The sequence below is a fragment of the Glycine soja genome, chromosome 9 (genome assembly GCF_004193775.1).
Source record: "Glycine soja cultivar W05 chromosome 9, ASM419377v2, whole genome shotgun sequence".
Lineage (NCBI taxonomy): Eukaryota > Viridiplantae > Streptophyta > Magnoliopsida > Fabales > Fabaceae > Glycine > Glycine soja.
The window spans coordinates 606,201-880,899 of record NC_041010.1 but is presented as its reverse complement, the minus strand read 5'-3'; the positions used below and the strand labels follow the sequence as shown (position 1 = coordinate 880,899).

Genomic DNA, 274,699 nt, shown 5'->3' with positions numbered 1-274,699 from the left:
ATATTTTCTTATTTTTCCTTAAATTCATTACTATAATATTTTATTTATTAAATTTATGAAAAGTATAATTTAAATTATTTTTAATTTACTTTAACCATACAACGTGTACTGGTTTTTAATTAGAAAGGTGAAAAACAATAACACAAACATGTAAAGAACGTGACGTAAATTTGACATATTTATATAAATTGAAAGCACGTGATAATAATTCTATCGAGTAATAAATGAATACCACTGTCGGCCGAGTAAGGTATCCAAATTCCAAACAGGAAGCAGGAAGGGTCCAAGGGCTTTCCTAACTTTATTGCCTCTGCTGCTGCCACATACTTATAGCCAAATATGAAGCCAGTTTTCATCTCATTATTGTTATTTTAGGTTTTTAATAAATAAATAAATAAATAAACTATTCCCTGGATATTTATGTTTTTGAAAATGTAAAAACATAATTATTATCTTCTTTTTTCAACCAAACAATCTCTTTAGATAATACAATCGACCTTCATTATTATTATTATGTAAAGTATATTTCATAAAAAAAAGAAAGTTAAATGAAGATATTAGTTTGATGGTAAAAAAATGCCACTTTTTGAAATTAATAGAAAAAAAATTGACTACTAACTTATAAACACACTATTTCAATTAGCATATTAAATCAAAGCTTTTAAGCTAACCAAACACTTATTTTTTTGTTAAACAAGATAGCTGACTAATTTATGAGTTACCTAATTATTTTGAAAAAGAAAAGGATCAAGACCAAGGTAACCAAATTTATCAAAATTTAATTGAAATTTTTGTCTTACTAACCGTGTTGGAGCAGAGGGACAGATCTCTTATTTAAGGAGTGAGAGTCCAAAACTGAAGATCAAACCTCCAATTTCTTATTTAAGGAGTGAGAGTCCTTACCTTACCACTCAACCCAAGCCAAACTGATGAATTCTTTAAGTTTGTCACTTTGTTGTACTTATTGTATATCTCAAGCTAGCATTTACTTATTATTATCTCTCTTTTAGTCAAATACAAAATACCTCGTTAAGTAATAATTAACAATACAAGATTACATGTTTGTCATATATAAACCATATAATGATATAAAAGAGTGGAAAAACTTCTGTTCAATAATTAATGGTACTAACCAATAGCTTTATAATAATTAAGGAGGGTTTGAAAAAAATATATTTATATTTTTTATCTTTACAAATGACTATGAAATAGTATGTTGTTATTATTATTTTTAAATAATTATACTGACAAAGATAAAGATATATTTTATTTTATTTATTATATATAAATAGTATTTGAAAATAAAACGATTTTTTTATAATCATTTATAAAAATAAAATAAAGAACATTTCTTATCGATCAGTAAGTTATTGTTTCAATTAATTAACGTTAAAATTAGGCCGTCAAAATTGATCTTCTTCACTCCAAACTTATCAATGAATTAATGTACACAAACTTGACATCAGGTTGATGTCACTTTTTTCAAATTGTTTTTTTTTTAACGATATATTAATCTCTATTCGCAAATTTGTTTTTCCAATCTGGCACTCAACTTATGCTGATGGATAGTAGGCGAGATCTCTTAGATCAAGCCTCCTTTTAATAATCACGGATCCACGCTTTTAATTAGTAAGGCTGGTCCCGGGATTCAATGTTATAGGATTGGATTAGCTTTAATTAAAGGTAAAAAAAGTATTATAATTTGATTTGTTTTACTGCAGAGTATTATAATTTGATTAATTTTAATTAAGTTGGATTAGATTTGAATTCTTGTACCAAAAAAATTTGATTTTGTCAAAAATTGTAAATAAATTCAAGTTGAATTAACTTCATTAAACTGGAGTTGAACTTGATTAGAAGTTAAATCAATATATTTATAATTTTTAATTTAGAAAAAGGAAACTATTCTTAAAAAATAGTAATATTTAGAAAAGTGAGGAAATTTTGCATCGTATCCCCATATAAATAACCTAATTCATTTCACTTTAAACTTAAACACCTCAATTAATTTTTTTTCAGTGAAAATTTATATTAATAAATTGTTTAGCTCATAAATATTTCCTTTTTTTCTTATATTTAATATAAAATTAAGTAATTCATGAGCAATTGTTTATATACAACTCTCACTAATTAATATAATATATTTTTTTATAAATAACTCATTAAACAACTATTACATTCACGAATCTACCAAAAGAACTAATAACTAATCTATGGCTACTCCTAGGAAGGAAAAATTTAGATATTTTAATTCATATCAACACTTTGATACACACTCTCTTATAAAGGAAAAAGGTCAACGATTAGAAGATCTGGATCATACAATTGAGATCCATCTAGAGCTTTATGGAAAAGACAACAAAAGCAACAAACAAAATAGTATTTAAACATAGTCACTATAGTGTTCGGGCTTGCTTGTGATTCTCTTGGGCCTTGCTAAGGTAGGCTCCCTATCAATGGCTCCAGGAACAAGAGAAACCTTGTCCTCAAGGTTTGAGGAAATGGGGCCCACATCGCACAAGGCCTACCATTAATGGGGGTGGTTATGTAATATAGGATGGTGGAATCAGACCGTGGGAATGACGGGCTTGTACAGAGTGTTGGCGATAAGGTTGCCGACGTAAGAAAACCCACTCATCGATGTAAAAGGTATTATCCATGCGAGATTTATTTGCATGAGTTTCCATACTTTTGTGGGTCACCATTACCCACAATGATGCCAAAAAGAGGATAAGGCACGGTAGGTAAATGTAAATCAGTGTCTACTTTGGTCTGAATAATGTTATGGGAGCTTCCTGTGTCAATGAGAAAAGAAATGGGTAGGCCATTGAGTTGGCCTTCAAATTTAAGAGCTTGGGGGGATAAGGTTCCAGTCATCACTTGGGTGGATAAAAGAAGGTGAAAACTTTCAAGTGGTGTGGTCAGGTCAGGGATAAGATTCGAAGAAATATCAAAATTCGGGATATCCTTGAGGGTCAAGGCCGGTGGGAGGTTCTCATCACAGAGTAATAGCATAAACTTGGGTTGTGTACATTTATGGCTTGGGTGAAAACACCCATCACAATGATAGTAGAGTATCGTCACTCGTCTCTCATTGTATTGGGCTGGGGTTACCAGACGAATGGGCAAATGAGGCATTTGAAATGGGCTGGGGAGACAGAGGGGTGGTGGGCCTTTTAGAGGGGTAAAAAGTTGAGGAGGGATAGGACCCACGTAAGGGTTACCTGAGAAACAAGGATGAAAGGTCTTTAGTTTAGATTCAATCAACTTGGCCATGCCCAAAGCCTAGAACACAGATTGGGGTTGCAAAACAATAATTTCTCACCAAATATCATCCTGAAGACCGAAAATGAAGCAATTTATGATTATATCGAGGGCAAGACCAACTATGAGATTACAAAGTTTTTCAATCAAAGTCTGGTAATTAGAAACCGAACTTGTTTATCTAAGTTTAAAAAACTTAGCTTGGTGGTTCTCAAATGTGGATGAGCCAAAACGGAGTTCCAAAGCTCGAGCAAAAACGAACCAGTCAGTGAGTTAGTTGTTGTGGTACATCCACTTAAACCAACCTAGTGCATCATTGAGCATGAAAAAGGCCGCCATAAGGAGACGATTTTCCCAAGGAATTTGATAGTAGGTGAAATACTAGTCAGCTTGGAAAAGCCAATCCAAAGGCTCTAAGCAATTTTCTGGGTGGGCCAAGGTTGGGGGATGAAATGTATACAGGGGAGGTAAGAGAGGGAGAGATCTGGGGTGAGGAAATGACAGTAGACGTCATAGTGTGGTGTTGGTGAAAAAGAGGGCTGATGTGACGTTGGATAAAAATGATGGTGGAAAAGGGAAAGTGTGAGGTCCGAAGTTAAGGAAATGAGGGTGTAAGAAAGGTTAGTATTAGGTGGGGATAGGGGAGGTAATAGGAATATTGGTAGAGTGAAAGCGTGAGGCAAGATCAACCATGGTCTTGGTAAGGGTCTCATGGTGTGAGTCTTGTAGGTCATGGTTAATGTCTAATTGGGTTTGTAATTTGGAAAAATGCCCGAGGATGGGCTGGAGGGAATCTTCTAGGTCTTTGTTTGTCGGCTTGGTGGGTCTCATGGAAAAAAATGACGGCTCGATGAAAGCACCAAAATGTTATGTTCATGGATTTACCAAAAGAACTAACAACTAATTTAGGGCTACTCTCACGAAGGAAAAGTTTAGATATTTTCATTCATATCAATACTTTGATACACACTACCCTATAAAGGGAAAATGACAATTGACATTCATCTAGAGCTTTATGAAAAATACAAACAAAAACAACAAACAAAATAATATTCAAACATTGTCACTATAACGTTTGTGTTTACCTGTGATTCTCTTGGCATGACTGAGGTAAGCTCCCTATCAATAACTCTCATTGTGAATGTTCTAAGGTGATTTTTTTTAGAAGAGATGCTCTAAGGTGATAAGGTATGCCTAAAAGAGTTATATAAAAAGTTTATTTAGATTTATCCAAATACATAGTTTTATTATGATTCTCATAATATTTATAGTTTATTTTTAAGTCCCTTTTTAGTGTACTTGATGCTGATTCAATTTAACCAAGTACACAGTTTAATACGATCGACTGTATAATGTTGGATTACACTCTTGAATCTTGATAATTCAACTCAACCAAGTATTCAAATCAACCCAGTACATTTTTTTGTTACAACAAAAGGGTACAATTTTCTCGGTAAATTATATATTTGAGATAAATTATATACATTAAAATGGAAACTTAAAATTAAGTTGATTATTAATTTATGTTTTGCATAAACTTCATTTCAAAATTAAATTATTTTTTATCTCCTACATCTTAGTTGGTAAATACTCCATCTTTAACTTCACTCCCGTTTTCAACATGGTTCCCATGATTTTGGACTCGATCTCTTTTTTTTCCCTTGACTTCCGAAACGTGTGTCCAGTTCACACACGTACGCTAAATGAAATCAATTATCATTAATGAGTTTTGAAAGAGTAATAGTAATAGTAATCGCTTACAAATTAAAACATTACTATGCTAGGTAAAAAAAGTCAGCAATATATATATGAACATATGTTTTTGTCTTTGTTTTTTAATGTATTTGTATGAATGTGAGACTGCGAGTAAAAAAGTACGGTTTTCCTGATAAATGATAGTAATTACTCGGAGAACCTACTTTACTCGGAGTCGGAGAAGAACCTTCTATTGATTTCGTTATGATATTCCCATTCCATGATCTTTCTGGTGGCTGTTGCTAACTCTGAAACCGAGTGGCACTGTGACATGCAGGTCCCACGTTGTTAAGGGTCATCACGTAATTATATTTCATTCATAAGGGCAATTCTTATTTAGCATGCATTTATTTATTTATTATAAATATATACTACTATGTCCTAAGCTATAATGATATGATGTAATGTAACATTAAAATCACAGAAACAACAACGCTCACTGATTACCAATCCATCGTTTTTGAACTCCACATAAGGCTAAACTAAACACCTCTCTCTGCAAAACAAAACCACTCTCTTCCTTCCAACGAATCTCTGCCACACAACAAATAACTCTGAACATATAATCAACCTAAGACCCGCCTCTGATTCTGAACAACAAAAGGTATGTTCTGTCCTTTCTCTAAGATTGATGATATGAGATGAGATGGGTTTGTGTTGTTGGCAACAAATAGCACGTTGTTTTTTCTTTCTGTTCATGTTGTTGGACTTTGCTCATGGTTTTGTTTGAGCCTTTGAGGACCATGTTTGACTATAGAATTAATCTGGGTTTTTGTTAGAATCTGCTGAAACATCGGTTTCTGTTTTCAAAAGTCAAAATTTTCGGGTCTGATTTGTTGTCTGAAGACATGTTTCTTGTATCTCAAGTTTTTTAGTTCCATTTCTTTGACATGGAGGTTGTGGGTGTGCTTGGACCGTGTTTGGGTTGGTTTTGTTCTAACATCTGGCTTTTAGAGCATTGTTATTTGTGTTTTGGGGTTTTACTGTTTTTCTTGCCAACTTTGTTAAAAAAAAAAAAAAGAGAAAAAACTAAAAACTACTTTCTCTTTATTTTGGGCTTTTGGCAGTTACTTAACCTTTTTCTCTCTCCAAAAACTTTGTAGAATTTACATTTTTTTTTCTTGGAATATATGAATTTTTATTGTATCTCTCTAGCAAAAATTATGCTTGTGTAGCATTTCCTTTGTTAATGGCTTTCAATTTTGAGAGTCCTTCTATTCTGTAAAGTGAATTACGTGATAGCCTATATGCTCAAAAGTTATTTCTCAGGAATAAGGAATAAAACTTGTTTTTGCTTGTTGCTTTGTGCTTTTGGCTGCCAAACTCTTCTCTGATCTCTAATTACATAAACTATTACAAGTTTTACTAGTGGATGATTTTTTTAAAAGGTGTTGCTAATTAACATCTATAAGATATTAGAATTTTGACGGCAACACCTTGTTGCTACATGAAAGAAATCCTAATTGGAGTGCGCATCTGTTTGCCCTTATCTTTTCCCATTCTTTTGACCCTTTCAAAATTTGACTCACATTGAGTTTGCATCTCGTGAATTCTAGAGCAACTGAATGGTCTGTTCCCCCTTTCTAATTATCTTTCCCTTCCTTTGCCTTGTGGTAGAGAACTTCTAAAACAGAAACCAAATATAATTTTCTAGTTTTTTATTTCTTTCTTTTGCACCTCTAGAAATTGTGCTACCCTTCCAACTCATCATGATCATAAGGCTGGGATATCCTTGACTTGTTATTTGAGTATGAAAAGACAAGTGAGTATTTTAAAACTACTCTCTGCCATAGTGAAAAAGTCCTTGCTTCCTTCATTTTTTTTTCTCTGCATAGAAACATTTACGTAAAACCTCCTCAGTGACCTGAAATCTTTGCATTATAGATTGCATCAGCATCATATTTCTAAGTTTGACTGTGCTTTTCTCTACTACATCTTCATTTGATCAGATATTGCTTTGGCAAGCTATTAAAATTGATTTCTTGCTTTATTTAATCAACTTTGAAGCTCCATTAACACTTTATTATATTATGCAGGCTAATTTGGCTCTTTTGACGACAATTTTTGCTGACACCTAAAGCATCTAGCAGCTTATCAAAATGGAGACTAACCATACAGCAAAACGGTGTTGTAGGACTTTAGTATGCATTTGATCAGGAGCAGCTAGGAAGCATTTTTACAATTACAAAGTTTGACCACTCATTGTTCTGATCACTGAGTAAATAATTTCTTTTTAGATGCAAACTTCTAAGAAGCACCCAACTTCAGCTGGTATCCATTTATACCTGCAGCCTGCACAAGATATTGATCCTTACACTCATTACCAAATATTGCAAAGCAATTCATGCCATGATAATAGCAGCAGCCAGGGAACCACTATTTCTTTTGAAACCAGCAAGGAGCAATACTTTACCCTTGAATCATCCCCAGCAATCAATGATCTCATAGGTTGTGATTCTCCTTCCTATGCTAGTGTATCATCCAATAGGAGTCCTTTTTCTCCACAAGCTTCTCATTCAGACCAGCATCAGTCATCAGACAACACCTATGGATCACCAACAAGTGCACACTCTAGATATGATGATGACGGCTACGAATTGAAGAACAAGCTTAGAGAACTCGAGATTTCGTTGTTGGGGCCTGATTCAGACATTGTTGATAGTTGGCACTGCTCCTACAAGGGTGGCCGCCACAGAGCATCATCTCCAACGGCTAAACACAATTGGGATCAGATTGTGGAAATGATTCCAAAATTAGACTTGAAAGAAGTCCTCATTCGGTGTGCACAAGCCGTGGCAGATGATGATATTGAAACAGCAGTGGGATTTATGAACAATGTATTGGCAAAGATGGTATCAGTTGGGGGTGATCCGATCCAGAGGTTAGGTGCCTACATGTTGGAGGGTCTAAGAGCAAGGTTGGAGTCCTCAGGGAGCATAATCTACAAGGCCTTGAAATGTGAACAACCAACAAGCAATGATCTCATGACTTACATGCACATCCTGTACCAGATTTGCCCATATTGGAAGTTTGCTTACACATCTGCAAATGCTGTCATTGGAGAAGCAATGCTGAATGAATCAAGAATTCACATAATTGACTTCCAAGTTGCACAGGGCACTCAGTGGCTGTTGCTTATTCAGGCTCTTGCATCTCGTCCAGGTGGAGCACCTTTCATTCGTGTAACCGGAGTTGATGATTCACAATCATTTCATGCAAGGGGTGGAGGACTTCACATTGTAGGAAAACGCCTCTCAGATTATGCCAAATCTTGTGGAGTTCCATTTGAGTTCCACAGTGCTGCTATGTGTGGAAGTGAGCTTGAACTAGAAAACCTTGTAATTCAACCCGGGGAAGCTCTAGTTGTGAACTTCCCTTTTGTTTTGCACCACATGCCAGATGAGAGTGTGAGCACAGAGAACCATAGGGACAGGCTATTGAGACTGGTCAAAAGCTTGTCACCCAAGGTTGTGACCCTTGTTGAGCAAGAATCCAACACCAACACTTCTCCCTTTTTCCAAAGGTTTGTTGAGACCTTGAGTTACTACACTGCTATGTTTGAGTCCATAGATGTGGCCCTCCCCAGAGATGATAAGCAAAGGATCAATGCAGAACAACACTGCGTGGCTCGCGACATCGTCAACATGGTAGCTTGTGAGGGGGATGAGAGGCTGGAAAGGCATGAACTCTTAGGGAAGTGGAGGTCAAGATTTTCAATGGCTGGTTTTGCACCATGCCCTTTGAGTTCCTCAGTCACAGCTGCAGTTAGGAATATGTTGAATGAATTCAATGAAAATTATAGGCTTCAACATAGAGATGGCGCTCTTTATCTAGGATGGAAGAGTAGAGCTATGTGTACCTCTTCTGCTTGGAGATGTTACTGACTCATTGTCATTGTCATTGGTATATGTATTTTTTTTTATCCACAAATATTATTTGTTAGTAATATATTAGCTTTTATTAGCGGGGAATTTGAACCCATCACCTCTCCCCATTCCCATCATTGGTATATGCATATTTTCCTCCTTGTTAATTTCTTTCCTTTTTATGACATTAAGTCATTATTTAGTGGTATCCGCTGTTTCTCAATAGGATTAATTAGAGACTTAGCTTTCTTCCAACGTGTATCCTTTACCTTTTGTGGGTTCAGCTTAGTCTTTAAACTTTCTTGTACATGTCAATACTAGAAAGAACGAAAGAGAAACCTAGCTCATATTTATTGACATGCCCTGTTTTGCAGTTTTTAGAGTATAGTGGTTACTCATTTTATTCACAACTTTATTTCCTTTTCCTTTATTTATTTTTACATAAAATTTTAAAAGCTAAAGCTTTAATAAGTACTGTTTGGTTTAAAGATGAAGAGGAACGAGATGTTAACCAAAGAGAGACACAGCTTGTTTTGTTAAAAGGAGAAAAGAAGAGAAGGAGAAATAAATATTGTATTATAGTATTATATATTTAGAGCAATCAAATAAAACTATTAAGTTAAGGATAATTTAATTTAATTAGTGTAAAAGTTACTCTCCCTACCAAAATTTTCGATTTTAGAGGAGAGTCAAAATTAATTGCCGAGGGATCTTAGCTCTCTATTTTCCTCTCTTTTCCTTCAAAATTTTGAACTAAACAAAATAAATTTATAAAATTCCCTACCTCCAACCAAACACTATATTTAAAGTACATGCATGGATCACAAGGGTTTGGTCTACTATTTTCCTTCTCTATTTTAATTTCAGAAAACAGCGTGTAGAATATTATTGAGCACGTTGTGACATTCATTAATGTAACTGTTACAATAATAATGTAAATAGTCATTAATATATGTTGAAAATGATAGAATCCAAAGAGAAAAGATCCAATAAGAGAGTTTGAAATAAATCAGTGAATTTTATTATTAATCGAAATGAGAAAATGAATAAATGAGATTAAATGAATCAACATGTGGTCCAAATGAAACTCCACCCGAATGTATAGTTGGAACTTTATGAAAGAAAAAAATGTGATTGAAATGTGGTTTATCAGATTATTTCTTTTTTCCCCTTGTATTTATAAAATTAACAGACAAACCCTTCGGTCTTCACCTCCTTCTTCCTGCTTTTACTGGAATGCTTTCCACTAAAACTAAATCAGAAATTCTCACAGTCAAGTAAAAGCTCAAAACTTGGTACATATCACATAATAGTAAGATTTTATTGAGAAAAGGTCAGCAATTACAAACAACGTTTCTTTTCTACTTCAACTCCAAATTTAGAGTTGATTTTTCGTTACAAAATAATTCATTTGTCACAACATCAATGCAAAATACAGTCAGAAAACTAATTAATGAAAAGCTAATTAATGAACCTTATATACAAGGGGAATTAACTAACTCTTAATCAACCAATCTTAACTGTCTAGCTAATTAATTGGAACTAACTAATCAATCTTTTAATCATATCTTATAATTTCTGTAAGAAGATACTCATGTAGGAAACATGGTCAGATTCGGGGGTAACAGCTGGTTAATATATCATAAGTCATGGGTGTTTTTTTATCCGTAAATATTGAAAATGTTTATAATAACTTGCAGATCCTATTGAACCAGAGTTGGACCACTTGACATAAGTCGTGTGTGATATGCTCTACCCGAATACCTTTCCACGGTTTTTACAATTTCCATTTTATTTTGTAAGGTAGATAATAAATCTTTTGGAAAAAAAAAATACATTACATAAAAAAAAGGCGATGTTAAATTAAGAATTTGTCATTGCAAAAACGTAAAGGATGTCGTGATTCGTTTCTTTGGCATGTAAAACGAATTTCAATAATCTCTCTTTTTTTTCGGGTTTGCTACTAAATTTAAACAAATAACAGTCATATTGATTACAAATTAAGAACAAGCATGTTGGACCTTGTATATAGAAGCGACCACACCGTTAAGTGTCAATCACTGATTTGGCAAATTCTCCATTGAACCGTTATTATGGGACGCAGAAGTAAGGGAGGTCCACGAACCTTGACATGCAAATCTCAAGCCAAAAAAGAAAAACAACAGCTAATTAATTAATTAAGTAAATAAAAAAATATATTTTTTATCATTTACATCCCGTGTTTCATTTCATTTTAATGCATCTTACACACGCAAATTTCTTCGCTCTGTCTCCCCAGTATTAATTCATATCTGCAGTGACAGGTAAAAAAATGCCTTCTTTCCCAATCTTCATTTTCCAAATCCACAAATACTCACCCTTTTAAATTATATATGTTATTACTATTAGCCATTTAAATAAAGAAATGATCCTTGAAAGTTGAAACTTTATTGTTCAATTTTCATGAATGAACCTCTTGTTATTTCATGTGATACTACCAGTTTTAGCTTAGACATCATTATTATCATCTGAGATTTAGCTAGATTTCCATAAATTTCTAATTTTATTACACAAGGATTCCATCCATATGAAATGTGCTTCATAATATAAGTTTCATCTTGACTCAGAATTCATGTTCCATGTTTCTTGGTTAGGAAAGTACATCGCTATCAATGTTTTGTTGAGGACCAAGAATTGTTATTTAATTATCCAAAAGGAGAAAAGAAAAAAATGTGGGGTGAGTGAGCATGCAGGAGTTTCCAGAGAGAGGAGAGTTAAAGAGAATGCAGAGGGAGCAAGAGAGGGAGAGGAGGCGCATCCGAGACAGGCAGAGGAGACAATCAATGACTCAAGAACAAAGGGAAAGACATCTTGCAAGGCGCCGCAGAAATTACCAGCTTCGAAGACAAAGAGCTGCAAATGCTCAAGTTCCATATTCTCCTTTTCCTCAACTTCAAACTCTAGAATCAAGTGCAGGTGAAGCTAGTACCAGTGATGAGCTTCAAGGTCTCACTTCTTCTACCTTTCTAGACTATGGAGTCCTTTCTCAAGGCCTCAACCAAGTACAAGAAACATTCAATTTTGGATCCAAAGTTCTTGAAGGTGAATTTTTGTTATGTTCATTCACACTTGACAATCAGAGAGAGAACGTACACACATATATAATACGGGAACAACTCCTTATAAATCTAGATCAGCCAACTACACAAGAATCATGTTCACATGATCACTTAAAAAATTACGTGCATTCTTAATCTTGACTATTCAATTTCTGATCTAATAGTTTATATTTACAATTCCTATTTTTTACATTAACAAAGTCTTCTCACCTGAGTTGATACCATGTATATATACATATATATTCCTTTTTTCTTTTCAAGTTAGACAAATTAATGGTTCTTTTTTTTCCTTATGGTGTAATGCAACCAATAGGATCATCAATTCCGTTGGAAACTCTAGTTTATAAACCAGCCAATTCACCAAGGAGGATGCGCCTGAATCATATTAAAGGTCTTGCGCGAAACCTGACACATTCAATGGATGATGATCCTGCTGTTACTCACCAGTTGGTAGCAGAGTTGATAGCTAAGGAAGATCAAGATGTATCCGCCGGTAATTTTGGTGAGTTGTAAGTTTTTATTAAAGAGAAATGCCAAGAAAATATTCAGTGGAAAAAAGTATGTTGTTGCCACCTTTATTATTAGTTAATTTGATTGTTCTAAAAATAATTTAGGTAGCACACCAAAATCCTTGCGTTTGAACTGTGTGAAGCGTCTTGCCCGATCAAAAAATTCTCCACCCATAGAGACTGCAGATCAAAAGGACCTTAAATTGCCATCAGAAGGGATTCAATTACTTGGTAACGAGAGCTTCATAGGCTCTACCTGACTTTCTGAGATGAAAACAAATAGTTCACTCAAAGGTACATCATAAACAGTTGCATATCTATGAATGTAATTGATAAATATAGAAAAACTAATTATGTCTGTGGATTAAGTAATTTTTACTTTGTCTTCACTAAAAAATAATCATATCATGGATTTCAGGTAAATGCTTATCATGTCTTTTGAGGAGAGAGTGAGGTACCAATTCCCAGTTGACACTAACAACATATTCTCATTGAATAAATGTGAGTTTGCAGTGACATGTTGAAGTTTTTTTTGCTGATTTATCTCCATTTTATTATTTGAAATTCCATTTTTATTATGACATGAATGAAGACTTTATGGTTGGTTTTGATAACAGCTAACTTGCATTTAAACGTCACATACACACACAAAAGTTTACATTGGAAGGAATTGACTGCACTATATATGGTGGAATGAATACTGATAATTATTAATCAACGTCAACATTATGAATAGTTCTCCAGATATATTTTTTTGCGTCTAGCTGGTTGATGAAGATAGATCTTCCTAGACTTTGGTTTCTTTTTTTTTTCTTTACATGATAGTATACTAGATAAGTATAGATGAACTGCTTTCTTTGTCTTTCTTTTTACTTTTCCTTTTTCATAAAGCTGAGATTGGTTCCTAATTCTCGTGTTCACTGTAAAGAATTTCACCAACTGAGCCAATTGACATCTTTTCACATTATTAAATAGAAATATACTTTACACCCTGTTGATGTTACGAACCTTATTATATTTCTTTTTTCCGTTACTATCCAGCAATTGCATTATCAAGCATCAGCATTCATATACTTAGTTTAGCTAGCAATTTCTTACTACATTTTTGCTCCAATGAATATAGGATGGAGAATGGAGAAAGCACACGGGTAGCAAGAGGTTGAAAAATTGGTTCTTAACGATCAACACCTCGGTGAACTGGATGGGGAAAGCAATCTTTCTAATACTTGGTCTAAAAATAGCCTACAAAGATTTTAAAATACATAGTTTAAAAAACAAATTTTAATTATTTACTCATATGCTAGATTTATTTTCGATTTCGCAATCTGTTATATCATTTAACTGTCCATTTGCTTACCCCATTTTGTTGTATACGACCATAGCTAGTAATTTGTTGTTTAAGAACATGATTAGTACAAATTAGTATGTATTTGATTTCACGTTATTGATCGAGTCTAAAATTAATTTTAAAAAACTAAGATTGAATGAATTGATTTACTAAAAATACTTATAAATATTTAATTTTAATAAACAATTAAAAACATTAAAATGGTTTTAAAAAATTAAGGATGAATTTATTGACTTATTAAAGATACTTATAAATGATTTAATTTTAATTTCAAAAATTGATTAAAATAGTTTTTTAATTATTTTTTGTTCCATATATATTAACAAGACATAAATATATAATTTAGATTTAGTTTGTAAACGAATCAAATAATTATGAAATACCGAATGATGAAACGTGTAATCCAAGCTTGGGAAGCAATCTTATTTTACCACATGAAATTCAAACTTATTTTTTTATTCATAAATTTAATATTATAGATAAATTTATAAATTATTGATAGATTCGTAAATTTAATATCATAGATTATAGATACTCATTAGTGGATTTGAGAGTCATTCTCACCAAATATTCCCATCGTTTGTGTGATAGGGAGGTTGGTAGAATTAGATGTATTCATTTGTGGGCCGCAACACATAGTTGAATGGGGATTTCTATTTTCACTATCCTATATTTCTATTACATTCCCCTTTTAATTGATATTTTACAGAAATATCATGAGAAATTATAAGATTAGTTTCATAGTAAAAGAAGAAGGAAATAATGAAAAGATTTAACAAAAATATATTAATTAATAACTAATATTTATCAATAAAAAAAAATTAAAAGATGTACTTCCGATCATCCCTCCATGACGTGCCCCTCTCACATCAATGTGATATAGAGAAGATAATAACATAAAGCAAACCCGCATATAGGCTTCATCCCAATAGATATGTCCTAATACTCATAGAAAAAAAAAACCTTTTCAATCCACCGAGGCATATATTCAATCCAAGAGCAAAGGTCGTCATGATAATACATATGTCCTCATCATAAAGAGACTCAACAACCCAACCCAGAACACACTTACGAAAGGAAGAATCGAATAAGTAAAAGTTTGAATAACTAACTATTGCTTAAAACCTGTTGTGGTGTTGTTGGATTCAATCAGTTCTCTCTAGACGAGAGATGGTGGTTTTTGTTGTAAAATGTGAATCCCTCTTTGTGCAAGGTTTCACTTTGAGAATCAAAAAGGATCAGTGGTGGTCTGATTAAATGTGCACATTTTCCAATTGGCACCACACACTGCAGATTGCAAAGTGATGAAGGGGTATGGTCGTGTGGGAGTGTATAATTCTGGTGGTGAAGAAGCATTGATAAATAAAGGGGAGTGTATTTTTTTTAGGGAATTGCTGAGAGAAAAATTAAAAGGAAAGTGTATTGGTGATAGGGGATTGGAAATAGCAATTACCTTTTTTTTTTTGTCAACTGGGTTTATTGAACATAATAAAGCAACAAAGAAGGAGGCCCATAGGCCCATATCAGCAAAGTCCAGCATCTATAAACATTCACGCAAACTGCAATCATGGGTATAGCAAGAGAAACACTCTTTTAAACCTAGTTTTCACTTTGGTGCCGCCTCTCTGTTCTCAAAGCTTTCCATTAGAAAATTAGGTGAAGAATCAAAGTCCGTTCCTTTCCTTTGTGTTGTTATTCTAAGATCAAAATTTGGCCAATGATGATATCAATAACCAAATACCATCTTTCGGGACTGAATGGCATTCTTTGCCTTGCTGTTATTATTCTGCAATTCTGAGGCTACTTATTATTGTTGTTCTTATTATTTTTATTAAGATACAAGTTTTTGGTGTTGTGAAAATGGCTTTTGATTTAGTGATTTAGAAGTCTTGAATTTTTTGTGGGCAAGCCCTTGTGTGTGTTTTGACAATTATCCCAATTGAAAAATGTTAGTTATTTGATTTGGGTGTAGTTGTGGTGATGCTACATGTACCAAGGGAAGGGTTGGAGCAAAAAAAGCTGTACCCTTGATCTTGAATGTGCCATAGTGGCTGTAGCTAAATTAATTCAATTTCAGAAGCTTACTGGCCGGTTGTTGTGATATCCTTTTTGGGTCTCTGTCAACCAATCTGCTTACCGAGCTTCTTACATTCATTTTCTTCCTCTTAAAGTTCATTTCTTTTTTTGTTTGACCCTTTTAGGTTTTGTGCTGAGAAGGGGAGAAGAGGAAAATAAGCCTATGATTTCTCTGTTTTCAGAGACCCTTCTCTTCCATTGAACACTCAAAAGGGTCACTTTCTTGATTCTGAGTGCCTACAGACACAATAATGTTTTTATTTGCCTTCTCTAAAATTGAATGTTCGAAGCTAACTTTCTTGATTGCTAGTGTGCTTCCAACTTTTTTCATTTGTCTGTACGAATCACAGTATAGCCACCTGCCAATGATGATAGCAATTACCATAACCATCTTTCGGGACTGAATGGCTTTGTTATGCCTTGATGTTATTCTGCAATTCTGAGGTCGTGGCTGTACTAGTTTTATTTTATTTTCGTTCCCTTTATGTGATTTTATTAATTGAAGATAATCTTTTTTGTTACTAAGCTTGCTGATTTCGTTAGTATTATGTTTTGATATACTGTAGTTTGCCATGATGTAAGTGCTTGAAGAGAAATCTTTAACAGAGTCTTGGAAGGAAAAGAAAGAACGAAAATTTTATATTCAAATTAAGAGAATCATAAATTTATAAATAAACAAAATATTTTAAACCCTGGAAAATGAATACCATTATCACAAAAAAAATGATGAATGACCAATTTATTCTATAGGATCCATCCTAAAGGATCAAATATAACTTTTTTACCCGGATGATAACTTAACAGTATTGCTAAACAACAATTCTTTTGATATCCGAAATAATTAATCTGGCCGAACCGCACAAGACACTGAAAGGACTACAATTAAACAGCAATTTCTTGCTTTTGATTTTTTTTTTTTTTTTGCTTTGGGAAAGGAATAGATTACATGCAAAATCTTTTTTTGCCTGTAACATTGTTACACTTAAACGGTGGTTAGCCTCGCATTCTCATTCTCTGAAGAAAAGATCCAACATAAATGTATTATTGCCTTCTTCCATATGGGGTTAGAATTCGGATTTCCTTTTCATTCACCGATACAAGCACAATGTTGAACACATGAGGATTGGAAACTGGAATAGCAGTGACACTAAAGTGGCAGAGATTTCTCAACTGGTGTCATGAATTAATTTGAATTGGACTAATGTTGCAATTATTAAACTTTTTGAAAATTTTCACATCAAGTTACATAGCCTACTAAACATATTTTTCAGATTGATTAATATTTAATCCACATTTATATATAGTCCCGAGCTACACCAAACCTCAATCTAAACAAAACATACATCAATGTGAAGAAGGGCGTTACATACTCCCTGGCCCTCGTCTCTTCTCTGAACTATTTAATCCAAGTCCATAAAATGGAGCAAATCAATACTAGCTTTCAATTTAGAATCAAACATTGAAACTAAATTGACATTGAAAAATAACCTACTCGTTTCTTTCAATATAAGATATGGCACAACCATGAATAAACACTAGGCATGTACGTAACCGCTAAGAAATGTGGAGCAGCTTATGTATGGGAGGCACATTCAACCTTGTGAGATTCAAGGACATGCCTTGTGGCTTCCATGGCTACCTGTCCACTGACATAGTGCTGGCGACACACAGGCATGTAGACATCAACACCACCAATCAGCTCAATCTGCTTATCCTGTGTCTTCCTCAGGGTAAAGCAAGCACGCTTCCCACAGATTTCACATCTGGCAGTTAACTTGGTTACTGAATCAGCAAGGGGAATTATATCAAGGACGGAACCAAAGCTCCTCCTGCCAGTAAATGTAGAAACACCTTCAGCGTGGACGCGATAATGTAAAATCCAACCATAACCTACTGGTAAAACCCCAAGTAACACAAGTATAAACAAATAGAATTTACATGGAACAAGTCAAGCTTGTGTTATGATTAAACATCTGAAATTATGGCTTCATTGCAACCCCACGAAACAAAACGAAAATTTTAAAACTTAAGTAGTATTACCTCAAATAGTTACCATCTAGTCCAGCAACTATTACTGTTTTTCCATCATGATCAGCAGCTTGAAGACAGAATTCATAAAGGTCATCAAAGAATTGAGCTTCATCAATACCAATCACATCCAGCTGTCATCATCAATCAGTTGAGAGTCAACAAAATGCAGGTAGTAAACTAGTATACATTGGAGGGGAAGGGGAAAAAATAAAATTATCAACAGTCACGCATCACACAAACCAATCATATAATAACCAATTAGAGTCAAATCAGTCCATGTACACAACTATACATTGAATTTTCTGTGGTATAAATGATAAATAAATACATGTTACAGAACTTCAAACTATAATACCTTCTCATAAGCATCAATTCCAAACTTCTGCTTGAATGAAGATAAGTTTTCCAGTGCCCAACATGGTAATTCTGCACCATCGTGTGTAACAATTGAGTCTAATCCATATCTTGTATCCTTGCTTGATTTAATTATTGCTACATTTCTGCATCAAAGAAACATAAAATTAAAATATGCACCTTATGAATGATGCTATTGCTAAACCATTTAGTTTGTTTCCTGAAAGATAAACAAAAATCACAATCAGGAACTTGCTATACATCCAGAGTCATCACAGCAACATAAGCATCACATATGATTCTATCAGTATCCACATCCAGAATTAACTTTCCTTGCTTTCCAAAAGATGAAAGTAAGGAACCATTTGTTTCCAACCACTAGGTGTGACTCAATCGGAAAAATTGAGCTCAAGGTGAGGAGACATTAGATGCAGAATAGAAATTCGAAACCCACCAAAGCACCTTATGCTCAGAGCCAAGCAGGCAGGTTAAAGATACATTATACTATTATAGGTATTCAAAACCCACTGAAGCACCTTATGCTCGGGGCCAAGACAACATTCCAATGCTTGGGGAGAGATTAGACTCATACCCAAAGGATGTGAGAGGGCACCACATTGTCTTACCAAAAAAAAACTTATTTCCATTAGAGAAATCGTATGTAGGGGACTTTTCTTTATGGGGTGGGGGTAAGCAACAAAAGCAACCATGGCAATATGAGATCCACCATTCATGTAAATATAGGAAACAGAAAATCTACAACAGTCAAGCATATGTCAGCGAGGTATGTTTCTAAGAGAATATAAAATGATTATGATTGGATAATATAAAGAACTAGATCATACTAACTGGCATGTAGACTATAGATCTATTCATAAATTTTGCATACTGATTCCTAGGAGGGAAAAAAAATATCAACTTGGCTATCACCTATTAGTTTGCCAAATGTAGCATTGAAGACACATTGTTCCTATGTCACTGAAGAATGTATATACTAGTGTAGCTCAAAATCCCTTATGTTTCACTATTCCACTTCAAATCTACAACCTGTAATTCAGAAACTTTCGTTGCAAACCATAACTTTGTTTATATTCTGAAAGCATCATGTCCTATTTGTCGAGGACCATGCTAATTTAATCAACCAAAATTTTAAGCAGCAGAATGTCTATATCCTATGTTTTCCATTGCATAAGGAGCATGTCTTCATCAATTTATACTTAAATGAGGAATATAGCCCAAATCCTTTAAAATAGAGGCAATATCTCTAATTACCTGATAAATCTAATCAGCTTGTTGGTGAGGTTTATAGATTTCCAGAATATGAATTCCTGCAGCATCAGAGAATAAGCTCTTTGATGCATCGCCAATCCCGTTTGGCACAAGAGCCCAATTACCTTCACCAACCCAGGATTCAAAAATTACTTTTAGTTGACTTAAAACACTTAAGCCGCCACCTTTACACAACTAATACACTTGAAAAAACATAGAAGGTTGGTTTAAAAAAAATGAATATACCATCAATTTAGACATTTTGTTATATGTTACTCGTATTTCATTTAATTAAAATCTCTCTGTTTGTGTGTGTATGCAGTGTTCCCGCATCATATATTTTAGATATTAGTGGTGTCGAAGTGTCCGTGTCCAGAGTCCATACTTCATAGGACATACACAGACCTTCCAAGACCTTACTCGGTTGGGGTCTTCTGCAAGGCTTGACCTCAAAGTTGACCATATCAGACCAGTGAATATGGCATTGCACAAAAAAAGTCTTTCCAAGTCAAAGTACAAGACAATAATGACTTTGGGAATCAATAGTTGCAAGCAAGATGCCACTATAACTGTAAATGCATCTAACCATGACAAACTACACTCAACAACCAATTACTCAATCAGAGGAATTAAGATAAACAAAAATAAACAAACAAATAACCACTTCACGTAAAAGGGTTTTGTTCTCTTAATAAGACAGCTAAAGACAAAGAGAGAAGAAGAGTTGACCTGCCGTTGGTGGTTTCCGACTGAATCCGACGAAGGAGCGATGTGGTTTTTCCGGCGAACATGGGCCCCACAATGACGTGAATCTCGCCGGAGGGAGGCGGCGAGGGCTCCGTTTGCAAACTTCGATTTTGAATGGTGCAACAGAAATTATTGGACGAACAGGGTGATGGGTTGAGGCGAAGAAGACGATTGGGGATTCGACGCGGGTTGCTGCGGAAGGAGAATCGAGAAGAAGGAAGTGAGAACAGAGCAAAAGGAGAAGCTTTGGGAGATAAAGCTGAGAACTTTGGGTTGAGAAGGGACTTCATGGCGTGGAAGGGGTTTAAGGGTTTTGCAACTGGGAACAAAGATTTCGCATTTTATGCTATGCTGTTTGAGTTGGAGGGTAATCTCCACTCTCCAGGGAACCAGACTCATACTGCTTAAGTTATAGCAACTTGTAATGTATTTTTTCGATCTAATTTAATCTCTTAATTATTAATATATTTAATTTAGTCTTTTAATTATTTAAAATAAAACAGTTATATCTTTTTCCTTTAATGTGAAATGCTGTGTTTTTTAAATCCACAACTTGTCAACTAATGTAAAAGTCTCAATTTAAATAAAGTTTAAAAGATATGATGTTTTATATTAATTGTGTTGACAATGTAAAAAAAATATTGATTTCTGACAAATAATTAATCGATCTAATAAAAATGATATAATTATTTTATTTTAAATAATAATTGAGAGATGAAATTAATATTGGGACGCCAAATTAAATCTTAAATATAATTAAAAAAGAGTAATTATATAATTAAGTCTTTTTTTCCTAAGTGCATTTTTAAATTAAAAAGATAGAAAGCAGAAATATTATATATGTGTTTCAAGATAAATCTAACATAAAAATAAAATAAAAAGAAAAAACAATTTCATTAATCCTTTGAAAAAATTACTTTTGTAATGTGCTTACTGTTTAGAGTGAGCATTCATGAAAATTAATTTTGATCGGCTAAAGTCAGTTATTTTTGTTATTTAATGTTATAGGCCAGTCTTTAATAAATGTCAAGATGGCCGAGTTGGTCTAAGGCGCCAGTTTCAGGTACTGGTCCGAAAGGGCATGGGTTCGAATCCCATTCTTGACAATGGTTACTATTTTTTTATTTATAATTTCTCTTATGTATAATATTGTAGATTGTGGATCTCATGAGTAGATTGGGTATAGAATAATCTTTTCAGGAAATGGATTGGATGTTTGCTCAAGAAGTAAATTCTTTGGCCTGACTTTGTCACAAGTCAAAATGCCAATGGCAAAAAGGTAGAACTATCGGATTAAGGATTGAGTTGAGTGAAACCATTAACCAACTTAAATGAAAGAAACGGGAATGATTTTAGAAGTGAAAAATTCCCCACCAAAACAAAGTATTAAATTGATTATCCTTGACTTTTCCGAAGTGGGACGAGTATTTTCTCTTTATTCTTGTGGCAAAGAACTAAAGAAGGTCCCGAATTTGCAATAGTCCACATTCTCAAAGAAAGAAAGACATCAACGAAGAAAAAGAACTGAAGAAGGAGCAGAGTTTGAGTTTGTTGGAATCAAAATTGCGGAGATTTGCCGCAGTGTCACTGCCGGTAAGGGATGGAAAAAACTAAGCTCCTAACTTGTGTTATTGTTTGTGTTTGATTTTCTTGTTAGTGTCACTTTTTGGTTTTGTCCCGATCTAATTATTTTCATCAAAGTTTCTCTATTGTAATTAAATTAACACGCTAGCGTTTAACTACATGGACGGAAGGATAAGGATATTCACCCGTTTCATGCATCAAATTAGTGCGAATGCATAAAAAATAATGGGAGTACATATCAGATTTCAAATGATGATTATGATTGTGAAGAGATTCCATTCAATTTTAGCAAACAATCAAATTAAAGAAGATGATTTTTTTTTATTCTCAAGAAGATGATTGTTGAAGTGATACAAACCCTTCAGTTTTGCATTTCAATTTTTATCGTGCGCGATTTTTGAGTAATATTACATTTTGACCACACAAAATAATTGTGGGGACTACAAAGACTAATTTTGTGTGATCATTGCACTAGTAAGTCTATACCATCCTACTGACCAATATTGTGAAAATCTGTTTAATCATCGAGACAATAAGTTAATGATCAAATTGATTAATGATTAGTTCAATATATATTAAATATATATATATATATATATATAATTATTGAGATTATGGGACTTCAGATATCCTCAAGTCTAACTGGTAAATGCAAACATTAACAAACCAAATAAACAATTAATCCATAAGTATAACTAATTTACAATTCTCTCTTGTATTGGTACGGTCTGACATTATGATTGATGTTAATACCATAGCTTTTTCTCATTTTGAGTTTTTTAAGTAGCCAAAGTTCTTTTCAGAACAAAAAAAAAAAAAAAAAAGTAGCCAGAGTTCAAAAGCTGGTAATTTTTCCTTCCTATCTACACATATTTTCGTGTAGAGTAATGACGGATATAGAGGAGGGCAGGCACGGATCATCTGGCCCCTCCTCCCTTGGTATTTCTTTTGTATATCCATATGCATATTTAAGATAGTTATTGTAAAATAAATTTTATTAATATAAAATAATGGTGGTTAAGATTGAATAGTATAAAATTGTAAAAAAATAATTATATTTATTGTTATTAAGATAATGGTTAAAGTGATAACTACTGTAAAATTAATTAAAATCAGTTAGATGTTTTTTATTATTATGATAGCAAATAAAATTGTTATTTATTATATGTTAGACATTCAAAAAATTACAAAAGAAGAAGAAAAAAATCAGCCCCCCATCTAATAGATTTCTACACCGTCCCTTGGGGACTATAGTCATGTAATGGCAATTGGAATGTTAATTAATTGATAGGAAGATAAACCTAGTTCCAATTCAATATCCTTTTAAAGAGGACCAACCGTTCAACACGAAATGGCAATCATGTTTAGTATAGATCAAGGAGTTGATGATTTTTTTTAAAGACTAAGAACATGTATTATAAAAGAGAGTTGCAGCACAATTGCATGAAACTCAACAAAATGTCTGCTACATAAGAAGACCTCAAAACAGCCCCTCCCACATAATAACCAAAACTCGAACAAAACTAAACCATAAAACATAAGAGTATTGTCCAGCCCTTTAAAAAGCAGCAAAAAGAATATGACACAAGTTATCATGAAACTGTTAAAGGCACCCTTAACAAACCTATTGAGACTTAATAATCTGATGCAGCAAAAACATAATACACTCAAAAGCCTTTAGATTCGTTCGATAAGAAGAAAAGAAGCATCATGGATAGAAATAAAAAATGTAAATGAAAATTGAAGTTGTTTGATTGAAGATAAATAAATTAAAAAAAAAACGTAGGTAAGTGAAAATGAGTAATGGATCTAACTATTTTTATTTCTTTAATTTTTTCCACTCTATTTCTATCCCACCAACCACACAATATTTCTCCCATTCATATTTCCATCCTCTGCCTTCTATTTCTTAGTAACCAAACAAACTAGCAAAGTGTTAATTTCGAGACGTATATAAAATTCATATAGTGTGTGTCTGCATTATTATTTACGATCCACGTCACGGGAAATTATCAAATCAAAATGCATTAAAAGCAACTAATTGTTGCTTCAGTGACCTGTCTCGCCAGAGCTTAATAGGCGAAAATCCATTATAGCTTTTGTGTCATTTAAATAGTTTGACACATTTTCCGTATCCCAAAGATCTATGAATTAAGGAAAAGATCATATATATATATATATATAGAAATCATATTGTGCGTGTCTGAATTACTATTTGTGATCTATGTCTCAAGAAATTATCACATCTAAATGCACTAAAAACAAGTTACCCATCACGTCAGAGCATAATGAACTAGAATCCAAACACACAAATAGCTTTTGTTTGATTCAGCAGCACATTAATGTAAAGATGTGTCCTTCTATGTCATTTAATTAGTTTTACGCATTTCCGGTATCGGATATGATTCCATGACGTATTCCAAGCATGCTCACAATGAACTCCAAAATCAATTCATGTACGTGGGAGTTAAGGAAAAGATGATAACAGTTTGACATTAAGATAATAAATTTATAATCCAGCATGAATATTATTGAACACAAATCCAATAAACACATACATACACGTTGGTTTCCAAAAATTACAATAATAAGAATTTCCGGAAGACTGGAACCTGGGGGAAAGAGTGCAGAATTGGAGATGTACTTTGGGTTTGGGGAACTATGGAAATCATCATTAGTTAGGATTCATTAACAGGGCATGTGGGTCCAACACGTTTACTAAACAGAGTCTGCATTTGCTGCATAATGTCAAACTGCCTTCCTGACAGAACTTTAACCCCCACATCAGGATTTCGCCACTGCATGAAAACTATTAACTATCTTTACTTGGATTCAGACAAGTTTCACATACGTTTTTAAGTCACTTGAAAACCAAGTTCTTCTATTTTGAGTTTTTTACACACACTTCACTTCCATGCTTCTGTAACCTTTCAAGCATCAAGATGGATGAAAGGGTCGCAAGCAAGACCGAGTTCACAGAATGCTGGCGCAGAACAACTGAATCACCTTACATCATGCGCCTTGCTTTATCTGCTGGCATAGGGGGTCTCCTCTTTGGTTATGATACAGGTCACACAAATACAAGCCTTGTTCAATTCACTTTTCCTCTCGTTGATTATTTCTAAAATTCATTTTACAAAATTTATTCGGTTATAATTGATTGTCAAGTCAAACAATTTATGTTTAAATGCTCAAGTTACACCCTTGATTTTGAAGTTAATAGTCAAATTTAGTCTAAATTTTTCTTATCCAACACATAGGAAAATTATTTCAACACAGAATCAATTTTGTACTTGAGAAATAATGCTTTGACTTTTGACCAAACCTGTGAATATTAGTCTAAAATCATGTTAGCTGATGTTCCAACGTGATTTTAGATTACTCATTGCAAAACCAAACATGCAATATGTGTTTACTACTAGAGATGTTGATGCTGTTGTGATTACATTAGATGACATTTATTTTTGACAAAATTACTCACATATAGGGGTGATTTCTGGGGCCTTGTTATACATCCGTGATGATTTTGACCAAGTTGACAAGAAAACATGGCTTCAAGTAAGTTTGTTTTGCTATCTTCCATTTGGAATTAGTGGGGTTGGATTGATTTTTTTTTCTTTATCCAATGTTTTGCAGGAAACCATTGTGAGTATGGCTGTTGCTGGAGCCATAATTGGTGCTGCATTGGGAGGGTGGATAAATGACAAGCTAGGGAGAAAGAGAACTATTTTGGTGGCTGATGTTGTATTCTTTATTGGTGCTTTGGTTATGTCCCTTGCTCCTTCTCCATGGGTCATCATTGTTGGTAGAGTGTTTGTTGGTTTGGGAGTTGGAATGGCATCTATGACAGCCCCTCTATACATCTCTGAAGCTTCCCCAGCTAAGATCAGAGGTGCTCTAGTCAGTATCAATGCTTTTCTCATCACTGGTGGCCAATTTCTGTCTTACCTCGTCAATTTGGCATTCACCAAGGTACGCATACATATGCATGATTGAAAGGACATGTTATTTGAAGTTCATTTCTTTTAAAGGTCAATGTTAGTGGAAGAGATTTGAATCCACAACCTCTCTTCAACCACTAAGCCAATCTTATAACTCCATTATTTGAAGTTCATTAACTTGAATGGTGTATATAACGAACACATAATAAAGTGATTGTTTTCTTGTCATCAATTTGATTTGTTTCAGGCGCCTGGAACCTGGCGTTGGATGCTTGGGGTGGCAGGAGTTCCCGCTGTGATACAGTTCGTGTTAATGTTGTCCCTCCCTGAGTCACCTAGATGGCTCTATAGACAGGTAATGCTGTTTGTCAAGCATCATATTTCCCCTGCCATGCCAATGAAAATTGAGTTTTCCGTGCATTCTTTTAGACAGATTCTTAAATATCCTAAAAAACTTGTTCTATTCGTGACAAAATATTTGCTTAAATGCTCTATCCCAGCTAAAAAACAAACTTAATCGCTCTTATATTTCACATTCACATTGCATAATGTTAAGGTTAATTATTTCTGAGCGGACTCAGTTGCTATAAATTTAGTTGCGAGGTGTGTATAAAGTGCAACTAAATTCTTACCTTTGCATAGGAGTCTTTAAATTGCATTGAACATGACTTCATTTCTAACTTCGAATAATTAACATAAAGCACAAATAAGTCCTTAGGTTTCTTATTTTTTCTGTAAGACTTTTAGATATCAGACTTTCATTTCATGGCTGCATTTGTGAATTATCAAGAGTAAAATCTTAATTTTTCATAAATATACTGTGTAAACAATCGATCACAACAACAGCAAAATATTATCCACCAGGTAAGGTTAGCTATATAAATCACATGATGTCATTCAATTTGGTTAAAAACTCCGCCTATGTTTCTATGTTAGACTCTCAGCAACTATCATAAAATTTGCAGATATACTGAACATGAAACAACTCTGCTACCCTGTAAAAAAACCATTTTTGGAGTCTATTTCATGTCTACTATTTAATTTATTTTCCTCAGAACAAGGAAGAGGAGGCAAAGCATATTCTGTCAAAAATCTACCGTCCCAGTGAAGTTGAAGAGGAAATGAGAGCCATGCAAGAATCAGTTGAAGCGGAGAGGGCAGAGGAAGGTTTGATTGGGCATAGTCTAGCACAGAAACTGAAGAATGTTTTGGCTAATGATGTAGTTCGAAGAGCACTCTATGCGGGCATCACTGTCCAAGTGGCTCAGCAGCTTGTTGGCATCAATACTGTAATGTATTACAGCCCAACCATAGTTCAGTTTGCTGGAATTGCTTCCAACTCCACAGCTCTTGCCCTTTCTCTGGTTACTTCTGGTTTGAATGCTGTTGGATCTATCTTGAGCATGCTTTTTATTGATAGATATGGAAGGAGAAAGTTGATGCTCATATCCATGATTGGCATAATCGTTTGCCTCATAATGTTAAGTGTTACATTTAACCAAGCAGCTCATCATGCTCCTGCCATCAGTAACCAGGATACCCTTAGCTTTGGTGCTAACTCTACATGCCAGGCTTACACAAAGGCCCCAAATTTCTCCTCATGGAACTGCATGCATTGTTTGCAAGTGGACTGTGCCTTTTGTGCCAGCAGCGAGAGTGATGTAAGTTTTACTAAAGATTTGAGTTTACTTTTGATATAGTGCTAGTATAAAGATTTTTACACAATCAACCAATTAGATATCATCCTAAACATAACTTTTAAAGCAGTTATTACAAAAGTCAACAACAATCTTACCATACATGACAATTTATAATTAAATTTGTGTTTGGAAACTCATTGAGAAGTAAGAAATCACGTCTGAGATGTGGAAGCTACAACTATAAACTTCTCAGTAAATGTGAAAAAACCACGTCTGGGATGTGAAACCAAACACACTTAGAATGATAATGTAAAAATCCTTTACATTCTAATTAAATTCTATTGTCATATGAGTTTCATTCTTTGCTAAGAATATGTGAAAACCTGGACTTTCCCCAAATAATATTCAGCTTGATTAAGCAGGAGTTCATTCTGTCTTTATCTGATAGGTTCTTCCGGGAGCATGCTTGGCAGCAGACAAGAGTATGAGAGGCATGTGTCAAGCACAAAATCGTGTATGGTTTTCTAAGGGTTGTCCAAGCAAAATTGGAATCCTTGCTGTTGTAATACTTGGATTGTATATCATAGCATACTCTCCTGGAATGGGAACTGTGCCTTGGGTTCTAAACTCTGAGATTTATCCATTGAGGTTCAGAGGTATTGGTGGGGGTATAGCAGCAGTTTCCAACTGGTGTGCTAATCTCATTGTGAGTGAGTCATTCTTAAGCATGACAAAAACTCTAGGCACTTGTGGCACATTCCTCCTCTTTGCAGGGTTCTCCCTTATAGGACTTGTGGCCATCTATGCATTAGTGCCTGAAACCAAAGGCCTTCAGTTTGAGGAGGTGGAGAAAATGCTTCAGAAAGGCTTCAAACCTTTCCCATTTAACAGAAAAAATGAGGATAACAAAGGGAAAGAACAAGACTTGGCTTAATGATACTGTCACTTCTTTTGTTCAAGCCTTCAAACAAACTTATATAACTTATTTGAATGAATTGTGGAAAATATTATAATTATAATAAATACCAATTATATATAATTTGTTTCTATTTCCCAAAAAAAAATTGATTATGAGAAAAGTAAATTTATGTTTAGGTATGTTAATTCATTAATAATTCATTAATATTTTAGGTTTAAGATTGTTGATTGTATTGTAGGAAAAAAAAATTATGCATTAAATTACCAAAAGAGCATAGACATTTGGGGGCAAAATGATATTTGTATCACATGGTCATGGCTGTGAAATATTCATGTTTATAAAACAAATAGAATGCCCAAATTCCAGCTCGTGAAGAAAACTATAATTATAAAACTTTAATTCCCATGTATTATTCCTTTCTTTGAACAGATTTGGGGAAAAGTTTGCTAAATCAGAGTATGATAAATAATCAGCTATTATTATTAATTTCAAACAGAAGTACTAAACATATAATATAATTTATAAAGAAAAAACAACTAAAAGGAAGTTGTTGTTGTTATGAATCATTCTAAAAAATCCCCCTTGGTATATAAGCAGAACTAATGGCAAACTTAGTCAATACATGTTATCATAAATAGAAGTAATTTATGAGTAACATTAAGTGTATAACTCTTATAGACACCCTCCTGCCCCCAAAATAGTTTGATTGGTTGGGATTAAATTATTGTTAAAAGTTGTTGAATAGTATATCTAGATACAGATAGTCTAATAAATCTATTTTATTTGATTTTTCATTTTCTCATGTGATGGCGTAGATGTAAAAATTGAATAGTTTGAAAGCAACTTGGAGTAGAAGTTCTGCAAAATACCAAAGAGGTGGTAGCAGCTTAGTGATAGAAAACGTGAAAATTCAACTATCTTTGTGAGATCTTCTACGTTCCAAGATGTTACAAACTTTTGCTTCAGATAAACCAGTACCATCTCACCACCAAACAGATTCGCCTTTTGATGATGCAAGCAATGAACCTAATGATAATATATATAAGACCCATAGTTTTAAATGAATGAAAGAAGAGAACACCGACACGGGTAATTCAAAACCTCAAGATTAGAAAGTGCAACCATCCAAACAAATGGCAGGACAAAACATACCTGTTCTGCCAGCTAATTGGTGATTATTATAAGCGACAAGAAGATTTGAAAGGGGGAGAAAAGAAAATAAAAATAAAGATGCAAGGTGCTAGATGAGGAAAAATAGTACGGCAAAAATGATGCAATCTGTGGTGGAATTAAACTGTGAGGTGGGGCTATGATTTGCCATACAGATGTAACTTGGGACTTGATATGGTAGCATGCAGCGGGTGAGCCGCAGAGGGACCCACACCATTCATATAAACACCCGCCCAAACATGTCCCAATCTCACCCATGTACATGGTTTTTTCACTACCAAACATTTCTTTCGATCTGGGTTAAGATCTTCCAGTACCATCTAAACATCTTAACTGAATTTATCTGAGTCATGCTTTACTCTTTTCAGAACTTTGAATATAAAAAAAAGTTTTCCTACAGACTCGTCTGTCTTTTTTAGAACTTTTACAATTTTCAGTTATATGTTGATTATGTCGACTTCAGCAAGAACATATTCCATATTTTTATTTCTCAACTCTCAAGGCAAGCATATTCTAATATTTCATGGAAAAGTAGCACGAAATAAGGAATTAAATAAAGTACTGTGTATACGTTTTCAGAGGAAGAGTTGAATTGTCAAAACACCACACTCCAATTGATCTAGCCTGTGCAAATACACAGTATCTAAATAAACGAAACTCAAGCTCTGTGTTGACTTAAGAGAAATTATGACCACAAACATTCCAATTGAAGTACAAGCTCCGTACTTTCATTACGAGCGCAAATTAATTACCATATAATAATACAATCAGAAACCCTTTCCACAAAACTAGGGTCACCTAAACAAAAGGGAACCTAATCAACCCTTAAAAAGACAACCATGTAACTCCAGGAAACACCAGCAAATCAAAACAAGGGAAAGCAAACTCCCAAACCTAGCTATATTCATACATCTAAAGGGTCAGTCTATAGATCGCTAGCTTCATCTAACTTCGATAAACACGGTTCCCATTCCAACTATCTTAGCCACACTGTACAAACCATCAAAAACACTATATACACAATAACCAATTACATTGTATAATTACCACCTTCCCAAGTAGCAATGTAATCACTTATCTAAGAACTTGAAGTAGATGCTGCCTCTTGTCTTGGTTCCCTCAAATATCGAAGAAGCGTTTCAGCCTGCAAATTAAACAAGCCTGAAGCGTTAACATCCAGGTCCATTCTGGAACATGACCATAAATCCCCAAATTACAATTAAAACATACTTACATGCAACGCCTAGTAATGCTTAAGAAAAGACTCAATCAAACTAGTATTTTAGTATGTGTCTGAGCGTATGCTTAGATTTCAGTTGGGACAACTCAAAAGTACTATTATTACTTTCAAAGCAACAATTTTTTCCTTCTTCCATGATCCATAGCATGGGTGAGCATTTGCAAAAATGATTCTGAATAAAATTCATTTTGCAGAATTAATTTTGAAGTAAAACCATTTATGTATGGTTTTTTTTTTCTAAAAGCAAGTTAGTAGCAAATCTCAGCTAAATTTTTTATGTAATACAATAAAACTAGTTGCGTCAACTCAAAATCAACTCTGACCTAGAATCAATTTGTCAACTTAAAATCAAACAAGTGAAAATTCACCTAAATTTATGTTAACAATCATGCTATCTGTATATCATAATGATAGGATTAGGGGAGATATAAGGTTTGGTTGATTAAGAAGGAGGAAAAGGTCATGGGTTCTTGGATTCTATCCATCCTGCTAACAAAAACTAACCATTAACATTTGTCGATTAGAAAAAATAATGATATGAGGTTTGTTAGTATGATCGAATAGAGGTTTGATTAGAGTATGACTAACCTTGTGCTTAGCTCGAGCACTCCCAGTCTGAGAAAGAGCAACGAGAGGAGGAATCCCACCCTCTCTAACAAGAAACCCTCTGTTTATGACACTATCAACACAGAGCTGAAGAAGGGTCAAAACCGCGAATTCCTTCCCTTTCACAGACCCATCCTCAATAGCTTCCACAAGAGCAGCAATTCCGCCTTCTTCCACAATCGCGTCCTTCCCTTCCTGAATCCCCGCCAGGCTGTTCAGCACCACCATGGCCTTCTCCGCCATGCCGTTCCCCTGTTCCGCCACGAGCTCCACCAGCGGCTTCACTGCGCCGGCACTCACCGCTCTCTCCTTGTTCTGCCTAACAGAACACAGCTTATAAAGCGTCGTCAGCGCGTCCTTCTTCCCTCTGCTCGAACCGTTCAGAAGCAAAGAAACCAGCGGCGGTATCGCACCGGAAGCCCCGATCGAGCCCTTGTTCTCTTCCACCAATGCAAGGCTTAAGAGCGCACAGGCCGCGTTCTGCTTCGAAGTTTCAGTTCCGGTTTTTAGAACATAAATCAGAGACTTAACTGCTCCGGCATTGGTTATCAGCATTTTGTTGTCCTCGTGGAGAGAGAGGTTTAACAGTGCGGTGACAGCGTGTTCCTGCGTCCACGGATCGCTGCACCGGAGAAGCGGAACGAGGACGGGGACGGCGCCCGACTCCGCGATCAGAACGCGATTGTCGGCGCGGTTTTTGGCTAGTAGCCGGAGTTTCGCCGCCGCGGAGCGCTTCACCGCTACCGACTGCGACTGGAGGCCGTCGATGCACATTTTCACCGTCGGCTGGAGATCCTCCGGCGAAATGCTCTCGATAATCTCCGTGGAGAAGTTCTCCCTCTGCAGGAACCCCATGCAGGGCTCAATCTCCAGCTCCGGCGCCTCATTATCGCCGGAGACGTCGCTCTTCTTCGGCGACGGCAGCGTCGCGAGGCGCTGTAGCTCGCCGGAGATGTCGCTGCTGCAGGCGGAGAAGTCGCTGAAGGCCTGCGACAAATCGAGGAGGTCCTCCTCAGCCGGAGAGGATTTCACCGATTTGCTGTTCCGAAGCGCGAGCTCGCCGAGACGGAGGTCGACGACGGAGTCGGTGAGGTTCTCCGAGAGACACGTGGATTTCTCGGTGAAGGAGCAGCAGCTGCTGCTGTTGTCGTCCTGGAAGAAACTGGAGCGTATCGTGCGCATGGACCTTCCGATGTGACGCTGCGTTTTGGACGAAACCGAGGAGTGGTACTGGTAACTCCTCGCCAAGGGGAAACGGCTCGAATTAGAGCGAGATTCCTCCAGCGAAACCATTCTCGAACCTTTCCACGCACACGAATTGCAGAAGATTAGGGTTTAGCGTTTTGTAATGTTATTTATTTCTCAGTTCAGAGTTTCATAGTGGAAAAAAGTGAGTGAAGGCTGCGCCAGGTTGAAGACGACGAATAATAATAATAATAAGGAGAAGGAGAATAACTGTTTGATTTTTCTTTTTTTTATTTTCGTATTACTATTATTTTTATTTGGCTGTGAGTGTGAGTGGTGGAGGGATTTGGTATGCGGGGCGGGCTATAATCACAGGACGTTCAGATTTGTAGTGTGACAGTCGGTGGTGAAAAGGTGGGACCCATTTGAATCGACGGTGAGAAATGTGTCGGAAGGTGAACGTACTGAGGAACGAGATTGGGATAATATCATGTGGGGTCGTCGGCGTTGGGCAGAACCGTCGTCGTTTTGTGCGAGCTTTTTAGTGTCTGGATGAAATGACGGAAATGTCCTGGTTTGGTGACATGGGAGCTGTACGAAAAGAGTAAAATACAGTTGTCAAAGAATAAGGAAGGATTGGCACGTGTGGATGTGATGAGAGTGCAGGGCTGGTGCACTTTAACCTTAACTTATATCTGCGCCGTAGGATCTAGTGATCTGTATTATCTGACTTATTTATTGCAAGTCAAACTCTTATTATGGGACTATAACTATTGCCAGTATTGCATGGCCTTTAAAGAAGACTTAATTAATACTAAGTCTTGAATTTGAATTTGAAACAAATTAATTTTAGACTTCAAAAAAACAATAGTATAGTACTAAGTAAAGAAATATTTAATATCTATTTGTCTTAATCCATTACAGAAGATAATAAAATTTTCAGTACTACATACTTTGCATCATTCAATAATTAAATTAAACGTAATAATTTAATTTTATTGTTATGCAAGGATGCAGCATTCTGAGCTGTCCACTACCTTAGTTGTATTTTAATATAGATATAGATAGAGTATTGGTTTCGTTTTTCTGAAAATTTTATTATCTTCTGTAATGGATTAAGACAATTATATTATAATGAAAATAACTTATTCTTATATATATATATATATATATATAGAGAGAGAGAGAGAGAGAGAGAGAGAATGACTGAAAATAACTAATGGATTGCCTATCAATGAACAACTTGCCGAAAATGAAATAATAATTTCAACGTCATATCAGTGCGAAAGTCGAATGTCTAATCTACACCAACATTTTGCCGATTATCAGCAAAGCCTTCTTCAAAAAAAGAAAAATCAGCAAAGCCATGAACAATATGCAATTTTGCAGTTTGCATTATTAATTAATTAATATATATGATATTTTTTCTATTAATCATCTTTAATTTATTTTTAATAATCATTCGCATTATTATTTTTAAAATTTTGTGATTAATTAGAGATTTGACTTATTTAGCGGTAATATAAAGTGAAAATACATTCACCTTGATTTCAAATCAAAATACCTTGTAATCTTGATTAATTTTAGATCAATGGTGGATGCATCCTAACTTTTTTCATTTTATACATTTGGTCACTTTCCTAGATGTTAGTTTATTTCTTTGCTGTTTAATTTTCTGAATGATAAAAAAAAAATACACAAACTGCAGTCAGTATAGCAATATGCATGCCATGTTTATTCACTAGGGTGATTTTGGTAACTGTTGTAATAACATTGTAAAAATAATATTTAATACATTTTATTAAATGTTTTTATATTTTAAGAAAATAAATGCTTTTATTTTCATTTATTAATTTTCATTTTCATTTCCTTAACCAATGCTTGCTCGTTAACTTCTCATTTATATTTATTTTTACTTATTATTAAAATATATAATTCGCTCCTCATGTTAATCAAATTTAATCCTTGAGTCTTGAGGGTATTAGGTGTGTGTGTATATTATTATTATTATTATCATTATTATTATATATAAGCTAAGACACCTTATTATAAGAGTTTTTATTTATTTTAATGATTTTTATATATCCAAAAAAATTGGCCTCTCACTCTTAACTGCAAGCATAAAAGGAAAAAAAATGCATATTCATATAAATCAATGGAGAATGTTAACAAAAAAGATTTAAAAAATTAACATATATATATATATATATCATTTAAAAATATAATTTTCTTATTTTTATTTTCATAAATATTTGAATGTATTAAATACTTCTTAAATAAAATTATGACAGTTTTTTTCTTAATTAAGTTATGACACTTTTATTTGTAAATACAATCCTTTTTTTGGAGTTTTTTTGTTTATAATACAATCCTTTGTTACAAGGAAATGGTGCAGTAGTTTCTTAAGCTCTAATTAAAATATTTAAAACGTACAAATGAGACGTAATGATTAAAACTGACACTTTAAAAAACTTATAATTTTATGTTGGAATTGATATTTAAATAATTAAATTAGTTGAACTAACGAATGTCGTCCACGATAACGCGTTTTTGACCCCAAAAAAATATCAGAAAGCCACCTACTGATGCCATCAGCTAAAGAACTGCAAAGTGTTCGTTAAACACGCAAAGAAGTGAGATCACAAAGAGTGGGGTTTACAAGAAGATCATTAAGAAACAAAAGATTATTAACAAAGTTACTTTTTGAGCTTATATAATATAGAACATAGAAAACTTGTGCCAAAGAAAAGGAATTCGTATTAGTGGTCTTAATCACGTACTATACTACATTTGTGCACTGTGTCATTCAACTAGATTTTGGAGCTTATATATATATGTATCTCGAATCTTCTATTATACATGAACAATTGTGAAATACTGGATTATATACTTCATTATGGATTTGATTTCAGCAACAAACTTATAAATTTGTATAGTAAAAGTCAACGTAATTTATGATTATTGATGTTCGAACTTTCATTTTCTTAAAATTTTACACAAATAATTAAAAATGATATATAATTATAATTCAATGATCTGATTGATCAAATTCATGTCTTATATAAAATTATTCAATAGTGTAATAATTAATGTAATTTCACCTATGTCATTTGATTCATCATAGTATGTTTTTCTTAATTTATATATAAAAAATCGATTAAAAAAGTTAAAGACAATAAAACACAAATGAGAACTTAATTAAATTATACTAAGGAATTTTGAAAAAAAAACTCTTAACTAGATATGTATTAATTAATTAAATATAAAAAAGAAGTGAACAAAAATTATATGTTAATAAATTTAATATTATTAATTAAATTTTTAATTTTCAAAAATTGGTTAAAAGAATATTGATTAACTTTGGTGGGGAGATGAGTTGTTGTGGAACAAAACAAAATGCAACATGTCAAAGTCACACTACTTAAATGAATCTTTTGGAATTTAATTAAAATAAGTAGGTAAACAACCCCTTATTATTGACAACAAAAAATAGGTAGGAAAATGATACTTCCTTCGTTCTTTTATATATATATATCCAATTACTTAATTTATCAAAATTAAACAAAATAATTGATTTAATTAATAATAAAAAAAATTGTTTTAAATTAATAATTTTTTTAAAAATTATTCTTATTATTAATATTTTTTTCTTCTAATGATTTATTAATACATTTTTTTAATGAGAGATATTTTTAATATAAAAATAATTAATGAAAAAACATTATGAATTCAATCTTATAAAAAAAAAGCATTAATCCAAATTTGAATTTTATAAATAAGAACATAGAGAGTAATACTAGATAACTTAAATTTTGTCGTATTAATGATGGTTAGGATGAATGTGCCATTTGAAATGGACAATAATGTGTTGACCTCACATTATTAGGTGCTTATCTCAAAATATAATTAATGACCCTACAATGTTATTCATAAACCTCTTACTCACAATCCACGTGGGGGCAGTGTATCCAAGAGCTAGAGTTTCATTTTTCAATGGATCCCTCCCAACCATTCAAAACGTTACTAGCTAGCATTGCATTATTATGCCTACAAATGAGTGTGGGAATGGCATAGGTTGTTTTCAATTTTCATTTTCCTTCATCATTCATCCTTCTTTACTATTCTTTTGACCATTCTTTTGAAATCGGATCCTTGTACAGTCGACACTTTGATCAAAGAATCACCATTCCCTAGTTATCCTTGAGAGAATCGATTATAATAAAAATGAATGTACAATCTTATTATTCCTTCTAAACAAGTTACCCTAGATAACCATCTCATTAAACAGCACATTGGTTCACCCGTGCAACCAAAAAATGGAGGTCAATGTTAAAGATTACCTTGGTCTGTGCATGTGCTATTGACCTGAGAAGAATTTTAAAATAGTGCTCTGCTCTTGGTTTTCACAGTGTTGCATGCTCTCTATTTGTTCTTGCTCTTCCTTTTATCCTTCCCGAATCCAATTATAATTAAAAAATAAGTATAAAATTGAACTTGTTGATGAGTTTATTGATTTTTATTCTAAATTTTGGCAATCTAGTTCACTTTCACATCAATAGTGAGTTAGGAAAATAGACCTTACGATTCTGTAAAAAGAAATTATTTCCGTACACTCTATATGGTCGTACCAACCGTGTTCAAAACCAATCCCTCCCGTGTTCTCCTCTGCGCTTGTTTTTATATCTCACCGACACTTCACCTATCAAGGGTTACAAGTAAAAATAGGCAGTGCCGTGTACTATTTTAAATTAAACACTTAAATATGAATTTAGTTCATGTAAATTTGTGTTTTATCCACAAGAATTAAAGATAAATATGAAGGAAGTTATAATTCATTTTTATTTTATTTTCAGTCATTATAATTTATAAGTTTGTTTCTCTAAAAAAAAAAATTGGTCCTTGTAAGCTTTGAGTTTAACTTCTGTTTCTGCCACTCTTTATTATTATTATTTTCTAAATCATATAACCTCCCCACTTATCAGATTCAGTTCACATCATTGTTAGGGCGACCAAAATTGCACATGGAATATTAATAGGAAACTAGATGTAAAATTAATCCACGAGGTTTTTATTATTGCTAAACTAATTCATATCGTTTATTTCTTTATATACTACCCTTGTTCCCATGAGTCAGAAAAAAAAAAACATTTGTTCCCATGAAACTGTTTATTTTTGTTATGTTCATTAAAAGGACAATAGTTTCTTTTTACAGAAAAAGATTATATCATTTTGTATAAAAAAAAATCACATCAATTACAAATTCTTTATTCAGCATCAAATGGTTCTATATCCTAAATCAAAATTTTAATTTATTTATAGGCCATAAATAAAGCTTATTAAAGAAATACACCTATATATACCTTGTGTTCCTTAATCCTTAGCAATTTCCTGCGGGTAGAAGAATAACAAAAAGTCCAACATGACAGCTACATCACTAATGCAGAACAGAATCTGCAACCCATAAAGAACAGTTACAGTTTGGGCCCAATTCCTGAGACAGAAATAAAACAAATAGAGATTTTATTTCTCTTCAAATTACGAATCTAATCGTGAAGATAGTGGGAGCAAAAAATTATGAGAATTGATTGGAGATTTTTAGGAATCCATTGTTTTTCAAAGGCCCGTTGGAATCACACAGTGTAGTAGTAGAAGTAGGATGCATTATAGTCATAGAACGTGTGTTTAAAAATAAGAACACAAACCTTTGGAGTATTCATTCAGAATCTAGCAGCGTCACTTGTATCTAAAATTGATCTATCCCACCAAAATGCAAATCCTCATGAGTCATGGCTGATGGCTGGCAAATGGACTCTGCTGGGAAAAATTGAGTATAGCTCATCTCTTATTTTGGAATGTTAGTGCTATATATGTTTCTAATAAATCTAACACTTTTAAGAACTCAAAAATATTATCTAAAAAAAAAGAACTCTAAAATATTTAATAGTCTTCCTTAACTAATTACAAATTTCATTAAAAAGGATATAAAAGAAAACTTGAGAGAAATAAAGATATATTTATTACTAGTTATTTTAAATTATTCACAATACTTCAAAATGTGGGTTAATGGTATTTTTAGTCCTTGAAATTTTTTGAATTTTGGTTTTAGTCTATATTTTTTAAAATACACTAACTTTAGTCTCAGTATAAGGGGAAGATGTTGACTTTAAGGATTAAAGCTTGGATATTTTTTGAAAAATGGAGAGACAAAAACGATTTGTTTTAAAAAGAGATGAAAGTCAATTTAAAAAAAAACAGAATTAAAAACACTATTAATCCTTAAAATTTCAATTTGATAAGCAAATTTATTGTCTGAACAAGTTTGAATTAACATTTTCTATTTGAAAACTTATACTCAAAATATTCTTACTGAGATTTTGAAAATATAAATTTATTTATAATGTTATAAAAAAAATTAAAATTGATCTATCAAATTTAATTATGAGATGATTTTCCTATATTTTAAATTAATATAATATTCATGCACACTTTTTATTGAGTATATGTATAAAGTAATTGACAATCTATGACAATGTGATCTTTTTTACATTGTTTGTGTATTTTAATTAAATTTACATATGTAATATAATTAAACATTTTAAAATAATTTATAATAATAAATACTTAAGATTGTCATTAATACTAATTAAGTTAGTTTTTATTTTGTATGTAGAGTTAGATAGACACATAATGTTTTTCTTAGGATTAGGCACCATTGAATGCTATGCTCTGCCCCAACTTTAATTCTAACGTATTGGCAAATGAAAAATTATGTATGGATATCCAATATGAACCTAGTGAAAAACCGATAAAAGTATATGATTTGATAAAAAAAAATGATAATTTGTCAGGTATTTAAAAAATATAAGTATCCATATATCATCATTTTTAGGAAATGTTGTCATGGATCCCAGCATCACTTATATCGAATCTATTAAAGGTTAATATTTTATAGGGCCAAGGCTGGGCCTCATGGTACTTCATAGTCCTAATAGTACTTTATTATTGTTTAGAAATGAACTGTCACTGGATCAAAATAAAAAGAGAGCAACGAACCATACGTAATAGAAAAATGGCTATTGTATCCTGCACTATATTATACCTCTTGTTATATTTTGAAAAGTTAATTCTAGAATATAAATTTATATTTCGGAATAAACTTTTCAAAATATAAAAGGTGTTTCATGTAATAGTCAGAGTGTAAGATATAAATGCCTAGAAAAAGGTCTATGAGTTTCTCACCGGAATTGGGGGTGGTCCAAAATGAGCCTATCTTATACACTAATTTCGAATTTCTCAGTTTTGTCGGCATAAATGGCTTCGTTTCCCTTCCTCTTTTGCTACGTTAATTCATGTGTCAAATTTTGTGACATCAAATTCGTTCTCTTTGCCCATTTATCCGCCTCCTATTTTATCTTGAAAGAAAATAAGAAATATAGTATATATTCCTTATCCTAGTGGGTTGCAAGATTTTATTGACGTCAAAATTGTGGATCGAGATTTTGTTATTAGAGTTTATATAGTTACATAAATTAGCTTGTATATAGTATTAAGTTTAAGGAAAGGAAGATCCCTTGCCAAACCATGGCAAAATTCAGAGGGCAAATACATGATGACTAAATAAGTTTAGGAGCATGTCTTTGAAATGCAGATGGCGATTTTGTTGCTGCAAGAACGTCATTCCATGCTGGTCCCATTCCCATTGCTGAAGCTCAAGCTTCATCCCTTCTAGCAGATATCAACTGGGTCATTGACTTGAGGCTACACAACGTGATCTTTGACAGCGTTCACAATAGCACAAACATGATATCAGCTGGGCTTCATTTCAAATGCTTGTAAACAGAAACTTAGTTTTGTAAACAATTTATCCATGAGTTTGATTCTTAGATAAGTCAATCAAGTTGTTCATACTCTTGGAAAGGCAGCTCTATTGTATGCTAATTCACAGTTTATTGATACTCCCCTTAATTTTGTCAATTTTTTGCTTATTAATTAAACGATGTATTTTGAAGTAAAAATGAACAAGAACAGATAAATAGATGGTGACTAGGGCCAGATGCAGAAAAGTTGTATAGTGGGAACAAAAAAAATAATATATTATATTTTTATAAAAGAAAAATATTATAAATATTTATAAAATACATAATTTTGTGATAAACAAAAATCCAAATTACTCATAATTGGATCAATGTGTGTTTGTTTCAATGACTTATATGTGTTTAGAATTACAGGAGTAGAACAGTAAAAATTAGAAGGATAAAACAATAAAATTAATATCAATTTTTTTTATTTCTTAATTATAACTTTTTACATTCATCTAAATAAAATTTATATAAAGAGGATTTAACTCACCGGGTTGATAGGAGATAGGAGATGTGAGTGTTATAAATTTTCTCTAATGTTGTGTTCAATTTCTATACTAATAACACATGTATTTCTTTCTTTTCTAAACATTTCTTTGGTACGTCCTCATTTAACGGTGTTCATTTCTGTTAATTTTTTAATTGATTTACAATTATACCCTCCCACAATGGTAAAAAAACAACTTTTCAGTCTCTTTCCAACATTTCTCATATTATTTCTCCCTCTACCCGGATACTTTCTCATATTCTTTCTCTCACATCTCATGCGATTTTATCATGTTTACTGTTAATTTTGTTCATCATTTTCTTGCTATTGGAATCTTTGTTGATTTAACTCGGTTTAGTGCTTTCATTTTTGCGGATGTGATGCTAAAATTATTGAGTGGTTTAGTGGAGATTCATCGTTGAAAATTCATTTAACTAAATTGGCTATGGATGAAATTTTGATGTTCTATTGGTGGTTTCTGCAAAATGGAATCATACCAAGAAGGGATGGATTTTGTGTAGGATGGAAAAAAAGAGAGGAGAAAATGCATGTGTAATGAGAATAAATCTCAAGAGAGATGACTGTAATTTTTTACTCTAAATAATATTATACAATTAATGTTTTTTATAAAGTATTATACAATTAATATTATAGACATGCATTTAATGTATGTATTTATAATACAAACATATATATTTAATGTACCAAATAGTATTAATCTATATATTTAATGTTGGATTTCTGCCCACTCATTTCTCTGTTAATAAATAAAATGTCTTTTTAACATTGAATTTTCATTAAAGAAAACAAATTATATCATATTATTTTCAGTCTAACTCACAAGATATAACTTATTTGAATTGAGAAATAAACAAAATCTGTAATTTTGTACACAAGGCTCTTGTGCATGGCCCGGTATCCCACAGTCTTTATTTTAATCATTTCTCTTTCTTTCCACACTATTTTGTCCTGTGAAACCTTCAACTTCAAATAGAAATTAAGATCTATATAAATTCAACCTGAGTTTATAAGATCAAACCATTTGTCACAACAGGCATGCACTGCTTAACTGGTCAGCCTAGCCCAAAGCCCGAACCATGTTTCCTTTTTCCTCTCTAGTAATTATATATTGTTTTGTACAGATGTGAGAGATAACTAGTAAATAAACCATAAATATATATATTTTTGTGGGAAAAAAGAAGAAGAATGCTTCAAGTTAAAAGCATTTATCCGGGATTCTAAACTTCAAAGATTGAGTTTAAAAGTTAAAAATGGATATTGATGGAGATGTTACACGAAGCTTGGTCCAAGACCATGCCCATCAACAAATGATGTTGTTTGAAACTTGAGGGGGTCAAGGTTATTTTTTAAAAGAATTGCAGCTCACCTACCATTACACGCACGTAATGACCTTATTAAGTAATATTATTTTAATTTAAATATTATAAAGAAAAAAACGTTAATGGACAATTACCTTGAACAGCTGTGACTTGACTGAGATATCTCCAACCAACGACTCCGCCAAATTTACTACTCGTAACTTCTAATCAAGCTTCTAGCATTAAAATCACCTGTGATTTATTTATTTATTTATATATTATTTCTTGCAATTTTCTTACGCTAAATATTTTTCAATATAGGTCATAACACATGTCAATCTCCCAAGCAACAAGCCACTCAATGGGGGAAAAAATAGGGCTGGGCTGGGAACGAATAAAAAGTTTGTCATATAAAATAAAAGTCTTCATATATGAGCCAATCGGTGACGAATTCAGGGCTTAATATTCAAATTAATGCAACTATTTCGAAGCTTTTTATACCTTCCCCACCAAGCATGCTTACGTAGGTCCTGGTGTGGTTCTTCTAACTATTTTAAACGTCTCTTTTTATTTAGTTGTTAAAAGAATTCAAAAAGGGTTTAGGGCATAACAAATACGATTAAGCTTGTTCACACATTATTAATGAAATACGGTACTCCTTGAATAATACAATGACGGAAATATAATTAAGCTATAAACACATAAGAACGTGCATGTATTATGTAGCTCTATAGAGTATAATGTGCAAAATATTCATAGGAGTTATAAGATTGATTTAATAGTTGAAAGAAAAATAAATTATGTGTTCAAATATCTTTTACAAACTAACAAGTAACATTTGAAAAAAAGTACAAAACATTCCTACCTCTTTATTTTTGTTGAGTTGCTTAAGTCTTGGTAAATCCAACATACCCAATTTCATCGGATGCATGCCCATGAAGGAAAGGTAAATCCGATATACATTCAACTAAACCACGGAAAGTAAAACTTAATTAAATCGGAGTTGTATGTCTCTGGCAGTAAAAAAAAAAAGAGTTGTATGTAAATACGCATAATTTTCTTTTCGTATTTCATTAAAATTACATTAATGGCATTTGTTAATACAACAATTAGTAACCATATACGTTTAATATACTATTTAGTATTTGCAACCCATTTTTATATTGAATGACTTTTATGTGAACACTAATTTAGTTAAACAGCGAACGAACTTGTATAGATTATTTAGTAATATAAACATACAGTAATAATAATATAAAAAATGTTAAAATTAAAGGCATGTTATTACAATCTTTTATATCATCAATTCAAAATAGATCTACACATCATTACGGTAAATTTTTACCAATTACCACCTCGTTTGTTTGACTTCAAAATAGATTTCCAAGATGACTTCCCCAAGTGACTTCAAACATGTTTTTTTAAAGCAAGACTTCAGACATGTTATTAATTAATAAGGCTCCTTAATTTCTTCAATTATTTTTCTTTATCTGTACCTGTACGATCAAAATGCACGGCTTTGAAACTTTAAAAGTCTGACCATTACGTTCTCAGCCCTGAATTGAATTCACATATTTTTTAAAAAAAAATTGTAAGATGGTAAACGAAAGAATTAAAATTATATTCATAATTTTTTTTACTAATTAAAAAACACTCACTTGATTGTTTAGAAAATAATTTTTTAATTTCTATCATTTTTTAATCATTACTTGAAATAAAATTTTTTAAAAGGTTAGTTTATAACTTACAATTTTTTATATTTTTTTATTCTTAATATATTTATCAAATTTTCTATACATCCTTTTGAATAAATCGTGATTTTATTATTTTTCAATCACTTTATGATTTTTAATTATTTCAATAGTTAATTTTATTAAATACTTATAATTTAATAAGTTAATTTTTCAACTTTCAATTAACTTTTCAGTTTTCAATTAGTTTTGGGTCAAAAATAGTACGAGTATATTTCACTTGCTCCATTTTAAAATATAAAATACACTGACCTTCAAGCTTTTTTTTAAAAAAATTAACAAAAAGAAAGAAAAACTAACTTAATGAGCTTAATAGTTTTACTAAATTATATATTGGTTGCTGAAAAATTGATGCAATAATACTCAAAACCATTATTATTTTTTTGTTGAGTAAAATTAGAATAAAAAGTTTAATATTTTATATTGAAAACCTAAAATGCTACTTCTTTTGAAAAAATAAAAAGAAAATTATAAATAACAACGAAGTTGTCACTAATATTTTTCTTTCCTTCACATATATATAACATGTCAAATTAGTGAATTTACATGTGATGAAGAACATACAGTTGATCAATGCATGCTAAACGATCGATATAAAAATGAGAAGTAAGACTTTTCTTTTAAAGGATTATTAATTCACTTTTCTTTTAAAGGATTATTAATTCACCTACTCAATATATATTTGGTTTCCAATTAACTTGGATGACAAAATTTATTTTGACTTTTTTTTTAGTTTACAGAAATTTATTTTGACTCTATCACATGTTGAATTAATAATTTGAATGTGCACTTTTTTTTTCCGTCGACGGTACGATCAGCATGCACGTACTGCTTTTGAAAGCTTTTAATAGTATTATAAAAGTTTCTGTCACAAATTAGTCTTATAATTACGTTCACATAAAGTTACGTATCGTGACATATTACATGAGTCATATGGGATCCATATTTACGTGTATTATGGATGGTATATAATCAAGTGAAAATGGAAAACTTTCACAGCTTCACATACACACACATTTTAATATTTAAAAGTATGAATATATTAAACTTTTTTATTCTGTTACACACACATATTAACCTTTATACAATAATTAAACTAATTAATTGTAAGCATTTTTAATTTTTAAGAAGTGTGAATATATTAAACTTTATTATTCTTTTACGGACACACATGTTTGAAGTGGTAAGGTATTCACCAACCAATCTTGAAATAGTCACCATATCATTTAGCCTTTATACAAGAATTAAAATAATTAATTATAAGCATTTTTAACTTTTAAAAAGTATGAATATATTAAACTTTATTATTCTCTTACTTTATTAATATTTTATCATTTTACTTGGTAGAAATATTAAAAATGAACATGAAGGGAAATAAATAATAATTAACATTTTTTAATAGATAAATAATTAAAATTGCTGAACACTCGTGAAGTTTAACGAGTGTTTTTCTTGCTATTATATTTAGCCTGTACATGTTGCACATGGAAACATAGATATAGGTTGACACATAATTAACGTTGGAGGGCTTCTACTCTAGAACTGGAAGATAATGGAGGGTGCTGAGAAACAAGTATAACTGTATAAGTTCCGAAGGTGATAACTGATAAAAATGACAGGGAAAGAAATATTAAAGAGAATCTATTTTTCAACATTTCCTTTAAATTAAAAACTAAGGTGTAGAGACTAAGCTGAGAGCTGAGGCAAATTAAAGGCTATTTTTTTATGCTAAGCCTTTGGTTCATCAAAATAAAAGGATTCTAACTAATTTATGTGTTACAATATAACCTGGTCAGCTTGTACTGGGTTCATCATCTGTAGTCTGAATTCTGAAAGGATAAATAATACTTATTTATGTGTGACTCTGATTTTTTTCAGATAGGCAGTGACACACATCATCTATGACATGTCTTCACAGGTGAAGAAACAAAGAAGGGTATTGTGGGATTTTCCATTTAATAAACTGGTGTTATTATAACCGACTTCAGCTGTTACCTAATGAGAAAAAAAGGGGGTGTGAACACAGGCAAAGTAGATAGAAAGCAAGCAAAAACAATAGCTACATTAAACAAGAATCGCGTGGTACAAATTGACTAGTTAAACACATGTTTTTTAACTATAAAATATTGTAATTCCATGGTTTAGTGTTAATTAATCAATATACTCCAAATTACTCGTTTCACCTTTTCAGTACTTGTGCTAGAGTTGTCCGGAAAAAGTCAGTAACTCAACAAAAGGTTTCAAAATTAGTGATAATTAATTAAAGTACTTCAAATTTCTTTTTTTGGCTGACCAAGTACTCCAAAGTCTAAATTACTCGTTTCATATTTTTGAATTTCTTTATTTTAATCAGCAAATAAATTATGTGTATTAATAATAAGGTAGCAGAGGTACCGAAAAGCATTCACAGAAAGAACAGAGTCCTACATAAAAATGATGCATGAATAAAGAATAACCAGGACTACAACAAATTGGTAGAAGGAGCGCCATCTCCCCCCAAGCATGAGTTCGTTAATGATTACCAAATTCCCTTTCCCCATTCATCAACTAGACTTGTACTTAATCATAGCAAATATTCCCTATGTTTTCCAACTTCTGTTTAACAAGTAAGGAAAATGTCAATCACAGGGCAAAAATTTGGAATACGTCGTAAAATCGCCGTACCCGTACTTACTAAAATAACGAAAGTGAAAAAAAAAATAAGTGACTTAATTATTAATTTGATTCTTTTATTTATTGAAAATGTTTAATTATTTTTTTATTTCTAAAAGTTTTAATCAAGTCCTTTATTTTTATAAAAGACCTTCCTCAATGTGATTCTTTATTTTTAAATTGTCTCAACGTGTTCCTTTATTTTTATAAAAAACCTCACGCAATTGAAATCTAAAGAACTAAAATTATATAATTACAATATCTAAGTAACCAAAAATACAATTAAGTTTTGTTTGTTATATTAACTATGTACAAAGAGAAGTAAGAATAAGAATTAACTAAGTGAGTCTAGATCATATAATCACACATCAATGATTGGAATCAAAAGTCAGATAAAGAACACATTGCTATTTTAAGAAAATTGTATTTTTTTTTAATGTTGAAATCATATATATTTATTAGTTATTAATTTAGTTTCTCATAATATATAACAAAATCGTGATGGTTGATTAAGTATCAAAGTGAATAATATTTTGAATATAATGATCTTATTAATACTAATGGACTTAAGGTCAAAACCTTTCTGAGTTAGAAGGATGCCATAAGCAACTTTTATTTATCCTTAACACCTCGAGAACTTGCTCTAAGTATGTAAAAAAGTTTCATGTTAATTAGGAGTATAAATTAAGAATACCTGATTTATAAATATCATTATTTCTTGAGTTAAATATTCACTTTTTTAAGATAAAATTAGATTGTCTTGTCTAACATTAAAGTGAATAATACTTTAAATATGATAACTCTAATTATTTCAACATAGTTCAAGTCGAAACAATATATATAATTTAATTCAAAAGTTATTTATTATTTTTCTAACAAATATTCTAAAAAGGTATAAAATGAGACAAGTCAGTCAATAGACTTGAAAGTTTGTTATCGTTGGACATAGCCCTCAAAACACTTACATGCAGAACTAACAAAGGGGTTTCTCATTGCCTTTTTCTTAATTTAGGAATTATTGCATACGTAACATTAAAATGTCTTAAGCGGAAGTGAAATTTGGTAGAATTAGAAACTAGAAATTCAATTGTTATTCATTTTAGAAGGAAAAAAAATACAATTTGCTTTCAGAACCATATTATATTAATTAAAGTTTGATTTCAAATACAATAAAATTATCTCTAATATTCTGCGTAGATTTTGGTTTTATATTTATAATTATTTTTATAAATTAATCTCATGTTATTAAATTCTTACTCTTTTAATGATCAATACCTTAATGATTTAAATTACGAGAACCATCTTTTTTAAAATTAAAAATAATTTATTTGTTAAGAATAATTTAATTTTTATGAATATAAATAAAAAGAACATAAATAAAATTAACAATGAAAATCTAAAAATGGTTATAAATGTTAAAATATAAATTTTATTTCCAAACTTAATATATAATATTCAAACATATTGTATTTTTCAATATTATTTTTTCTCTAGTTTTTATTGCACCATTTTTTCTCTTTCCTTGATATATCTTTTTATTTATTATTTAAATACAATCGTCCTTAATAATATTTCAGGTTCAGCAGTGAATTTTTTACTTGTGGTTTGACCGGCGTATGGAGTGACCGCCAGAATGGAAAAAAAGTGGCAGCGTATAACGCGTGGCACCCTCTGTGGGTCCCATTATGAAATCGGAAACCCTTTGACGCGCTACTCCTCCTCCTCCACACGCCTCTGTACTGTGCGGTGCCGTTTTTAACTTTCCTGCTCAAAAACATTTTTTGTCTCTTTCATTCACTACCTCATTTTTTATAACTCAGATTACTTTACTGATTCTCTCATTTATTTTTTTATCTCACCGTTTAAATTAATTTGATTGGTTTTATCGTCTAAATTTAATCATATAATTTAAACGTGTATTTTGTGACAGCTTAAAATTATCACTTCAGTAATTTTAAGTAGTTACAAAATACAGGTTTTTAATATCGTTTGTCCAATTTACATGTCATGTCATGATAAATTGAATCGATTTTAAAAATTAGAAGATTAAGTTTAATTCAAAAAATTAAAAAATCAAATCCAACATAAAAAATAGATTAGAGATGATTAGTAAATTAATTTAACTTTTTTATATTCTATGTCCTATTTCGTTCTTAAGAATTCCTATATATCATAATTATGTAATTACATCCCAATAAAAACTAATTAAATAACAAAAGTTAAGGATAGGCATAAAAAAAAGAATGTAGGTGTAAAGAAAAAGTTATGGAAAATTTAAAGCACTCCCAACACTTATGTACCAACCAAACAGATTCAATTTATAATATCTGAGATTTAAAAAGTATTGACTCGAAGTTACTGTATTGTGGAAGACTACTGGGAGTGGAAATCTATGCGGAATGTATACTTCAAATTTCAAACAGTGTTTTATCACTTTAAATCACTTCTGTTAGCTTTTTAAAGTGACTTGAATGAGATTGAGTATAAGGGAAATAAGTTCTTAGTTTAAGATCACATACATCTTTCGATGAGAAACATATTTAGGATTCAAATTCATTTTTTTTTGTTAAATTAAAATTAATCTATCAACTCAGTAACTATAGAAGTGAAAGAATTACTAACTTTTGCACGTGCATGTGTTTTTTACTCTTAATTATTTAATATGCCAATATTACTTTTTAATCAAAATATTTAAACTATTACATGCTTTTGGCACATCTAGTTTTCTTTTATATAATGGAATCTTTTGTTTAAAAAAATATAAATTACTTCAAACTTATTTTTAATCAAAATAAATTTATAAAATCTAGATCATATAAAATCAAGCCGCCAAACACATGGGCTCTCAAAGGAAATATACTAGCTAGTTGTGGTAGCTTTTAAAACAAATAATTTTTCTAAACTTCATGGAAACTCAATACTCCCCTTAAAAGTAATATTTTTTATATGAAAAATAAGCGTTAGAAAAATGTAACCCTTGCTCGTTCTATTTTAGATCAAAATCCAAAATGATTTTCTGAATACTATAGATTCTAAAAATAACATTATAAAAACATTTCAAACAAGTACACTTTTGCTCAATCAAGCAGTCTAAAAAGCTTACTCGTTGATTTTTTTAAGAAAAAAAATAACTTTTTTTTTTATTGTTTGTTTATTGGAAAGGCATGAAAAAATGCACCATTATTCCTCTAACATGGACATGACCTAATCTGGACAAAATTCCTCTTCCTCTGCAATAAAGGGTATTGATTTATTGCTTGTTAGCTAAAGCACATGTTAATGCTAACTAATGCTAATAATCAAAAACTGAGTTGGGTGTATGGAATTGGTTGCATTAGCTTAGTTCCGCTTGCGTTTCTTGACTTGTACGCGTCTTCCAATTTCCATGTGAATGCCAATTCTAATTTTGCTGACTGACTCAAATGAGGCAGCCACAATAGTTGAAATAAATTACTCATAATTAAACACATTCTCCAAGTTGACTCCCACCCAAACTTGCGGAGAATGCTAATGCCCTGTGTAATAATCTATTGCACAATAAAAGACTATGGGGAAACAAAATAGAACAATTAAAAAAAGGAACAAAAGTTGAGAATCTTCTAACGTTGACTACGAAATTTTGTTACACTTAACAAATATTTGTTTGTTAACTCAATATATGCTTCGATTAAGATCCCTTAATTATTCAATCATCAGCTACATTTATTTCCAGCCACATGATAACGATGTACCGGATAAGAAGCCTTCTCTTTGCCCCGTTAAGGCTTATAGAAAGTATTCAGAAACTTAAATTGGAAGTCTACGATTATTCGTTTTGGAAGAATTATAAAGTTTTAGTTTTGTTTTAAAAGTTAGCTTAAAAGAACTTCTCCAGTTAATTTAACATAAATGTGCTTAGTTCATTCCGTACTATGGAATTATATATAACAAATATTTGCATATTTGATTTCAGGTCTAACATCCCATACCGTGCATTAAAAAAAAAAAACAGAAGTTATAGAGTTATTTTTATTTGGAGGTAGAAAAGAATGATGTATTTGGATAGAAAATTTTAATTGAAGAAAATAATTTATTAGAGAATTTAAATTTCTTTAATCTAAAATTCATTATATGAATGTTTTTATATGAAAGAATTTAAATTTTTAAAATTTTAAAACAAAATTTTAAACAACTAAAAATGTGGAATTTTAATTTCCTTTTAAAATGTGAAAAATTGAAATTTTCTTCTTAATAGAAGAATTTTCACTTAAAAGCTTCCGAAATTTGTTCTTGAACTTGAGATTCTTCCTCCATGCCAATGATCCTCTTCTTCAAGAAACACCGTCCTCGTAGAACATCGCGTGTGGGCGTAGGATACACGTAGAATTGCACCCGCCAGTCATGAGAGCAGTCGTCGCTATCCATCACACGGCGGAGGTGCTCGCCGACACGGAGGACCTGAGTCATGCCTTACGCCGTTGACAGGAATGTGTGATCGGATGTAATGGTGTATACCGCCGTGTCCTGATTTTCCTGTGACTTTTCATACCGCATCAATGTTATTTTCTTTGAAAGCACACCAAACATATCTTTTATTCTCTTTGCATTCATTTTCTTTCACCTTCACAATTTTAATTTTTTTCATCCAAACACAAAATTTTAAAAATAAAAGAATTTCAATTGAAATATTTAAAATTCTTAAAATTTAAAATTTATCAGAATTTTGAATTTTCTCGTCCAAATACATAATATAATGTTAAATCAAACACTCGTTACATCGATAAAATTTCAAACCTTACAAGCAAAATATCATAAAGTCCGTCTTAAATTCATAACATTTAACATTACCCGATAGTTGAAACTTCAAACATCTGATTTTGAGAATATAAATACACAATTTTTTTTGTATACCTCAACATAATGAATTGATGCTTGTGAATTCGAAGTTATATTAACATTTTCATCGAAAAATAATATATATGAACCTTGAAGCCAACTTGTGATGGGAAACATAAGATTGCATAATGCTTAAACTTTTAACTAAATATTCGTATCTAATGGAGTATACATAATTAAATACCACTACCGTACCGTATGTCTACGTCGTGGGGTAAAAAATACGGTCAACCCCGTTGGTGTGGGCTGACGACATTACAACGCAAGCAAACCAAAACGGATGAAAGAAAGAGGTTGTTAGACACACCGTTTGGTTAAACCGGCCAACAATAATATTCTTTCTGATCCTTCACTTCAACCATAAAAATCAGGTTTGCAACTTTGTATTTGAAAAAAAAAATAAAGCAAAAAAAGAAAAAAAACAAAAGTGTTTTTGAAGCCTTGAGTTGCACAAAGAGACAGGTGTGAAAGGGATGGTCGTTTGAAAACCTGGTCGACTTTTACAATTCGTAATTTTACTTTTTGGAACAAATCAAATTGCTTGTTCATGGCAAACGTAATGGAAGCTTCCTCTCACTGGGAGGCTGGACCCAGTGGTGACACACATAACGCGCCTTTTATAATTGATCTTTTAAGAGGTGTTTCTATGTCAATAAAAAATTATACCTTTTTTAATTTTAATTGAGACTAGAGAATAAAAAACAAGTAAATGTTAATTAGTGTGGACAAGAAATATTTTTATTGAGAAAAAAATTATAATATTTATATTTTTTACATTTTTTTATAATTTAAATAATAAATACTTTTTTTAATTCTTTAATTAACTCCCTTGAACCTATGGTAAGTGACATCCTAATGAATATCATAATGTATAATAAATTCATACTTTTACATGAATTAATTAGAGCATCTAGATATTTAGTTGTTCTAATTTAAGATTTAACCCCTTACTGTTTGTTGTTTTGTTTTTGATTTTCTTCTCTCAGACTTTAGTCATCGTTGGACATCAACTACTCAACTACCAAAACCCATCCACCCTTATAATAACCCCCCCTCACCCCTCTTTCTCTCTCACAACCTGCTCCAGTTCATTAAACTCGTTTTTTGCTAGAAGCAGGAAGAGAAGAGAAACAAACAAACCACAAAATAATCAATTGAGCTACTTACTATAAGATTTAGATCTCCCAACAGAGAGTTTCACAAAATTGCCAAGTACCCTTTTCAGGATCAAGGAAGAGAATCAAGAACCAACAAAAGGTGTTGTTCATTGTTGTAGTTGTTTGTAACTGTAGCAACAGGAAGATGGTTGGAAAGTTGGTTGTGGTGAGGCTTGTGTTGGCCATATCTGTGTTGAGCTCTCTCCTTCTGACAACCTCGGCACAGACAGCATGCAAGGGCCAGGCCTTCACCGAAAACAAGGTTTTCACCACATGCCGTGATCTTCCTCACCTATCCTCGTACCTCCACTGGACCTTTGACCAGGCCACAGGGAAGTTGGACATAGCCTTCAGACACACAGGAATCTCTGGAACAGACAAGTGGGTTGCATGGGCTATCAATCCCAGCAACAACCTCAATTCAGCTATGACGGGAGCACAAGCTCTGGTGGCTATCATACCATCTAGCGGTGCCCCAAATGCATATACTTCTTCCATTGCAAATCCCGGAACCACACTGGCAGAGGGAGCCATCTCTTATAATCACTCAGGATTGACGGCTACCCATCAGAGCACTGAGGTCACCATCTATGCTACCCTCACTCTTCCCAGTGGTACCACCACTTTGGTCCACCTTTGGAACGATGGTCCTGTGTCTTCTGGTACCCCTGCAATGCATTCTATGACTTCTTCCAACACCCAATCCAAGGAAAGCTTGGATCTTCTTTCTGGCTCCAGTCAAGCAGGAAGTGGGAATTCACTTAGGAGAAGAAGAAATGTAAGTACCTGTTATTCTACTTGCTTTTTTTTTTTTCCGACAAATGTTGGTTTTGTTAGAGAGGGGATTGAACCCACCACCTTTCCCTTCCCCCTTAACCATCCAATCCACCTTATACTCCCTGCATGGTTTCCTTGGCATCAAACCATAAGGGATGTTTGGAAATTCGTTTTCTTCTTTTTTAGGGAGAACAATTGAAGAGTGTGTGTTGATTTGTTCAGGTCCATGGAGTGCTGAATGCACTGAGCTGGGGGATTTTGATGCCCGTTGGTGCCATAATAGCAAGGTATTTGAAGGTGTTCAAATCTGCAGACCCTGCTTGGTTTTACCTTCATGTTACATGCCAAACCTCTGCCTACATAGTTGGTGTTGCTGGGTGGGGAACTGGTCTCAAACTCGGAAGTGACTCGGTTGGTATTAAGTATAACACCCATAGAGCACTCGGGATCACCCTCTTCTGCCTTGGAACCCTTCAGGTATATGACTTAGGAAATGTTCTTGATTTGTTTGTTTCTTAAGCCTCTTCGGAATGTTATGGGACTCACATATATTTTGTTGAATACAGGTTTTTGCTCTGCTTTTGAGGCCCAACAAAGACCACAAAATCAGAATCTACTGGAACATTTACCACTACGCCGTTGGATACTCCACCATAATCATCAGTATCATCAACGTCTTTAAAGGGTTTGATGCATTGGAGACTTCTGTAGGGGATCGCTACAATGACTGGAAGCATGCTTACATTGGCATCATTGCAGCTTTGGGTGGCATTGCTGTGCTTTTGGAGGCCTACACATGGATTGTTGTGTTGAAGAGGAGGAACTCAGAGAACAAGACAGCACATGGTGTCAATGGAACAAATGGGTATGGTTCTAGAGGACAGCAGGTGTAAGGGAAAGTGGCCTCATAGATACTGGATTTTTGGCTTCTGAATTCTACTTATATGAGTTTGGTTGTTAAAACTTAAACACTTTCTGTTTGTATATTTGTTCACTTATATGGAGTGTATTTAGGACACTCCCAGTAGCTTAGAGTCTGGTTTTGATATAAAATTCTTTCATAGGATAGACAGTGAGTTCCTGGGACATGGTTTTCAGAGGATACCTTGTATCGATTTTTCTTCATATTTGTATTTATTGTTTACTTTTGTCTTACTCTTTCTCCATACCTTCCAGTTTCAAATATCTTTGCTTGTTATGTTATCTCTCTGGGTTAGATGGCCTAGTGGTATTCAATTTTTCTTTGTTCCTTTCGGTTGGGGGCAACAGCCTAGTGGATTTTATTGCATGTACAATTTGGTAAAGCTCTTCCAAAAACTTTTGTATCGAATTGAATTTCTTTTGGTCATATTGGACTTCAACAGTGGAGCTGTGAATCGCATAAAGGCTATAAAGAATACAGCCTGTACATGACATATTTTGGTGAGCATTATTGACCAAACCTCTTGGGAATCGTTTGAATTTATCAAACCGAAGGGATGGATGCATTATGCTCCCTTTCTGTCATATTCCTTCCTCTACTTGGACATTTGGACCATTACCTGGCTTTACACTATTCCGCATCAATCATTTTCTATATTTAATACACCGTTTTCCCCTTTTTCTGAGAGTTTGAAAACCGAACCCACAAGCGGGAGTGCACGCCATCTTATTTTAATTAGCAATGAGTTGCTAATTGCATTTCTTCTCGTATTTCGGCCAAACTTTTTTAACACCGAGCCAAGAGACAAAGGCACTAGGCCATAGCGGTATCACAGTAAATTAGATAAGAAAATGTCAAAAGAATCGCAGCATAATCTAAGGCGGAAGTTTACGGGAAACCTCTCATACCCCATGTGAATGGAATTAATTTAAAGCGAGTTGCATCGTTAACACGTGAAACATTTAATCAGAATTAGAGTATATATGCTCAAACAATCACATTACCATCAAATTCTGCCATTGTAACGCTATTTTCACTAATTTTTTTCTGCAACACTTTCTACAGAGAGAAAAAGAGATAGAAACCAAAGAGAAATGTGACATAAAATAAATAATGTGATGAAAAGAGATAGAAGAAAAAAAATGAATTGCTAAAAAAGATTATGAAATTTTTCAGTGAAAATAACATTACTTATTCTATTATTAGATAAAAAATTGTTGGCCTTGCTAAATAACTGTACTCAACCCTTTTATTTAATGGGAGCATTCTCTACCCAATCACCGATGATGAAAAAAATGTGTCAAAAGAGCGTGTTTTAACATTCTTAATATACTGATATTTTAGCAATGTAATATAAAAGGAATTGTACTCGTTTGAAAGGATTTAAAGTGATTTACTATTGAATACTTTGGATTCACAGAAGTTAAAAATTCTAAAACATTTTTATCAGGCAACTTTTACCAAAAACTGAGAATCTTAAAAATTATTTGGGCAAAAGCTAAACGAACTAACAAAGATGGCTTATATGATAAGTTCTTGCCATTGATTAATAGTAAATTTCTCAAACCATTTGGCGCAGAGTATCAACAAGTGCATCTTTTAAGAAAGAGTTTGAAGCTGCTACTCGCTGAGATGTTATGTCAAAATCTGCACCGGACCTGAAGTAAGTGAAACATCAGATGTTGACATAAGCACGAAATCTTTCCAGCATATCTATGCAACTTTGTGTTATAGCTTTCTAAAGTGCTAGTAAGTCCTGTCAACGGTGCATAAAATAATAAAATATGACACAATGCATGTCCATCCAACAATATCTACATAACTGTCCACAAGATGAAGATGCATCATGCTAAGAGCCAAATGGACTATATACCTAACTGTGCGGAGACTATCTAGAACTAAATACTTAGTCCCTTCGTGAAGAATAAGGATATCTAAGCAAAGTTACTTACGGATCAAATACAACACCTCCAGCTTCTCTAACAATGACAGCACCACCTGCTACATCCCTGGAAAAGGAAAGAGGCCTTGTGAATCACATTATCACATTGCCAAACATTAATGTAGAAGGAGATATTCATTCATACCAAGGACCACCAAAGCCAAGTTCAAAGAATACATCCAGCCTTCCACATGCAATTCCACAAAGATTCAGAGCGCAGGAGCCACTCATTCGAAGAGATCTCACCTGACATAGAGAAGGTGTGGTTATGGCAGAATCAGTAATATCACCTTAGTCCAATAGATTTTATGGAAAGTCCCAGCTTTACCTTGAAAAGCAAGCTTTTAATCCTATTGGTAGAGGCATCTACTGTTTCTTGGTCACGTTTTGTTCCGGCCTGCTCTTTCAGAAGGGAAAAACATTGAATTTCAAGTTTGTCTTGATTCAAAAGGCAAAATATTTATGTGGATCTGACCAATAATCTTAGACTTCCAATTCAAGTTAGTATAAGATAACCTTACTAACCAAAAGGATTTGTAGTAATTAAGCACAATAATGCGGGTAAAAAACACATGCATACTCAGTGGGGATGCAATCTGCTAAAAGATCACATTGGTATTTTGGGATGTTTTCAATTTCCCAAGATTAAAATATACTCATACAAAACACAAATTTCACTTCCAAAATTAGATTCTTATTATTTATTCAACAACTCACAGTTATTGCCGGAACAAAATGAAATGTCCGGAATTTGTTGCTTTCAACAAACAACACTCAAACGATTACATAGTTATGATATGTATACATAGGGAATAAGCTTAAAACTTGGAAGATTTAGGTGGCATACAGGAATCAAAATATAAGGCTCTAATGTAATTTGCCTTCCCTAACATGATTTCAAATCATTTTAAAACACATCTAGACGTGGAGGAGTTAGTAAAAAAATTTAATTCAGTACGGGCAAATTACAGACATACAAATAATTTGATACATCCATTTTTTTAGTATAATATTTTTTGTGGAAATAGAGACACTTCAGAGTATTATGATTTAAATGGGTTCAGCAGCAATGGCCATGACTTATGCATAGTGTCATAATTGGGTGTTAGACCAACCAAACGCAGGACATAAACAAGGTTTATTACTATTCACTGAGTGGGTTTATATTTAGCTAACTTGATCAACTGAAAGAAGCACTCTCACTTAGAAGGCCATTCCACACATTGATATTTTGCAGCAAAGTATATTTCTCAGTTCCATGTGTTATCAACACAAGTGCACAATAAGAAGAGGGAGGGAAATACCCTTCATTGATACAAAAAAAAATATGAAAAGAAAAATAGATTTCACATAGTAAACTATAACAGGTTGGACTTACCTCAGTTGCAAGAAGGGAGCTGATTAGTTCAGTTTGAGACGATACTGTGAAATTTGAATGCATAAGCATAACATTTAAATTAACAACAATCATTCAAACAATAAAGAACAGATGACACACCTTTTATGGGATTCCCATTCAAAAAGGCACCTTTTCCACGGATTCCAGTAAAAAGCTACACACAGCAATCCCAAATTTTAATTTGTATACTAAGCAACAGAGGAAAATTAAACCACAAACAAAAAAAAAAATACATGCAGAATTTTAACATTGTATAAAACTTTGCATGTTTCTAACTTATGGAAATTTTAATTGTTTTGTAGTCAATCACTAATAAAGCATCAGTATGGGGGAAGATTGCTCACCTCATTAATTATTGGATTGTATACAACACCAATCGTAGGAGTTTTTCCAATTGTGAGACCAATGGAGACACAAACAAAGGGGAACCTACAAAGTACAAATAGTAGAATTATAGTCAACCAATATGGAAATATTAGTGTATAACTAATCCATTGTCAACTTAAACATCAGAATTCATGATTACCCATGCACAAAGTTAGTAGTTCCATCCAGGGGATCAACTATCCACGTGGGTTCATCTGTAAGTTCTGTGGTGCCATAGGCAGCCGTGGTTTCTTCCCCGATGAACTAAGAACACCAATTTAAATGAACTTAAGGAAATATATACTGGCAAAAAAGAGAAAATAGCCACCCATCTTAAACTTGAGTAATGATTATATGTACGGCTGTTCAGTTTGAAGGAGATATGAATCGACCTTGTGAGTGGGATAAAGCTGTTTGAGATTATTAAATATGAGTTCTTCACATGCTTTATCAGTTTCTGTGACCAAATCAACCTGTACATCACATTAAAACAGTAAAATAAAGTAAGCAAAATAGAGATCATTCAATGCATAACAGTCAAAATGAACTTTCAAAATAGACAAAGACAATAGACAACTTCATGTAATAACATCCTCTTTGCATAGTGGCTTCGCATAATAACAATCTCTTTCTTTGTATTTGCATGACTCATTTATCACCCTTTCGGCACACACAGCCAGAACACACATCACAGAGCACATGCACAGGACACAACAAAAAAATAGGGAGATAACAGCAAAAACAAAAAACAGAGTGTAGGGGACCGCTGGACCAGCAGGACTTCGAATAATGAATGTGATCAGAAATAAAATACTATGAAACCCAGAAAATATGAAGCACGTGAAGTGTGTTGGAGTCTGGAGGGAGGGGGGAGACATTAATTGAATTGATGCAGGGCGAAGCATGGCCCTTAGTTGGAGATTATTACTATGTGAATACACCTTGGATTGTGATAAGCATGATATGTCTAGATGAGTTGAGCACTTATCGGCTAGAACTTATTTGGTTCTTCATGTGTTGGAACCAAGGGCATTTCATGTTCATAGGTCCTAAAAGTTTTGATAGTTACCATACTTTAAAGATCAGATGAATTCATTAACAAAATTGCTAAGAGTACAGAATCAGATTATGTCCATAATAATCAACGATATGAAAGAATCATATAAGGATTGTCTGAAGTATTTGTCTCTTGAAAGCTCGTACTACCTCGTTCAAAATCAAACATGATACACTTATGGTATGTTTGGAACGAATTATGTAACATGGATCCGATACTCTCTCTCCACGTCCAATACTCTCATTACGGAGAAGCAAGTATTTGTCACTTATGTTTTGACGAGGTTAATCACGTTAAAGAATTGAAAGCAAACACGCACTTAGATTTTAAAGTTTGCAATGTGCTCAGTGCACTGAAGTATAAAGACAAAAAGTACTAAATGAAGTTGTGTCATTTCAATACAAAAAGAAGAAAAACAATAAAACAAAATACAATAAATCTCTGAAAAGTAGATTGTCTCCCAAATAAAGCAACTGTACGAACCATTAGGGTAGACCTACTGGTGGGGAGTTTGGGGTAGTATGGATGAGATTCTAGGTTCAAACTTCGCAATTACAGCCACAATGCAAAGGTTTTTGAGGTCTCCACAATCACATTGCAACTGTGGTTGTGGCCCCCATCAGCTGCATTTTTTGCAATATTAAGAATCTTGACAAAACCGCAATTGCAACTGTGGCTCAATTTTAAAACCTTAATTGAAATTATAAGATTTTAGGTACAGAGGATGAAAAGACAGATAAAAGAGACTGAATCATCTGAAATTGATTTTAACTTCATATGATTACAATGCAATGATAAAACTTAGACTAACCCTTATTTATACTAATATTATATCATAATTCTAATTTCTAACTAAACAAGGAGACAGATCATGAAATACAAGGAAATAAAAAAAAATACATCTTAGGAAACAATTGCTAAGATAGTACAAATATTAGATAAGGAATTGTTGTGGAGGCTTATGACTTGGACCAGGTGAAGGAGAGTGAGGGGCATGCCGAGAATGCCCAAGCACATTGTTTATCCCGATTTGAAAACTTGATTAGTCACTAAAAGTTTAATTTAACACAAATACTAAAACAAAAGCTGGTAGAAGCATGCACTAGTGGAAAGGAGAGAATGCAAGGAAACCTGTCCTTTGTGTTCGACGTTTTTGGTCTGGTAGAAGCCTTTTCGAATAATCTGGAAAAATGGAAATCAATAGAATACAATTCATTACAAGAGAGTCAGAAAGCGAAAACGAATCAATGGAGAGGCGTAGAATGAAAACGAAGTTACCTCGCCAGCTTTCTGAGCCGCGTCGACCGCAGATGCGAGGAATTCTGAGAGCGATTCTACAGATTAAATTCAGTCAGTGAAGTGAGTGAAGTTTATAATTAATAATAATTAAGTACGAGATCCCACATCATAGATTAAAGGAGAGAAAGATAATGAGATTTATAGGTACCATTGTCAACCATTTTCTTCTTCAATTGTTGAAACTGAGACTCAGAAAGAAAAGGTACTGAAATGGGATGATGTAGTAGAGGCTGTGCTTTCTTCTTGCGCTTTCCTTTTCACGTACTACACTCTGTCTATCCAGTTCTCACTACTACACAAGCACATCAAACCGCAACTGTGTGCTATATATATATATATATATATAACACTACATTTTGGAAAACAACTAAATTCACTATTAAATAAGTTTTTATATAAATTATTCTATAATTGAAAAAAATTGAATGGAATTCTTTTCATGCAAGTAAGAAAATTTTCAAAAGATAAAAACAAGTTATTGACATATAACATTTTTTTTTAACTTCTCCCAAAACTTATACAAGTGTTTATATCATAAAGTAATTCTGAACAAATTTTAGTTAAGTTCTTTTAAATGCATTTATATCATGATTTTCTTATAAGTACTATCTTTATTTGGAAATTTACTTTTATTGGTTTTTGGTTAAAAAAATGATTTGGATTTAGACTTTTAAGTTTGTTTCACAAATTCCAGTCCTTAAATTTTGGAAATGATTTTAATCATTATTTACTGTTGCTAACAGAAAACTGTATTTTTTATTATTAAAGCTTTAAAAATAGAAGCAGTGTGAATGGCATATGGAATATGCTCAAGATTATACTGATGCGTTGTTTTGGTTCCGCGCCATATAGTTTTCCAAGTTCTAGGTTCCGTCGTCATGTTCATATATGTACCAAACATATACCTGAGAAAGTGGGGATGATTGGCACATTGGGCCCCCCTTATTGCATGATTCTCTTTTATTGGTTCGTAAAAGCCTCCTCTCAAGTCTCAACCACAAATGAAGAAAAGCTCCACCCTTAATATTGTTGCAAAATAGAGAAAAGGGGATCATGAATACTTTTTGGATTGTGGGCTTGAAGAAGTTGACTGCTAGCTCTTCATCCTTCCAAGAAAAAATGCAATTATGTTTTCCATTTTTGGGAACTTAGGTTGGAAATCATGTTATTTGAAATTGACCAGCATCAAGGAAACAAGTCATGGACGCAACTCAATAAAGCCAGTGTAGACTGCAAACTACCAAAACTTCTCAACTAGTGTTCATGATGAAGTCTTTCGAGTACCATCTCATCCCATGGGCAGTTCTCACTCTCAACTTCCAAAAAATTTCATAATGCCAAGAGCAAGTTCTCAGCCACATTCTTATTGGTTGTAATTTGTTGAAAATCACAATAAATTGCAAGTTCCACATCTTATTTAATTATTTTTTTCCTAATTTTACAATTTTTAATAAATTCAATTATTTTTTTCCTAATTTTATAATTTTTAATAAATTTTAACTATGAAAGAGAATTTAATGTGTTCCTTACACTCATATCCACAAAATACTAGAATATATCCTAAACAAGCAGCATAACGTCATCACCCATAAGTAGTAGTTAAACAAATGTGATTGTGAGATTATTGCATGACCTTGCACAATTAATAATTTACACGGCAGCTTGGAAGACCTTATTACTAACACCTACAAAGACACTAATAATGTAGGCTCATTTAAGCAATTTATTTATCTACAATTTTAAAGGGCGGTTACAAAATTACAGAAAGGAAGCATCGAAGTCTGTATGAAACGGATCGTCTCATCGTGATAAAAGACTAACAGAACTATTACAATACACAATTCGCTAAAGTGAAATGCCACACATTGCAACTTTGCCACTTAACACAATTTGCAGTTCAGGTGCGTCGCTGTTTCCTTGTTTAAAGAGCTTCAATTTCCCTCATCACTTGAGCTTTGTCAGCTTCAAATTGTTCATCCTCTGCACAATCACAACACATTAAAAGCTGATCATCAGAAACTGATAATTGATACTATAAAAGCAACTAAACTATCAAGAGATGACATCACTTACCTTTGTCAATTTTGAAGTCTTCCAACAGTCTCAGCATCTTACTTTTGTTCGCAACAAATATACCGACGATATCAGCTGGCTTATGTTGGTTAGCAGCAAATAGCTGTTATGACAATAAATCATCAATAAACGCCTGATTAAGAGCAGTCACTTCCAAATGTGTGCTATAAAATTGTTATAGTACCTTGAAAACATGAAATGCTTCAATCTGTATGCTCTTGCTTGACTCCTGCAGAAAGAAATCAGCACTGGACCCATAAAATGCCACTTTAAACACATTCCAATTTCTTAATTTTCTCTCATTTAGACATACTATCATCAGAAACTCAATTTGAGCATTAATTAGTGTTTAGTATTCTAATATTGATGCGTAAACAAACTGCAACAATAGCAGCAGGGTGAAGAGCTATATATTTTGACTGAACTGATGCACTTTCACGGCAAAATAATAAAGACGGGAATAATATAACAAGGATACATAAGGATTGGAAGACAGGCAGCACACAAGCAAGGCAAGAAGGTAAGTAATAAGACATGTCATTTAAGTTTTATGTAAAGGACCCATACTCTTAGAAGATTCATTAAAATCCTCAAGTTGTCTCTTGAGCTCACATATCTTGTCATTACGGCTGAATTTGAACGATCAAGTAACATATCTCCCAACAACTGTGAAAGAGAAAGAAATCAACTCAGCCATCATATATGCATCAATTCAACATGAAACTAACATTAATTAAACAGCAGACTGCAAAATCCAAATTTCTCTGGGGAAAAACAAAGGAAAACCACTAGCAATGTAAACGTTGACTAGATGGGATTTAAAAAAAAAAAAAAAAAGTTCAGGAACACTCAGGTCAAATGAACTATAATTGCATACACAAACAAGTGAAGATTTCTCATACCCAAATTAATTCCCTAATTTATTTTCCCTAACATCAGCCAGCTTGCTTCGGTCAATGTTTGTACAAATTAGCAAGTATAGTTGAGATCAAAGTAAAATTTATATGGATAGACCAAAAAAATTTATAGAACCTTGACAGCTTGACGCCTTGTAATATAATTGGAAGATTCCAACAGCTTAGTGTTATATTCTGCGAAAAACTGAAAGCAGGCAACAAAAAAGTAAGTAGTAGTTGATTAGTAATTGACATATAACTACTTAAATAAACCAGGTACAAATAACACATTAATATAAACTGACAACCAGACAATTATATGTATGCGGCAAAAAGTTATGAAACAAATCTTAAAAATGTAGTATTTTTAAAAAAATAACATCCCTAAATATAGTGAAGGAACATGCTTGTCTGGTTAGCAATCATTTAAGAAAATTAAACAAGTGAATAACCACAAAAACGAATATGGCTATTTGATAGAAAATATGTTCATCCACCATGCATGCAGAATAATTTTCCAGAAGTGCGCATTTTTATCTTTACAGAAGTCAATGTTTAAAAGCAGAGAAACAAAAAATATAGATCTACTAGGACCATGCCATATGAATGAAAAGAATAAAATTTACAATAGTAGTCAGAACTAGAGGTTCTAAAATTGTTTTGTCAGATTATAATTTATACCCAAAGCATTACCCGTCAAAACTAAAATCAAAATCAAAGTCATGCCCATATTAGCACCAAATTAGAAACTCTAATATGAGAACCTTAATCAACCAAATGTGTCACCCATGCATATTATCTAGCAATAGAAAGTAAGGAAAAGAAAAAAGGTGGCATACAAGTGTATAAATTAAAATTAAAATGCTACTTTATACTTGGGTTGAAGGGGAACCTACCCATTCATAATTCTTGGAAAGGAATTCAGCCACAGTAGATTTATGTCTTGTCAAGAGCTCCTGAAACAACACAACGCCATATGGCATTGACTCTTTGCAAAAGAGTGCATGGCACAAAATAAGGAAACTGTGATCACAAGTTCTTTCACACAATACCCACCTTAAAGGTTGCTGCAGCATCTGCAGCAATGTCAAAATTTGGAAGTTGGATATAGTCAAAAAACTTCTTCATACGAGGTGAGTTCAGGACATATCTGATACAAAATCATGAAGAATTACAGCAACACATTAGTTATGATGGGAAAAAAATTATAAGACCTAGGTCATTTTCCCTTTTCTAATTCCAGTGTTCAGTTCTTTATGAGCTTACTACACATCACCGTCCTCATTTGGCATGAATCTAGAAGTGCACTTAAATGAAAAGTATAGGAACCAAAAGTGCCAGTATATAACTAGAAAATGCAATACTATTCTAACAGAGATTACAACCCTGACAGTTTCTAACAGTCATCAATCGTTAATAAGCTTTTAGCTAGATAGCACACAAAACACGGTGAATTTGTCACATTCTTTTTTCTTACTTTGCAACAATCTGGTGTCTTATGCACTCCCTCAGCATCGCACCATAGTGTAAAGCCATATCTTGGTTTTCATAGCTGAAAGGCAACAATTGTAAGTCATTTGCATACTCGAATTAGAGTCTATAAGGGTAAACGTAATTTAATGAGAACCACAATATGAAACATAAGAAATAACATGGGCATCACGAGATGTAAACAAGACATACATTCGACAAAACTAAATTTAAAAATCACAAATCCAGTGATCAGGGACATGAGATTGTCATGTCTAATTGATGGAGATATTAAATTCTCAAGGTTGGTAAAAAAAAAAATTATTTCAGTTCATTTGATCAAGCAGAAGAGTTCACCATACTAGAACAAGAATCAAGAAACCAAAAGTGTCATCCAATGTTTTCTTACCCAACTATCAAAATATCCATAAGATCCATATTTTTCTCCAGGTAATCAGATGCAATCAACTTAAACTGAACCTGTTGCCTTTGTAAATTTGCAACAACTTGAGTGGCATCTTTTCTGGCCTGCAAAGCCCATAGTCTCCAAGTTACCAAATAGTAAACAATTGCAGTACAGCATCAAAATAAACATGTGATTCCACACATCACCCAGATTCTTATTTCTTAATAAGCATACCAATCCTACAAAGGGTATCTAACAGCATCAAACAGTGCAAATATCAGGAGGTCTATCATAAATTTCTTTACTACCTCCAAATTCAATTTTGGAAGACACTTGATAAGCAGTCGCAACGTATCCTCCTTAAAGAACTCCTGAGTCAACTGCGCACAGGCTTCAGACACTGGTTCAGATTCACTATTTCCATACAGGATTGACTTTAGCTCCCTGATATTTTTAAATAGCTCGGACATCTGCTGTTAGATAGACCACACAAACATCAAATAAGAATGGGTGGGGGTGACTTCGCTGGCACAAGAAGCCAAGATCCAAGAAAAAAAAAACAAACAAAATAATTCCAGCAGTTCATTTTTGCTCACACAAATTCTACTACTGCTCGTATAATGCCTGATGATGGCATGTCAAGCTCAATTATACTCGCAAAACCGAACAACTGAACAAAAATTGCAATACTAAAACACGAGCATCAACCACCAACAATTGAAATATTTAAAACAAATCATCACCTACTACAGTGATTAATCATATTATGTTCTAAACTAAACTAACGTTCTCATAAGATACAGTAGCAATTATCAAGATAAAGAACATCATAAACAGCACAGTGGTTATTCTGATGCACCAATCAAGACTCTAAGGTTCCGCTCAACGGTGATGTAATGATGTTATTAAGCATTGGGAATTCAAATAAAGAGCTTTTTTTTATTTAATCAGAGAGCAAGCACAATAGCAGAGAGTTTAGTTGAGATCAGACTCACGAAAAAAAAATTTAAAAAGTATAAAAATTTAAATTTTGAGATCTAAAGATAATGAAACGAGATGAACCTTCTCTTCACGTTTGCTTTCGCGGGTTTCGGGGCTGCGATCAACAAAGAGCAGAAGATCTCTGGTCTGGCGCACTACATCTGCAGGAGTGCGAGGCTTGGACTTGAAGAGACCCTTCATCTTCGTGCTCTGTTTAAATTTCTTTCCTCTGAAATCCCAAACAATGATTAGGGTTTCTGATTCGGGAGAGCAGAAGAAAAAAGGGGGCAAAATGAGAACAAGATGAATCCCGATATTTTTGTGAATAAAAATGTAATTTTTATTTATTATGTTTGAGATTTTGTTGGAAAATTATGGAGGAGAGGATAAAATCCACACTGAGCAAGCATGGATACAAAACGATCAGCTACAGGATTAAGATTCGACCTAACACTAACACCAGAAAAAACAACCCTGCTTTCATAATTCATCTCTCCGAATTTTATTTAACTGCTTCAGCTTCAGCAAAACTAAAAATACTCACATTTAGCAAAAGCTTAAACTAATTAAATTGTAAATAAAAGTCCACTGCTGTAACAGAGCAGCAGATTTCTCACCTAATAATTTGTTTTTTTTTTTTTTAACGAAAGAACGGTTCGTCGCTGTTATTGTCCATTCATCTGTAACTATGTATACCTATTTTATGCATGTAATTACATTCTTAAATTTTTATTTTATTCTTATAATTTTTATTTTTTTTTAAAATCATTCACTGATTTTTATTATTTTTTTATTTTATTATTTGAGAGAATATAGGTAAAGAAAAGGAAAAAAATTATTTTATTATTTTATTTTTAACCCAACTCTTTCTTGAATAAGAAATATATTGCACCAATAAGACAAGATAAATAATATAATAAGGAAATCATATTCTACTAATGCACCAAACATTGATGAGATAGGACAAGTATTATTGAGAACATCACATCTCTCGTTTTGGTACAAGTTTTGAAAACCCATTCTCAAGAATTGTTGATTCATAGGGATACATTTTTATTTTTTTTACATTTAACTCGCTTTTCATTTCCACATGCAAAGGTGAGTAGCTTACGTTTCCATGAAAATGAAAATAACTTTTTGGAGTGATTACCTTTCTCCACTTCACTATTTCATATTTCCTTCTCCACTTTCAATTTTTTCTTAATTTTCCAATTAAATAAAGATTTTTTTTAAATTAATAAATATCAATTAAATATGTTAATTGGTAACATTGCTAGAACTAGTATTCATAGGAATGTTATTAAATTTATTATATTAGAGTTGATTTGTGCTTCGAAGTAGTATAGATAATTTTAAAATTATTAATAATATTTTAAGCTTAAATGATAGTTTCTTACTAAAGTGTTCTTATTAAAAAGTTGAGGGTGCTGTAAATTGTAAAATTATTTTAAAAAATAGACTTAGTTACATTTTTAGTCCCTTAAATACTAGAATTATACAATTTTAGTCGTTTAAATTTGAATTGTACCTAATAGGCAAATATCACAACTGTACGTTTTTACTTTTTGGTTCCTCTGATTTTGATTGAGCCAATTAGATTCTTCAAGTTACAATCAAGTGATTTTAGTCCATTTGTTTTATAGACCAACATTATTTTTATTAATATCTATGAGATAATATATACAAATGAGAAAACTAAAATCCCACAATTAGGATACTTGAAAGATCTAATCGACACATTTAAGATTTGAGAGACTAAAAATACATAATTACAAACATTAATAATTAAAAGTGAAATTAAGTTTTAATAATATGCTAAGTTCCATAATTAACATAAGTTGGAGATCATATATGCACTACCCATTACCGAAGACATATGTCACTTTTTTTTGTGAGGCCCAAGGCCAGTATGTCACTAAGCCCATAAGGTTCTTTCCAGCATTCACAAGTTTCCGGTATTTATTTATGCCATTCACAAGTTTCCGGTATTTAGCCAGTTACTCGCTTTATGTAAGCCCTACTACCCTAAATACAGTAACATATGAGGACTGGTTTGCACTTTGCACAAATATGGACCCAATTTAATGCTAAAGGACTTTAAGAGTCACAAACAGGCATTTTAAAGGAAGGAAAGTGTTTTAGTCGAAGACAAGGCTCAAAACGACAATTATAAAGGACATATATTTACCCACTCTAAAGAGATGAATGCAAACTTTACTATATTTTTTGGCACCTTTTTTTTTCCTCTTCCTCACAACTCATATTTTATGGTAAGAAAAATAAAAAATAAAATCTTTAAATTTCTCTCTCCTCTTTGATGGGTGTAAAAATAATATAAAAGAATGTTATGAAAACGTTCACCATCAAACTTTTGATAAAGTATTTATTTATTTATTTTCCTTTGTGGCATATTTTAATAACTTATTAATCAAGGAATTCAACTTGATTTAACTTAAAATACTAAAATAATGTATACTTTTGTCGCAAACTAGATGTGATACAATGTATCAAAGATTAAAAAAACTATATATAATACATTAATAGATTGATTTATAAGAATTTTATATTATCTCTATATCTTACCTTTTAATATAAAAAAGAAGAAAAAAAGCTCTCTTTCCTTTTCTAATTATGAAGCGCAAATAATATATTTTAGTAGACTTTATATACATGATTTTTTTTCTAATCATGATTTATCTACATGAAGCGTAAATAACACATTAATAGATTGATTTTTTTAATGTAAAAATTATCAAAATAAGTTATTTCTCTCAATACAATTTTCATATGCATAACAAAAAAAATTGACTTTTATTCAAAATATTTAAAGAATCTAATCATTTATAAATTGTGTTGAACCTTATTCATCTGAATTTTAAGCAAATAAAATTAGAAACAGATTATCAATAAAAATATTTGTTATATTATAAACATACAAATACACTAAATGCTTTATTTTTTAAAAACAAAAACTTTCTATTTTTTTTTAAATCAATCCCTCGACAGAATATTTTAAAAATTCTGACATTTACGCAAGCATAATTTAAATTAATATATCATGAATTCTACACTACACTACACGGCAAAGAAAATTGTTCGCAAAGATTTAAATGGAAACGACCCTACACAGTTCCATAATCTATATCCAAAACAACAAGCTGCAAACAAACAAGAGGCCAAAAGATCAGACTCTAATAATTAATTTCTCAAACAACTAGCATCATCAAAATTTTAAATCATATTCCTCGATTACCATTGTGACAGTAATATCATGATTTTGAAAACTTTCACAATCGCATTTTTTTTCCCTAGAAATATAATTTTTTTTTAATCATTGTAATATGTTTATTTTATTTTTTATCTCTAAAGTGTTTTAGATAATACTTTGAACAGTGACTAAAACAATAAAAAATAAAACAATTATATTTTATAAGGATAAAAACAAATTATTTTTGTAAGGACAACAATAAAAAAAATCTAAATTACAATAAACAAAAATATATTTAAGTGTATTTCTTCCATAATTTTTTCACAATTTGTTGAATAATCACTACCCAACCCTATTCACAGTATTATTCAAGAGTCATTTAAAACCTTGAGCTTGGCCTTTTAGTTTGATCCCGTTACACAACCTTGCTGCTTTTCTCTTCCATGGTTTCAAAGTAGCTAGAGAAATTATACTTAGATAAATGTTCACAAAATTAATTTTAAATGAAACTAATTGTATAAAATTAATATGACTTATATTTAAATATTTTTATTATAAAATAAGTTTAAAATTAAACTTAATATAATTTTTTATATTCAATAAAAGTTACTTAATATTATTTTAACTCAATCAAAAATCAATTCTTCCTTGTGAAATTAAATATATATGTTTTTGCTGTGAAATATTAAAAATACATAAATAGATTTGTGTTCCCCTGTTCCATGCAAATTATTTTTGTTTTCGTTTTAATCATTATAAAATGTTTGTTTTATTTTTTATCTTTAAAGTATTTTAGATAACATTTTGAGAAAAAGAAATGTCCAAAAAAAGATTTTTTTGTGTTTTATACTTTTAAATTTTAATGAGAATTTAGTTAGTATGTATTATACATTTGTTTTGTCACGGGAATAAGTGTGAGTCATGCAAGCTATGTCCATTAAGGAAAATAAAATAATTTTAATGATTGAATCAAATTGTTAGGACATTTCACAAACTAAATAAGTAATTTTTATGGTGGTATACAAATGAAATTAATAACGAATATAAATTATAGGGATTAAATTGGTGATTTATCTTAAATGAGTTAAAAAAATCATTGAATCTAAAATCTTAATTAATCGAAAGATATTTTAAATATAATAGCATTTGAGATCAAGAATAATGTTTTTTTTGTATTTAAAAGTAGAGGGAGTAAAATTTAAATAAAATTACATTAATTGATATTTCAAGGGTTATAAAGTTTGGTTGAAAGTTTAAGGGTTGAAGGAAGACTGAGAGAGTTGAAAGTTAAAGGATTGAATGGAGGAGAGAAATGTGTGCGTTCAAATCCATTGTTAACATTCTTAGAAAAAACAAACAACCAAACATACACGGATAAAAAAAATGTTAATTAATGTTTCAAGTTGATATGTGAAACTAAATACACTTAGACACTAAAATTGTAGTAATTCGAATCGCCCACAGAAATTCATATGAAAACCTTGAAAGCAGAAATGAGAAACAAGATATCCAGAAAAACCCGAGAGCGAGAATAGACGAATCCATAATCAAACATACAACAACTATTACAATACTAGCTTGATTAGCACATAACCCCAATTTTATTGAGAAAAGCAGGACAAGACACACATGAGAATGTGTAGTTGATAACAGAGAAAGAGAGAGAGAGAAAGTATGGATCTAAGAACGAAGGGGTTTGAAGGAAGTGAGATTCCTGAAATGGAGCCAAGGCTTCTCCAGCACGGTGGCTTGGTAACTGGTCGTGGTGGATCCATTCTTAACCTTGAGGACCAGGCGGTAGTTGGTGCCGACCACGACCTGAGTCTCGCCCTTTGATACCTTGACCAGCGTCAGCTTTGCCCCAGAACGCTTGTCGTACTCGCTCACCGCGTAGTTCGCGATCTCCGCCACGTGGCTGTCGTTCACGTCCTTGATGGGGCTCCAGCCGCCCAGCGCAGATTCCGACCGCCGGGCAGCGTAGGAGACCAAGACGAGGGAGAGGAGAAGGAGACAGTGGTGTCTCATTTTGAATCAAACGCTGGATCCTAAATTTGTGTCGCAAGGGATGGGGCTGGTTGTTGCTGCTATTTATAGCATTGGAAAAACGCGGTTAACGGGCTTGTCCTGAATATTCTCGTTTGGGCTAGCGCATGTTTGCCCTTCTGCTTCCTAGATATTGCGGCTGAAACACGCGTTCCTGTCCCCGCTTTTTTAAAACGTTAAATAGTGTGTTAAGGAATCAAAGCTGGTAACAATTTATAATATAAAAAACATAGCTGCACGGCAATCTCTAATTAAATCCTACAAATATTAAGGTGAGTGGGTGAATTTGTTACAAATTTAATAACAATTAACTTTAAAACATAAGTTTATAATCAATTCAAAATCCAATATACTAAAATTTATTTAGTAAATTTTTAGTCACATCTTCAATTACCTATATAAGCTATTATTTCATAAATATACACCACAATGAGAAAATCATAAATTCAATTATTAAAAAAATATTTATACCTGCATAGTTTTACCAAATACACCTATTTTCTACTTCTAAGTGTTACTCTTTATAACTCGTACATATATAGGATAACTACCAAACCCTCCTAAAAATTATTAAGTAAAAAACACGACACGAAACACACGAAATTTAAATAAAGGGCCGGGATCACTACAATTCTTTTTTTTAAGAGGGCCATAATCTTCTTTTAAATAAATATTAATTAAGAATTAAGATAATGCATAAATAGATTTAGGACAGAAATCAGCGCATTCGTGCTAAAATACAAAAATTAATTGGAGAAAAAATCAATTTCCTAGCAACCAAGAGTTTTCCTTCGTCAATGATGTCCCTTATTGTGAGTATCATTGTTTGTTCCAAAAACAATAGTTCCTGCAACAGCAAAACTTAAAACGATAGAATTCCTTTCAACCAAATGATTTTCTCAAAGCATTTGTTTACTAGAACAGAGATTGTAGGCAATTCACCCAGTGATGGCATGAGAAGAGACAGCACAACAATCCCAACAACTTTGAGTGGTACGCCAACTTTGAACATGTCTTTAATTTCTCTGTGTCCAGTGGCAAAGCCAACTACATTTGATGGTGTTGAAGTTGGAAGCCAGAAAGCAAACTCGGTTGCTATTCCTCCAGGGATTATAAGAATAAGAGGGTGCACATGCATAGTTCCTGCTATGTGATAAAGAAGTGGGACAAGAAGGGTGGCAGTAGCAGCATTAGAGGTGATGAACTCAGTAACAATGCTACATATTAGACTAACAACAGTAACGGTGGCCAAGTGTGGGGTATCTTGCAAAAAATCGACGACCCTTGACAGCACTTCTGATAGACCTCTAGATTGTATTCCATCAGCTATGGCAAATCCAGCTCCTAGAAACAAAATGAGGTTCCAAGGTAACATTTTGCAGTCATTCCAACTCATTAGCTTTTCCCCATCTTGCTTCATGTTTGGGATTATGAACAATAAAATACCCACCATAACCTACATTGTACTACATAAGGCTTCATTTTAGTTTTGTTTCAAAAATTGGAGACTCCAATTTTTGGTGTATCGAGTCATATGTAACTAAAGAAACCCTCTAAAGTAAACAAAATACTTACACTGACACTTCCATCACCAACAAGGTCTTGGGAATAAAACCCCCCATCCAGGAATGTCATCTGCAATCCTTCTTGTCATCCAAAGTATGATCAGCAACTGCATTTACCATTTTGATTCAATTAATGTCTTAATTGTCTAATTGAAAACACAATCAGTCCCTCCATGAGTAGATATAAAAACTTAAAACTATATAGACAAACATGCCCCAAACATGGACAATACCATTTTCTCAGCAAAATTCAAGGGACCTGCAAACAATCATAAAAGAATTGAAAAAATTTAACTTGTTTTGTAGCATATATATATGCCAATTTTTTTAGTTGATTAAAACTAAAAAACAATCATAAAATGAATTTTGTAGCAAAATTCATGGGACCTGCAAACAATCAAGAGTTGCAGTTCCAGTCTCCGGTGGACATTGTAGCGTTGGACGGCAAGAGCAAGAATAAAGGTTCCCAAAAGGAGGTGATGACGTCGTCCATGTAAGAGTGTGCCACAGTGTCAGCTGAAGCTATGCCGAAGAGGGGGAAGAGAAACAAGGGGAACATGGATGAGTGATCAACCACCAAGCATTTTCACTTCCCTTCATTCATTTCAGTTTGTCTCACGCGCGTGTTTATGGAGGTCAATCAAGTAAAAAAGGACACAGAAAATGTAGTGTAGTTTTCAATCGTTTTACTCATTTATCTGCTCTATATAGATAACCAGTTTTTTAAAAAAATAAGTTAAATATAAATTTTTTTATATAAAAAATAAATTATTTAATAACTATATCTATAAAATTATTATAATTTTATAACTACTTTTAAATAATCTGGTTATTTTTCACGATTGATTATTATTATTATTTTTATATTAAACAACTTAAATCCGTATTATATGATAATTAGTCAAGACCATGAACAAGTGATAGTACAAGATCATTTTTTTTTAAAGGAGTCCAAGACCATTTAGACATATCAAGATTCCACTCATGATAAAAGTCTATTATAGTCTATGAAAAATAAACACACATGATTTATGATCATTTATTTAATAACATTTTTATAATAAATCTTTAAAATAAGATATGAATTTATTTTCAACAGACTTATAAGCTTAAAAATAATAGTAATAATAATAACGACAACACAAATATTTATTTAAATAGTTTTGCCTATAAAGCTTAAAAAGCTTTTTAAATGACTTAAAATATGCTCTTTTAACTAAATAGACTTCAATAATAATCATTACTCAGTTTATTTTTAAGAAAATTTAGCTTAGACCCAAAATAAGCTCAGCCACAGGACCTATCAAATGATCTGAAATATTTCTACCCAGCACTTTGTTGCTTGGAATCATATCGCCGGACATAATAATTTAGCTGGTTAGGGATAAGCTTTTTTATCTTGAGGGTTAAAATGTACAAAACAAAATTTAGAAGGTTGAAAAATAAATAAATTTTAATGATTGAAATGTAATGGAGCACGGCTGCACCTTATCTTCTAAGGTGCATGGTAGAATTACTCGTCCAAAATGCAAGCAGATTATTAGGAACTCCAACACCTCCGGATAAAAAGAAAACATTTTACACAATACGAAAATCAATTCCATTCATCCATTACTGATATAAAGTTCAACTGCTGGAAATTCATTCTATACTTTATAATATAACCCTGTAAAAAAATTATGAACAAATCAACAAAGAAATACAAAATAAAAGCAAGAAAGAAAAGGATGGAGATCTTTCTCTCCTTCTCCTTTGCCCTGTTGATATATCCTCATTACCTAAACATAGCATAAGGCCCTGCATATTAAAAATTTCATTCATCTCCTAGACAAACAAGATTCTGCAATTTGGAGAAGAAATCAATCAATTTCCTAACCAACAAGAGTTTTCCTTCGGCAATATCACTTATTGAGTACCAGTGCCCGCTCCAAAAACAATAGTTCCTGCAATAGCAAAATTTGGAAGTCAGAATTCTTTTTCGACCCAATTGATTTTCTCAAAGCATTTGTCTAGCAAAACAGAGATGGCAGGTAAGTCACCTAGTGATGGCATGAGAAGAGACAGCACAACAATCCCAGCAACCTTGAGTGGCACACCAACTTTGAGCATGTCTTTAATTTCTATGTGTCCAGTGGCAAAGCCAACTACATTTGATGGTGTTGAAGTTGGAAGCCAGAAGGCAAACTCAGTTGCTATTCCTCCAGGGACCATAAGAAGAAGAGGGTGCACATGCATAGTTCTGGCTATGTGATACAGAAGTGGGACAAGAAGGGTGGCAGTAGCATCATTGGAGGTGATGAACTCAGTGATAATGCTACATATTAGACTAACAGCAGGAACAATTGCCAAGTATGGAGCATCTTCCAAGAAATCCAAGGCTCTTGACAAAACATCTGCTAGGCCACTAGATTGTACTCCATCAGCTATGGCAAAACCAGCTCCCAGAAGCAAAATGAGGTTCCAAGGTAACTTTTTGCAGTCATTCCAACTCATTAGCTTCTCCCCCTCTTGCTTCATGTTTGGGATTATGAACAATAAAACAGCCACCATAACCTACAATATTGTATAGAAGGCTTCATTTTGGTTCTGTTTCATTAATTTGAGACTCCAATTTTTGGTGTAATGAAGTCATGTGTAACTGAAAACAAAAAATCTATAGCAGATACAGTGCTTACACTAACACTTCCATCTCCAACTAGGCCATGGAATAAAGATCCCCATCCAGGAATGTCATCTGTTATTCTTCTTGTCATCCAAAGTATGATCAGCAACTGCATTTACCATTTCACTTTAATTAATGCCTTAATAGAAAACACATTAAGCTCATCCGAAGAATTTTAAACGTGTAGTTAGTTTGGTATACATACCCCAAACACAGACAAGACCATCTTCTCCGCAAAAGCCATGGGACCTGCAAACATCGATAAAGTATTGCAAGTTTGCAACTGCCTTAAGTTTTTGAAGGACGAGATTTTTTATTTATTATTAAAACTCTAGTTTAATTATTATTTATAAATAAAATATGGAGGACATGTCACATGTGAGGACATTGTTAAGATGCAATGAGCAACTTCCATGGGATGCGTCATTCCAAATATGCAAAAATATCCTTCCGACTCGTTTCACGCGAGGCCGGAAGATCACTCCTTTTGGACTACTATGCAAAACATATTGAAGTTGAAAAAACCAAACGTGCTAAATTTTACTTGTTTTTGGTGTGCCCGTATCTTTTTCTTTTTCACTTTCAATCTAGCTTTCATGATTTATATTAAAAAAATTAATTAATCACTTCATACAAAATTAATAGATAAAATAGAGACCCATTAAGTTCTGGATCTCTTTTTTAAAAAAAGTTTTGGACGGTTATATTATATTACTAGTACCTATTTTTCTTGAAAATTATGCTCAAGAAATTAATAAATTTAATTTTATTAAAAAAATGCATTAAGTCTTTAAGTCTTAACAGTCCGACCTTCCTATTTTGCTCATGAATAACTGAAGATGATATGTCGTGTCCTTTTTTATTTATTAAGTGATTTGTGGTGTCTTCTCCACCTCATAAAACATATGAGTAATAATAATTCTGTTGGACAAAGACATTAAAGGTCACATCTTTTATTATTAAAAAAATTAAAGTAAATGGCTAGATTGAGGTTGACAAGTGTCCTACGTGCCAGATAAGCATAAACCTTTTTTTTTTCTTTCTGAAAAACAGATATATAACTAAGATGCAAAATGTAAATGTAAGTAAGACAAAAGACAATAGGACAAAGAAACAGACAAGGCGGAAGCCTGGGAAGGCTTTTTTTGCGCGTGGTTTCATTGTATTTGTGTTAAGGTTAAACGAAAGAAAAAAAAAATTGAATACGGTTGAAGTAAGAAAGTTACCAAGAGCTTCGAGGTCTCTCTTCAAGTGAGATCTATCCAAGTAAGCAGACAAAGCCCGACCCGAACCTTTTGGCACATAGAGGAGGCAAATGATGCACCAAAAACAAATGAGGATGAGAACAGCAACAGGGAAACCATAGAAGAACCACGTGTTGAAGCTTATTGGTTTTGCCTCAGGGAAGAGGCTCTTCCACATTCCGATTATTATCAAGTTCACACCCGTTCCCGTTAGTGTGCTTATTCCTCCGATGGGCGTGGCGTAGACCACCGTCAGAATCACCGCGCGGCAGAACTTGTTCACCGCCTCCGACTGCTCGTGCACCGGCGGTAGCCGTTGCACGATCCCCGTCGCCACCGGCATCATCATCACCGCCGTCGCCACGTTGTGCAGCCACATGCTCACGAAGAATATCGTCGCGCACAGCCCCAGCAGTAACAGCGCTGGATTAACCGGGTCGCCACAAAACAGCAGTGTTACCTGTGGGCCCCATGCCACGTTCACAAATCATGTCATGCTTAGTACGGTGACGCTGTTTTTTTCTTCAATAAAACAAGAGATAGGAAACATTGCCTCGTTTCCCACCATCTAATAATATTACATTTTTCTTTTAATAATAACATTTTTTTTTAGCTAAACACAAATAAAAATATTAAGAATGTATTTGATTTAAAAGAGAAAAATAAAATACACAATCTTTTATATATTATTTCTTTCATTCATTATAAAAACACAACCTAAATTCTTATAATTCCTTATCAATATTTATACTATTTAATAATTATAAATATGAAGAAAAAAAAACATAAACCCACAATATAAATAATTTTATGGTATAAAATTATTTTATATTATCATCTAATTATAAATTATTACATTTCATAAGTTTATTAAATTTTATAATATTTACTTTAAAAAATATAATAATAATAATAATAATAATAATAGTTTTAAAAATTATACTAACAGTAATTTATAATTAAATAAAAATATTAAATTATTTTACTGTATAATTATTAGCAAAATAGTCTGATAAAAAAAAAAAGCAAAATATAGAACTATTCATTACAAAAGTGTCTTCTTCCTCTTGGATTGAGAGAGAAAGTCTAACTTCAATTATTTCCGAAAGCAAATAATTGAGTTTATGTGGTCATGAAATTCATTCCCCAAAACAATTGCAAGACACCGAAATCAAATCTGAATAATTATTAGAATAAACACTGAAAAATGTTACACACCACTATTTAATAACAAATTGTACATAAAAACTCTATAGTAATTATAAAATAAAAAATAAATAAAAAATTAAAGTTAGGAAAGGAAAAGTCTGGTTTTTGAGGAAACAAAAGTAGAGACAAAGAGGAGGTGACTCACATTCAAGGCCAATCTCCGGTGAACGTTGTAGCGTTCGACGGCGAGGGCGAGAATGAAGCTTCCCAAAACGAGGGTGATGACGTCATCCATGTAAGAGTGCGCCACACTATCAGCTGAAGCTATCCCGAAAATTGGGAACAAAAACAGAGGACACATGGAAGTCACGGGAAGTGGCACGGCCTGCGTGACCCACCAAGCGAAGACCCACGCAATCACACCAAGCATTTTCTGGCTTGTGGGTGGCGCGTCGAGCTTCACGAAGAGGCATATGAAAAGAGACAGCATAGGTCCCAGAATCACGTACAAGTTTTCCAGTGTTAGAATTGTTTTGATGCTGAAGGAGACGCTGGTGCGTGTTCCTTCCATTGGCTCGTGCACGGGAAGAAGTGGTGTTTTCTGATCATCGGAGGCAAGTGACATCGTACCGTGTTCTCCGACCATCTTGGAGATAGAGAACGATAAAACTATCGCCGCCCAGAATGAGTTTGCGGGAGAAGGTTTTTGTGGAAGAGATCAAGTTATGCGTGAGGGCTTTTATTATTGAACTTTTCAGAATTAGTGGGCAAATTTGCTTCCTTTTTTTATTATTAGGATGAGAATGAATGAGATTAGTGTTAGAATTACGGTTACTCTCTACTACAACCTAGTTCTGATTAGGATGCTTTTGGCTGACGTGGCTCTTATTATGTGAGGTGTTCGAGTTTTGAAGTCAAGACTTTATTTATGCCAAATATTAATTTCTTAACCATGTGGAAGTTGTTGGCGTGGGATCCTGAATTGGGACGTATAATGAAAAAAAGGTAGGGTCTTCTTCTTGGCTTTAACATGCGTGGTCCATTGATCATTTTTATTTATTTATTTATTAAAAAAATTAGATGAATTTATTAAAATTATGATATATTTTCAGATTTATTAAATACTTATAAAATTATTTACATATCATTTATTCATAAGATTTTTATATCAACAATGGGATTTAATATGATGTCTTTATGAGATAAGAGTTTGATTCTTATTTATTAAATTAGGCTCAATTGTAAATCTATTTTTTTATTTATCTCAGTTCACAAATTTGGTATCTTTAATTTAATTTACAAAAATAGAATTTCCCATTTTTTCAATTCAGTATTTTTAGTCCCTAATTCAAAATTTAAGCCTTTACGGTTAATTATTTATGTTGACCGTCACGTATCATACTTTAATTTTGTACATTTAATTAACATTCAATAAAAACACGATACGTGACGACGGTTAACATAAGTATTTAACCGTCAAGTAGGAATATGTATTAAAATAATAGGATTGAAAAAAGATGAAAACTCAATTGATGAATTAAATTACATGAAGATTAAATTCATGAGTTGAGATAAATATGAGACTAAATATGCAATTAAACCATTAAATTAATCTATGTTGATTGATGATTATTACATATTTATATTGATAAGTTTGGCAGCTATTATGATTGTCAAAAACATAAATTATTTTGATACGATGCAGCGGGGGAAAAGCACACATAAAACGGTAAATTCTATGCAGGGTGATTCCTAACAAGAATACAAGATTATTGTGAATTTACTTTGTATATATGTACTGATTAGTTTTGGCATGTAAAGAATACAACGAAATAATGGAGTTTCCTTCCAAGTAGAGACTCCGTAGATGGCAATGCAATGTTTTTCTTCGCAAAATTGGAAATCATTTTTAACTCATGGCTTTCACGCGATCAATTTTTAATTTAAGCGGGATATAATGGAAATTGTTTGAAAATAAAAACTACATTGATTATTTGGCTTGCGATCTGCCGGAAAACTTGAGTATGTGTTGATACTTGATAGTTGTCTATTCGTAAAGGATTTTTGTTGAATCATTTTTTTAGTTGCTTTTTTAAAAAATAAAAATAAAAATTAATTACTTATATAAACAATTCATGGTGAGTTTTTTGTCTCAATTTTTTGTGATATAAAGATATACAAATCTATGAGAATATATATATCATATATATTGTATTTCTTTAAATTTTATCTGAAATTAATTATCTAAATAGTGAAATATATTATTTCTAAGAAAAATAATTAAAAATGACATTTGATATCTTTTAAAAAATAACATTATAAAAGTTAAATGTAAATATAATCTAATTTAATAATTAAAATAAATATTTTTGAACCTTATATTTATGGTTTCATATCACTTGTTCCAATATACAACATCCATATTCAGTTCGTCTTCAATAAATTGAAGTTTTCTGCTTGGTTTATGTTGGATAATTATGACACCATTTATGCATTTTATTTTAGTGGTTGTCAACAACTAAGCTACTTGTTGAATGGTATTGGTCAATCTACGTGTTTCCGTCGGGCCCCAACCATGTACACTGATCGCGTTTATTACAAATCTTCAATCTATATGATTGCCGTTGAATATTAGCATTCAAAATATATGTTAAATTAACTTCGTGCACATCAATACATTCAATAATTGTCCCATGAAGTTAAAATGATTTTTCAATTTAATTTTAATCTACTATAAAATAATTTTTAAACATTTTACCTATAATTTTTCTAATAATTAATTGTTATAGAAATTAATAATTTTACCATATATGATAATTTAAATTAAAATGATGCCTCTTTTTTTAAAGGATAAAATGATGGCTTAAAAATCACAATATTATTTTTTTAGAGGACACAATATTGTTAATATATATAAAGGAGACAAACTAATAAATCGTTAATATTTGTAGGGTCACACTTAATTTTCTTAATTATGGTTATTTAGTTGCACTGAAAATGGATAAGATCTTTTTATATATACACTTGCAAGTTGCAATAAACATAAACATAATAGGAATGCTTAGACCTTATGGATAATGCATGATAAATTAGAACTTAATTTATGCATATTGTCAATAATTTTTTTTTTATTGATAGATATTTAACAGAATTTGATTTTACCATGCCATCTTATACATGACGTAATGTAATGTGGTGATAGGATGAACTCCGATTAAATTTTTATGTAGAAATATTTCATAATATATATATATATATATATATATATATATATATATATATATATATATATATATACATAATTAAATTATTGTAACTTTTACATGTCTTTATTCTAACAGTCTCAACTTGAGCTATGGATAATTATGCAAGGTAAGTGATATTAGTTTTTATTCAGTAAATTAAAATAAAATAAGACATTTGTTATATCTAACCTATCCTATTTTTTTTTATTATATGTGAATTGCTGGTTGTTATTAGTATTTGTTTATTTATTTTTGTCAAAATATGCATTATTTAATACGGGAGGCCCAATAATAATCCATGTTTCTATATGCATGATTCCTTGGACCAAAATAAATGGATAAAAATGCATGATGTGTGACTGGACTACAGCCCAATCGAAGGACGTGGCAGTGACAGGTGGCAGATGTATAGCCATGTTGGGATGAGAGGCACAAGAGTGAACACAGTGTGAGATACGATTGCATATCCACAATCATGCTCAATATATAAACTAATAAACTTATTTATTTCTTTTTGACAAAAAAGGACCTTATATGATTTCATTTTTAATCAAAGATTCGTACCTAGGTAGGAATGAAATAAAAAAAAAAACATGTGACTTTAATTTATTTTATCAGCATATTTTGTTGGTTTAAACTAAAATTAATTTATTCCCCATACTCAATATTGAGTATATGTAATGAATTATGCTTTTAATGTTGAGTTGAAAATTTGAAGATCAATTTTATTATAAACTGCTTCTAAGAAAGAAAGAAAAAACTCAAACATATCACCTCCTTTTAAATTTTCTTTGGAAAAAAAATTAATTCTACAAAGTACAAACTTAAGATAATTCGAAATCAAATTCATACACGATATGATCACCATCCAAATGACGCAAGCTACTTGCAGACTCGGAAAAGGTCAAAAGCCGCCTATTAGAAAACAGGAATCGAAACTACAAAGTTTTGGACAGTATATTAAAATGTGACTATATATTGTCATTTTTATATATCTATTTATTATTCTTATTTGGATATTTTCATTTAAAATGTTTTTCATATTTAATAATTAAATTAATATCCTTGAAAATTATAAAATTCAATTAATAAAAATGACAATAGAGGGAATAGACATATTGGATTAACAATAAATTCCTTTAAAATTGTGATATGTTTAAGTTTGAAAAAATTGTTTCTTAGTTCATTTGTGACTGGGCAACTGCCTCACTGGATAAAAATTTGCTTTATAATCACTAGATATAAAGTAGGTATTTATATCTAGTGATATGTTTAAGTTTTATATAAAGTAGGTATTTATGTCACTAGATATAAACTTTTTAATCAAGTAACAAGTATATCCATTTGAAAAAAAAAAATAATTAAATTATTTAAAATTGAGGTGTCATAAATTAATTTGCTTATATTATTATCGTTAGAAATGCTTTAAAAGTGATTCTAGGCTTGAATGCAAATACTTTCTATAAAAAAAAATTGTGAAAATGAGTGAAACTATGCAAGATCAAGTATTTTACTACTTATCCGCCTCATGTCGGCATATTATTTGAAGAAATTCCTAGCGTGGATCTCGTTTGTCTTTAAAATAGATAAAAGCCTCTTTTTTTATAAAAAAAAAAAAAAAAACTGGTTAAAAACCAACAAGTCATTGATATAATTGTTATTAAACTCGATTTTTTAAAATATAAAATTACATTTCGGGAATGCATTTTTTTTTAAACTTTTTGGAATGATCTATCCAAAAGATAAAAGAAAAAAACATTTCAAAAAAAGTGTAGAAAGTAACTTGAAAAATGCAGGAAACAACAGTCCACAATGGAACATTCATTCAAATCTTTGTGGTTGTTCAACATTTTCAATTTTTAAATTAGTTTTCCAACAAAGCAACATTAACTATGTCTCCACCCACCAGACTCTTTCTGCTAGAGTGAGAACATCACATTCAGATTGGAAAATATTTCAACTTTGTTTCACAGAGTTGAGGCCCCAAAAAAAAATTGTTAGCCCCAAAGGGATTTAGGATTTAGTTTTTTTTTCAGTGAGAATCAAATTATGTTCTTAAGAAATATGAGTTTTTTTCTTGCAAATTTGAACAACTTTTATTAGTATTCAGGCTTTAGTTTTAATAATAATAATAATAATAATTGTATTTGTTAAAGATTAATAAATTTTATGTACTGCATAATGTTTGAATGCTTTATGTAAAATAAAAGTCAGTGGATGCATCTTAACCTATTTCATTTGTTAGATAGTTTCAAGTTATGTTTCGTTTTAAAAAAATTACGTTTGTCACGTGACCATTAAAAAATTCAAAGGACGATTTGTTTCACGAAATAATATTACCTTTCATAAATCACATTGATAAGAATAATATAATCATGAATGTTATTCCTGAATATATTTTTCTTTTATTATTATTTTTGGATATATTAAAAAATATGTTTAGTTAAAATTTGATAATATTTTTTAGAATAGTTTTAATATTCAAAATAAATCTAAATAAAAATAAAACTAACATGTATGCTATACAATAGTAGTAAGGTCTTACATTTTTTTTTTATTGAAATATCACCTTGAGAATAGATAGCAAGAAAACATAATAAAAATGGAAAGGTAAAATTTTATTTTTGGTCCTCCCGTTTATCTCTAATTTTGGATTTGGTCCCCTTGTAATTTAATTCACAAATTTGGTCTCCCAGTTTTATAAATCCCTGCAAAATTGGTCATAGAAGTTTGATTTGGACGTTGACCGTTAACCTCAGACGTTGACTGTCACGTGTCAATGCCACGTGTCAACGTCTGAGTGATTCCCTGTAAAGGTTTCATTTTTTTTAGGTAAAATTGTATTTTTGGTCCCTCACTTTTACTCCAATTTCGATTTTGGTCCTCTTATAATTTAATTCGCACATTTGGGAATAGATAGCAAGAAAACATAATAAAAATGGAAAGGTAAAATTTTACTTTTGGTCCTCCCGTTTATCTCTAATTTCGGATTTGGTCCCCTTGTAATTTAATTCACAAATTTGGTCTCCCAGTTTTATAAATCCCTGCAAAATTGGTCATAGAAGTTTGATTTGGACGTTGACCGTTAACCTCAGACGTTGACTGTCACGTGTCAATGCCACGTGTCAACGTCTGAGTGGTTCCCTGTAAAGGTTTCATTTTTTTGTAGGTAAAATTGTATTTTTGGTCCCCCACTTTTACTCCAATTTCGATTTTGGTCCTCTTATAATTTAATTCGCACATTTGGTCCCCCAGTTTTATAAATCCCTTTATAAATTCAGCCAAATTTCATTACTGGAGAAGTTGTATTTCAAATTTCAAACAAAAATACCATTGTCATACATAGGTCACTTAAGCAGTCGTATACACATAATACCGTATGGGGAAGCAAAAAAAGAAAAAAAAATAGGGGATTATTACAGAACCTGTTAAAGTAAGAGATATGAAAATTTCAGACTCATTCATGCGTCACTTTCCCAAGTTGAACAACCCGGAAGTGGGAGAGAGACAAAGAGTGATTTTTCTCTGGGTTCCAAGTGAGTGAAAAACTTGCGATGAAAAAGAAGTGTGAGATTTATCAAGACCTACAATGTCTCTAGCACCAGTGGCTAAATCATTCAAAAGACCAATTTTATAGGAACAATTTATAAAGGGATTTATAAAATTGTGGGACCAAATATGTGAATTAAACTATAGGAGGACTAAAATCGAAATTGAAGTAAAACTAGGGGACCAAAAATGCAATTTTACCTACAAAAAATGAAGTCTTTACAGGGAACCACTCAGATGTTGACACGTGTCATTGACACGTGGCAAACAACGTTTGAGGTTAACGGTCAACGTCCAAATCGAGCTTTCAGAATCAATTTTGCAGGAATTTATAAAACTGAGACCAAATTTAGGAATTAAATTATAGGGGGACCAAATCCGTAATTTGAGATAAAGTGGGGAACCAATTTTACAATTTTGCCAAATGGAAATTACAACTTTCTCAAGATTCAATAATATTTTTGGATTTTTAGTAGAAACATTCTTCCTCTTTATTTTCATGTTATACTCATTTTTTTTTCCTCTCCTCCTATTTATTGCTATGCCAAACATCTTTAATATTTTATTTATTATAATAATATCTCTTCCATTTCTTATTCATCTCCTTGTGTCGCACAGCCGCACAAAAGTCATGGCTGGAGAATCCGTGGTTGCTATTGCTTATTGTGCCATCCATATTTAATGCTGGTTGTCCAGTAGATACGCACTTCCGGTCCCCAACGTAAGAACTAAGCTAGGAAGTCAACATCTGATTTAGGATTTCAGGACCCACTTCCATAAACAGAATGCACATCACATTTACTTTCATTATTTGTTTCTTAATTAGATTAACCTAACTTGTTTATAAACCGTACTTTCATTAAAGAATTTCTCTCTTCTTCTTCTTTTTTTTTTTTTTTTTTTTTTTTTTTTTTTTTTACTTTTTAATCATATAAATTATAATTAGAGTTATAAAGAATTTAGCACCACACTTTAACTTAAAGATACGCTGTCCAATGTCCCAAAGGCCAATTAATTGGTGAGTTGAGTTAGAGTTAGCACACGTAACATAGAGAAGATTCTCCGGGAAGAAAAGGCCAAAGTGAGGAAATTCATGGACAAGACTCTTTGTAATAACTAAAATTTTTGAAGTTTGATAGTAGTTATATGATTTTACATAACCCATGTAACACGACGAGTGAAATTGGATATGAGTGTATGAGCAAAGCCAAAGTGATCGTGTGGCAGAGCAGCGAGAGAGAAAGCTCTTCTTGTTCTGATGTCGGATCATCTTCCGCGAGAAGTGGTAACCGACATCCTCTCCCGGTTACCGGCGAAATCCCTACTCCGATTCCGGTCAACCTCAAAGTCATGGAAGTCACTAATCGACAGCCAGCACTTCAACTCGGTCCATCTCAGCAGATCCCTGAGCTTAACCTCCAACACCACCCTCATCCTCCGCCTCGACTCTGATCTATACCAGACAAATTTCCCAACCCTAGACCCTCCCCTTTTTCTTAACCACCCTCTTATGTGTTACAGCAACAACATCACTCTTCTCGGTTCCTGCAACGGACTCCTCTGTATATCCAACGTCGCCGACGACATCGCCTTTTGGAACCCCTCCCTCCGCCAGCACCGTATTCTTCCCTCTTTGCCCCTCCCCCGCCGCCGCCTCCACCCCGACACCACTCTCTTCGCCGCCCGCGTCTACGGCTTCGGCTTCGACCATACAAGTCCCGACTACAAGCTCGTCCGCATCTCTTACTTCGTCGACTTGCAGGACCGCTCCTTCGACTCCCAGGTCAAGCTCTACACGCTCCGCGCCAACGCGTGGAAGACACTCCCCAGCATGCCCTACGCTCTCTGCTGCGCGCGCACCATGGGCGTCTTCGTCGGTAACTCCCTCCACTGGGTCGTCACGCGCAAACTCGAACCCGACCAGCCCGATCTCATCGTCGCCTTCGATCTAACCCACGAGATCTTCACCGAGCTCCCCCTTCCCGACACCGGAGGAGTCGGCGGAGGGTTCGAGATCGACGTGGCACTATTAGGCGATTCCCTCTGCATGACTGTGAATTTTCACAATTCAAAAATGGATGTTTGGGTGATGAGAGAGTATAACCGTGGTGACAGCTGGTGCAAGCTGTTCACGCTGGAGGAGTCGCGTGAGTTGAGATCGTTCAAGTGCTTGAGGCCCTTGGGATACTCGAGCGATGGGAATAAGGTTCTGTTGGAACACGACCGGAAGAGGCTGTGTTGGTATGACCTGGGAAAGAAAGAGGTTACCCTTGTTAGAATTCAGGGTTTGCCTAATTTGAACGAAGCCATGATTTGTTTGGGAACTCTCGTCACACCCTATTTCTTACCTCGTCAAATTTGTCGCAAGTCGCCGACTTTAGGCTGCCAACGTCGCAGGTACTTACTTATTCACATGCCTCATTTCATTCTGTGTCCTTCCTTCACAAAACAAACAAACCATGAGGAATAATCGATCTTCGATCATTTCAATGATATTCAACTCGTTTCTATACTCTGCCCTCTACATAATTGCTTCAAATTTATCTATACTCTGCTGAATAGTATATGCATCGGTGAAGATTTTACATTAACATTTAATTACAGACTAACGTGTATGGTAATGGTAAGTTTGTTTCACGGATTTAAAGTCTATTTCGGAAAATATACTCATGGAGTATAACATTCCCATGTTTGTTTAAAGTTATTCCCACATATTGTTCATCTGTGAGAATGTCATAACTTTCTTTTTTTATTCCCCTGAAGAGGGATGAGAATGTGATATTCCCACGGGAATATGGAAAGTTGTTTTCTAATACACATCTAACTTTCATTTTTATTTAAATTATTTTGAAATTTAAAATATAATCAAACACATTTTTAAATATTCCTAATCATATAATTATACAATATTATTCCGTGAAACAAACGTCCCTAGGTTACACTTTCCATGATTGATCATGTATAAGCTTTTACACTGACAATGCATGGAAATTAAACATTGATTAATTTCTTGAAAATTGCTGTGCCAAATTGATCTTTCAACGCCTTAGTCTGATTAAGCTTACTTCTACGGAATTCAAATTTTTCCAGGGATGACTTCCTGTCCCAGGGTTTCAAATTGACACTATGAGGAATTCAACGAAGAAGCGGTGGTACATGGGGGTGGCTGAAACTGGCTCGGCGTGTTTGTTTAGAAGTTGATTCGAGCCAAAGGGAGGTTGAGGAAAAGTAAGAAAATGTTGCTTTCGTTACACAATGTCTGTAATGTACACTTAAATTAATATAGCTAGGTATTTTACTTTGGGATGTGTGCCACGAATTCTGAAACAAACATACTCTTACTGGTTGCTTCCTGAGTTATCTGACTCTGATGATGAAATTCGTGGTGCTGGTTCACAGGATGAGTTAAATTGTTGATCAGGAGCTGGAACAGAGACACCCTTTTGCCTGTTTAGATAAGACTTTTTCCGTGTATAGTTTTTTGGACATTCTGTTTTCTTAGCGATGAAGGTGAAGAAAGGGCTGGAGTTCAGAATGTTGAAGATGAAGAAAACAATGACTGAAAAACAGATACCAAATATACAAATGCTTCTTTCCTCTCTTATTAACAGTCTCTAATTACTAAGATCCCGTAACACACCTGCTTTCTGCAATAGAAAAAAAAATGGCCTACATGGTTTTGTTGTAAAGAAGTGTTGAAGCTTGGATTGCCTCCCTGATTATGTATGTACGTTTGTTGATCCGGTTGTACCAGAGCAAATTGTAATTAAACTTTTGCAGTTAACTTGACATGTTGTTTTGGTTTATTGGTAGGTGGAATTTCCAGATTGAGTGCTGAAACTTGAAATGTTGACAAATTAACTTAACGAAAGATTTGGCACTAGGCTTTTTGTCCTTTGGATGAAACTAAGTTGAAGAAGTGCTTTCTAGTACTGGCCTTGTCCTTCGGGTACTTGTTGTTTTAGGATGTTAATCTTTTGTTGCTCAAGTGAATTTCACTAACGCTTATTTAGTGCTTGTATGTATGCTTTCACAATATGTTCAATACGATTTTTCGTGAATTTTGGTCATCTGACATAGAGAGGGTGCAGTGATTTGCATGGGAGAATTTGTTATGAAGATGCACTTAGCTTTCTGATAGTGTATTTTATTTCTAAATTCATGTCAACTTTTTATACGAAATTACCGATAGTGTATTAACGTAACGTTTTGATGTCTAGTGCCTAACCATCAATTCGTTTATGTAATGTGTGACGTTCAATTTAGAAGCTGGATGCAGTAGGCAATTGTTAGTTATTGAAATTCTTCTGAATTCCTGAATCCTCCGGGACCAAGAGGAATTTTACCTCATGGATCTATCTGAATGTATCAATGAGACACATACAGTAGTAACTTCCAATGGTTACAATTTTCTTAAGGAAGAAAAATAAAATTTCTTCATACTTAACGAATTTAATTATGTGTAAATAGTCAAATTTGCTTTTAAAGTGGGAGGTATTAATAAATTGGTCCTTGAATGATGAAAAATTTAAATTTAGTAAATGTGTAAAAATAGCAACAAATTATTGTACGAATAATTTAATGATAAATTGATCCTAAATTTGTAATTTAATGTCAAATTAAACGTTGAAAAATATAATTTATTGTTAAATTGATCATTAAATATTATAATTTAATAATAAAATAATCTCACAAATTTAATAATAAGATTAATTTGTCACATTTTTTACACATTCAATGATTAAATTTGTATTTTTCATTTTTTAGAGATCAATTTATCATCATATCACGCTTTTAGGAACAAATTTAACTATTTTTTCTTTAATTATTAATGGAGTTTTCAGTGTTTCATACTGAATGATTTTGTTTATGCTTAGTTTCTAATCAGGTCTTTTAATGATCTGCCTAAACAAACAGTAAATGGAGCCACATTTTGTACTATTCAAACTTGATGCCACTAAAATTTAACAACTTTTTGTTATTTGTTTTTTTTTATTGGGGTCATACTTATCATTTAATTGGTCTTTATCATGATTTTTTTTGTAGTTTTCAATAATTTTTAAATAATAATAAAATATGTTAAAAGAATTGTATTAAAGAGGAGTTTTGATTCTTTATCATTATATTTTCTTTATCTCTCTATCATCTAACTTTAACTTTTTTATTTTCTCTCTCTTTTTTTTTTCATGACGGCGGAAACAATATTGATATATATTTTTTTTAAATGTGTTGTTAGCATTCCCCTAAAATATATCCCTTCATTCCCTTGATTGATCTTGCTGTATTGTTGGTGGTACTAAAAATATCAGATAAATACAATTCCACCATTGAAGATCCAAAATTAGAGGAAGAAAAAACACTGTAATTTTCATCTATAAGAGGAGTGTGGTAGTTAAGATGAAGAAATGTGAAAGGAGACTTCAATCGACATAATCTTTCGATAGGGTATGAACCGAATGGGAGAGATGCTCTAGGTTGGAAAAAGCATATCTTAAATGACCATATGAAAGATGTATACTTACTATTTGTGTTATTCTTCCACCAAAGTACAGAGATTTTCAAGCATTTTCTCTCTTGGCTGAATGTGTATGAAACAAGTGACAATGTTTTTCTGTATGAAAATGCATATGAAGTAAATGTTTTTCACAAATTTCCGTTGGTCAATTAGTGCTCCAATAAAAAGCTGTATAATTACCCGTGTCTTCAAAATAGAAAATAGATTGGCTTAAAAAAAGAAAACAGATACTACTTAAATGTCTTATTCACAAAAAAAAAAAAATACTTAAATGTCTTTTGTTTAGGAGCAAAAACAAGTACTACTCTAATATTTTATTTGATTTTTTATAATATAATATAAACTTTCACTCCACTCGTATTCTCTTAAATACAGTTGTTTTTTTCAATCATAAAAAAATAGAGTTGTTTAAGGCATTATCATTTTTTATCAATTAAAGTACGAGTGAATAGTAAATGCACTGCTAGTATAACGAGTTTTTATATTTTCATCCAATAAAAAAATTGTTATGCGTTGATTTTTAGAATAATTATATTAAAAATCATATCTCACAATTTTTTTATTAATTAACAGTATAATAATCTTTCTATATTATACGTGCATAACATTTAAACTCTTTCATTTTATCATTATAGTCAGTTGTATATTCATACTTTATTAATAAACAATTATTCAACTTTAATTAAAAAAAATACCTCACTTAATTTAAAACAATTATTATCCCTTGTTATTTTTAAAAACATGAATTTAAAATAGTTTAACTATCATGTAAAAAAAAATAGTTTAACTATCTCGTAAAAGAAGTTTAGATATTCTTTCTCTTGTTATCCAATTACTATTTGCAAAAAAAAAAAAAAAACTATGTTAATGGGTTTAACGAAGAGTTAATAAAATAAAAGAAAAGATGATAGAAAATGTCTTCATAGTCTTGTTTCGTGCAACGGTCGTCTCACTGGGAAATATCTTCATCCATCATATATAAATAATTTGATCGCTTCCAAAAGGCAACTTAACCAAAACAGTTACTTTAACACTCAATCAATGTTTAGTACACACGGCTTTCGACTTTGTGGCCACAGCTAAATAAGAGCTAAGAAGTAGAAATGTCTGAGAGGTTTAAAAAATATATGTAGTTGGATTTTGTTTGATTTTCATTTAAAATAAAATCAAATTAATATTCTGCACATTAGTTTAGTTGGATTTGATTTTTATAATTTTTATTAAAATATTATTTCATTAAAATTTATATATTTTATTTTCATATTTTAAATAAAATTACATTAAAAAATTATTGATAACAATATATACCATAAAATTTCTATAATAAAAATCCTTAAAATTTCATCTATTTTAAATTAAATATATCTTTACAAAGTCATTTAAAAAAATAATATATATGATATAAGTTTCCTATATATATATATAACCGAGACTCAAGTTATACTCACAAAAATATATAACACTAAATAATATAAATGTTAACAGAATTATGGCGTTCACAAACCAATAACAAGCAAATCAAATCAATTGGTTTAAAAAATATCTTTACCCCCCAAATTTATTTTTCAAACAATTAAAAATAAAAGAAAAATAACGAAATAGTTCTGTCCTCTCTCCACCACACTCACCCCACGGACTCCACCTTCAATGGTAGACGCATCTAAAAGCTCGAAATAATCATCACAGTTCTTCAACTTCAGCAATAAACACACACACAAATGACACAACTTCATCCAGCATATTAAAAAAAAAAAAAAAAGATGTGTTCCTAATCCAACCTTGCGACTTTATTGGAGGGGAAGTAAAACTGCATTAATGGTCCGAAATCGAGGCTGTCGCGATAACTCTTTCTGCATTTGCCGTTCAGATCTATTAGGTTTTCTCCAGATTTGCAATTGTGAAGAAGACGGGGACAATTGTGTCCAACTTTTTCATTGCACATGACGATTTGGGCTTAACGGAAGTAATACGATTACAGCGTAGGATATGCTTGTGTAACAAAGTTACTAAAATTAGGAAGGCTTGTGTAAGAATCCAACAAAGATGATGGTGAGTGTAATAAGCCCAAAATATATATAGGAGTGATGGGTGTAATTTGCTCAAATTGTGTTAATGATTATCATTAGTTTGAGCGCTTAGATAGAATTGTTTCTTCTAACAATTGTTTTCTGATTAAGAAAATGATATTCTTTCTATTAAAAAAATATTATAAGGCATAATTTTGCAGTTTTAAAAATCCTAAGCCATTGCCATAGAACATTTATATGGTAAAAGCTTGCATAAGTTCTTGATATCTCTACCGTCAAGTTTTATACTCAAATGATAATACATTTTTTAAGAATATGTATCATATAATTTTAAATAGATATATTCAGGACGGATCCAGAGAATTTAAGTTGTCGGGGTGATAATATACATATAAATTGACAAGGTTAATAATATAATATAATATCCTTAAATATTTTTATCACAGCTCTTTGCAAATTTAATATTTTTATCATGGTTTCGCATCAAATTCTTGATGATATTCATAGCATAAAAAAATAAAAAAAATATTGAGCAACAAAAGTGATGAATAGGTCATGGAGTTTCGTAATAATATCTTCTTAATGTTTTTAATTATTAGTTTTTTTGTGGTCTAATTGTTATATTACTTTATTATTTATTAAGTTTGAAGATATATCCAATAAAGATTATAATTCAAATATTTAAGTGTTATGTACTAATTTTACAATTTTGTACTAAATATAAAATAATAATGAAAACAAATGCATGAACAATTATGAATGTGTTTGAAAATTCATTTTACTGGCGTTGAATGGACCTTTTCCATATTTTAATATAAAATGTAAAAGGCATAAAGGGTTGGATTGATAATGGATATACAAACACAAAATGTTAAATACAAGATTAAAAGAATCCAAAACTAAAATAAAAACACACAAAAACTATAAAAAAACATTAAAATACACTAAATTATAATATCTCTAATAAGCATAGAATAATAGAAGTAATTTTTTAGTACAAAAATGAAGTGCATTATTATAAAAGAAAGATTTAAAGGTAACTTTCAAAAATGAAGTTGTCCAGTAAAATAAAATGAATATGAATATATATAATAATATTAGATATAACAAATAGCAATCAGAATAAGAAAAGATAAAATTTTAGTGGGGTAATTGCCCTTACTTCCATGGCTATAAATCCATCGCTGGATACATTTACTTTTGTGATTATATATATAATTAGAAAACTTGACGAACATAATATAATAATTTGGTCTAATTTTTATATATATATATATATATAACACGAATTGATAAAAGATATATAAATTCAGATATAATTAGTTTGCAATATTAGACTTTAGAAGTTTAATGAGGAAGAAATTAAGCAAGTTATAAAGTAAATATCATTTATTCAAACCTAAAGAAACACAATAACACATCATCACAAACTCATGTAACCCTGCCAATAAAATAAACCCTCATCCCTAAACTCCAGCACCAGCAGCAGCTTGCTCACTTCAATACACAACTCCTAGAATTTCTCATGTCACCACGTGGTAAGCACGCTGATGTGGAGCCAAGTGTTGTGCTCACACGTAGGTATACCCTCCATAATACAACCAAAGACTTAACCATCATATAATAATAATATATTAATAATAAAGTAAACTAAAGAAATAAATAAAAAAAAAAGCTTTTCAACATGACATGCAAAATGGTAGACCTAATGATCCCCACAACTAGGACCATTTTTAAACTTGTTTTTCTCACTCACACTGTCCATAAGTCTAAGCTTCAGTTTTCTCAACAGGAACCTCTACTGGGGCTTCCACTGTCTCAGCTGGTTTGTTCTCTTCCTCTGTGGTTGCTGCTGGTGCTGATTCTGTTTCTGTTTCAGTAGTTTCTTTAGGCTCTTCTGCTTCTTCTTTCACTTCTTCAGTTTTCTCCTCTGATTTCTCTTCTGCTGCTGGCTTCTCTTCCTCTGTCTCCTTTGTCACCACCTCCTCGGTCTCAACTGCAACTTCTTTAGGCTCCTCTGGCTTGGCTTCTTCTGTAGTTGTTGTTTCTACTGTTTCTGTTGTTGGTGCTTCGGTGGTTTCTTCCTTTGGTGCTTCGGTGGTTGATTCTGGGGCAGGAACCTCAGTTGCTTGTTGTTCTTCTTGAGCAGGAACCTCAGCTGCTGCTTGTTCTGTTGCAGGAGCCTCAGTGGCTGGTACTGGTTCCGGGGTTGTTTCCTGGGTCTTGATTACCTCGGTTGTTTCATTTTCTGGAACTGTTGTTGGTGTTTGATGTGCAACCTGGGAGATTTCTAATTTCATTTAACAAAGTCTCGTGCCAAGCTTAAGAAAGCTGGATTTGTAAACATGAGAAGCAAATAACTTGACGGGAGAGACACACAAGTGAAACATCACATAATCAACACTAGCACAATCTGTTATAAGATAAGTAAAATAATTTTTGAACATCCAATGAAAACCTATTTGACATTTTAAAAAAAGATAAAAAGAAAGAAAAGTAAAGTACAATTACCATAATTGATATGATGTGATAATGAATAAAAAATAACGAGAAATAACAGTGTTTATGAGATATGTTAAGAAAAATGAAGTGTAGTACAAAACTCATTACTTATAAGATTAATGTTAATTGTCTAATACGAAAGTAATAGGACCTATGAATTAAAGTGTCATCTTGGTGAATGGCGATAGATCAAATTAATTATTTTCCTTTTCATTTCAGTTATAAGCTTGATGAAGTTCAACGTGGTTACGGGGTGTTAATTAGCTTCAACAACTAGTTGGGGTATGTTAGTTCTTGAGTTTAAAGAAATTAACGATAGTCTATTTAGCGAGGGAAAAAAAACAAGAAAAAAAGCTTACGTAATAAATTGATCAATCATTTTTGCTTCTGATGATGCAACTGTGATTATATAAACAAGAACAAAAAACGAGGTCCACATAGAACTGCTAATCGTAATCCAATTCCACAAACCGATGAATATTTCAGATATTGATCAACTGGAAAATGGTTCGTGATCCATATTCAATTGACCAATGATCAAGAAAGCTATGAAACTCGTTGATCCCCTCAAATTTCGTGTACTTTAAGTGGTTGACCGCAATAATATATGATTTATGGTTCGTATATAATGATGGTTATCAAACACCGCAGCAACAAAAACAAAGATAGTATAGATCGGGAAAACCAAAAAAGAAATTAAAATCAAAGTGCGGATAAGACTAGCTAGTACGATCGCAAATGCAACGTAAATATAACTTGCTAGATCGCACGTAATAAAAAACAAACTGATTCTTTGATCAATAATGAATAAAAAGCAAAGTAAGAAAATGAAGAAACGGTTATATTCGATCAGTTACTAAAGTGTTGAGTTTCACCGTGTGCATGTAGGAACCATATAAACTACTACTACTACTACACACGTGGACTAATAAAGAAATGTACAAAGAAAGGCAAAATTATAAACAACGAATTTTAACTGTGTGTTTGAATTACCTCAACGCTGGCCATTTGGAAAGGAGAGAGAGGGATTCAAATAAAGCTGAAAGTGAAAGGTTGGAGAGGTGTGTAAATGAGCAAGGCAGAGAGAAATTAAGAGTGGTTGTGATGAGTGTGGTGTGATGAAAGGTGAGAGAGAGGTTTATATAGAGGTGCAGAGTCATGAATAGTAGAAGCAATTCCAAAGAGAGAAATAGTTTGTGTGTGTTGTGATCACTTGGAAGAATCTTTCTCAAACAGAGACGGCTCATGTCACTGACAGAAAATAAAAGACACCAGTATGCCCAGTTGTCAATGTTTTTCCTTTTGATTCTTTATCTCTGCATAATAACATAAAAAAATATGTACATATAGATGATACCTTACCGATACAATTATTTGGGGTACGTGTATAGTATAGAAATGAAGTGAAACCAATCTATTTTTCATGTTATTATTTTATACTAAATATAATATATATAAATCCTTTTAGCTAGTATTTTTGAAACCAAATTACCCTTTTAAATTATTTTAATATGAAAATTTTAAATGGGCTGAATAAATTTTTTTATGACAGTTCAGATAATAAAAACATTTTCACATTAAATATTTTAAATCAAATAGTATTTTCTATCAATATATTTATTATTAAATAATCAAATTAGTATCTTTTATATTTTTTTAAAATTATATTTACTCAAATTACAATAATTTACAGGATGACTACTAACGGACCCCGTTTGTACTTCGTACGAGTGGGGTTCTATATGTTTCGGAGTTTTATATTACTTTAACTTTATGTTTTACAGTACTTTTGTTCTAATTTATATTTTTTATTATATCACTTATTTTATTTTACATTTATCTTTTTTTTTCTTTTAACTACAAAAAATATGTGTGGATATAATTTCTCAACATTTTGTAGAATAATATAGTAGCACCTTAAAAAATGTGCTCTACGCCTCTACCCTTTAGAATCGACCCAACTTTTCCCTTGATCGAAAAGCTAGCCAGCTAGGCACCCAAAACTGGAGCAATCATAAATAATGGAAAACAAATGAACAAAAGATACAATAATTTTCAAAGACAATAACAACACATACGAGCCTCATCTCACTCATGAGAGAATTTAATTACTTCACTTCTGTAGATAATTAGCATTGTTATGCACCTACAAAATGGGGCCTTGGTTAATGGATGTTGTACTGATTGAAGTAATATTTTCTCCTAATTCAATGTAATTAAATTAGTGGGCACATAGCAACTCTGGCATGGTATTATTATGAAGTGGAGGAAGCTTGTTGCCCGTAACATGTTAAAGAAAAGATAAGTATGCCTTTTCCCTGTTATGGTCAAGTTAAGCTGTTTGCCAAAATTTAAGGTTTTGTGAGATAATTAGCTTTTTGCTATGCATGAAGCAAAATTTTAAATGGCCATTTGGGAATTTGGAAAAATGGCAAATGGAAAGGCAACAAAGGAAATAGGCCGGTGCTGGATGTGGGGCCCGTCATCAATGGGCATCATTAACCTCCAAAACCCAAAATGAAAATGGTGGGCCCACATCAGAAAATATAGCAAGAAAGAAATTAATTGCGTGGACAACTTTTGGTTCCCTGAATCGGGCCATTTGCATTGGGAAACCCTCCTTTTCCAAAAGATGAAAATTTCACACATGGCCCCACATGGCTATGCTTTCCACGTCATACCATTCTTCCTCTGCCACACGAAAAATACTTGTGTGTCCAGTATTCTTCAAAGTTCAAACATATATTTCAATACGTTTGGATGAGATATACGTTTTAAAATACTCTGTGATAACATTTTACCCATAAATTATTGCATAAAAATTAATTTAAAATACACTAGTTTTTATTTTCATCATAGATTAATTTTTAATTTGAAATTTAATTATATATAAATCTCCTTGTTTTTTTAAATGTATTATTTAGAAATTAAACCTAAGTCTTTTTTTATTAACTCAGCTTAGCTTGTATTGTTAATTGAGTTACTTATATTATATATAGATTTTGTAGTTGTATAACAAAATAAAAAAAATATATACCATTAGTAAATGTGGGCATATGTACGTAATGTTATTTTGTAGTTTTACAAAGAGATGCATTGCGTGAGGTGATTCGATCTTTCACAATACAAAATTAACTTTTGTCCTTTATTTATATTTCTTTCTAACCCATACACCTCTTATTGCTCTCTTGCGCAATGACACTATCATGTTGATCATGAAATTATAAAACATTATCGTGGATCTTCATAATAATGTTCATATATAGTATCAAGATAATATTAATTCTAATTCTGAACGTAAGCAGAATTGTTTCCTAGCTTCTGCCAAATTTGTGTCACTAATTTATCAATTCCGTACCTTCCCCCTCCCCCCGCATCTCCCGTTTTCTCTATGCGCTGTTATTTTCAGTTACTTAAATTTGATCGTTGTTATCGATATAATTTTATTTAGTAACATGATGCCTTACTCTCTGAAAACAATAGATCAATCGTTGTGGAAGATGTTTGTATTACAATTGCTAAAAATAAAAATACTTCTAGGAATCGTATGTATATTGGGCTATTGGGTTAACCAACCAATTTGGTCGAGAGTAGGCAAAATTTCTTGCAATGTTTTAAATGATGACTCAAACATGAATCATCATTCCGACATTCTACCGTTGTTGTATTATATTAAAAAGACACTAATATTGAAAATAAACTAATCTGAGTTGAATTAATTAACTTTTAAAATTAATAATAACACAAGTTGATGTACTGAATTCATTTCTTGAGGAGTTCTTATTATCACAAGAAAGCAAAGCAAGAAGGGATTGGCTGTAAAGCGACAAAGTTTAGGTGAAAAGTGGAGGGGGCGGTGGAGAGTCCCCACTCCAAAAATGGACGGCACACATTCTGAAACGTAAACTGATGATGGATTTGATTTGTAGCCAATAACCTTAACCTTGGGCCAATAGGAACATGCCACGTGAATGCTAACTAGGATTACACCTTTGAATGGCTTTCATGTTCTTGCTTTGCTGTCTTGGCTCAGATAACATAACATGCAATGCTCGGTGACTGAATCATTCCAACGTTGATGATGTGGACCAATAATCGCCAACCTCATGTGGGGCCTAGCCTACTCTCTCAAGATTCCCTTGCTGCATCATGCTCGTATATTCTATTCTTTTTTAAGCCTAACTATTTTGTGACCTTGCGCTTTATTTATTAATAATTTGGTTACTAATGCACTACAACGGCACGCCATCTATAGCTAAACTTATCTAGAAATACTTTTAGAGGAATAAAATAAAATAAAATATTTTTTATGAGTTAAAATAAGTTTTTTGTTAATTAATTTATAAAACTTTTTACTTAATGTAAGGATGGGAATTGCCCAGTCACATCTCCATCGTGGCATCGAATCAGAAATTGGCGCTGCGGTCAATCCTAGTTTGGTTTGAGACAGCGACTTGTCGATTTCCAATTCGAAATCCTCTGCCCCTTTGTAATCACGGAGCAAGAAAATTGGCCAAATACACGTTGATACAGCATCACTCTATGAAAAAATATCTGATCATGCATTATTAGAATAGAAAACTAACAGGTTTATGATTTAATTAGCATTCGAACCCGTACAATACATGGTTTTTTTTAGTGAAAAAATGGCTATTTTTGTGAAATAAAAACACAAGAGAGAAAAAAAAATTTATTTTTAAAAAAAATAAAGTAAAAACTGTTCCGCCATTAATACTTAACGATGGCTTACTTTTAACCAAATTAATACCCATCGATGTCATCAAGTCTAGTGTTGTTGTAGGCAATAAAGTAAACTTCTGTAATACATGGATATGATACAAAATTATATTTTAAAATGGTTAAGCCAAGAAATGATTAAAAACAATTACTGCTAAGTATAGAGTTATTGAACGATAGATCACATTCATGATCCATGTATGGATCACACGGCTGCGTTATATACTTACTTTTCGAAAGTCAAATTTCCCAAATCTAATGTTTACATAAGAAGGAAGAGGAAACTGAAATACAGAGACAGTAACATGTTCTCCATATTGAAAATTAAGTAGAATATTGAATCAGAAAAAAATGGAAATAGCTATTTACAGAGTTCTTATATATCAAACCTGTTAAGAATTGTTAGTTTGTTAAAAAAATTAGTTAGTTGTTAGTGGCCTCTTGAAAATAGTTGTTAGCTCTAGAATAGAGCATTCACATACTTTTATTGTATCTTATATTCAATCAATTATAGCTTCTTCTTTTTTTATGATATTCTTCTTTTATACTTTGATTTTTTTTTTTATGGTACATTCCTGTTTCTTACTTTGATTTTTATGATTTGTGGCTACAATACGATAGTATATTTCTTGTCTCTTTTCTCAAAGTTTTGATATGGGATAAGAGTTCTCTCATGAAAAGAGCAATGATTCGGCTGCTGGAGATGATAAAAATGAAGGAGATATGCTTGTAGCAATGGATATGAAGTCCACGATTTTAGATGCAAAAGAAACAAAGGCAAAGAAGAACATGCAGAAAGTGGAAAATAGTAAGGATGATACGTTTGAGAAGAAAATCAAACGTGAAAACTTATGGTGATCCTCTTTTTTTACTTTGGTCATTATGAATTATGATGTGCGGCCAAAATATGGTGCTCCTGGTTATGTTGGTCATTATAATGTGGTGAATGTAAAATGACTGAGGACTTTAAATATAAAAACATGAAAGTAGTAAATATGATGGCAAATTATTTAAGTTACGACTCTTTGCTTTGCTCTAAGTCTTGTTTAATCTTAAACATTTTAATTTAAACTAGTCAAATGAAAGGTCATACAATTCAACTAATAAACATTTACATACTTGACATTTAAACCTTATAGCTCATGGTATGAAAATTGAAAACATATAAACATCACTATCATATTATAACTCGTATGTCTAAACAAAATTGTTTTACATAAAGTGTTTCCACGTTGGCTTATTAGCCAATAAGTTTATAATGTTTGCAGAAAACAGTAAAATATTTTAATATATAAAGTTAAGTTAATCCCATCAATATATATATCAATATATATAATAAAAGAGACTTGAAATGTTAGTAGATTTTTTTCAGCATGATGTTAGTATGAAGTTTTTCGGTCGAAAATAATAATAAATCTTTGTTGGAAATTTTGAATGTATAAAAAATAAATATTTTTTTTAACATAATTTATTTCATGTTTAAAGATCGATAAGAATTCTAATCTTATCTTAAATCACTTTATTATGAGATATGAGTTCTTATCATTCGTTATTAACCTGAAATGTTAGTAAATGATTAAAATTTCAACTTTATAATAATTATTGATAGGATATAATTAAATTTAATGAATCAAGTTGTATTTAATGAAGAATTCAGTTGGACACATCAGTACTTTTTTATTATACTATTTTGATATTAAATAGTCATTTTTTTATTATGGAATTTTGATTTTTTATTTAAATTTTAAGTTCAATTTTTTTTTTTACTTTAATCCATTAAAGTGTTTCTGTTAGACCAATTTGTCCACTCAATCTATTTTGGTTTTTGGTAACTAGCAGTGTTAATTTTCATTGACATAAAAAATTAAATGTTTATTTGATATGACATGTCTCATAGCTTGCTATCTGCTATCAAGTTAATCAAATTAGTATATTAAATTATAAAAAATGACTACTTTAATTTGATCTAATAGAGATACTATAATGGACCAAATAATTCTATTTCAGCCTAAATAGCATATGGTCACTCATGTTTATTTTTAAAAATTGATTACTTTAAAACATATTTCATAAAAATAGTAATTAAAAGTAACAATGATATAAATATACAGTTACATTTAAGATAACTCATAATATATTTTTTAATTAATAATGAATCATAGAAATCAATAAATAAATTATCATATATATATTTTTATATATAGACCTTATTTTTAATTTAATTATTAAATATATTTCACAAATAATAGCAACAATAAAAACAATAATAATTAAATTAATGATTTTATAAATACACAATTAAACTAAAATGATTTATAACATTATACATTTCATATAGATATTTTATACATATTATTACTTTGAAAAATAACATATCATAATAAATTTAATATTTTTTAATACAATATCTATTCAATTAAAAAGTAATCATATGTTCAATTATATTTAAAATACTGTTAAACAGTAAAAATTAATATTTTTATGTATGTACATATATTTTAAAAAATACTGAATAAAATATCAAATTTTGTAATTTTAACAAACCTGTACAATGCACAATTTAAAATCTAGGTAAAAAGTAAAAAACACCGATTACTCTATGTAATGCGGTGTTTTCTTTGCACTCGATAAAAGTTGCTTTTAAATGACAAAGATAATACTTGAGCAGTTTAATATTATTCTTATCAATATAGGATCTCTATTAGAGATTCCCTAAAGTTTTTAGTGGCTACATATCAGGAATAGATCCACGCTTGTATTAAATGAGGTCAATTTTTTTATATAATTATTTAAACATCTAACTTTTAATAAATATTTTTTTAATTAATAGTAAATTTTAAAATATAATCCATTACAAAAAAAAATTGAATAAACATCAACATAAAAACCAATTTTTTTTTACATTTTTTATTAGTATTTGTATAATTTTTTCTCGTATACACAATCCAAAAGAAGAGGGGAAGGGAAGCAAGATATATATATATGACATATTATATAGATTATGGTAACAACTCTATATTAATTAGAGATGTGCCCTAAGTGGTATTATATACTTTTATATAGTATTGGTATGTTTGAAATCCTTTAAATCCTAATAACTCATTTTAAATAAACTTCACGTTTATGTTATTAAAGAGAAAATAACGTCTTTATTTGTTGATCATGTGGATCCATTGGAGTATGCTTCCTTTTGTTTGAGTAGATTCAATCAACTCCATTATTTTTAAACAATAATTAAAGGTAAATACTCATTTTTATCTCTGAATGTGTAACTTGCTGACAAATGTATCCCTGAAAGATAAAAATGCAAAACTTAATCCAAAAAAATGTAAAAAGTACGATAAAAATACATCCGACCGTTAACTTACATCTATCATCATTAATAAAATAGTTGACGTGACACAGAGGGACGAATTTGTCACTAAAATGATTGTCAATGTGATCATTTCTAATTGCCAGCATAGAGACATATTTGTCATATAATATTTTTTTGACATTTCGTCAACACAAATGCCTCAAAGATGAAAATGCAAAATTTAGTTCCCGAAAAAAATGATAAATATATCCGAACGTTAATAATAGATTGCGACTAATTATTATAATTTTGAAAAATTTATAATTATTGTAACAAAATTTTGAGAGAACTACATCACACCGATAAGTGTCTGTTTTAGTTATATAATTTTTAAGCTTCTTCAATGGTTGAGACATGCATAAAATATTACCAATGGAAGTGAATTTTTATTATTTTGGTGAATTCTTCTTACTTTTCTTCAATTACAAAAAAAAAAAAATAGAGATGATCACTTTGACAAGCATTTAACTAACAAATTTGTCTCTTTATGTCATGTAAGTTATTTTATTAATACTGATGGACAAAAATTAACAGTCGGATATATTTGTCACACTTTTTACATTTTTGAGGATTAAATTTTGTATTTTTATTTTTCTGGGACATATTTGTCATTGAATTACACATTAAAAGACAAAAATGACTATTTACCCCATTCTTAATGATGAAGAAAAGAAAGTTTGTTTGAATGGCCATATCCTCGCTTGAAACAGGTGAAAGGTTATGCTTTTAATCAAGAAAACTTGCGAGTATATATGATAGATAATACAATGAAGATAAAACAGTGTTATTGGAGTGGTGTTAGAGATATTGATTCACAAAAGAAATAGTCAGTAGAATTAATACTGTGACGTTCAGTTTGAAAAGTCAAGCCGGGGGACTCATTGTCGAAGTTGCTTTTGGGAGACATGATTCATTTTGGAAAACGACAACTTGGCCAACATCGTTTTCACTCTGATCTTTCTTTTTGGAACTTTCTTTTATTATTTTTCGATAATGTATTTGCTTCATCGTTTTGTGTCCCAAATTAGCAACATATATACTAGGTCCCTTTTTGAAAGTTGGGACAGGGATAGTGTGATGTTCTAATAACTTTAACTGTCGTGAATGATTGTAATGGATTTTATATCTAAATTTCTATTAGATATTGGACTTATGACTCTTGACTCCCCAACCCTTAACCAAATAGTTGGTTGAATCTTTAACAATCTAGATCGCAGGTTCCTTCCCAACCGCGTATATTACGTTTTTTTTCATTTAGCAGCATTGCATTGCCAGCTGCCATCACATATTATTGGAATGCATACAAACAACAAAAAACAGACAAAAAAGTTGGTTAGTTTATTAGTTAAGAGAGGGAGGAAATACGCGTCGGGGGAAGAAAGAAAGTTGCACTAGATATAATCTATAAGCAAATAATTGTGTGTCTGTTCCGGGAGCTTGCAAATCAATTTTTTGCGTTAACAAAACGAATATATCATAAATCTTCTGACAAAAATTTCTGGGTAACCAATCAATAGAAACAAATGGGATAGTTCCAAACTGACACGAGAGTGTTTAAGTTTAATCAAAAGTTATCAGTTCCAACTTAATACTCCTGTCTAGAGGGAGAGCTTTGCCGATGATCCTACCCATGAAGCTTTGAGTAGAATTATCTGCAATGAAAAATACTTATTTGTCTATACCAAAAAAAGAGAAGGGGATAGTTCGAACATAGCATGAGTAAAAGGTTCAAAATATAATGGGAAATCTCTCATGCTTTAATTTTTATGGACATAACCTAATCTAAAATAATGCTTTTACGGTTTCTAAAATAATGGGATAATATATGAAATTGATGATCCCCTAACACTCAGCAACATATGAACAATATCTTCGAGTACGGTGGATGGTAAAGTTCCAACAGCAATAGTTTGAGTATATAATGTATATATCCTGCTGTTCTGTGTACCGTGCATTCCATGAAGTGCTCAACAACCAGCTTCCCCCAATCCCTGCTTCAGCATGCTGCTCAAGATTTGGTAACACTCAACGATTACAAGTTAGAGTGGAAATTTATTGGTGAAATATCGAATTTTCTTAAAAATCCGCAAATTTGGATCAATCGTATTTTGAACTGTGATTTTGACATTTAATAGCAAATACCCATATGCTTGTTTGTGTTTATTTTATCTGTGTGTATTTTTTAATTTTCTTAGAAACACGACAACGTGAAGTCGAGGATTAATCATACTTTGAAGTGTGTTTGGACTCACATCCAATACATACTAATAAGACCACATAAAGTATATGTTCAATTATGAAAAAAAAACTATACTGTAAATTATTTCTTTTGGTGAAACGTGCATAAAATACAACAAGATTGACACAAACACGCTGGGAGTATGTACTTAAAAATCCCTGAGCTCTCAACTCAATAGTAGTTGAAGAGAAAGATACTACACACAAAAATATATGGTTATATATATAGAAAAACCTAACATAAGCTACATGGAAACATTAGCCATCCATTATCGAAGGAGAAAAAACAGCTCGTGTGATTTTGATATTTCATGGTCAATACCAATCCTTCTTTGAGCCTTTGGCATTTATTTCATTTGTATATCCTACATTTCCAGTAGATAATTTTACTAATTACATGGGAGACGGATAATAGCTAGACGTGTTTTCATATTTTTTTTCATTCAGTTTTTTAATAGACCAAAAATATCTTTTGTTTCTCCTTGAGTCGATTGTATTTAATGCAGTGTTGCATATTTAAAATTTGAACCCGAGACTTCTAATTATTCTAGAACGATCCGTTTCAATTGATCACGCGATTGATAGATCGTCATTCAGTGCATAGATATGCTTCTAGTTCTTAGGATGCACCATTAATTCTTGATTTCTTGTATTACGTTTACTGTTTACAACACTATATTCATTTCTTATAAATTAACACTTCCCTCTATTATTTAATTCAAAGATATTTTTTTTTTAAGTTAAAAAAGAAGAAGTTTACGACAGTTATTGGGATTTTTGAAAAAGAAAATCCCCAAAAAACTGTTTTAACATTTTTCATAAAATTTAACATAATAATTTCTAAAAATTGCAAAAAAAATTATAATGCTCCAATTAATAATCATTTAAACTAGTGTTATTAGACTTAGACCGGTTATCGACTCGGTTGAAGAACATAAAATTTAACATCAGTTGATTAGTATGATCCGATCTATATTAAAAAAAATAGGTTTAATTACATGTCAATTTGTATATTTAAGATTTAAAATTTAATAAAATTTAACATATTTAGAAGCAAAGTTATAAACTTGATTAAAATTTTGAGCATGCAACATATTTTTTTAGAATTCGGTATATATAAACAAACTTAAGTTAGAATTTAAAATATATATAATTGTTGTACAATGACAAACATAATCTAATACACAAATTAGTCAAAAGAAAATTGAAAATGATAACACCTTTATCATCTCAAATTTCAAGATGTGATTATGATTGGTAAAAAATATAAGCAAATCTATAAAAAGTACAAGTGTAAGATATAATTTTATTTTTCTAATATGAGTGACGTTGTTCAACGGTAAGAAAAAAAATATGACTCATTGAGTCAACTGGGTCATCAAGTGGCCGATTAGAGATTGGGTCACGTCAAGTTAGATTGAGTCGCATCAGATCATATGTAGAATCGGTCCAATAAGTGACTTGGATCAATTGAGGACCTAGTTCTTGGGTCAATGGGTCGACTTGACCGGGCCAAATGCTAAAATAATGAGCAAAAGAAAAATTTAAGGACTATGACCAATCGCCGAAAAGTTTAGAAACGAAAATAAAAAATTTAAAAAAGTTTATGGATGAAAACATATTTTATCCTATTTGTAATTATTGATACATTTTGAAAGTAGATTTATAAATTTTAAATATCTCGAATCTAGTTTTGATATTAACTTTGTTAAAAGATAAATTTGATTTTTTTTTGTGTGTTTTCAAATATTGATTGTAAAAGGTTAGAAATAAAGTAGGTAGCTAAACCATGTCACACACACCCAAATATTTCTCTTATTGAAATGAAGACGGTACTTTTCCACAAAATAAAACTTTGAACCTTTAATCACCTATTATAGGAACTTTTGGCCGAAAATATGATTCACCAAAACGCATGGAGCTTCCCTAGTTTAAACCTTCAACAAAGATAAAACACGCTATCCTCCTGGATTTGGGCCAACCTAGTTTGAGCTTCGGGTGTTTGTATTGGTCCCTATTCTAATCATTCTTGGACCTTACTTAGAGGGAAAAAATCTAGTATGCCCCCGATTTGAATTTTCCCACCTCTTGCTCTTCCGTCTCCCCCACCCCCTCTACTCTCCAACCTCTTCTCTCTGCCTCTTCTTCCCAACCCTCCTCCTTTATTTCCCAACCACACTCAACCCTTCTCCCTCTCTTCCCAACTCCTCTAAGATATTTTTTGTTGTTGCAAATTCATGCTTAACAAAATCATGATTTTGTTATAAATGTATCTACAACGAAATCTCGATTCCATTGTGTATTCTAATACAACAGAATTGTGATTATGTTACCTATTTTTTGGGTTAAGAAAAAAACAACAAAATTATGATTTTGTTGTGGTTCTAGAAAAATAACATAATAAAATTGTGATCTCGTTGTATTAAAGGGGTGCAAAAGAAAACATTGAAATCCTGATTATATTGTTATGTCTGTGGTGACAAAAAAAAAATACAATAAAATCAATTTTTCATTTTTCATTGTATATTATACAACAACATCAAGGTTCTGTTATGTTGAAGGGAGTGTGAAAATAGTTGAATAACGAAATCATAATTTCATAAGAAGTATAATTTTGGAATAAAAAAAAAAGACCAACCACTTGTTAGGGGCCCAAAACAATTGAAATGGAACCAAGTAACTCCCTTGAGCTTCGATCTCTATTAGGCCTGGCCCAAAAGTAATACTTTTATTCAACTCAGAAATAATTGATGAAGTTCGGCTAGAATTTTTATTTTTCAGTTGACATAACTGAATTGGTTTGAACTTCACCAAAGATAAACCTACGCGAGTTGGGTTAAAAAGGCCTTAACATGATTTGGATCTACAATCTATACTCTGTATCATTGTGAGAAGAAAAAAAAATCGATAGAAATAGAAGACAAATAATTAGAAAAGAAATAAGTAGGTAAAAATAAGTATTATGTAAATATATATTTATGCTGTGTTTATTTTTACGGAGACAAACAATTTACAACAGACAGGTATTAGTGTTGGGTTGGTATTTAGTGCAAGTGATTGAGAAGGGAAATAACTTTTAAAATTAGTGGGACTCACTGACTTATTTATAGCCATCTTCTGTTTTCTTTTTCATTTCTTTATATTTAATTTTCTTCAACAAAATATCTTTACTTTCCATTTTATTTTTCAAATATTTTCACATATCTTTAAATGTGTTCAGAAAGAGTTTATTTCAAATATTTTTCTCTTCTGTATCAAACATAGCATTAGTGTTCAAATATCCACATATTTTGTCACCTCAAAACACGGAGGGTGTTTCGCTTTGGGATGGTTCTTGCTATACCTATAGTATTCTCGTTAAAAATTAGGCTGACTGTAAACTATTAGACATGGATCAGACAATCCAATTTTGCCAAGGAAAAGGTTATTTCGAAAATGAAGATACCTAAACTTTTCTTTTGGAGAGCTACTTGGCACAAACTCCTCAAGCCACGTACTTCAACTAAATAAGAAAGCACAGAACGTCTTGCAATTATCCTTACGCCTGTAATGTTAGCATAAACATTCAAGGTTCTATATAGGTATAATACTGTAAAATTCCAAAGTAAAAAGATAAGATACATGTATAATAATGAGAATTAAATTTTTACCATTAAAATTTAGTGGTTTAAATACAAAGTAAAAAATTACATTTTACTAGATGAAGATTATTTGAATAAATGCATTGAAAGTTATTTTTGTTTAAACTTTCAAAAAAATTGATTTATTATAATTAGTGACAATTTACTATAAATATAGAAGAGAATTAATGTATAAGACACATATTAAAAAGAGGATGTGTCAGAAGAGTGTTATCATTTCTTATAAATATTAAGTGGGATAGTCGACTTTGTAGAGTAATACATAATTTAGAGTGAGTTATAATTTTATAATTATTTTTGTGATAATAAAATAGGGTTGAGAGGGTTACATGGATATAGGCAGACAAGAGGTATCAAATTACACTAAATTCTTATGTTTATTACTATTCTTTATGATCGTTTATGTGTGTGGATAATTTTATTTGAGAGAATTATGGAACAAATACAACAATTTAATTGAAAAAGAGTAAGATCACATTTTTTTCTAACCAAGTTATTTGATAATCTAATGGATATAACTTAAAGTAAAACATGAATTTATAATTTAATTATTTTGTCAAATTTTATCAAAATTTAACAATAAAAAAATTTAAATAATTTATATTTTAGTATATTTAAAAAATATATTATATTTATTTTGAAATATGAATGAGATATTATATAATTATAAATTAATATAAAACTAAAACGAGTTTAATCCTGTATAGCTAATATTTATTCCTATCACCTCTTAATACACGATTGAAATCGTGGATAATAGCACAAGACTTCGTGATACCTAGCTTTGCGGTTGAAGCATGGATCAATTACTTTACCCCATTTCATATCATCAAATGTTAAACCTTGCCTTTGGTTTTAAGCATGTTTTTCCATCTTCTATAAACAATATAGTTTTCTATCTCTTTTCATCAGAAGATGCGGAATTGAACTGCTTTTTTTTTCCCCTCATGTTGAAAACTTGAGATTGTTCCATCTTCTATGGCATCCTTTTCTATCACTGGTCCCATAAAATGCAAAAGAATTACCTCATTTTTTCCACTGTCCTTTTCTACTACCTATAATTCTTGTAATATTTCCATTCCTAGAAACATAACAAGAAAAGTTCGTGCACGTAGCAATACCCTATCTTTATTTTCATACCAATCCTCGATGCATAGGAGCTTGTATTATGAGAAGCAGAGAGGCCTATCCCTGATTGCCTTTGATGGTAATAACTCAGAATCAGAAGGAGAAGATGGTCATCATGGCCTTGACTCAGTAATGAAACTGTACTCTGCCTTCAAGAACAAAAAAATACACGAATTATCTGCAGATGAACGCCGACGTGTGAGCAATTTCCTCTCATTCTTCGAAACCTTCCAAGGAAGAACGGTATCTTTTCCTCCCTGTTTAGGTAGGCTTAATTTTCCGTTTCTTAGGATTAAGTTCATTGTTTGGATAAGAATATTCAAGCAATTTAAGTAATTGTTTAAGATATTTTCTACTCATGAAGTCATGATATATGTTAAAAACACACTCTTTTAAATACATGTCATCTTATTGATTAAAATTTATTCACATTATAAATAATGTTTTTCTTTCTTTATTTTATATTTCTTAATCAATTTTAATAAATCAAAATGTATTTTAAATTAGTTGTTATAAAAATTAATAAATTTATCATATATAAATTTAATTTATAATTAAATAAATTATTGTTAAATTTTTATATTATGAATATGAATGCGTACATTATTTATTCATGAATAAAACACACACTAAAATAATGCTTAAAACCATTTTAAATATCTATAAATGCTTATCCAAAACCACTATTATAGTTTGCCATCAAAACAAGGCCAAAGTCAAGGGAGAGAAGACCTTAAATGTAGATGTGAAATATGAAATATCTAATTCATATTGTCTTGCATTGCAGCAAGTGTTGGAATTCTTTTCTTATCTGACAAGTATACTGGGAAACAACATTCAAATTATATTTAAACCGACTCCCCATGAAGGCGTAAATGCTGGTCTTCAGTGGAAATTCGGTAAGCAGCCTCCATGCCATGATCATAACAAGGAAATTAGTTATGCTTAGCTTCTATGAACTACTTGTGTAATAAGAAGCTGTCCTTACAATTTGTACATTGCAGAATGGGACAAGATACACCTTCCCCTTTGGAAGGGTTTCAGCTTACACATAAGCCACACTTACCACGGAAGGGCAGTAATAAGGTTTGTTTAATCTTGGATCGTAAACTCAGAAAGATTGAGAAAAGTTGTCAATACTGAATTTACTAATAAATATTTCTCATAGTTCATATATAGTGTCATATTTATGTCTAATTCAGGAATATTGAGACGTTTATGGAACCACTGCTCCACTTGAGACCCTTCGGACTGGTAAGCAACATCAAGTTTTTAAACTAGAATATTGGTGTAAATCGCCTTACCCTTTTCGTGTATCTTATGCAGAAAATGAAAATAGGCCTTAGAGAATTCGTGGAGAAGATAGCCTCATTTATGGTGTCAGAATTCGGGAATAAGGCTAAAAGAATTTTATACCTTGTGCTGGCTGTGTCTTCCCTAACTGCTTTCTTATTCTTCATGAAACTAGCTTTATAGAAACCTGTCTTTTGGATCATGCCATGGTCAATTTATTAATTTTAGTGGCAAAAAGTAACAGTTTGGTTTTAACAAGGTAGCCTTCTAGACAAGATTTGGATCTCTTATATTCCTTCTTTGATGTTACAGGAATAGAACGACACTAACAATTAACTAATATATGTATAAAATCCATTAAACTAGTGTCTTTTTTCTGGTAACATAAGAGAAAAATATGAAAGGATTTAAATCCTTTTATACTTTTGATCCATCAAGGACAAACAAGATTGAACAATATGTTAATGTACTTCTTGACGTTGATGCAACTATGGATAATTAAATAGCATTTAGTAACATATTTGTTAGTAAAACAGAAACATGCATTCCCAGTGTATTTGGCATATAAATTTTAAGCATATGGACGCTATTTTGTTGCTAGTTAGAAACAGTAGTTTGACCACTGCTATAGACTCTTTAGCGTCAGCTAGAGCAACGCACTCACATTAATTTCAGAAAATGTTTGAATTAGTGTCAGTTTTAGCTGACGCTGTTGATAAATTTTTCCATTTAAGTTGTTGCTTGTTAAAACTGGTCAAACCATCGGACTACAATAAATGCCTTCAATTGTTGACTTAGTCGACGCCATATTCCAAAAGCAAAAAAATCAAAAGTGTTCTAAAACAAATTTACAAGTGTGTTACGAAATGAGAATTACATAATAGATTTTAAAATTTGTTCCAAAACACCTATTTCAGACTAGGATAACCCTCAAGAACATGTATTTCAAAATAGGTGTTTCAAAACATATTTTTGACGAGACAAAAATCCAACACAATTTCAGAACATTCATTCCGCAAAAGTCAAACACTCACACCAGAACCCAACACAAAAGCAGGCTAGAGCATTTTTAACCAAAAAATGATCATCACTTACCTTTCCCGATATCGTGTGACTGAGGGTGGGTGACAACGTTGAAGCAACTATCGTGTAGGATTTTTCGACTAAGAGAAGGGGGTCACTCACAATCGCGTGGGGGTGCAAGGGCTTTTGAAGGTTGAAGGGAGGTGTTAGGGATTATAGGTTGAGATATTTGGGGTAAGGAAGTTTTGAGACTCAATCATTAAAGATAATTTTGTCCACACAATTAAAATGGAAAATGCAATTACCAAGTAGAAAAGATGAAGCAAATGTCAATTATAATGGTCAATAAAAAAAGTATAATTTTAATTTATGTTTCTAAAATGAGAAATCAAGCATAATAAAAACAAAATTTTGGGGTTTTTTTCTTCTAATTTTCTTAGGATAAGTCTACACAGAGTCTTCATGGAGTCAAACTACAATGGTCCAAGTCTAACATGGGGTTAAAATTTCCAAACCTTATAATTTATCAAACTAGTTTAGCCTTACCCTTACCATGTATAACAAGTTTAGCTCAACTTCATTGACTAACCCATTTTGACAATTCTAAATTCTTCACTATTTTGACATTTTTCATGTAATTTTTTTATTATTATGTTATAATTATTAGTTTTGTTGATAATTATTTTTTTTATCAGAAATTTAGTTAGTCATTTATTATAGAGTCTCTCATTTTAATTTAATTTTTTTTTATTTACAAAAATGGAAACTGAGATCTTGTTTAAGATAAACAAATTTAGTACCACCTGTTATTGTATGTAAACAAGTTTTGTGCATCGTAATTTTTATTCAATTCTATTTTTTATTCCCTTGGCCCTGCAAATTGTAGTCTCTAGATTATTATTATCCAATAGTATATTTTTGTACACGTTAAAGATGAAGAGAAGGTTTCCTCGAATCATGGACTTCGTGGAGGCAAGTGCTATAAGAGAGTGACATTTACGATCTTCCCACCCCTCTCACTCTCTCATATCATATTTTCTCGTTGAAAGTTCCTCTCTTTCGGATCACCACATGACCGTTTCCTTCTCTGTTATTTTCCCAAATAAAAAAAAAAAAACAAACACCCCCCCTCTCTCTTCTTTGCGTTCTTGGCGTCTTTTCTTGCTGCGAGAGTTACCTCTCATTTTTCTATTCCATGTAGTTTTTGCCTTTGTGGGATTCTTTGACCGACTTCTTTCTTTCCTCCTAGACTCTCTTTTTTGTTTTCCGAGCCCAAGTTAGCCTTTTTCTTTTGCCATTCTCGTTGTGTGGAAGATTCTACCAAGTGGGTGTGTGTGTTTGTCTTTTTCTCTGCGTTGATGGGTTGTTGATGTCTCTGGGCATTGCGAAAGACATGGGTTTTGATGAGAAAGTGAAAGACAATGATGGTGCAGGGGATGATGATGCCTCTCATCGGGTGCACGCGGCAAAAGCTGGTACGGATCATGAAAGTGGACATGAAGGAGGAGGGACCTTCAGCAGATACAGGAGTGAGAGTTCCATTGCTGCTACCGAGGATGAAGATGATGAGGAGGAGAGGAAGATTGAATTAGGTCCTCAGTGCACTTTAAAGGAACAACTCGAGAAGGATAAGGTTCTTTTCTTTGTTTTCTCTTCGGAAACATATATGAATTTTTCAACCACTCTCTCATTAGTGTGTGTGTGTGTTTAGGATGATGAGAGCTTGAGGAGGTGGAAGGAGCAGCTTCTTGGAAGTGTTGACATAAATTCTGTTGGAGGTAATTGCGTGTAGAATTGGCTTCCATTTATTCAATTTCTGTCTGTTCATGTTATCTTATTATATAATGAAATTATTCGAACCTTTTGAATCATAGTCGTAAGAAAGAAGAAATATCATTCTGCCAAACTTGAATTAACTATATTGGTCATCGATTTGAGAAAAGAAATACAAAAACAAATCTGTACCGTCTTTTGGAAACTTGAACATCTCATTTCTTCTTCAGTTGTTTAACATTGATACTGTTACCATTTTAACACTTTATCATTATTTGGTAATTGTAAATTTGTTAAAATCCTACTACTGTTAGGTTCTTTTAATGGTTTATACATGTAAGTGGTAAAATTTGAACTGAGAATATTCAAATCATTACATTTTTCCATTGTTCCGTCTTGTAACTTGCTCTCATGAAATTCTTTCCCTATGTAACTTTTCATCACCTAATTTATTATGTATATTGTGAATAATTCAGAAACTCTGGAGCCAAATGTGAAGATCCTTAGCCTTGCAATTAAGTCTGCTGATAGACCTGACATTGTTCTTGCAATACCAGAGGGAGGAAATCCCAAGGGCTTATGGTTTACTTTGAAAGAGGGTAGTCGTTATAGGCTAATGTTCACTTTCCAGGTTGAGAATAACATAGTTTCAGGTCTCAAATACACCAACACTGTGTGGAAAACTGGTGTCAAAGGTAAGTGCTATATAATATATATGACTCGGTCAAATTTTGTGAAACAGATATTTTGTCCATGAGTTTATCACATTATTAAGCTTTGTTTGTTACATTACAGTTGACAGCAGTAAAGAAATGATCGGAACCTTCAGCCCCCAAGCAGAGCCTTACACACATGAGATGCCTGAAGAGACCACACCATCTGGGATGTTTGCTAGAGGACAATATTCAGCAAGAAGTAAGGTAATGTTAATATCATGAAGAGATTATTTCTCACTGCATACTGTTTCACACTGACCTAAGACAAAGGTAAAAAAAAGAAAAAAGAAACTGGTAACTTCTGTGCATTTACTATCCCATTGCATTTTTCAAGCAACTTTATCAATGAATCAACTACTTTCTTTCACTAGAGAGTTACTGCGTTACTGTATATGGTTAAAAAAATGAGTTAATTATAAACTAGACCTTACTGCTTCCTTATTGATACTATTATCACACTATTTTGGACACCTAGTGAAGCTGAATTGATGCTTAGTTTGGATCTATCAGCCCACCAATAAATGTTCTAATAAATTTGATGCCAGACTTCATGTGCATACCTTCAACCACTCATTTAAAGTTTAAATTTATGAGACACTCATTTAATTCTTGTAGAAACTTCTGTTGTAATGAAAGTCTTTGCATATGGATTAATGTAACCTAATTGACTTCTGATTTTATTTCTCTTTTTTCAGTTTGTTGATGATGACAACAAGTGCTACTTAGAGATTAACTACACTTTTGATATCCGAAAGGAATGGCAGTAGGAGTCAACGGACTTGTCCTTAAGTGACATGTTCAATCTTAAATCATTGTTATTTTGTGCTGAAATCTCCTTCAGTGTTTACCTGCTTCTTTTTCATTATTTAATTATTTCTAATCCTGTCTGAAGCCGGTAATTTGAACAATGAGAGGATTTGGGAGATGAAATTGGTATTCAGTTGATAGATAGTTTTATCAATAAAATTGAGTTTTGCCTGTTGGTGCACAACTATGCTCCTTGTTTCTTCTCAGGGGAATGTAAGTAATAAATATGGTGTTTCAAAAATTTGGTGGGAATTGTTAACTTTGGCTGAGCACAGCCACACACATGAACAATTTTAAAAAAAATATAATTTTATGATCTTATATGAGGAAATAGTTGCACCCTTTTCAAATTAACTTAATTTTTTAAACATTTCTCATTAAAAGATATTTTTTTGCTTTGTTTGGGAAAGAAATTATTGATTGGATTCTTCAAACAGGTGATGAGGGGATCAAAATCCTCTACAACCAAATTGAGTCCCTTACAGCAAAATTCTTTTGTAGTGGGAATGTGGAGGAAAGAAAGATCCATTGGTTCAGTTGGGAAAAAATTGGCTAAAGTAAAAAAAACGAAAAGGAGGCATTGGGTTTAGAATGGTGATTGCTTTCATCAAGGCTCTGTTAGCAAAGTAATGATGGAGGTTGTTAAGTGTTAACACACAACTCTTATGGCTAGAGTTCTAAAATCAAAATAAGTGATGATGGAAACTTGATGGTGTTTGAGTTGATAGATCCACAAACCATATCTTGGAAGGAAGAGATGATTAGAACTATGTTTCCAAATCAGCAAGTCGAAAAAATTCTTGCCATTCCACTTCGATCTTTCCCTGACTAGGACCAAATTCTTAGGGCAACACATAGAAAAAGGGGTGTATTCAGTGAAAATGGACTTTCATTCGGCACTTTCGAAACTGTCTGGACCAAAACCTTCTTCTAGTGCAACAAAATGAAGGTGTAACTTTTCCATAGAGTTAAAAAGACGGAGAGATGTTGAAGAAAATCTTACAAGAATATTCGTCTTCCACGTGATGCACGAGATCAAATTTTCCCTCGTATTTAACATTTCATTTTAATTATTTTATTTTGTTGGAGCTAACCCAACTGAGCCAACCTACTGCCAGATTTACAAATTACAAGCAAACACATGCTTACTTACTTTTGCATATGCACCACCTCCTTGACCTTATGGGAAAATAAATAAGAAAGATGGTGGGCCTTTTGTCCTTGAGTTTGCCAATAAAATATCTATATACTGGCATTGGAATTTGCACTCTTATTCCAACTTCCAACCCACAAGGGTACACTAACAGTACTGATACGGTAAAAATTGTGGTGGAGGAAGAATGGAGATGGAGGGGGAGATAAAGAATTTCATCATGGTATGGAGCGTAGCTTCAGCAACAATGTGTTACTGCCACAGAATTGGGAAGCTAATCCCAGAAGGCACATCAAGACTCATAGCCCTATTCCCAGCCATAGGGATCCTCCTTCTCCTCCCTCTAAGGCTCATCTCCGTTCACCTCGGAGGCCCATCTGCTTTCTTCCTTGGTTGGCTTTCAACCTTCAAACTCATCCTCTTTGCCTTTGGAAAGGGTCCCTTATCCTCCAACCCTCCCCTCTCTTTGCCTCACTTCGTCCCCATCGCATGCCTCCCCATCAAATTCGAACATGACCCAAAACACCAAATCCCCCAAAAGAAACACAAATCTCCCTTCAGTTATGCTTCAACCTCAATGGTTATTATATTGGCTGCTTTAATTCCTCTCTACGGGAAAAAAGAGTATTTTCACCCAAAGTTTGTATTTTTCTTGTACGGCCTCCACATGTACATAGGGTTAGAGTTCATTTTCGCCACGGTCTCCGCAGCAACGAGAAAACTCATCGGGGTTCAGCTGGAACCACAGTTCAAGGAGCCATACCTATGCACTTCGTTACAAGATTTCTGGGGGAGAAGGTGGAACATCATGGTCAACCGTGTTCTTCACCCCACCGTGTACGATCCCGTGAAGAATCTCTCTGCACGAGTCCTTGGGAGAAAGTGGGCCCCACTTCCTGCAATTCTCGCTTCCTTTGCCGTGTCCGGGATGATGCACGAGCTCGTGTTTTACTACATCAAGCGGGAAAAGCGCACGTGGGAGGTATGGGAGCCCTCGTGGGACGCCACGTGTTTCTTTCTCATTCACGGGGTGTGTGTGGCCATGGAGGTTGGAATCAAGAAGAGTCTCAGAGGGAAAAAACAGTGGCAGGTGCCCAGGGTGCTGTCGTGGATGCTAACGTTGCTGTTTGTGCTCTACACAGCGATGGCCTTCTTTCTGCCCGCGCTAGCGCGGTGTCGCGTTTATGAGAAGGCAACCAGAGAGTTGACCGCTTTGACCCAGTTTCTCATGGATGTTTACGGTCTTTATTCACTCCAAGGATCACATAAATGAACATTGTTGCTTTGGTTTCATTCCTTTCTTTTTCATTTGTTTCAAATTTGTAATTGACACCTAAGACTCATATATTTCAATTCCAAATTCTCTTTCATTCTCAAGATTGGGATATTTTGATCCTCCTGTTTCATGCCAAATAGCCTTCACTGCATAAATTGAGAAAAATCCCTCTAAACCACAGGCAGCGGTCCTAGCTAGATTCACGCATAATTACGTAAGCCACCATTACCAACCATGTTTTACACCTTAAACTTTCGTCATTTTTCACTAATGAAAAGACAAATACAAACTTATACAATACAATCCATTTAATTATGGGTTTAACCGAACCACTACAAATCACGTCAAAATTGCTCGCATTACGTAAACAAGGCTCATCATTATTGCATAGGCTTGATCAATTTTACTTTCATGTCATTGTCTCATATCATGACATTATCATTTCAGCAACACGAGTACCAAATCCAAAAAAAAGAAAAATACTATCTAGCAGGAATATTGCATCCTGTTATATTAAATTTTTACATGACATATAAATATTCACAAATATTAATAAAGTAACCAATTTATAAAAAGATAATTATAAAATATTTTTCACAATAAAATAACAAAAAAAAAATCAACACAAAAATATTTATTCTCCATTCCTTACCCTTATTTGCTTAAAAAATTGCGATGGGATAGATGGTTGTGCAAACCGAGAGAGCCATGAGCTGCCAGAGTCATACAAGAGTAAATGTACGTTGTGTTTAATTGCAAGGCCTGCCAAGAAATTTAATGCTTACACACTACCGATGTCCTTATGTGGATCTTAGAATTCTGGGTTTCCCACGAATGTTTGCCAAAATTTTATATAGTGGAAGTGCCATGCATTGCTAGTTGCTACCACATATCTGTCAGCATACACTACTCTTTTCTACAACTTGTGAAGAGCACAGCACCTTTGCAGGCAAAAGCAAAGCATTCTGATGCACATGGAGACTAAGAAGCGCATAGTAGTATCATTGCAATTCCAAGCACAGGCCCTGTTGCTGATAATGATGATGGTGGCTTCACCTATCATGAGTTGTCCACCCACAGATGGAAGGGGCTGCAAAGACTGCATTGTAAACCAAATGAAAAACGCCTGTCCACCAAATTGGTGTATGTCCAAGTGCAAGTGCAGCTGCGTCAACTACCACCTCCCCCACCAAATTATCACACTATCCATCATTATCTTAATTACTCGTTTTGGCTCAACCACTATGTTGTAACTATATATAAGCTAGTCCAATAACCCATGCATATTGCACTTGTTATGAATTTGCCATCATCAGTTCATTTTAGTAAGTTTAAATTCAACTACTTTAATTATATTAGTTTTTTTCTTTTTTTATTCAAAATAAATTTAGAAAAATTGAGTCTGGGGTCTCTGCCTTATGGGAGCCTATTGAGACCAAAGAGAGACTTCAGTGCTGAAAGAAAGCTTACATGATATTTACTTATTATTATCCATCTACGAAGTTCTCAAATGATAGTGGAATCGGAACTCGTAAAATCAGTTCATTCTATTCAGTTGAAATTAAACTGCTTTAATTATCTTTGTTCCTTTTGTCTTCAAAATAAGTTAAGGTAAATTAAGTCCCAATTCTTTAGGATCGGAATAAACTTTACCACTCATACATAAATACTTACAAAATACCCATCCACGAGATTCTTATCAAATAAACGAACCAACTTTCTTGTCTCTTGACATTATCTTAATTCCTTTAGACCATGTTTATTTCACTGCCTTGTACTTACTATAGTCAATAGCTAAAGCAGAAAGTTTTGAAGGTAAGCAACTATAGAGATTATATTGTACAATTAGAAAAACACATAAGAAAGGCGTGTATGTGTACGTAGAATCATACATACATAAAAGGGGGAGTGGTGAATCAGGGTTCACGAAGAAACCTTTGTAGGCAGCGAAAGCCGAGATTCTGAGCGCAAAACCGTTCCATTTCATCGCCGCCGCTCTCCCGACAAATGCTTTCTTCCATGTCGGCCAAGACTTCGTCCCAATTCTTCATGGGCCACCAAGTGGACTCATCGATTTGGGCTTCCGAAATAGAGTCCAGTATTTCCTGGAGGCCCACGATCCTACGGCTGACTTTCCTCCGGGCGTCCCTGAGCGTTGGATCGATTCCGGGCACGGAATCCAGCCTCAGCAGCAGTGCCATGAGCGCCTCGTTCATTCGCAGCTTCTCGAGGTGGTTGGCGCGCACGGCGTCCACCGTGTCCTGCCGCTGGATCAGGCGCTGCAGCCGATCGGCTTCGGCGTCGACGGCGGCGATTTTCCTGTAGAGGGCGCGGATGCGGTGGGCGCGGTAGGCGGATTGGATGAAAACGGCGGCGCTGGATGGGGAATTGGTTGGTTGTTGTTGTGGAGTGTGGTCATTGTGGTAGGTGGAAGATGAAAAGGCTTGTTTGGAAGAGGGTTTCATGGGAAAAGGGTGTTTTGATAGTCACACATTGCACACAGACACAGTGACAGTTGTGTGATGTTGGAGATGAGATAGATGATAGGTAACCTTTTTTGGTTGACGCGGGACCCCACTTGCTTTTCTCCAACCTTCCTTTGCTCCCACTACTCTTTCTTTCAGGTTTAAATTCAAATCCTGTGATAACTTTTCGTCGATGAATACCAACATGAGATTTTGAGATACTGATAACTTAGCGGGACTTTATTTCTATTTAGTAATTATCCTGTTAAAAAAGATTTGAATAGGACAAATAATGTACCTCATTTTTGTGTTAACTGAAACTTTTAACGTGAATTTTTATTATTCGAGTTATTGAAGTAGACTTCAATTCCATTCAAAGAACACCCAAATCCCGTAAACATGTCACGCGGCGTATATTCAGTAAACTTGTGTCTCGATTGGACATTAGCAAATAGCAAATCCAGATGACTAGTCCATTGTCACTCCTACAGCGTACAACTGATATGGCACGAAGATCGCCTTGTATATACGACTATACCACGTGCAGCAGGATAATTTTGTAGAATTTGATAATATTTTTTTTATAAGTATTGGTTTATTCCAATGTTGGATCCACACTACAGCATAAAAAAAGAAAAAGTATAATACTCATAAAAAACCAGCTTTATTAAAGTCATATTATGCGCCGAGTAAATTAAACAAGCAGGCTCTTGATACAACTCCTCCCACCACAACTGGAAAAGACTATGGAATGATACTAGCCTCATGGAGCTGCGGGTACAATCTTGCCTGAGCAAGTACCAAACCCAACAGAGTAACCATTTCCCTGCAAAGTAAGGCATTTAGATCTTATCATAATACTTCCAGTTTTACAACTAATAAATAAGAAAGATCAAGAACTGTTTCATGAATATAAAAGTTTCAATGTGATGATCAAGAAAAAAAAGTGACTACCATGCCTCAGCTATAAACAAAACAAGTATAGCACATCATTTGAAAACAATTTCAGCAGTCTAATTTAGAGGTAATAGTTTTATAAAAGTTTCCAAGAATATCATTTCATTCCAAGCTCAATCTTAACCAAAATCAATTTTCCAATACTCACCCACAGACTCTTCAATTATAAAACTGATAAAAATACAACTGTTCAAGAACTTCATTTCTAAATAACATTCTTAAAAACCAAGCTAACAGATATCAACAACTAACTCACTGACTTTCTCACTAGCTAATATTAACAACTAACAAAACTAACATAGTCCTAGGTTTGAAATTCATTTAATTTGAACAGTTAAAAATTAGATACAACTAAGAAATTTCTCATGAAAAGTTGAAAAAATTACAACACTTTTGCAAAAGAGGCATTGAAGATCTTAATTGATTGTTACCTTGCAATATCCAGTTAAGATGACTTCGTCTCCATCTTCAAGAAATTTCCGATTTAACTCATTCACTGACACTGTGTTTTGTCCATTCCATGTTAATTCTAGCAAGCATGCACGGGACTCTGGCTCCTACAGTGAAAAGCACATATTTTAACTGAAATTAGTTGATCAGTTGAAAAGGGAGAATTCCCTCAAAGAGAACGAACAAACAGGAATCAAAAAGTTAGACTGCGCAAAATATGGAATCTTACAGGACCACTAACTGTCCCAGTTCCAAGGAGATCGCCTGGCCTAAGGTTGCAACCGTTGATTGTATGGTGAGCAAGTTGTTGGGTCAATGTCCAATATCTACAGAGAGGTAGAATAAGTGGGATTTTTTGTATTATGTATAACTGTTTCAAAGTATAACTTTTTCTCATAGGCAAGGGCAAGCAATTATCAGATAGAATGGAAAGATGTGAGAGCTCCCACTTGTTCAGTGTACCAGGGAGAATATATAACCAAGCACAAGTCAAACTAGGCACAAAATAATACTAACAACTTCCATGCCATTCACTTCTTTTAAATAAACAATGCCATCACAATTGCCTTCCAAGCTAATATTAAATAAACTGAGAGAGAGAGAGAGAGAGAGAGAGAGAACTAATTAAATAAACTGAGCTATCAATATTAGTTGAAGAGAAATTCCTTACAAGTGCTTTAGATTAGTCCGTGACACCACACCCGAATCTTCATGCCCAGCAGGTTTTATGTGAGCCTTGCAGCAAAAAGCAATTTTATGATTAACATAACAATCCAAAAACTTAAACTGTATTTTGTTAGGATCCAATTGCAAGGTATAGGACTTGAGTCCCACACTTAAAGTATGGAATTCTAGTGTGGGGTTTATAAGGTTTTGGGCACTCCAACTACAACTGCTAGCTTTTTTGCTAGCTTTTGTGGTGTGGTTCTCCCAAAGTTCTAACCATAAAGACCAAAATAAATACCTACTTCAAATATAGTAGTACAGAAGAACCATCAAGAAATACCATTAATCTGAGATACAAGAGGAAGTAATACTAAGTACATGCATATAAAGGTGCTCTAAAATACCTCTAGGGAAATATCATAGATTTTGGGTTCTTTCTCAGTCAAGTATGGAAGTGGAGAAGGATCCTGCATTTTATGGATAGATTAAATAACATGCCATGGTTATTTTGAACTGCAGACATGAACAACCAAATTATAAAGTTCCTACAATGCCAATCTTGAAAGAAAGAAACCAGTTACCTGTTTTGGGGCTTCACTGGCAAAAGGTTCTAATGCTTCCAAGGTCACAATCCAAGGTGATATTGTTGTGCCTGTATAATTTTAGTTAGCACCCTAAAGGATGGTTAACTCTAAAATAAGTAAATAACAACTGTAAAGTGATAGTTTATATCTAGAGCAAATGGTACATGCAATCATCCACGTTGGATATACTGCACAAGTCCAAATGCCCAGCTTTTTTCCATAGGACTTAAAAGATATTAAGTAATTATTTGAAACATCTTACCAAAACTCTTGCCAAGAAATGGACCAAGAGGAATATATTCCCATGCCTGAATATCTCGAGCTGCCAAATACAATTCAAATAAAGCATCACTTGTTGAGCACCATAACATAACAAGAGAGAGAGAGAGAGAGAGAGATTGAATTGGAAACTACCACTCCAGTCATTCATCAGAACAAGTCCAAAGATGTGATCTTTAGCATTGTTAATATCCACAGGTTTTCCCAATTCATTTCCAGGTCCAACAATAGTAGCCTGCAAATAAACTATGATTTTAATAATTTAATCTAAAATGAAACAAATGAAAAATAATGCAGTACCATGATAACTATATACAAAGAAGAAAATGAAACAATGTTTAACCTCAAGTTTTATATTTTTAAATAAAACCTTACATATGCATTTTAGTGAGTAAAATGGCCAGAGAAGATATGCATAAACAACAAGCTAACCATTTCCAACTCAAAGTCTAGCTTTAATGAAGGGCCAAAGTAGGGGGTAGAGCTGCCAACTGGATGAGCTTGACCTCTGGAAAGCACAAAAAGTGGCATGTCATAGTGAGATAGAATGCAGAGCAATTAAATGCATAATGTCTATAAAAGGAGCCAGAGCCTGGCGCTGTGATAAGAATGTTTCTATTTTCATGAAATATACAACACATGAAGATTGACACTGGAAGCCATATCCCTTCCACAGTTCACTCCATATGCTAGAGCCATAGGCATGCATTACAATTTGCAAAGCATCCTATGTTAAGCAGCCAAACTTTGATGCAACATATCTTTATATGTTCATAACCATAAGACTTATAAAAAAACAGAAGATTCAAAAGCTGCTTAAGCAAGCAAGCACAAACTCAACCAGAAAAGTTTACAGTTAGCATCAAAACTAATCACCTTGGCCGGACAATATCTGTTCCGGAAATAACAACAGAAGATGCCCGTCCATGGTAGGCAACAGGCAGGCGATACCTGCAATACAAGTTTAACCTTTTAGTTACAGAAAAAATTGCTCAAGTTTATTTGTAAAGCCTTTTAAATCAACACACCAGTTATCTAGAACAGGAGTCTGCGGCCCACGAAATATGATCCCACAGTTTTTAGTGTGATGCAGAGACGTAAAGAAATCGGTGTAGTCCCCAACAGCAACAGGGAGAAGCAACTCCACACTACTCTGAAAATCCAAACACCAAAATCATTAGAGAAGTGACAAACACAACACAAACATTTTAAAATAATAAACGAGTAATGTCAATGTAGAATACCATAGGCACAAGTGCTTTCTGCCTCAAAACCGCATTGTCCCTCAAGGTTGGCTCAGTTGCTGCATTGAAAAACAACCCAACTGACATAAAAACCAGCCATTGCAGCTCACACAAACTTTAACATGCACGTACACCCTCATAAGCAGTGCAATGTAAAAAAGTGAACAAATAGGCCTTGTTTGTATACTGTTTTCTAAAATAGTTTTCTATTTTCTAAAATTTGTTTGTCCAGATAATGAGAAAATATCTCTCATTTCTGTTTTTCTTAGTTTTTAAAACACTTGTTCTGGAAACAATTTTCAAAACTTAATAGAATTTGGATGAAAAATTAATTGAGTGTTGTAGAATCATTTTAAAAAAAAACAGTTTTTAAAACAAAAAAGCGAGAGGTGAATCAAACATGCCCTTGAACAATTAAACATGAAACAAAGTAAGGTTAGATGTACCTGATAAAAGCTTTTGAAGAGTAGCACGAGCTTCCTTCCAGGCTGGTCTTCCAAGTGATACAAACTTATTTAGATTAGGCTGTAAAAGTACAGAGATAATACAGTTAGACCACCAGAGTTTCCCCATTTCCCATACCCACCACGACCCAATATCGTAAAACCTTATATTAATTAAAAACAAAAATAAAATGTTACATGTTACACAAAAAGATGCATGACTGCAAGAGAGAGAGAGAGAGAGAGTAAAAGTGTTCATCCTAATATTAAGGTACTCTACATTCTTCCCTTCCTTCAAGTTTTTCAGGAAACGAAAAGATTATGACAAGTCCATAAATTAAGACATCTTAGGCTAAAATTAAGGTACCCTCTTCGTTCTTCGTTTATTCGAGAAAAAAAAACTTTGATGTTACCCAGATTGGTTAATGCATGTTTGGATTTGAGTTGAGAGCTCAAAAGTACTCTTACTCCCAGAGCAATAATTTCATCCTTATTCAATAGAATTGGCATATGTACTTTTTCCAACTTGTAGTTGTATCCAAACGTAGCCTTAGTTGGTAGAACAAGTGAAACGCAGATTGAAGTTGTCAAGTTGAGGAAGTTACCTGGAGAAAAGCATCGGAGTTTTTGAGGAGAGGACCGTCGAAGAGACCAGCGGAAGATATTTCGGAGAGGTCGAGGACGAAGTCGCCGATGGCGACGCCGGGACGAGGAGGCGAAGCGGATTGGGGCTTGAAGACTCCGTAAGGGAGGTTCTGTATGGGGAAGTGAGAATCTGGGTGGACCGAAACGAAAGATTGCAGCACAGCCATGGTACCGTAGTAGTGCTGATGATGTTTTACTGCTCAAGCTGAGGTCAATGCTGACAGCACCACCGTCAAAGAGAGACACTGAACCGAGAAAGAACAAAGAGAGAGTGGTGCGCATCAGCAAGTTACAAGAGTGTGTTTTTAAATTACGGGAATACCTACTTCCGTCTTAAAATAAACATTATAGTATTTTTTTATAAAAAAAAAACTAACTAAAAATTTGTATATATTTATATTTTTAAAAACTAATTAAATCATTATAATAAAGAGATAATCTATTTAGCTGTAGAATTCATCTTTTATTCTATTCTCATGTATGTAAAAAAATTATTTATAAAGGAATATTTAGTAATTTCTTTCTTTAAAAATTAGATTGAGTTGAATAATTGTTTTAAAGAGTTTCTTCTTTTATTTAGTTTTAAAGTATTTATTTTGTTCGATCATAATTAGGAATTATGGGATGGTTGTTGAGAAGGAATGAATGAAGGGGTTAGATACTGGATAGCCACAACTACCTCCCACTCGAAGTATCCGCGCACCTTACAGGAGCTCACCAGAATCTCATGTCCTAAAAATATGTTTGTCCCTAAACTAATACCCATGTGAATAGCAATTTTAGCATTTCTTATTATATTTTGTGGATAACTAGATTTTTTATTATTGTTCAATACTACTAGTTCAAATATCTGGGGTGGAATATTCGAAAGTCTACATAAGCCAAATTCTAGTTGTGTATTTACAAGGATTTCGACACTTAAATAAATATTTATAGGAGATGATGTGTGTAAGGGTTAAACAGATAATACCTCAAGTGTGTTAGGCTTGTTTATTGGGCCTTCTTATTTCTTCAGGATAATGATTCTCACGTCTCTATATCAAATCACTTTAGTTGTGATGTTTTTTTTTTAAGGCAATTGTGATGCTTATTTGTAATGCTTTTGTTACTTTTGTAGTTATTTTCTCATAAGAGTTGCTGTTTTTACCTCCACTTTTGCTATTTTGTAATGATTGTTGCAAGCAGCAATTTTGCGCTAAAACTTCTGTAAAAAAAAACAAAGAAAAATTGCTGAAACTATTAGGAGAAAAATAAAATAAAATAAAAACAAAAAAAGAGTAAATACAGCTACCTTGCAGACAGAGATATTTTTCATGGGAGTTGTTATCTCCCTTCGCTTTTGCTATTTACACCCCCACGTGCTTTTAAATAAATTATTTCCAAAATATCCTTTTTTTATAGGAAGAAACATGTTTTCTTTAAGTAAAAGGAATACAAAAATATACAAAATGAAAACATCTTTTTCCATTGTGTACTTTACACAATAGGAATATATTTTTGTTATATATTTTTTTATCCCTTTGACCAAAAAAATACATCAGTCTCTCAATTCAAAAAACTGTTTTTATTCTTAGAGTCAAAGATACTAACTAAAATGACGATGTAACACTTAAAAATGAATACATGCCAAATATTAATAGCATTACATCACCACATTTTACCATTTTCGTTAACATCGGTTGCCACGACAGGTTAAAGACTAAAATCATAATTTTCAAATATGAAATACTAAAATCATTTATTTTCAGTTTGAAGAAAGAAAAAAAACTTATTTACCACATTTCATATACTAAAAACATAATTAACCTCATGTTTTAAACACATTTAGAAATGTATCAATAAAAGCATACGCGTCTCCTCAACATTTAAAAACAAACGTTTAGAACTAATTGTTTAATTTTTCAAGAATCTCTTAAAAATTGATAAAATCAAACTATTATTTTTCAAAATAAACTAAATTAAACACATGTGAATTGCAACGTAAAAAATTATAAAACAGATATTTATAAAATATTTAGTTATTTCAAGTAAGTTTTAACTCATCTAAAATAATCTGACCATAAACTGATGATCTCCAACTTAAATACAGTTAAATTGGGTAACAGCGGCTTGAACAGAATTGGTTCAGTAGAAAAAAACGAGTAACAGCTGAAAGTGGAAAAAAGAAAAAAGAAACGAAACTGAAGATTCGTTTTATGCAGCGTGCGTGTGCTTTGCGTTGGAATTTTGCCATCAGATGCTGAGCAGTGAGCACAAATTTTCTTAACAGAAATCTGAAATATGGAACCCTAGATATAATTTGTGTGTATCTCGGAATCGGTGAACGTTGAGACGCAGAGAAAATGTCGACCGACCTGCAATTGAAGTCGAGTTGTAGCGGATGCGGATCAACGACGGATCTCTACGGAAGCAATTGCAAGCACATGACTCTGTGCTTGGGCTGCGGCAAAACCATGGCGGCCAAACGCGCCAAATGCGTTGATTGTGGCGCCACCCTCACTCGTTTGATTCGAGTTCGGTTTCTCTTTCTCCCCCTCTCACTTTTGCGTATTATTCTAATTTTACTCTATTCGGCGTTGCCAAGCTAATTGAACATGATATATTCGGTTTCTTCATAGGAATATAATGTTCGTGCAAGTTCCCCCAATGATAAGAATTACTTCATTGGAAGGTTCATAAACGGTTTGCCTGATTTTTCGAAGAAGAAAAGTGCTGAGAACAAGTGGTCTCTGCAGAAGGATGGACTACACGGACGCCAAATTACTGATACTTTGCGGGTATTGAAATCTATTCCTTTGTGGTTATAGTTTCCCTCATCGTATTTAGTTAGAATGAGTGCTTTAAAGCACCGTATTTCTCAAATGAAATGCTCACTGAAAAATTGGAAACTTGTAACACTTGATATATTACTTTATTATTAATAAAACAGCATATCAAGTATATTACATTAGGAGATATAAGGTTGGTTGGTTGGGTGGTTAAGAAGGAGGGAAAGGTTGCGGGTTTGAACCCCTCCTGCTAACAAAAACTAACAAACTAACAATTAACATTTGCCAATAAAAAAAAAAGTATATTACATTGTGCTAATGAATACACGATGCATCATGTCACGGTAAAGTCGAAGTCCAGAGCTTGAATTGCCTAGTAGATGGTTATTAGGGAGATGGATCTACGTTAGTAAAAAAGGAAGTGAATAGTTTCTAGGTAATTGTAATAGATCATGTTTTTCTTAATGCATAATTTCTTGTTGCATTACATAGGAGAAGTACAAGAACAAGCCTTGGCTCTTGGAGGATGAAACAGGTCAGTCCCAGTTCCAGGGTCATCTAGAAGGTTCACAATCGGCTACATATTACCTGCTAATGAAGGAAAGGAAGGAGTTTGTTGCCATTCCTGCTGGTTCTTGGTATGCTTGTTGTGTTAAGGATTGTGTTTGACTGTGAGAAGAGTGCTCCTATGAAATTTGCTTGTTTTTCTTTTATCATGTAATGTCCTATTTTTATTACCGGTCGAAAGACAGTAGGCAGATGTGTTGTATGGCATGTTTGTTTTTTAGGTACAACTTTAACAAGGTTGCTCAATATAAGCAATTGACATTGGAGGAAGCAGAAGAGAAGATGAAGAATAGAAAGAAAACTGCAGATGGATATCAAAGATGGATGATGAAAGCAGCAAATAATGGCCCAGCTGCATTTGGTGAACATGGGAAATTTGATGACAACGAAAGCAACACGGGTGGAGGGAGAAGCCATAAAAAAACTGATGAGGATGATGAAGGTCATGTGTCTGATAAGGGAGAGGAGGATGAAGAGGAGGAATCAGAAAGGAAGAGTAGACTTGGACTTAATAAAAGAGCTGGTGAAGATGATGAAGAAGGTCCAAGGGGAGGGGACCATGATCTAGATGACGACGATGTTGAGAAGGGTGAGTATCTTGCCTTCTTTGTTCATTATGTTTCTGATGAAAATGGTGGCAAAGGTTGTCATTTTATTTCTGATTAGTTTTATGAAGTGTTGACCTATCTACTATGCAATTGCATGCCATAATCAATCAGAATAGAAATAACACTTGTGCAACTGCTGAGGTGGGATATGCATCATATAATGTTGGAGATGAGAGGAAAAAATTCTGTCTCTTCTAAATATGATTCAGTTCTATAGGAGTTCTTACAATGTCCATCTTTTCCAGTATCTAATTGATTACTTCATTGTTGTGACTTGTGTATCTGCATACTCACCGGAGGATATTACGTTATTGCTTAGAGAGTAAATAAATAATTAAACTAAATGCTTCCATGAATCAAAATATAGGCTTCATATAATTCAGGTTTTTAAGTATTTATTTTGAACTTGGATGTAGCTACTAGCTAGGATTATAGAATTCATATAACTTGTCAATACTGGTGGCCATAAGTTTGATGTGCATGTGTGATTTATCAGAAGTTTTGAATTGTAAAAATATATTATAGGGTAGGTGCATCTTCAATGTGTCTAATAAAGTTTATTTATTTTCTAGTATTATGACTTTTTTATCAATACTATTAAAAAAGCTGACAAAGAAATTAAAAAATTGTGAAAATTAACTCATGAGAACATCTTGTTTGAAAGTTAACTGACTTGACCGTCTGCAAACCAGTAAATAATAGACTGATAGACACATTAGACTTGGCTAAAGCATCAATTTGCATGTTGCAGCAGCTGTGCATCTTTTCCCATGTAATATTTCTTAGAGCCAATCATGCATGGTAAACCCTAAACATGAAGGCTGAAGCCATGAATTATATAATGTTCTGAATTATACATCTGTTACAGGCGATGATTGGGAGCATGAAGAGATTTTCACTGATGATGATGAAGCTGTTGGCAATGATCCTGAGGAAAGGGAGGATTTGGCTCCTGAAGTTCCTGCTCCTCCTGAAATCAAGCAGGTTAGTTTCAACTCCACAAATATTTGAGAGTTGTGACCTAGAAGTTGGATATCTAATGGTGCTCTGTTTGGTCATTATATTGCCACTTCTGTGTCCTAGCTTCTATAAATTAATGTTATATATTTGGTATGGATGTCAAATTATTGTGATACGACAGCTACAGCATTCCCCCCCCCCCCCCCCCCCCTTTCCTTGTAGCTCTCCATATGCTATATCCTCACTGAAATAAGCACAAAATCTGGAAGTCGTTTTCTTGGTTGGAAAACATAAGAAATAAATTTAAAGAGAATTTTCTTTCTGAAATAACCTTAACAGAGAGGCCTGTTTATTGATTCCAGCATTAGAACTTCAGTACTTGATTAAGCTACATTTTATTAAGGGATTTACTTTCCTCATTCTCATGACTGCCTTGGTTTCCTTTTTACATGGGAGTATGCTATATGCTATATCCTTTCAGCCATGTTCTGATATTGTCATTTTGGTTACTTACAATGTATTATATTATGTTCTGCATATGGTATAAATTGGAGTGGACAGCATTCCCTCATAAATCATTCCTATAATTGCAATTGCAGGATGAGGAGGAGGAAGATGAAGATAATGAAGAGGGAGAAGGTCTGAGTAAATCTGGGAAAGAGCTGAAGAAGCTGCTTGGAAAAGCTAGTGGTCTGAATGAATCTGATGCAGAGGATGATGATGACGATGACGATGATGTATGGATTTTTTTTCCTTTTATTTTTTCACTTCGCCATTTTCTTTAATTTTTTTTAGATGTACTATAATTGTTAATTGTTCCTTGTGCCCCTGATAAGATGAAAAAGTTAAACATAGCTTAGTGCAAACAGAAATCCCTTTTGTGGTGAGCCTTTTGCATTTGTGACTTCAGATAGGGGAAGTGGTTAATTTGTTTTGATTTCATTGGAATTCTGGAAAACCTTGCATATGGTTTGAACTGGACTTGAGCATTTTTCATGGATTTATGAGTCATTTTTGTTTGCCTAGGTGGATGATGATGTTGGTGTCCCTCCTGTCATTGCTACAAAGCAAAAGGATGCCCTTAAGGAAGAACCCATTGACAATAGCCCTTCAAAGCCAACAGCAACAGGACCTGCTCGTGGAACACCTTCTTCAAAGTCTTCAAAGGGGAAGAGAAAATTAAATGAAGAAACAAAGCCATCTAATACCGCAACTCCAAAGAAGGTGAAAGCAGAAAATTTAAGTCACTGATTTTTGTGAGATTGCTTGACTATTAAAATTATTGCTTTACTTTTCCTTTTCATAAAAATGTTGGCTGCTTGGTTAACTTCGATAAATTTAGCACTGAGCAATTACCTTGGTTTTTAGGTTTATTTAAGAAAGCTATTTTATTGCGAAAGTCGATACTACTGAATTGGAAAACTTTTTTGAGAAGATTTGGACAAAAATGCTCTTAATTTAACTTGGAAGCAATTTTTCCTTTGATGGATTCAAACACATTATGGCTTTTATTGTTTGTTTATAAGATGAGAGATTTTTAAAAGACTCTTTTATCAAAGAACTTTTTCTGTTACAAAAAGAACTTGATTTTAGATGCTAATCCAAAAGGTTTTCCTATAAATATCATTGAAATTCTTTGTTATCTTATTAAATCAGGAACCAAAATTGTCCGCCAAAGATGTAAATGGATCTGCATCTAAAAGTAGTGCACCTCCAAAAGGTACACCTCCATTGTCATCAAAGGGCGGGTCTTCCACAACAACAACAGCTTCTGGACCGGTGAGTGAGGAAGAAATTAGGGCTGTTTTAAGGCAGAAGACTCCGGTGACCACTCAGGATCTTGTAGCTAAATTTAAGGCAAGACTAAGATGTTCAGAGGTAAGTGTTACTTTTGCTTTATCCTCAATTAAACTCAATATGTTTGCTTAATTATTCTTATAACCAATTAGTGTATGCCATGGTCACAATATGTTTCATTATCTTTATGATCCAAGTCTGCTTTTCACTGCTCAATACTCCCCAGGCCCCAATCTAATTCCTAAATTGGCTCCAGTTTTTGGAAATTGATATACATTGAATTTTTATGGAGCTCATTTTAATACGCTTAAAATGAATTTGTGACTCTGTCAATGTTGGATTAAAATGATGCAATCTAACTAATAATCTTATAGTGAATTACTGCCTTGTTCTTTTGGATAGATGTTGGATGCATGAACTATGTATTACGTAAGGATAAGAATGCTTATCTGGTACCTTTTCTTAGCTTGAGGCCACAGAATATTGAGATAAACAGCGTTTGAAGATAAACCACAAATCGAATGGTAGTTTCTACAATATTACCATAACTAACTGTTAGCTTGTAAAAACCCAACATGGTTTGCTACTTTGCTCAGAAGCAAAAAAGAATAGGTGGCGGCATTAAAGGGAGGTAAAAACACCTCTCCCTTGCGCCAACATGGGAACTGTTCCCACCACCCAGCTTGCTTCCGGCCATTTTATATTCTTTTCCTGAAATTTTTAAAAGTTTTTCCCCTTTTGGTGAAGGTTTAATAGTCTTCTCTAACTTGTACTTGTATATTTTATATACTTGCAATTTTCGTGTAATCCATTTGGGTTGATGGCTAAACTGCATCTGTGGTTCTTTGCTACATGCAGGATAAGCAAGCATTTGCTGAGATCCTTAAGCGAATCTCTAAGATACAGAAGACTACAACTGGAGCCAGTTATGTTATCCTGAGAGATAAGTGACAATGTAGACCCCAATGATTGGTTCTGACGGAAATGCAGCACTAAAAAGAAAATAAGTTCATATACCATCTATATTTTTCACATTATGGGCACCATCTTCGAGATTTATACTATTAAGCTAATGCCCATTAAGTGTACGACTTTTGCTTTTAAAACTCGTTGAAAATCAGTTTTCATCTGTTTACAAATGCAAGTGGATATATGATACGGAGGTGATGTATTACACCAGTGTATTGAATAAACAGCCTGTACCAATTAATGACATGGTAGATGCAAATTGTACAAGAGCAACAATACTTATGTACGTTCTTCGTTATTTTTCGTGTTATGTGCAAATTATTAGGTACGACACCGCCCTTCATAAATTTTGTAAACTGTAGCTAGAGGAATTTTATCAATCGTGATGACATTTCGAAATGCTGCAGGAAAATAAAATAGTTACTGATAGCGCAATAGGTAGTCACTGTAATTTCAGGAATTAAAATTCTTACTCTTAAAAACATAACAGTTAAATTCATAAAACAAGACAAAAAAAAAATCCTTCTTAAACTAGACATATACCCACATTAAAAAAAATGGCACATAGCAGGGTCCCAAATCCCAAAATAGTGTCTTAAATACATATATAGGGTTGGGACAGGTGTCAGTAAGCAAGACCTATGATGAGAAACAATATAACCGTGAGCTTTAACATAGTGTTGTGAGCATAACGTGGTGAACCAGAAGGAGTAGTGGGCGCCACAGCCTCATCTGTTAGGGTAGAAGTGGAAGGCTCTGTGATACGTTCATCAGCCTTGGGCAGAACCTCAACGTGTAGCTTGAGACCATTTTTGCAATTCTCTGGCTCGCTGCTCACAAAATACCTCATTCCTTCACTCTCAAGAGGGATAGTATGCAAACCCTCTGTGTACACGTTGATGGGGTTGCTCACATTACATGCCTCATATTCCTCTCTGCTTTTCAGCTCAGCGACTAATCCCTGAGCCACAGAGTAAGTGAGCCCTGCTCGTTTTGGCACGTGCACAGGCCCACAGAATTATTGTTTATTAATATTTAAGCACCGCATAAAGACAAGAAATTAAATGCATCATGATGATGATACCTAAAAAACTTGTTTTTATAAGGGGAGTTATATTCATTTACATAATTTTTATACAAATTCTTACAAAATAAAGAGACAAATAAAAAAGATAAGAGGAAAAAATATATAATAATAAGATGAAAAGAAAAAGGCAGAAAAATAAATTATAAAGAGTTGTAGAAAGACATATATTATTTATATAATTCTTTTTATATTACATTTTTATCTTTGAGGTCATTGCTTGATTCCTCATTTCATCCTTGCATGTTATAACCCTAACATAAATTTATAATGCAACAAAGTATTGCGTCAAATTAAAATAAATGCTACCTACAAATAACACTGTTTAAATAATAATGCCATGCATTTTTAAGTCATTTTATTTTCTTTATTTAAGTGGGTGCTTAGGTTTTATTTGTTGACAAAAAAGAAATCGAAAACTCTGAAAAAAAAATCCTAAAAAACAATTCCAAAAAGGATGCAAGCTTATGCTTCCACTGATTAATAGTACACATATGAAACCACTAAGATCTATTGGGAAATTTGAGTAATGTGTATGAAGTAATAAGTTTTAATCTCAATAAATATCACCATTGTGAAAAGAAAAAATAGTAAATATATGAAAGCAAACCTAGAAGATACGCAATCTAACAACCGCAGTGCCTGGGCTCCGCCGGTTAAATGGAAGCATAGAACAGACGGGGAAAGCCAATCTATGAAAGCTGACTTGTTATTTACTCCTTATTTATTCGCTATTTTGCAAGAATAACATAAATAATATAATCAACGACAAGCCCCAAATCATGCAATAAAAAAGGTAAAAAAAAAAAAAAAAACATTTATCATTCTTAATTTTCATCCACGAATAAAAAAAATCATAATTTTCATCACAACCAATAAAGTACTCAAACTAAGAATGAATAAAGAAGGGTAGATAGAGTGGGAAAATAGAACAAAAAGAGAGAAAGAATTAGAGACTTACAAATTTGGTCTCCAACCCTGAAGACTCTGCTTGCAGACCAAGAAACGAGGTCGGAGGTTTGATCCCAACCACGGTCTGCTCCGACAACATGATGCACCTGCGCTTCCACCCATTTCCCACCAAGGCAAATGGCCACCAGAGCAACAATAAAAACAATTCCTTTACCCATTTTCATTTTTCTTATATTCCTCAAACTCAAAACAAAGGTAGTAGGGGGTGCGTGGAGAGAGTAATGGAGTGGTGGTGAAGAAAATTAAAGAAGGCGCTTTATGGTTATAAAGGAATGGTTTTTTTTTTGCTGAGGAAGGAATAACTTTCCGAGTAGCTTCCTTCCTCTCCCAAACTCACACGATGCAAAGCAAGGACTGGTAGTTGTGACTCTCCTCCCACACTCACTACAACCAATTGTCAATTGTATATGGAAATGGAAGGTACTCTTACTCTAGTCTACCTCTTTCTATTTCTATGCCCTTCACCACAATAAAGTGAACGGTCTTGATCATTTTCACCATAGATAGACCACTTTACCCCTACCACATTCATTGCCTTCTTTACTTTACTTTCTCATAACAAAAATGTTCCTGGGTTCGTCCCTAAATATAACATTTTTAGTTTTGTTTGTTATTTTTTATAAAACATTTTTCAAGTTGAATTTTGTATTAATTATTTTTTTACTCAAATTTTTTTAGTATTTTATAATAAATGTTATATATTAAAAGGATAAATATATTATCTCTCTTGTTTGAATTGGATAAAAAAACTAACACACCTTAATTAATTAAATAAAAAAAAGTAAGTAAGTGAAAAGAGAAGAATTATAAGTCTCCACAATTTGTAAGGATAATTTAGAAAAAATAATATAAATTATTAATAAATTTAATGTTACTTAACTTTTTTTTTAAAAGATATCAAATAATTAAAACAATCTTACATTTTATATTTAGGGATAGTAGTAATTAATACATTCTTATTAATAAAATTTTGTTGTTCACCAAAATTTGTTGAAAATTATAAATTTGTGTAGGTGTTATTCTTTATTTAATGAATATTATTTATAATTTTAATAAATTTTGATTAATAAAATAAGTATTAAGAGAAGTATGTTAGATAATGCGGAAGTAACACTATGACACTTTAATTAGTTTAGGCATTTTAGTTTTGAATTCTGTAAAATTCCCGGACATTTTTTAATTATATTACTTGTTTTAATATTTTTGGTGTAAAATGCTAACAAAAAATAAAGTAAAAGAATGTTAAAATAAATAACTCTTTGTACAAGGTTTTTCCCCCAGCCGCACTGAAAACCTTTCTGTAAAAGAAAAGGAGAGTCCGTGATAAAATGAAATATCGTGCAAGTATGCAACCAACAACGATCCCAAAAATTCAAAAAAAAAAGGCAATAGAATAGCAGTTATGGCTATGGGGTTCATTTGTGTCCTCTAAGTGAGAGGTTCCAGGAATTGGCAACTTGGGATGAAAACATGTAATACCAATCGTATGAAATAATTATCCTAAAGAGAACACGTAAAGTAAATGACTTTATTATTATTATTATCATTAGTGGAGAGAGAGGTATCCCTATCTCTTTACTTATTTTAACTAAAAAGAAAAAAAAATAGAAGTAAAAAAGAAACCTAACAAGATGAAAGTAGCAAGTATTTATTAGAAGAGAAATAATAAAAATTTAAACAAAGGATAAAATGGTTTAGTGAAATGTGTATATTTATTAGTATAGATTATTATCATTATTTACTGAATGACTTTATTATTTTATGAACTGTTTTTTTTTTAATAAGCAAACTATTTTATGAACAGCTTAAATGCTCCAAACTTATAAACATACCTTTGCAGCGGTTTGATTTAACAAAATAATTGTTTTATTTTTAATTATAAAAATATTGTCTTTTTTATGAGATTAATTTAAAATATGAAATAATTGGAGTTTATGATGAATTTTGAAAATGAATTAATTTTTAAAACTTAGAAGCTAAAAATTCAGTGGAAATTTAATAAATTTTGAAGGATCTTATATAATATGAAAATATAAATTAAGATTTGAAGGAGGGAAATTTGGAGATTTTTGTTGTTTTCATAAGTTTTTAGTTTTTGTTGTGTAAAAGATAGTAAAAATTTGATGGGTTACTAAAAACTGGTCGAAGTTTCAATGGAAAAAAATGAATTAGTTTTTCAGAATCAGTTTTCCATAATGTTACTGGCTAACAAAGTTTAGAAACAACAAATATGATAATTGTTTAACTTTATTCTAGACTAAGTAATTCAAAATCTATGAATTTCAGATTACTCAATTCAGAATACTGTTAGACAGCTTTCGGATTTGTTATTCTAGAAACATCATAGCGCTGTTCTCTATTCTATTGAGTAATCCAAAAAAACAACATGGATTCCGGATTACTCAATCCATTACATTTTTTTGGAACAACAAATTCAAAAGATTAAGAAAAATTCTAACGATCCCATTAACTTACAGATTAGTCAATCGGTAAATACAAGTGCAGGAAAAAAAAAAACTTAAATAAACGAACTCACCATAAAGAAGTTACAATAAAGGAAGAGTAGCTCGAGGATATTAAAAAGTTTGGGGGTGGAAGAAGCAAAAAGTAGGGTGCGTGAAGCAAAAGCCAGCATTCAATTGGTAAGTTTTTACAGATAAGCTGCCAATAATGATAATGGGACTAGTGAGAAAAATAGCCCGACTTCATGACATAGCTCATTTAGCCCAACAAAAGCATAAGGGCTAGGTCGCATATGCTTTCGCGGGTAAAAGAAGAAGAAGAAAAAAAAAAGCCTCGCTAATTTGTATATAAATGTATTTATTAAAATTCTATTCCCTTTGATATAAAAAATAATAAATTAAATATTTCGGTCTATTAAAATATTATGATTTTTCTATTCATACTCCTATTTTTTTAATTATGTTCCTTCGAAATTTCTTCCCCATATTGTTTTGTTTGTTGAAAAAACGAGAGTAAAAAAGAAATTCCTAATACTTGGCGAGATCAAATGAAAAAATTATGTTGTTTAAAAATATATCACATGTAAAAGTCTTAATATTTAAAGGAACTAGAAAATAAACCAAAAAAAATACATTTAATGGAAAAATTAACAGAAGAAAAATTATGTGTATTATGGGACCCACGAATAGTCAACATTAGCTAATCCACTACCACAATCTCTTTAGTAGTAACTATATGTGTATTTTCATGTATAGTTATCAACTTGTTAACTATCTTCGTTATAAGACCAACGGAGCAGCAGGAAGATGTAGGTAGCATGTCCATCCATAATCCACAATTCAAATAAATATTGATTTGAGTATCGGAGTTCTTTTTCAGGTATCTCACTCCGTGTGTCATTTGAAGGGAACTTGACAATAAAAGGAGAAAACTAATTACAGGATTAGGATTAGGAAGAATCTGATAACAGTATAAAAAAATGATTAATCAAATGAGAAAATCTTGTTATTATGAAGAATCAAAAACATAATTTGAAAAAAAATCCATTTGACTTGCAAAACACGACTTAATTGGTACAATCAAAATGTGAGGAGTAGAAAGTCACAAACTCAATTTTCATTGCTAATTTCTCATTAATAATGAGTTGGGGTATAACTTTGTATACTGTTGGTTTCTTTTTTATTTTATTTTTTCTTCTTTCTATAATGAAATTAAAGTGATAGATATATATATCAGAGCTGATGAAACTTGAAAGGCCACAGTTCGTGGCAGTTGAGGTGAGATGTTGGCGGTGGAGGTTTCGTATTCGATGGTAGAGGGTGGCAGAGGGTGGTGGTGCTTGGGTGTGGCGTCTTACATTGGGACTATGATATGAGCAGAGGGATGAAAGACACTCAATTACTTTGATTCGAGGTCAATTAAGAGATAAGTTTGTGGAATATTTCTGTGTATTATTATTGATGCTGTCATGATTTTATAGGTTGTCGAATATAAGCATAAGTTCGAATTACTGATATCAGAATTTGTGCTTCATCACAACACTACAAAATCTACTATTCCACTTCTAACAAAACGAACTTTATCCTGTAACTAACGTGCAGGTATGTTTATGTTCCGATCAGACTAAGTCGTGAGGATTGTTTTGACATTTTGCATCCAACTTAACAACTTTAGTAACTATGCTCTAGGGGAGCAAAAAATGCATTTGAAAGAAGGGAATGTGTGTGCAAAAAATCCTAAATATGAGAGAGCTCAATGTAATTTGCTCTTTAATTATTTTTTTATAATTGATGCCCTATCATTCAATCCTGGCTGCATCCATGCTCATATGATCGAAAATCTTACTCTTAAGCAATCATTTCATTTACCCAAACTTTCCACGCCCTCACTCATATATATACAGCACATTATTTGCAACAAACCTAATAAAACAATAAAATTTTATATTACCTTATCTTAATCATGTCCAATACAGTACAACGTAAAATCATCCCAGACTTCTTGACGTGGTAATTAAATCTGAGTTTGATTCAATGAATATAGACGCTTATTTGAGGTTCATTGAACCTGGTCTCTTCTAAGCACAACAAAACAAGAGAACATTCCTCACCTTGCCCCCCAACGACTTGCTATGCTCTAAAAAAATCACTCTCACTTTGCATGTTGCATCTGCATGCACAACAGCGCCCAATTTCCACATCGCAACATAAGATCAGACATATATAAAATAGAAAAATGTGACAATGGCAAGAAAATATTCACGATGACAATGCCAAAAAATATATATGTTGTTGAGGCCTCAGAGTAACGATGAAGGGCCCACATTTAATTTCCTTTGGTGGGCTAGACTTAAACTGTCCGTCCATTAGGTCAGCGTTCTTGTGGATCGCTTCTAATTTTTTTTTGTTTATATATATATATATATATATATATATATATATATATATATATATATATATATATATATATATATATTAATAATATTTTATCATTGAAAAGTGATATTTATACACCTATTTTTGAAAGATAAAAAAAAGGTTACACAGTAATAATCTATACAATTGTACACTATTATTCAATGACTAAAAAAGGTTATTCACGAATTACTATATATTAATAAATTTATTAATTTTTGCCATAATTATTTTTACAAACATATAAAATGATGGTTACTATTAACATTAAACTTTTGTAGAACGGAGAACATTGACAAGGATGGAAACCTGCCACTCTCGCTATTGTCTCAAGCTTTTACCAAGTTCACAATAAGCTACTTTTCAAAAACTGACTTTTAGGCATTTTACAATTATCGAAGAGTTTGCAACATAAATAAATAAAACTTATGAAATATAAAGGTTATGTTTCACATCATGACATTTCACTTAATTTTAAATTTTGTTTAGTCGATTTTTTGTTTTACTGTTTGATAAATAAATTTTTTAAATAGACTTTAAAGTTTTTTGAAATGGTACTTGAAGTAATGTTTTATATTTTGTTTTCTTTTTATTCTTAAAATATTTATTCAATTTTCTTATTATCTTTTTTAAATATTTCATTTTACATTTTTTAAGCTACATCAACAATTAATTTTATCAAATACTTATAATTTAATAAGTTAATTTTTTAATTTTCAACTAATTTTGTCTAACATAACCATAATAAGGGATCCATTTGATTTGCTAAAATGTATAACACTCCATAGGACAAATATTTATGTTTCAAGTTTGATTTGAAAAAAAAAATTATGGAACAATGCTAATGACAATATCCCCACTTCTCTCTTATTTTTAGTTCATCCATTACCTATTAGTTACAATAACAATATCATGTCATATATTTTGAATTCATATTATATACTAATTACAATAAACTCATCATGTTATGTATTTCGAATTCACATTATCCTATCATGTATTTTGAATTTATATTATTGACTAACTAACTTATTTTTATATATTTTATATTTTGAATTCTCATAAAATATATTAAAAAAATAAATTATATTAAGATAATTAATATTAAAAATAATATTTTGATAAATTTTATATTATTTTATGTGTTAGCCATTATTAATCAAACCATATGTGCTGTTTTCTTTCTCCTGTAGCTTAACGGGTAACAACACAACCTAAAAGTACTGATTGGAAATTGCCCATCAACATGTGAATTATTGTTGTGTGTGAATTATTGTTGTCATTAAAACAATGAAGTTCCCCTATACCCAAAAAAACCCATAAATTTCCCCAATTCAAAAGAAATGAGAATGAACAAATAGTATTTTTTTTTTTTACACGTAAAATATATCGATTCTTTTTAATTTTGAGAAAATATTTAATTATCTGAACTACTTTGCAATCAAATATTATTTTATTCATGTTACATTCATTAACTTTTCAATACATATAAATTACGTACGAATATTAATTTCTATGAGAAGTATCAGTACATAGATAAAATAAATTAATTAATGATATCTCTACATATATAATCATCATACATTGGCAACGATTGGAGAATCCTTTGTATCAAATGTTTAGTTTTCCTTGCACTATTAATTCAAAAACAGATTTTTGTATATCAAATTTTAAGTTAAAATGTTATATCAATTTAAATTTTGCATTTATTTTTCTCTTAATAAATATTAAATTTTTATATATGATGTCCACCAAGAATAAAGAGGCATATATGTTATATATCGAAAAAAAGAGAAGAATAAATAGGCATAAGATTTAAATATGTACTATATTAGAAATCTAGAAGATAAGTTCCATTTCGAATTTTATGTCACCATTATATACGTTTTAATGTACGTAAATAATTAAGTTAGAAGTAACGGAAATTACTATAAAATAAAGAAAGCTCAGAGAACCAAAAGCATGCAAACTTTCTTTTCCAATAACGATGACGATGAGGTGAGTAGAAAGTGAGATATTCAACATCTAAGTTTGTTTGTTTTTTTTCCCCTTTTTTATGTAAATTAGTAACTCTTTATATATTTATTTATTTTTCTCTAAAAACAAACTTGATAAGTTTTGACTGCGCTAAATCTTATGTAATACTCGTAGTAAAATGCCAATGTTGATGATTTCATTCTTTGTAACAACATTTAATACCGAACCCGGACGCTTTTTCTGACCAGGTTCATCAAACGAGTCCAATAATTGGCCTACATTCATAATTTCTAGTAAAAATAAAAAAAAATCCTCAACCGTTCCCTGTTCAACAAGTCAATCATAGTACACTGTGTTCAACTTTCAACATTCATGTATAAATAATGACGCCATTTCCCAATTGTCTTAACTCTTACTCTATTTTCTCTCACTCCTTTCATGTACACACCATAGCAACATTTCAACGTCACATGTAATAATTATACTTCACCACCCCACCATTGCTCTACTTTACCTATATATATTTATTTACATGTTCATTAAGAAATTAATTAAATTTTTGAAAGTGGTGTGGTGCATATTGCATAATAATACTCTTATAGATATGGCAAGGATTCCAGTGAGGTTTCAGAGAGTGGCAGCGGCGTTTGACGCTGACGTGGCACGCGTGAGGCTCTGCGAGAGCAGCGGGAGCGAGCACTCGCCGGAGAGTTTGACCGATTTGTCGGATCTCGTGAAGTCCTTTATGGAGAAGAACGAGACAACAACCACCGGGGAAAAAGAAGAAGAAGAAGAAGAAGGTGGTGGTGTTCATGAAGAAGAGTTAGAAAAAACTGAGTGGTCTGATTCGGAGAAGAGGGAAATGCTGCAGAGTTTCTTGTATGGGAAAGAAGATGAGACTGATGAGGATGAAAGGGACGCCAAAGAAAAAATTAGGAGAGAGGTTGAAGTTGCATTTGGACTTGTTGGGAACAATTACAAACGCAGGTTGATCTCTCTGTTAAGGGAGAAAGGTTTTGATGCTGGTTAGTATTGCAATTGCATGCTACTAATTGATTTGGTATACCATTCACACAAAGATTGCATACAGTTTCTTATTTGTTTTTAGCATCAGAATTGGAATTTTATTAAAAAACAATTATTAAGATCAAATTCTAATTTTTATTTGAGAACAGTACCAAACATACTTAATAACAACTTCTAAGTTTTGTCCCACCTTATTAACGTTTAGCTCTTGTTTCTTGTCTTGCTCCAAGCTAAATGAGCTTAATTTTGATTCAACTCACCATCACTTTAATTTGGTACATTTGAAAATGGTTGGCTAAGAAAAAGAATGATTCCCTTTCCTTTGGTTTATTCCCTTGGATCAATTGATTAATCTATTATATTATGTCTACATCTAGATCGTTCGAGAGGGGCAAGTTTTATTCATCATACCCATGTGCCCCAATCAGGATGAACAGTATTTTTATTTTTTATGTTCAATTATTTTTAAAATAGCATACATGTCAAGTTGCCAATCGATTAGCCGCATATACCAATAAGAATAAGAATGGTTATATATATTTATATTGTAGCAAAATAATACTATTGAAAAGATCAACAAGTTATGGGACTTTGTTTGATAAATTATACCCTCTCTGTACAGGTCTTTGCAAATCCAAGTGGGAGAAAAATGGAAGATTAACAGCTGGTGATTATGAGTACATTGATGTCAATTTTAAGGGAAAACGCTACATAGTTGAAATTTCCCTTGCTGGCGAGTTCGAAATAGCTCGTCCCACAGATCAATATTCTTCCTTGCTAGATGTGTTCCCATTGATATTTGTGGGTAAAGTGGAAGAGATGAAGCAGGTTGTGAGGCTGATGTGCACTGCTATCAAGGGCTCCATGAAAAGAATGAAACTGCACATACCACCATGGAGGAGAAATGTGTACATGCAAGCCAAGTGGTTCGGTGCTTACAAACGAACAACCAATGCAGTTGCAACTAAAAGGGTATCATTGCCTTTGTCTTCTGATGAGTCTTTGTTTCCTAAAAGGTCCATTGGATTTGAAGTGAGACCTGTGAAAGCACACAAGTGCAGGGATGTTTATGCCACTAATACTGGCTTCAGAACTGGTCATTTGACTGCTGTGTTTAATTCTGATAGCCTTGGTGCATAATTGAAGTCATATTTATTCTATTTGTATACAACTATACAAGTGCTTTTCTTGATGGTTGGAAGTTGATGAGTGGTGGTGTGAACTGTGAAGTGCCTTAGCCTCAAAAAGTGCTTAATTGAGAACAATTTCTCTGATGCACAGCTCTGGCATATTTTTGTCTTATAGGTAGATCATAGATGTGGTAACTGGTAAGCAGGGTTCATTGTTATGCTAGCATTTCTTTTATTTATTCGGGAAGATAATGTTAAAAGAAAAATCATTGTACAATAAGATAAAGAATCGATTTCTTGGCAAATGGAAAAGGATCTGAATATACAGCCTTCAAATCCAATGTTCAGCACACTAGTCCGAATGGCATTGACAGAGCAGCTCAAAGATAATTGCAAAGACATTTATTGGTCTGCCTCCAACTTCCTGTGCCTAGTGCCAGTGGTCCCCCAAAATGAATTGTATTGCGCCACGCAGTGGCACATCTTCAGGAATAAACTATAGCAAGTGGATAAATTATTCACCAAAAGCTAAGTTACAATATAATTTTTTTCAACTCTAGCACTTCCAGAAAACGATCGAGATAGTCTTGCTTGAAATAACTGTATAGTGAGTGGACCACTTCACTATCCTAGTCTCTAGCTAGATGCATACATCAATTTATTTTGTTCAAATTTGAAGTGGAAAAATATAAATTAAACTAATCCAAATCAGTTTAATTAGTTTATATGATCGTCAAATTCAAGAATGAACACCGGTAGAAGCAACACAATCACAAGTTTGCTTCATTCAAAAGTCGTTCTTTACTGTTCTCAGAGTCTAATATCATTAAATGCAACATTTCTTTTCCAGCAATTGCCAAAGATACCTTTGCTTCAAGACGAAAACCTTGCTACTCCAATTAAGACCGGAAAAAAAAAGTCTGATAATTCAAGATCCTTTAATTCTTCATGATAATAAGTTTACATCTCTACAACATCATCACATCTTAACACGGATCGGAGTAAAATTCTTTGATATCATTAGATCTGAGGTGTCTTCATCATTTTCTCTGATCAAACATCAACAAAAGCTCGAGCTCATTACAACAATGAAATTTGATAAATAATGGATATCCCTCAATAGAGATAGGTAAAGAGAGCATATGGATGGATCGATTATGTGAAAGAGAGGATTACAAAGATCTATTTGGAGCTTAAATTAAAATAGTGGTATTATCTTAAATTTAAGAAAATAAGTTCGACAACATTATAATATATGAATTAATTTAATACAAGGATGTTTGAGAATCTTAGTTTAAAATAAAGATACTGAGAAATAGAATTGCACAATATAAATTTTGGATAGAAAACTTAAAAAAATGAAGAAAATAAACTTTAAGAAAATTCGGAACTATTTGATACAAGAAAGAAATTAAAACACTCTCAATATAAAAATCTACCTAAGTCAATAGCATAAAATATAATGGATAAATTTATTTAAACTTTAAAAAAAAACATCTTTAAAATAAGTATTTTTTTAAGGAACAAATAGGATTTGTTTCTTAAAAAAAACAAAATAATTTATTTTAGATAAAAATAATTTAGACAAACACATAAAAAACTATAAAACTATTTATTTTATTTTGAAAAAAAAAATACTTACTTAGAAAATAAGCTAAAACAAACTAATTGAATATCACAATCACTACAATTGTAAATGTTAAGTAAATATACTGAAGATGCATAAGTAATATTATATTTAAAGCTTTGAGACAATTATTTAAGTTAAGAGATTCCTTCATATAATACTCTGGACGGACACTCATTGAATTGAATATCTCAGTTTTCTTGCAACCTTTTAAAATTTTCTATCGTGAATTTTTATTGGGCAACTTTATTAGTCAATGCCTTTATTTTAAATTAATATTCTCAAATATCTCTTATATGGATTCGAATATCATAATCTTATCAAAATTACTTTCTTATATTCAACATAATACCTTTGCCGATGCACAAACTTCAGGGATGAAGTTCAAAGTCCTCTTCACTGAATCAGTCAATGCAAGGTAAAAGGTAAAGGTATGCGGGTTCTTAAGACATGTAGAAAAAAAATGTGTTTTACATGTAAAATCACTGATGTACAAGCATGAATTAAATTATACAAGACTATTGTCTTAAATTTTGTCCATAGGCAGTTTATTTCTCTCCTTCAGAGATTCTAGGAACTATAGGCTAACCGCCATTTCAGTATCGTTCTTTTAGGGATTGTTTGTATTGAGTGCAACAAAGTTATCTTTACCGCACAGGCAAAAACTCAATTATTCATGCAATATTTCAATCAGGAAAAATTCGTTGTGAAAGAACAAAATTACATTTCTGATACAAATACAATCAGGCAATTAGTCATTTCATACTACAGAGCTCGAAGACCTGCTGTTTTAGAACACTTCTAAGAGACTTGGTGGGTATGAGGGATGATTTTTAGAAGAGGGGGACAAATTAAGTTAAATTTATATGTAATTCTCTTGTTTAAAAATAAATATCTACCCTTTCTTTTCCTTCCAATTTCCAAACCTCCTCTTTCTGTTTGATCAGTACCATCTTGGCAAGTATCTAAAAACATAATATTAGCCATGGAAAACAAAAATAAAAATGATAGCAAGTCACGAGAAATCTGCAAGCCCTTTTGAATCTGCAAACAACAAACTAAGATTATTTAGCAAGTCTAATTGAAGCAGGCTTAATACAAGAGTGAACAAAAGTGATTAAACTAATAAAACCATACATGAGGGAGAACGAAAATAAAATTAAACTAATATAGCCACGGCCTCAGAATTGCAGAATAATAACAGCAAGGCATGACAATGCCATTCAGTCCCGAAAGATGGTTATGGTAATTGTTATCATCATTGGCAGGTGGCTATACTGTAATTTGGAAAGACAAATGAAAAAAGTTGGACGCACACTAGCAATCAAGAAAGTTAAGCTTAGAACATTCAATATATTATTCACATACAGGAATTTCAATTTAGCAAAGGCAAAGAAGAAAAATAAGAAGAATGTGTGTGTATGTAGGCACCCATAGACGCAAGCTGCTGAAAAATCAAAGCAGATTGCCTGGAAAGTGACCATTGTAAGTGTTCAATGTAAGAGAAGGGTCTTCAAAAAAAGCGAAATCATAGGCTTATTTTCCTCTTCTCCCCTTCTCAGCACAAACCCAAAAGGGTCAAACAAAACAAAAAAGAAATGAACTTTAGGAGGAAGAGGGTGAATGTAAGAAGCTCGGTAAGCAGATTTGTTGACAGAAACCCAAAAAGGATATCACAACAACCGGCCAGTTAGCTTCTGTAATAGAATTGATGTAGCTACAGCCGCTATGGCACACTCAAGATCAAGGGTACAGCTTTTTCGCTCCAACCCTTCCCTTGGTACATGTAGCCTCACCAAAACAATATCCAAATCAAATAACCAACATTTTCAATTGGGATAATTATCAACACACAAACAAGAGTTTTCCCCCAAAAAAATTCAGGACTTCTTCAATCACAAAATCAAAAGTCATTTTCACAACACCAAATACTTATATCATAATCTAATAATAAACAGCCTCAGAATTGCAGAATAATAACAGCAAGGCAAAAGAAGCCATTCAGTCCCGAAAGATGGTATTTGGTGACTGATATCATCATCAGCTGCATTTTGATTTCAGAATGACACGAAGGCAAAGTGATCATCAAGGAATGACCTTTGAATTAGCTACAGCTATGGCACATTCAAGATCAAGGATACTGGATTTTAGTTCACACCCTTCCCTTTGTACATGCCTACATGTAGCCTCGCCATATCAACATCAAAATCAAAAAAGGGTGAAAGATAATTTGGATGATTACCGAAGCACAAATTTTGGTTGCGAGCTCGACGCCGTAAGCCTAACCCTAGAAGACAATTTATGGGTGAACACAGGGGGCTGATGACTGTATTTATTGTCAGTCACTGTGCTCTCTACTCTGAGGAAGGATCATGGCCGTTCAATATGATGAGTACGAAAGGAGAAGAATAAATAAATAAATATTAATTAAATTAATATATTAACTTAAATATATTTTTCCTCCGTATAATTTACCTTAAATTTTTAAGTTATTAATTACATATTAAAATAAAATAAATATTTTAATACTAATTTATTAATATCTCAATTTCTATCTCTTTTATTTTCAAACTTTTTTTTTATCCTTTTTTCTTCTCTAGTGTCTTCTTTCAATTTCCAAGTTTCATCATTTATCGTCTTTCTCACATCCTTTGTCTCCTTTCAAGCAATTGTGATGACAATAACAATGATAATGAAAGTGTTTGTAACGATAATGATGATAATGATAGTCAAAGTCAAAACATTGTTAGTGATAAAAGTGACAATAATAGTTGTGGCAAAAGCGACAATAATAATGGTAATGTTGACACTTATGGTGGTGACAATAAAAATAGTAGCAATGGTGATGGCCACAATAACAATGTAGTAATAATGGTGGTAACAATAACAATGATGATAAGTATTTTTTTTCACAATAGAAAATTTAAAAAGCTTGATTGTGTTAACAGTATAAAATTAAGCTTTAACACCAAGGTGTCAAATTAAACTTTAACATCAAATCTTATCCATCCATTTTAATTTAATGTAATGACTTTTATTAACTCATTAAAAACCCATGTCCCCTTCTTTGATCCCTCACATGACTCTCTCCCTCCCTATTCTTTTATCAATTACCTCTTCTAACATGATATTTTCTTTAGTAATAGTGATGGAAGATATTTTCATATTGTTTACCTTAAAAGAATGTGATTTAAAGGTAAGGTGAAACTTGTGAATAACTCATTTTGTTTTGGCAAAACAATTTTCTTGCCTTTATCTCATGGAATTATGTCTTCCAATCACCGAGCCCTAAAAACCTCCTTCAATCACTTTTTGCCTTTTACTTTTTCCTTGTCTGACCAGATATATCTTAATATCCTTGTGTGAAGTCGTGCTTATGAATGACAACGCACATTGAATTGGTGATGTGTCAAATTTTGACGGTTCAGAGCAGTGGAGTTGGGGGATTTATAGTGGATGAAAGGAGTAATGGGAAAGAGTTATATGAAAAATCCGAAGAAAGGGGGACAAGGTTCAATGGTTATGAAGACAAAATCCCATGAAAAAGGCAGGACAATGGTTTTTCCAAAACAAAATGGGTGATGCATGAGTTTTGCCTTGCCTTAAAATCACATCCTTCTAAGGCAAACAATAGAATAATATCCTCCATCATTGTTACCAAAAAATTGTCACAAAAATTGAGGTAATTGAGAGGATAATTATGAGAGAGAAGGCCATGTGAGGCATCAAATAAAGGGAGCACATGAGTTTTTAATGAGTTAATAAAATACATTAGCTTGAATTAAACTTTGACAACAAGGTGTCAAATTAATTTTTGATATCAAATCTTATTCATCCAATTTAATTTAATCTAATGGCTTTTATTGACTCATTAAAGCCTTATGTGCCCCTCTCTTTTATCCCACATGACCATTTTCCCTCCTAATTCTCTTCTTAATTACCTTCTTTAACATGACAATTTTTAGTAATAGTGATTGAGGATATTGTTGCATTATTTACATTAAAAGGGATGTGATCTTAAGACAAGGCAAAACTCCTTAATCACCCCTTTTGTTTTGGCAAAATAATTGTCATGCCTTTATCTCATGGAATTATGTTCCTTCAATAATTTTTTACCTTTTACCTTTTTCCATTACCTCTTCCAACTAGTTGTATCTTTAACTCCAAAAATTAAATTCCACAACGTGATCATAATTATAAACAAAATATAAATCCACACAAGAGAAATACAAGAGTTGTAAAGCAAAATAATAATAACAAGTAGCAAATAGAATCTCACAACTTAATCAATTCAATTGTAGCAAATAGTCAAATACAACATAACAAGTAGTAATCCCATATTTATTAAAAGATTATTAGAACATACTTGACTATTACCAAAAGACTAAACTGAAAAGGCAAGACAAAAATAAAATATTAAGAATAATAACTACAACAAAAAATCAACAAAAAGTACAAGGATGAGTAAAGTTTCATCACATATAGAAAGCAATTAAGTGTGCTTAGTGTAAGACCAAATTAATTGTTAATATCATGGTTGCATGCCAAAATTTGTCTTAGTCATGTGAATTCAAACACATCTTAAAAAAACTAATAATCAAATAGTTAAATATTAACATAAAAGAGGAAAATTATAATATAAAATCATAATTGATAGGAAAATTAAACAAATCAAATAGAAATAACATAGAGAAATTCAAGAAAGGACCCATACACCTTGAGAAAATATTTGTGCAAACAATATGAGGACCAATTTTTTTACGAGCAACCATAGTCTTTATTATTATAGTTTTGACTTGGTTTAGATTGGTTCTGGAGACATCATTTGCAAATCAAACCAAACCAATAGGTTAGACAAAAAAAAATGATTCAAACAAATCTAAAAAAAGTTTTGATTTCCAATTTTCTGGGTCATTTTTTTATTGGATTGGATCTAAACACCCTAAGCTACAATGATCAAAATCAAGAGAAAAGCAACAAAAATGATGGCTAACCCTAAATCAAAATATAAAAAAACCTAAATAGGTAAACATATACATGATTAAATCTGAAGACACACACACACACATCCACATACAAGACGTTCACCATCTGGTATAATTTGTATTCAATGGCATCTCATTCATCAAAGTAATGGATCAAAGATAAGTTGTCTCCAACAAGTCAACCTTTTAGGTTTTGCTTGTTCCAAGTAAAATCAAATAGGAGAAACAAGATTGAATCTTAAGGTCGTGACAAACATTGAGTGAAATATAAGATAATAACATTAACCGATGGAAAGTGGAATCTAAAGAAAACAAATGAGAGAGCATAGTAATGGGAACAAAAGCAAGCATTTCTTAAGGTGATTTTGGAATCGACAAAGATATGAGAAACAAAAGGAGTTAAGAATAAGGTATTTGAAGAATGTAAACCTAATTGACTAAATGATAATTTATTAAGACAAACGATATTAAATTGGGCTTTTTAATAACCAAACTTGCTATTTACACCCCCTAATTTTGCTAAGTAAATCCCATATCCCCTTTTAACATCTTAATTACCCGTTATATCCTTTTTCCTTAAAAGATTACATTTATTTGAACCTCTTTTCCTTTCAGAAAATGTCTTTCTAGAATAACATATACTGATTCCAAGAAGACATTAGATTAAAAATTAAAAAACAAAATGAATTTAAACTGAATTCAATGTTAAATACATTTTTTAAAACTTGTTTGGTATAGTAAATTTGGAGAAAAGAAAAAGAAAGAGCAAAAGTTGAAGTATAATTGTTCATAAATCAATCCAATCCAATCCAAATAAAAAAAAATCGATCAAAAAAACCAAAATCCGAATGGATCAAAATTTGAAAAGACCAAAATTTTTTGTTGGATTGAATCAAATTTATTTTGAAATTCAATCCAAACCCAAGTTATATATACATATACAATTTTATAAATAATTTCATGCTACTATTCGTGTTTACATTTTTATTTTTTATATATTTATAAAATTATCACATAATTTATACTTACTTGTGAAAAATCTATTTGATTAAAGATAATTTTTAGTTACTATTTGATTAAAAGTACATAAGTATAATTATTAAATTATGTAAATTTACTTTTAATAGTATATATTTGAAGAGTTATACTAATATTAGTTGTTTATTGACTTATAAAAAAGTATTTAATATCTTAAATTATTTTTTACTGTGTTTATTATATATGTTATTATTTATTTAAAGATAAATAAAAATAAGACTAAAATAAAAAAAAAATCAATCCAATACCAATCATTTTGAATTGGATGGATTAGATTGAATTTAAAATTTTAATCAAAACTGATTGTATTATTAATTAAAAAAATGGAAGTGATGGGATAAGACTCTAACATCCTAAGTTGGAGGTAATTCAGATGGAAAGTTTTGAACTCTGCATGAGATCTACTCCTTGAGCGTCTTTCCACTTATAATAAAATTGTTAAATCGTGAACCTCGTGTGGAATATCGGCTACAGTGAGATCCCTTATAAAATGGAAAAATATCTGCCCATGACCTACCCAATAAGAACAGAGAGTTGGAATCTGGTGAAAGTCAGCCACTGTTCACACCAACGGACATTATTCGACGGTGACGATGGAACCGGCGTCGTCCTCGTCCTCATCGGAGCACCACCGAAGCTACTGGCGGTGGAGCAAGTGCGACTTCTTCCCCGAGAAGTCATTCGAGAACGGGAAATCCTACCGCGCAGCCCTGGCCGCCACGTGTCCGCGCCTCAAGGACCGGCTCCTGAACCGGTCGAGCGACGCGCACGAGCTCCTGGTGCTCCCACGCACCAGCGAGCACCGCATGAATCGCTGCCTCACGTGGTGGGATCTGACCTGGCTGGCCTTCGGGTCCGTGGTGGGTTCCGGCATCTTCGTGGTCACCGGGCAGGAGGCCCGCCTCCACGCCGGCCCTGCCATCGTCCTATCCTACGCCGCCTCCGGCTTCTCGGCCCTCCTCTCCGCCCTCTGCTACACCGAGTTCGCCGTCGACATCCCCGTCGCCGGCGGCTCCTTCTCCTTCCTCCGCATCGAGCTCGGTGACTTCCTCGCCTTCGTGGCGGCCGGCAACATTCTCCTCGAAGCCCTCGTCGGTGCTGCCGGCCTCGGGCGCTCCTGGTCCTCGTACTTCGCCAGCATGGTCAAATCCGACCCCGACTTCTTCCGAATCCACGTCCCCTCCTTCAAACCCGGGTTCGACATGCTCGATCCTCTCGCCGTCGCTGTTCTCCTCATCGCCAATGGCATCGCCGTCAGCGGCACTCGCAGAACCTCCCTCTTAACCTGGCTCACTTCCGTCATCACCGTCTTCATCATCGCCTTCATCATCGTAGTCGGCTTCGTCCACGGAAAAGCCTCCAACTTGACGCCGTTTCTCCCTTACGGCGTCGACGGCGTCTTCAACGCCGCCGCAGTAGTGTATTGGTCCTACTCCGGTTTCGACATGGTTGCCACCATGGCGGAAGAAACAAAGAACCCTTCGAGGGATATCCCTATTGGCTTAGTTGGATCATTGTCGATGATTACTGTTATTTACTGCTTGATGGCATTATCCCTTGTGACTATGGTTAATTACACCCAGATTGACGTTGATGCAGCTTATTCTGTAGCTTTTGTTCAAATTGGAATGAGTTGGGCTAAGTACCTTGTGAGCCTTTGTGCCTTGAAGGGAATGACTACTAGCTTGCTTGTTGGGTCAATGGGGCAAGCTAGGTACACTACTCAGATTGCAAGGTCGCACATGATCCCACCCTTTTTCGCATTGGTTCACCCGAAAACCGGAACCCCTGTGAATGCCACTCTCTTGACCACTATTAGTAGCTCTGTCATCGCTCTTTTCTCAAGCTTGGATGTTTTGTCTAGTGTTTTTTCTATCAGCACCCTTTTCATTTTCATGCTCATGGCCGTTGCGTTGCTTGTGAGGAGATATTATGTGAGGGAGAGTACTGCCAAGAGTGACTTGGTCAGAGTTCTTGTGTGCTTGTTTGTTATTATTGGTTCTTCTGTTGTTGGTGCTGCACTTTGGCACTCAGGGAAGCTGGGTTGGATCGGTTACACTGTTGCTGCTTGTGTTTGGTTTTTGGGCACTTTGGGAATGAGTTTTCTTCCTAAGCAGAGGGCTCCTAAGGTGTGGGGGGTTCCCTTGGTTCCGTGGCTGCCCTCATTGTCCGTTGCCACGAACCTCTTTCTCATGGGATCCTTGAGTTCTGAGGCTTATTGGAGGTTCTTAATTTGCACTGCTGTTATGTTTGTGTACTATTTTTTTGTGGCTGTACATGCAACTTATGATGTGGACCATCAAGATAACGGTCTAGAAGGAAAGAATGATGAAGGAGTGGGAGATAATAATACCAATCAAGGGGTGATATAGAGAGTTTCCAAGAACAATTCCTTGTTACTGCTAGCTGCTTAATAATGTTGCTATTGCATAATTGTATAGATGCATCATTTAAGATTTCATGGTTTTGTGAGGCTCTGGGCATAATGTTCTCTGCTCAGCATTGAATTGAAATTAGCCTGTCGGTGACAATGCTGGTTGTATTGGGTTCTCTTTTGTGTGGACATTAGTGTGTGATTTGATACCATAATGTTGTCATATGTTTGAACCCGTGCAACACACGGGATTTAAGTTATTTTTAGATTTTTACATAGGTGAAGAATTTTATATTCTTATAATAAAAATATGTTAGATAATGTGTATAAGATGCAAACTTCCTTTGAGGATGTTAAAATGATGTTTTAGTTTCAGTTTCAGGTAAATCTTTTAGACGGTTCAAATATTTTAATTGAAATTTTTTTATTTTCAAAATTTTGTGGTTGGATAAAGAAATCAAATTTTTCATTTTCAAAATTTTAAATTAGGTTCCACATTCTATTTCAAATTTTGCTTCTCCGTCATAGTCTCTGAGTCCAATGTCACTCACAAAGTCATCAACCATCGCGATGTCATTCAACTCTCCCTAAGCATCACCTTTCGCGCGGTGGAGCACAACTACTTCACTATAAAGAAACTCTTAATCAAACACGACCTAATGAAACGCGAGACAATCGTGTTCTACGATTGCCTCGAAACCATTGACGAAACCCTCGATAAGCTTAGAGAAGTACATCACAACATTGAACTCTATCCTAACATGAAAACTCTATACACTGACGATCTCAAAACTCTCATCAACGCTGCCATAACAAACCAAGTCACGTGCCTCGACGGTTTCTCTCATGATGACGTAGACAAGCACGTGAGAGAGACAAATCTAAGAGAGAAAGTGAGGTTGTGAGTGCGAGTAAGTGCAAGGGGTTGCGAGTGTGAAAGCAAGAGTGCGAATGTGAGGTTGCGAGCAAGAGGTTTCGGTGCGGTGCGAGTGTCTATAGAAGAAGAAAATTTCAATTTTTCACGTTTTAGAAGAAAATTAAAATTTTATATTTTTAGTTGTTTAAAATTCTGTTTTAAAATTTCAAAAATTTAAATTTCACATGAAAAATTTAAACAATACATTTTAGATTAAAAAAATTCAAATTCTCTAATAAGTTACTTTCTTTAGTTAAAATTTTCTATCCAAATGCACTTTTAGGTATCAAAGAGTGTTTGTCAGTGCCTGATGAATAAGAGTATAAAAAAATAAGTGCAATAATCAGCCAATAAGGATTATCTGCCTGCAACAATTAGTGAATAATGAGTATAGGGTGTATCCAAGATAAGTAGCTTCAGAGAATTCTTTCCCTTAAGCACTCCATGAGGACATTTTGACTTGAGAGTCCTTGTCTCTGCCTACCATTCCACTTATAACTAAATCCCCTCATGCCTCCACAATGACCACAACTCCCCCTACTGCTATTTAATATTTTATATGAAATAATTCTCTTACATAGGCAACTAACTTTTATTTCTGTTACATCATGAACTATTCACCTTTACCCACTACTATAAATGTTTCCAATTGATAGTCTAGCACTGTCTAGCATTAATAAACAAACAACATGCCCCAAGCAATGATTGTCAATAGATGAATGGCATCCATAGATTACAGATCATACACGGATCAGCATTGCCTTAAATATTCGAAATGAATACATGAAAATAATGCATACGTTTATTAGCTTGAGCTAGTGTCACTTTTGAAGCTACAGATCTTGTATCCACAAAACCTGCCATGTTCTCATTCATCAGAAGCCTCTTTTCCCAGCGAGATCCTGAAAGCCAATCACCAAGCTTGGATTGATCAATTTGTTGGTAGGTAGAATAAGCACTTAAACATCATCCATTGTACTATTTTCTTTGAAACACTTTTTTCTCTCCATATTTTTGTTTGATTATTTTAAGTGTCTTTTGAACAAAAATATAAAGCAACACAGTTGAAAGCCAATGCTTTGTTTATAATCTTACCAAGAGGGCGAAAATATTCCAATATTTCATTTTGAATAAAATATATAAATTTTAAACCATAAAACCCATAATTGGTTGGACTTGAGCACTGGGATACTGTTAGTCTTGCAAATAAAAATGTGAAGAGTAAGGATGCAGGATTGGAAATTTAAATAAACAAATAAAATATTCTAAATGAAACAACCTTCTTGTTCATTCTCTTGCAAGGAGAGTTACTTCTTATATTAGTCCCACTTGTTATTATCTGATTCCTAATTGTATATATCAGTTCATTATGAATGGCATGATTTTAATTTGTTTAAGTACAGAACAAAAAAAAAATAAAATCCCTGAAGTACCTTATCATAAGGTTTCCGCTGTATTATCTAGTGAGTAAGGCAAAATTTCAATCCCTATTTTTATTTTTTTAACTTTTAAAAAGTTTAGATGGAATCATGGAAAACAATATGTTTTATTTATATGTCTAATTAAGTTGTATATGGATGAAAGTGTCATTATACTCTTACTAATAATAATAAAAAAGATTCATTTAAAATTAAATATAGAGAATACGGATAGTTAAATTCGGATCGGACCCGCCTCAGTGCCATCGGGCCATGATACACGTTATGAACGGTCGTGATTGGCCACAACACAAAAAAGTGATGCACTGGATCTTTGACGGGTACACGGAAGTCGAATGATAAAAAGAAAGACACCTGTTTGTCTTTAGAGAATGTAGGAAAGGAAAGGGTTTTGTAGAGGGAGAGAATTCCAAACCAAAAATCCGAAATAAATAATTTTTTTTTTAAAAAAAAAAAGAACCGGGTGTGGGTGTTGTTGGTGTTGGCGGAGGCAGATCGGAGATCTGTGATAGATATAGATGGAGGGAGTTGGGGCCCGGCTTGGGCGGTCCTCGACCCGCTACGGACCGGCCACGGTGTTCACTGGACCGGTCCGGAAGTGGAAGAAGAAATGGATCCACGTGTCCCCTTCTTCTGCTTCCTCTAATTCCAACGCCAATAATCATCACAACCACGCTTCCCATGCCTCTCATCTTCTCCTCTACAAGTGGACCCCTCTCACCCACAGCCAGAACACCGCCACTACTAACAACGCTAACGCCAAGGACTCGCCTCCGGAGCCTCCCGAGGAACCGCCTCGAAGGAAATTCAAATATGTTCCGGTATTCAAATTACGCTTTTCTTCTTCTCCTATTATTATTTTAGGGTTTTATTGAAAACTCATTCAATTTGAAATTATGGAATGGGAATTTCACTCCCGAGGAACCCGTGTAATATGCGTTCTTTGCATTGTATAAATGGATTGCTTGTAGTGACTACAATGTCCTGATAATTTGTGTCTTATTCGTTTTTGCTTGATTCTTTTTGTCCCTTTGTTTGGAACACGGGTTGAAAGTTGTGTCCTGATGTCAATTCATTTTTTTTTAAATTATTTTTATTTATAGAAGATAATAAATGATCATGAGAGATTCTTAACTGTAGCTTCCTGTTTTTTCTGGTTAAGATTTGCAAATTGGGAGACTGAATCTAATTGATAGAGATTTAATTTAAATTAAGCTTGAGGGGTTTGTTGGTTGTTTCCTGTGCATGTATGTGTGAGTATTTCATAATTGCAAGTCTGCAATTTATTTGATGGATGAAAAGAACAACTCTAATGCAGAAAGTGACATTATTCAATCACTCAAATATCTGAACTAAAGTTCTAAGAAAAAAGAAAAATAAAATGATAACCAAAATGTTGGAGACCAGGATTGGTGGAGATGGAAAGGAGGGATATATACCTTCTTGGTGAGTTGTGGCCTTAAATAGAGCCTAATGCAAAAAGAGGATCCATTTGTTAGAACTATTCACACAGCCAAATTGGTTTTCAATCATTTGTTATTTTGTTACATGCTTAGATCCTGATCTCTGTCTTCAACTTCTGTATTTCTGTTTTAGGGCAGGGGCTAATTCAACTTCCCTGTTGGTAGATGGTTTTTAGTTGAATACACATGTGTTTGGGAACAAATTGTTGGTGTCAAACCAGTCCCATCAAGTTGTTGGTCCAAGTAAACAGTCACTTCTGGACTAATTTTGATGTCAAACCAAAAAGATGTTATAGTCTTTTGAGGGCCTGGTTGATGTTCCAAAAATCATTTGAGTTCTAAAACAGGGGTTCATTCTTCTTTAATTATATTGGATGCATCTGTACTTTTGTTAAAATCTAAAGTATGTGTTTGCCATGCATCACTGGTAAGATTTCAGATTGGTTGTATTGATGCTGTTAGCTGCAGTTTGGCTGAAGATTTAGCTGTTTCCTCCCTTTAATGGTTGTGGGACATAATTCTGTGTTGTATTGCTCTAGACTTATAGTGTTGCATTGGATGCTCTATGCTAATGTTGAAAATGGTATGTGCAACATTCATTGGTGTGTCATGTTCCTTGTGAAGTATGAACGCATCCTCAGCAAAAGAATCACCAATTATTTTGCTTTCAAATGCACAGTATTGTATTTGTGAGTTGTTAAAAATTGTCACAGAACTAATGATATTCAACAGTAATAACTAAGCTGGACTAACCAGAGCTTTTGATCCATGGTGTACTTGAAGTCATCTGTGGTACACTTAAACCATTTATGAATCAATTTTTGTATTCATGCTTTTAGTGATGATAATAAATTGATACTGATTTATTCTGTCAAATGGTAATGAGGTTTGGGAAGGTGTGGTAATCTGGGTTGTCTGATGATGCAGGTTGCTCTACTAGAGGAGCAGAAAAATGAGGGTGCAGAAAGTGAGGGTACTGAGAAGGTTGACGAGGAATCTAAACCAATTGATGCTGATTCAGGTGCAGCAGAAGCAACTCACAAGAATGAGACTTTGGATGAAAAACCTGACATAAATGATGTCCCAATGGAAGAAAGTCAGGTAAACCTTTGCATGTCTCTTTTGTTTACTTCATGTTTCTTAACATTTTCTTCCATTTTTCCAAAGTGTATCGTCTAGAAAGTAATAACTGCAGCCCACAATCTATTCTACACTCTCATAAATTGATGAAAGGGAGCTATTTCTGAGGTTAAAATCAGACAATGATAGTTCTCATCTTTCATTTTTAACTTTGGACAATTTTTATGCTTCAAATTAGGCAATTTGAAAATTTATGGATTGGGCTTACATTTCTCAAATTTATTGTGTCTGTTACTAAATTTAAAGTCCATAGCAGTGACTAGTGAAGGACTTGATCCCATTTCTTTTTAATAATATGTAAATTGTGACTTTGGCCTTATATTTCAGTCTCAGTACAAAAATCAAGTGGTGCGCCAAGATCTGAATGAAAGCACATTGGACTTAAGTTTGGGCTTGACATCACATGATGATGAACATGATTCTGATTCAAAAACTAATCAAACAAGAGATGGCCAGTAATGCAAGTTAACTAAGTGGTACTGATACATGAACAGCAGGGGTCTCATGATTCTCCAGATAGTGAGAACATAAATGATTCAGTCTATATACCTTGTTGAAGGAAAGGAATTTTCCCCTGGCTTTGTGTTCAACCACTGGTTATTTTAGGTTGAATTATTGTAACGGAATATGCCTATAACATGGATTTTTTTTTTATTGAGTGTCCTTGCAGGGCTGAATGTAATATGCATTGGAGGAACGGATAGTGTACCTTTTTCCCCAATCACTGGACAGATTTTTTCCAGATATTTATTGAAATAGGATATTCTGGACTTTGAAACTACAATAGTTTGGAGCTAAATTGTTTTTATTTTCTTTTTCAAAATAAATAAAATAAATAACATTCCTGATGAAAATGTGCTTCTGATGCTTTCCTACTGACTAGAAATGAATCATTTGGCCTTTTGAATTATAATTACTACCATGGTTCCCTCATCATGTATGGTCTGAGTTTATTTCATCTTTTATTTTTGGTAGATAATTTCGAAGATTATCAGATCCACTGTACTTAATGGTGATGGTGGATTAATGATGATACTTGGGGTTAGTTTAGTAGAGTGAAAAGAAAATGAAAAAAATAAAATAAAATAGAGAATAAATATTTGCATTAAAATAGTGTGATAGAAGTGTAAAACTTGCACTAATTTTTAAAAATTTATCCATCTTTCCACTTCATTTCTTCTCTCCCAAACCAAGCCTCAAATTACTTTTTAATTGTTACTTTTAACCCCTGTAAAATAATTTTTAGGCTCTGTATTATTTTTTATTTTAATATTTAATTTACAAAAAATTATAAAATGTTGCAATTTTGCTGATGGACTAATAAAATGACACTTTCTAGGCTGCAACATGTATAACATGACATTTAATATTATTTGATGATATCATACTTGATGACTTCATTAGTCACATTAACACTTAGCAACTAAACAGAAATATTCAATTCAACACTTCTCTTTAAAAATACTTCAAAAACCCCCTTTTAAAAGTAGAAAATTACAAGTTTAACAGGAGCTGAATTTCACCCTCCGATTTGAAATCTAGGCAATATTTAAGCCATCTACAGAAGTACATACCGTGGTGCATAAAAATGCTAACCAGTTTAAGTGGCAGATTGACTACAAGGGTTCGTTTGGTAAGACAAATTTTTTCATAGCATAATTCCTAAAGATCATGAATCCTTAAGAATGAATAAAATTTATTTGATTAATAATTGGAATCTTAAAATAATTTTTCTAAAAATTACAAACTTATATTATTTTTTATCACATTAAATAATTTAATAAAGAGAAAGATGATAATTTTGTTATAGCAAGAGAAAAATTACTCGAGAAAATTTTCGTAAGAAATTGATTAAAAAACATTCCTAGGAGACATTCTTTTCCAAGAATGTTATTTTTTAAAAATTAATACCAAACATGAGAAATTAAATTTTTTAACCTCTAATTCCCGAGAAACCAAAAACTTTTCTGGTGCCAAATGCCCTCCAAGTGTGATTGCTTCAAGACCTATGATTTATAATCATGGTAAGAAATATCAAAGACGCCCCATAAGGGGCCAGATATATTCAGTTGCCCGCTTATCTTGATTCCCTTATTTTGCCACAATCAAACACACAAGTGAGAATGCTTTAACAGTTTGAGACTTGGGAAAGTACAAATGAACTACCAAGTAAGAATACAATTATATAACGGAAATTACAGCCTGGGCATCTGCCTCCAACTACACAATAACTTGGACTTTTAAAATATTTAATATCATTCTTTTGTGACAGCCACCTCCGCCTCCGCCTCAGAGGAATAATCATGCCTGGAAAGTAACACAAGTTTTAGGTTCATGGAGAATAGGTTCTAGTGCCAACAACAATTTTTTTTCTTCAATCCCTATTGCCTTCTTTAAACTAAAATACAGTGAAGGTTATCACATTGCAGAGTTTAAAATAAAATTGCAATTGTTTTTCTTCAATCCTATTGCCTTCTTTAAACTTTGTTAAAAAATATCTAAATTTGATTTTCTGATAAATGGATCCAATATTTTGGGGCCTAGGATGAGTGAGATGTATGCAACCTTACTCTCGCATGAGGAAGAATCTGTTTGTGACTCGAACCCAAGAACACAAGGTCATGAAGTAGAAACCATCAGAAACTAAAATAAATAAATATCCCTTACCGCAATTTGCGTGAGAGTTGGTATAAGCCTGTCCCTGCCATTGCAATGTTTACACTAAACAGGTTCCAATTTTTCTGTGACATGGAAAATAATTGTGATAAGGTCATTTGCAATACAAGAGAATTATGCAACTACAGACCAGAACTATGTACACATCATGTACTGTGATGAAGGTAATAACGAAATTTTGCTTGCTTTGGAGGTCCATAAATAATCATGCCTAAGTGAACTAGTTAAAAGAAATCTGTCTTTAGAAAATCAAACTTACTGGGGTGATTACAGTGCTGTAACGAGACCAGATAATTCCAGTAGCTGTGACCGCTGCATAAAAACCAAAAAGTAATCAGCAATGTATGGATATAAATAAAACCCAATACACAATGATATACACTAAAACTGCCCGCAACTAGAATACTAAGTGTTGTTTATACCTTTTGAGGAACCCATATAAGGATCAAATATAAGCAAAAGCACATGCGAGTGCGTGCATGAGAGACAGAGAGAGGGAGGGAGGGGGGGAGGAAGGGAGAGTAGTCTATGATAGATAACAGTAAATGCAGTTGTTTATGTACATGCATACCTATTTGCTGAGGATAGGAAAGTTTCTCGGGTGGTTTTGAGAAATCAGCAATGTTGGCAATGCTGATGCCCCACTTAAAGGTAGGTGCCCAGAAGTGAACTGCATAAAATAACCGGTTAACATATAGGTTGCCAATGACAATTTTAACACCTAATAATAACATTGGTCACTAGAAACATAAAAAAGAGAACACAATTTGAATCAGTGGGAAAATAATGCCGTACACTTGTAAAATATAATCTTCTAGGTATTGGTACTTTAAGCAAGTGATGTTTACAAAGTACAACACAAGCAAATCTATGTATATAAATGACTGGACTTCATTCAACAATTGTTATCTTTCTAACTGCAACTCCGAAACTAAATTACCTTTAACTTTCCTTTACAAATAGACAAATTCAAGTTCCACTACATTCTTTAAATCATGTTATAAATCATAATACAACAACAACATCATGCTTCCAATACACTAAAAACATGGAGCACATTTCCAGTTTTTTCATACAAAATCCAGCAAATATTATTCTTCAAAAAAATGTGATATTTAAATGATCATATCCTTCAAAGCAGCATCGCATTAGCATGCACAAGTTAGTTTACTAGTGTCTTCCACTTTACACAGATGACAAAATATTAACATTAATTTTTTTGTCAGTCACTCATCTCATTTTCAATTTTATCTACCCAACCTTCTCCTTATGTTCATAAATTAAATTAGTAGACGAAGCCCAAAGTTTCCAACATTCCCAAATATCTAACCATCAGTTTCGTAATCCTTCACACCCGAAAAACCCTTTTCTCAAGATGCAATCCAAGGTCAAATTAGGTTTTTTTTTTCAAAAAAAAAAAAACATAGGTTGTAGATAAAGCCTTGCACATGGCCTTTTATCAAATCACTAAATCAAAATTCGTAACCTAAGCCAAACCCTGTCACTGATATATATATATATATATCAACATCATCACACGGAGCAATGAAAATCGGAAGCGTGAGAAAATAACAAATACAGAACATAAACACGAAGGGATTGGACAAAATCAACTCACTGGTTTTAGGCCCAGCTGGGTGATTCCATAAAGCTTGAAGCTTTGCAGCTGCCATGAATTGAATGTTTGTTCTTCCCTTCGATTGAAAGCGAAACGGGTTCAGCTTCTACCACTGCATCAAGAGAGAAAAACAACACATTTAAATACAATAATATTATTATATACCATAATCATCTACGATGCAGTAGATCCACTCCGCAACCGTAGTCAAATCACTTTGCGACGCGTGTCTTGAACTCGGTCAACACTTTGCTCACACTGACCTATTTTGGTTTTGGGAGAAAAACTAGTAAAAGTGGAATCACGTGCTTGAATTTTTTAAAATAAATAATAAGAATAAGATTAACCATCTATATAAATTTATATAAAAAAATAGTCTGTTAAAAAGTCTAAGTGTAAAATAAACATACTATATTATTGACACTGACTTGATAATAAATCAAGTTGTAATTTTAATCGACTTTTCTTATGTATTTTGTGTATGTTTTATTTCGCTATTTATTTTTATTTGCGTGTTTCTATTTGCTTGGGAGGGATTTGGGGAAAACCACCGCACCGCCATAACAATCAACTTCCTATCGTGACCAACCTCCGACCACCACCAAACAGAATTATCGCACCACCGTCATCTCCGACCGGAACATCTCCTCCACCCTTAATCCACCGTGACCTCTCTCTCTCCGTCGATCCTCCTCTATGTTTGATAGTGAGCATGATGTCATGAGCTTTGAACATCCATATGAAAGCAATACCTAGGATTGGCAGTGAGGGATTTATGTGCGAGGCTAACTTCAATGTCGACTCAGTCAAAGATCCAAGTGATGCAACGTGTTGGAAGTGAAGCTAACTGGGCCACATGGAGCTAACAAACTTAGTTGATTTAATCATAGTCCAACTTTTTAGGCTTTAGCCCTTTGGGGATATGTAGTTTTTCTCTTTTGGTCCCATTGTTGTGTACATATACATGCTTAATGTTGAACATGACTATGGTAATTTGTAATATGTATGACAAGAAGTTTTAGTTTTTCACTTTTAAATTCTTCAGCATGTATTTGCTTTCATTATATGTTGTTAAATCTCTCTTCTCAAAATCAAGTAAGGCAGGAGAAAGAAATCACACACATTAGCACAAATGATATGCATATATTTGTTCAATTGAATGTACACAGTATGGTTCTGTGATCTGTCAGCATTTATTGCGCTAAATAGATCCTTGACTATAAAAACACTTTCATTAAAATATTTACGTACAAATAGCATGTAGATAGCTGTTGTTTGACGTAAAGATATTATATATTTTTTAATCTTTTCTCCTCTCTCGGTTAAGAACTTGATTTTGCTTGATACCTGAGTTTTATTGTGATCAAAATGCATACATCAAAACTGAGTTTTTTATTTTTATTTTTATTCTTTTAAACGTTTGATTTGATAATCTTACTATAAGAGCGAGGTAAGATTGCGTCATTCAATTTCTTCTCCAAAGATAAGGTAATCCTCTATGTATCTTTTTTAATCTTTTTCCCCCTGGTTAACAACTTGATTGTGCTTGCCGTTGTGATTCAGATTTTGTTTTTAGGAATAGATTTTGTTTTTGAATTTTTTTTCTCTCTCTTAGCTAAGAACTTGATTTTATTCTCTCTTTTTAGTTTTCATTTTCTTTTCATTTTTTCCTCCATTTTTTTAAAGTATATTATTATTCATATTTCTTTCCATTTTCTCCTCCTATCCTAAAACAGTTGGAGTATATCATTTTTTTATTGTGATGTTATTGTGAGAAAGAATCATTGTTGGAGTATTTTGTCTACCACACTCATTTTTATAAATTAATTTAAATGCCTAATTAGAGGCTAAGAACTTGATTTCGCTTGCTGTTGTGACGCTGTTTTTAACTGCTTATTTTTTTCTCTTGGCTTGGTTCCGGTAATTGTCGTTTGATGTATAGATAGATATATTTTTTATTTTTTTCCTCTTGGCTAAAAACTTGATTTTGCTAGCTATTGTGATGTTGTGATTCAGATTTTTGTTTTTGAATTTTTTATTATTTCAGTTCTACATTTGATTGTCCTTCTTCTTTTATCTTTATTTTTTTAAAATTTTCTCCATTGAATTTTTTTGCTCGCTGTTGTGACATTGTTGTTGGGGTTTTGTTTTGAAGGAAAAAATATTTTTTAAACCTTTTTTTCTCTAGGCTAACAACTTGATTTTGCTTGCTGTTGTTAAGTGATTATTTTTTCCTCTTGGCTAAGAACTTGGTTTTGCCTGCTGTTGTGATGTTGTTGTTAAGTGGTTATAGATTTTGATTGTTTTTTTTTATTTTTTCCAATAAAACAACTTTCTTTTAATTTTGCCTGCTGTTGTGAATATTGATATATAAGTTTGGCAAAGGGAGCCTCTTTTAAGGCAAAAGATTCAAAATTAATAGTAACTGAAATATAAAAAGGATCATATTATTTTCTTCCACTCTCAGAAGATAATATTTTTTCCAAATCTCATACTCCTCTTTTTTTCACAATCAAAGGGAAGAATAGATTCTTACTTATCTTTTCTCTCCTTCAACTTTCAAGTTTCAACAAAATAAAGTAAAAAATATAAAACTTCAAATGTTATTTTAAGAAGTCAATTATTCTCTCTTTTTAGTTTTCCTTTTCTTTTCATTTTACTGAAGTACGTCACTATACATATTTCTTTCAACTTTTTTCTCCTCCATCTTTCTTAAGTGTGTTATTATCCATATTTCTTTTAATTTTTTTCTCCTCTTCTAAAACAGTTGGAGTATAACATATTTTTTAGTTGTATGAAAGAATCATTGTTGTAGAGGAATCATTGCCTGACACACTAATTTTTATAAATTAATTTATATGTCTAATTATATTTATGCAACACCAATTCACCAAAGCATACATGTTACTTTGGAGCTATAGGATGAAACAAAAATTAATCACCCTACATAACATAAAGATATGACTCGACCAAAAAAGGTATCCAACCAAACAATGTGATCAACTACACAAATAGTTAAAATAGAATTCTTCATTTTGCTTAAGAATGGGGTTAAAAATTAATTATCACAATGTTTTCAATGTATATACCGGGAGAGTAATTTCTCTTTTAATATTGTCATAGAATATACTTAATTCACTAGAAATATTTTTTAAATATATATATATATATATTTATTTATTTATTTAAACAAAATTTACATATTATATATAATATATGATACATGTGAGATAATTTATTTTTATGAAGATATACACTCTTATTCTATTTTATTAAAGTTTCTAAAAATTTCACAAGAATGTATTTTTTACATTTAATGCAAACAAAAACTATATATAACATATGATACACAGTTATAATATTTCATTGGATATGTTTTTTAATTTATGTGTGTAAACTTATTAAAAAAGAATTTAATATAATATATGACATGTGAGAATAGTTTTTTTTTTTAATAAAATCAAACAAATTGAGTCCTATTATAAAAAAAATATGTTATTAAAAAAATAGAATGACTGTTATTAAAAAATATGTAGTCTTAAATTATAAAAAAAAATGTATTTTATGGATATATTTATTGTACTTTCAGTTATAGACCAAACATACTCGATGATTTATAGACCAAAATTATAAAATAATAAATATTTGTATAAAGATGTTTTTAAATTAAGCATGCAGAAAAAATGAAAATTAAGTATTTCTCATTTAAGTTATTAGTTATAATAATCAAACTAAAAGATATAAATAAGTGAAAATAGTATTTAATTATATTACATTAATGTATAGTTTTTATTTTTATCTATTTATGATCAATAATCAAGCAATTAAAAATTGAATTAAATTTTAAAAAATATTTTTATTAAAATTGTAAATTATATGACTGGTTTAGTTTTTTGCGTTTTTTAACTGACAAGTTTGTCTTGATAATTATAAAAATATTATATTTACTAATAAAAAATAAAAATATTGTATTTTTGTTTTGTGGGCCTGGTGGTGTGATTTAAAAGTTGGGATGGGTTAAGAGTTAATTGAGAAGAATACATCATCAATTGGAGAGGAGTAGATTGGCTCGAAGCTTTGTTCTGTTCCTTCCCCTCACTTGCAACCGTAACTTTTTTTTGGATGTTGCAGGTTTCGAACTGAAGACTTGAGGCTTGTGAGATTTAATTAAACAAGGAAATAACTAAAGACTTGCAACTGTAACTTACCTCTTCATCTCTTTTATGTTAAAGTTGTTCACAATGTGCATGTCACAATAAATAAGGAAATAACTTCTGCCTGCTGGTACAAACCTTAACAATATTTTGCTTTTTTATTTCCTATTTTCCTAAATAATTATCATCTTGTTTTCATTTTATTTCTTACCTTCAAAGATTTGTATAAAAAACGGTGAAAACAACCAAGTTCATGTGACATTTTTATATTTCTTTGTGAAAACAAAGAGTGAAAGCAGGAAATGTGTTAGGAAATATTTATTTTATCATTACTCCTAATTCTACAACTAAAGAGATAAAGATAACATTTCTTATTGTTCATTGATACTTTTGACAGAGGAATACAATATATTTATGCCCAACACACTCAAACAAATATAACAAACTATATTCTAGAACCTACCTAAATGATATGCATCTATTATTATTATAAGACAAATACAGAAATATCAACACTAACAATGGGCCTAACAAGAGGGCCAAAGATGGTTCGTAACAAAATGTTTTTCAGTTTTCATTCAACAATTAAATAATTCATTCATTGACCCTTGAGTTCATAATGATACTAGCATGCAGTATTTTAATTGCAGCCTTATCCTAATCTTTGCCACTCTATAGTCTATAAGCAATGAGGAGTCACTATATGTAGAGTCATGGATCAAGGCACGCGCTTATACTCTTGCAATATTTTTCTTTTATTGAATGTAATTTGACTTGGTTTGTGAGATAACTATTCTAATTTTTAACTCAGTGGCTGAAAGATGGAAGTGAGGAGAGAGTGCCAAGTGATTAGTATATCTTGCATTGCATATTTATGGTAGATCTAATGGGGAAACCTTCTGATTGGGCTTTGCATTCGATTCTTGTCAATACTTAACAAATTTCTTTGACATTTCATACATGTTACCATTAGTTTTTCTCTTTTTCCTATTTCTCATAAAAACATTATACTTCTGCTCTTTCTCGCTCAGGGTGAATGGAGTAATTTGCTTTAAGCTAAAGATATATGATTTTAAGTTAATTTATGAAATTTAGAGCAATGATGATCATGGATCATAAATTCATAATAAAGGGGGTCAAATAATCTTTGAGCTGAAGAATAGCTTAAATGTGGGCAACTGAAAAGCCTGGAACTTTCTGATATCTGACGATGGACGAATAGGTGAATAATGCACTTCATCAGAAAATTGTGATGCCGAAGTGGTAAATAACAAAATAGTCAGTAATGCTATTTTCTGACCCCTATATACTTTCTGAGCTCCAATAACAGTTACACATAGAAAAGCATAGAATGATCTCACAACATACGGTGGCCAATTGATTTCCCCTCTTATTTCATTTATTTGCATGTTGCTACTGTAGCTATGCACCATTTTCTGCTTCTTTCTAGGGGGAACTTTTATTTTACTAAAAAGCTATTGCCTTTTGAGCACTATCTATAACAGACTTTTAAGCCATGATTTGCACTGTGTAAAGTAATATTATCTATAACCAATTATGCAAAACATATGAAACCAATTTTCCTCTCTCTCTTGCTAGTGGCTTTTCGCTACCTACCTAATTCTTTTACTTGCTATTTTTTCTTTTGGCAAAACGCCAAATATGAAGTCAATAAATAGGGATCGTTCTTTTGGGATAATGATGATAAAGTACCCAACAAATAGCCAACATCTAAAATCTTTAAAGAAGACAGATGAAATGCATCTTATGGCTATCATGTTTTAAGCATACAAAGCCTCTTGCTCACTATCTCATTGATAAAACTTGTTGGTTAAGAGTTTAGTTCTAGTGAAGGAGCACGTTGTAGTAATCAATAATGTTCCCCACCCCTCTCTCCTATTATTCTTATTCCAAAAGTGCTACTTGAATCATCACTGTTAAAAAATTCAGAGCTATATAAATTGTAACAACTGTCAAACTCGTGTTTACTTTCCCATCTTGAACCAATGAACCCTCCAAGCCTTAATTTGAGGGTTGCAAACTTGGTTTCACTTCATCTATATATCATTTGTAAAATCACTTTAGCTCGTAAACTAGTTGGTTAAGTGTTTAAATCTGGTAATTAGCAAACAATAGCACGTTGTAGTAATTTACTATCCCCTCTGTCTCAAAGTTCTAGTTGAAATAACACTATAGAAAAATCCTTTAGAGCTTTACAAGATAAATGGTAACGATATTAAATTCATGGTTGGTGTACACATTGCGCTCTGGTTCTGCAGCTCTAAACCTGAGTACAAATTCCAGCAAGGTTTGACATATTAGAATGAGATGAGCAGAATATATAAATTTTAAGCTTAATTGTACTTTTTGCCCAAAAAGCTTTATAATGTCTCAAATTTTTGCACCAATTTTTTTTCCGCCAATTTTGCCTCTAATTTACGAAATATCACGAATTTTACCCCATGTAAAAAACTCACAATTAATGAAAAATTGTCTTAAATGAGGTGGTTTAAAGAAAAAACTACCACAAAATGTCTTTATTGTAACAATTTTTTTACTTGAGAACAAAATGTGTGTTGTTTCGGGAAAAATATGAAAAAAAAAAGAAACGGAAGAGGAGATAAAATTCGGGGGTAAAATAATGCAATCAAGTCTAAAATTTATTTTTCAAAAAAAAAAAGGAGGAACTAAAGGGAAGGAAAAAAAATATGTTTCTTTAGCACATCCATGGTCGCCTTAGTTACACTGTCTTGGTTTGTATTATTTCCTTCGTGAACTTACGAAAATAAAAAAATAACAATTCATAATTATCAATAAAAATATAAAAACAAACCAAATGCCTTAATTTTTTTAAGATCTGGTGTGGTCAAAGTTTATAAGATATTTTTGGTTATTAAGCTTTCTTTTTTTGAAAGGGTTTTTAAGCTTTCTTAGTTAGTAAGTATTTGACTGTAAGGAAGAATTGAAACCTAGCTCATTCATTTCCTTTATGTATCGTGCCCTCATCTTTTCACGTCCTTGTACAGTTTTTTTTTTTTTTACACAATTAGTATTTTAGTACGTGCTTTCACAGAGTAAATATTTGTTTTATATAATTAAATTTACAATATATCAATACTTCTAAACATAAGAATTATAGTATAATTAATAATAAATAAATATTGTTAACATATTATATTTTATATTTATAATTAAAAAAATAGATTATGATATAATATTATTATTAATAAAAAAAGTAAAAATATGAAAATTATATTTATAACTAAAATATTGAAAATGATAGATTAAAATAAATAAAAGATAAAGAAAAATCTCCAAAATACTCTCGTTGAAGAAAATTAAAATCTTTTTACACTAAAGAATAAATAATAATTAACCTTTTGAAAATTATATAATATGGATTTATTTATAAAATTTTATATTAATCTAATTGATTTGAAACTCTATTTATGTATACCAAAATCAATGTAACCTATAATTTTAAAATACGTGAAAACAACACTCATTATTTAATTTAACAATAAACTGAGTCACACCTTTTGGCAACTTTTTCTCCTTTAATTAAAAACAAATCAAGTTTCAAGCCCAACGTTGCCAACACTGTATGTGGATTTTGGATCTTGGCATGAAAACTTCAATAATCTTTTAGTTCAATACAAAAAATGCTAATCACGAGAAGAAAATTGAAAAAGCGACTTAAATTTGAAATGAAAGTTTGAACTAAAGCAAGATTCACCTTCACGCAAGGTTAAAAATTCACAATCTAAATAAAAAGTTATGGTAAAATTATATATTGTATATTACTTCCTACTAAATTAAGCTGAAATTAAAGAAATATAAATTTTACGTTTCTAAAAACTAAATATGGACAAGATAAATAAACTCTGCTCACGATAAAGCATTATGCTAATAACGATATTCAGGAATCATGATTCACTAGTATAATTTTTTTCCTCTTATTAAACATTCTGTAAAGATAATCTTACTTAAAGACACTATCAAACATCACATTTAGATACATCTTTCAACAAAAATTTAGAGTGTTCATGCATCAAGTTAAATTACTTTTGAAAAGAAAAATTATTTAATCAAGTCACTTAATTTTATTTATTTATAAATGAATTGATTTACTTTAAAATTTAAATACAATCCAATTTAAAGTAATTTGGATTGAATAAATTTTTAGCTTTATTTTTTAATTTTTCTTTGAAAAATATTTATCAAATGACAAGATATATAATAAACATAATAAGTAATTTAAAATATCAAATATATAATCTGTAAGTGATTATATAATTAACAATGGTATAATTCTTTAACTATATACTATTTAAAATAAATTTACAGAACTTGGTAAATATATTTATAATTTTCAGTCAAAAATATATTTATAATCTAATGTACTTTTACTAAAAAAGTTATTAATTAAATATATTTTAATAAATAAAGGTAAATTACACAATAATTTTATAAAGATATAAGAGATAAAAATATAATCATAAGTAATGTTATAAATTATTAATAAAATAAATATATAAATATAAGTTCAGTTTTAAATTTAATTTTATTTTTATTTTTGGTTTCTTTGATTTTCAAATTATTTAGTTTTAAATTTTTTATTAGTTTATGAACACGTCTAATATAAATTACAGTATTTTTTAAAAATAAAAAATGAGAATATTTTTTGAATGATTGTTATTTTTCTTTATTTCCTTACACAAAGTAAGATATAACAGTAACAGCACTGCAATAAGCAGATGAGAGGACAATGACAAATGAGAGACATACTCGCATGACAAGACTGCCCTATTAACAAGCCTACACAGTGTCACTCATCGCACCAGAACATTGCCCTAACCCAAACTCTACGTCACCAACCCCTCCAGTACCTAGCTCTGTGGGTTAGTTCGAAAAATAATAAAATGTGATGAAGCAATATTTTTATATTTTACTTTTGTTTTATTTTTTTTCACTATATTAAGTATTATTTATTGTTGTTATTTTACTTTTTTTCACTATATTGAGTATTATTGATTCTCATGTTTAATAAGATATTTTAGTTAGTTTATATTCTTTTAATTAATTAAAAAATTTGTTTGATTATTATGTAAATAATAATTTTTTAAAAATATTTTTTAGTAACTTTTAATTTTTTTTAAATGATATTTTAAGTATTATTTTTTAAAATGTTAATTTCTAATTTTTACATTTTATTCTTTTTTATTTTTAAAACATTTATTTAATTTTTTATTATTATTTATAAATATGTCATTTATCTTATTTTATATTTTTTAAGTTTCTTTAACAGTTAATTTTATCAAACATTTCAATCATGTTTTATAAGATATTTTAATTAATTTTTAACTTTTTTACTAACTAAAAAAATTCATTTAACCATTTAATAAATATTTTTTTAATAATTTTTTTAGTTTTTAGTATTTTTTAAAATAATATTTGAAGTAACTTATGACTTCTAATTTTGTATATTTTTATTTTTGATATACTTTTTTTTGTTAACTTATTAAATAAATTATGATATTATTATTTTTTAATATTCTATACTTTCCAATTATTTGAACGATTAATTTTATTAAATATTTATAATTTAATAAACAAAATTTTTAACTAGTTTTATTAAAAATAAACTTATTATTTAATAAATTAATTTTTGAATTTTGTATTAGCTTTTAAATAGATTTGTGAAATTTTTCCTTAAAAAAAAAGAGAAAAAGAAAACCCTGATTTTGAACTTCTAACCCTTTCAAACTTCAAAGTCCAAGCCTCTCTCCCATTTTCTCTCTCTTTCTGTTCGGCGTTAGATAAGAAAGAAAGAAAAGAAGAGTAACCAACGCACCACAACTCTTTCTCTCTCTATCTATCACCATTTTCTCCCTAATGAAGAAGCTCTACCATAAAGGGACGGTTCACCCGTCGCCACCACTCATCTCCGACCAACTCTCCTTACTCCCGGCGGCCATCCTCACCCTCGCGGCGGCGCTCTCACCGGAGGACAGAGAAGTCCTCTCCTACCTCATCTCCTGCTCCTCCTCCACCTTCTCCGGCTACTCGCGAAGGAAAACCGCCGCCGAAACCGACCATTCCCCTTCGTTCAGCTGCAGCTGCTTCTGCTGCTACACGGGTTACTGGGTCAGGTGGGACGAATCTCCGAATCGCCAGCTCATACACGAGATCATCGACGCGTACGAGGATTCGCTTGCGCAAAAGGGAAACAAGAGTAAGAAGAACGGTAAAGGAAAGAAAGAGAAGAGGAACAACAAGAAAGGGTGTAGCACTACTACTAGTACTAATCACACGCACGAGCACGCGCATTCGAGCGAGTTGAAACGCTCCGAGTTAGAGAGCTCGCCGAGTCGCGACTCGGCCGAGTCGGAACCGGTGGTGGAGATTCACACTAATAATATTAGTGGCGGTGAAAGTTGTGAAGGGGTTGTGGTTGAAGAGAAAGGGTCGGTGAGAAGGTTCATGAGTTTCGTTGGTGAAAGGATTTGGGGCGCGTGGGGACAGTGAGTCAATGAATGGATGAATTTCCAATGAAAGAAGATAATTAGATAATGAAGAGAAAAAAAGAAGAGGAAAGGTAGGTTTAGATTTTGAGATTTACACCACCTCTCTTACTTTGTTTTTTTCCTTTTTAATTTTGGCTTTTGTACATTAATCACTACTACTACCCTGCAATATTTAAAAAGAAATGGCTGTTTCGTTTTGTAATATATGATCTCTCAATCAAGTCATACATATCAAATTATCAATCTCCTTGTTTCAATTTTTCTATTTTCAATTTCTGGCGAAGCGGTCGCTGGTGTTTCATAGGTTTCATGAACACAATTTTTTAATTGAATAGTTGTGAAGAGAATTACTATTTACTCCTCAAATTTAGGTACTGAACTTGACCTAGTTGAGCTCAAGTGTGAATATGGGAGGAAGAACTGCTGTTGTTTCCCTCATTCTAGTATATTTGTTATTCAATTTCGGTTTTGAATTTCACTGCAGTGATGTTTGTACTGGGTGCTAATTGGTACATTTGTAAGTCAAGAATGGCTAATTTCGTAGTATATATTTTTCTCTCCTAATTGATGTGTAGAATTTGAATTTGACCATTTCATGTCTTCGAGGAAATTTTCTACTTTTTGGTGGTTTTGTTCATTATCTCTCTTTCTGAGGAAACTTACAACCGAATACACGAGAATGTCATGGAAAAACAAGCCTGGTCAAGTGCGTAAACAACAAATCAATTGACTGGTAAGTGTGTATTTAATTTTGGAAAAAAAATAAAAAGGAAAGATTTTCATTTATTAAACTTCTCATGAATATTTCTTACATGTATATATTTTGGCCAAAATGATGATAGACAGGGTTTTTTTTTCTGAAATTAATTAAAACATTTTATACATAAAATAATTCAAAATTTAATTTTCTTACTAATAAATTTTGTTTTGTCAAAAGATTTTTAAAAACTCATTTTCATGAGATAATTTCCCACTCGTACAAAACCTGTTAAATGAGAGCAATAAATAGCTTGGGACACCATGTAGTATTTTGGTTTGAAGCATGATGAATGAACATCTCTTCTTTTTAAAAATCCTACCAACATTCTTTTTATCTCTCTTTTCATATCATCCATATAATTTTCTCACTATTAGTAGAGTAGCATAGGAGGTAAGAGGTGTTCAAATATATATTTTTTCTTTTGGTTTAGGTGGGAGAGAGAAAAATAGTGGTTTAACTTTTAATAATATATAATTAGATGATAAAAAATTAAACTGGAATAAAATTAAAGTCCAGAGTTTTATCCTTTCTTCCACAAAAGTTAGTCATTTTCATTCATATTTTATTTAGTCTGAATGACTTTTTGGCCTGTGTACCTTCATGAAAATCAAGGGTTCATTTAATTAAGGTTTAAATATTTTTTTAATTTATATATATATATATATATATTTTTTTACTTTTTGCTCTTAAAATTATTTTTTTATTTTTAGTTTTTGCGAATTATGTGTTTTATTTTTTATTTTTATAACCATTAAGATAATGATTTTTCATTGTTCACAGCACCATTTAAGGTACTTTAAAAAATAAAAATAAAATAAACATAATTTATAAAGATTAAAAAAATATTGCAACAACTAAAAACAAAAATACTTTAAATTATGAAAATTCAAAAGATATTTATTTTAAACCTTCAATTAGTTGACAATTTTCATAGCATTTTATATTTAAATATTTACTTGTATATGTTTTCATTGTTGTTGTCTTGTTTTTTATTGTATATTATTTATTATATTTATATTTTTCTATTTTTCTTTTTCAATTTATCATTTAGCATTGGATGTCTATAGATTATTTTCATTTATTTCTAGTGGGCTTTTATTCTTGTGTACCAAACATATTATGCTTTAAGTATTGATTTGGAATAATTTATTATTATTACTTTGTATTGGTATGTAACTTAAGTTTTAAATTTGAGTTTATTTTTTATATATGTTAGTAAAAGTATTTTTTATTTCAAAAATAATAATAAAATATTTTAGATTTCTTAAATTGTATAAAAATATAAAATGTAATAATCTAGAAACAATATTTTAAAAAAAAGTATTTTAGATTTCAATTGCAATTTTTTTTTGTCAGTTTGTGTTTATTGGTTGACCGATTACCTTTGTTAGGATTATGATATAAGCTGAACAAACAACTTCTATGTAGTATAATTTTAAATATTTTTATGAAATTTTTTTACAAAAAAATCTTATTTATTAAATGCAGAAATTAAATATTCTATTTTAAAATATTATATATATATTATAATATTTATTTATAGAATTTCAAATATATCAGTGAAAGAGGTAGTAAAAAAATGACGGCATTAATATGCATCTATATATAATATATATCAAAATTACATAAATTTCACAATACTATATTTAATTTTTATAGATTATTATTTAGAACTAATATATTTGATTAAATATTAAATTATAAATAAACTATGCAAGTCAAGTTCAATTTTTTGTTTTCTTAAACAATACAAGTCCAACTTTTAATTAATATCATTTAAAAAAATGAGTTAAGCTTAACTCACTAATTTTTTTTTTCACAAGTTAAACTTAAATTTATAGTAGTCAGTTTGATTCATTTATACCTCTAACATGTTTTCTAAGATATTACCAGTAACCCTCTAAAAAAAGATATTAGTAGTAACACATTTGTTTATTACAATTTATTGAAAAATATCAAATCATAAATGGAGTTCATTAATATAAAGTGCGAACTACGTGTTTTTATAATTTCTAATTCATTTCAATCAATAAAAAAGAAGAAGAAGATTGTGTGTTAAAAAAACATGTTTTTATATGTAAATAAAGTCGAACAGTAGGGATTAAGCGAAGGAGGGTAGGTGAGTATGTGTGGAGAAGAAGTAGGGTCTTAGATACAAGCGAAGGAGGCAGAACAAAAATGATGTTTTCCTAAGTCCTAGGTGTAGAGCCATTTTCATTCCATAACACTCTTTTTAATTTTAAATTAAAAGATCCACCTCACTTCCACCTCATCTACTAATATTCCCAAGTTTTTTTATTACTTCCCAATTTTTTTTAGCAAAATTCTTCGTTTTGTTTCACATTAAGACATGTAATTATAAAATAAACACACATTAAGTCGTAATGAGTAAACAAAATCCATTACTTTAATGATAGTGAGCATTTTGTATTACATTACTTGTATTTGTAGGCGCAAATAGTCTTGCCTTTGGCTCCATATGTTTTGTATCGTCCTAGTGAATGGATTAGTTGTTAGGTATTCAAAATATTTTAACTCTCACGCCCCACCAATAATCACCATAATATTAGATACATAAATATTTTAAATATTTATAAATGTTATCTAAGTACAAGATATTCATGTATGTAATATTTTCGCGCATAACCTGATGTTCCAAATGACGTGTGTGATATTTTTATTTAGTTAACAATATTGCTTGATATAAAACTTTAAAATTTTAAAAACAACATTTCCTTATTATTGTGGATATACAATAATTAAGTGATCAGATTAATGAAATTTCTAGTTTATGAAAATAATTAATAACTAATAATACTAGTAAGTATTGTTTATAGCTAATAACATTAGCAAAACAAAAATAATTCTTTATCTATAATGTTTATTATTATATTTTTATTTTTAATGATTCATAAATTAATGACAATATAAAATTCATAAGCTTTATAATATTCATTGATATAGAAAACAAACTAATGAAGATTAATATTAATAGGTTATAAAATAACGTACTAATGCTTATTTAAATTATTTTATTCTTGAAAATATTATTTTCAGTTTTTTCGATAATTTTTTATTTGAAATATTCTTTTGAAAAGTAATTTCTAAAAAAATACATTGACTTTCATGTGAAAACTCGTAAATTTTAAAATGTACCAATGACTTCAAACAATAAAAATGTCTATATCTCGACATTTATGATTTTTTTATTATCTCGATCGCATTCATATATTAAATGTAAATATCTTATCCAAACTATTTAAACATTTATTATCTCGATCGCATTCATTAAAAATGTCTATTTTTTTATTATCTCGATCGCATTCATATATTAAATGCTAAAATTAGATGGATGCCTATAAATCAAACACCTCTTAACAACGATGAAAGGACGATTCATGCATTAATTAACAACTTAATTTCTGTGAGACTTAAAGTTGAAGTAAACTTAATTTCTTTATTCATAAACCTTAGTTTGTTAATTTTGATTAGTAGTGAGATTTGAATTCATGATTCTTATTGAAGTATCTAATTTTGTCAAACAAATGTAAATCAACTAACATAAATTAGAATTTATTTGAATACAAGACTTAAAAATACTTTTAAGAGTTTTTCTACGAAAAAAGTTATATATTTCTAATAAAAAATTCTAAAAATCACTTCTAACATAAATCCAAACATGTCCTACAAATTTATACTAAAATCCCAATTATTTATACTAAAATTTGATTAAAATTTATTTATCATACTATCGTAAGAAAATATCAGTTTCATTTAATACATCTTCGTATAAAAATATTAAGTCAAATAAAAAAATATTTAAAATATGATGTATGATATTCAAAATTTGATGTTAAAATAACAGAAATCATGTCTCTCCTCCCTACTCCTTTCTTCAACTTGAAAAGACAAAGATTACACCAAAGAGGAAACAACTTCTGTCCAGTCTGATCCCTTAACACAAATTCTATGCTCTACATTTGCAAGCAAATGTATTTTATTTAAGATTGTTTTATGAAATAATATCACGAGAAAATTCATGAATGTTTGGTTTGACTGTTTTCTGTTTTTATTTTTACTGAAAATAGAAAATAGTAATGAAAATGCGTTTGGTTGAATTTTTGAAAACATTTTTAATGAAAATATTTTCTCAAATGAATCAAGAACTGGAAACAATAAAATTTTGTTTTCAATATTTTCAGTTGAAATCAGGAATTTCATTTTGAATAAAATGAAAATGCAGTGACAATGAATGTAATTTTAATCAAATATAAAAATACATTTTCGGTGTTTATATTTCTTGAAAGGAGATAACAAAAAGTCAAACCAAATATATTTTTAGAATTATAATCTTTTAACAATAAAAACAATTTTCAAAAAATCAAAACAAAAAATAAAAATAAAAAATAAAAATACAAACCAAACGTATCTTATTTTCCACTTTTATACATTTATAATTTGTACTACTATATTGTAATTTTCTAGCTAGCACATGCATAAATCCCCTCATCAGTCATCACGGCACTCGTGCCATCCAAGGCTTCCGCCTTCCAGTATTTCATCGGTTTTAGAGGCACTTAAGTTTAATATATGGCATCAAGTAATATTAGTGGAAGTTCCTGAAATACCTCCTCGACTAAAATATTAGTAAATAAATAGGAACAGAGAAAAATAATGATATAAACGTGGATGTATATAAAAAAAAAGGGTTCGGTGTGGTTAATTAGCTCTATAGTTTAAGTGTTATATATATTAACCAATAATTTGATTATTCCTTTAAATACTAAAATACTGCACTATTTTATTTTTGAGAATTTTCATTCAACTTTTAACAACTTTTTTAAGGATGTGTTTAGTTTAAAAAATGAAAATATTTTTTTAAAATTAAAATAAACTGTAAAAAGTATGAGTACTCTTACGAAAAAATATAATTTTTTTCTAATATTATTTTTCTCTTAAAAAAACTGAGTTTTCATCTTTCGCAAGTATCCACTACTGCTTTGTTAATAGGGTCAAATTAAAAAATTTTAGAGCAAAAATTGAGTTAACCTTTTTCTCTCTGAACTAGTTAAAGAAAAAACTCATCCAACGAATTTTTCATTTCTGGATAATGCTTTTTTAATAAATCTTATTAATGATGTCTTGTAACTCAACACACGAAGAATTTGGAAATAAACAAACAAGCCACACAATTAATACATGAAGGAAACCATTGTATAATGAGAGTGTGCTGCATATCTTTGTTATTGTGCTTACTTGGTAGTTAAGATTGAGTTGACCGTGTTCAAGACCTCTGTGTGAAAGCCAATAGAAAAAAAATATTGATGGTAGGACTTAGTCTGAAGTCAAGATTTTGCACTCTTGCGTCATTGATTCATTGAAGAAGACAAAAACTCATTCTTTCGTCCACCAAAAGATAATTATCGACTCAATTTTAATATATTTTTCTTATAATTTAACCATTGTTTCTCTTTTATTCAATAATTAAACAAATCTGAAATGTAATTTAATGATAAAAATGTATTAAAAAATGCGATATTTTATTAACATTATTCTTTTTCGTTTAGAAATAATACCTGGGCTTTCTTATGATAATTCCCACCTACTTGCTTTTTTCCTTTCAATAACAGTAATGCGTGTGATAACGACTCTAAAATCAGTTATTTCTAATCCAAACGTCTTTGACTTAGTTTTATGTATTTTATTTTCTGGATCAAATCCCTTTACTTAGTCTTAAAAGGCCATACATGTTCATCACGATCTTCATCGGTCAATTTTCTTCTCAATCTAGCCCTCGACTAATTTCGTTACGTATCAGCAGCTTTCTTATCTTAATTCCAACCCTCGAGTAGAGTCATGATCCATGATATATATAATATTCTTTTACCGATTCAACACAAAGAAAATGAAAACAGTAAAGCAGTACTGGTATAGAAAGAATTAACTAACTAGGTGGAGCATATAGATGGATTGTTTTCTCTTATTTTCCTACTTTTTTCTTATTATTATGATATTATATCTACTTTAATTCATCTAATTATTATCTCAAAAAGCAAAGCTTAACTTACATAACAACGATCAATAGAGTGTTAAAATAGACTGAAGTTTTTTGAAGAAACAAAACAGACCGAAGTTTTAGAGTATATTTGGAATCAAATATTTAATTTTGATTGTGAACAAATAACGAACCTATTTAAATTACATTGGAGTTGACTTTTAACTTATTGAACTTATTTATAAGAATAATAAAATACACTAATATAAAATCAACTGAACTCATTGTATTTAATTTTAACATAAACCAAACTTATTTTATTTTTATAATAAATTCTAAAAATATAATTTTCGATCAATTAAATAAATTAAAATTAGATTGATTAGGTTATTTCCTATTTGTAATGATTGCAAGCCGCAAGTTTGAGACTTAGAATTATTTGATTGGAGGAATTTGTGGGCATAATAGCTAAGGGCAAGATGATAACAAGAAAAGGACGACAAGCAGTGGAGTTAGGTACGTGTATGTTTTGCTCTGCATTAATCTTTTGCTGATTGTCTGTCTTCTCCTCCATGATTGTGTGTATCGTAAGTAATTCATAGAGCATCAACAATAAAAATTTAGATTTTATTTGGCTGAAAATTATATTTTATTGTATCCTTCCCTACACAGAAAATACTTAATTTCATATCGGCTGCCTCAATCCTTGCCGTGTGCATGTTAGACAACTTCAATGTCAATTGGTTTAAACAATTTTTTTGTCTTATTTATTTTTTGTTTCTCTATTTTTTTCTTTCATTTTAGTCCTTATAAAATATTTCATTTTATTTTTCATCTTTAAAATTCTTTAGGTAATACATTTTTCAAAATATTTTTTTAATTATTTAAAGTATTATCTAAAATGTTTTAAGAATAAAAAATAAAATAAATATTTTGTAAGGACTAAAAAAATTAAAAATTTGTAGGAACAAAAATAAAAAATAAATTTAAGCCAAATAAAAAAATTACAACTCTCTAATGTTTTTTTTGTTGTTGTGAATTACAACTCTCTAATGTTGTTCTAAGTATTCAAATTATATATTTAGTGTGTGTTTAATTTCATATTGAAAATGATTTTAAGTTCAAAATTTTTAAATAAATTTTCACATGCTTTGCTTTCACGTTAGAAAATAATATATAATTAATTATAGGTTTAAACTTAACTAATTTTGAGTTAAAACAAATTAAAATAGTTTTCGCCTTTGGTAAAAAAATTATACTATGTTTAACTCCTAATTTACTTTTATAATTAAAATATTAAATTATAAATTATATCTCTTCAAATTAATTTTAATCAAAATCAATTTTATTAACACTCATTTGAATAAGTACATAATTGAGGTGTAAAGTCAAATCAAACACTTCAATTATTAACTTGTGAAAAAAATATTCAAATATAATTAATATTATAAACAAAAAAATATATTTATTTATATATTTATATAAATACTACATTAATAACATTAAATTTTACATTAATACTTTTTTTTCAAGTCTAGTTTATTAAGTATAAATACAAATTATAAAATATGTCAACTATGAAAGTTATTAATCATAAAAATGACTAATTAATGTAATTGAAATCGGGCTTTTCTTTTGATTATTTATTAATCTATTCAATGCCCGATAGAAGGTATATTCTCTCATCTCATGAAATTGTAGAATAATATAATCAAATTCCAGTTTTACAACTTTGTTTGATGTGAAAACTTGATCCCGTCCCTCTCTAATGCCAAATATACATTTTCTGTATATGTATTTATTGATCTAGACTTAAACTAAAAATTCTTTCATTTAATCATTGACCAGTGTAACTGTGCTGCAAAAGGAATTTGACTCACAAAGGAACTTCCAGTTAATAATATGCAAATTAGTTACATTTTGGCTAGCAGGGTGTTTTCACTAATTTAAGGAGGAAACGTTTAAAATCAAGGACAAGGGTATGGGTATCATAGCTAGTAAGGTTCCAACAAAGTGAAGTTTTAAGACTAATGTCAGGGTTCGAGGTAGGTGGAATATAGTAGTAGTTGCTGATGATACTTTGCCCTCAGATTGTTGTTGGTTGTTGGTAGTTGGTGAGCTACTTCATATTACTGTTTGCTGTTAGTTATACATGCGGCATCGCCCATAGGCCATAGCCAAAATTATTACAATATATAGAAAGATCGAGTGTGTCAAAATAATAAGGATAAGAGGACTGAGAGAAAATATTGTAACTGATTTTTTCTGAAATTAATAGTTTTCTAACATTAGGTATGATGAATGCTACTTTATGCGGATATAAATATAAATAAATCTAAACTCATGCATGATAATTCAAAATATAAATAAATTTTAACTAATTTCATCATAATTAATGAAATTAGTTTTAAGATATGCTTTATATAATTTAGTTTTTTTTTAAGTTGTAATACCAATCATGACTTTCAAAATGAAGAGACTGTTTGCATTTGAAACATATTCCCAAATAAATAAAGTCTTTCATCAATTAGCGTAAAAGGGATATTTTAGGAAACATAACCTCTGTTTAGTATGAAAAAGTATGTCACGAACTGAATGAAATTCAAATCTCAAATAACATTTTTTTAAAGATAAATATTGATTAAAAACAGAAAAATATATAAAATACTTTTTTTTTAAACAGAAATCACCATTCGTGTCTATTTTCGTACCAAATATCTTTTTTCTTTAGGAAATAAAATTCGTTTTAAAAATGAGATTAAAAAATTAAATGAGGTTAATTAATATTCTTAATCAAGATAGATTAATTATATTTTTATCATATTTGAATTCAGTGGAAGTAATAAATAACAATGAAACCAATCCTTTCTTCACTATTAGGATCTAATTGTTCCTCCACGATTATGCCGTACTAATTAATAATGTTGTCTTTTATCTATTTCTTAAAACTCTTTGTTTACTTCTCACGATGTATTTTTTTCTTCTTCTTTTAAATACTGTGAATCATGCTTTCATGCACAATGGGCCTTATGAAAAAACATGAGAAAAGTAATTGGCATGTTGCAATAGTAATGATTAATGAGAGAAGGATTTAAGGATGAATAGTTCTAAATCTTTCCACTAATTTTCTTAATTATTTGCTTTATATGGTTATTATTGAATGTCATTTATATTTCTAAAATATTAAATATATTTTTCTTTTAATATTTTAATAAATTTTTAGAGAAATTTTTAGGAAGATATAATACTATTTTTCCATAAGAATTAAATATAATTATTAGAAAATTCCCAATAAAACACACACCTTGTTCAATCAATTAATAAAATAAATCTCTTTGGTATATATTAATATTACTCTTTAGTCTTTAGTAACTTTAAACAAAATTATCTTGCTAATTACATGGTCCTTGACTCAATTTTTGCATAGAGCCACAATATATCAAGAGTATTAACCATACACTCTTTCATAATCCTTGCAACACATTTTTTTCTATCTAGTTAAAATTTTATGTGAGTAATATTATTCTCGAAGTGGGATTATCAAATGTATAATAGGACCCACATGAATTTAATTCATAAGGGTATTAGAGGGACCTATTTTAAAGAGAGGGATTGATACAAAATTTTAATATGATATGATGATTTGAAAATTTCCACCTCATAGAGAACAACTTTAAAGCTATCATGGCATGGTTTTTCAACGTGATCCACCGTATTTCCATACATACTATTACTATACTGATCCAAAACTCGCCATATTATACTGTGTATGGCACGTTCATCAGTGATACAGTTCTTGATTTCTTTTGTCAACCTAATAGCTTATCTTACTGCCACAGAAAGGAAGGGGCCATATAAAAAGAAAAAAAGAAGAAGGCAAACTTGACATTTTCCTGAAACACAAATACATAGTAATACACAGTTGAGAGAACATGAAGCGTGTATAACTATAAACTATATGATGGACTCTATAAAGTAATAAGAGCATCATATGGAAGATTAAGTAGGGGAGGAATCAAGCATGTACAGGTATGGAGGAGCTCATTGATACACAGCCTTTTAGGCGTTCAATAATTACATTTCTGCTGACTAGCCCTGAATGATTATGACTCAGTGGCAGGCCCTCTTTCACACACTCATCGTACTTCTCCAAAGTAGACACAATATCACTGAAATCTGGCCTTTTTGAGGGGTTTGCTGACCAGCAACGCTTTATCAGATGTGCTAGTGCTGGTTGACAACTAGCTGGCAGAGGAGGCCTTTCATTCTGATCAACAATAATTCAATCAGTTTTTTTAAATTAAATTACTCACTTATGACAGCATTAAGCCTTTTATTATGCATGCTCAAGACTAAAAAAGTGTTATAAGGTACACAAAGATTACAAAAAGTTTCAAGGAGTTCAGCAAATCGAAGGGTTTATTTTTAGAGATAACAGTTACTTTTGTCCACAAAGTTAGTGGATGCTATCACACTAGTCTCTGAATTAAAGAAAATCCTATAAAAGTCTCCAAAAATGTAATTCGTTACTTACATTAATATAAACGTAGTATGTGTGAATTAATATGTTTAAGGATCAATATGATGTGAGATATAGGATTATTTTGATGGTTAGCCAAAATGTATGCACCAAAATGCGTGCTAGTCTTTTATGCACAGTCCAAGGACTACTTTTGACAAATGTGTGCACCAAAATGTAACAAATGTTACTATGTTAGCCTCATACATTTTTTTTATGAGGTTGAGCGATATTAAGGGATGCTTGTTGGGACTAGGGAGGGAAAACATCCAAGGCCCATGCATCGGTGCTTCCCATTATTAGGACTAGAAGACACATGCACCGACTATTACACTTTTCAACAAAAAGATCAAGAGTCTTGATTAAAATAATCCATGATCATTGCTCATGTTAGGTTCTGCTTCTGCACATGTAACCCAATACCTACCTCACATAGTTCAAGTAATTCAGGATTTCCATTTCTGGAATTCGGGGATTGCTGCCATGATGTCAGGTTTTAAACCTCAAGCAACAGGTGAGATCAGATGCAACATGAACAAGTAAAGTCATTTATCAGTCTTGTAGTTTAAATGTGTATTTACTCTGACTAGTGGCTACTGACAACTATCTTATCTATGTATAGAAATAAAGATTAGTGGACACACATTTTATATTATATGTAGCCTGTGGTATTTAGTTTGCTTTCTCTGAAGAAAGATTATATTATATATGAAAGTGCTATGACCAAGTAATCCATAGTGACACTGAATTTACCTTGAAAAAAACTACTACTAGTTACAATATATTAGTTCTCACCTCTTCCTTATGTTTTGAGTAACACTTAGCATCTTGTCAGACGGGCTAAGACAAGGGAAAGAGATGAGGATTAGAATTCTCTGCAAAGCAGAACTCCCTGAAACTCTGCATATAGGTATTTTGGCACTGAAACTATGGTGAGAAATGGGAGTATATTGATCCATTCAGTCACACATACTACTAAAATGGAAGTGAATGGGTAAAATGCCAAAAGATACTCGTAAGCCACAAGAATAGTAGATGCACTAATCGGAATAGAATTGAAATTCCGATTCCCTTATCAGATCGGCCATGAGATCCATGTGATGAGGGCTCAGCACCTAGATGATAAAGGATTCTCCAATTAGCTCTGCCTTAGAGATGATTATCTAAGAGGTATATTAGAGGATTGATAAAAGTTTTGAAAATTGTTTTTTGTTGTTTTGGCATGTGGTATAAGGTTTTGAAAGATTAGGTATTGTGAGAGATCCAAGTCAAACTTCCTGTTTGGATGTGCATATTCGTTGCATCATTACAATAGATACTTTAGTTTCTAGAGTAACAATGGCTACTTTTTTTTTTTTCTTGATACAAAAAGGGACAACAGCCCGTAGCTACTGTGTTTCGAACCTTTTTGCATCTAGTATGCATGTAAAAATTAAATGCCGTAGATATCACTTTTCTTCATAGTCCCATTAGGGGGAACAAATAATGTGCAAAGGACAACTTCATCTTATTTAGCAGCCAAACTTTTTCAAGAGAGAAATTCCCATATTATTGAGTATAGTTCTGATTACAGAGAACTTGCCCGACCAATCATTGAGTGTAATTCTTACTAAAAAGAACTAGTCCAACCAATCATCTTAGACAATGCCAAAACTGATTTCAATTTTGAATTCCTTTATATATATATATATATATATAATTTATATTAAAACCTAAGTCTAAAGTAAATTTTGGTTCAAAAATCAGTTTTAAAACTAATTTTAAATTTAAAACCGATTTTAGAACCAGTCAAATCTAATTTTGTTAATAAGCCAATTTAAAAACCAATTTGAAACCGCTTTGGTAAAATCAACTTAACTAGTATTAAAAAAGAAAAGTAGTTTGATTTTAAAATCCAATTATATATTTGGTTTCAAATAGGATCTGATTTGGTTTTGTTTGTGAATCCCAACATGCACATCCCCAAGTCCAAAATTATGTCATGTATCAAATTAGACAAAAAATATAGTTAGTTTACCGTTAGGCACGACCAAGGCTTCAGTGTACCAAGAAAGAACTTTGTAAAGCAAACAAGAATAAGTCAAAAAGGGATTAAAGAAAAACATTCAATCAATAAGACCGTCAGAATTGTTAAGCAGAAAAGTGATGCAATCGTTTATCTTAAAGAAATTTACACAATAAAGAAGACATCATTTAGAGTTCAGGCATAGCCAAGTTACCTTCTCAGCCACAGCAAAAGCAGCTTGCACTGGTGTCATTCCTTGGAAGGGAAGCAGAGAAGTTGTGAGCTCCCAAAGCACAATACCAAAACTGTACACATCAACCTTCCGAGTATAAGGTTTTTCCTTAACCATCTCCGGTGCCATCCAACGATATGTTCCCGAGTTTCCTTTGCCTTTCCGGCATCTTGTTTCAAGACAAGATGTGCCAAAATCCGCCACCTTAACTCTCATGTCATCGTCGAGAAGCAAATTACTTGACTTGAGGTCTCTGTGAATCACACCTTGTGAATGAAGGTACTCCATACCCCTTGATATATCTAGAGCTAACCTTAGTATTGTTTCAATTGAGAGTGAGTACGGCTCTTTCTTGTTTAGATACATCCTCAGAGTCCCTTGTGACATGTATTCTGTTATGATACAGTATACGGGCGGTTTTTTACATGCTGCAATAAACTGTAAATTAAGAGTCATTTAAGCTTATGCATCCATTAATAGAGGCATTTCAAACACAGTTGCAGCTCAAATTTGGGTTTACATCTAATTCAATCTTAATATGCAGTTGGTTCTATAATGGATGACCCAATAACAACTACTAAGATAGACTTTAACATATTAGAATATTAGAATTTTAGTTTGAGCATAATTCAATTTCAAAAGTTAATTTACGGGAAAAGAATTGTCCTCCACTAATATAAATTATTTTAATCATGTCAATTGTAAGTAAATATGAAATTTCCATTTTGATCATGCCAAGTCCAAATCAATTTTGTCTAACACTCAAAATTGGTACCTCATGGTCTTTACAAAACGCCAAGTACAAAGATAAATCACTGTAGTACTAATCTAAAAATGGCAAAAAGAGAAAGTTAGAAAAGTCAATATTGGGCAGCAATCAGGTGCATTGTTTATGTTATTGAGCTAATCTACTTAATTAAATTGTAGAGGTCCCTCTTTTCCTCTTTTTTTGTGTCTCAGAAACTATTTTACTTAGAAAAAAAGACCATAGTTGTTTATGAAATTCATCATTTTCTTTCCCTAAAGTGGCAAGTGTTAAGTGACAAGCTTAACTAGTTTCTTGCTTACCCCCCCCCCCCCCCCCTCCAAGTTTCAGATCCACAAATACAAAACCCCATAAATGATAAACAAACACACTACCATGAGGACAATAAGATTAAATGTTCACTAAACACTGTACCTGCACTATGTTATGATGAATGAGACGTGAAAGCAAAGCCACTTCAAAGTTAAATTGCTCCTCCAGTAAGGCCTTTTTCTCCTCATCCTGAGTTGGAATCTTCACCATTTTCACAGCAACAGCTCTCTGCTTGTAGACTCCACGGTAAATTCGGCTGTGAGCTCCAGAAGCAAACTTGCTACCTATAAAAAGCTGTGACAGGTCTGCAGCCCATTCCTCTTGCTCCCCTTTCTGGTCCTCCTTTGAAGTCTCCCATGTCTCCATTGAGTCGAATATCAATGACCACGATTCCATGCTATCAAATCTCTTCCTTTCCACGTTCTCCGCGTCACTCTCCAACTGGGTCTTGGAAGAAGATGAAGGCTCCGCTAAAGCTTTACTCTTAGACATCCTTAGCCTAAGCCCGTGGAAACATGACCCTGCCATTGAACCTAGAAATCAAGTTTCTGATTGTGAAACCTTTGCACTTTGCTTTGCTATGATGTGATGTTCGTCAAAACATACACTCATAAGAAACTTTCATCGTCAGTGTTGATTTTGAAACATGACCTCCAACTAAGAATGAAGAGTGTTTCTGGGTTTTCATTAAACCATCTTGATGAGTATGTATATTCCAACAAGATACTTTGAAAGTCCTTCTTAAGTAATTAGGACACGGTTTATTTCATGTCAAACTATGGTAACTTGGTATCTTGGGAGTCTAGTTAAGTTGATTAAGTTGGGTGTGTGAGTTATTGTAAATTTCTCGTACTTGTTTCGAGATGATAAGAAAAACAAAAACTATGGTAACTTGGTGTATCAAAGCTGTGAATTGTGATGGATAAAAAAAAAAAAATCTCAACAACATTTAAGACTCAAGCAGAAACAGAGAAGGATGTTGGGATTTCATTGCTTGTAGCCAAATGCTAAGGGGTGTAATGAAAAATTGAAAATGAAATTGTGCTAGCGAATGAAAGAAAAAGAAGAAGGATTTTTTCACGGTTTTTCCTAGTAAGATTAGGTTGTTTAGCAGCATAAAGAAGAATTCAGAGGTAGAAAAGTTTCAAGGGTGTCTCGTGAGTGCTTGTGTGGTTTAAAAAGTGAACTAGTTATAGCGAGCGAGAGAGAGAGAGAGAGAGACTTTTTTGGTCAATTTATAATTGAGAGCTTCCTTGATTATGGCATTATGATGAATGAAATGCATTCTAAGTGGCCAGAATGCAAAGCGAGGTGACTTGAGCTCACATATGCAACTATTGGTGCTTTTGCAGTATCCCTATCCTTGTTGGGGCCCCGAAAAGTTCCAAGAGTACAAGTGGCATGTAACGTAACAAAAGAAAAAACACACTAGACAAGTGCCAACTGCCAAGAGATGGACCTCTCATTTGATACTACTACGAAACAAAGTCATTTCTATGAATTTACTGTTTCTCATTCTGCTGTGAAAAATGAAAAAACACTTTGCTGAGAGTGAGGCGTAGTACCATGCAGTACCTCATTCCATAGAGCACTTGAATGAGGAACAAGATGTTCTTTAAGCATTTTAGTTTCGGAATTCGGAATGAAGGCTTGCACTTGAAGCATTGGTCACCAATTTTACGCAGCAGTGATTCCAAGCGCGGAATCAGATCTTTAAAATAATAAAAAAAAAGAAGTAAAGTTGTGGAATCTGATTGAACTATTTCAAGGTATAGGAATTAGGATGGTTTGTTTAGTTTGACAAATGTTTATATATAATTTTTATGAATAATAGTAAAAATGACAGTACTTTATTATTGTAATGTTTTCTAATTTTAAATATTTATATAGAAATCAATGAAAATAAAAATAATCATATTTTGATTATTTTTTCTACAAAATTTTGAAAATACATTAAGTGAAAATAAGATGATATTTTGTAATAAATAATTTTAAATATTAACTGATATTATAATTATTAAAAATTTAAAACTGAACTAGATTAGTTGATTCAACTGAACCGAGAATCCATCATGTGGCTGTTTAAGATAATCCAAAAAATTGGTGAAGCAGATAACTAATCAAGAACAAAATCAAATTGGTCAAAACCAATAAGAATAAGTATCAATAGAAAATAAAATTTTAAATTGGTCATTTAAAAAGACATTTTGTCTTTTTTTTTGTTACTTTTTTTTTAAAAAAATGTTTTAGAATAAATAAAGGTTGATGCATAATATCTGCATAGATTATTATTATTTAATTCTTTATTATGAATTTTTATCTTATAAGATAAGAGATATTTTTTTGTCCAGACTATATGTTTCACTAAAGACAATTTTATTCGAGTTTAGATCATTATAGGCGGACAAAATTTTTCTCTTTCGGTATGAAACGTGGTTGCATAACCAGAACTCAACTTTAATCATAATTAAACCAATGAATGAAGAATTATTGTTTGCCTTAATCATGGGTTTAATTTTAAAAATATTATTTTTTATTAACTTTCCTATTCATTAAATATAAAATCTTAAATAATTTTTACATTTATTTTGCTTTTAATACTTTGTAAAAATTAAGATAAATAATTATAAGGAATTTAACTCAATTGATTAAATAATATATGCGATTATTATAAATCATCTTAAGTTTTGTTTCTAAGAATAATAATAAAAAAGGATAAAATGATATTTTTATTTTGGGTAGGTGGGGAAAAAAAAAAAGACCAAACAATTAAAGAATGGTTAGGCCGTAAGCCCGTAAGTCTAACTAAGATCTTTTGAGCGGGTTGTATTTGTCTATTTGATCATTACTTTGTCTCTTAACCAAGAAATTTTTGCATTGGTTATTTTCTGTCACATTTGATGGAAGAAATTAAGACGATTGGTTAAAAGATATTACGACAAAATATCATATTATTCTATAAAAGTAGAAAATAAAATCAAAATATTTTAAAAAACAACAAAAACAAGGGTTTGGGAGAGAAATAGAAAATGTGGAAATAAAGTAGAAAGAAGAGGGAGCGAGACGTAATACTGAGGTCCCAAACCATATAAACCATTCAATATTTCCTTACATGGGTCACACAACATGGCCCGCAATCTGTTAGGTGTATCCGTATACTGCTTAAAATGCCGTGGTTCTTTGTGGTGTGGGCTTATCACATGGAACATGTAATTTCATCCTTTTATTCTCCTGGCCAAAAAAAATTAAGACATTCCGTAGCAAGTACAACCAAATTTTTTTCATTTTCTTTCCACGCATGTATATTAACATTTTTTTGGCAATTCTTTTTGTAAAATAATTTATAAAACAGATTTTACAATTAAAAGAGAAACGATAAAAAGAAAGTGGGGAATGCAATAATTAATACGATGATAGAGATAAATACATAAAATGCTATATAAATGGTGTTGTAATGATAACTTTACTTTATATTTCTTTCTCTTTAATTTTATAATAAAAAAATAAGTTATGGGTATAAAGTAATTTTATATTGTTATTCAATAATAAATATGATAAGTTTGTTGATTTTTACATTGTCCTTATCAATGCTTCACTACTAAAAAAAATTTGAGTTTTTTTTTTTTCTCTTTCACACGTTCAAATATTGATCAATTTGTTTCTTCCCTTTCACTTCTTCTCATTGTTTTTTTTTTCTTTCCCATTTTTTGGGTGATGGATTTTGTCTCCCTTTCCTCTCCACCGACGCTCTTCTTCCAAGAAAATAAATTTTATCACCTTTTATTAATATAATTTGCATACACGAGATATATTAATTGTTTCATGATCACTTCAGAAATCTTCCGAGTTATTTTGTCGTAAATAATGTTTCAGAGCTGGTCATGCACTATTACGTGCATTATAGGAAGGTTCATAAGTGTTTAAAGTGGGACACGTGCAGCTTGTATGTATTACTCCATATTCTTTCTTTGATTTCAAATATCACAACCATTAACAACATGTGTACTCACTAGTCACGTACTACACCGAAAAAGATTGGTATCAGCCAGAATAACATGTCGTGAAGACAAATCTTCATAAAAAAATACAGAAAAAGGAGAGAAAAAATGTTTAATATAATTGAGGATTATGCTTTGCAAATTTTTTTCCCCTCCAAGGGTGTCAAGGAAAAGAAAGGGATCGAATTTTTTTTATTTTCTTTTTTCATAGTACAAGTCACAACAATCCATAAAAGTCACTTACAAAGTTATTTCACAAACAATTAATAAAGTTTACCATATATATCTGACTTGTCGACTAGATACTAATTCAAATTCACGTTCTAACAGACCCATAAAGTCTCACGTACATATATATATATATATATATATATATATATATATATATATATATATATATATATATATATATATATATATATATTATTATATTGAAAAAACTGAACAATAATCAAGCAAGAAAAGTAAACAATCGTGAAAACACACATAATCAATAGTAGTTTTCAAGTATGCGTCATGGTAGCTACTAAAGAGAGGTTCTCACTCTGGATGGAGGGTCACGTGGCTTTTAGTTTCTAGAGTTGTCCACAACAAAACGTGTCCAAACCTTCATTTACATGCTGTTATTGCAGACATCATGGCGCTAACTCGAATTCACTGTCCACCAATATTTCTCACGTTCTAAGAGAAGCCACCTTTCTTCACTGTCTTTTGAGAAGCACGGCCACTACTAGTGATGAGACTTTGCATCTCTGGATGCCCCTGTTGGGTCTAATTCATCACCAGCTGCTCAGGTACCGTGTTCCTCCCTTAGGGGGTGTTTACCCCTTTTAATTTCGTTTCTTTTCTTTTCCATGTAACCAGAAAAGGAGACACCTCAGTTATTGTATGTTGAATAGTTTCAACTTTGAAATGAATTCCAATGACATGACCATGGAAGGTGCATTGTACAGTTTTAAAGAGGACTTTATATGAGGACAAAAGTTTATATATACTATATTTTTTTTCAGTTACTATTGAATTTTAGGCTTCAAGTACAGACTGCATGGTGGGTCCTAGGTTGGACGGTTCATCTCCAACTTCTGTAAGGTTCTAGATGAATCATAAAGTGATTATGGAGTAGAGTGGAGAAGTTTGCTCAAGGATAATGCCTACCAGTCGCTGAAGTGGTAATCCTTCTATAGATTTAGATTTTTTTTGGAGATGAACCGTCTATTCAATTTTTCAAAAATCTATATAAATTTTTTAATCTTTTATGTTTTGAGAGGATTCAATTTTATGTGATTTTTATTATCATTATTTTTAATTTAAAAGTCAATTGAGTTTTATAATATTTATGTAAAAAAAATGTAATAAGACAAATGTCACATCTTAAAATAATAATATATTTATTCAAAATCGCATCCTGAAAATGACTATTATTTTAGAAAGATAATTTTGGTTTACTTTAAAAACAAAAAAAAATTAAATTGATTTTTTAAAAAAAATAACAAGTCAAACATAATATAGTAAAAAAAATATATAAAGAACTAGAATTGTAATTTAGCTCTTTCATTAATTACAATAACGTATTATATACATTAATTATTTTAATAGTTAAATAATTAAACAAAAAAGTAACATTATGCAATTAACTAAAAATAAAAATTAATTTGAGTTATTTAGAGTTTTATTTTTATATCTTAAATTTCCATTATTTTTATTTACTAATTTTTATATATTATTTGAATTAAAATTAACTTAATATATGATTTATTTAATAATATATGTAAACTAAATTTTTTAAAAATGTGATATGATTTTTCAGCGAGTTTTTCCCAATTTAATAAAGAATGAAATTGAATTTAATTTACAGCAGTACAATAAATCACGGGAAACGTATGAATGCAAACGTTGAAGGGTTTCGTCATTTCAAATAAATTTTAATTTAAAATGTTTTTATACAGCAATTTTAATTTAAAATGTTAAAATATATATAAATGAATTTTAACAGATTTAATAGCATTTATGTAATTTTTATCTTTGACTCTCTTAAATCCGATTCTAAACTTGTCCCACCTTTTATGGGTACAAAAAAAAAAAAAAAGAAGAAGAGAGAGTCAAATTCATGTCTAGTTTATCTCATTGTCGGGTCTAATCTTATTTGAATTGGTGTACTATCTTGAAATCCAATTAAAATTAATAATAAAATAATAGTTTTTTACACAAATTACTAAAAGAAAATTCTCTTTCTAATGAAAAAACAATACTAAAAACACTAAAAAGAATTATCAACTTTTTGTACTTTCTAGTTTCTACAATGACTGCATTGCATTTTATAAAATTAGCGAAAATGCAGCAACCAAATTAGAGAGGTCTGGAAGAGTACATGGCCAATATTCACAGCCGAAAATAATGGCACAAACAGCTGCTTCATCCGACAAAAGATTCGGTAGGCATTTATTTTATTTCTTTAGGGCGATTATGTATTGTTCTTGAGCAGGATTTTCGCTCGTAATTAATGAAAAGAGTAAAGTTTCCTACGTAGATGACAATTTGATTAACATTCAAATACGTACTAACAGATGGTATGTATAAAATGAATTCCTTTTAAGCAAATCAAAAAAGAAATGAAGAGGTAAGGTTTTTTTTGTGATTAAGATATTATAAGATAGCTGTTTAAAAAAATGTAAGCTAAGATATAAGAAGAGGATAAAAACATATAATAGAATAAGAATACACTAAACTTTAATTTTATTTAATAGTTAGTATACACTAAGTGATGATGATGATAATAATAACGATAATAATTTTGGTAAAAGCAAAAAGATAATAACAATAATAATGATAATATTAAGATATGATTATATGAGTCATGTTAAATATAATTCCGTCATTACAAATGACAATGATGAGAGTAGTCATGGGTCTAATGGAGGGAGAGAGAAATCAACTATGTCATGTTCTCAAGAATAATTAAAATTTTATTATTTTATATGAAAATATATTATTAATTGTAATTAAGAATAATATGACTTTATTTTAAAATTTTGCTTGAATTAAATTTGTGAGGGTCAAAGTATCAAGCCATCACATCTATGGCGATGTTTAATTTCCCTTGTTAAAAGATAGTAGAAATAACATGACAATTAAATTAACTCTTTTTCTTTTAAGCAACTCATTTTTTATAATTTAATTTTACTATCAAATTAATATAAAAATTTGAAAATTTAACTTATTACAACTAAAGTGCTCCTTGATAAATTATAAACTTAACATACTATTATAATTAAAATAATTCAATAAAGCAATTTATATTTATTTATTTTTATTGATATAAAGCTTAGTATGAAAATTGGGACACCTTGTTGCAAGGCTTAGATGTCCAGTGATAAATACAGCAAGGTTAACAAGATATTACAATTAAGCTAGCTAAGTTTTCTTAATAAACAAAATTAATTCCAACAGCTTTTGATTTTCAACACTATCGCAACTCAAATGACTTTTAAATTTTAGAATAAATATTTTTATTAACAATATTAACTCATTAACTTCAAAATCAGATTTTAATTTTAAAAAATTATATAGACACAAGAATAGTGATATTAAAAGATATATACAATCTCTTAAAAAAAGACATATACAATTAAAAATAATCACAACAAATAGAGAATAACTGTGTTACCAAATATACAATTGAAATTATCATAAATATGCATAATAATGTCTTAAATATGTTTTTTTAGAGAGAGAGTCTTAAATGTGTTTAGTTCTTAGATTTGAGCAGTTTTTTTACTTTAGTCCCCGTGTACCTTTATTTAACAGATTCTCTCATTTTCTTTCTTTCTTTTTTTTTGAAGAAAATTCTCTCATTTTCTAAAGTTAGGTTAATTGACTTCTGGCTTTAAATTTTACAAGCATAATGACTATGCAACATTTTTTTTTTGGCAAATTTCCTCCCCGTCCAAGACTACAATCAATATAAAAAATCCTAATCAATAAAACCAAAAATTTCAATAACTTGAAATTCCTCCTACGAATTGAATATTCGCGCTTGCTGTCTTATGATTTTTCCTGTAATGCACTTCTTAATATTTGATAAAAAATGGCAACAAAACACAAAATACAAAACACAAAAGACAAAGACATATTCTATGAAAATCCCCGTGTGAACAATCCACCCTACCAAATCAACTCTTTCGCCACTAACAATATCAATGTTCCTATTTTCTCACGTTCACTACAAATGACTCGACATATTATACTCGGCCAATTGCACCCCACCATGTCAAATTATCCTCTACACAAAATACACCCCTCCAAATTTCTCTAATGCCCGAAGCCATCAAACTCGAAACACCCCTTTACCCTCCAACTTAACATGAATCCAGACACTACCTTGGATCATAAACCCAACACGACAAAAAGGTAAGATAATTTTCGATTACAAGAATGACATAATAAAAGGTCCTCTGTTATGTAACCCCGAAATCAAAACCATGAAAAAAAATATGGCCCTTTTGACGATAGATGTGTAAAATTCGTGAATCACAAAAGCAATTTTAATTATGCATAAATCAAAAAAGAGGAAGGCACACGTACTGTGTTGAAGAGTTTGGAGGATGAAAAAAACCCTAATGTTAGAAAGAGACCAAACAAGTAAGGAAGAATGGAAAATTGGAACAAGATATTGAATCAAAGAGAGTGAAAGAGAGGAAGGATTCTAAAGAAAAAGAAGAAGGAAAAGTGTTTAATTGTCATGGAAGGAGTGTATTGTCACATAGGGGAGTGTGCGGCAGTATGAGGGAAACAAGACAACTTGAAATAAGAAGGGTACTTAAGTCATTTGACTTTAAAGTTGGTGAATGCGAGTGTACTTAGAAAAAAGGAAGAGTGGATATAACATATGTCTTTTTTTGTGCTGGGGAACACTGTGTATCATGGGCCAAATTCCTAATAATACAACAGAAGCCCAAAGTTAAACACAACAGCCCAAAAAAACAGAAACCTAAATAGTAATAAGAACTGTAGTGGGAAAATAAAACAAACTTAAGATAAGATTCTTTAAAAAAGAGAATGAGAATGAGAGAATGCCTAAAGCAATAAATCAGATTCTCCACAAGAACAGAGAGATTGGGTACAAATAATTTTGTGCAACTTTATTTTTGCAAAAATAAAATTCATTTTTTCTTCTGGTTCCCCATTTTCCTCTTGCAACTTCAATTTGTCTCCTTTTATTCCTTTCGTCCTATTTTTTCTCCTCTTCCCTTGCCATTATTTTTTATCACATAATTTGGCTTCTTCGTTTGCCTTCATGCATAATAGAGCTACTGCAACTTCTTCCTTTCTTGTGTTGAAATCTTTTGGACTTTCTATTTATTTGTTGCCCTCCCTCTTTCCTCTTTGAGCTTGATTTTGTTTGGCATCCTAATTGCTTTTGCTTTTGTGTGATCACTGCATGCTCACTTACTGGTTTCTTATTACAACTACTCTTCAATAGATTAACAAATGATTTAAAATTGTGTCCCAAAAAATATGACTATTTCAGCAAGTGTCTAAGTCGCAACCTATATGCCATTTTATGAGTTTCTTGATTCTGATCAATAGATGACATATAGAAGATAAAATTTAAGCCATTTTCATTTCAAGAGAGAGAAAAGGCCTAAAAAATGGACCGAAAGTGGTATCAAAATCTGGAAATGAAAATGGTTTCCAAAATGAGTTTAGACACAGCCCGTCACTAAACAATGCGATTTTCAACTAAATTTTTCAGTATTTTAATGGGAAAACCATTGAGATATCATATTCTAATGTTTTAGATTTAATTCTGACAAGTTTGATGAAGAAACCATGGTTAATAAGAATCAAAATGCAACAAATTCCAAAAACTGATTTGGTCATCATAAAGTTACTTTGTTTCTACCATTTTCTCATGGTTTTCAACATGATTTTGATCATGAAAATCATTGGGTCTGAAGGGTATGAAGATTTGGAAACATTATAATGACTCTCATGGTGAAAAACTTGAAAAATAAGAACTTAACAAAAATATATATGCTCTCAGTAAAGGGGTGTATTATTTTTTTTTATAATTATTATTATTCCTAGGATTATTCATATCCATAACCTTTATTCATCCGCTTAACCTTTATTAAAAAAAATATGCTCTCAACAAATTTCAAACACTCTTTACTTCAAGTAACATAACAGTGTCACATTCTCATAGTTATACAACGAATTAGTCACCATTTACCTATATATAACTCATCATTCATTAACAAACAATAATATTTTAGGTTGGTTTGCATTATTCTAGTAGAAAAGGGTTGGTTGAATTATTATTAGCAACATTTTTTTATGAAATTATTATTTTTGAGTTGTGGCATTTTTGTGTCAAGATTGGCAGTGACACATGGCAAACAAGAAGATCTTTGTCATTAAAGAGAAATTATAAAATGGAAATTATAAGGGACCCTCACTGGCTAGTGATCAAAGCTTATCATGACAGAGTAAACCAATGTAAAGTAAAGATAATGCCACGCAGAGACTGGACCTATATAGGGCCATCTTAGTTCATATATTGTTGATGTTTACATTCTGTCAAAAAAAATATATTGATGTTTACATAAAGTATCTTAAAATTCAATCATTTGAAAAAGAAGTTTGAATCTACAAGTATGACAAAAAAAAAATGCATGAAGTAATCTCCACACGAATTTGCTAGTGAGTTAGGTTTTTTATTCGTTCTTCACTACTCTTGTTAAGCGTCTTGAACATTTAGAATTTTTTTCTCTCGCTCTTTTGGTGAAGTATTGTTTCATATAGACTACTGCGTAATACGTACAGCTTATTGAAAAAAAAAAAGAGATAGAAGAAACAACCTAATATTGTATATTTATTATTTATAATATACAACATCGTATACTAATATATCGTGAAGATGTTACGCAGGAACATTTCATAATGATACTCAAAATCCTTTTGAATAGTTTATATAAAACTTTTTTTTATCGGCAATGATACAGAAATATATTAATAAGCATCAGAGATGCTGAAGAATTACAAAGTTTCATACAAACCATACAAAAAGAGCAGAATCCCAAAAGCATGGATCCAGAAAATGGCAATCCCATAACAAAATATATAAAGACCCAGCTCTGAGAGGGAAATAAAAGCCATTTCTACAACAAATGAACATATCTATATTGTATAAAACTTAATATAGGATATAGATACGTGATGCCAAAGATTCGGGGTACGTGTGATTAGCTTAAGAAAGCAAAAGATCACCTACCTTCCTTATTGTGCAGGAGATCGAAAAGTGATTGGAAATTAAAATATTCAAAAGCTATTTCAAATGGGAACTTTACACATCTCTATTTCTGTCCAAATTATGACTTGTGACAAGCTTAAGTGGAAGGTGTTTCCTTATTTGAATCCGACATCCCATACACACAACATAAGGCAAAAACTTAAGTAGGGTAACAAAAACGCAGCATGAGGTTAATATGCTATAAACGAACTAAAAGATTTTTTTTTTGTGTGCAGAACGAACTATAAAAGAATTTGTGAGAGTGGGGACCATGGGCTCCAAGTAAAAAATATGTTTGTTTAACTTAATTAATTTTTAAAAAGTATCACTTATTTTTATTAGTTTTTAAAGAATTTTTAAAATTTTTTTATAGAAATAATCGAGTTAATCATGCACTTAATCTTATATTTAAAAGATGTAAAGAAATTAATGTTATAGAAAAAGCGGTCAATGAGTAAAGACAACAAAAGACAAAATTGAGATAATGTATTGCGAATGACACATGTGTGCTGAACCCATTAGATAAATATTGCAAATTATTGTGTTTATGCTAGGCATGTATAGTTAAATAACTGAGTAATAGGGGTTAGCTAAAAGAATACAGTATTAAATAGTACTATTAAAATATCTAAATAAAATAACTAGAGTTGTAGAACATGTAAAAAGAATAATTTAGTTAGAATGTCCTCTAGAACTTTTTTTATATTGTGATTCAATTATAAATTATTATATATAATAATTTTATTAATTTTTACAATAAATGTATTAAAAACTATACCTAAAATATTATATGTAGTAATAAACAGAATGCATTTTGTTATTGGCCACATTTTCAGAGAAAACAAATCTTATATAAATATATTAAGTTTAATACTTGTGTATTTATAATATAAAATTATTTTATACGATGATTCAATTATAAATTTTTGTTTAAATTATTTCTTAAAAATAATTATTTTAAAAATTAATAAACTTATTATACATATAATTAAAAATATACTTTTTATACTTTCGATATATAATCATTTTTTCACAAATACATTTGCCTCTCATCTTTCTTCTTTTATTGGGTTTTGCGGTTGGGATGACATTTTCTCCTTTTATTACAATAGAACTGAATTGGAACCTAATAAGCTTTCCCAACTTTAGGTTCACATAATTTTGCTGATGAGTTTAGTTTATGTCTTTCCATGCTTTTTGTAGTCACTGCCTTTACTTATTCAATAATATTTCTTGGTGTGTTGTTGTTGAACATTCGGATCTTGGGTGCCAACCTGATTGGAATCATGAGTCTTATGTTAAAATTTTTATAATTTTTAATTAATTAATATGGACTACATATTATATTATAACATTTATATTAATTATTTATATTTAGATGAGTTCAATATAAAGTGATTTAATTCAATGAGCTCATTAGACTGTCAACAGAAAATTGATATGGGTCTATTAGGAGATAATGAGAACCTTAATAGGTTAAAATTTAAAGCGTGGTTATGGTCTCCAAGACACCAAATCAATAAAGGTCCCATAAGAAAAAAGGTAATTTGATTGAAGAATGTCATTAAATCAATTGTTCGTGACCGTTATAAGACTCTGTTATATATTGATTAAACTCTATGGATTCAAGTATTTTGGTAATATGTTTTGGTGCTCATTTGATATTTTATAAGGTTTATTAATATTTTTCAACATCCTATTTTTAAGTTTTACACTCCTGGTTGGTTTAAAAAATAAATAACTTATTAGTAAAATATTTAACATAGAAAAAATATATTAATATCTGTGCATGACACATGCTATATGTTATTAAATGTAATAATGTGTAGTAATGCATTCAAATGTTCTAACTTGTTAGCTAACCTAATGCATTAATTTGAATTCAAGTCAAAATTATTTATGTGTCTATCATGAATAAAAGCACATGCTTAATTCATAATTCAACCCGAATCTTTTATTTGAATTAAATTGGGAACCTTGTTTTTACTAACTTGGTAGTATGCTTGATTTCTTTATCTTACATAAAAGCTAAGCTTGTACTAGTGACCACTTACCACAAGTTATTTGAAGTGAGAACAGTATTTACGTTTAATGCAGATGATTTGGATATTTTTTCTTTCTGAATTATGTGGATGATCTAGATAGTCTCACAATATCTTAAATTGATTTTTTTATGTATAGAAATTAAATATGATATTAATTTTTTTTTATCACACTTACACATTTTACTCGATCATCTTATCTATATTTCCTAATCTTAAGTTAGAATTCTATTAATTTCATTATACACAAAAAAATAAAATGAAATGATAGTATAATATGTCCATTTACGTTTAATGTGCGTACACTATATATCACGGTATTTTAATTTTGAAGAATACTTATTGTCTATAAAAATAATTCTTACTATCTTATAAAAAAAATTTCATTTTTTTGCACAAAAATAAATTGAATACTTATTTTGACTTAAAAATTATGATGTAAATTGGCACAATTTTTTTATTACACTATTTATATAATATTTTTATGATATTTATTTTATATCTCTTTCTAGTTTCTATCATATCAATCATCTTATTTTATATTTGTTTAAAAAAATTGTAAGAAAATATACAGTAGAATTTTATCTTTTCTTACCCGCAGGTATCTTTTTCACACATGAAAACTACAACAACATAGGAATCAGCATCCTTCAATAGAAAAGGATATTTTAGTCCTTTCAAAACCTTGGGCCCGCATCTATCCCAGCACCGACTTCCACGAGGATGCGGATTTACTATATTGACCTCCACATTCACATTAGCATGGCGGGAATCTAACTGCTAACTGTCACTAATAATCCTTCTTATTTCGCGGCAATCCCTCTTTATATAATACAGTTTCAGTAAAACCACATCTTGTTTTGGTAAAACCACATATCTTCGTCACAAAAAATAAATCTAATTTAATTACATAATACAGTTTTGGTAAAACCACATCTATCTTTTTTTATAGGGAAAAATCACATCTATCTTTATTGAAAAACAATCTAATTTAATTACATAATACAGCTTTGGTAAAGCCACATGTATACATTTTTTTAGGGAAAAACCACATCTATCTTTATTGGAAAACAATTTTAATTTTTTTTTTGACGATGAAAACAGTATAACTTAATTTGAATAGAATAGGATTATTCTGGACAACAAAAAGAAATATTTGAGGCTTCACAATAATTTTTTTCTCTCGCGATAAATCTTGAAAAAACATTTTTTTCGGAGATTAGTTTTACAAGCTTGAGAATGTTAAGATAAATATATTACATTCTCATTTTTTTTAAGGATTGACTTTTTTTTACTTAAAATTTAATCTCAAACATATTTTGTAGCATTGTTTCTTCCAAGTTATATTTATGGATAATTGATAAAGGTGAGAAATAAATCACTTCCATAAAGATACTCAAATCTTGTTAAACAGTGCTACATAGTTGATTGTTATGGAGAGTGAGGAGTGATAATAAGAGGTAAAATATTAAAACATATAAAAACACCAAACGTGAGTAAGACAAAAATTCAGTAATATACAAATTTTTAAAAAATATAACTATAGGAGAATCACGATATTAAAAATAGAAAGAAGAAAAAAAGCTATTCCCCAACATTCTGGAGAGTGATTACTTCAGATTTACAAAAAATATTAATTAGATGATAATGATCTATCTGAATTTTTAATAGAACAAGGGGGGACCATTTGATTTAGAAAGAGGGGGTCCATTACTAGGGTTGGGGTATGCTCCATTGGAAGCTTGTTGTAGATAACACAGAAGAAGCTGAAGGAGCTTCCACTTGGGGGCACTTGATGGGGATCGTAGATCTACTAGTAGTGGCAGAGAGTAAGTGTGATTGGTCCCACACCATCAAATGAATATGGTGATGGGCCAATGGAAGTTACATCTTGCCGTTCAATCTTCCATCATTTGTGCATGGAGAACATGATATAAGGCCTTCTTCCCTTGCCCACAAGCCCAGTCTCCCCGGTAGAACTCATTTTTCATATGTCCTACTACTTTATATGTGAGAAAATGACATCAAAATCTTAAAAAGAAAAAAATTAACTTCTGCCTAATAATAATATTAAAAAACTTAGGATTCTTATTAGTTGATTCTTTTAAATCAATCAATATGTGAGAATATCAATATTAGTGGGTAGGTACAATGATGTGCTTCTTATTAGTCACAAAGTTGACAATTGAGATTTCAAGTATATATCTGGAAAAAGAATCCTATAAATCTATTAATTAAATTAATGTTGAAAATACATTCTTGAAAACTGTTTGAAAAAACAAAGTCTCATATTTCAGTTAATTCAAAGATACCTTTGTTGTATTATATCACATAAGGAACGATGCAAGAAAATATAATATTTTTTTACCCATTTCCTTTTTTTTTCTTAAACACGGACAAAACAATTTTTACAACACCTTTTTTACACTCTTTTTCTCTCTAAACCCAAAGCATTTATGTATCTGATATTTCTTATAACTAAATTCTGATATTTCTTAATAGAGTCATACTACATTCTCCAACTATATCCTTTTATAAATCTTTTTACCATCTTATAAAGAAAATATTAAATAAAAAAATATTATTTAATGTCTTAAAATATAGAATATATTTAATATCTATCATACAAATAAAACAAAAAGATTAATAAAAGAATGTACTAGTAGAAAGATTTAAAATTATTTATCTTAAAATGGTACCATTATACTAGCTATTATATATACCTCGTGTTGTATCCAGCATGTGGACATTAATTACTACTTGCTGTCTCAGGCTGCAGCCTGCATGAAACATTGCAACTCAATTGTATAAATTTTCTCGATCGTTTCCTTCGTCTTTTATGACCTTTTTTATTCAGTGATACATCAAATCTCTCTATGTTGTTTTGGCTCCTAATGTTCAAATCAATGCGGTGGTTTCTCTCACTTTGACTTCATTCAGATTGCTCATGTTGATGCAATTATTTTTTTCTTGCTGCTTTTCCATTTTTCAACTTCCTCCTTCTGCTTTTTCTCTGCCATAACCATTCTTGCTCTTCCTGCTTTTCGCACCCAAGTCCTCTTTTTCTCCCTCCACAATCGAGTTGTTGCTCTTTATTTCTATCTCTTCTATGCATTCATATACTTTTTAAAATTTTAAAAATTGTGAGAATATTTTGAAAAATTAAATCTCACTTTTTTTTTATAAAAATTACAAATTATAATATAAATTTATGATCAGTATTAATTTAAATACTCATTTTAATTATATTGAAATCAATTTTATATTGCCTATAAAAACTCAATGTCATTTAATATTAAAATAAAGACTTATTTATGTTTTAATTTAATTTTGTTTTCCAAAATAAAAAAAAATCATTTTGGTCCCTTAAATTTTAAATTTTGAAGGACTAAAATGAATTTTCAAAACCATTTTTAGTTTCTAAAAACTAAATTTGAGGAACTACTAAAGGTTGACATGTTGCTGTAAGGACTATAGGGTCGTAGAGCTGTAGAAAATCCAAGTTGAACATTGATACACCTAACTGTGTCCGATTGAATTAATGATGTGAAATTGATTTTGAATAAAATTAAATTTAAAATAAAATAATATTATTCAGATTTTTATTATTAAAACAAGTTAATAATAAATTTCAGTAAATAATTTTTTATTCAACATAAAACCTAAATAAAATTATTTCAACTCAATTAAATTTAGATTCAAAATCAATATTTTGATATAAGCTAGCAAAATTTAAACTAAGAAAACATGATTTTAGAGAAGTAAAGAAAAGAAAGAATGTAAAGTATATTGTAAAAGTCAAAGTAGTTTTCTTAGTTTAAATTGTACAGTACACTTTAAATTCTGCAGAAAAGGGTTGAGGTTTGTGATGACCTCAACTAAGTTTGTGAACATGATTTTAATAATTTAATGTGAAATCAAACATACATAAGAGAAATATTAAAAATATATATTTTTTGAACAAGTATTTTCTTACCAGGTGAAATTTATTGAAATTACAAAGTATTTTTTTTTGTGAGTTTCAAATTTTGTCTAATAAATTCCTGTTATAATTTTGAATCAGTTGTTAAAAGAAGTGTTTTAAATCTAGCACTCGTTTACACGTAATTTAAACCATTCAATTGATTGTCTGGTGTAACTGTCAAGACATAAAAACAGGGTATGACTTGAATGTGAACTCAGGAGGAGAACACTATCAGTACAAAACTACCACATTTGTGGGCTGCCGTAGTTTTGTCTTCGTTGGTTGCCTACGCTGGAATCAGCACAAAAAGGGTAAAAGAAAGTTATAAAAAAGGGAAAAGCAAACAGGAAAAAGTAGGAAAAAAAGGGTAATAAGGTAAAACTCTCACCAAGTGTGGGGACACAGAAAACACAAAACTGCAAATAAACCAGCAACAAAGTGGTATACCCTCCCAAGCCCCAACATTATTAGCACAGCTATTTGAGCACAGGCATTTTCAAAGAGACAGACAGGGACACAGGTGTCATTATCACAAACCTCAATCCCATTTCTGCAATTCCATTGAACCCTTTACCTCCACACCACTTCTAACTTAGTTCCCCATCCACTTGCACTCACTCACACAAAGTGCTGGAGCAAACACCAACACTAATATAACACCACCAAGAAGAAGAAGAAGAAGAAGAAACATACCCTTTTGCTCTGTGAAGCTAAAGTTGCTATCTTTTCTCAAATGGGGACCCGAATCCCTTCGCACCAGCTCAGCAGCGGCCTCTACGTGTCGGGTCGACCCGAACAAGTGAAGGAGCGTCCGCCGACAATGACGTCACGTTCAGTTCCGTACACCGGCGGGGACCCAAAGAAATCCGGCGAGCTCGGGAAAATGCTGGAAATCCCCGGCGTCGAGCCGAAACCGTCGCGGCCGTCGTCCGGGTCGGTGAGATCCGGGCCGAACTCGGGCCCGGCGGGAGGCAGACTGAGTGGGTCAGGGCCCATGTCGCGAAAGTCGTCCGGCTCTGGCCCGATAGCGCTGCAGCCCACGGGCCTAATAACGTCTGGCCCGGTCGGGAGCCGGCGGTCGGGTCAGCTGGAGCAACCCACTGCGGCGGCGCCGACGGCGGGGGGAAAGATGGTGTATGGTTCGGCGGTGACGAGTTTGAGCGAGGAGGTGAAGGTGGGGTTTAGGGTTTCGAGGGCTGTGGTGTGGGTTTTCATGGTGGTGGTGGCAATGAGCCTTCTCGTCGGGGTGTTTCTCATGGTGGCGGTGAAGAAAGCGATGATCTTGGTGGCGCTCGGAGCGGTTATTGTGCCCGTCGTCGTTTTGATCGCTTGGAACTGCGTTTGGGGGAGACGAGGGCTTTTAGGCTTTGTGAAAAGATACCCTGATGCTGAACTTAGAGGCGCCATTGATGGACAGTACGTTAAGGTTACCGGGGTAATTTTCTGAACTATTATGATAATGATAATAAATAATAATCACTCTTTAATGATGTCTTGTAGATCATGCTATGATGGGAAATTATTTGTTTGTGATATATCCTTCCCCTTATGTGGGTTATTTTGTTTATTTATTTTGGTTTCAATAATTTGCTGTTAGGTATGGGGTTTTGGTGTATGGTTTTGATATACTTATGTAACGAGTGAGTTTGATCGTGGTGATTGCGACTGCTTCTTTTGGAGTTGTCCTATATATTGAAAGATTTTCTGCCGCGGTCGTTGGAGTCTCGAATATAACTATTTATAAGCTAGTAGTCTTCATTCTGATATGGATATGCTTTGTTGATTTTACGGTACAAACTGGAAGGTCTAAAACGTGGCTCAAAAGAGGAGAGTTAACTTGCGTGTTGTGAAATCGTTTTCTTAGTTCATGAGCTTGAGTCCGTGTGAATTCAGCGGAGATGGTGGTGTCATGGATAATGATGTTTAACGTGCATTTTTGTGGTAGAGTAAGGAAGAAGGAATGGAAATATTTGCCTTTTTATAGAAATGGTTGTCATGTAATCATATCATATTTCTTGACATAAGTAATTGAATGTTAACTTCTTGGATGTTCTTACTGCCGCATAATTGTGTTGCATTTTTAAGTAGTAATTTTTGCTTCGCCTTCACTTCCCTTTATATCCCTTCCTACCTGCTTGGAAAAAATCTTCTGCTAGATATTATGGATATATCATACTTGTTAGTTTTCAGGTTGTTATATTCTTAGTTTTTTTTAATCATAATCCTTGAACAGGTTAGCCGCATACTCCTAATTGTTTGTTCATTTCTTCACATTTGCACCTCAATACACTCAAGTAGGATTGTTTTCTGTGGATGGCTGATAATGTCTTATACAGAGCTTGATGCTTGTGTCCCAGTTAGGCTTACTACTATTCCTAAAATCTTGTTCTTCACTAATGCTTTCAAGCTTTTACGATTTACAGTCTCATGTGAGAGAGTTGCTTTTTCTCTATGTAATCTAGAGTAATGTAAGTGAAAAATTACGGATTTTACTACTAGCCTAGGCTGAAGGAAAATGATTTGGCATGACTTCTACTATATGTTTATGCATGTTGTCTCTTGCTGTAGGTTGTAACCTGTGGCAGTATACCTTTGGAGTCATCCTACCAAAGAGTACCTAGATGTGTATATGTCTCCACCGAATTATATGAGTATAAAGGATTGGGTGAAAAATCAGCGAATCCTAAACACCGTTGCTTCACTTGGGGTTCTAGATACTCTGAGGTTAGTTTGTTCAACTCTTCATTGATGCTTTGTGTATACTACTGATTCAGGATCAAGCGTAATTTAATAAAAGTGAGAAATCACTTATGCACACAGATCTACATTGACTTGATGGGTACCTAAAATACATAATAACTAAATGCTTGAGGAATAACAAGTTGATTTGTAGGGAAGGAATTGTTAAGCAACTTAAAATTAAGGAGACCTTATAGAGCTTAGGACAGTGTTTGATGCCCACTTAGAATTAGGTGTGGAGTACTACTGGCAAGGTTGCTTACTGTTTTTCATTCTTTTGCTTATGGTCCTGTGCCCAGTTATATATAATCTGTAGATTTAACAATATAACTGCATGTTAACGTAATTTGCTCAATAATAAATTTGCTTGAGGGTTATTATGGTATTATTAGATTCTGACAATGCTACTATATTTTCTGTCACTTCAACTGTCTCCACTTTCTTGGTATCTCTAACATATGCTATACCTGTGCCGAGATTCAAACAGAAGATATTTCTATTTAGATATATGGACTTAAGATACCAAAGTTAAATGAAACCGAAATTGTGATTCCATTGAATAGGAATTAGTAAAAACATTGCAGTGGGTGCTCACTTGAAAGCAACCTAACCTGTTTAAACAAAACCTTAGTTGTCCTCCCATCCCATGCTTCTGATGGATCAAGTTTTACTCCTATGCTTGTGCTGCCCAACCACACCAATCCTTCTAAAGTGTGTAAAACCCAAACAAATCAGTCATAAACCCAAAAAACAATTATTGTTAGCCTGCATAAGAAAATTAGTTGCACAAATATCTTAGTGCTGTTCATTTAGTGAATGCATATACATTTTCATGTTTGGTTCACTTAACCATGCTGACTGTAATGGTGGTTTTAGAGTCAATACCATATTCTATATAGTTTTATGTATCATCAAAATCAGCCTTTTTTTTATCGGCAAAATCAGTGAACTTATTGATATTGAAGCTTATAGTCCAGTGTCTTGTATGGACTTCAGTACTGGCGACCTCTCTAATGCAAGGATTATAGTTTATATTTTTGGTTTTGTTGGGCTTCTTGATGACTGAATATTGTGAGTGTGTCTCTCTTACTCAGTTACACTACATAATGGCTATGTTTTCATTATTTTCTATCGACAGAAATACATAGCAGACTTCTATGTATCAGACTTCCAGTCCGGATTAAGAGCATTAGTGAAAGCAGGTTATGGTGCCAAGGTTGCTCCTTTTGTGGAACCAACTACTGTAGTTGATATAACAAAGGATAACAGAGAGTTATCTCCAAATTTCTTAGGCTGGCTTGCAGACCACAAACTCTCCAGTGATGATAGGATAATGCGCCTCAAGGAAGGGTATGGACTGCATTATTCTGTGGTTTACTTTGATCATCCTAAACTGTTTGCCTTTCTCTTTTAAAAATTTCCTTCTCAACTATGATTTGGTACTTAGAAAGTAAATTTGGGAAATTCATAGGTACATCAAAGAAGGTAGCACCGTAAGTGTGATGGGAGTTGTCCAACGACATGAAAACGTGCTCATGATTGTTCCTGCATCCGAGCCTGTCTCAACGGGCTGCCAGTGGATCCGCTGCCTTTTGCCAACCTATGTTGAAGGCCTAATCTTGACATGTGACGATAGTCAAAATGCTGATGTCATTCCTGTTTAGAGTTGTTTTCTTTTGCTTGGAAATCAGTGAGTCGCGCCTCTGAAATGACAACAATACTGATAGGTAAATACTACAATATGGAATCAAGAGTATTTTCCATTTGCAGGTTTTTGTGTAAAATGGCTTGGAAGATGCTAAGCATACTACTAAGACTAAGATTATCATGATAATCAGAATATGATTTGATTAATATGACGCAAGGATTCACAAGGGCCAACTACAAGCACTTTGAGAAAGTCATATCAATGTAATCCACCCATGAAGTTGCATTGTCCTTTTTCTGCTTTTTTTATTATGTACATAGGTAGAGGGACCCGAAGGGGTTCAAAGTAGTTGCCTTATGTTTGAGTTAATTCTAGCCGGAATGTAGCTTTGTAGCTAAATATCATTTGTCAAGTTTGGGTTAACTTGTATTCTTAAGTTGATATGTTGTGTCTTGCGTATGTTATAGTTGTAAAAATCGAAAACCATCCATGTTACCCCCGACACCGTTGTATAAATGTTGGCTAAAATCAAGTTAAATAACGTCCTACATTGTTGTTTCTTTTGTATGTGCTATCATTTATCAAACATTCAGGTTGAACGAGCTTTGCGACTTGTTGAGGGATGGGTGACGTGTGGGGAAAGGAAATTGTAATTTTTTGTGAGAAAAAATGGCTGACAAGCAGCATGAAGAATACAATACAAAGTAGAACATAAAGAAAACAATGGAGATATAATTTAATGTTACCTGACTTTACAAAATATTTCTCCATCACCTAAAAATTACAGTGTGTCTTCCTACAAACATAAGTTTCATATTTAAAAATTATGAGGAGTGATAAACACTATTTCACGAGAGACATTCTCACATTTCTTTGTATTGTATATTTTCTGTTTGGGAATGTTATCCGTTCACATGACTCCTATTTGGCTTGAGGTGCCTCTTCTCTTTACAAGGATTTCTAACTAGTGGTGAATGACTTCTAAATGATTTTTTAGAGAAATACTAATTAATTACTTATATTTTCAAGAGTCATCTCTTCTGCAAATTGTCACTATATGCATACTAATAGTCACCAGTCCATTATAAACGAGGGTTGCTATTTAGTAGGAAAACTATCAATAGGAATTCATTAGAATCTAAAAATAGCCAATCAAAATATTACATAATCGTTCAGTTAGGAAAGAGAATGAAAACGGTCTCCAATAAATTCACGCCACTTAAAACTTGTGTGGATTCGTGTATAGATTAGTACTGATTATCATTTTCCTTTCAATAAAGTGAAACTCAAATACAATTAGTTGATAAGAAAAAAGTCCACCCTAGATGCTGCATATTTATTTTTTTCAATGGGTGCAATATATTCAATGGAGAAACAATACATTTTGGGGTAGGTCCACCATTCCACCACCAGCAGAAGAAGAAACAGGAAGCTACAACCTGGAAGGCATTCCCCCAGAAACCACTAGATTTTCTCCTGTTATGTAAGAAGCATCATCAGAGGCCAAAAATGCTGTCACAGCAGCCATGTCTTCAGTTGTACCAAGCCTTCCAAGCAATGCCTTTCTTTCAAGTTCCTCCCTCTGCAGAAGCACACAATGAAAATTCATTCAAATTACTATTGATATTGATAGTTAAGTTAAGTTGATACAACCAGCAGACTTAAGGCAACACAACATAGGTAAAACAAAAACTCTATTTGGGACAAAAGATATACTCACTGTAGCATCATTTGACGTATAAAGTGCAACAAAGTGAGTTGGCACAATCCCAGGAACAACACAATTCACCCGAGTATTAGGGCCCATTTCACTAGCCAGAGCCTACAGCACAACGAATTAAAAAAGCAAGCAGATAATAAAAAGTATATATTATAAGATACTAGTTTAGAGTTTTTCAAGGAACCAATGCAAGCCAAGTACTTACTTTGGTAAGTCCAAGAACTGCGGTTTTGGTCACTCCATACATAGCCATGGTAGGTGGTGGATTATAAGCAACAAGTGAGGCAATGAGAACAACAGAAGAACCCTTCTTCAAGTGAGGAGCTGCATCCTGTATAAGCAAAAGAAGTGGATAACATACCGTACTACAATTTCAATTTCAGCAGATCACATGGAGTTACATTAAGAGAATGTGCTGAAACATATATTGATTTTGTTCTTTTCTTCTTTTAGCTTCGGCTATATGATAGTACTATGTTAGCTAGTTACCTTGAGAAGAAGTATAGTGGATTTGACATTTATCTCCCACAGCTTGTCAAGGATCGATTCTTGTGTTTGCAAAATGGGATCTACAGAAGGATGAACGGCAGCATTGGATACAACAACATCTATCTTTCCATACTTCTGTAGCAAAACCAGGGAATTGGTCATTTTACGTCAGATTTTTGCATGAGAAAAAATTGTGTTTGTCTTTCTTGATATAGAATTTTACAAATTTTGATAGGCCACACTTGTTTGTTTTGCTAAAAATAAGTGAGAAATACAGAACTTTTACAAAAATTCTGTGAGAATCTCACGTGATACCAGCAAACCAGAATGTTAACCACATCTTTAGAACACTAGAAAAACATTGAAGAATTTGCAAAGAGTGACTTTTAATAGAACACAACACAAACCAATACCCTGGACCCAAGAAAACCCAGCTCAATTCCAAATCTAGCCACCAGATGAAGATAACAAATAAAAATTGAGCTAATTAGATTTAGGATATGTTTGGATAAACTTTATAAACACTTTAACAAAAGAAAATAAGAAGATAAAATACATTAAAATTTTCTTCTAATTTAAAATCAACTCAAGTACTTTAACTTTTGTTAAAGTTTTTTCATTTAACTTTCCTATAAAGTTAATTTTAACAAGAGTTTATCCAAACATACTAAAAGAAAATATGAATCATCAGTGGTCAGATAGCAGTAACAGAAGAGTTTCCATAGCCAATTGATAAATGAACAAAAACAAGGATTGAACTTCTCTGGCTTGCAGGATGAAATCTACAGAAGACTTCTATTGAGCTTGGACAAGATGATTTCAAAACCAATAAAAACTGTGTATCTAAACAAAGTTTGGAACCCCACCTGTAAAGTTTTGTCTATCAAATTCTTCCTTTGTTGCGCATTTGAAACGTGGCAAACAACCGCCAATACTTCGATTCCTTTAGCTCTCAGTTTACCAGCAGCCTCATCAACATTTTTCTGCAGTAATTTTTTTTTTTAAAAAAAGTCCAGTAATGAACAAATATCTGTAAGAAGTGTCAAAAGCTAAACACAAATTAAAATCATAAAAAAAGTCTTTCTTTTTAACAAAATGCTCTTTTTGTCACCAATCATCGCCGTTTTCCTCTCCTTTTTTTTTCCAAGACAAGATGGAGCTATTAAATAAAATACTTAACTCTTCTGATCCAACTAACTATGCAGGACTTGCGAAGGGGTGGCTATTGGAGATTCCAATGATCTTACACGAACTAGTGATATGGTTAAAATAATACATATAAGTGTGAGCTATACTCATTTCATTAACTAGCAATTGAGTTAAACTCAAACCAATATTGTAAGAGTAGCCAAGTGCCAACATGACATGAATCTAACACACCAAACTAAATCAAACCACCAAAAAGAAAAAAAAAAGAAAAAAGAAACTTCAACTTAAAACAGGAAAAAAAATACCATATTTTTCTCCTTGATTAATTGATTTAAGCTTGACAATTCTTCTGAAGAAAAAGAAAAGGGTGAAAAATGGGAAATTGAAGGACAGGGACCCATTAATTAACCTGTTTGCGAGAAGAGATGACAACAGATGCACCCTCCAAACCAAGCCTCTCGGCTATGCTAAAGCCAATTCCAAGGGTGGAAGCTGTCACAATGGCTACCTTACCTTGAAATCTCTTGCCATATTTGGTTCTCTCCATTAAAACAGAAACAAAAACACTTGATTAATGTTGTAAATTGTGAATTTGAACTAAGCTATCATGTCTTTATAGTTGTAGGAAACTTAGAAACAGGTCATGTCCATTCAATCCACGGCTCCTCCCCTCTTTTTTGTTCTTCATCAGTCATCAATAACAGGCCATAATATACAGTAACCATTACTGTTCCATTTGCTAAACGACGAAGGTGCTTCAGTTCCATCATCCATAAAGCAACGGACTGTGTTGAAATAAAGTTTCAAAATATGAAAACATCTATTGGTTATGTTAGGCAAAACTAACCAAAAAAATTAACTGGTAGCTAAAAAGTTTCTTTATTAAAGTAGAAATATTTGATAAAATTAATCCTTCACGTAACTTTAAAAATGACAAAAAAAAATATAAAAAATTAGAAATTAAAAGTTAATTTTTAAAAAAATATTAATTTGAGTAGCGTTTTAAAAAATATTTGAAATTACTTAAAAAAAAATTGTTTATGAAATAGACAAACGAGTTTTTTAACTAGTAAAAAAAATTACACTAATTTAATTGTCTTATTCAACATGATCCTTTATAATAACATAATTTGATTCATGAAAAGGTTAATAACATCTCTAATAAATAACTATTATATTTAATTATTATATTACAAAACTAAGGGATATAAAATTAATTGGGTGATCAAGAAAGAAGGAAAAAAAAGAAAAGACTTTGGGTTTGATTATTCCAAATTTATAAATAGTCAAGTAGAACGGTTAAAAAGTTAGAAATTATATAAAAAAAAGTTGATAAATAATATTTTAATTAATTAAAGTTGTAATTAACTAAGGAAAAAGTGTAAATAAGTAAATATGAATGTTAAAAACATTTTTTCCTAAATGGTATATAAAGTACGGCTATGGACTTATAAATATAGAAGTTTATTACAATTGTTGTCTTACAAGTTACAGCTTCTTGATGAAAATTAACTAGTGTCTAAACTTTTTTTAAAATTTATATAGAAAATAGTAAAGAAATATTTAATCATCTTATCTCTTCTTCTTGCCCTTTTAATTATTTTAAAAAAAATTGAATTTATTTAACTACAAATTGACTTCTTTAAAAAAAATTGTTTTTATTTTTTATTATCAAATTTACATTAATATATTATTCTAATGTTGCTTTATAATAAATAAATAAAATACCATATTCCTTTATTGGGCATGTTATTGTAATACTTTATTTAGATTATTCTATCACAGCTATAAATTATTTTATTTATGAAAGTAAAAATCAAATATTATTTATTTATCTTTTTAGTTTTTCATCAAATATAAAAAAAATTAAATTTAAATAATTTTGATTTTCATTTGAAAATTTTAAGGAAATTTTAGAAAAAAAAAATATGAAATAACACAATAATTTTGTATTTTGTTAAAAAAAAAGAACACTTAAATAAAAATAAGAGTAAAAAGTTAAGCATACAGAAATGCCAATCGGAACTTACCCGCGATACTCAATTTATTACTGGCAATTACCCAGTCTAAACTTTTTTTTTTTAATTCGGAAACAAACTCATTTGACACGACGGTACACAAAAATCTCGTTTTATAGTAAAAAGAAATTCCTATTATCAGGCAACTACTATATTTGGATCAGATCAATAAATAATTTATTAAACAGATAAAGAAACTACTATATTTGGAGAATCCTTTTTTTAGATAAATTACAAGTTTATTATCCAATCTTGCCTTTTCTATATTTTACCGTGATCTCCAATGTACATGTTTTGACATATCATACCTTCAAAAATGATGTTTGCTTGATATCTGACAAATGCTATAATACACTAAGAAAAGAAAATAAAAAAAATAAAAATGATAAAATTCATAATATGATAAGAAATAAAAAATAAATGTTTAAAAAAATGATAGTTTGTGTATCATTAGTCATTATATATGTATACAAGGGATGTGGTCATCCTTTTTATAATAATGAAAATAAATCACTTTTCTTTAATAGCACGTGTTTTTATAAAAGTTAATTGGATTTCAAATACTTTTTCAGGAATTAGGAATCTGGAGGGCGCAACTCAACTCCAATAGACCAATACTCGTCAGCTCCACATTCACAATTTACCAACACGGTTGACCCACAATCCCCACTTACTAGCATTAGAAATGTTTGATGTGCTTCACGATAACAGTACTTTCCTATGGTGCCTATACGAGCCCAAGTCAGAATGGTTGGTTTATTCTCGCAGAAAGAGAGGGGCAAAATTGGCATAAGGGAGGATTTGGTTGATAAAGGAGAGAGAGAATGATATCTTTTCTGTTATTTGTTTCTTGCTTTTGGAGGGAATATTCTGTATTTTGATGCTTAATTGGGTAGAGGAATCCTTTGTATTTCTCTAATAGGAGCTTGCTCTGGGACAAGAGGGGATTCCCCCTGTTGTAGGTTACCTCATTTACCATCAATACAGAACATTACCTTTGTTTTTCCTCAATTTTACCTGCTTATTCTTTGCTGTTCTTGTGTGATACGTATCAGGTGCCTTCCCCTCATTGTAAGGCAAAACAAAAAAGGCAGGAGTTCTACATAGCTACTACCAAATGAATAGAATATGGATATTAGACACTGAAAATGAAACCATCCACAATCCAATAATTAACTTAAACATTAAGATCTCAAACTTGATAAACATACATAAAAAATGACAACATTTTCCAACATTTTTTTATTATTTTAATCGTAAGGATTTCTGAATTTCTTCAAAAGCTCTGGTATTTCAAACCCAAGCATGTCATCTACTGCTTGAATCATTTTAGGCTTTAGTTTCTCAAATTTGTCAATGTTATAACCATTTAGAACTTCTCTGAAGTGTTCAACATTGGGAAAATCACCGGCTGGTAGATGAAACTCCCTTTGAACCTGTTTGCAAAAATATGAATGGTAAGTACCTGAAAATTAAGCAATCAAACTAAGAGGAAGGGTAGGAAAGAAAGACCTTTGCAAATTCTTCCTCAAGATTATCAAGAAGTCTTTGTCGAGCCTTGGCTTTGCCCATTATAGCAGGCATCTCCTTCTTAAGATGGCTAATTATATATGCATGAATTTTAGCAGATCTTGCACGTTTCACAAATTCATTGATCTGCACCATTCCAAATTTCCAATGACTAAATCTTTGAAACAGGAAATTAATATATAGGAGCTGACACGAGGTACAGGTAATTCAGTGGTCTATCATCCACATAAAATTAATTCAATTTTCACTACCATGTCCCAAATAATATGAAATTATTGACAATACCCGACGATCGCATGCCTTCTTTGGAATATCCATCAAATCAGCAAGCAGATTATTTTGTTCCTTCTCAAAGAGATCCTGTCCTAATGGACTGACGAAGCCTTCATCCATAGGCTTATCATTAAATGAGCTGTGAAGTCAAGCAAAGGAAAATATACTTACAACCAAAAGATATTATTCACTGGAGAAGCAATCTAATAATATAAAGTGAAACAATGCGAATATCACCAAAAGATACTATGCATTTAATGCAATTTTCGACAAAAAAACAGTGAGATTAAATGTTCACTAAAACTCTGACTACATAAAACCTGCAAAACCACTACAAGACAGTATAAATTTGAAAGAATGGATCAATTTCAATACTTGCAAGCAAAGCCATGGAACGTTAAACATATTTGAAAGATAACAATAAGCCCCTACCCAATATATACACGTGTAACTTCGGGAGTATTTAGAACTTTACCCAGTGACCACATCAATGCTCCATAAACTCTCATAAGCTACAATATCACAATTAGGCATGTAAGTAGCAAAAAAGATAATAAATATGACAAACCAGGTAACCTATGTTGATATTCTCTTACTTGTTGAGTATCAACTTGGTCTGCCTTGTTCAAAACCACTCGTATCTTGTCATCGTTACCATGTAGAGATGCAATTACACGTTTAAACTCATCACTGATGTCTAATTTATGAGGATCAAATAGGAGAAGGATGAGATCACATTTTGCAGCAAACCAAGATACAACACCAGTGAAATCATAGCTTCTTTGAGTCCTTTGTTTCTCTCCAGATAGGACACCAGGAGTGTCCACAAATGTTACTTCATCTAACAACTGAAAGAAAAAAATTGCTTCAAGTTCAAGCACAAACAATGACAAAATCATTGGAGTTGGAAATATAAATAAAACTCACAGGGTGTGGCATTTGAGAGCATTGGAACTTAGATAAAAATGAACCTCCAAATGTTGTCAGGCCACCAAAAGGCATGTCAGCATCGACAGCAATAGTATTTCCAGGAATACTTCTCTCATCAGGTCCAGACTAAATAAAAAGAGTTTTGAAGCAAGCACCATGAGCACAATCAAAACACAACTTGACAGAATTTAGAAGAAAAAAATGGTAACAATAACATCATGATTTCTACTATTTATCACACATAAATATTTTTCTATTTGGACTTTATTGACTTCCAGAGGCAATATGAGAACAAGAATGAAACTTCTTTTACCATGACAACAACAAATCTATCGGTGGTAGGTTCTGGTCCAACATGTGCTCCTACAGAGTCAGGATCATGAATCAATCAGTCATCAATTTTATCAATGAAGAAATTACTACAATGTTAATGAGTAGATTGTCAAGAACTTAACCTACCTGGATAATCACATTTTAACAAATGTTTTATAAATGTAGTTTTTCCTGTTGAATATTGACCAAGAAGCATGACCATTGGTTTAGCATCAAAATCAGTGTTGGTCTGAAAGGGAAGAAACCAAGAATATCTTGAAGTTAATATCATCATATTTATGCGAATAAGATATGCTAAGTAGAACAAGTACCATGCTCTCAGAAACACAGTTAACAAAATTTATACATTGGGTGCAAATGCTACTTACCAACAATGGAGACACAAAATCATTGTATTGATAAGCAACTTCCAAGGGCTTTAACCTTTCAATATACAATCTCTTTAAGCCATCAATGATTGATGTAACTGAATTCAGAGATAACTAAGAAAAGGCAAACTTTTTAGGATTAGAAAATATCTAGCAACAAAATAAAATTAAGCAAGACTGCATGCAGTAATTTGAGAATAAACGGTAACAAAAATACATTCTCTAATGTGATTTGACTCATTAGAGTAATGAATGGAAATGGGAGAGGACAGGAACTACAAATATTTAATAAATGACACATCATGCATCTATCTCTCGTAATAATCAACACAAGTGAGGAAAAGTACTTCATTTTTCCCAATAAAAATTTGAACAGAATTGACAACATTCACCAAGCACCTTTGCACCATAAAATCGATCGTGTGAACATTGAAGTGTAATTGCACCTTTGCACCCCACAACCCCTTATGTCAATCATTTTGCTTAAACACTTAATCACTCATTCAAGTGAGCATTATTGGAAGATAAGCTTCAAGGATCTCTCAAGTCTCAATCAAATAAGAATCAGATGTTCAGATAAAGAGAAATTATTAATTCATCTGCAAAATAATGAACATACAGCACCAACAAGGCAAAAACTAAATGAACAAAATGGAATACATAGCATGGAATCATGTAGCTTGGAAATTTGAATTTCATAAAAACCAAGACAGACTCTAGATCTGAGAATAAATAACAGGACTCACTTTCTTTGAAGATTTTGAACCAAACCACCGGTTAGTTGGGAACACTTGAGGCTGAGGAGTCCCTGTATATTATCAGTAAAACAATCCAATCAAATAGTATTAATTAAAAGAATACAATAATATAACTAATTAATAAAAGAATAAAAAGATTAAGTTGCATATCTAACCATTTACTTCCGGCGGGGCACTAATTGTTAAACTCATTTGCTGGGAAAAAGAACAATAAGGAAAGGAATCGATAGAATTAATTAACACGATCTATTTAGTCGATAAATAAAGCATTAGATGAGATGAAAAACACAACTTACTGCTACTAAAGCATCGAGTCCTTCCAATACGGGAGGTTTAATATTTTCCTTGTCAACTGTAATAAAGGGAAATAGAGCTATGAATTACCATCGCATGTATCGCATTCATATAGCATCCAAGTTATAAACTCATTTTAGCAATTTCTAATGAAGAGGGGAAAATAATGAAAGTACACTTGCTTTGCGTTTTGAGGATATCTGATTTAAGTTCCTGCCCTGCTTGTGCTAGCGAAACCAACTGTTTATAACAACGAAAATTGAATTCAAAAGCCAGCGGGAATCAAATACGACACGAGATGAAACGAAACGACGATTAAAATGTGAAACCTGCATTGCAGTAACAAACTCTGTGAAGCCCAAAAACCCTTGCCTTTTGACATCGGCGAGAGCCCAGAGTTGCTTCAGTTGCGAGCGCGACAAGTTGGAGAGAGCGAAGAACTTTGTGGCGTCGTTCCCAGAGATTCGACCATCTCCATCTACCATTCAATTCCAAATTTCCAAATGAAAACGAATCGTTTCAATCTCAAACTCTGAAGTGAGCAAAATTATTAAAAAAAGACTAACCTGAATCTGCCAAATTAAACCATTCCTGATACGTCTTTGTTTCCTCTTTCGAACGCGATTCGGTCTTCATCTTCGTCGCGATTCAACTCGGTGTTGGAATTGGAATTCAAAGGCCAGAGATAGAGAGGACTCTTATCAGTTTTCAAATGATATCGGCACGCGAGCCTGATCTTGACGCGTGGATCGTGATGATTTAATTTTGCTTTGGAGTGGGGCCCGCAAAGTGATGGTGGTTTATGTGAGACCGTTAGATCGTTTATCCACTGGATGTTTGTGTGGATGGGACCGCATTGGATGCCTCCTTTCTCGTTTTTGTCGTTTCGAATTTTTGAATTTGGGCGCCATTGCTACGTTCCCGTTTCCGTCCACATGTAACACGCTCACAAGTCACACCCGATCGTTTCTTATTATTGACTTTGACTGATGTCTACTTCAAAATGATAAGTATTAGGGACGATTAAATTAACAAAAATTATATTAGATAAAAATTGGGACTTTTGGAGTATTTTAAGAATTAAGAATAAGCAAAAGTATGCATTTCAAATTCAAAAAGAAAGGGCGGCATTACTTTTCTTTTTGGGTTAAAAAAACATTTTTTTAAATAAAAATTACACAGGAAACCAAATACAAAATACAAATAACAATTCTTTTATTTAGTTAAAGAAAAATTGTAAAAGAAAATGAAAAAAAAAAGTTAACTTTCATAAACTTATCTATTTGTTTAAGTAAAATGAGAATAATAAATATCAATAAAAATAATTAACAAATAAGATAAAATAATCATTATCATCATAGTTCATAATTATCTCTTCAATTAGTATTATCACAATATTATTGTCACCATCACCAGATTAATATCAATATTATAATCATAGTTGTTATTATTATGTTTAGTGGCGAATTTTATTAATTAAAATGTAAATCTTTAATGGTATTTTTAAGACTAATCTCTTTAGATAATAATGACTGGCTTGATTAATGAATTGACTAAAATATGTAATATACTATTGCAAACCCAATTGTCAAAGATGAGGGCGATATTAATTGAAACATTTAGCAATACTCATCTTGACGTACTCAAAAAGTTAGGCCATGTCGAAATACTGTCTGTCATCTTCATCCAAGCATAATAGAGCATTTTTGGACCCCAAAATGACCATATATAATTAATATATATGAAAAATGATAATAAATCAAACTAAAATAGTTATGAAGAATATACGATAAATATCCCAAATAAATTGAAACATTAGCGGGGCAAATAAAGTAAATGACACATATAAGATCTACTTCCTGTCCAAATTTTACATTAGATTCCACGTTCATTTGCTTTGGCCAGCTTGGAAACAACAGCAACAATACTGCATGAAATTATGAAAATATTCACCAGATTAGCACTGGAATAGGAAATCAACACCTTGCATAGATGGATGAAGTAAATTAAATCAATATAGTGGGTGTGTGCACGTGTGTGCTTTTTTTCCTAGGTTTTTCAATTCGATTCAACTGATTTTCATTTACTTTATTTTGTTCTGCGCCCCACATCTCATTTGTTAATATAACTTCAAAGAAAAAGAAAAATGATGAGGATAAATTGTTTGGAAAACACAACATCGCATCACCTTAGACAACCAGGAGGAAGATTCACCATATTGATTCTTAATATTTGAATTGTTAAGTGGTGGAGTACTGTGTATGCTGGACACGTGGCTGGACTTAATTTGCCTCTCTTCTTTTATTTTGCTGAAAATAGCAGTATAACCCTCTCCTGACTTGGGGTTTGTGACATCCCAAGTACCAAATTTGGGTATTGCAGTTGCTCGATGGTTCTGCCCCCATGCAGTCCATAAATTTGATCACCATAGAAGTCCAAGATGAAGAAAACAATGAATTGGAGTAATAAATAAAATAAAGTGATAGAAAAAAAGACAGACTGATTTCATTCAATATCCTTAGATTGAAGGAAAAGAATCATAACTATAACTGAGATTCATCAAAATTTAAAAACTTTGATAAATTTTAAGTTAATAATAAAAAGTGTGTTCCAAAAAGTATAATAAAAAAACGTGTAACTAGCACCCATGTCAGTTGTATGTTAGGAAATAATAGAGATTCAATATAAAGGATTAATATATCAACCTAATAAAGTCCTAAACCATAAACCATTTTACTTAATCTTAACAATTTAATTAATTTCCCTTAAAAACAATTTAATTAATCTTGAATGATAAGAGATCTTAAAAATGAGTGTTTACCAAACAAAATTTTAGTCGATTTTTTGCCATTTTTTTTCTTCCAAAAGAGACAGTATGATTGAAGAGGGAAGGAAAATATGATAATTGCGAATCCTTCTAGCCTTTGGAGATGCTTACTGTAGGAATTAGGAAAGGGTGAAAGAATTATTCATGAGGATCACAGGTAAAGATGTGTTACATCTATTTTTGATAGAAAATGGAAGGTTTGAATAGGTATAAAGACAAAAATACATTTTTTCTACATTTTTTTATTTGAGATATTTATGTCATTTATATGTCTTTTTTTATTATCTTTTACTTTTTTATAAAATCAAATAAGAGAAAAAATCTTTTATTTTTTCGTTTTCTTTCTTATCAAGCATTCTAAGAAAACCATCTCATTTTTTATTTATTTTATTTATTTTCTTTCCTTTTACTTTTTTTTTTTTTATCTTTCATTCCTAAATCAAACATGTATTTTATGAGAATACGAAAATTCAAATAATAAAAGTTAACACACAAGCTAACCTAAACATTTTATATTTCAAGATCATTTGCCCTCTCTTTAATATTGAGGAAAATAATAAAGTAAATGAAAATAAGAAAGCAAGAAATAAAGAAGAGGAAATATGTATGATATATGGTTGAATTTTTGGGTTGTTTGTTTTGAGAGAAATATAAAAAAAATTAAAAAGATATAATACTATAATGTTTGACTTGGATGAAAAGAGACCGGAGAATGAGTTTATAATTAAAAATATTATTTTATTCTGTAATTGATTTTAATTACGTTTCAACAAACAAGGATGACAAGGAAAAAATATTTAAATATGACCAAATGTTTCTTGACACTTAAAAAAAATATAAATATGAAAAGTCATATTATGTGATAGAAAGAACAGATAAAAAAGATGAGAGATGTTTAAAATATAGAGATATTTAAATATCATCACTCCAATGATAATTGACTATAATTTTTAAGATGGTACAAAAGTTGTTTTTTTTTTAATTCCGAACTAATTCATTTTCAAATAGTTTGGATTTGATTCAATTTAATTATCTATTTATTATTCATATATTGATAGGTTTTTCTAAAGAACCAAACAAAATCAAACCTCTTTAAAAATGATTCCGTTAACATATGCACCATTTTCATAAAGGGATTGGTTCAATTTTTTCTTCTTCTTTTTATCCAAATCAGTTTGATTTTTTCAACCCTCGTTTCCTTGTAATTGATTATGAATGCAGAAAACAGAGACAAGGGCAAGCTAAATGAAAATTACCGAGTGGTCACTAAAGGAAGAGTTTGCAGTCCTTTGTGTATTATGGCTTGATGAAGAGAAGCCCTTAATGCTACTGCCTCCTTTGGACATGTTCCTCTTGTGGTTCACAGAGTGATCAAAATGACTCTGTTCACTGGCGCCAAACTCTGCTGTGACTGTGAGTTCACCATTACTTCCCCTGCTCCTGCGGCGCACATGGCTTCCATTTTCCAAAGAATGTACGTTGTGGGAATAGCCATGAGAAGCCATCATCACTTCATCAGCATCAACTCTTATGCACGTGTTGAAGGCCTCTGGGTTTTCCATTGGGTCATTAGGATTAATCATGATCCCAGACTTTTCTCTGCGTGCATTCTCAAAATATGAGGTGTATGGAACGTTGTCAGTGTCCCAGTTGCCAAACTTGGGAACGTGATGAGAATGTTGCTGTCATGGAGAAGAGGACTCGGGATCAAAACTTATTCGCATCTTTGTTTTGCAAAAAAATGTTTTCCAAGGTAGCAATTACATTCGGATAACATACGGTAATAAAAAAAAAGGAAGGTAATGGTGGTTGAGAATATGCATGATATTTTTAGTTTAGAAAAGAAAGAATAATTTAGTTTATCTTTTATTAATTTATTATTTGTTTTAAATCTTTAGGATATTATTTAGATTTAAAAATATTATGAATTTGTTTAGAATATTTTAGCTTTTAGGATTTGTTTTTTCTTTTTTAAGATTAAGAATATCTATAATTTTTATGAGGAAATCCTATTTGATCCAACCAAAGAGGGGGTCACATTTGTGAAGAAAGGATATGCAAGTTTCACAAAATTTTGTAATAGGGATGCTGTACATGCCTAAGGAATTATAAGGTTTTCTTAAAAAACATGTAATGAGGATTAATAAAATATTCAAGAGGCTCCTTTACCCAAGGGTTTATTTTGATAAATACTTCTGAACGAAGAAAATAAAAAAATAAAAGATAAACTTTTTCTTAAGTTAAAATGAGTTTTGTATTAATTAATTTATATAAAATCTTTCATATAAGTATATAACTTTAGTAAAGTATGAGACAATATTTTAGTTTATGAAAAAAATTAATTTCATGAAGTGGTTATAGAAAAACTTAACAAAACATGCCTATATCTCCTTCTTTTACAAATATATCCATACAACTACAAATATATCACAATGAAATTGATTTTCAAAGATGTGAAAACTTTTTTGGTTGCCTATAATAATTAATTTTAGGTATGAGATTTATAAATAAATAAAAAAAGCTGAAGCTATAGGTATAAGATTGTTTAAATAAATTTACCTGTTTTTTTATAAGATTATTTTTTAACTTTTAGATATATTGATTATTTTTTTTCCATATATTTTTATTTAACTATTTTCTTTCCAAACATTAATAAAAAAATAAGTAGGGGAATACCTAAAATAAAAGAATAATTTTAAAATAATAATACAAATAATTAGTAAAATTAATATAATAATTATTTTTCTTAAAAAACATAAATTAGTTGACATAATTAGTGACATAAGGAAATACAGTATAAGGGACTAATTATGAGTGGTGCCTCTGATTTCGGCGACCTTATAGCTGGTAAAACCATAGTTTTTAAGACTATAGACAAAACTGAACGGAAAAACGAGGTTTGTTTGAGGAGATAACGCCAGGTCTGACTTCCGAAGGTGCTCACAAAAAGTAACAGATCCAACATGAAGTAACAGGAAATGGTTATTTAGATTAAAACCAAATTAGTTCCTAATCATGTTTTATTCCCAATTATAACATGTTGAGTTCAGAATATATATATAGTATGAAAACATAAAAACTTACAGCCATTATTAACTGGAAGAGTTCTTATGGTATAGAATCCGGGGCAAAAGGATCTTTGACCTCTCTCTATGTGCCTCCGAGATAGGATATGTTGGCTTAACAGTAGAGAGCATGTTTCTGCAAAAACAAAGCCCTTATATAAGTAGAACTAGTCTCCGAGGAATTGATTAATAAAATTAATAACTTAGCAATGCAGAGAATGAAATAATAGTATGACCCTATGAATCAGGGGTCACGCCCTAAAAAATAAATCGATAGTTACAAAGCTTCTTTGAATATGTTGCGTACCAAAATATAAGTCGCTTTCTTTTTGTTTAGCATTTTAAAAGGCAGGACATAATTATGTAGTTGGCTTGGCTTAAGTTTTGTTGTGCTCTCTGTAGCAATATCCTCCCTGTCATAATCTCATTTCCGCGTATAAGAGATTCTTTCTAGTAGCACCATGTGGATTTTATATATATATATATATATATATATATATATATATATATATATATATATATATATATGTAAGTATGTATTTAAATTGTTCAATCCCTTTATTTGATCTTGCTATTTACTCTTTTAATACACTATCCTAGTATATCTTGTATTGTACAGTTGCACTGCTGAAGCAACATTTTTTTTTCCAGTTATTTTTCATCGGATATATCACCAAATTGGATTCTATCCAACCTTGCTGCTTCTGCAGCATAAAACACAAAGTATTAAAATAGAATTTTTTTGTTGTTGAAGAAAACATGAGTAAATGATGGATAGAGAGAAAGAGTAATTAGAGAAAAGTAGAGAAGATGGAGGAAAACTGAAAGGAACTGTTGGAAAGGTTCCACATCCACACATCAACTGAGAAGTTAGTTTTTCTTTATTTTTTTTAGTCCATGAGCTGTGGACTAATCACCATTCAAAATTTAAAATTTTGGCATATTGGAATTGTGGTGGGCATGGGATCTCACAGACAATCCAAGTCCTTTGTCTGTTAATTAGGCAAAAAGATCCCGACAAAGTGGTATTTGTAGATCATAACCAGATATCTCAAGACCAAAATGAACCGGTGAATATTCAAAATATACAGTAAACAAGATAGGAGGATCACAGCAGTTCCTTTCTGTCTCTATACACCAACTGTCTTGTTAAGTAGCCAAAGGCAAAGAGCCAATTGAATGCCAAAAATGGAGTGAAGCCAAGTTCTGTCAAGCATGAATCCGAACACTGTGATTCCTGCTCTATTGTTCTCCAAGTATGTCACTGCATCAAAAGCTAGATAACTAAGGACAAAACACAATTGGACTAATACTTTGACAAGAAAAATACCACTAAAAAAAATCCCCATTTACCTAGAGCCTGCCTCTTATGGAATGAGATAGTTTGGGTGTAAATTGGCAGCAACAATTTGGTGTTATCTAAGTCATCCTCCTCATCTCCTACCTCATCATCATCCGAAGATCCCCAACTAATATTGGTAGCAATAGCTTGGGCTGAAATTGCATGTGCAGTTGTTGGTGTCTCTCCTTCAATGTTGTCAAACGAGTTTATGGTAGCACATATGTGCCACTTAGCAGCAAGGCCTGTAATGGAGTGTGCTTTATGCGTGATCTTGGTTGCGCCTCGCAAGAGGATGAGAAGTCCACTCACCAGGGTGATGGAGACTAACTGCAACATTGAACTCCACCTATTATATTCTATTTGCATAATGCTTAAAACATGTTAAACATCTTGAACAAATGCATAGTACAGATAGTAGAATTCTCAATTTATTAAGGATCCTTAAGAAGAAAATTGAAGATCTTTTGAGTATTTAAGTTATGCATTGTCAGTATAAACTACCAATTAAACAAAAACCATCGTTTACATGACTTTTAAGATAACTATTATAAAATTCAAGTAACTTATTATACATGACTATCTTTAATTGGATAACGAAGTAAAAAAATCTCTACTGTGAGAGTATTCTAATTAAATTCCAAGTTTATAATATAGTTTATTTATGACCATGTTAAAGATTTGTAAGGAAGCTTATTAATTATGTGCTAGTGACATAATGTTGTTAAATAAGTACATGACTAATCTGTTTACCAAAGGTGTTATAAATGGAGGAAAGAAGCTTTACCGCAAGCTCTCCAGCCTTGAGGATATCAACATCAGCATGAGGTTTTGTAACCATAAGCAGAAAAATGAGTTGGCTTGCTGTCACCAAAAGCAGAGAAGCTAGAATGAAACCTCGGAAACGATGGCTTATGATCCGAAGATTCCTTCTCATTCTTAGGTGCTCCAACAAGATTGACCCCACCTCAGTTTCTCGCTGAAAAACTCGAGCAAACTCATCTAGTCTAAGTATTTGCAAGTAGCAGATAAGCCGAAAGAGAACACACACCAGGAAGAAAATGGATGTTCTATACAGCCAAGAACATAGGTCCAATGTGCACAGAATGATGCTGCTCACGTATATACTACCATAATGTGGTATTTGTGATGCTCCCGAGACGTACCACCATATCTTGTAGGCACATTCTGCTATGAAACAGGGAAGCCCCCAACGCATGATAAGCTTCATGGTTCCCTGCATAATAGGGACTAAGTTATTTTGCTAAACAGTTTGAATTTGTTCTTTGATTTTGGCTTAACTCATCTCTACAAAACCAACATATAAAGTGATGGGCGCTTAAGCTTTATAAGGCTACTATTAACGTGAAACTTGATTTTTTCTATAATTCTCCAACAAGTGGTTTTAACTTTTAACAAACAGATTATTGAATATTGACCAAATAATTGCCATAATTATGAAGAGGATGGAAACAAACACGTCAGAAAAGTAATTGCCAAAAGACCATGATCGTGTTCCCTTTTTTAACTGCAGATCGTACAATTTTAAAATTGCTATTTGCATGCCAATTTCTGAGTAGATATATGGCAATTGATTACTGCAAACAAAAGAGTATTGTGTTGTACCAAAAATATAAAAAAGTAGTACTATGTTACTTTTTCCTACTTAAGGAAAGACTAGGACTTGTTGTAATTGAAAACATGTTTCAAGCTACTGTTCTTTATGTTTTTCACTTTGGACACAAACGTTGCAATTGGGTGAGTCAACCAAAAAATTGAATGGCAGATACTCCGGAATTGTTTAAAGAAATCATCATACCAAATAAAACGGGAAAAGGAGAAAAGGAAAGAGAAAACAAACCTGCATCTGTTCTGAGTACCCTCGTTGAATCTTGAGGCTTTCATCACCTAATTTATCAAGGAAGAGAAACTTTCTGAAGCCATACCTACGATCCCACGAAGAAATACTGATGAAAGAGAGGGCAGCGAAGACGGAGAGAGAAATCTGCACGGGTATGTGGTATGGTCGACTATGATCACGGTCGCAGGTGGGACAATCAAGTAGAAAGTGCGAGAGTGTTGGCACAACAAAGGCTAAAGTGAAGAACACGGTCCAAGAAAGACCAGCTTTGCACACGTTGGAGTGATCCACGTAAACCCATCTCAGGTATGATCTGAAGTTCCTTAATTCTGTTGTTCCACGATCATGTGCTGGGTGGTGCTCCTCCATGTTCTTTGGTAGTAGGAGACTCCCTCTTTCATCTTCCATGGCCTTGGAAATCTAGGCATGGACTTTTCTAGGGGCCAGAATATTCAGATAGGAACACACGAAACTATACAATCCAAGAAGAGGGTGTGAATGTGAATTGTGTTGGCAATTAGAATCTGGAAGTGTGATGGATTTGGATGTGAATGAATGAATGTTGCTGTTGCTGTCGCTGTCTCAGCACTCTTTGCTTGTCTTTTAAAGTTTAAACCGCAATAATGTAATGTCCCTCCTTTAAATATTTCATATTACTTAAAGGTTTAGGATGAACTCTTTCAGAAATTTTTTATATGTAGCCTCACGTCAACTTAACAATTCCCATTAGTTTAATCACCATAGTTGTCATTATTATATTTTAATAAATGCCTAATGTCAAATTAATCACAGTTTGCCATGACCACGTCGTCTTCCTGGAGAAGAAATGCTATTCAACCCACGTCTTTGGACCTCCACACACTAATCCTCTTCACAACTTGCTTTGCTATACAACTCATACCTAACCATTTGTGTAATATTTTTACGAACAAGTTTGCTATTTTTTTTTAGCACTGGTGGATCAGTTGCTTACGAAACCCTTTGTGAACACTGAATGCCAAATTCTCTGTCCTTTTTGTTTCACGGTTTGTTTATAAGGTATCTTTATAAATATTATAATCTTGATTTAATTGTATTTTGGGCTTCTTTAACTTAAATCGCGTGTGATTTTAGTTTTTCGTTTTTTAGGTTAATTAATATTTTAGTTTGTGTAAGACGCAACTGATTATAGTATATAAATTACATTTTATATTTATAATAAACAAATTAAAAATAAGCAAATTACATTGGGATACAAGATTATTTTTAATTGTAATTTATATATTAAAAAATCATTGATTAGAAAGATTATTTTACGAGAAATAAGTACGTAATTTTTTGTCTGAAAAGGATAAAAAAGAAAATGTGAAAATAATAATTTCTATTAACCTAAAGATTGATTCATTAAATTAAGAATAAATAATTATTTTTATTTCTGAATATGTAAATCAATGATAATTTAATTTTTAAAAGAATAATTTTTTTTAAATGCGTAAGAAAATGTGATAATTTTATTTTGTTATTAAATTTGTAAGATTATTTTGTTTTTTAAGATAGTAATGTTCAACTATTAATTTTATAATAAATTATATTTTTTTAGAATTAATTAAACGTTAAATTTTAAAATTTAAGAATTAATTTATATTAAATTGTATGCTGATGTAATTATTGCACTTTTATATGTTTAATATGATAGATTTTTCTTAGGATTAAATTATAATAGAATTATATTTTCATACAATAAAATAATTATTTATTCTTAAATTAAAATATATTTTTTATAAAAAAAATTTAGTTTAATTGATTGAGTAGAGTAAAAGAATGTTATAAATTTCTAACAATAAAAAAAGGAAAATTAAATTTTAACTTGAAAGTAGAACGGAAAACGGAACTTGGTTGAGAAAGAAAAAACAAAAAGGATCCGAGTGCGGACGCTGGTATGAGAAATCACCGGAATTGCCGTAAATGCCGCCTATGACAACACGCTGCGAATCGACAAATCAAATGCCTCCGTGGACCACTCAGGTCCTCTTTCCCATTTCCACTCTTCAATTCAATTAATATCTCTCACACACACACTCTCTCTCTCATACACACACAAAGTTCCCTCTCCAAACATGGCGGCAATTTTCTCTTCTTCGCTCTTCGTTTCTTCGCCTCTTCCCAAACCACTTTCTTCCTCCTATTCCCGAATCCATAAAGCTCCACAACTTTTCAGGTTCGTAGTCTTAACCTATCCTCACTCGTTTCGTTCCTCTGTTATCAGTTCCGTTCTCTGATATCTTCTTCTCTAGGGCTCGCTCCTCGCTCCTTCAGGATAAAGAGGAAAAAGTGATCGTGCAGGATTCATTCCCCTCCAAAACCTCTCCTCTTCACTCCGCTGATAAATCAACTAGTGGAAACTCGATTAACACCTCTGCGTTCGAGAAACGGATTATCAAGGTCGAACAATCGGTGAATATCTTTCTCACGGTAATTTAATTCTCCTCCTTCAACCACTCAACTGAAATTCACCGTCGGAATCACCATATACTGTTGTATTGTTACGCATCCTTATTTATTATTCATCTTTCTAGCAAAACATTTTAATTGAGTTATTAAGTGTATGAACATTCACCAAGCATTTTCAGATTAATCGCGTTACTTGATATTGAGGGAAACTGCGGACAAATGCGGCCGATGCAATCACAATTGTGTTTGCGTTGTCGTCACGAACTGTTTTTTAAAACCTTGATTTTACATATAGTTGAAACTTTCTTGACTCGTTGGTTCTGCTTTTGGGGATTGTTATTCCTAGGAAGAAGGATGTGAGTATTTGTTGTTTATTACTTATTTTCAGCTCCACTGATAATTTCAGGATTCCGTCATAAAGATACTTGATACTCTGTACCATGATAGACACTATGCAAGGTTTTTTGTGCTTGAAACTATTGCCAGGGTTCCTTACTTTGGTAAGTGCTTGAAATCCTTACTGCTACACTTGATTATACTTTTTTTTTAAAAAAATTGAACCTGTTTTAGTTTTTGATGTTATTCTAAATTTCATGATGATGTAGCGAACTTGCAATTCTTTGGCTGTATCTAGTGAACATTGCTATGCTTGTTAAGCATCATTGTCAATTGTGTACTTAATTTACTAGTAAATGTAGGGAGTCACTGGGCATTTTCATTGTGACTTTTTGGTATTAATTTCTGTGTACTGTTTATCTATGGCAGCCTTTATGTCAGTTCTCCATATGTATGAGAGTTTTGGCTGGTGGAGGCGGGCAGACTATCTGAAAGTGCATTTTGCTGAGAGCTGGAATGAAATGCATCATTTGCTCATCATGGAAGTAAGATCTCTGACAATTTTTTAATGTAACTGATGTCTTATTGGTTAATTCTCAAAAGGTGTCATTCTGCAAATCTTGTTAGTTGTCCATCACCATCCATGAGTTGTTTTGTTTTTAGAGGATTAGTAGTTGAATGTATTATGAGTAAACTCAACCGTTGAAGCAGAAGACCTGATTGAAAGTTGGAGAAAATTGAGGGAAACATAGTATGTGTTTGGATGAGCTTTCAATTCTACTAAAAGCTGCAAATAATTGCTTCAACTTTTTCAATTTTCCACCATTATTTTGGGGGTCAAAATTGATTCTAGGAGGTATCTAAAAACACTATACAGTGGTATGTTCCACTGTGAAGATAATGATTTGAGTGGCATAAATGTACTCCTATCATGTGCATATCCATGTTTATTTTTATAGATAATAACCTGACAGTGGAAAATGTTTTCAGAAGAAAATAGTAAAAAAATAATAAGTAGAAATTGACCAGGAAGCTGTGTTCTTTTCTGCTACTACACCAAACAATGGAAAGTGCTTTCTGAATTATTTATTTTTTGTGTCGTCAAATAACAGAAAATATTTTCACACCAAATAGGTAAATACCAGAAAATTAAAAAATTAAAAAATGAAAACCAGAAAGTTATTTTCCTTAATACAGTTGGTGCATTTTCTAAATATTTTCTGTTGTCTGATTAGTTTAGGAGAAGTAATTTTTTCCTCCTGTAATGGTTGTAATCTTCTGTTCTATTGAATTGTCATGGAATGGATCCATGGCATTACCAACATAGAGTATAGTTTTTCTAGAAAATGCTTTTTCTACATCAACCAACATAAAATGTTTTTCTGCTCTAAACACTGGAAAATATTTTCCGGAAAGATATTCTTCATCAATGAAAATGGGGAGCAAAAATATATTTTTGGGGGGATTTTTGCAAGTTTTGTAATTTGCAATCACATGCATGATTTGTGACTCTATTGTACACATACTTTATTGCATGTGATAAGCTTGGACCTCTATTGCAGGAACTAGGGGGGAATGCTTGGTGGTTTGACCGCTTTCTCGCTCAACATATTGCAATATTTTATTATATTATGACAGTTTTAATGTATGCAGTAAGCCCAAGAATGGCATGTAAGTATTAAATACTTGAATTTTGTTTAACTTCAATTCATGCTACATCTTTCAGTTCGTTGGTCTGAAAATTTAGTTAAGTTGTATACATATGAGGAGTTTTGAAGACCCCAAATGAAAAAATGTCACCTGTTTGATTGAAAAGATAGAAGTTGCCAGCACATCTATGCACATATTTTTACTAGTTATTTGTTTGGTTATACCAGTGGCGTAAACTGGAAGTGTAAATGAGAAAGTATTTGAGATGCCCATATGGCCTCTGTTTCTTGCACAATTGATAAAAATAAAATGAGGCAAACAATTGACATTAAACTATGTTGCTGAACTTAAAACAACTTAAATAACACAGCTGATCAGCAGTTCAGCGCAAACAAAGAAGAATGAAGAAACTGACATAGTTCCTTTTGCTAAATTATCAACAGTTAATCATCATGTTGACTGAATTACATTCCACCATTTGGTACCTGTAAGCTTGGTTCTTCAATTACTGATTTTATGTGTATGGCTTTATTGCTAGTGCAGATCACTTTTCGGAATGTGTAGAGAGTCATGCATTTGAAACTTATGACAAATTTATCAAGGTCCAAGGAGGTATTATGGAGTTTTCTTTTCCCTTTTCTTTTTTGTGTTATTTAGATTTTTATTCTATGTTAACTCTTGGTTTTATGCTTTTGTAATTGAGGTCTGGAAAGCCATTGGTTTTATACATGCTCATCAGTCATGATTTATTTGATGTGAAAATTAATTAAAGTTAAGACGAGCTGTTAGGCTGTAGCATGGTTGAATAATGACAGGCTGAGGTTATTCTAGCTTTATGTTGATGCTTACATTTTTCATTTTCTAACTTGGATTAACATGTTCTTGAAATCACCTTAATTTGTTGTCTAAACCAAAACATATCAGAAAAGAAAGCAGATAAATGATCTTGCATTTATTATTTAATAAGTAATATATTAATTACTTTATTTGATGAAGGTTCCAAAAGTTGTTCCTCTTTGCTTCACATTCTTATTTGATTGTGTCTATTTGTACATGGTGATTCAATAACTCTGACAGTTTGATAATTTTTTGTAGATGAATTGAAAAAAATGCCAGCTCCTGAGGTTGCTGTGAATTATTATACAGGAGATGATTTGTATTTATTTGGTAAGCTTTTCATTTTTATGACCCTGGGTTTTTAACTGGAGGAAAAACTGGAATTTCTCACTTCCCATATTATTTTCCTCAGATGAATTTCAAACTTCCAGAGTTCCTAATTCAAGAAGACCTAAGATAGGTATGCCTTGAAACCTGGTCCAACATTACTTTATTACTAATTTACTATACTGAATTTGTTCTGTCTGGTTGGGGGGGGGGGGGGGTGATTTTGCTAAAAACAAGTCCAGTTTCGATATATATAATTAATCACTAAAGTTTTTAAGTGGTTAATCATATATCACTTTTTGAACATTCTATATCATTTGTGTGGTTAATCGCTCCTGTCCTGAAGTGGAAACATTTGTACTTAAAATTGTATTCTTGTGGTTTTCCACCCCCACCCTTTATTTTGTATAATTATTTGTCTCCTGAACAAACCAAATACCTCTTTGCATTGAACCTTTTTAATGCAGTAAAGTTTCTCACATTGATGATTAACAATATATTTATTTCCCATCTAGAGAATCTGTACGATGTATTTGTAAACATCAGAGATGATGAAGCTGAACATTGTAAGACAATGAAGGCTTGTCAAACCCATGGGAACCTCCGGTCACCTCATTCATATGCAGAGGATGATGACAGCTCAGTCTGTGCTCTTGAAGCAGATTGTGAAGGAATAGTAGACTGTATAAAGAAATCTGTTACTTCTAATGCAGCTAAGGTGAAGTAAGATAAGTGGCACAATACATAGTACATTCATTTAATAAGATAGGAGGCAGAGAATAATAATTGGAGGTAGTAAATAGTTGAAATTTGGATAAGGTTGCTCTCCGGTTAATTGTCTTTATAGAAAGTAAAGGTTAAATATTCATACCACACACTCTGAGGATTATCAAAGAAAATAATATTATGGAGATTGTCTATAATTTTGCTCCTGCTCTTTTCCTTGTTTTTGGAATTTGGAACTTTGTCATTAGAGCTAGAGGGTTCCATGTGTTGACTTTTAGAAACCATCCATCACTGAAATATTTAGATTGTGACAACGAGAGAAAAAATAAATGAAAATAAAAATATTTAAAGAAATATGATGGCAAAATAACAAAATGTTGGAGAGGACAAAGAATGGCAGTGATGGAAGCTGGTTGGTGGGATTGGAAGGTTCACACAAATTGGAGTGGTTATAAGGTGTGAAAACGTGTATGCTAAAACCTTTTGTTTTTTCTTTTTTTTATGTCCTCATGAATACGCAAAATTCCATTGCTACCTGTGGCAGGTTTGTTTTAGTTTCACGATTTTTTTTCTTGATTTGTGGGGAAAGCGGAACGTCCCCACAGCAATGGCAATGACCACAAAGAGCCATGGCAGCCTCTGCCATTTATATATATATATATATATATATATAGAGAGAGAGAGAGAGAGAGAGAGAGAGAGAGAGAGAGAGAATATTAAACCTTCTACTGGTGTAACAAGTGTCACATCCGACTGTGGCAGCTTCTGTATGCATTTTGAGATATTCCTATCTCGCTTCCACAGCTGTGATACGGATCACAGCAGATATGTAGCATTTCCTGATTGTATAAATGTACCATTTGATGATAATGAAGATCACTTCATCTTTTCTTTCCAGATATTTCTCTTCACTATATTCTAATAGATAAGACAAATTATAATCCCGTTTCACCTACACTTGTTATTCTTGCATGTCAGTTAAATGCTTGCAAAAACTTTTCCTGGCTGGAAATATCATTGTCACTTTCCGCTGAACTTAGTATCTGTTAACAGGTTCGTAAGCAATCCGCCAGTATTGCTCTGCATGTAAATAGGCCTGGTTAAATTCAGTCTGACTTTCCCCATACTTGCTTTTGATCAGACTTTTTAGATAGATCATACCACAGTACCACATCCATTAAATCTCCTAATTAGAAAAAAAGAAAAAAAAATCCTGGAAGGAACAGTTTCGTGAAGTTGAGGCTGGGGTTCAAGCTTCTTTATGATCTTGACATTAGGCTTGCACGGATGCTGGTGAATGGCCGTTTTAGAGTGAGCAAAAGATAATGGTGGTGATTTGGTGACTACAACCTCCTTAGATTGGCTGAGATAGCATCTCCTAAAGGGACATGAAACGAATAAAAGTGATTCAATTGGGATGCTGAGAATAAACAATGTTGAAGTTAGTCCTGACCTTTATTGGAAGAAGAAAAGTCACCAATGGTGATGAATTCCCAAGTGAATGTGTTTCTGAAGCTCATGATGGTGAGGATTGGTAAGGTAGAAAAGGATGCTCCAAAGGAAAAAATCTGGTGCAACAGAAGGTACGGAATGGAAGTAAGCGAAGATGGATGATTGGTGTTGATCAACATCTTCATATATTGACTCAGGATGGAGTTTTGTTTGGAGACTTGAGGAATTGGCTAGTGAGGAGGGTCAGGATAGATTGATTATTTGATAAAGCTGCTTCAAAATGACGCACTACAGCTTTTTAACCGAGGAGAAGAGTAAGGTTGCAACTGACCGAGAGCAAATGAGATAAAGGATCCCAATGCAAGCAAGAAAGAAAAAAATTGAGAAGAAAAGAAACAGCAGGGAAGGGGTACTGATGTTGGCGAGTCCTCCAGTGTTGGGGGTCAGGGTGATGTATCTGCAGAAGAAGCTATCATTAGATTGCAGATTCACCTTTTCTGGGCTAATATGCTATTTCAACGATACCTAGTTGAATGAAAATCAGGAATGGATGATTAGAAGAAAAATCCTGGATGCTGCTATTGAGTGCTTGCAGGAGCTTCTGAGGCTGATATTTCAATGGTTCTAAAGAATAATTGTGCCAATGGAGACGCAAGGGAAGGATCAAGAGGACACAATTCAATTACACTGGTGAAATAGAGATCAATGAGGCTAGTCCAATTTTAGATGAATGATATGTGGCTTTGGAATATTGTCCTTGTCTGCTCAGTAGCATCTTCAATGAAGCCTCGGGACAAAGTGTCCGAGCTCAGGGGAATTTTGATGCCTTTTAATTGGAAGTTAAAAATTTTGAGTTCCTAAATTAGATAGTTCTTCAGTTGTTTTTCTTAATGTTTGCTCGAATTCTTGGCAATCTGAAAGAAATTATTTCTGTTCATTTTTTGTTTCACGATTATCAGTTTCTAATCAATGTTACACACCAAAGAGCAGTCGTTCTTCTTCCCATGCTATATTGGGTGTGCTGTTGCAATTTGTTGAGGTCTGCACACTTGTTCTTGAAAAAAATTGTTTGATGTTTCTTCTCCCAAATGTTGCTTGCGTTGTACATTTTACAAAATGAGGTTTTATTTTATAATGGACATACGTTGAATTTATTACTTTTGGAGACATGGTTTGTTGTAGAAAATCTATTGTATAAGGCTGATAATGCTTTGGGGGTAAGGCAAGATGTGCTGTGAACTTCTTGTTAGTGCTGAATCAGTTTTCCCATATAAGATGGTACTCCGAAAAGCAAAAGCAAAAGCAAAAGTAGAAAAGCAAATAGGTAAAGGGAAACACAAAAATATGAATGCCTCTGCGCTGCACGCCAATGTTCTGATGGGTTGTTTCTATCAGGGAAAGTGAAAACCTTAGTGTGATGAACTGATTAGTTGTGGCAAAGTGCTTAGGATAAGCTTGTTGCCGTGCATGGTTGATGATTGTTCTGTAACATGGATTTAAGTAGATAATTAAATATATCTTGAAATTTCAGCTTATAGCTATTTATTTCATTACGTGTCTGCTGGGTACTGCCTGAAGAAAGGGAATCAATGAATCACAAAGGTTCACTTGCAATTGGCTTTTGCTTCTCAACCCTGGAATGGGTAAAAAACTTTGTACCCCATTGTCCAGAGGCTCTTCGCTATGCGAAGGTATGGGGGAGGGATGTTGTACGCAGCCTTACCCTTGCATATGCAAAAGGCTGTTTCCGGATTCGAACCCATGACCAACAAGTCACCAAGGCACAACTTTACCACTGCACCAGGGCTCGCCCTCAACCCTGAAATGGGTGATTGGAAGAAAAACCTAGATGCTGCTAATGAGGCTTTTATGCTTAATTTGATGTTTGAGTGAGGTAAGCAAAGGTTTTTTTTTTTTTTATGATTTTATTATTTCATCCATATTTTCGTGTTTTTGCTAACAGTATGCTAATCATTTTTCATTTTTTATTAATTTGTTTTATAATTTTTTCAGGTTTTCCTATCATTTTTCTTTTTTAAAAATTAGAAATATATATATATATATATATTGTTATTCAGCTTGCGTACTGGTTCATTAGCTCACGGGCTAAGTGAGGTAGACGTGCAAATCAAACAAAAAAAAAAAAAGTTCATTCAATTAGCATGTCAGTGTGGTATGATTTATTTAGATAAGAATGGAAGCAGGCAGACCTAACTTGTATATCCATCTCTAAATTGGTATTATTTCCTTACGTAAATATATTTAAAAGTCTAATTAATGTTAATTAAAATCATTTAATTTTACCAATCTTATTTTTAGTTTTAAAATGAATTTTGATATAAAAATGAAAAAAAGATCATCTATAACTATATAAAAAGTAAAAACTATCATCCAGCAGTGCCACATATTGATAGAACAATCTTTATATAATTGCCATTTTTAAAATTTCATTCTATCTTTTATTTTTCTCACTCTTTGTATTTTTTTTAATCAAAAAGATGTGCAAACACTACCTAATTTTAAATAAAATATTAGTTAAATGAAGTACATTGAGGAATAATATTATTTAGTATAAAATTAATTAAAATTTACTTATGTTTTGGACTATCATATATGATTTTTTTTTGCTTATATTCAAGTTTATAAGCAGTGAATATTAATTTTTTTTATATTCTCAAGGCATTTTAATTAGTTAAAAATTGCTTATTTTTTATAATCTAAACAATCTAAAAGGAATAAAAAATGGTACACGGTTTAGATTGTTTGGTAAGAAAAAAAAGAAAACAAATGTATAACGTAACATAAATATCCCAAATAAAATCTTAGATGTGAGATGCATAAGTGTATTTCTGTCATTAAAAAAAGAATTCTTCTCTTTCTCCTCGCAAATTGGACGGATTACTACAGGAAAAGACTCACTTGAAAATTCTTCTTTTCGTCCTATCATACACTATCCCAAACAAAGGATGAAAAGCGACAAAGTACCCAAGATAAAACTTGGAAATTGGACGGATTACTACAGGGAAAGACTCACTTGAAAATTGTTTCTTGAACATCAAACGAATTGTTAAGATAAAACCTAATTAGTTTGTTAGAAATAGATCAAGTGAATAGTCCAACCAATCTAGAATTCAATTTTTTTTGCCTTGTGGTCTCCAGTTATACGAAAAAAAAAAATAGCTTGTTTTAATTCAATATGAAAAAAAGTATTTTTTTTCAAAATTATATTTAAATTTTTTTGTTAGCTTGTTTTAAAATTATAAAAATAACAAGAATCTAAAAAAAAAAAGAAGCAAATTTCATGTTATTTTAAAAAGCTATAAAAGTTCTAATTATAGCTATCTATTTAAATAAAAACGTGTTTTTTTCAATTTAAAACAAAATAAATTAATTTTGTTAAAATCTACAAAAGAATTTTTATGCATTTTTTTTCAAGAAGTTTAAGCACGGATCCTTTAAACATTCACTGAACATATAAAGAGCTATATATATATATATATATATATATATATATATATATATATATATATATATATATATATATATATATATATAGTTTAATCTTAAGACTGAAATTATTAATTAAAACAAAATCAATAAAACAAATTGAACTAATCTATTCAAGTAGTTGAACTAACCATCCATTAATTCTTTAAAAACTATTCTTTCACTTAACTGTTTTATAATATTCTGTATTGTTGTGCATATATTATTTGTTCAATCCTGTCCAATTTGACCAACTCCTTCTTATCTCGATTATAAGTAAAAAAAGACATTACATTTATTATGAAAATTAATTAACTTCATTAAATTATGTATTTTTTATTAAAAAAGAAATGTTTTTCTTAAATTATCTTTTATTGAAACTTGATATCAAATATAAAAAAATTCTTAGCCTTATTAAATAAAAAACATTTGGTGAGAATTTTATTAAATAAAACATAATTAAATGAGATTTGCTTATATTTGAGGAATTTTTTTTATTATTTATAATCAAAATCGGAGGAAGTATCATTTTAAATGGCTAACTCTGAATTTGAAGGATAAGTTATGAAGTCTATGCAAGTGTCATTTTTTGTACTTACACTAAAAAACTATATAAAGCTTCAAAATAATTTTCAGTGCCTGTAGGTTTGTTTCCTCTTTGGACATTATTTGCATGGTAGAAGGCCGAATGAAAGAATCCTTATCCTTATATTAAAAGCTCAAGTTAGAGGAGCATATAATTACCTTACCCAGTCACCTATGACTCTGTTTTTTTTAATTAAAAAAAAAACTTGCCTTGTCACTTTCATCAAAGATTATGCACTGTCAGTTACATGCTAGAGTGCCTTTTTTGACTGGAAAAGTGAGCAACATTTGCTGGTGCTCTCAACGGGAATTATTTACTGCGCAACCGCAATTTTCTGTCTAGCATGTAATGCGAATCCATTAAATTATTAATCTCATACAACGGGATAATACAAACTTGTCATTAAGATTACCAGCAATTAAGTAATACAGGGAAAATATATGTTGTTGATGGAAATTAAGTGATCAATTCAATGCAAGTATGCAACACATATCCTATTCACATGATTTACTTAATTATTTTCTTCATATTATTAGTACGACAAGTTGGTGATTTTCCTTTCATAATATTTTTATGAGTAAATCATTTTTTTAACACAATCCTTCTAATTATATATATATATATATATATATATATATATATATATATATATATATATAAATTCTTCTACCAAACTCTTTTCAATGACTTAAAATTTATTAAAAACCGTAAAATCATAATTGAGATTCATTTAATAAAAAGTAAAACTCTCAAGATTAAATGTTTTTGAACGAATTTTAACTAATAATACAAAGTATGTTAGATGAAAAGTTATTAAAAAGTATGCAATCATCATATGTCTATGATCTTGACCAATATTTATATGACACATATTTAAGTTTCTTAATTTATAAAAAAATTTAATAACACTTAATTATAAATGATATTTAAATTAGTTGATATTAGATTAGTTGAAAGCATAATGATTCTCAATCATATACTAATTTTTTTTCGTGTTAGATTGTGCTTTCTATCATTTCTCTTTTTATATTTTATCAAATCCAAATAGATTTTAAGTACTTTTTTTGGGCCGGGAAGTTATATTTGGAGAAGTGGTGCTTGTGGTCCCAATACAGCATCATGACTTGTAGAAATTCCCCATAGAGGTTTAATAAATCAGAATGAAACAGTATAAAACAAGAATCCATTTAGTTTCTTATCAATTACACCCTGACCTACTTTTCCCCCAATACTTTAATTAATTTCCAGATGCTACTGGCAGCCATTCAGCGTTGGGTTTCAAATCCAAGGAAGCTGCTTTCTTACCAACTTTAGATTGTTAACATGATTAAAATTCTTGTTTGGTCGCGGTCCAATAGTTTATAACATATCATTATTGTACCTTTCAGTTCCTCAAATGGAAACTTAATTAATTACCAATCAGAAGGACTGGTATTCCCTCCCCCTTTAAAGAGTAAGTAAACCGATATGAGAGGTTGGAATGACATTAATTAATAGTCCAACATGCAATTGAACTTTATTTTTTTTTTATCAAGAAAATAAATTAACAAGGCACAAGCATACAAGGGAGAGAGTAGTTGAGATCAAGTGAATAATTAAATCTTTTAAAATATATCATGAGTAAGACCAATGCCATCTGAAATACACGTTTGGCGTAATTGAAGTTAACAAGGGAGTAGTTACTAAATAACGATTTAATGTTTTGCACTTTTGCCTTTACATCACATCATCACCTATGCATAACCAAAACCACGGGACATGGTACTCAATCCAGAGATTGGAACAAGATTTGACAACAGGGTTTGGGTTACTGTCGCTACATATGTAAATATTTTACGTGGATATTAAAGTTCAATCAACTAATTAACTGCCCAAAATAAATCCAAATAAGCATTGTTTTTGTAACGTCATCAAACAAAATTGTCCAAATGATAAGGTTACATGTGAGCCGTTCCATTTCATGAGAATAATAAAGAAAAGAAATCAAGAGAAAATCCTTTTTCTCCTTTCGATATTTTCATTTATTTCAATGTTCTTCTTTGGATGTGTCCCCACTTGCGAGAAAAAGATGGGAAATAGTAGATTACTAGTGCTTAGGAGTCGTCAATTCCCTTAGGCCACTTCACACACTTTAACTGTCTTCTGTATCTTCACTTTAATTTCCAGTGGGTAATTGGTGTTTATATTTTGGGTTAATTTTATTTGAAATCCCTCTCTATTTTTCACATTCTATTTCTTTATAGGATTCCTCACACACTCCACTTGTTATAATATATAAGAAGAAAGAAGATTTTAAATGTGAGTTTATTTATTTTCTTTTTAATCATAGAAGAAAAGGTAATATGGAGTAATATATATAGAAAGAAAAAAGTAAGAATATATCGTTCACTCTATATTGTTCATATAATCATAAGCCAAAGAGGAATTATGAGAGACAGTTCCTTGTAATATGGGCAAGATGAGACTACTTTCTAAAACAGTGTATCACTACATACCACACTATCTTAACCATCATATCACAGGCGACATCATATCATGGATCACACGCACAAACTAATTAAGATCAACCTAATAACTTTTATTTTTTGAACTATATAAGGTTTGATTATACTGCACAAGCACAAGCTTCCATGCCAATTATCCAAGGACACCAAACACTAGTAATATGTTGTGAGTAGCCTTTGTTTATTATTAACAGAAACACACATAACCGATTCCACATGCTGAGAGCCCTGAGACTCAAACTGTGGCTATGGCCCCCACATCAACTACGCTTGCATTGGCCTTCATAGCTTCAAACCTTGGCTCTTTAGCCTGAAACTTGAGACCAGCATAGAGCTTCATGTAATCATCAAACACAAATTTTGGGTACACTTGGCTTGTCTCATCTAATTCCTTCACCAAGGCTGGTGCAGGAGAAATGACAGCATCATCACCAGGGTTGTAGAAAGAAGCTATGGACATTCTGGTACCATCGGTTTGAGCAATCACTCGGTGCATCACACTCTTGTACTTGCCATTGGTTATGACCTGTTAATGTCACGCCCACAAAAGCACAAAACTCACTATTAAAATCATGTACAAGAATTTAAAGTTAATAATGCACTCAATGCGCCAAGGCTATATATATCACACCATGATCTTTGATTGCAACGTGTATGTATGAATAGATGCTGTTAACCAATGCCTTTAATGGAGTTGTGTAAGGAATAAAAGAAAAAAATATTTATTATATAAGTCATAATTATATTTAAATAACACAATTTTAAGTATTTTAATAAAAAAATATATTTAAGTTTCTTAGGATATATCTTTTATATATAAGTCATAATTGTTTTTTTGAGAGTTGCGTTTGAAAGAGAGAATTATTTTTCCAATAAAGAAACTTTGAAAAATTCTAAAAAATACTTCTAAGTTTATATTTAAACAGATCCTAAATCGGAGTACTAGCGGTTAACATTTGGTGAAAAGTGACGAGTGAGAAACATTATATAGGGTAGTGGGGCATGTCGGCATGTAGATATAGTAAGTATGTATGTATGTACCTCAAGTTGGTCACCAAGGTTGATTACAATGGAGTGACGCATTGGTGGGACATCGATCCACTGGTCATCCTTGAGGAGCTGCAAGCCACTCACCTTGTCATCTTGGAAGAGTAGAATTATGCCACCAGCATCAGTGTGAGCTCTTAGTCCCTTGATCAGATCAGGGGTGGGACAAGGAGGGTAGTTGCTCACTTTTGTCCCAAAATTTGGACCCTTGGATCCGTAGAACACCTTCTTCAGGTACCCTTTCTCCAGGCCCAGATTCTCGCATAGCAAGTCTAGAAGCTGCTCTGCAAGTTTCTCCAGTTCCAGAGCAAATTTCTTCATTGTCTTCCTGAAAGAAAAAAGAACAAAACACAAAGGACGTATACATGTGTCCCCGTGAGATACAGCTTTTTTTGTACCAAGAAATTAAACTTAAAATATGCGCAAGATATGATTTAACTAATTAGTGCATGAATTGGGTTAAAGTTTGCAAACATAAATTTGAAAGATTTCCTATTTTGCGAACTGAGTTTGAAAAGAAAAACTAACTTTTGAGAGAAACCAAGTTATCATCAAACCGAGTTTTTTGGAGAAACTTAAATTGAAGTTATAGCTAGAGAGTAAACTAATTAAATAGCCATATATATATACATACATATATATATATATATATATATATATATATATATATATATATATATGTTGGGAGACTAAAAAATCCTTTTATTTTATTTTTAGTTAGGTCTGATTGTAATCAAAGTTATAACTCAATTTTACATTGAAGTCCAGTTTGAAATAAAAGAAAAAAGGGTTGTTTTTACATATTTGTAAATTTTAATCCAAACGTGTCTATTAATGTAATTAAGTGTGACCTGTAATCTTGATCAAGATCTGCGTTGTCTGAAACGTTGGAGAGTGGAAGATGGCGCAGGAAAAAGGTGCTTTCCCAGTCCAAGTCATTGATTTCTGACTGAACTGACTCAAGACCTTTGCTGGTCACCATTTCTTTGAACCTTTGCTCCATAGTCTTCTTGTAATGCTCTTTTGTGAGCTTCTCCACTGTGTCCATAAGCTCAATGGATATCCCATGGTTCACCAACTTTGAAAAACAAACACCGCACAAAATTAATAAAAGCCTTTTTCACAAAAAACACATGCAAGAGAAAATTAAATTTTCTTTGGTGGGGGACATAGTAATTAATTAGTACCTCAAAGAAACCCCAGTTCTCACAGGCATCTTTTATAATCTCCATGGCTGCAGGTCTCTCTTCGGTGTTAAGCTTCCCCATGTCAACAACTGGAAAGTTTGCCATTTGCTTCTTTCTTCTCTCTTACTTTAAACAACTAGCTATGTGATTTATGAGTATATGCTGCCAGGAGTGTTGTTCTCAGAGGTGCAATCTAATGTATTTATAGGCCTCAACTTGAGGAGCGGCTAATTAAGAACGCTAGAAATTTATTTAATTAATAAGAAATGAGAAAAAGTAGTTCGGACGCATGACATGTTGCTTTAATATATATATATATATATATAATTTTCAACATATTTTGTTATAATCTAAATTAAATCAAATTAAAAGAAGTGTAAGGAACTCTAACTTTTATACAAAAGTTTAAGAACCTAGTTGAACATTAAACAAAGTATATGCTCTAAGACTACTAAAACTCTCATTATTTTTTTAACAAACATCAATCAACTTTCATCATTTTAAATGGAAAGGCTAAAATATTACAAATTTAAAATGGGAAGAATGTTGAATCAATAAAATTAATCAGTAAAAAATGAATTAACAATTTTTTGTGTTTAAAATATTAAAATGAATATATACTTTGAATTTCATAATAATATATAAAAGAATTTAATTTAAAAAAAGACACCGTAAAAGTTACATTATTATTTAATTACAAATTGTCATATATATAAAATTAATGAATTTTATAAGAATTATTTTAGATGTTATATTTAAAAAAATTGTAATTGAATGACAATAAAGAATTTAGTATAAAAATAAACTCATTAAAATTTAAATATGATATGAACAGATAATAATTATACACTTAAATAATGTTTTTCTATCTTACAAGCTGATCACAGACTTTAGTTAAGTGAATAATGTTTTGGTGAAAGATAGTTCAATTACATAATTTTACACACAAAAGGGATTGAGGGAAGGTGATCCACTTGCTCCTTTCCTCTTCTTGATGGTGGTAGAGGGACTTATGGGACTCTTGAGGCAAGCTATGATAGCCAAGAAATTACTCGGTGTGAAGGTGAGAATGGATAACTTGGAGGTTTCGATCTCATGCAGATGACACACTTATGTTTGGGGATGCCACTTTGGAAAATCGATAGTATATGGAAAGTGCTTTGAGATATTTCAAACTTGTTTCCGGACTCAATGTCAATTCCCACAAGAACAAGCTAGGAGGAAGCAATAATTGAAAGGTTTGCTTCTCTTCTTAATTGTAAAATGATGTAACTTTCATTTGTGTTCCTAGGAATCCCCCTTGGAGCTAACCCAAGGATAGAAGGGACTTGGCAACCTATCATTCAAAAGATCAATAATAGGCTTGCAAGTTGGAAGCAAAAGGCAACTATCATATGGAGGAAGACTTTGTCTTATTAAATTGACATCCTTATCTCTATACTTTTTTTCTTTCCTTAAGATTCCTACAAGAGTCATTAGAGAAATCAACAAATTACAAAGGGAGTGTGTGTGTGTGTGTGGGGGGGGGGGGGGTGATGATGAAAGAAAGATATGTTGGGTTAATTGGGAGAAGATTTGCCAAGAAAAGAAGGAAGGAGGCTGGGTGAAAAGTTTAAAAGAATTTAATCAAGCCCTCTTAGCCAAATGGCGATGGAGAATGACTTGTTCCAACAAAGTTTACGATGTAAATTACTTAAAGCAAAATATGGAGACATTTTTTACTTTGGGTGGAGATGGCAAGGAATCGGTTCGGTGGAAGGACTTTTTTGAAAGCTACCTGAGATGTGGACGTGGGGGGATGGTTTGAAAGTAAATCTAGGTGGAAGGTAATGGCTTGAAAATCAAACCTTCTTGGAAAGATATCCAAGGATTTTTGCTAACTCACAAAACAAGAATGCGAGGATTGCTGAGCTAGGGTCTTAGGTTGAAGGGAGATGGGTTTGGAAACTAAAGTGGATGAGGGAATGGTTTAATTGGGAGGAATCAATTTTCCAAAGGTTTATGGAGGAACTCAACAATATCGGTGGGAGCAAAATGAAAAGGACTTGTTGGTGTGGACACAATGTCCTCGGGAACTTTTTCGGCTAGCAATGCGTATAGCCTTCTAAGGAGAGGTCTTTGAGTTGTAGAAACGTTACATGTTTACGATGAGCTATGGAGATAACAAGTGCATGCCCTCAAATGTTTCTTTTTTGATGTGGAGAATCGTGCATGGCAACTTGCCAATTAGATCAAACTTGAGGAGAATGAATATTAGGCTTGACAACATGGACTTCTCATGTCCATTATGCCATCACCAGGAAGAAACATTAGAACACTTGTTTTTCTTGTGTTCGATAGCGTCAAGTATATGGAGCAGGTGCTAGAATTGACTAGGCTTATAGATAGTTAAAAAAACACTACAAACCATTGGAACACTTTCAGCAACACTTTTTGAGTTCTGGAAGAAAAGAATTAAATGACAGATTGATGGTCTTATGGTTTGCGACAGTTTGAGGCATTTGATTATTGCGGAACAATGTTGTTTTTAATAACCAAGAGGTGGATGCGGAATCTTTAAGGAACTCAATTGTGGTTCGTGCTTGGTTATGGATATCATGCATGCAAAACAAAGCTAAAACATCTCTCATTTTATGATTGGAGCACAAACCTGTTGGAGTTCTTAAATCGATCTGTCGAATAGCAAAATTTGCAAGATTGATATTATGTAGGTAGTTATAGAAATATTGGTAAGGAACAAGATTGGTATTATCATCTTGTTCTTATTATTTCTATTTAGCTATTTGATGTTTTTAAAAACTGGAACTGTTGTTCTGGTTGATCTGATTTATATGGGAGTATTACTTATTCTCACCTTAATATAATTATATTTACCTAAAAAAAATCGAACAATTTTTAACAATTTAACACATGGGTATGCTGTGTGCAGCCAATATATTGAGTTAATTAAAATGACTAACTTTTGAAGTGTGTAGGATGTCACATTTTCAAAGAAATAAAGTTTATTTTCTCTAGTTAATGAAGCATTAATGCTACTTTGAGTTGCAAATAATAGGATATGATCTTCTCATGTAAGAAATTATTAGACAGTTTATGATTTGTATTTGTTCATGATCTCATTCAGTTTTTATATGATACATATTTGAATTTTTCAATTTATGAAAAAAAATTCTTAATTACATGTTATACGTATTATATAAAGATTAATGAAGATCACCTAATTCAGGTCCATCTAATAACTTTTCCAAGTTAAATGTGCTTATATAACTTTGTCATGTACTGTAAAAGTTTTATATTTATCTATCTCTTCAGACATATTTATGTAATGAGTTTTTGTGCATATAATGGTAGCTTAGAGGCTAAAATAAATAATTAGTTTGAATTTTGAATAAATTGCTAATGTTTTTAGAACTAAAGAGAGGAGAATGACTTGTTCAGAGAGAGAGAGAGAGAGAGAGGAGAATGCTTTCACCATATGAGTTGTGCCACTTGAACTTGAAGAATATAGAAACAAACCAAGTTGGGTGGGAAACATTAATATCGGGAAAAGGAAAGAGATCAGAAAAATAATTGGAAGGGAAGTTTTAATTATGAAATTAGTTTTAAAAGACAGAGCAGATCGATAGAAAAACTCGTGGAGAATGTATATATGTGCGCACATATTGATGGACCCCCACCATCTTTTGACACTTGAAATTAATGTGACCATGTTCTTCCTTAAGAGTTTGTGTCATCTTCGGTTTTGGTAGGGAATGGGATCTCTCTTGGTTTCCTCATCTGAATTAATTTGACCCAACCCCACAACCACAAGTGGCTTTACCACCTTTCCTCTCACACGCGCATCTGATCAATGTCATTTTCATTCGGGCTTTTCTTATTCTAATTTTTTTTCTTAATTTTCTCCTATATATTCTAACCCTCTTGTCTTTTTTCTTATCTGGAAGCATCGACTCGTTAATGTAACTATGAAGAAAAAGATCTGTCGTATAGCCTCTCATTTGTATACATCCTATAAAGGACAGACATGAATCTAAGCTTTAGATCGACATCATGATACCAAAATAAATTATCCTCTCTTCTCAATTGGTTATTCTTTAACTCGACAAAATTATGACGATGAATCGCGTAATTATTATGCTATTTAAACAAATCTATTCACGTAGACATATATAGGTGCGCTTTTCATACGCAAAAACATTATTTGATATTACATATATACTAATCAAACAACTTCCCACTAATTTTGTAATGAATAATGGTTTGATAATCATCCTATAAGGAAATGTCATCATCCTTAATACCCTTCATTGCATGAAATCGATGCATGTATATGAGCATACTTACGCTAGCTTTTTCGTTTTATTATTCGTATTTGGTAATTAGTTAACCAGAAGACACTTATAGATGAAATAGAAAAAGGAAATGTCACCATCCTTAATATTGTTCATTGCATGAGCTAGATCGATGCATGTATACAGGAGCACACTTAAAACTAGCTTTTTCGTTTTATTATTCTTATTTGGTAAACAGAGAAACTTATGGCGATAGATAAATAGAATTTGAAAGTGATCATACAACAAGAACCAAAATAAAATATCATAGCTAATTAATTAAAATGCTAAGAAGAAATTGACCAATGACCTCATTATGATGGATACGCTAATATAAAGATTAGGCAGCAGCCAGCAAGAGGGTCCAAAAATGACACAAGACAAGTCATCGCTCGAGCGTGCATGAATTTGGCGGCCCTAAATTATATTTTTGGAAATGCAATATTATAAAGCCTACTCACATTAATTATTTCCTTCGGTTATTATAGGAAACATGAACCTTTGTACGCTATGTTATATATCCCAGTTCTTCTAACGACAATACTGATACGTAATATCTGCTCGTGCCGATAGAAAAAAGAAAGAACGAAAGTAATATCTACACGTTTTCTGGCACGTCAATTGACTTGATGTTCTGTTTATGTCTACTTGCTTTGTTTAATGGATTTATCATTTATGCAATATTTTCAATTAAAGGCGCGTTTTATGTGTGCCATAAAAAGAAAAAGAAACCGAGCACTTTAGTCCATGTTATATGTATAGTTTTTCTTGCGCAGCTCATGTTATATATATGGTGATATTTAGTTTATACTTTATATGCAACTAGTTGTATTTGCATGAACTTTTTTCGTTTTTTTATATAAGACTTAATTACTTACTTCATTAAGATTAAAAAAATGATTAATTTAGTTGATAGTAATTAATTTATTTGAAATTTATAATTTTTTTAAAAATTATCCTTGTAATTAATATTTTTTCTTTTCTAATAGTTTATCAATGTATTTTTCTTTTTTTAATGAGAGATATTTCTAATATACAAATAATTAATAAAAAAACATTATAGATTAAATTTTATAAAAAAGATAAACATCATTTTAAATTTACGTCTTATAAGTTATCTTCTTCTAATTTTAAAGTACCTCTTGTATTAGAAGTAATGCATTTATTTTATGAGTACATATTATTAAGAAACTTGGTATAAGGGTATTCTAATCCATTTGCAAGAGTATTAATTATGACTAAATCATATGAAATAAGATAGATAAGTAATAGAATCAATACACCAATTGGAAAAGGAGCAATGATATATTTATCTTGGCCTGATTTATATCCACGATTTAAACTTTATCAAGTTAAAATATTTTTTTGGTTGATAAAATAACTAATTAATACATAGGTTTTATTAGTTAATGAATAATATATATATATATATATATATATATATATATATATATATATATATTACATGTAGAAATAGCCTAAATTAATATATTTTAAGATATGAATGTAGCATGCAAACACATACAATACACATTACTGGTATAAAAGATTATATTTAGTAAAATTAATTTAAAGTTGAAAAGTTAATTGAAAGTTGTTGGTTAAATTTTTTTTTTTTTTGTTAATATACTTAACATAAGGGTAAGTAAGAGACCAGATTATTTTAATCCATATTTGACTTGAAATTTTGATCGGACCATTTATTTAAATTTGATATCGACTAGATCAACATTTAAAATTTATGGGACAAGATTGAGTCAATCTAACTTTTTTTAATGTAATATACAAATCCAAACATTATAAGATTGTATAACATCTATTTTTTTAAAATAAATTTTTACTTATAAGAAAAAAGCCTCTAAATGTTATAATATAATTAATGAAATAGTTTAAGTTAGCAAAAAAAAGTTATAATTTAGTGAGAAAAATTGTTTATCGATCAAATGTCTTTTTTTTTATCAGGAAAAAGGGTATAAGATTAATAAAGGTACCTGAAGTACCAAAGCTATTACAAGATGAATGTTCCAGAATCAAATCAACCCCTTATACGTATTCTACTTATGACCACCGTTAAGACATTGAGAAAAAAAATCTCAATCTCCCACCCCGTGGCATCATTCCCATCAAAAGTCTTTCAGCATATATCAACACTCCCAAACAATAACCCCACATCAAATAATAGAACTACTAATAGTCAAGTCGGTAAACATTGCAAACACATATATAAGAGGATTAGAGTACCATTCGAAATAAGAAAATTGAAACGCAGGTAAATTAACTTCAAGCCACTTCCAGGTTTTAAACTTTATATCTTCCATGACCGAATCCAAATCAAAGCGTTGATGCTGGAAAAAAATTTTATTCCTGTTGCACCACAAAGTCCACAGAGTGGCACATCAAGCTGTTCCACACTTTATTTTTTTTAAGAGCCCAGCCAACTACAATCATGAATGTCTTTATTTTATACTTAGATAAACATGCTTATAAGCTAATTTAACTAATAAATTTAGTGGAATAATATTGGTAGTATCCTTCTAAAAAAAAGTATAAATAAACATGAATGCCATCCACACTATACACTATATATCTCCTTGAGTACTCCTTCCCATCAAAGGATTAGATCGAAATAACACTATTAGAAAAGATATTTTTTTATCAGTATTTGAAAAGTTAATTTAGCAAAACCAATATAAGCCAAGAGTGACTGCTATAAAAACATTATCTTATGTGAACACTCAATAACAATGATAAAGATTAAAAATAATAAACAGTTTAAATTAAAATATTTAAAATTTTAAATTAAAATATTTAAAATTTTAAATTAAAATATAATATATCATTAAATATTCAAAAGATTAACCAATTAACAAACAAATTTATAAAAATCTCAATTATTATTCTCTAAAATATTTCAATTAATTCATCATCATTGTAATTGTTGTTGTCACCACCATGACTACCATTGTAATTATCATCATCATAATCAACGTAGTCCATAGTCATTATCTCTACCGTCAATGCCATAACTTTTGTGATTGTTGTTGTCATCATCATGATCACTATTGTAACTATCATCGTTGTCAATTGTTGTCATCTTTGTCATCATTGTCACTGTTATTGATGATGACATTCACAGTCATGATGATGGTGATGAGTTAACGATAATTGAGATATTTTAGAATATAATTTATTTGATGAATATTTTATAGATTTAATGATTATATTAAATTTTAATTTTAATTTTTAAATATTTTAATTTTAACCGTTTATTATTTTTCATTATGATCTAATAACTGTTATTAGTTATTATGATATTTTCACGTATATTCTCACATAAATCTTATTCAATAAGATAACATATTATATGTAACTATATTTGTGTATTTGATGCATCTTCTATTAACCTCTTTTTAACACATGTTTTATTCTCAATTATGGTATAGAGGCAAAAACATTATCATACCTCCAGGAAAAACCAAAAAGCAAAAGGCATGCCATTGAATGGGGTTACCGAACGTGTGAAGTAAAAAGTATGGCCGGCCAGGACTGGGACTATGATTATCAATTAACGTGTCTCAACTCGTGATCTAGTACAAGACATGCATTGAGAGATTTCGGAAAATGTTTTCCACTTAAATGATGATGATATAAATTACTTGTCTGGCTTTTTTTACCCAGCTGGGGTAGATGTATTGTAAATTTAAAAGTAAATGTTATAACTTAAAAAAAATAATTTTCAAATTTGTGTAAGTTGATAACTGAATTTTTTTTTTTTTAGGAATTGACAATGTTATTGTTAACTTATATATTTTATGGGGCGTGTTAAAGGGTTAGGGGCTATTTATACTATCTATTCTTATAAATAAGTCTTAACCTGTAAAGTTAACTACCTCTTAACATTGTTTTTTTTGCCTTTGGTACCACTGGTACCAATCTTTTATATATTTGCTTGCTGATTTTTTAAAAAAAAACTTATATATTTTACTTTAGAAGTTGGTAATAGCATTGATGTGAACTTTGTTATCTTTTTTTAAAAGTTAACCGATTATATATATATATATATATATATATATATATATATATATATATATATATATATATATATATATATATATATATATATATATAGACAGAGTTTCTTGGGAGTGGGGTAGCCATGGTTCCCCCAAATTTTTTTCTTCCCAATTATAAGCATATAATTTTATTTATAAATAAAGCTATAAATAATTTTAAATATATTTATTTAATCATTTGACCCCTTAAAATTTTGGAGCAAGCTGACGCGCCAATATATATATATATATATATATATATATATATATATATATATATATATATATATAACAATAAAATTTATCATTTAGCATGGTATGTGATTCATCATATAGTCCATATTGTTGCAAACCACGCAATCCACCAAACCTTTAAGATTCCCTCCCTCATAAGCGATAGACATAAATGCTGTAAAAAATGGTTCCTACAATCTTGACACATGACTATCTGAGTTCCAAACCAGCTATATATAACAACATTGTTTCCATATAGTAGAAGAAAAAGGATAAGAAAACATAAGATGACAGATAGACTTTTCGTAAGTGAATAAGATAAAAATATATAATTTCAGTCATAAAAAAATAAGGTATGGTTGATCATAAAACAATGCATATATACATGATTTGTTTTGATACCAATATACATTATTTGTTATATATAATATCAATATTGATTTTCTTTTTAATAACTACGATTTCTTACTTTATTCTCTAATAAGAGATATTCACTTCATAGGAACCGGATTCATTCAAACCACGAAAATATATGTGGATCCGAAATTATCTAAAATTAATTATAGCATTAATCATTTATTTTTTAATTAATAATTATTAGTGCACTTTATTTTTTAAAGTCCACTCTTCTCATTTTAGAGAAGACTCAAATCCTATTATTGAATATGAATTTGTAATGGATTATTAATTTCCTAACACGAGGTTATCGTATACAGTAATACAAATAATATTTTCTATAATTTATCATTTAAGTTTTAGACCAGACACAAAAAGTTTAACAAAAATCAAATATCCCCTCAACTATCTAGTCATTTGAATTCTTTCCTTTTCAATTCTATAATATTTTTTTCTCCTCTCTTTTTTTCAAAGCCTACTCTTTGCTTATTTTAAAGAAAAGAATAGTTTTAATTTTGATATCTAAAACAAACTTTTTTCTCTTTTTTTAAACCAAATAAAGGAAATATATCCTGTATATTTTTTCTTGAGGACAAAGATAATCCATTTAACCAAACATTGGGAGTGTTTCACGGAAACAATTAGCTGAGAGGTGACTGTTTTTATACGCATGTTTCATGCTTGTTTTAGAGCGAGTGGACTTCTATTCTATGTATAAGTCCTCCATGAAAACTTGAGCATACAAACAAACAAAGAACCTCTTGAGTTTACCTGCTACTACATAGTAGTCACTGACAATTAATGCTGCTTTTCTACATGCTTTACTAGACAATGTGCCATCTTTTCTATTCGACCAAACAATTGATCTGTATTTCTACTACAGAAAATATATATAATAAGCAATAATGGATATGTTTTCAATTTTTGTGAGTTGTTTTATTTTTATTTACAACATTTCCTAATAATTTATATTTTTTCCATCTATCTCTTTCATTATATTATATAATATTTCCTCTCATTTTTTTCAATTTTACATCTTTTCTTTTCATATTATATTGTCTAGTAGCTAATACGAAGGCATGGGCTTCAGAGTGACAGGAATTAGATTCATCAACTTTCGGTCTTGATTCACATGCAATGTTGATTTCTATAATGGCAGTGGCAGATTGTGTCTCATACTGTGCACGTAGAGATAATTAATTAACTTTCACAAGCGAGCCTAAGAGAGGCTAAATAGTTTTGTTAATAAAAAAACTTTATTAAGAGAAATTAGAAACCTCTAGAAAAGCAAATACAATCCGGGTTAGCCAATAAAGCATTAAAATTAAATAAAACAGGAAACAGTAAAAATATGAAAAGAATTATAGAGTTGATTTGATAATGGAAGGAACAGAGAAAAATTTAATAATTTCAAATTTTTATCACTAATAATTAATATTTATTTGATAAAAATATATAAAAAATGCGAATAAGAACTTGAATCTCCATGGGAGTCTTTTGCTAAAGCATGGAAGGTTAAACAGTTAGCAGAGAATTTAGAATACTAGAAAGGAATGTTGGAAAATAACACTAACACGAAGCTAAGCACGCCTGAATCGAACTCCCACAAATCTTTCTTTCTTTTCTGATGTCATTTCAATAAAGCGATATTGTTTGATTAGTGGAAAGAGGAAATTAAGGATAATTGATTAATTATTGTAACTTGGACTGAGTAGTTTGAAAGAATAAATAGGTGGGTCATTTCTGATTAGAACTCACATCGCTAGCTAGCAGCTGCAATTCCCCATCCAAGCTTTAGGTTGAATGGACTATCATGGTACTTTAGAAATTTTAAAGATTTAACAGGATTTTATTCCATTCTTTAGTCATCGTTTGTTGAACAGGTGAATGTCTTTCCAAATGTGAACTGCTAGTGAATACAAACAAGCCTTCGAAAATGAACAGGCATTCAGGCAATTGAAACAAGCTTGTCAACTATATATAATTTGTTCTTATTCAATATAGTTTATAAAATTTATTTAAAATTTAGAGTTTAAATGTAATAAAATGGATTTATCTATATGTCTAATATTAATAGTTTAATTTGTTTAATGGTTTATATTTTAAAAAAAATGATTATACAAAGGATAAAAAATTTTTCACAATCATTAAATCATAACATATTATGTATAGTAAGTTTGTTAACTTTTAAAATAATTATATTAAAATAATTTAATCAATCAATAATTTATGATTAAATATAACTATTTTTATATTTTCAGTGCATAAATATTCAACTCTTATATTTTTATGTTATTATTATCATTGTATATTGAATTTTAAAATTTTATTAAAAAATCTTATTAGGATAATGTTTAATTTATTAGAATGTAAATTACAGCTTGCAACTTAATATTTGAAGTCCCAATATATCAACATTTTTGTCTCAACAACTACATTGCATATTTGTTTATGAATGTATTTAATGAAAGAGTATCTTTCATTTGAGAGTAAAAAGAATAACTGATGACTATTAAATTTTATCATCAATAGTTGAGATTAAAAACAATCTAGTCAAGTGATTTTTAAAAAATACATGATTTCTTATATATAATTTTATGATTGGTATAGATTTTCTTTTGCTCACTCTCATAAAAATACCTTATTACTAGATATGTCTCCAACATCTATTATGGGTTTGTTTAGATAACCTTGACTATAAACACTTAAGGAAGAAGAAGATAAAAAGGAAAAAAAAAAACCTTGATTCAATCATCATAAACCTCTTTCCAACTAATTCCAATGAGAATGAAATCATATGCATGATGTATGGTGCTATTTCATGTCTAAATCATGCTAATAATATATGGATTCGGCATAGATATAACGCCTTTAACTTGGATTACGCAGTTTTTATGTATAGTTGCAGGAGATGATCACGCACCACATGTGGAAGCAGGATTATAAAATAAATGGCCACGTATATACCCAATGGTTTATGTCGTACTTTGTTTCTTGTTCAAAATTCCATGAATTTGTTCCTGTTTATCTGATTAGTGGATACCAATTTGAGACCTACAACAATCGGTTAGTGTTGTAATCATGGACACCCAAGACATTAATAAAAAGCATCATCAACAAATATCCTTTGGCGTGCAAGGAATTTTCATATTATTGGACTCTTCCCGAGAGTGGTATTGAGTATTGAATTTTCTTTCCCTTGTCATTGTAAATTATTAGGATTCCATATCATGCATTGTTTTCATTAATTCTATTTTATTTCCAACATAAATATTTAGTATTGGTTTGGTGACCGAAAAAAATACCCAATAGAGGAGCATTCTGGTGAAAACCAATTATCTGCACATGATATGCTGTTCACTAGTGGAGCCCTCTCAGCCTTTTGTAACCATGCCTTATTTCCTTTTCTCGCTCATTTCCATATATGTGGGCCTTTAACCAGAATATATGTGTTTTATAAAAGAAGTACATTTCTATATTGTCCTCTCCTGTGGTGATTCAGTGAATATATTCAGTAACAGGAAAAAATTTCCTTTCAAATAATGTGTAGAAAATTAAGTTGATACTCCTTAAACTAAGGTTCAATTATATGCTTAATTAATATTCTTTCTCTTTTTTAAGCTTACTAAGACTTCCTGATATATAACATCATAACATTGCGTATCTATCATGTTAACGCAAACATTTTTCTGATTTGTAACAAATATATCTCTTGATATATTAATTAATAAGAGAAGTTTATATCTGAGTAAAAAAGAAATTAATTGAGTATATTATCACTTAAGAATCATCATAAAAGTAAAGAGGATTCAAAGAAAACTAATTGAAGACATACATTAATCATCTTGTAGAAATTATATGTGCATATATATGATCTTCGATCACACTTTAAAGAATTTCATGGACGGGTAATTTATTCTGTTGAGCTGTAAGCTCTATCTATATTATCTTGATAATGATATATCAGTTTGAAGGTTTCGGTTGAATGATATGTGTATCACTAATATAAGATACAAAATTTTGTCTGGTGTTATTATTCCAAACGAAAGCTTATGCATTTAGTCATATTCATCCCTTTTGGAATCTATATGTTTCTATTTCATAAGTTAAAATCGCGCCACCCATTAATAGGAATATATTCAGATTTTGAAAGTGTGATAGGCATTCAAATTCGTACCCCGATTATGTCTGGAGTCTTAAAATTCTGAAAATTGTTTGTCATATCATATGAGAATCGAATCACGCATTTATAATGTTTTGAAGAGCTCCACTAGACATCCATAAACATACTCAATTTGATTTGCTGCCATCAAACAGTGGCCATTATAGGGAATATAATCATAAACACAATAAGGTTATTCTTTTGGAATATATACAGGACGTGAAATTATATATTTTGAAGCATCGAAACAGACTTTAATTTGCACTTAAAAACCAAACGACTTGAAACAGAAGATAAAAGTGATTCCCATAACTTCTAAACAAATCTAACACTTGTAACGAAGAATCCCAATTTGAATTATTTGAGAATGTCAATTTCTTACTTTGTGAAAGTTCGGTTATTAAGTGAAGGTTAATGAATAATATATTACATCATTATTCTGCAACTACATCTATGTAGTCCCTGTTTTCGTCTACCAAAAGTTATATAAATTGTAAACTACACTGCATATAATTTTAACAAAATATGAACTTAATTGAATTTTTAAATACTACTAAAAAAACACTTTTCACATACATTTTCATCTTATATCAGTTACTTCGAAATCGATATAAAATAAGTGAGACAATGATGGTTTTGTAATATCAAGATTGACATTTGAAGTACTAATTTACTAGATCGATTTTAAGATAACCTATGCAGAATGTGAACGTGTTTGCTATTTTTGAAAGGCTTGACAACTTTCTACATAAGTTGTACAAAGAAATAATTTAGAAAATACATTCCAGAATAATTGATTCTTCATATAACTGATATAAAATATTGATGTATTTTTCATCAACTCTTAAAATTTTTAATAAGACTTTGAAGATTGATTGTAATGAGAAGTAATATGAAAAAACACTTTATATCAATTCTTAGAATAAACAATCTCAAATTTCATTAAAAGTTTTTAAATTCAGTAAATACTCATATTTTCATTCTTATTCTAATTCTTAACGAGACATTCTCAAATAATAGACATTTAAAAAGAAGGAGAATTACAAATATATTTAAAAAAATGTTAACAACTTAACATACTTTAATATTCTCTTTTACATGTATTTATTGGTTGAAATTTATTTACAAAAATAAAAAAATTACCTAATTTTCACATTCTATTTTATGAATTTCTCTTATAATTATGTAATTTTTAATAAATTTTAATTGATATGAGAAAGTGGATTAAAATTGTGTTGCATGGTGTTGCATGGTTATGTGTATCAAAATTGTGTTGCAAAATTGTTATGTGTATCAAAATTGTGTTGCATGGTGTTCCTTTTTACTTCATTGGATCAATGACTTGTTATAGGTCGGATAGTAGTTATGATTTAACAATTTTTTCTAACAAATTTTAGTTACAATTGTGCCAACCGTTATATCATGCATGTATGATTACGTAACTCATGACTAGTTATGTTTTTTTTTTATTAATTAAAGCGTGTGATTGATTCTCTTATAAGAATTTCTCATTAGCAAAACACCATCCTGCTGATTGGAGGACATGCATATCTCTAGTCTGAACCTGCTTTACAAAGCAATCATTTACGCAGTTTTATATTACTTTGTAATGTTTATGGAAGAAAAGGCTAATTCATTGAAGAAATTTTCTTCCTCGTGGATGCATGTATTTTGTACTACGATATAGTTTCTAAAGAAGACAGACATGAAATGATTGCATCCAATGGCTAGAGCCTTAGGGCTAACATCAACAATTGGGTTGTATACAAAGAATGTTCAAATATAGCAAAAAGCTTTGTGGCCGCAGCATATATTAAAAGCTGATAGGGACTGTCGTGTGTACGAGTCACAGTCACTGTCTATATAGCATGCAATTAATGACCCAAAGTTTTGGAGCTCTTGTGCATGCGAAATATTAAGATAAATAACTTGTTTTTTTTTTCCCTATTATTGATATATAAGATTTACTAACTTTATTCATAATTAATTTTTTTGAGAAAATCTGATTAGTCATTTTTATGGATTTTCTTCTCTCAATTAAATTTTTCTCATTTACAAGATTTGAACTCAAAATCTTATTTAGGACGAATAATTTGTTGGTAATAAATAGCTTGCTTGATATATAAGCGAGCGATTAGAGACATGCGCAAGTATTGAGAGAAAGAGACCTCACATTTGGGAGACCACATAATTGGAACAAAGAGCCAAAAGCCCTTTTTAACTTTCTGCAGTTCAACTTATGGCATGTTGCAGACTTACTACTGAGGACGCCCCGCTAAGGAGTAAAAATGTAAAATAATAATAATATAACCAAAATAATTGAAGACATTCACGTTCAAATGTATGCATTCTTTGCACCAACGGGGAAAGAGATATCTACTTTCAAACTCAACAGGGGGAATCATATACTTCTGCACACACTATCATGCTTTTCCACTTATGGTGCCTTTGTGTTTATCTGCTCCCAGTAAATTGCTATATAACTCAATTTTATAAAATATTACATTTTTATATTGAGGGGTGTTGATAAAATTTAGCATTTGTAAAAAATTATTAGCAATATAAGTTTTGTTATATTTGACACTTAATTCAATTAACGTCAGTTCCATATATTGCATAGAATTTGATATTGAATATATATTATGAGAAAAGGTTTATGTAGAAGAAAAATTCGTTGTTTTAATTTATTCTCATTTTCTGTCTTAAACTATCATTTATATATATTTGCTTCATCTAAGTTATGCATATCGGGTCCATTTCGAACTTCATATTAGTTTTCTATGAACTAAATTGATTGTATCGTGTAACCACGCAAGCTCATAAGTTTTGGTCCTATAATTTGTTTTTTTATAAGGTAAGACTATTTCGAATCAATTTTTACGTGTATATTAAGTCCCTTTCAAGACCATTAAAATGAAAATCTCTCATCATGCTGCATTTAGGGGAAAGAAACATAAATGGGCTTAGTTCACAAGTTCAAGGGTTATATTTGGATTTTTTTTAGATCACAAATACTTACTGCCGAAAGTGATCCTAAATTCGAAAGTGATCCTAAATTCCTAATTAATAGATAGTAAAACTCTCATTCAAATTTTTTTAGTTAATTTAGTTAGAATTTAAACTTAAAACTAGTAGTTAAATTGAAATAACTATTCGCACTCAATAGTTCTATTTGGATTAGTATTTGTTAATTGTTACCATCCAAATTCTAATTTATTGTGTCAACATGCTATATTTTATATTGAATAAGAATAGAAACAAGACAGAAAACGCATTTTGATTTTGGGATTCATTAGGTGAAAGAGTCTCAATAACTTAATATAATTTTTTTTACAAAAAAATGTATATTTAGTATATGTCTCTATTTAATAATGTAGCATAATTACATGTTCAATTAAAAATTTACTTAAATTTTAATTAACCACCATGTTAGATCCTTAAAAAAACTATATCTCCTGTAAAAAAAAACTATAACACATTGGTCATCCATAAAGAATAAAGATAGTCACATTGTATGATCCTTAAAAAAAATGATGATAAAAATTTAAATTAACAATATGATAATATTTTAAGTTCTTATATGACCTAGCAGATAATAATAAAAAAAATAGAATACTATTTTAATAACAACAACAATAAATTTAAAGGACCAGCAGGTTTTACTCAAAAAAAAGTTGCAGATTAATGAATTTTTAACTTAACAATAAACTACGGATAGCAAGTTAATTAGCTACTAACTCCCCTTAATTGTCTGCTGGGATTACTCAGCCTTGGCCCATGGCCCTTTTGTTGTTTCGAGAAGCAGTAGCATCTGTATCAACGCACCTTTTTCTCGGTCCAGATTGACGTATATCAAAAGGCTCTTGCTACTTAGACCTCATTTTCGCTAAGTACACCCCATACGCCCTCCCACCCCCCCCCCCCCCCTTCCATGACTGCCCATCATACTCTTTTCCCTTAAAAATGTACACCTCTTTTGCTTTCCAAAAATGTATTTCAGGAATTAAATATGCCTATTCTAAAAATATATCTCTAGAACTATAATTTATAGTTCCGAAGATACACTTCCAGAATGGTACATGTTATTCCAAAAAGATATTTCCAGTAATAACCAATCATACCTCAATCAAAGTACTTAAGAGTTGTTGAGGGTTGAGGCTTGAATCGTTGATGTAGACTTGGATTAGAAAATGAATGAACACACTTAAAGGAAAATGAAAATGGTGTATAATAAATGAAGTTAGTCATAAACATACCTTGAAACATATTGAAAAATGAAGGAAAATACAAAATATTATATGTTATTGATTAAAACACAGTATTATATATTGAATAAATGGTAAAAATGATTTAAAATTAGGATTTAAAGAATAGTAAAGATAGAATGAAAATAAGATTTTAGATAGGATTTAAAGAACTCCAATAATAGGATAAAAATAAGACTAATAAACATAGGTATAAGATAAGGATTTATCTTGTCAATGATTTTTCTTTTTTTTGTATTTCTCGTCAACAATCTCCATCCTAAGTGATATTTTATTAGAAAAACGTGTATATAATCCTAGAAGTATATCTCCAAAACTATAAATTAAAGTTATATATGTATAGAATAGGTATATTTAATTCTGAAAATAAATTTTTTGGAAAGCAAAAGGGATGTGCATCTTTAAGGGGAAAAAAGTATAATGGGTAATAGGGAGGCAGAAAGGGGGTACATAGGGTGTACTTATCAAAAGGAGGTGTAAATAACAATATCCATATCAAACCCATCTTAAAAGATTAGCATTGGGTGCTCACATTATAGCGATTGTTAGAGATACCCACTTGATCATTTATCTATAAGTAACTTGGTTTTTTTTTTTTTTTTTCTGCACCTCAGGAATTGTTTCTTGAATTTCTCATATTGTTTTTAGAATGATCATTTCGTAAGCAATGTGAAAAGTCTAGGAAATAATAATTCTTGGAATGCAAGAAACAATTGTCGTCACTTGCTCTAAATGACCAAACCAATGGAATTAGGGGATTTAAATCTTGCACCTCTAATAAATGTTTGAAAAGAATAAAATATCCCAGAACATCCCTCAGACTAATCACAACCCTAAGACCTATGGTGGCACCTCCCTGACAAGCATACTCTGTCATGACAGCACCTCCTTCACCCGTGATGGATGTGACCTTGTCCTCCACATCGTGAAACCTCCTTCACCCTCCCATTATATCAACGACATCATCCTCCACCACACAAACCCTTGCACCCTTCTCATGATGCCGCACCACCACCTTTCCCCTCCTTCCTTTGCGCGGCACCATCTATAGATTTCAAGTGTAGAGAGGGACATTTGTCATGGAACAATAAATATGGAATGACCATTCTAAAATAGTTTTGAATCACCCTATTTTAGAATGGTTATTGCGGAAGATAATTTTTATCTTTTTGAATGATCATTTCAAAATAGAAATAAGTACTTCCAAAAGGTAAAAATTGTTTTTTGAAATGACCATTCTGAAATAATTTTGTATGACCCTATTTTGGAATGATAATTTTGAAAGATATTTATTACCTTCAAGAATAATCATTCTATAATAAAAATAAGTGCTTCAAAATTAGTCTGGAAGGTAAAAATTACCTTCCGGAATTACTATTCCAAAATAGAAATAAATGCTAAAAAACTATTACCAATAAGAGTTGTTGATGAAAGAGTTATTTTTCTCTAATACAAATTGAGAAGTGAAAGATTTAAATGCCCTAAATTATTTGAACAAAGCCAATCCAATTTAATTTTCATTGAGTCGATGTTGGCCAATAAAAAAATAAATCATATATCCAAATAGCAGAAGCCTGGCTTAGATTTATTTTGAAAGAGTTTTTAATCTAAGTTGAGCTTCGGTTGATGAGATTTTAAACTACATAATCTAATTATTAATCCACTTATATATTATTGTACAATATAAATGCGCCGCAGGTTTGACATCAGTTTTCAATTCTTTTATCCTGAATTAAAAGAGGTGTCAAAATCTTTTAGATTAATACTGCATAGTTTGTAGTTAAACAATGGAAACCATGCTGCATGTCAAGGGCAGGAGATTTGAAGTTTGAAATTTTAGATGTTTAATTTGTGATTTTTCTCCTTCTATCATATTCAATGAGTCGGGAAATCAATCCACTCCCTCAAAAGTCCAAACAATCAAGAGAAACTAATTTTCATAAAATTTGACATAAACAATTAAATGATTGAAATTTGACGTAAACAATTAAATGGTTGAATTGATAGAATCATATTTTATAATCATTTTATATGAAGTTATTAGAGATATGTAATATTTGAGGTAAATTATTTGATCTCTCTTCACTTATGTGGAGCATACCAAATGAGTTTTTTTAACGTGAGAAACGAAAATTATAAACATTCATAATTAGTTCATATTTGAATTCAAATTCTCCTGCTGATAAGAAAATTAACGACTAGTAATCTTATTTACGTAAATTTAATCTTTATTTTTTTAACGTGAGAAAAATTGATTCAAACTAAAGTGATCTTGATAGCACTAATTAAATTTAATCTCCATAATTCATATATATAATTATATAACATGAATTTGTAATTCATATTTCTTATAACAAGAAAAGTTCTCACTTAATATAATCTTATATATATCACCTTTCAAATCAGACTCTTTTTATCTTGAGAATTGAGAAATATAAAAATACTAGTGTATAATGGGGTTATAAGAATGGTTTGGTTTAGTATTGAAGAGAAAAAAGAGGAAAGGAACCATGCGGAGTTCAAATTCCTTTACTAATAAAAAAAATTAATAACAATTGTTGTATGACTCGCATTTATAATTCTCATTTCTTAAAATAAGAAGAATTATCTATTTATATATGTGTGTGGAGTGTATCAGCTGAGAACTATTTTTTTATTAAAAAAATGAGAACTACAAATATATATACAGTATTAGATTATAGACATAAGTATAAATTTTACCATTCAAATTTTATTATAGGGAAAATAAAATTAAGGAAAAAATAAGATCTCCATATTGATGATGTGTGTTAATGATTCTTTATTGTGGGAGATGTATGCCAATGCTATATTGCTTGCCATGCATGATGAGGAGAACTGAATAAGCATCAAGTTGATACTTATAACTGATCACAGTTTCATTATTTATGAACCGAAGTTAACAATCCATTTCAGCCTGTGTACTTTGCACCATTCCAAGACCATCGATCTTCTAAACACCACCTTAGAGTTAAGTCCCAATATTGCATATACTAAGAAGTATTAAGGGTAGAGACTAGAGATTATCTGCTTGAAGCAAGATTTACATCGTCTTAATAGCAATAATCTGTTCATGCCAATGTTTTAAATCTTTGATCTTGATATGAATTTGACATACAGATAATCAATACTTTGCTGTCGGGAATGAGTTAGTCCTTAGAGTCGGTCTTTTGCCACCACAAAATGAGAAGCTGGACTAGAAAGACCATAATCTTTCTGATAAACACTGGCGGACACACCATCGAGGTTGTATTTCATGATGGGCCGTACAATGTGATTAAGAACTGGAATTGCACTGGCCGGGTTGATTGATGCAATCCACAATGGTGAAGGGAAATGCTGGACTGCCAATTAAGGTGATTTTCTTGACATTATCCTCAAACTTCATGTCTGTAAGTAATATGGAGGAGTGTTGAAACTTGAATATATACCTTGTATATATTGATTAATGCATGCTTCATTTCAGGTGTTCTGTGAAGAGGAGCTAGAAAGACTCCTTATGCTTCATTGAGGTGATTGTTCACAAGGATGACACCAGCAAAGAATTGTTTGAGTCATTTGAGATGTCCTTGTATAGGGAATTTACCTTTGTTAATGGCTTGAACCATTTATGCAAAACTGAGTACCCACTTGTTTTTGTAAATTCTTTCACTTTGAAATGTTTCTTATATAGTATTAATTAGTATATTTATTGACTATAATATATAATTAATTTAATAATATAATAATATTACTATATATTATTTTTGTTACATATATATAATATATTTATTGAATTTAATAATATAATATTAATATATGTATATTAAACGTATACCTTTTTTAATGAATTTATTTATATTAAAATATATTATGAAATAAAATATGATTATCATAAAATTTAACTATGAATTTATATATATATATATATATATATATATATATATCCAAAATTTGATTTACAGGTTTAAATTACCTTTAATCTATTTTTAAATAATTCTTAGTTTCAATTTTTTTAATTATAAACCATTTTTAGAACTGATTTTGGATTAAAAAATAGTTTTTAATACCAATTTTAGGCCAAATTTCACCTTATCCTCATAGAATCAGCGAAGGGAAATTACCAAAATCTATTTAATTAATTAGTTAGTATTAATTTAATTATAAATATTTAATCCTGTTTAAGGTTAGGGCTAGGGCCCAGGCCCATATGTCCGTGGAAGAAAAAAAACCCGGACGTGCTTTATAAGCTTCACGCAAACACGCGTGTGGTTGCCTCTATGAGATGAATTCTTTATTCATCATCAGCAAAATTTCGGTATATAAACCCTATAAGGCTGACCATGAACGTGTAACCAGAAATGAGTGATTGCTTCTATGAGATGGATTCTTTATTCATTTGAAAATTTAGGGTTTATAAACCGATGACCCTGACCTTGAAATTGGAAAAGTGCAGTTGTCCCTAGGAGATGCATTCTTTATTCATCAAGATATGTTAACTTTGAGCCGTAATTCGCCTAAATCAAGCTGTATGTTTAAATCTTTGTTGCATATTTTAAATCAAGCTGCATGTTTAAAGGTATAAAAACCAACCCTATAAGGATGACCCTGACCCTTAAAACGGAAAAGTGCAGCTGTCCCTATGAGATGGATTAATTCTTTATTCATCATTGGAAGAGATGATAATTTTGGGCCTTAATGACCCTAAATCAAGTTGCATGTTTAAATCTTTGTTCCAAGATTTCAAATCTGGATGGAATGGAATGCTTTCATGACCCTAATGAAAACTACAATATAAACTGTGCGTATTCATGATGGAAAACCAGCTGGATGGTAGGTATGATGGCCCTGAACGCATTTTCGATGTGAATTAAAAATCATGGTGTAAAAATTCAGTTGGTGTGCACCGTAGATGGAATTAATGAATTGCAGTCTGGAATTTGTATTCATTGTGTAAAATCTGGGTTGATTTTTTTATTCATGGTGTAAGTGATGTTATTTGCGCAGACTTTTGTACCAAAATTAAATTGTTTCAATGGCAACTGAGAAATAACTAATTAGTTGAATTGCATAATGAAAACCAAGTCAATTCTTCTTATGTTGTTGCCAAAGTCACTTCTAAGTGCTATTTTTCTGTTCTCTCTCATTGTCAAGAGGGAACAATGAATTGTACATTACACCGTGTTTGATAGACGTAATGTTCCAAGTGGCAAAGGTACAAGACACAATGTTCTCGAGTGTTTTGTTTAGACATGGTTGGTGATTACAAGTAGTTTTAACAGATTTACCTGGTACCCCAGGTTTGTGTTATCTGAGAACTTGGTGCATCTTCCTGAAAATATTTTCATTATATTTGTTACGTAGGACTCTCAAAACAAATTGTACCTGGGACCTTGCACTTTTATTGTCAAATACTGGTTCATGGAAGTGTATATTCTTTGAATTTGATGTAAACTACTTTTAAAGACTCCTTCCCTGCATTGTCAGAACTGCGGGATATCTGATAACTTGGTTTATTATGACTTAAAATTGTACTAAGGATCTTGCAGTTTTATGATCATATTTGTTGTATAACTGTTTTGAATTTGATGTGGGTGGTGGCTTTTAAAAACTTTAATTGCTGTTCTAACTCAGAATTTTCCTACTAGTCCCCTACAGCTTCTGCATACATTTCAAGTCGCAGAGAGTATAGAGAAACCTTCACTTGCAGTTACTTTTTAGTTTATAGTATTTATAATGTTCCTCCATCCAATCTCTGTGAAATAGAGTAATGGCTGAAGGAGATTGTAAAAAATAAATAAATCCACAAGGAGTATTTAGTAGTTCTATTATGATTTGGCCGTTATAAAATGGCTGCCATGCCAAATTCTAATGGCACTACCATTTTCAACAAGCCTTTCCTTTTTCTTCATGCTTTTCTTTGGAAATCTATGGAACCAGGCTTTTCCAGCATGAATACCTATTCCTACTCTTTTATTGCATTAATAAAGTCTAAAATTGGGAAGAAGACTCCCTTAAGCTCCTTAGCCCAATTGTGGTTTTTATGTAGTCTCAATGGGATGCTTGTGTTAATTTGAATTGGGCAATACAAAAAGGTTTTTTTTTTTTTATTTCAATGCATTCTATGTTTCAAGTGATTCTCTCTTTAGCCACAATTTTACACGAAAAAATTTGTCTTTTAATCAAAGATACTTTCTTGGTAAGTCTTAACAATGCATGTTAATAATTTCAAATATATGAGCATAAACTTGTTAAATGCTTCTTCAACTTAAGATTCTTGGAGTACAAGTGTGAGGTGAAATTTCATATTAGGTAGAAGTGAAAAAGTTGAATATCGTATAAGTGAGAAAAAATTCATAAACCCGAATTTTAAGATTGAGTTAAAGTGTAATGTAAGTTTCCTTATGTGGTTGTTCATTACTCATTAGTGTAAATTTCTCCTGTGTTTATCCTAACAAGGATGGCATTATTTTCTTTCACATTCACTCTTTAACACAAACTACCAAAGCCAAAAATTATCTATTGATAAAGTTTAGTAAGCATGAGTAGCGATTGCGTTTACTCATAGTTGTATCATGTGCAATTGTTTGGTAGAAGGCTTCTGCTAATGAAGAGATAGGCTAATATCAACTTTACTGGTTTGTTTAGCTTGGGCAATAGCTTTACTGTCTTAACACAATAGTGACCATTAACCAAGCATTGCATGGTAAGTCTAATTTGTGTTACTTTGAAGTTAATTGCTTGAAGCACCAAATTAGCATAATGAACCAAACATTGCATGGTTCGTCTAATTTGTGTTACTTTGAAACTAATTAATTGAAGCACCAAATTAGCATATTGAACCACTGTTTGCAGCTGAAGTGATGTCTCTAATATTTATAGAAGTAAAGCACTACTTTCGTCTCTAAAAGAATTCTACCAATTTTCACATTAGTCTCTCTGGACTTGCTCAACCCAATGATGTCCCTAAATCTGTTGAGCAAGTTATTCCCTGAGTTAAGTTCTGTCCATTTTAATTAGCACAAGTGTCAATTTGGCACGTTAAGTAGCTAACATAGCACTGATCACCTGTAGGTGTGGTAGGAAATTAGCATTTGGTCAATCCTTTGCAGAGAAACCCTTTCAGTAATTTCACTATTTCTGAGATGGCCTCTGTTGACAATTATGTGTGGCAATGTTGTTGGCTTTGATTGCCCAACTTTTTTGTGTTTCTACAGTCACTGTGATCAAGGATATTGTTTTTTTTTTCTTTTTTCTTGAATCAGATATGGTAATGAAATATAAAGTGAACTGCTGCTTTTACACTGCGATTGTAATTTGTAATTGCTAAAGTTAGAAATCAATGGCAGTTATGAAGTTACTATAAATTCCTGTTATCCATTACTGTAAGATTGTGGCTTATTTTTGCCTTCAAATAAGAACATTTATTTTTTGTACTTGTTATTCTTCAAAAATGAAGACACGACATATGCAACTGGCTTATGTTAAAATGTTCAAATTCAATTCATTTAAAACAAGCTGAAATTGTCAACTCTATTAAGCTGCAAGTTGGCTTACAAACTAGCTAACTCATTGCTAATTCTGTTTATAACAAGACAAGTCTTTTCTATATTTCTTCAACATTTGCTTCGCAGGTTTTTAAATTATTTCTCTGACTGAAAATTTTCATTTTCAAGAACCAAACAACTTCCAACTATCACAGGGTTCCTATCCACGAAATGTTGAATTAATAAGAAGACATTCCTATATACATCATTAGATTATAGACTGAAGTATAAATTTTACCCTTTCATCATAGTGAGAATAAAATTAAGAAAGAAAAAAAATGATATCCACAAATTTCTATAATTTTCAATAAATTTAATTAATAATTGTTTTCTTCTTTGACTACTATGTTTGCCTAAATTAGAAAATTGGCGTACGAAAATGAACCCGCTTTCTTCCTCGATAAGACTTACAGAAATGTTTATTTTCTATTTTTGAAAAAAAAACACTTTTAAAAATAAAATATTTAATAAGACCAATTTATAAAATTAATTTTAAAGATAATATCTCTCTTTCAGTTTCTAATATTTTAAAACTAAAATATATCCCTTAATTGTTTGGACAAAATTGATTTTTTTTTTTTTACTTTTAATTCTCTGTTGTGATTGTTCTTATATCACAATTTTTCCTACTCTTACTCTCTAAAAAACAATTTTTAAAAATTATTAGTATTTTTTAAAATATTTTAAAAACTAAACAAAAATACAACTAAACACACCCTGAATTTCCTAAGTTATACCATATTAGAATATACAATGGCATTTTGTCTCTGTTTTTTTATAGATAAATGCCATATTTTTTTTTCTTTGATCAACATTTCATTGCAATTAATTAAACACCAACGAGTTGAAGAGTCATTGTATCACAATAATATTTGAGGAACCAGTCTGGTAACAATGCTTATAGAAATAATATCCTTAAAAACTAAAATGAAAAACTGACAATACCAAGACTCAAGTGAAGACTGAAGATCTTCCACAAGTTAAACTAGCGCATGGTCGAACAAATTTGTACTGTATTCAAATAAATATATAACAAAGATCATAAAAATATTTTAAAAAATGAATTTGGCTGGAAAAAAAAAGTCCTACATAAAAACAAAAAAAGAGAAACAAAATAATGGAGCCGACTTTGTTGAATGTTGTCTGGTGTAAAGTCACAGGCATATAGTAGTATATAGTACATACAAGAGAGAAACATTTAGCGCGGTAACAAATACATGATGAGATTCATAGTATGATACTATTACACATGCGGAGGGATGAAGTGGTTGGTTCTGGATCAAGAATAATAAAAAGTAGTTAGAAGAAATTCTAGAAAATGTCGAGAATCTCGAGGATGGAGCGATTGCAAAGGGGACAAGAGCCTCGATTAAGCCACAGTTCCCTGGAACACACCCTGCAAAAAGTGTGTCCACATGGGATGAACGCTGCGCCTTTCTTCCTTCCCATGCACACGCAGCACACCGAATCATTCCCCACAACATTCTCCTCTTTCTCTTTCTCCTTCTCCTTCTCCGCCTCGGTCTCCTCCAGCAGCCTCATCAGCGACACCCTCCACGGCGTCCCCGGCGCTCTCACTGCCTCCTCCTGCGGCCCCCGGAGCTGCCTCTCCGCCGCTAACGCCGCCGCGAGATTCATACCCGAACCCAAACCTGCTGGACCCACGCACTCTGGATCCGTTTCCTGCTGTTGCTGTTCTCCTTGGGTGACACTTAGCGCGTCGGAACGGAAGCCCCAGGTGGCCCCACAGCACCCCATGCCGATGAATCCGAAGCGCTCCTTGAAGCTGCGCCTCCTGCGGGTCCCACTATCAACGCCGTCCATTTGCTCCGTCAACAAACCCAGAATGGTACTCCTCCTGGGCTCCCTCTGAGTCCGCAACACGGCGCCGAGTTGACTCATATCGAAGAGGAGTAGGACATTGAAGAAGTGAGTAGTGGTAGGCTAGGGCCACGGAGATCTCGTGAGGTGGAAGAGCATTTAAAATTGGATAGGAATAGTTGCCAAATGGAATGCAATGGGGTTTTCTTTAACTAATACTAATACTAGTGTCCATTGCAACCTCCCTTATTTACTCCAGAATAGAAGAAGAAGATCCAAGAAACCTAGTTCCTTTACAGACTGTGATGCTTCTTTATAGTCTCGTAATTTGAGTAACACTCTCTCACGCATACAATAATTCTCCTTTTTCTTTTCTTTTTTCCCCTCAAAAGCAATTTACTCCATATTTATTTCAACAGTTTTGCTAACCAAGCTAAACATCATCATATATTAATATTAGTAAGTACAATACTAAGTTGTAACTAAATCGAACACGTATCAGTGTTCTGTTGGCCGGATTTACAACTAAAGTCAAAAGCCGTTGAAGCCGGCACGGCAACCAAGATTTTGGCCAAATGACTTTGCCGTTAATGCAACCTTTAAATTACATTTTTCATCCTTATAATGCTAAGTATTATACTACTCCTACGTCTCTCATTTAAGACTCTTAATCTAAAATAAAATTTCCATGTTCTGATCTTTATTTAAAATTCATCTAACATGTTTAATCTTCAGTGACCATTATAACCCTTCAAAGCAACACATGTAAACATTGCAACATTTTTAAGCATTAGTATTAACTTTAGAGACCAATGGAGTTTAGCACGATTAGTTAAATAGGGTATATGACTGTTGTAAATATCCTGATACCGTTCAATTTTTATTTGTATAAAAAAAGTTCTAACTTTAGAGAAGTCAAATATAACTGAAATTCTTTATTTTTATCCAATCTTTCTTTCTTCCTTTCTTTTTTTGAAGAAATTCTTATCCAATCTTAGGAATCCATAACTGCACCAAATGTCAGCTAAACCAAGATTAGGTTAGAAGATGCTACTACAACGCCTGCCGATCTTCATTAATTAGTTGCACCAATGTTACTACTTATATAATATTCATAACGTTTAAAAAAAAAAACACTCAACTCCCTCACAACACACAATTTCTACGATGGCACAAAGTATATAGAATATTAGAATACCCCCGTTAACTAGGAAGAGCTTAAAATGTCAATTAAGACTGCATGGCATTTGCACCAATTCGCTTGGGCTGAATTAATTATAAACTAATTTACAGCAAATTAAGTATAGTTTATCTCAATAAACTATAGACTTTACTTTACCCAAGCTACATGATATCTAAAGAAGTGGGTATTATATGATCGAAGTATAAAAATATGTAACTTTCCACCAAGTAATTTAAGAATATTGATTAAGAATAATTAAATGTGTTTAGTTGAGATTAATTGTTTTTAACAATTTCTTTAATTTTTTGAGAAAAATTATGTTTGGAAAATTATTATTAAAATGATCGTTAATAA

General features: G+C 31.8%; 33 protein-coding genes, 1 long non-coding RNA gene, 7 other non-coding genes and 1 pseudogene across 54 annotated transcripts; 19 read left to right on the top strand and 23 right to left on the bottom strand.

Annotated features, from left to right (window-relative positions):
- The first annotated feature begins 5,414 nt into the window (after positions 1-5,414).
- On the top strand, positions 5,415-9,244 carry LOC114367829 (scarecrow-like protein 13). The gene is made up of 2 exons (XM_028325034.1): positions 5,415-5,623; positions 7,056-9,244. Exon 2 carries the CDS (start codon positions 7,257-7,259, stop codon positions 8,901-8,903), a length of 1,647 nt encoding a protein of 548 aa, XP_028180835.1. The 5' UTR covers positions 5,415-5,623; positions 7,056-7,256; the 3' UTR covers positions 8,904-9,244.
- Positions 9,245-11,452: 2,208 nt separating this feature from the next.
- LOC114425770 lies at positions 11,453-13,865 on the top strand. Its single transcript, XM_028392725.1, has 5 exons — positions 11,453-11,966; positions 12,297-12,485; positions 12,598-12,786; positions 12,911-12,993; positions 13,616-13,865. Exons 1-3 carry the CDS (start codon positions 11,612-11,614, stop codon positions 12,750-12,752), a joined length of 699 nt encoding a protein of 232 aa, XP_028248526.1. The 5' UTR covers positions 11,453-11,611; the 3' UTR covers positions 12,753-12,786; positions 12,911-12,993; positions 13,616-13,865.
- A 1,686-nt stretch (positions 13,866-15,551) lies between these two features.
- On the top strand, positions 15,552-15,643 carry LOC114369049. The gene has a single exon (XR_003657511.1). It is a non-coding gene; the product is annotated as a small nucleolar RNA SNORD96 family (small nucleolar RNA).
- Positions 15,644-15,888: 245 nt separating this feature from the next.
- On the top strand, positions 15,889-15,993 carry LOC114369037. Its single transcript, XR_003657499.1, has one exon. It is a non-coding gene; the product is annotated as a small nucleolar RNA snoR109 (small nucleolar RNA).
- Positions 15,994-16,275: 282 nt separating this feature from the next.
- LOC114369051 lies at positions 16,276-16,364 on the top strand. Its single transcript, XR_003657512.1, has one exon. It is a non-coding gene; the product is annotated as a small nucleolar RNA SNORD96 family (small nucleolar RNA).
- Positions 16,365-17,158: 794 nt separating this feature from the next.
- LOC114425448 (thymidine kinase a-like) lies at positions 17,159-20,718 on the bottom strand. The gene is made up of 4 exons (XM_028392378.1): positions 20,300-20,718; positions 18,303-18,447; positions 17,957-18,078; positions 17,159-17,745 (listed from the first exon to the last, which is right to left on the bottom strand). The coding sequence occupies exons 1-4, from the start codon at positions 20,605-20,607 to the stop codon at positions 17,490-17,492; spliced, it is 831 nt and encodes a 276-aa protein (XP_028248179.1). The 5' UTR covers positions 20,608-20,718; the 3' UTR covers positions 17,159-17,489.
- A 624-nt stretch (positions 20,719-21,342) lies between these two features.
- On the top strand, positions 21,343-21,423 carry TRNAL-CAG. Its single transcript has one exon. It is a non-coding gene; the product is annotated as a tRNA-Leu (tRNA).
- A 320-nt stretch (positions 21,424-21,743) lies between these two features.
- LOC114367223 (inositol transporter 4) lies at positions 21,744-28,521 on the top strand. The gene is made up of 7 exons (XM_028324364.1): positions 21,744-21,910; positions 24,837-24,970; positions 25,389-25,459; positions 25,538-25,873; positions 26,090-26,197; positions 26,898-27,503; positions 27,931-28,521. Exons 2-7 carry the CDS (start codon positions 24,844-24,846, stop codon positions 28,414-28,416), a joined length of 1,734 nt encoding a protein of 577 aa, XP_028180165.1. The 5' UTR covers positions 21,744-21,910; positions 24,837-24,843; the 3' UTR covers positions 28,417-28,521.
- Positions 28,522-30,215: 1,694 nt separating this feature from the next.
- LOC114367789 (U-box domain-containing protein 4-like) lies at positions 30,216-32,887 on the bottom strand. The gene is made up of 2 exons (XM_028324986.1): positions 31,400-32,887; positions 30,216-30,715 (listed from the first exon to the last, which is right to left on the bottom strand). Exons 1-2 carry the CDS (start codon positions 32,708-32,710, stop codon positions 30,650-30,652), a joined length of 1,377 nt encoding a protein of 458 aa, XP_028180787.1. The 5' UTR covers positions 32,711-32,887; the 3' UTR covers positions 30,216-30,649.
- A 19,718-nt stretch (positions 32,888-52,605) lies between these two features.
- Positions 52,606-54,664, top strand: LOC114367020 (cytochrome b561 and DOMON domain-containing protein At5g47530-like). Its single transcript, XM_028324091.1, has 3 exons — positions 52,606-53,480; positions 53,702-53,956; positions 54,046-54,664. The coding sequence occupies exons 1-3, from the start codon at positions 52,848-52,850 to the stop codon at positions 54,370-54,372; spliced, it is 1,215 nt and encodes a 404-aa protein (XP_028179892.1). The 5' UTR covers positions 52,606-52,847; the 3' UTR covers positions 54,373-54,664.
- Positions 54,665-55,772: 1,108 nt separating this feature from the next.
- Positions 55,773-60,780, bottom strand: LOC114367021 (inositol-phosphate phosphatase-like). Its single transcript, XM_028324092.1, has 12 exons — positions 60,613-60,780; positions 60,444-60,499; positions 60,297-60,347; positions 58,501-58,581; positions 58,269-58,372; positions 58,087-58,171; positions 57,842-57,896; positions 57,722-57,765; positions 56,672-56,740; positions 56,489-56,589; positions 56,354-56,410; positions 55,773-56,059 (listed from the first exon to the last, which is right to left on the bottom strand). Exons 1-12 carry the CDS (start codon positions 60,623-60,625, stop codon positions 55,963-55,965), a joined length of 813 nt encoding a protein of 270 aa, XP_028179893.1. The 5' UTR covers positions 60,626-60,780; the 3' UTR covers positions 55,773-55,962.
- A 1,277-nt stretch (positions 60,781-62,057) lies between these two features.
- Positions 62,058-66,985, bottom strand: LOC114367962 (putative MO25-like protein At5g47540). 5 transcript variants are annotated; one of them, XM_028325249.1, is made up of 12 exons: positions 66,738-66,796; positions 66,372-66,519; positions 65,618-65,782; positions 65,313-65,431; positions 64,911-64,985; positions 64,490-64,583; positions 64,330-64,389; positions 63,570-63,638; positions 63,105-63,203; positions 62,722-62,766; positions 62,538-62,640; positions 62,058-62,444 (listed from the first exon to the last, which is right to left on the bottom strand). In XM_028325249.1, the coding sequence occupies exons 1-12, from the start codon at positions 66,779-66,781 to the stop codon at positions 62,386-62,388; spliced, it is 1,080 nt and encodes a 359-aa protein (XP_028181050.1). In that variant the 5' UTR covers positions 66,782-66,796; the 3' UTR covers positions 62,058-62,385. The 5 variants fall into 5 exon arrangements, with proteins under 5 accessions (XP_028181050.1, XP_028181054.1, XP_028181053.1 ...); XM_028325253.1 differs by lacking the exon at positions 66,738-66,796 and adding an exon at positions 66,908-66,985 and having other exon boundaries at positions 62,078-62,444; positions 65,618-65,779; XM_028325252.1 differs by lacking the exon at positions 66,738-66,796 and adding an exon at positions 66,908-66,980 and having other exon boundaries at positions 62,078-62,444.
- Positions 66,986-71,006: 4,021 nt separating this feature from the next.
- On the bottom strand, positions 71,007-71,654 carry LOC114425467 (cysteine proteinase inhibitor 5-like). The gene has a single exon (XM_028392396.1). It carries the CDS (start codon positions 71,521-71,523, stop codon positions 71,179-71,181), a length of 345 nt encoding a protein of 114 aa, XP_028248197.1. The 5' UTR covers positions 71,524-71,654; the 3' UTR covers positions 71,007-71,178.
- A 617-nt stretch (positions 71,655-72,271) lies between these two features.
- Positions 72,272-73,808, bottom strand: LOC114367591 (tonoplast dicarboxylate transporter-like). Its single transcript, XM_028324780.1, has 2 exons — positions 73,117-73,808; positions 72,272-73,007 (listed from the first exon to the last, which is right to left on the bottom strand). The coding sequence occupies exon 2, from the start codon at positions 72,992-72,994 to the stop codon at positions 72,404-72,406; it is 591 nt and encodes a 196-aa protein (XP_028180581.1). The 5' UTR covers positions 72,995-73,007; positions 73,117-73,808; the 3' UTR covers positions 72,272-72,403.
- Positions 73,809-74,682: 874 nt separating this feature from the next.
- On the bottom strand, positions 74,683-79,004 carry LOC114367847 (tonoplast dicarboxylate transporter-like). The gene is made up of 6 exons (XM_028325059.1): positions 78,367-79,004; positions 76,995-77,472; positions 75,974-76,017; positions 75,782-75,877; positions 75,146-75,659; positions 74,683-75,049 (listed from the first exon to the last, which is right to left on the bottom strand). Exons 1-6 carry the CDS (start codon positions 78,805-78,807, stop codon positions 75,012-75,014), a joined length of 1,611 nt encoding a protein of 536 aa, XP_028180860.1. The 5' UTR covers positions 78,808-79,004; the 3' UTR covers positions 74,683-75,011.
- Positions 79,005-85,928: 6,924 nt separating this feature from the next.
- On the top strand, positions 85,929-89,030 carry LOC114367686 (F-box protein CPR1-like). 3 transcript variants are annotated; one of them, XR_003657259.1, is made up of 4 exons: positions 85,929-87,352; positions 88,046-88,183; positions 88,355-88,678; positions 88,769-89,030. XR_003657259.1 is itself a non-coding variant. In XM_028324886.1 (2 exons), the coding sequence occupies exons 1-2, from the start codon at positions 86,214-86,216 to the stop codon at positions 88,083-88,085; spliced, it is 1,179 nt and encodes a 392-aa protein (XP_028180687.1). In that variant the 5' UTR covers positions 85,929-86,213; the 3' UTR covers positions 88,086-89,025. The 3 variants fall into 3 exon arrangements, 1 of the variants encoding a protein (XP_028180687.1); XR_003657258.1 differs by having other exon boundaries at positions 88,355-89,025; XM_028324886.1 differs by having other exon boundaries at positions 88,046-89,025.
- A 4,829-nt stretch (positions 89,031-93,859) lies between these two features.
- LOC114367685 (major latex allergen Hev b 5-like) lies at positions 93,860-96,148 on the bottom strand. 2 transcript variants are annotated; one of them, XM_028324885.1, is made up of 2 exons: positions 95,993-96,148; positions 93,860-94,776 (listed from the first exon to the last, which is right to left on the bottom strand). In XM_028324885.1, the coding sequence occupies exons 1-2, from the start codon at positions 96,005-96,007 to the stop codon at positions 94,267-94,269; spliced, it is 525 nt and encodes a 174-aa protein (XP_028180686.1). In that variant the 5' UTR covers positions 96,008-96,148; the 3' UTR covers positions 93,860-94,266. The 2 variants fall into 2 exon arrangements, with proteins under 2 accessions (XP_028180686.1, XP_028180685.1); XM_028324884.1 differs by having other exon boundaries at positions 93,860-94,828; positions 95,993-96,130.
- Positions 96,149-109,877: 13,729 nt separating this feature from the next.
- On the top strand, positions 109,878-111,666 carry LOC114367648. The gene is made up of 5 exons (XM_028324832.1): positions 109,878-110,341; positions 110,886-110,997; positions 111,103-111,184; positions 111,301-111,352; positions 111,425-111,666. Exons 1-5 carry the CDS (start codon positions 109,949-109,951, stop codon positions 111,572-111,574), a joined length of 789 nt encoding a protein of 262 aa, XP_028180633.1. The 5' UTR covers positions 109,878-109,948; the 3' UTR covers positions 111,575-111,666.
- A 1,746-nt stretch (positions 111,667-113,412) lies between these two features.
- LOC114367002 (rho GDP-dissociation inhibitor 1-like) lies at positions 113,413-115,894 on the top strand. The gene is made up of 5 exons (XM_028324059.1): positions 113,413-114,047; positions 114,126-114,192; positions 114,664-114,882; positions 114,983-115,107; positions 115,599-115,894. The coding sequence occupies exons 1-5, from the start codon at positions 113,784-113,786 to the stop codon at positions 115,668-115,670; spliced, it is 747 nt and encodes a 248-aa protein (XP_028179860.1). The 5' UTR covers positions 113,413-113,783; the 3' UTR covers positions 115,671-115,894.
- Positions 115,895-116,787: 893 nt separating this feature from the next.
- LOC114367001 (acyl-CoA--sterol O-acyltransferase 1-like) lies at positions 116,788-118,240 on the top strand. Its single transcript, XM_028324058.1, has one exon. It carries the CDS (start codon positions 117,051-117,053, stop codon positions 118,134-118,136), a length of 1,086 nt encoding a protein of 361 aa, XP_028179859.1. The 5' UTR covers positions 116,788-117,050; the 3' UTR covers positions 118,137-118,240.
- A 518-nt stretch (positions 118,241-118,758) lies between these two features.
- Positions 118,759-120,909, bottom strand: LOC114367003 (BAG family molecular chaperone regulator 5, mitochondrial). Of its 2 annotated transcripts, XM_028324060.1 has the most exons (2): positions 120,075-120,909; positions 118,759-119,238 (listed from the first exon to the last, which is right to left on the bottom strand). In XM_028324060.1, the coding sequence occupies exons 1-2, from the start codon at positions 120,602-120,604 to the stop codon at positions 119,199-119,201; spliced, it is 570 nt and encodes a 189-aa protein (XP_028179861.1). In that variant the 5' UTR covers positions 120,605-120,909; the 3' UTR covers positions 118,759-119,198. The 2 variants fall into 2 exon arrangements, with proteins under 2 accessions (XP_028179861.1, XP_028179862.1); XM_028324061.1 differs by lacking the exon at positions 118,759-119,238 and having other exon boundaries at positions 119,810-120,909.
- A 237-nt stretch (positions 120,910-121,146) lies between these two features.
- Positions 121,147-126,177, bottom strand: LOC114367000 (fumarylacetoacetase-like). The gene is made up of 14 exons (XM_028324057.1): positions 125,833-126,177; positions 125,231-125,309; positions 124,785-124,843; positions 124,569-124,693; positions 124,417-124,491; positions 123,973-124,048; positions 123,676-123,775; positions 123,524-123,583; positions 123,259-123,329; positions 123,082-123,144; positions 122,682-122,746; positions 122,241-122,337; positions 121,993-122,118; positions 121,147-121,430 (listed from the first exon to the last, which is right to left on the bottom strand). The coding sequence occupies exons 1-14, from the start codon at positions 126,037-126,039 to the stop codon at positions 121,368-121,370; spliced, it is 1,266 nt and encodes a 421-aa protein (XP_028179858.1). The 5' UTR covers positions 126,040-126,177; the 3' UTR covers positions 121,147-121,367.
- A 1,807-nt stretch (positions 126,178-127,984) lies between these two features.
- On the top strand, positions 127,985-133,872 carry LOC114366996 (transcription initiation factor IIF subunit alpha-like). The gene is made up of 9 exons (XM_028324054.1): positions 127,985-128,385; positions 128,491-128,649; positions 129,133-129,278; positions 129,429-129,796; positions 130,684-130,799; positions 131,375-131,512; positions 131,802-131,999; positions 132,432-132,653; positions 133,431-133,872. The coding sequence occupies exons 1-9, from the start codon at positions 128,215-128,217 to the stop codon at positions 133,521-133,523; spliced, it is 1,611 nt and encodes a 536-aa protein (XP_028179855.1). The 5' UTR covers positions 127,985-128,214; the 3' UTR covers positions 133,524-133,872.
- Positions 133,873-133,965: 93 nt separating this feature from the next.
- Positions 133,966-136,030, bottom strand: LOC114366997 (annotated as a pseudogene). The gene is made up of 2 exons (XR_003657103.1): positions 135,587-136,030; positions 133,966-134,525 (listed from the first exon to the last, which is right to left on the bottom strand). The product of XR_003657103.1 is annotated as an uclacyanin 1-like (transcript).
- Positions 136,031-142,878: 6,848 nt separating this feature from the next.
- On the top strand, positions 142,879-144,830 carry LOC114367540. Its single transcript, XM_028324739.1, has 2 exons — positions 142,879-143,476; positions 144,100-144,830. Exons 1-2 carry the CDS (start codon positions 142,984-142,986, stop codon positions 144,615-144,617), a joined length of 1,011 nt encoding a protein of 336 aa, XP_028180540.1. The 5' UTR covers positions 142,879-142,983; the 3' UTR covers positions 144,618-144,830.
- Positions 144,831-146,895: 2,065 nt separating this feature from the next.
- Positions 146,896-148,558, bottom strand: LOC114367432. 2 transcript variants are annotated; one of them, XR_003657196.1, is made up of 2 exons: positions 148,477-148,558; positions 146,896-147,278 (listed from the first exon to the last, which is right to left on the bottom strand). It is a non-coding gene; the product is annotated as an uncharacterized LOC114367432 (long non-coding RNA). The 2 variants fall into 2 exon arrangements; XR_003657197.1 differs by having other exon boundaries at positions 148,332-148,547.
- On the bottom strand, positions 147,411-147,502 carry LOC114369052. Its single transcript, XR_003657513.1, has one exon. It is a non-coding gene; the product is annotated as a small nucleolar RNA SNORD96 family (small nucleolar RNA).
- On the bottom strand, positions 147,856-147,960 carry LOC114369036. The gene has a single exon (XR_003657498.1). It is a non-coding gene; the product is annotated as a small nucleolar RNA snoR109 (small nucleolar RNA).
- Positions 148,190-148,281, bottom strand: LOC114369048. Its single transcript, XR_003657510.1, has one exon. It is a non-coding gene; the product is annotated as a small nucleolar RNA SNORD96 family (small nucleolar RNA).
- Positions 148,559-152,688: 4,130 nt separating the features above from the next.
- LOC114367915 (cationic amino acid transporter 8, vacuolar) lies at positions 152,689-155,012 on the top strand. Its single transcript, XM_028325172.1, has one exon. It carries the CDS (start codon positions 152,851-152,853, stop codon positions 154,627-154,629), a length of 1,779 nt encoding a protein of 592 aa, XP_028180973.1. The 5' UTR covers positions 152,689-152,850; the 3' UTR covers positions 154,630-155,012.
- A 2,337-nt stretch (positions 155,013-157,349) lies between these two features.
- LOC114367842 lies at positions 157,350-160,388 on the top strand. The gene is made up of 3 exons (XM_028325055.1): positions 157,350-157,807; positions 159,377-159,550; positions 159,917-160,388. The coding sequence occupies exons 1-3, from the start codon at positions 157,505-157,507 to the stop codon at positions 160,046-160,048; spliced, it is 609 nt and encodes a 202-aa protein (XP_028180856.1). The 5' UTR covers positions 157,350-157,504; the 3' UTR covers positions 160,049-160,388.
- Positions 160,389-161,583: 1,195 nt separating this feature from the next.
- LOC114367845 (mitochondrial pyruvate carrier 4) lies at positions 161,584-164,040 on the bottom strand. Its single transcript, XM_028325056.1, has 5 exons — positions 163,884-164,040; positions 162,837-162,935; positions 162,525-162,577; positions 162,257-162,330; positions 161,584-161,896 (listed from the first exon to the last, which is right to left on the bottom strand). The coding sequence occupies exons 1-5, from the start codon at positions 163,936-163,938 to the stop codon at positions 161,845-161,847; spliced, it is 333 nt and encodes a 110-aa protein (XP_028180857.1). The 5' UTR covers positions 163,939-164,040; the 3' UTR covers positions 161,584-161,844.
- A 9,746-nt stretch (positions 164,041-173,786) lies between these two features.
- Positions 173,787-174,821, top strand: LOC114425901. The gene has a single exon (XM_028392880.1). The coding sequence runs from the start codon at positions 173,933-173,935 to the stop codon at positions 174,563-174,565; it is 633 nt and encodes a 210-aa protein (XP_028248681.1). The 5' UTR covers positions 173,787-173,932; the 3' UTR covers positions 174,566-174,821.
- A 10,353-nt stretch (positions 174,822-185,174) lies between these two features.
- Positions 185,175-190,408, bottom strand: LOC114367149 (serine/threonine/tyrosine-protein kinase HT1-like). 2 transcript variants are annotated; one of them, XM_028324258.1, is made up of 4 exons: positions 189,256-190,408; positions 188,058-188,513; positions 186,634-186,738; positions 185,477-185,586 (listed from the first exon to the last, which is right to left on the bottom strand). In XM_028324258.1, exons 1-3 carry the CDS (start codon positions 189,679-189,681, stop codon positions 186,679-186,681), a joined length of 942 nt encoding a protein of 313 aa, XP_028180059.1. In that variant the 5' UTR covers positions 189,682-190,408; the 3' UTR covers positions 185,477-185,586; positions 186,634-186,678. The 2 variants fall into 2 exon arrangements, with proteins under 2 accessions (XP_028180058.1, XP_028180059.1); XM_028324257.1 differs by lacking the exon at positions 186,634-186,738 and having other exon boundaries at positions 185,175-185,586; positions 189,256-190,401.
- Positions 190,409-206,898: 16,490 nt separating this feature from the next.
- LOC114425522 (uncharacterized membrane protein At1g16860-like) lies at positions 206,899-211,395 on the top strand. The gene is made up of 4 exons (XM_028392468.1): positions 206,899-207,883; positions 209,017-209,172; positions 210,326-210,537; positions 210,659-211,395. Exons 1-4 carry the CDS (start codon positions 207,182-207,184, stop codon positions 210,849-210,851), a joined length of 1,263 nt encoding a protein of 420 aa, XP_028248269.1. The 5' UTR covers positions 206,899-207,181; the 3' UTR covers positions 210,852-211,395.
- Positions 211,396-212,011: 616 nt separating this feature from the next.
- On the bottom strand, positions 212,012-214,956 carry LOC114367279 (tropinone reductase-like 3). The gene is made up of 6 exons (XM_028324439.1): positions 214,603-214,956; positions 213,911-214,027; positions 213,045-213,179; positions 212,761-212,886; positions 212,556-212,657; positions 212,012-212,417 (listed from the first exon to the last, which is right to left on the bottom strand). Exons 1-6 carry the CDS (start codon positions 214,738-214,740, stop codon positions 212,268-212,270), a joined length of 768 nt encoding a protein of 255 aa, XP_028180240.1. The 5' UTR covers positions 214,741-214,956; the 3' UTR covers positions 212,012-212,267.
- A 2,373-nt stretch (positions 214,957-217,329) lies between these two features.
- Positions 217,330-221,715, bottom strand: LOC114367808 (EH domain-containing protein 1-like). 2 transcript variants are annotated; one of them, XM_028325006.1, is made up of 15 exons: positions 221,264-221,715; positions 221,027-221,175; positions 220,874-220,937; positions 220,700-220,755; positions 220,559-220,598; positions 220,392-220,453; positions 219,646-219,759; positions 219,404-219,506; positions 219,258-219,307; positions 218,942-219,070; positions 218,611-218,862; positions 218,447-218,526; positions 218,027-218,153; positions 217,724-217,867; positions 217,330-217,647 (listed from the first exon to the last, which is right to left on the bottom strand). In XM_028325006.1, exons 1-15 carry the CDS (start codon positions 221,331-221,333, stop codon positions 217,462-217,464), a joined length of 1,626 nt encoding a protein of 541 aa, XP_028180807.1. In that variant the 5' UTR covers positions 221,334-221,715; the 3' UTR covers positions 217,330-217,461. The 2 variants fall into 2 exon arrangements, with proteins under 2 accessions (XP_028180807.1, XP_028180808.1); XM_028325007.1 differs by having other exon boundaries at positions 217,361-217,647; positions 220,880-220,937; positions 221,264-221,566.
- Positions 221,716-222,435: 720 nt separating this feature from the next.
- LOC114367810 (RPM1-interacting protein 4-like) lies at positions 222,436-227,085 on the bottom strand. Of its 2 annotated transcripts, XM_028325011.1 has the most exons (5): positions 226,897-227,085; positions 226,609-226,725; positions 224,781-225,206; positions 222,886-223,092; positions 222,436-222,624 (listed from the first exon to the last, which is right to left on the bottom strand). In XM_028325011.1, the coding sequence occupies exons 2-5, from the start codon at positions 226,612-226,614 to the stop codon at positions 222,586-222,588; spliced, it is 678 nt and encodes a 225-aa protein (XP_028180812.1). In that variant the 5' UTR covers positions 226,615-226,725; positions 226,897-227,085; the 3' UTR covers positions 222,436-222,585. The 2 variants fall into 2 exon arrangements, with proteins under 2 accessions (XP_028180812.1, XP_028180811.1); XM_028325010.1 differs by having other exon boundaries at positions 226,609-227,085.
- A 315-nt stretch (positions 227,086-227,400) lies between these two features.
- On the bottom strand, positions 227,401-230,424 carry LOC114367809. The gene is made up of 4 exons (XM_028325009.1): positions 229,790-230,424; positions 228,716-229,165; positions 227,943-228,258; positions 227,401-227,853 (listed from the first exon to the last, which is right to left on the bottom strand). Exons 1-4 carry the CDS (start codon positions 230,195-230,197, stop codon positions 227,720-227,722), a joined length of 1,308 nt encoding a protein of 435 aa, XP_028180810.1. The 5' UTR covers positions 230,198-230,424; the 3' UTR covers positions 227,401-227,719.
- A 1,210-nt stretch (positions 230,425-231,634) lies between these two features.
- On the top strand, positions 231,635-236,289 carry LOC114368022 (ubiquinol oxidase 4, chloroplastic/chromoplastic-like). The gene is made up of 9 exons (XM_028325353.1): positions 231,635-231,986; positions 232,063-232,240; positions 232,626-232,719; positions 232,985-233,100; positions 234,118-234,226; positions 234,749-234,817; positions 235,301-235,372; positions 235,455-235,502; positions 235,885-236,289. Exons 1-9 carry the CDS (start codon positions 231,886-231,888, stop codon positions 236,094-236,096), a joined length of 999 nt encoding a protein of 332 aa, XP_028181154.1. The 5' UTR covers positions 231,635-231,885; the 3' UTR covers positions 236,097-236,289.
- Positions 236,290-243,976: 7,687 nt separating this feature from the next.
- On the bottom strand, positions 243,977-246,545 carry LOC114368076 (1-aminocyclopropane-1-carboxylate oxidase). The gene is made up of 4 exons (XM_028325428.1): positions 246,358-246,545; positions 246,022-246,248; positions 245,165-245,498; positions 243,977-244,649 (listed from the first exon to the last, which is right to left on the bottom strand). The coding sequence occupies exons 1-4, from the start codon at positions 246,460-246,462 to the stop codon at positions 244,359-244,361; spliced, it is 957 nt and encodes a 318-aa protein (XP_028181229.1). The 5' UTR covers positions 246,463-246,545; the 3' UTR covers positions 243,977-244,358.
- Positions 246,546-272,446: 25,901 nt separating this feature from the next.
- On the bottom strand, positions 272,447-273,676 carry LOC114425927 (death-associated inhibitor of apoptosis 1-like). Its single transcript, XM_028392906.1, has one exon. It carries the CDS (start codon positions 273,241-273,243, stop codon positions 272,653-272,655), a length of 591 nt encoding a protein of 196 aa, XP_028248707.1. The 5' UTR covers positions 273,244-273,676; the 3' UTR covers positions 272,447-272,652.
- Between the last annotated feature and the right edge of the window lie 1,023 nt (positions 273,677-274,699).

Bases quoted from the DNA above. Each gene is read 5' to 3' on its own strand.
- LOC114367829 (XM_028325034.1), top strand. From the start codon at position 7,257: ATGCAAACTTCTAAGAAGCACCCAACTTCAGCTGGTATCCATTTATAC.
- LOC114425770 (XM_028392725.1), top strand. From the start codon at position 11,612: ATGCAGGAGTTTCCAGAGAGAGGAGAGTTAAAGAGAATGCAGAGGGAG. The intron at 11,967-12,296 runs GTGAATTTTTGT...TGCAACCAATAG, and splicing joins TGGATCCAAAGTTCTTGAAG to GATCATCAATTCCGTTGGAA. The intron at 12,486-12,597 runs GTGAGTTGTAAG...AAAATAATTTAG, and splicing joins TGTATCCGCCGGTAATTTTG to GTAGCACACCAAAATCCTTG.
- LOC114425448 (XM_028392378.1), bottom strand. From the start codon at position 20,607: ATGAAGTCCCTTCTCAACCCAAAGTTCTCAGCTTTATCTCCCAAAGCT. The intron at 18,079-18,302 runs GTATTATAGTTT...TGATGATGACAG, and splicing joins GAATTGATGCTTATGAGAAG to CTGGATGTGATTGGTATTGA. The intron at 17,746-17,956 runs GTAATACTACTT...ATTTACTGGCAG, and splicing joins CTAGATGGTAACTATTTGAG to GAGGAGCTTTGGTTCCGTCC.
- LOC114367223 (XM_028324364.1), top strand. From the start codon at position 24,844: ATGGATGAAAGGGTCGCAAGCAAGACCGAGTTCACAGAATGCTGGCGC. The intron at 24,971-25,388 runs GTCACACAAATA...ACTCACATATAG, and splicing joins CCTCTTTGGTTATGATACAG to GGGTGATTTCTGGGGCCTTG. The intron at 25,460-25,537 runs GTAAGTTTGTTT...AATGTTTTGCAG, and splicing joins ACAAGAAAACATGGCTTCAA to GAAACCATTGTGAGTATGGC.
- LOC114367789 (XM_028324986.1), bottom strand. From the start codon at position 32,710: ATGGTTTCGCTGGAGGAATCTCGCTCTAATTCGAGCCGTTTCCCCTTG. The intron at 30,716-31,399 runs GTTAGTCATACT...TTTAATTTGCAG, and splicing joins GTGCTCGAGCTAAGCACAAG to GCTGAAACGCTTCTTCGATA.
- LOC114367020 (XM_028324091.1), top strand. From the start codon at position 52,848: ATGGTTGGAAAGTTGGTTGTGGTGAGGCTTGTGTTGGCCATATCTGTG. The intron at 53,481-53,701 runs GTAAGTACCTGT...TGATTTGTTCAG, and splicing joins CACTTAGGAGAAGAAGAAAT to GTCCATGGAGTGCTGAATGC. The intron at 53,957-54,045 runs GTATATGACTTA...TGTTGAATACAG, and splicing joins TCTGCCTTGGAACCCTTCAG to GTTTTTGCTCTGCTTTTGAG.
- LOC114367021 (XM_028324092.1), bottom strand. The intron at 60,348-60,443 runs GTAACTTCGTTT...CCATTTTTCCAG, and splicing joins CGGCTCAGAAAGCTGGCGAG to ATTATTCGAAAAGGCTTCTA. The intron at 56,060-56,353 runs GTAAGTAACTTT...CACTTACTTCAG, and splicing joins GGAGGTGTTGTATTTGATCC to GTCCGGTGCAGATTTTGACA.
- LOC114367962 (XM_028325249.1), bottom strand. From the start codon at position 66,781: ATGAATTATGAAAGCAGGGTTGTTTTTTCTGGTGTTAGTGTTAG. The intron at 63,204-63,569 runs GTTCTATAAATT...TCTCTTTCACAG, and splicing joins CAAGGCGTCAAGCTGTCAAG to TTGTTGGGAGATATGTTACT. The intron at 62,641-62,721 runs GTACTATAACAA...TTGTCATAACAG, and splicing joins AAGCATTTCATGTTTTCAAG to CTATTTGCTGCTAACCAACA.
- LOC114425467 (XM_028392396.1), bottom strand. From the start codon at position 71,523: ATGAGACACCACTGTCTCCTTCTCCTCTCCCTCGTCTTGGTCTCCTAC.
- LOC114367591 (XM_028324780.1), bottom strand. From the start codon at position 72,994: ATGGTGGGTATTTTATTGTTCATAATCCCAAACATGAAGCAAGATGGG.
- LOC114367847 (XM_028325059.1), bottom strand. From the start codon at position 78,807: ATGGTCGGAGAACACGGTACGATGTCACTTGCCTCCGATGATCAGAAA. The intron at 77,473-78,366 runs GTGAGTCACCTC...TGGGGCCCACAG, and splicing joins ACCGGAGATTGGCCTTGAAT to GTAACACTGCTGTTTTGTGG. The intron at 76,018-76,994 runs GTAACTTTCTTA...CGATGTTTGCAG, and splicing joins GAGAGACCTCGAAGCTCTTG to GTCCCATGGCTTTTGCGGAG.
- LOC114367686 (XM_028324886.1), top strand. From the start codon at position 86,214: ATGTCGGATCATCTTCCGCGAGAAGTGGTAACCGACATCCTCTCCCGG. The intron at 87,353-88,045 runs GTACTTACTTAT...AAATTTTTCCAG, and splicing joins TTAGGCTGCCAACGTCGCAG to GGATGACTTCCTGTCCCAGG.
- LOC114367685 (XM_028324884.1), bottom strand. From the start codon at position 94,797: ATGAAATTAGAAATCTCCCAGGTTGCACATCAAACACCAACAACAGTT.
- LOC114367648 (XM_028324832.1), top strand. From the start codon at position 109,949: ATGGCATCCTTTTCTATCACTGGTCCCATAAAATGCAAAAGAATTACC. The intron at 110,998-111,102 runs GTAAGCAGCCTC...TGTACATTGCAG, and splicing joins TGGTCTTCAGTGGAAATTCG to AATGGGACAAGATACACCTT. The intron at 111,185-111,300 runs GTTTGTTTAATC...TGTCTAATTCAG, and splicing joins CACGGAAGGGCAGTAATAAG to GAATATTGAGACGTTTATGG.
- LOC114367002 (XM_028324059.1), top strand. From the start codon at position 113,784: ATGTCTCTGGGCATTGCGAAAGACATGGGTTTTGATGAGAAAGTGAAA. The intron at 114,048-114,125 runs GTTCTTTTCTTT...GTGTGTGTTTAG, and splicing joins AACAACTCGAGAAGGATAAG to GATGATGAGAGCTTGAGGAG. The intron at 114,193-114,663 runs GTAATTGCGTGT...TGAATAATTCAG, and splicing joins TGACATAAATTCTGTTGGAG to AAACTCTGGAGCCAAATGTG.
- LOC114367001 (XM_028324058.1), top strand. From the start codon at position 117,051: ATGGAGATGGAGGGGGAGATAAAGAATTTCATCATGGTATGGAGCGTA.
- LOC114367003 (XM_028324060.1), bottom strand. From the start codon at position 120,604: ATGAAACCCTCTTCCAAACAAGCCTTTTCATCTTCCACCTACCACAAT. The intron at 119,239-120,074 runs GTTTCTTCGTGA...TTTACAATGCAG, and splicing joins GGCTTTCGCTGCCTACAAAG to TCTTTGCAGCCCCTTCCATC.
- LOC114367000 (XM_028324057.1), bottom strand. From the start codon at position 126,039: ATGGCTGTGCTGCAATCTTTCGTTTCGGTCCACCCAGATTCTCACTTC. The intron at 124,694-124,784 runs GTATTCTACATT...TTGGATTTTCAG, and splicing joins AGAAAGCACTTGTGCCTATG to AGTAGTGTGGAGTTGCTTCT. The intron at 124,049-124,416 runs GTGATTAGTTTT...TGTGCTTTCCAG, and splicing joins ACAGATATTGTCCGGCCAAG to AGGTCAAGCTCATCCAGTTG.
- LOC114366996 (XM_028324054.1), top strand. From the start codon at position 128,215: ATGTCGACCGACCTGCAATTGAAGTCGAGTTGTAGCGGATGCGGATCA. The intron at 129,279-129,428 runs GTATGCTTGTTG...TTTGTTTTTTAG, and splicing joins GCCATTCCTGCTGGTTCTTG to GTACAACTTTAACAAGGTTG. The intron at 131,513-131,801 runs GTATGGATTTTT...TTGTTTGCCTAG, and splicing joins ATGATGACGATGACGATGAT to GTGGATGATGATGTTGGTGT.
- LOC114367540 (XM_028324739.1), top strand. From the start codon at position 142,984: ATGTTCATTAAGAAATTAATTAAATTTTTGAAAGTGGTGTGGTGCATA. The intron at 143,477-144,099 runs GTTAGTATTGCA...CTCTCTGTACAG, and splicing joins GGAGAAAGGTTTTGATGCTG to GTCTTTGCAAATCCAAGTGG.
- LOC114367915 (XM_028325172.1), top strand. From the start codon at position 152,851: ATGGAACCGGCGTCGTCCTCGTCCTCATCGGAGCACCACCGAAGCTAC.
- LOC114367842 (XM_028325055.1), top strand. From the start codon at position 157,505: ATGGAGGGAGTTGGGGCCCGGCTTGGGCGGTCCTCGACCCGCTACGGA. The intron at 157,808-159,376 runs GTATTCAAATTA...CTGATGATGCAG, and splicing joins GGAAATTCAAATATGTTCCG to GTTGCTCTACTAGAGGAGCA. The intron at 159,551-159,916 runs GTAAACCTTTGC...CTTATATTTCAG, and splicing joins TCCCAATGGAAGAAAGTCAG to TCTCAGTACAAAAATCAAGT.
- LOC114367845 (XM_028325056.1), bottom strand. From the start codon at position 163,938: ATGGCAGCTGCAAAGCTTCAAGCTTTATGGAATCACCCAGCTGGGCCT. The intron at 162,936-163,883 runs GTGAGTTGATTT...TATTTTATGCAG, and splicing joins CCCAGCTGGGCCTAAAACCA to TTCACTTCTGGGCACCTACC. The intron at 162,578-162,836 runs GTATGCATGTAC...GTTTTTATGCAG, and splicing joins TTCCTATCCTCAGCAAATAG to CGGTCACAGCTACTGGAATT.
- LOC114425901 (XM_028392880.1), top strand. From the start codon at position 173,933: ATGAAGAAGCTCTACCATAAAGGGACGGTTCACCCGTCGCCACCACTC.
- LOC114367149 (XM_028324257.1), bottom strand. From the start codon at position 189,681: ATGGCAGGGTCATGTTTCCACGGGCTTAGGCTAAGGATGTCTAAGAGT. The intron at 188,514-189,255 runs GTACAGTGTTTA...CTTAATTTACAG, and splicing joins TTCATCATAACATAGTGCAG to TTTATTGCAGCATGTAAAAA. The intron at 185,587-188,057 runs GTAACTTGGCTA...ATTGTTGATCAG, and splicing joins CTTTTGCTGTGGCTGAGAAG to AATGAAAGGCCTCCTCTGCC.
- LOC114425522 (XM_028392468.1), top strand. From the start codon at position 207,182: ATGGGGACCCGAATCCCTTCGCACCAGCTCAGCAGCGGCCTCTACGTG. The intron at 207,884-209,016 runs GTAATTTTCTGA...CTCTTGCTGTAG, and splicing joins AGTACGTTAAGGTTACCGGG to GTTGTAACCTGTGGCAGTAT. The intron at 210,538-210,658 runs GTATGGACTGCA...GGAAATTCATAG, and splicing joins ATAATGCGCCTCAAGGAAGG to GTACATCAAAGAAGGTAGCA.
- LOC114367279 (XM_028324439.1), bottom strand. From the start codon at position 214,740: ATGGAGAGAACCAAATATGGCAAGAGATTTCAAGGTAAGGTAGCCATT. The intron at 212,887-213,044 runs GTAACTAGCTAA...TTGCTTATACAG, and splicing joins CCACTATACTTCTTCTCAAG to GATGCAGCTCCTCACTTGAA. The intron at 212,418-212,555 runs GTGAGTATATCT...GTGCTTCTGCAG, and splicing joins ATACGTCAAATGATGCTACA to AGGGAGGAACTTGAAAGAAA.
- LOC114367808 (XM_028325006.1), bottom strand. From the start codon at position 221,333: ATGAAGACCGAATCGCGTTCGAAAGAGGAAACAAAGACGTATCAGGAA. The intron at 220,756-220,873 runs GTACTTTCATTA...CCTTTATTACAG, and splicing joins CCTCAAAACGCAAAGCAAGT to TTGACAAGGAAAATATTAAA. The intron at 218,154-218,446 runs GTAGGGGCTTAT...TTGACTTCACAG, and splicing joins GTTACACGTGTATATATTGG to CTCATTTAATGATAAGCCTA.
- LOC114367810 (XM_028325010.1), bottom strand. The intron at 223,093-224,780 runs GTAATTTTCATT...GCATGGGGGCAG, and splicing joins CTTCCTTTAGTGACCACTCG to AACCATCGAGCAACTGCAAT. The intron at 222,625-222,885 runs GTGATGCGATGT...AATTTCATGCAG, and splicing joins CTTCCTCCTGGTTGTCTAAG to TATTGTTGCTGTTGTTTCCA.
- LOC114367809 (XM_028325009.1), bottom strand. From the start codon at position 230,197: ATGGAAGATGAAAGAGGGAGTCTCCTACTACCAAAGAACATGGAGGAG. The intron at 228,259-228,715 runs GTAAAGCTTCTT...TCAATGTTGCAG, and splicing joins TCAAGGCTGGAGAGCTTGCG to TTAGTCTCCATCACCCTGGT. The intron at 227,854-227,942 runs GTAAATGGGGAT...CTTTTGATGCAG, and splicing joins CCATAAGAGGCAGGCTCTAG to TGACATACTTGGAGAACAAT.
- LOC114368022 (XM_028325353.1), top strand. From the start codon at position 231,886: ATGGCGGCAATTTTCTCTTCTTCGCTCTTCGTTTCTTCGCCTCTTCCC. The intron at 231,987-232,062 runs GTTCGTAGTCTT...CTTCTTCTCTAG, and splicing joins AAAGCTCCACAACTTTTCAG to GGCTCGCTCCTCGCTCCTTC. The intron at 235,503-235,884 runs GTATGCCTTGAA...TTTCCCATCTAG, and splicing joins TTCAAGAAGACCTAAGATAG to AGAATCTGTACGATGTATTT.
- LOC114368076 (XM_028325428.1), bottom strand. From the start codon at position 246,462: ATGGCAAACTTTCCAGTTGTTGACATGGGGAAGCTTAACACCGAAGAG. The intron at 246,249-246,357 runs GTACTAATTAAT...TGTTTTTCAAAG, and splicing joins AGAACTGGGGTTTCTTTGAG to TTGGTGAACCATGGGATATC. The intron at 244,650-245,164 runs GTACATACATAC...TGACATTAACAG, and splicing joins ACCTTGGTGACCAACTTGAG to GTCATAACCAATGGCAAGTA.
- LOC114425927 (XM_028392906.1), bottom strand. From the start codon at position 273,243: ATGAGTCAACTCGGCGCCGTGTTGCGGACTCAGAGGGAGCCCAGGAGG.